The sequence below is a fragment of the Mastacembelus armatus genome, chromosome 17 (assembly GCF_900324485.2).
Source record: "Mastacembelus armatus chromosome 17, fMasArm1.2, whole genome shotgun sequence".
NCBI classification, from domain to species: Eukaryota; Metazoa; Chordata; class Actinopteri; order Synbranchiformes; family Mastacembelidae; genus Mastacembelus; species Mastacembelus armatus.
This window is the reverse complement of record NC_046649.1, coordinates 9,809,182-10,092,032: the sequence shown is the minus strand read 5'-3', so window position 1 is coordinate 10,092,032 and position 282,851 is coordinate 9,809,182. Positions and strand designations below refer to the sequence as shown.

The window sequence follows — 282,851 nt, the reverse complement described above, 5'->3', positions numbered from 1 at the left end:
AGGTTTTGTGCGTATTGTTTTGAAATGATTCCACATTAATAACATAAACTGCATAGAAGTGGAGACTTCATTATTAAAATTGTTGTAAAATTGGTTTAAATTAAAGTCTTTCACACACGAAGCAAACTTTTTTTTTTTTATTCTCCTTATTAATGAGCATTACAAACTAAAAAACACATTTATAACTGACAATACTGGTGTGATGTGTCTGACTAGTAGTGGTTATTTATTGGCTTCCAGTGGGTCTTCACTGTGACTGTGACAATTTTTCTCCCACATTCCCATTGAGAGAAATTTACCAGAATGGGGAGAAAAAAAAAGTCTAAGTTAGTCTGGACAAAGGTAGCTGTCATGTTCTCTCAAAGGTAGCATGAATTTCTTTGTGTAATCCGGTGGTGGAAAAGTATTTACTGTCTGTCTAACATCTGCAGGCATCGATGGCTGAGTGAAGGGCACAGACAAACCCCATTTTGAACCCAGAGCTGGTCGCTTGAAGAGTCGTCTCTTCATCTCTCTTGATTTCTTCATCTAACAAACAGGCCCGCTTGCTAAACACACTACAGCACATAGTTAAGATTTTTGAATTACTCAAGTGTCATGCTAGTGCAACACTATATGGACTCAGGAGACACAATATATTATTCAGATCACAGTGTATGAGCAAATATATGTTTCTGATATACACTAATCATTTCATCCTCTAATCCATACCAGCAGGGTTTATTTTAGTGTCAGCTGCCCCTTTTGACTAGAGGACACATCCAGTTACATTTTGTGTGTGCGTGTTTAAAGTACATTAATACCTTATTACTATGTGGCTTTAATTGTAATATTTTTCTTTATTCTCTTTTCTTTTCCGGTAACTCTAGGGGCTTTATTTCCAGGACATTTACTATTGTTTTTAATTTGATAATAAACTCATATGTTATGTTTTGACTGCTCTTCTCCATCCTCATAAACTGCTTGAGCTGCCGCTCTTCTCAGAACGTGCCTGTTAGGAAAAAAAGGACAAACATATTTAGAGCAGAGAGAAAAGAGGAAAGATGAGCAATGAAAAGAGGATGAGTTTTCCACTGTGCTAGAGAGGCCGCCAAAATCCATTACCTAAGTGTTCTTTATCTTTTCCATATGCTTTTGTTGTCTAATCTATCTTTGCAAATCCTGGATTCAGAAAACAAACAAATGGATCAGTCCTGCCGCTTGCTGCAACCAAATGCGCTACAGTGGCACGCTGCTGCAGTGCTGCCCAGAGGCCGGGGGCAGGAGTGCAGGGAGGTAGAGATAAAAAACACAGACAACTGGAGGAATTCAAGGACATGGGGACAAAGTTGATAACTCTACTTCCTGCTCTGTCGGATTCTTCGCTTTGACCATTGCATCCTTGATCCTCTCAGCTTTTACTCACCACTTCAGCCCCTCCCTGCTTCCCCACTGTCTTCTTTTAAGGAGGATTGGAGTTTATTCCAGACAATCCAACTCAGTTCAGGAAGTGGAATGAGAGGGACTCAGGGAAATACGGGATCATGGACAGACTTCGGAGGGGCAAATCGTATCACAATAGCATTGGGATTCTTACCAGATTTCAGTGAGAGGGTTTGGACTTTATAAAGCCAAGATCTCTGGCTCAGTGATAAACTTTTAGATTGGGTCGGGTGGTGCAGGGTAGTGGCTGTTCTGGTTATTGTAATAGGTTTGAGTCTGAGTGAAGAGAGAGCCTTACAGGTCTGTAGGTTTCTCAGCATGATGGGAAGTACAGAGGCACATCATGCCAGTGATACAGCCCCCTGATTAGCTCTTTGCTAATATGGAACAGGATGGAAACTGCAGTTTGCTGGATGCTGAATCAATATGAGCCAGTCTAAGGGACACGTTCTTAACAATCGCCAGACACAAACCAGGCAAATGAGTCTTACCCTAACCTAACCCACAACAAGCTCCAGGCTTCACAGTAATAGTTCAGGAGTTTTTTTAAAATATGCTTGTTTACTTTCTTGTGAACAGGTAGATAAGACAAATGCTACTCTTATGTCTCTGTGCTAAGTATGTATGCTAAGACTTTTTTACATTACTGTTAAGGGACTATACATCCTTCACTTTCATCCTTGTGTTCGCTGTCTCAGCTAATGCAGGAACCAGGACTTTGCTGTGTGTCAGCCATAGTGACGTCCTGTCTAACTTATTTAAGATAATACAAGTATGAAGCCCTGGTGCCAACAGAAGCACAGACCAGAAGTGCAGTCTCATTTTGATTCACAGCTGTAAGTTTCCACACCTGCTCTGGTCATGTCTGACTGGGACAAGGAAATATCTGTGCACTGGTGCCAGGCTGTAACATGAGTAACAGAAGCCTTTGACAGCATCGCTCCATGGTCAAATTTGGAGGATATTTCAGTAAAAATAATAATAATATAAGTATATGTGCTGTCTTATTCGTTTTGAGACAATCCCTACCTATTTGCACTGAATATAAAGTAACAGGAAAGGAACACCCACCTACCATCACCTCCAAAACTCACAAATGAGTTTGTTTTATCTTGTATGTTTAAATCAGTCTAAAAACTATGGCTCTAATGCACAAACTGTGTCACGAGTAGTGTAGTGTATTTCCCGGAACGTCCCAGAACCCCTTTAAACATCATAATCAGTTCCTATTCATAACAATTTTAAATGTTATGCTAGAAATCCCAGCGTTTTTGCACACTGTGCAAATGTCACAAGTGAATGATGTGAGTAAAGCCTGAAGATGTTCGTCTCCCTGTGTTTAATATCAGTTAACTGCAGACAAATGATTTGCTGGAGCACAGCTGCCGTACACTTCCTTCATGCTTCAACCCTCCTCCGACCCCCCACCACGCTGTAGGCTAAACTAGCTAGCGATCAGTCCCAGTCATTAAGCCCAGCAGCAGCATGCTGTGTGAACAAACATCCCTAATCACAGCCTCTTAAAGACGGCTAATGAGTCTCTGCTAATTAGGCCTTTCTCTCTGAGTCAATCTTTTCTCTCCCTGCCCCACTCTGTTAGCCCAGCCTCATTTGTCTGCTATAGATTAGTGGACGGAGGTGTGTGTGTGTGTGTGTGTGTGTGTGTGTGTGTGTGTGTTAGGCCAAATCAGGCTATTGAAAATCACCAGTAGTTAAGGTGAGGGTTTAGGATTGAAAGTCATTAATGATTAAAGGCCAAGTTTGCTGATTTCAGAAGTCTATTATCTTTGGTACATCCAAACATTTAGCACTTCAAAACACATTTAACATCTTCCTGTTAATTCCTGCTGCTAACACGCACAAAAGCCACTATCAAACCATAATTCTTCAATGTCTGCACGTGGTGACCGATTAGAATCAGATTAGTTAGTAATGGTTATTATTTCATAATAATAATAACTAACACTTGCTGCATATCCTTCATGTTGTTTAGCCTCTTTCCCCTCTGCTGTGGTTCCCGGTTCAGTTCAGACTCTGCAGCATATTTTTACTGTCTTTTACCTCGTTCATACATTTTCCATGCCATGACATGTTTAAATATATGTCTTTTTGTAATTAGTGTCAGTGTTGGTAGAGTGACACAGTAAGAAGTGATCTAATTCAGATATTTTGCATTTAGGGCCTTTTTAGGGGCATATTTTCCAAACCAATGTCAATATGAGTTTGTTTGTTTATGACAAGCATATCTTTTCACAAAACATATAGACCAATTAACCCAGTGTGCCAAGATTAGCCTCAGTGTATATTTCAAAACAGTTCTACAAAAGAATCTGTATGATGCTGGTACTTTTGTCATCTTATCTAGGTCATCAGCACCTCTCCCCCCACAGAGCGAGAGCTTCTAGCAGCAGCTATCGACTGGCTCTGAAACATCTGGATTCACATTCAGACTGAACAATACAAATCTTGGCCAGGAGACACCAGAAGAGAGACCTCATCATTTGCCAACCTATGAACCGTATGTGTGTGAGGGAGAGAATGTGAGAGGACAGATCTCAGAGGAGAAGTTTAGAGATGAAGATGATTTGCCGTGGGCTGTCACTGACCACACACTCAACTGTTCCTTGTCAGGCTAAATTTACTTCTCTGGTCTTTATTCGTTTCAAATCTGTGTGTTAACTCCACATCAGGTTAATTGGGGATGAAAATCCTTTGCTGAACAGGTGCCCAAACCACAGAATTACTTTTTCAGAATATTCTTCTTTTCCTATTCCTTTCCAAAAATGTGGTCTTGTGAAACTGCAAAACAGCAGAAGCACTGATCCGGTATCATATAACGGTTTTTGCAAGCGGCAAGTGTTTTGAATACATTCTTAAAGGCTACCAGCATAGAGCACAGCTATAATCGCAGATACATGTTGCATTATTGTTGAAGATGTATTTTTAAAGTTAAAATATGACGTATTTTCAAACACCATATTTGCTACTTTTTAATGCCAGCATTTGTTTTTCAGCAATAGTTGTATTTGCCTCCATAGGTTTCACTGTTATTGGTGAAGTCTGCCTTTCCTACACACTATTTAAACAACATACAGACAAAATGAATATGATGAAGATAAAAACCGGGCGGTTTGGAGGAGGAATCACCCTGAGTAGTCAGATAATGGACTACCCAGTCACTTGGTCTTCTCTTGTCTTTTTTTTTTTTTATGAACACAAGATACTGCAACGAATCTTTTCATCTCATGGATTGTTTGCCTGGATTTTAATCTGATTTCCAACCTGCACTTATTTTATTTGCATGTCTGACAGAGTGGCTGCTCAAAGCTTGTTTGTCTCCAGTGGTCATACAAGTGGAGTATCCTTCTTAACAGAACTCTTGACATCATGAATAAAACACTTGTCATCCTCCAGAGCCTGTCCAAGAAATCTTCCTTTAAAGATTTCTGTGATAATAGAATGAACAAATTTGTTGCTGGGTTTGATTGCTAAGGATGATGATGCTTTGAGACGTGATAATACCCCAGCCTTATCCAAATCCCACAGCTGAGTTCAAAACTCATGGCAACAAGTGTCATCTGCACTGTGGTGAAGTCAGGGCAGCAGACCATGACAGATTACTGATCAGCTGGTAGAGCAACAGCAGAATTTGTCACCTTCTGCAGCAGCAGATCAATGATAATTACCCAGCTGACATGAGTACAGTTATAACTTTACAGGATCAAGAAAAGGGGGAGAGGGAGATGAAGAAGGAAGGGATGAAGGGCTCTGGGCCACACTTAGCTCTGAACTGATCGATACCGTGTGAGATATGGCTGTGACCAGCCTAAGGGCCTGGCCTTAGAGCAGCTCAACAAGCCATTACTGCCTTCCTTCATGGTTTATGTGTGGTGATGTGTGCGTGTGTTGTCAAAGCTGCCAAATGAAAATATGTTTGGTCAGCTCACATAGCATTATAAACCTATAGCAAAATGCTAATACGATCAATCATACCAAATAGATAAGTGTTTAAAGGTCCTATTGTTAGCAATCAAATCATTTGTTCAACATTAAATTGTGAATTTCTAATTATAAGTCACAAATTATAGTGAGGTGGTCAACCTTCTTGAATCTTATTTAACTGACTTGTCGCTGAGGTCTGCCCATGATGATGCTGTGAAATTAAAGTGCCTCACTGGCATCATAGACCATCCTGACATTTTCATCCCACTTACCTGCTGGTACACACTAGCAGCAGGTTCATCATGATAGAAAAGAGTCTAGATGGTGTCATATCATAACAAATTAGGCAGACAGGGCAACAGGGCAGCAGATTGGTACATTCATCACGGGAGAAATAGATCATGTCACTGTTGTCTGTTACACGGAGGCCTATCTTGTGCTCCTGTGGGCCTACAGACATGGCAGCTGAGGTAGTACATCAAACACAACTGTAGGAAATGAGGCCTTCATGACAAGTAATAGGTTTCGTTGAGTGGATGATGAGTGTGTTTGAAGTATTTCAGGGCAATCACAGTGTGCCACCCAGTACTTTCACACAGAACACATACAATTCTGCTTTTTCTTCTGGATGGCTGATGAATGAGTGATTACTGAGGTGAGCAGAAAGATTTATTGGTGTTTATCCAGTCACCTGCGGCACTGAAACCTCACAGAGAAACAAGTGTGCATATGGGTTTGAGTGTGCACGAGTATCTTAATCTGTCTTTCCTGCCTTTTAAAATGTGTTCTTTTAGTTTGTGTAAGCATGTACATGAGGAAACCAGCTATTAGCTTTCCCAAATCAAAGTCCATTACGCAGGGAGTGTGACTGCGCGTGCCTCAATGTCCCTATATCCTTTTGTAAAACACAACTGATAAATTCCCTTTTTGTAACCTCTGCAGGGTTCAGTGGCCACGTTCAATGACTGTGAGAGAGAAAGAGACAAGGAGAGGAAGAGCGACAGGCAATCATTTCTCTGTGCGAGCGGCAGAGCGGGTAGGCGAGCAGATGAAAGCCCATTTTCCTCTGATTAAGTCCTCTGAAAATATTCCATTTGTCAGTGCCACTGCAGCTGAGACAGGCCCTGGCCTGCACAGCCAGCCGACTGTATCTGTTGACTATGTAGCACCATGATTTACATCACTCACTGACAACATCATCATTTCCTCCTCTAATGTCCTCCTTTCCTTTTGTCTGTACACCTCCCTGCCATCCCTCTATCCTTCCTCTTCTCCAACTTCGTCACTGGTTTCCCTCCTTCATTCCCCCTCTCTCATCCCATCCACAGTGCTCAGCGCTCGCCGCCCCCTCTGCCCCCTTAACAGCCTATTTTTGTTTGATCTGCCCTCATTGCAAGGTTGACTGCTACCAAAGAGGGCAGAGCAAAGAGGGACCTGGCTCTGTCTCCGTCATAGTCATTTTCAATGTCATAAATTTCAATTTCCAATCTTTCTGCTTCTTTTTTTCTTGTTTTACCCCCCTCCTTTTCTCCTTCCCCTTCTCTTATGGCATACCCATCATGGGAATTTGTCAATTCTGTTTCTCTGTCTTTCCTTCTCATTCATTCTGACTCCCTCTCTCCAAATACCTATTGGCTATTATCCTGTCTCATGTCTTCCCCAGACTTCTGCCACACCGAATGCAATTTTCCCCCGGCCGCATCTGTGATGAGATCCAAATGAAAGATCATTAATATTTTGTTCAAAAAGAAATGGAGTTGTGTCTCCTATTTTAAATATTGCCATTTTCCCTCCCCATGCCCGCCTGCCATTGAGACTCTTTCTCACCTCCAACACATCAGGGGGATGCAGATGATCACATTTTTTCTGTTACTGCACCCTCTCCCCCCCAGCTCTGATGAATGCATATGTGTATGTGTTGGTCTGTAAAAGCTTTGGGGAACCCAACAGGCATACAAAAAGATATTTGCTCCTTGCCTCTTCAGAAGGTCTTTAACTTGGAGACACTGACAGGAGCAGATGAAGCAGCTGCGATTGCCGTTGTGTCAGAAAAGATGGAGTGACACCATTAACTGATCCAGGGCCAAGTCGGACCGACTGAAGTATAAACAGAGCGCGAGGCGAGAATAACAAGTCAACTGAAGCTAAGTTTATCTATTGATGATGCTGATGGGCAGGAGGCTGCAATAAGTTATGCGTTAAATAAAAGAAAATATAATGCAATTTTTTTTTATCCTGAGTTAAGAAAAAGATTATCCAATGTTTTGTTTGAAGACTGAAATTATGAAAAGATTTTAAAATAGATTAAGTATTCAAAGTAGTCTACTCATCATGCCAAGACATGATGGGTGGACACCCAAAGAGGTCACTGAGACAATCCAGCACATAACAGCAGGGCGTAAGATGCTAGCAGGCAGAGCGTACATGGAACACAGTGTACAGGAACATCTGTACTGAGTATGGGCTGGAGGTCCCAAGGTCAAAATGGGAAATGCCCCCAATGTAGGTTGAGAACAACCAGGTTGTGATCCTGTGGGACTTCCAGATACAGACTGACAAACAGGTGATGGCTAACCAACCGGACATAGCAGTGGTGGACGTGATAGCAACATCAGGAAGAAGGAACACGAGAAGCTTGAGAAATACCAAGGGCTGAAAGAAGAACTAGAAAAGATATGGAAGGTGAAGGCATACCAAATCCTTTTTTTGATTCCAGCATGTCCCTGATTTTAGTATTTCCACTGTAAATGTCTAATAAAAGTAACAAAGCAGTGTATATGCAGATCCATGAAAGTTTTAGTATCTGGCACTATGTTTGAAATAATAATGATACGGCTCCAGCAGATCCCTGTGACCCTAAATAGGAATAAGTGGGTATAGATAATGGATGGACAATAATTATATGAAAGTTTCTTACAACCTTAAAAAGGATATCAGCCCTTTCTAGGATGCACAGATGCATAAAAACATCCAAAAACTCCTCTATCTAACAGCCATATGTTAGAACTCTATAGAAACCAAACAGCACGTTTGCTGAGTGAGGAAAAGAACAAAGCCACCTGTGTGCAAGCTGAGATCTCCTCTTCTGAAAAGTTTTTGCGTATGATTGTGTTACAACAGCCTCAGTTGGGACTAAACCTGAGTTTAATGGGGCTTTAATGACAAGCAAAGGGCAAAATAATGAGAACAGAATACAAGTGATTTAATAGACACAGAGATGGAAACTGTGCATCAGAGAAAAAAGAAATAAAGTTGTGAAATGTAATTTGGGGATTAATCAGCATTCATTAGCCCACAGGGCCTTTCCTCCAAGTCTCTTTCTTTCGCCATCTCTCCGTCTTTCTATCACTTAATGTTCCCTCTCTCATCGAGGCATCATGGGTAGCCCGCTCACTGCTCACCCAAGCGTTGCCCATTTGCCTGCTGTCTCGCCAGCTCGCTCTCTAACCAAACTTTACCTCCTACCTGACACTCTCCCCCTCCTTCCATCCCTCTACTCATTAACATCACATTAGCATTTCATCTGTATGGCTCCAACCTGATTCAATTCAATCTGCTCTTTCCCCACATCCTTTTGTGTTTTCTACTCATTTGTAGATCTTTTTGTGACTTTTAGTTTTGTTCAAATGCCATTGTCTTTGCACCTTTTTTTACATTGTCTTTGCACCTTTTTTTACATTGTCTTTGCACCTTTTTTACATTGTCTTTGCACCTTTTTTTACATTGTCTTTGCACCTATTTTTACATTGTCTTTGCACCTATTTTTACACTTACTACAGAAACCACTTTTTAAATGTTGACATCAGATCAGTTTAACATGACATTTATCATCAGCATCAGTGTGTAAAATATCACTAGAAGGACAAACCTGCGGTACTGTATTATGACAATGTCAGTAACCTCACTTTTCATGCCAGTGAAGCTTGAATGGAGTCAAATTCATTTCAGTCTCTTGGCTGGAGAGACACAGTAATTAGTCAGGTGAGCAGAGCGGGGCTGAGGTCACACTCAGGCAATTAAGGAAGTGACAGCCCGTCCTGAACAGTGACAGGCCGAGGCACGCACACGCACGCATCCACAGAAATATAAAATGTATTCACCCAGCCAACATCCATGTAACAACCAGCTTTCATAAAAAGTGTTTCACAAGCAGCCTGATTAACATAAAAGCACTGGATCTCTGTCATTCCCTCACATCTGTCTTATGTCCTGATCCCAGACACGACAGTGGAAAAAAAGTTCACCGCAGAGATTTGAACCTCCGATGTGCTATATTATTACCAGTAATAAAGAGCAGCCTATTGTCATGTTTTCATAGATAGATTCTCTCACGTTATCAGGAAGAAAACACACGCACACACACACACACACACACACACACACACAACTGCACACAAGTTGTTTTGCTTGTAACAGACAATAATGAGACTGGAGCAGCCCAAGCTGTTTTATGACCAGTGATGGAGTTCCTGCTTTTGTTGTGCATTTTTTTACAAATGATATGAAAGGAGACCATCATGCTTTGATACATCATTGGACTCATTTGCTTAATCCTCTGGGAGTTTTGGCCCTGCTGTGGAGATGCAACTCATAATGTTCGGGAGGAACATTTACGACTGGGAGAGTTTCTAAACACTAGGTGTTATAGCAATATCTTTGAAATTAGACTATACTCTGAAAAATTATTTGTATTTCACTGTACATTTATTAGGTGGCTACAAGGCTCTGTGTGTATGTGCATGTGCGTGCGTGTGTTGTGTGTGTGTGAGGTGGTGGAATATGGCGTCAGGCAGTTACAAATGGCCATCATTTCCCAAACCACTCTGTTCTCCATTGTGGAGCGCATGTCGCCGCGGGGTGGGGGGAGCTGATACGTATGTGTGCGTGTGTGTGTGTTTGTGTGTGGGTGTGTAGGAGAATGTAAGAGTGTGTGAGGGGGTAATAGAAGAAGTGAAGGGGCTGATATAGTCCTGGAGGAATACTGTGATGCTAGAGACTAGTAGAGACACACTACTGGGTAGCCAGGACAGCTGCACTGAAGTCAGTGTGAGTACGGGGAGAGTTGTCTGAATATAATGCATAAAACACAGACCTCTATATATTTTACCAAACATGACCAAACTCTACCTAAATTTCAGGGCTGTAACCAGGATATTAGACATTTTAACCAGTGTAACCCCTCTAAGAAATAAGTAACTAGATACCAAACGTTATGTACAACGCTCAGAATATAATTTTTTGTAAGAAAACAACAAAAATGTCCTTATTACCAGCACTACAGTTCCACATCAATATAAATATCATAAGCCATTTTATCGTATTGTAACAACCTCACTCTACAGCATATTTCAATCAGGATTGAAACCCACCATACAAAATCTGTGTGTAAACTTGTACCTCATGTTAAGAAATCCCCCGAACCAACAAGTTGTTTAGTTAACGTCCTCAGTGGCGTTTTGTGGCCCAACCCTATATAATCTAAATATACATCCTGATTCAGAGACGGTTGTTTCTTTTTTACTTTAATCTTTCTTGGTCAAAGATTTTTTTCTGTGTGTGATTATAGAGAGCAAAACAAAACCAGAACTTCCCAGTTCACGTTCAGAAATAAGAAATTTCCCACAAATTTCAAATTTCACTCTTGTAATACTTGTGCCACCATGGGCTAAAGGTCACGGTTTGACAGAAGAGCCACGAGCGAGTTGAAGGGCTGAGGTTAGCTCCAATATGTCTGTTATAACAGCAGGACAGACAGGACTGAATGCTGCTCAACTTTTTCAGCAGCTGAGGTTACAGTTTGGTGGTTTCCATCTCTAATCACCAGTGCTGTGCTGATGGTGACTTCTCCTGGAATAAGTAAAGTAAAGCTCAGGAACAGGCTGTAATTTTTAGAAATGCTCAGTGACATATTGACAACAAGACTTTGCTTGTCTGCACCCACAGATCTTTGTAGTTTTTATTTCCATAGACTTTCTTGTCGCCAACTTACATCAGCAGGTTGATCAGTCGATGTCATGAGGTTTCCCATGCAGCCCTCTCACTCTCAGTCTCACTTGTAGACAGTGTTGTGTTATTCAGAACATGACGGGATGGTCCCTCTTTACTATTTATCTCTTGACCCGTATGTCTGCACATTAATGTTTCTTTTACTCTTATATTTTCTGTGTTCAGTGGGTTACTGTACAGTAGGTCTATTTCTCAGCAGACACTTTGACTTCTCATAGCAGCGAGTGTAACTAATGACATTAATTACGTGCTGCTGTTCCATTGTCCTGCTTCTGTGTATGAAACGGCTCGTTAGTCTTATTGATTATAACTGTGTTTTTCAGTATCTGTCATCAAAAGGGCCTGAAGACATTGACCATATCACATTCCCTTGGAGCTACAGTTTAGTACCATATTTTTGGTGAAATCACACACAATACATACTGCATGTCTCTATTTACATTTCATCCCAAGTTTTATTATCACAAATAACTCTGTTACATTTTAGTTTTTGTCACCAGCTGACACTAATTCTATTTTTCTATTCATGCCTCCACAATTCACTCAGTTTAAATACCCCATCAACTTATTTTTTTAAGGAAATCATAATAATTTATGTTTTTATATTCTGCTCCACCTCCATGGTACACATCTTTCCATGGTACACATTTTTCCATGGTACACATCTTTCCATGGTACACATACACTGGTTGGGAATTGCTGAATTATGTTAATAAAAATGTGTAGGTATTGTACACATCTTAGTTGCTAGAAAATAATTTGGAGATTTGCTTTCCAGCTGAATTTGAGAATCATTTTCTTGCTTGCTTTGACTCATGTTAGCGCTTCGTTTCATGGTGCCAGCTGAACCCTAGGATTATAAATGCCTTTTGTTTTATTCTTATATCCTTCTTTTCCATCTCATATGAAACTCTCTGCAAGCTTTAACTCACGCTACTGTCTGTCTGCATTCACTCTTATAACTTAAGAATCTTTTGTTAATGGTATTTTGTTTTCTTTTGGCAGTCATAAAGTTTAGGATTTAAGAGGAGCTTATTTCATCCTCTTTTCTCCTTAGGTCTTAAAGCAGTTTGGTTACACTGTGAGACTCCAACTATTGTGATTAAATTGGTCTATCAGAAGCAACTCTTTAAGATAAACACTTGTGGCCAGGTTCTGCTAGTGATTTGGATTTGTGTCAGTGAATACACTAGAGTCAATGAGTTATTGTCTTCTACATAAAAAAAGTCTCTTTATTATTTTCTTTCCTCAATGCTGCACTTTGCTTTTAATTCATAAAATGCAACTCCTCTCTGAAATCTGTGTGTGCTCTCCTTCGTGGTCCCATCATTAAAACATTTAAAGCCCACAGTGATTCCAGCTCCCAACCAATGTCACATGGGAAACTTATGATGTGACCACCACGTCTTTCTTGTTGTTCTAAGAAATATTACTAACCACAAACACTCCATCTTTCCCTCTCTCCCCTGAAAGAGGTTAGAAATTAAATGGCAAAAACAACAGGGGACACTGCAAGTATGCGTGTACACCCACTTCAATATGTTACAAATGCATTCCACTTAGGCCTATTTCAACCAGCGGCCTGATATGGCTTTGATACAATAGAGACGCAAGGAAAAAGAGAGGGCCAGTTAAGGAGGGGAAACGGTTGGTGTTTGACAGGAGGCCTTTCTAAATCCCACACTCATCCATCATAAATGGCATTTGTGCACTATGAAGGCCTGATAATAGCCTTTTGCATGTGCACACTGTGCTTTGCCTTCTGGATTTGATCGGTAAGGGGGGGGGGGCATATATAGGCTACTGTAGTTTTAGTCATTCATTCTCTTTTTTTCTGCTCCTCATCATCCCCTTCTGACTCCTTCAAGGCTGCTTCTCTTTCCCCCCTACATTTTAGGAAAATCACCCTCTCAATTGGAAAAGGCACCCTGGGGCCACAGGCACAGGGTCCATGTTTTTTTTTTTTCTTCTTCTTCTTTTTTTTAGATAATTGACTCCCGTTGCCTGGTAATTCATCGCTTGCATATGCCAGCTAATTCATCAGAAGAAGAGAAGCTGCCAACCTCGCAACCTTGTATGCCCCCACCACCACACGCCCTGTAAAACACACACATTTCACATCTTAACACTTCTCAGCCTCACATTGCTAAATAGCATATATGCACACATACAAACATGCACGTGGACCATTCAGGATGAATTTAGCACCCTCCACTCCCCCTGCCACCCCAGCACCCACCCACCCCAGAACAGCCAGGAGCTTGGAATGAGAGGAGGGATCAAGCGGCAAGTTAGTGGATGAAAAACCTGAGATGATAAATGGGGTGCATTGTGGCATTATGAATGAATTATACCTCCCAAATACCTTGAGCAGTGCAGACTGTCAGCATGTATCTATACTAATCTGGGAGAAAATATAGCTTTTTCCACATTAACGGGGGCCGACAAAGAAAGGCCAGCAGAATTAATTGAGCAATCAGGCCATTAGAGAGAAACATCATACTGAGCCCCGTTTCTGATGTACTAACATTTATCACTGCTGACCAGAAATCTGCTTCCATTCCTGTGTTTTTTCCTCTCTCCTGTCTCTCTTCTCTCTAATGGGGCCCCATCTTCAAACAGATTAGGATTATTGTGACAAGACAAAGGTATCTTTTGTCTTTTTCCATAGCCGTGTCAGCGCCTGCTGCATTTATCACGGTTGTCACACAGTCTTAAGGCTTTCAGCTTGCACACCTTGTCCTATTTTTCTCCCAGCGGTGGGCCCATGTTAAATTTGCAAAGAAAAGTACATTATTGGAATATGTCCCCTGATCAAATGTAGGCTGGACTGTCAGATACATGAGCATTTGTTTGCATTGGTTCACCTGCTGAGTTCAGTTTTATGTTTATCACATGAATCTTGACTAAATATGATTCTGATTTTTCCTACTCAGATGTTTTGGGAAGATAGTATTACTGTAGGTGCTCAGTATTCTCTGAAAGGCTCTGTGCTGACAAACAGGTGTTGAAAACCCAGTTGAAAATGAATTGTGCAGGCAGTGTAACAGTTTTGTGAAAGAAATTCACTCTGTGTATTAATTTTCACTGATTCATTGATGGAACAAATCACTGAAACCTTAGGATAAAAGATGGACCTTTAATTCAGCTGAATATTCTTTGACTGAAAAAAAATCTGTAAAATATAAGTGATAAGGTATAATTATTGGAAATTTCCACACATTGAAGAAATGGCCTTGGGTTTATTAGAACGCTGCTTCCTTTGTCCCTTTTGCACAGTGAAGACACTATGAAGGCTCTTGTGTGGCACAGCAATAGTTTGTGAATATCTTGATCTGGTGAAAGTGCTGCTTGAGTTTTTTGGTGTAGCTGATTTGACTCTTCTCATTCTAAGTGTGTATCTGTGTTACAGGTGCATGTTTTTAACATAGATAAGACGAATTCAATTGAATCAAAAGCAAAGTAAGATATTTCAGGGCTTCTGACATGTCAGTGAGCACTATGTAAACGTGTGTAACATGGGCCTTCTTCTGACCCACTGGCATTGCTAAATTTCTGTGCATGTGATTTGGTTAACACACACCTTCAATCAAAACATTAAAGCCAACTATATCAAAACACACTAAGTTAGAAATATTTGATGATCCTCAAATAAGGCATGTCATTCCACTGTTACCTTGCAAGGACAGTTGACTTGGTAATCTAATATCTAACATCTATCCCCCTCTGGTGGACAAATTACAGAACTGTGCAAACTTCAATTTAAGATGCAGATGTCCTGAAATCAGTGCTTGTCTGCAGATAAAACTGCCTCATTTTCATGCCCAGTTGTTACTCACTGTAATTATTTGATGCACTCTGACTGTTAAATGAAGGTATTAAGATCAAAACTGTGTTTTATTAGCTTGAAAATATTATTTGTTGATATTTGTGACTTTTGTGACTTATTGTGATCAAATTACATTTCAAGACCCATTTATTCTGAAAACCAGGAAATTGCCAACAGAGCCATTACTTTTTCTTGCAACTGTATTTAGATTTTTTCATTTTTCATTTTTTATGACATATTTAGATTATGAAGCATTTAGGTGACATATTTATATGTCAACTTTCAATTCTGATTGGCTAGTACCTTGCAAAACAAATGTGAAGTTAAACAAAGAGGCCAAAAAAAAAAAAACCTTCCTTTGATTAAAATACAAGACCAAGACTACAAACATGTCAGTGTTTTGGAAAAAAATCTAAAATGTCCAATATACTTGTTGGCTAATATTTTTTATGGTTTTCTTATACAAGACTGAAAGTTTTAGTCAGTAATAAAGGATGAAGTTAATATCTGTGGTCATAGGAAAATATTACTAAAATATGACTAAAACTACTATGGACTTTTGAACTTACTCAGGAATAAAACTAAATCTTAAAATAGGTGACAGAATTAACATTACTCTAAATAGCAAACACTTAAATTTAGTACTCTGTCAATGCACTCCTCTTTTATTGTGCTTGAGTGTGCAGCTACGACATTTTTGAGTGAGTTCCCACTGTAACCACCAAGGGGCAGCATAACATCCCATAACATCCACCGCATGACTTTATATCACTTTATTCACTTCTTTGAATAAATGATATAATTTAGCTTCTCTGTGAGCATGAAATCTGCAACTCCATCTGAGACCATTTGACCAGTCTGAGAAAACTGCGATAGATGTTCTTTACTAATGATAATGAAAATAACTGTTAATTGCAGAGCTCTAGTTGAAGCCTCCCAATGTGAGTCATACCTACAAAGAATATCATGAAAAATTGACACAGTCACCATGAAATAAATCAAATATTGTTGTTGATATTAGTCTGAAAGTGTAGTTGTACACATTGTCAGCTACACTGACAGGATGAGCTCGGACAAACCGTTCTTCAAAAATAAATTTGTTCACTAGTGTTAGGAAACAGATTTCAAACCACTTGATAAATCTGAAGCATCATGGAACAAAATCATGTTACTGACAATTAACGTTAATTCTAGTCAGTCTAAAATAATAGGTTTGAGTTGACACTGATACAAGCGCTTTTAACTGATTAACTTTACATATATTACATATTCTCAGATTAAAAAATATGACACAAACTAGATTAAACTACGGTGGCCGACAAGGGCAAACGCGCTGCAAAACAAAAACGCTGCAAAAGAGAAACGCTGCAAAAGAGAAACGCTGCAAAACAGAAACGCTGCAAAAGAGAAACGCTGCAAAACAGAAACGCTGCAAAACAAAAACGCTGCAAAAGAGAAACGCTGCAAAAGAGAAACGCTGCAAAAGAGAAACGCTGCAAAACAGAAACGCTGCAAAACAGAAACGCTGCAAAAGAGAAACGCTGCAAAACAAAAACGCTGCAAAAGAGAAACGCTGCAAAACAGAAACGCTGCAAAAGAGAAACGCTGCAAAACAAAAACGTTGCAAAACAGAAACGCTGCAAAAGAGAAACGCTGCAAAACAGAAACGCTGCAAAACAGAAACGCTGCAAAAGAGAAACGCTGCAAAAGAGAGAACACAACGGAAGTGCGCCAGGCCGATAGGGGGACCCCGAACTGAGGGGTGCAATGAACAAAGAACTTTTACAGAGGCGAGAGAGACACATGTAGTGACATAAGTCACGTCTCATTTTGGAGGCTGCGTAATGACGCAGGTTATAGTGTTGAATTGCAAAAGAATTGAATGAGCGACCTCTGATGATTGTTCTCATGTGCTAATATGTGCTAACAATGTTCTGTTACATTTGTTTACTTGATCAAAATGTCATACAACGTGGGGGGGTTGGGAGATCTGAAGGTGCGTTTTCCATTTGTTACTTAACACTTGGCCGTCATCTTTTACAACATTGTACTTTTATAATACTGTAAAACATGACGGCCAAGTGTTTAAAAAATAATAAATGTAAAACGTACTCTAATGCCCGCTAAATTCACAGCCAGCAGACGTTCTTTTGTCACTTTGCTTTATTAAGTTTTTAGTCAGAACAGGTATCGATATCTTTGTTCATTGCACCCCTCAGTTCGGGGTCCCCCTATCGGCCTGGCGCACTTCCGTTGTGTTCTCTCTTTTGCAGCGTTTCTCTTTTGCAGCGTTTCTGTTTTGCAGCGTTTCTGTTTTGCAGCGTTTCTGTTTTGCAGCGTTTCTGTTTTGCAGCGTTTTTGTTTTGCAGCGTTTCTCTTTTGCAGCGTTTTTGTTTTGCAGCGTTTCTGTTTTGCAGCGTTTCTCTTTTGCAGCGTTTTTGTTTTGCAGCGTTTCTCTTTTGCAGCGTTTTTGTTTTGCAGCGTTTCTGTTTTGCAGCGTTTCTCTTTTGCAGCGTTTCTGTTTTGCAGCGTTTCTCTTTTGCAGCGTTTTTGTTTTGCAGCGCGTTTGCCCTTGTCGGCCACCGTATAAAACCCACCAAAGTAACTAATATTAGCTCCATCTTAACCAACTAATGCTGTTAACACATAAATAATATTTCAATAATGTGATATAGCTTATAACACTGTTTAAAACACTCTGCCAAACAAACACTTTGAATTTTGAAATGCTAAGCACAAAATGCAGCTATTTGTAATTTTACTTTTAACCTTACTTGTAGCCCAGCATGTTTACAAAGTGGTATTTCTACTTTTACTTAACTAAAAGATTTGAGTATTTTTTCCACCACTGATCTGGTATTTAGTCTATAACATGAAATTACCCTACAGCAATAAATAAAGTTGATATCTTAAAGATGCTCATTTGTGTGTATCTATATTTATATTAGCTGTAATGTTCAACAGTAATAAATGAAAGACAGAAAGTGGGTAAAGGGGTATTCAGGAGGACTTAACAGGGACAAATATTTTGAAGGATGACTCCATGCTCCTTCTCGCGCCAGTCCTTTGGATCTCGCGCGCGGTTTCTGTATGTTTTCGCACGCTCCGCAGCGGACCAATGAGAGAGCAGATTTCCTACGCAGCGTCCCGTTGCTATGCGGCAGTCCAGAGACCCGTCCTGTCCGGCAGCGAGGGTGAGTCCTGCAGCTAAACACACATTACTGTACTGTACTTTATCAAATATAATTAGTTTTTTGTTTTTAAATATGGACATTCCTCTTCGTTTTCAGGTTGTTATTACGCCAAGATAAACCTTTTTAAAGTCCAATACGTTGTCTGTTCGTGCAGGATGTAACTGAGCATATTAGACGAACTTTACGTTATAACTGTGCACAGGTTATTTTAAACATGGCCAGAGATGTGTTGCAGCCAAGGTTCATATTTTTGTCCCAGTGTTAGAGGGCAGCAGTCAGCTACAGTCACGCCTGTTGCTGTGACGGCCCAATCCCACTTGAGAGCACACCCAAGCCAGAGAGTCCGACCAATGATCAGGACTATGCAAATACTCACTGACTCGCATTGTCGCGGACAGTTTTAATGTGACGATCTCAGATCTGTCTCTCAGTTGCAGCATAGAGACTCGAGATAACACGAGAGAGTGTGAAGACACCGGGATAACTCGCCAGTCCTGTACTTTTTTGCACTAAAGCGGATTTGGATTTTATGTACAACATGACATTTGAGGAACTCAGTGGAGATTATTCTCAAGAAAGGTAATTATAGGGATTATGACTCCTTATAATCTGCTATAGTTAAGGTTATTCAACGTAACCGGCGTCAACACTTATTATCGCCGTCATGTAGGTGTTTGTGTGCAGCGTGTTGGTCACGCATTAAAAACAGACTAATGCGTGACAGAGACATTTGAGACGCCGGAGCCGCTGCAGACATTATGGGTTTAGAGCACTCTTAGCTAACGCAAGGCTGCTCTAGGTGAACAGAGGAGCCTGACATGGCAGTGAGCACTTTTCTACAGTCGTCAAAGGGATTACAAACCGAAACAGCGCTGACATTTATCTGACATGTATTTTATCTGTCGAAACTTGGTCGTGCACCGGCGAACCGGAGCCGGCCGGTTAGCTAGCAGCCGTGCTAACGTTAGCCTCAAAGTGGACGGTGGTTATTTTATTTTTATTCTCCTTTTCTCTTGTGGCACAGTGACGATGTTAACGTGAATTTGTTCGTCTCTGTGTTGCAGAATGGATTCGGTGGCGAAAGCTTTGGAAGAAGTCCTCACCTCTGCTTTGCCACAGGGCTGTATTACAGTCGGTGTGTACGAGGCTGCCAAATCCCTCAATGTGTAAGTATCGAGTCGTGTCTGTGAAGTTACTGACCTGCTGCTTCACATCTCTCTCTCTACAAACTTCCTGATAACATGTGTCCACTTTGGCCTGACCTAGTTGAGCGGAGCAGGAAACGTACAGTGCTTTGTAAGAAATAAACAGACTAAGAGCTTTTATTTTGTTTTTCTTCCCTCTTCAGAGACCCTGATAATGTGGTTTTGTGCATCCTGGCTACCGATGATGAAGATGTGAAAGATGTGGCCCTGCAGATCCACTTCACCCTCATTCAGGCTTTCTGCTGTGAAAATGACATCAACATCCTCAGAGTCAACAACACCAGACGCCTTGCAGAAATACTCGGTGGAGGTGGGAAACAGAGTGGGGGGGAACCTATGGACCTACACTGTGTCCTGGTCACTGTAAGTACTTTTTTTTTTTTTTTATAGCTACATCATTCTTGTTATTGTTGTGATTTTATACAAGCTGCTAAGGGATGTGCACATGAGCGAAACTCTTATTCAAGAAAGAACTTGCCAGTACTTGTCCTAGTAAACATGAGTATGACTCCTCCCTCCTGTGGTTCATGTCGTGAGAAGTTTCAGTAGAGGGAAATACCTTGTATTTACACAGTCACAAGGACTTTCTAAGCAGCTATAACCAAATGCATCTTTACATTTTTATCCTCTTTTCTATCGGTGTATTCAGAGTCCACATTCTACATCGTGGAAAGACCCTGCCTTGAGCAAAGTGAATCGATTCTGCAGAGAGAGCCGCTGTATGGACCAGTGGGTACCTATCATCAACCTGCCTGAACGATGAACTTCCACCTGCAAAAACCTGTGAAAGGACCCTGATCTGCACAGGAAGAGTGATGTGAACCCTGATGGACATATTACCACCCAAAGATCAAATTCCAAAGCACTGCTGATGAGGAAAGAAAAAAAAAAAGATCCCATTGTCTACATGGGATGTATTTAAAAGAAAAAAAAAGCAGGAGGATGGATTTCCACTTTTGGCAGGACTGTGTGGGGTTGCTTCTGTCAGCCTTTGCAACCAAGCTGAGATGGCGAGGCTATTTTCTGGTACTGAGGTGGAAATAAACCAAAGCATTTGTGCTTTTCAGTATGAAGCCGGACACTGTACAGAAGGATTATATCATGTATTTGTTTGGTAAAGCCTCTGTGACGTGTCAGAAAAGTAGGCAGAAACCAGAACGTGGAGCTGTTGAGTGGACCAAGGCCTCGGCCTCTCTCTGCAGAAACAAAAACACTTGTTGAAACACTGGACTGTTTGAATTTCACTTATTTGGTATAAATTGTTGATGTTGACGTTAATATTGTCATAACTTAAAAAGGGAAGGGCTATACATCCAGTGAAGACATTCTAGGTATTTAGTGTTTCCAATGCCAGCTGGTTTTTTGCTACAAGTAAAATAGTATTTTTGTTACAATTTTAAGTTATTTTTAATGATATTTAAATGTATTTATGTTCCATTTTATATCCTAACTATTTGCAAATTCTGAATACAACACATGCACATATGTATTGCTGTTAATAAAAAGTATTTCTGGAAACAGAACTAAATGTGTTTTCTCGCTTTTTTTTTTTTTTTTTTTTTTTTTTTTTCCATTTCTGGAAATGTTAGCAAAGTCACGCTGAGTTCTGACCTTTAGTGGTTGTCATTGTCAAAGAGGAGTCACGTGCGGATCACAGGGGTCATGTTGGCCTCTATGGCCTCTGTGCCATCTCTGAGCTGAAGAGAACAGTAATCCTCACTCACCACTCTCTGCACAAGCTTCTGCTTCGGTCAGCGGGAACATGTTCATTCATCCAAGCAGGTTTCTTACTGATTTGTTGGACAGTTCACTTTGCATTTCCAAGAGCTGGCTTCATAGAAAAGAGCACATATGCTGCATAGGTAAAGAGGAAATAGGAGCTCACCTAAATTTAACATCTTCCACAGAATATTTGTTTTACATGTTTATCACTGAAACAGTAAGGTTACATCAGGCATTTTCGTGCTATTGATGTTGTTGACTCCCTCTTCCCTCGGGACCAAAATATGTGGTGTGGCTTGCTGCAGAGCACATGACTGGTACTACTTGGAAAATTTTTTGCAGGAGGCATATCTGTGAAATCAGTTGTGCAAGTTAGTCCGAATTGCTCGCTCCACTCCCATTTATCTCATGCACACACACACACACACACTCACACAAAGCCGTCTCTATGGAGTTAAATGTCGGTGATGTCACAGCGTTGATGTAAGGCAGGCAGTCCCCTCTCAAAGTGCAGAGTCATGATCACAAGAGCGATGGCAGAGGCTGTCCTTGAGTTGCACAAGCCAGTCAGCTACTCATGTGACAAACTGTATCACTGCTAAATTGCATGCTTTATAAATTCTTACTGATAGAAGTAGTAAAATTGATTATTCATTATTGCAAAATTTGTGTCTGCAGTGCACTGTCATCATGTAATGCAGTTTGTTAGTGTTGTTAATTTTGTATTAATCAAGTCACACTTTTTTTGGATGTGTGATTTTTCTCCAGGTGTTCTGGTTTCCTCCCACCTTCCACTGCAGGTAAGCTCCTGAGGTTTCGATTGGCACTGTGTGAAAGGTTGCCTGGCGTGTGACTGCGGGGTGTGACTCTGACTGATGTAATTTTGCATTCTTGTTATCAAAGGAAAAAGGTTATTTTAAGATCAGAGCTGTAGAGGAAAGAGGCCACGTTGGCCTTCCAGTGAAGTCAGTACAGAAAGGTTGAGGGTGTCATGTTGTCACTGGCGTCTGCTGGCCGTGCTGTGTTGTAGGTCAAAGTGTCTGCCATTATTGTTGTGTTTCTAAAATAAAGCAGAATTTCATCTGGTAAAAATTATTGTAAATGTTCATATTATGATATATGGTGAAAAATGATCAGTGCCTTATCCACGATGGAAAGGAGATTTAAACATCAGGTTTGTGCTATTTCAAAATAAAGGAAAAATCCACTTTAAAATACGCTCTTGGTTTTAGTCCAATATGAATGCAACAGTCTGACAAAGCTGCAGATCAAAGTATCAGACCTTGGACTGACTTCATCAACTTGGACTCAGTCCATTAACTGTCCTATCAAAATTGGCTTAATGTGATTGCAGCCTTCAGAAAATATTCAGAGTAAAATCTAAATATTCATTACTAATATTTAAAATGAAGTTGCATATCCTGGTATAAATTTAATCCATTTCCATTCCATTTTGGGTGGAATTTCAATTACAGTATCTTATGCTGAACAAAAGATTAAAATTATTTTATGTTGGAGTTTTATTACGGGACAAGTTTCAACTTTATGATTCTTATTAGTACACAGTGACCTCACATAAATATCAGGATAGCTTTGCACAAGTCCAATCTAAATAGATTCCATCACAGCACAATCAAAAATATTTCACCATCATCAGGGTTTTAGTAAAATATAGTAATGCATTATATTGTAGTATTATATTGTAGGTCTTATGTAGGGGAGTAAAAATATACTCAAATTAGTAGTTTACTAGATACAGCTAGCTAAAACTAATGCAGTAGTAAAATAAAAATACGAAATGTTACTGGAAATTGATTGGAGTCTAAGCTGTAAAGGCAGTCTGAATATCTGTTTTGTGTATTTCTGTTAGCACCTGGGCTTATGAGCAGAAATACCGCTGCAGTCTGCTTCATCAGCCCACACCCTCCACCCACCGTCCTCACCCTCCTTCCTCTCCCCCCACATCAGCACATTCCTACACACTGACACTGTAACAAGCCAGATTTTCACAGTGAGGTACATGGTCAGTGAGCCAGCCTGCAGCCACCGGCCGTATGCCCCCTCTGATTCTAGCATTGCTGCATAATGACAAACTGGGATTACTGCAGAGGCTGTGCTTATTCATGCTTACAGATAATGTCCAGCCAGTCTGTATCCTAGTTGTGCAAGACAGGAATATCTCCATAAGAGTTATTTTTGGTTAAAAGGTTATCTAGAGTCATGCATCATGATTGTATTCAATGTGTGTGCTATATTTGGCATTCAATGAAGGTGTTTTTCCTGAAGTGACATTTGATCTATTTATGTTATTCCCATCTTAACAATAAATAATAGGTAATGGTGTTATTTTATCAAAAATTAAGTTTAGTGTGAGAGCTGTCATATCTAATTCAGTATTTTTACAGTTGCTACAATAGTCAAGTATTATTCCTGAATGGTCTTCCCATTGTGTGCAGCTGGCCCCAAACAAGGCCAGAACGACGCGAGTGGGCACTAACAATGAGTGAAAACAGACCCACAAGCTAAGTAAACATTTCCCCAAAATAGTTACGCTCCAAGAGTGGGAATCATCAGGGTTTGATGCTTTCTATATTTAGCTGTCTTCTCTCCTCTGGTGTCTGACTGACACGGTGAGAAATATCTCCTCTCTCAAGTGACATATATAAATAAACAACTAATGAGAGGACGTGGGCCCAGATACACTGTGGGAAGATCTTTCAGGCCCCAGGCCAAGTTTCTATAGTGTAGAAATCCTAAGACTCAAAACAAAACAGCAGTGCTAACCATAACAAATCTTCTCACTGTGCAGCACTACACATCTTTATGGAGACATTAGTACAGTATTGTACTGTAGGAATGCTTCACTTTATTAATTTTATGTAAGTCTTCATACAAAGGTTGGTAAATTAATAAAGACATTATCAAAATGCAAATTTTGACAGTTAATCTATCAATGGTACAATAAGGCCGTTACAGAGTTGTTGAATGGACAGAAATTATGGCACGGCAGTGGTAATCTGAATTTTTCCTTCAGAGGCATATGGGAATGATTTATTGCATGTAAGAAGGAATGTAAAGAGACATAGAAAACACAACTGAATAATAATAATAATACTACAGAATGCTGATTTTGAAGACCTGAAAGTACCCTTTGGAGGAGGCAACAATACCAAAACTGCTGAACAGTGGAGCACCAGGTAAGTGAAACAAGGTTTAACATGTTCTGCTATTGACATGCAGACAAAAAAAACTGACTGCACAGTATTGTTACAAATCATTTTCATCCCACAGATAAAAACATTTGATAGAATCTACTCCTATTATGTGTCCTTCATGACACAAGGCATAAGTAAGGCTTTAAAGTGTAAGAAAATTCCAATTTATACTATCTATTGAGTTTTAACTATAGCAGATATTTTCCCCTAGTAAACCACAACTGGTTAGACTAAAGACTGAAGGCCCCAACCAACAAAATGTTACAACAGTTTAAAATGAAACAAGAAAAATGAAATTTTTTTAAAGAGCAGTCCTGGGAGAGTGGTTTTATCATCAATGCACACTAACATTTAGACCTGTACCTACAATACTTGTGCCAAAAATACTTTAAGACAACAATGTGCACTTTCACTTGACTAAGACACTTGAGTTGAGCAAAGAGGCATTGCTTTCAGCGTGGTGTAACACTTGCTGGCGTGATTTGTGTCGTCAGCGCCCGAAAAATATTGTACCACAGAAGGAATGACTGAATATGTTCTCCTTCCCATGAATGTTTTGAAATGCAGTATCTTGGTTTGGTCCCATTACACATTGCCTAGTGACACAGAAAGTAAAAAAAATAACATTTCTGCACTGCATTGACGTAATGAAGCATTTTCATTTTTACATCACGCTGCATCTTAAAATTACCAAAAGCACTACAGAGTTGGGGTAATGTATCTCAATGGCTTAAATCTGAGCAAAGATGATGATGATGGATTAGATGATTACATGGGACCTCTCTCAACATGATGCTTCATTAAATCATACTACGAATACAAGGCAGTCAAATGATGAATCAAATAAGATGTGGATTGTCGTGGACGAGTCACAGCTACTGTGGCTGTGACAGGTTGCAGAATACAGTTTTATTTAATGCCAGATGTTACTGCTCTAAACAAACGTGTTAACATTTGAGTGTAGACCCAGACCCATGAATTTCCCTGATCAACTGCACTAAAATTGTAAAATACTGGTGGGAATAGTGTCTGAAGTTACTATTATTCATCTTAAAATTGATATATTTATAAAGGATAGGAGGGAAACTTTGGCTGTCTGAATCTACTTAAGGCAAACCAGAGAGACAATAACAGTCACTGCCCAATGGGGATGAAACTGTATACAAAGAGGAAGGACATAATCCATCACTGAGGAGTGTCAGTGCTGTACAAAGAATCAGAAAATATTATCTACTGTTGACTGTTTTAGCAACATTGCATACCTGATGCAACCACAGCCCCAGCAGCCAAAGTCTTGTTAGTGGCCGGAGCTCAAACTGAACAGTGGCACTGACAAAGGGCAATAGTTTCAGTGAATAATGCAGGCTAAAGGGACAACCACAGAACACTTCGTTACTCATTTTGAATTGCTGTTTTTGAGAAAATCCTGGCTGAATTGTTAACAGAACAAGCAAAGGTGTGGTAATGTTAGAACCACAGTCCACCCTCCACTCTGCCCAAACAAAAAGAATACAGCAACATTAATAAGCCAAACAAACACATAAAGGCTAAGTAGCATCCACTACAATATAGTGCAATGTTTTTTGTCCTTGAAGGGATTGTCTGAAGCTGGGATGCCCATAAGGAGGGGGTCATATTTGGCCTCTTCATTGCAGTAGTTCATAAGGTCTGCAGAAGCCTTGGATACCTACAAAAAGAATTACAGACAGTGTCACAGGAGGGATTTAGTGGCACTATTTTTTCTCCTGCCCACACACACACAACACAGTTAATCCAAAGACAAGCATGACATGTATTTATTCCACCTTGAAGAAATAGATAATTTAAAGCTAGGCTTTTCTGTATCTGACACTGTGAGCCCTCACTCAGACAAAATCAAGGACAACTGGCACCATTAAAAGAAGGCTAAAAGAGCTATTAGCTGTTCCTGTGTACCTGTGGCTGTACCGACAGCTATCACTAAATTACCTAATAATGTGATCATTCTCAGGCAAGGTCTAGAGTTGCAAGGAACATCTTATTCAACTATTTGTAAGCACATTTATGGACTTTTATTATTTATTTTTAAATTAATTGTATTAATATGAACTCATCTTTGGTAGCTATTTAATGTGAATTTTAAAATAAGGTGATATATGATATGCTGCTGTTGGTAGAGAAAGAAACAGAGAAAACAGGTGCTGGGTTTAGTAACATAATGGCAGGTGCAGACAGTGAAAATGCATGGAAGGTGTTTGCACTGCACCTTTATCCTCTCAATGCTCGCCTCTATTCTCAGTTGCTGCACCGTCCGCCGGGCCTGAGCGATATTATTGGCACCGTGAGCCTTTGAAGACATCTTGGGCAATACAACACTGCAATAAAAACAAACAGAAAAAGTATGAATAAAAATGATGAAAATGAAGCATTAGTATACGGTGAATTTTGAACAATAAACGAGGATGCAGCAAAGACCAAACACAAATTAAGACTGATTTTTTTCTCAACAGTGGACAGTGTAATGAAAGGCTCAGGCCAAGACAGAGACAGGCAATAAAAACAACCATAAGCTTGTGAACTTGGGGATGCATTTCAACACTTTCACTAAAGCACAAAAAGTACGCACTTGTTTCAGATTACAGGAAGACCTTGCCCTTGATGACTTCAGCTAAGGGCAAAAACCACATTGTGTATGAGATGAAACAGAACAAATAAACATTGTGGGTCAGTAACATGATCTGTGCAGGGAGAAGGGTAATATACTTTTTATGCTGGTTACTGATGAAATACATCCACTGCAGGTGAATGTGTTGTAACCATTATAGATGCTGGTTTAATAGGGGGGTCAACAACTCCCTTCCAAACTTCCTCTTCTTCTGCATTGTCCTTCCCAAAAGTGACACTGTCAACACTGTCAAGATTTTTTTCCAAATCTGGCTCTGCAGAAAATACAAAGCTAGAGCACAACCATGCATATGCAAAATAACTGGTTTTTCAGTGCAAACATACAGTAAAAAAAAGGTGCAATGCATTATGAGTTTTAAGGTTGTTCTCTGTTTTAAAGGCAGTTTCGGTTATAGAAAGTGCATTTTACAACCCTCAGGCAGTGCAGTTCTCCTGCTCTCACAATCTGATAGCTGCAAAACTATGTTATCTCTATTTACACAAAAAGCTACGGCAGTGAATTTTCACTGTCCAAAAGTGTATGTGATTGGTAGCTGATGTTTGAAAGTAGTGTTCAGTGTTGGGCGTTGGACTGGTGATTCCACTTCCTGCTAATCATTCATGGACTAGATGGGAACACGCCTGGACACGTCCTTACAGTCCACGTGGAAGCTGTGTCTTTCCCCTGCTCTCTTCTTTTGATTGCAAATTGTCTTTTTCGCATACTTCCTGTAACATTTCTGCAATATGCGCACACGTCTACTTGCGACACATCTCACTTTCACCAAAACGTTTCTCAGTAAGGAACAGGAAACTTCAAGTACATCTTCTCAGAAGTTTATTGTGAAATTCACAAGAAAAGCTCCAGCAGATTAGGGCTTGTTTATAAATGAAAATGCAGGTTTTCTGCTACATGCTGTCTCTGTTCATTATACATCTCACTCAAGTGTTGTGTTATCAGGCCTCAGTCTCAGGAAGTGTAAACAGAAAGGATAATACGGGAACGTGCAGTAAATGTTGAGTAACAGTTATGAACTGACAGCCATAAACAGACTGGACTGCATATTTGCTTTGTTTGACCCTGTTTGCCCTGCAGGATGTAAAGCCTCCAGACAGTGTCTGATGCTGTAGCCGGATCATACGGCTCTTCATTTGTTTCAAGAACAAACGAAGGAGCAATAAAGACAGAAATCGGAAACGGGAAGGGAAGGGACGGAAAATCTCCATTTTAGGAGCTCTGCTAGGGAGTGCCTGATTAGGGAGTCTTATTTCCATCTGAAGATAAGTAATCACTCCAAATGAAACATAGCCAGAGATGACTCAAAGAGCTAAAATGTTATTGATAACATGAAAGTCATACATGAAAGAGTCACGCAGTACAATGCAAAGTGAACAATCATCCTAAGGAGGCTTTCTCGGCTACTCATAAAGGCAAGGCACTCCCAGTGAAAAGCAAGGGAAAAAAATCCTTTCATCCATACATAATGAGTGACTGCATTCATTTCCACAGTCTGGAGGAGGTCTTTAGAAGAACCTATACAGGCTGAGCTCTACATTTGCTGACAAACAGCAGTAGAGTTTTAAATTACATGGTTCAAGACAATCACTGTTGCAAGAGCAGTTCAACATGTTTGTTTAGACATTTTGATACAAATTTCCCAATTGTAAAAATGTGATTTGTGAATATCAGTGTCACTAGTAAAACTTTAAAAACACAGACGACATATTTCTGATGGCATCAGTTACAGTAATCGTCAGTGACAAGTTACTCTAATGAACTCACTGACCTTCTTAAGAGCATTGGCATCAGTGCACCAAATCTAGAGCAATTATTAAACAGCTTCAAATGCTTTTCCAGGCAGGTAATGTACTGCTGCCATGTAAAACTAGAACATCCTGGCAGTGCTAAGCAAAGCAGGTTGCATACTTTTAAATTGTGTCATATGCAAACACAGTACAGAAGTTGATGATCAAGTGGAACAACAAATAAAAAGATAACAAAAGAAATGCAAGCAGGCTTCACACGGCAGGGTTGCAGGGAATATTACACTTAGTAAACTCTTTCCTTTTTAAAGTCATCACTGCAGACAATTTATTAGAACCTCATTATGATTTTCCTACTGTGGCAATGAGAACTTTCTTTTCATTATCTGATATCCATCCATCCATCCATTTTCTACCGCTTATCCGGAGCCGGGTCGCGGGGGCAGTAGCCGAATCAGGGATACCCAGACTTCCTTCTCCCTGGACACTTCCTCCAGCTCTTCCGGGGGGACACCGAGGCGTTCCCAGGCCAGCCGGGAGACATAGTCCCTCCAGCGTGTCCTGGGTCTTCCCCAGGACGCTATCTGATATTTCTGCAGCAATTCTGGCCCTGGTAATTTATGCTGTGCTCCCATTAAATATATTTGTATGAATAAGCATTCAATGCAAAATGTCCTATTTTGGATGCAGGTGAGCTAAGTGGTTTCTTTCACTCAATGAATATTTTGTATTTATACATGTCAGAGGTAAAAATAACCGAAAGCATTTTATTCTTTACTGCATTTATTCCTTTCCTGCTAGCATGCAGTAAAAAGGTTATTTTTCCAGTCCTGTTGTTATTCACTTCTTTACCTTTTACAGTACAGATCCAGTCAGTTAGCAATAAGCTGACACTGTCTCTGACAAAGCGCACCATGCAGGAGAAAAAGACACCACCGCAGCTGTACTTTAAGATAAAATAAAGACAGAATTAACAGTTTACGACTCAGTGGCACCAGAATATCAGTTCAACCAGCATGTGGAGTGGGAGAGTGAGGCAGCTCTTAAAACCCACCGGCACTCACAAGCTATTTTTGCAGCCAAACCATCCCAGCTGAGTCACCTCGCCTGAGCTGTACAGAGACTGTGAGGTGATGCCAGCATCTACCAGCACCGCTGGTCTGACTGAAACTCTATGGGCGAGCCCCGATGTGTGTGTGTGGCATCAAGCACCATTATGTACACACAGAAGCCCAGTTACCTCCAGAGATCAGAAAAAAAGACCACCCCTTTTACAGCCCACCCTATCATGATACACACACACACACAGCAGCCAGGACCACCTATTGCACGACCCCACTGCTCTGCTGTACCTTACACACACACAAACCCACCCGCACACATGTGATTCATTAGCACAGTGTTCAAAGCGCCGAAAACAGGGAATCATTATGAGTCAGTGCCATTAACACCAACACTCAGAGATGAAAAACTGCGTGTGCCTTACTACTACACTGCAGCTCAGACCCAAAGAAAACTCTTAAATTTGCTGCTGACGAATACAAAAGACATCCATTAGATGCTAAAAGAAGAGTCAGTCCTGTCAGCGGTACAGTATGTGTGGTCCCTCCACTGAGCATCTGAGACTTGAAAAACCAGGAACAGCTTTTGTAATAAACTTGTCTCACTGGAAACAAACTGCTTTGGGGCTTAAGTATTGCCAGCTGCACTTAGACTTGACTGATGTGAGGTGATGAGATGTAGGCAAGCATCATGCTTTTTTCCATATCCACAGTCTTCCATTTTGTTCACCCCAAAATGACAGATTAGTGATTTTATCCCTACCTTTTTGTGGTCTGTAGGACTATAACAATACAGCAAGTTGGCATCCATAGTTCAATTCTTTCAACTCTAGCTCATTTTCCTGTAGCTGTAACAGCTGGTTTTATTACCTTCAAAAATAGGCAGGTTTCAAGTAGACCAAGGCTGGAATAGACCTAAGGCTTCTGTGAAACGTCTCATTGAAAGTTGCTCACCTGGCACTTATGTCAAAAATATTTTTCCTTCCATGTTGTGGGGCTCACTGCTGTGTTAATGGTGCTCTGACAGACCTTATTTACATGTATGACAATGTACTAATAAGATAATGAATGAGTTTTCAATTTACTGCGCTTTTCCTGCAGCATATTTACATTCTGTAACTATAACTCAGTCATAATTATGATTTTCATAGCAAGAAAACCACTGTGTTTGGCATTTTCTTGTCAGAGGACTCTTGTATTTGCAATATATTAGTAATGACAGAAGAAGGAGCAGAATTTTCCCAACTTCTCAGCACTGTAACCAACCTTGCTGTGTCTAAAAACTACTGACACAATGCGCAACATGAAATCAGGTTGTGGTTGCTAATATTATTTTCTGACCTATTTAATAAAACAATAGGACTTTGTTTGGTTGAACTATAAAGAGATATAGGTGCTCCTCTACTGTATGTCTGAATAAATAGCTGCTCAAGGAGTGTTTGCTGCGTCATTAAAAATCAAGCACTGAGATCTTAAGGATTGTTTTTGAGAGTTAATGTATTCAAGTGTTTAACACTAACTCAAAGCTGGTCATGCATATGCTGATGACATAACTGATGATACATAACGATTTCCCATGTTGCTAAAATTCAAACCAAAGTTGACATCTTATTGCATGCACCACCTACAGTAATCATGTTCAACTGTTCCACTCCCTGGCGTCGGTCTGACTTTATGCACCAGCTGAGAAGTGAAGAACAGTGAATAGTGGAAAGGCGATATTTGGAGTCTAGACAGATGTCTGCAGCTTTGAACAAAAGAGAGTTCAAAGACCTGGACCCCAGCCACAAGCCAGTATATTGGCTGTTCTCCCTTGGGTACCCGCACACACACACAACTCTGTCATCTCTCTCATGTACACCCCTCCCCTTGCACAGACACTCTATCTCTGCAAGCTGGAGTTTCCCAGTGTGCAGCTGGAGCTAGAACTAGCCATCTTATCCTGTCTGCTGCCAGTCAGCACTGCAGCTGAGAAAAAAAAAAAAGTCTCCTGCTACACCTGAAAAAATTACCTGCTGATCAGATCAGTACTGCTGTGCAGTTCACAGCAGCTTTACTATAAACACAGTCTTGTTCTCACTTGGTGCTTATCAAACTCAGTAACACGCAGTCATCAGTCCTCCTGCTGAGCGAAGCGGGATTGTGTTTATGAGCCAGAGGGAGAGAAACTGACTGCTGAGTTTCTAGGTCTGTGAAAGAGAAAGGGCAAGGCAGGGAGGAGATGGTGTGGGCTTGTACGCTGTGGGAACCACCAGAGTGATATCACAACTTTCCCACCAAAAAAAAGAGAAAGGAGTTGTGTTCGGCCATGGTTTCTCTGGCAGCCACTGCCACGCCACTCATACTGACAATATCACAATGACTTTATTTACCAAGAGCTCTGAACTCTATCATAAAGACTGGAGAAACCTGCTCCACAGACTCTTGGAAGCACACATCATTTTTCCAAAATGACAAAGTGCTACTAATTAATTTTATTGTGGAGTTTTGCTAGACCTAAGACCTTTTTTCATTTTCATAAAAACCTTGATGGCCATATTTGTAATAAGCAAACAAACAAGATTTTTATCTTTATTATAGATATAGATATTATAGATAATATTATAGGAAGCCGATTTAATAATTATCAGTGAATGACTTAGGGAGAAGGGCTGAGAATAAATAAGTTTCTACTTCATCTCACTTATTTTCAAAAGTGTTAAATCATCAGAACTATTTGATACTTTATTTTTCTTTATGTTTTTGTCTCTAAATATAGCTTTTTTTTTTTCTTTTGATTGACACCATGTATTATCATCTGTTTTTGTTTCTGCTTTATATATCTGTCCATCCATCCATTATCTATACCCCCTTATTCCTAACCAGGGTCACAGGGATCTGCTGGAGCCTATCCCAGCTCTCTCTGGGTGAAAGGCAGGGGTCCACCCTGGACAGGTCACCAGTCCATCACAGGGCCACATAGAGACAAACAACCTCACACACTCACACTCACTCCTATGGGCAATTTAGAGTCACCAATCAACCTGACATACATGTTTTTGGACTGTGGGAGGAAACCAGAGTACCCGGAGAAAACCCACACAAGCACAGGGAGAACATGCAAACTCCACACAGGAAGGCCCCTGCTGGGTTTCAAACCAGGAACTTTCTGGCTGTGAGGCAACAGTGCTAACCACCATATTCGAAAAATTCCAGTTCCCAAAAGTTATGCCCCTCATTTATAGGCAATGCATACAAGAGCATCAGGAACAAACATACGATGGAGATAGGCAGTAAATTACATCACACGTGAGCTGCAGCACCACCCCAGAGCAGCAGGTAAGGCTACTAAGATAAGTGAAGCAGAGAGAACTCCACCCAGGACATTGGCTACACAGTCAGCACGGTACAAAGGGAATACTTGGAAATTCAGTTCTCTCAATGCCGGTCTGAGAGACTGCTTGATTATGATTGGCTGAGGGGTTTCCATTATTCCTGTGTAAGCAGATGTTTCCAGGAAAAGCAACAGAGCTGTGCAAAGGTTAATGTAAAGTGACTCAGACTAGACGTGGCACTATAAATAACAATATCATTTCTGTATTGCCATGAAGAGTGCTTAGTTAAACTTAAAGCCTCTGTACAGTAGCTCCTCAGAATCTGGCAAAGTGCACATTCCTGTAAGTTATGCGGCTTGATGGGATAAAAAACAATCCAGCATACTGTTACACAGTCTAACAGTGTCTAGACAGAAGACTAGACTGCACTCATTTGTGCACGATTTCTAAATCCTAAATTCATGTGCAATTACTTGAGGCTCATTCCTGTCCAAATAAACTATGAATGATTCCTTGTTTCAAGCTCAGACTAGATGGCTGACAAGTTTTGCGGCAGGAATTACAAGTCAACCCTGTTTATTATGAACTCCACTGAAAAGTACTTAGAAAAAGAAAAGCTGCATGTCCACTTAGATAAGGTGAGGACATTCATGAGAGCTAATCAGTGTCCTTAAACATTATGATTTTCAGAACAGGATTGTGTGAACATAACTGATGGCACAAACACTGGATCATACAAGACTGTAGAGGAGCAGTATGTGTGTGTGGGAATCTGACTGTCTGACATAATAACAGATAACAGTGACAACACAGAGGACAAGTAGGCCTAACACTCAAATATGTACAGATTAAACAACCGTGAGAAATGACATGGTAAAATAAAGCAATCCCTACCTGGGCACCATTGCACACACAGCACAATTCACACACACACATAATCTGACTTGTGCTGCTGAGCTTAGACCTGTAGAATAATGTTGCAGTAGAGATTTGTGCAATTCATAAAACACTACAGTGCTGGGATTTAACTCTTTTTCCTGCATCAATCCTTTACTTTTGATTACTTTACTTTTTTACTTATGAAGGAATATGACAGACACTTGGTTTTACCGAGAATTTGTGGGCATATATAAACCATTAAAACAATGGCCCAAACTCTTTACTTTATTTATTTTACCTCTTTTACACACACTAGCAAGTGTGTGTCTAAAATATGGCTTATAAATTGCTGAGCAGGATAGTGCTAGCAGGGTCAGCCATGCTGTTAGCCTATTGCTGAGATTGTAAATTATCAGTTGTGTAATCCTAAATGTGGGTGAAGCATGGATAAATGTGGTGTAAGTGTAGTGTAGACAAGTGAAGGTCTAACACACACCTGCAGCAGCCACTGCCCCTTCCATCCACCATGTTATAGGTAGGTCATGAACAATAGATTTAACAGCACTGTGCATGCCCTTAAACACTTTAGATAACTACTGGAATGGGATGGGAATCTTGTAAGCATTTATATTAACAGTGCAATTAACAGTGCTCTGTAAGATGGGAATTCAAACATAAAAGGATGAAAGGGTATCCATTTAAAAATAATGGCATCAAAGGAGGCTAATTTATTTTACAAAGACATCAAGAGGGAGAAGAGATGGAGGAACTGAAAGGAGAGCAAAGAAAAAACTGATGCAACTGTCTTACATTCTGACAAACGTCTTACATTCTCTCCATAGGAAGGGCCAGAGATAATGAGCTACTTACATAAAAGAATTTGGTAATGCTCAGCAAGTATTCAGAGAACTCCTGAGCCAGACACAGGATGTCAAACTTTTGAGAGCAACATATAAACAGACACAGTGGCAGCCAGGGCCTCTGATATCATTAGCTGCCATGCACTAAAAATAGCCAACAGCTCTTTGTTGTTGTTGGCTACAGTGGAGCTGGTTACAAATTACTCCCAAAAGTAGCTAAGTATGACCAAAACTGAATACCAGCTGGGTATCATCCAGTTTAGCAAGGTCTCTGCAGTTTCCAATGAGGTGCCTGTGAGCCTCTGGTTCCCCAGTAATGGCCTATTATCAAGCCCGGAGCAGCCCAAAACAAACAGAGACCTATGGCAGATAATGCCCTTCAGACGTCACTGCAGACGCACAGAGAGTGACACACAGGAGACACAGGCGACCTAGGCAGAGAGGCTGCCAGGCAGCATCTCTCTGCTCTGCCCTCAAAGAACAAACAGCATTATTGTCCAAAACCTGCACAAAAGAAAGCTTAGTGCAAGCCAAGCGGAGTTTGCTGGAAATCGATGCAGGGAAGGAATGAATGGTGGGGCAGAGTGCTGTAGAGAAAGACGTGTGCCTGTGACTGAGACTGGGGAAGAGATAAGAGTTTGTGTGTGTGTGTGAGTGTGAGAGTTCAGCTGGAGAAAGCAAGCTGTGCAGCTGTGTGTATGTTGCATTTGGTTGCATGCCAAAAATGTGCTGCCAGTGACCGGAGCACCATAAAACTTAAAGCTATTGTGAGTGCTTTGCCTTTTTGCTCTGTCCCTCTTTCCTGTGAAAGCTACTATTCATGACGAAGGCAGGGAGATACTACACAATGGATCTTCAACTCTGGCCCAGCACTGCCCTGCCTATATGGAACAATAAACAAACGTATTCAGTCTTTCCACCCTCCACCCCTGAGCTGGTCTGACTGCATGTATGTTAGTACTGCACTGTAGGTTGCACAGAGAAGGCCATGTAGTTTTGCTATTTAGGCCATCATACAGTGTCTTGTCCTCAGTGGAGCTGAAGTAGAAGGAGATAAACAGTGTGCATGAGTGGAATAATTGATAATGGATTGGACGTCACACACCTCATTAGAAAACAACAGAATGGCCATAAAGATGAGTGTGTTTCAAGTAAAGAGGAAATGGGATTAGTCAGAGGGTGATATAAATGCAGATGGGATGGGTGTGCATATGTGTGTGAGACTATAATTGTGTGTGTGTGTGTGTGTGTGTGTGTGTGTAATGACATCTGGGTCAGCAGTGAATGGATCTAAGCCACTACCTGCAGCCAAGTAGTATAACTAATCAATGGATGGATATTTAGTTATAAATGCATAATTGTTTGATGCAACAAAAACAAAAGATAATAAAAAAGAGCAAAAAAAAAAAAACAAAAAAAAAAAAAACAAAACAGAAAAACCCTCTATGTTTAAGTCAGCAGCTACCAACCCTCTAAAAGAGGACAAAGGGATTAGTGGTGGAAACATTCCTACCGCAGAATTTCCTGTCAGGAGGGGAAGAAACAAATACAGAGAAACTGAGAAAGCAAACAGAGCTTTTGCATAGCATCAGAAAAGCTCACAAAATCTACTTTTCTTTTTCTTTGTCACACATGACTCAACGTTCCTTACTTAAGCTAAGTTATAAGAGTGTTTTCTGCTCATTAAATATAGATATGGACTACATGTTCATGTGCAGTCAGTTCACATTTTTTTTGTTCAATCATTGCACCTATTACCATGTTTTATCTTTGACCACTATGTTATTACAGTCTGTCACATATTCCATATTGCAATAGTGGCTATCAACCACAAATACAAATAACTGACACAGAAATTCGGTCTAGTAAAGGCCTGCATCCACACTTCAGAGCACTAACATCTCCTGTTGCACAAAACATTAGTCAATATTTCTCCCCGCCTCATTAAGTCAGTGGATATCTGAGAGCTATTGGTTACTCTAGTGTGTCACTCTCAGGGTGAAATTTCTTACTAAATTTAGGAAAATAACAGAGACAACTGGGGATCACAGTGAGGTGAATACAGAGAGCTCAAATCCTAAACACCATAACAGGACATTTCAATGCACTCTGTAACTGGTTGGAGCTATTGTCAAGCCTCTCAAAAGTGAGGATTTACTGCTATTCACAATGCTGACCAAAAACACACTACAGGCAGCGTGGGATAACTTTAGCAGTGATAAACAATAAGACAAATAGCACTAACTGTATATAGTTCAGGACCCGATGAGCCCCATTATCTGCAAGTAAGAAGGGACATTTCTGAACAAACAGGAACAGGAATGACAGGCGTGTGGATAGTAGAAAGATTATTAACATGTGACTACTCCAGAGATACTGCATGTACAGTGCCCAGGCTGCTGGGTCAGGACAAAAAGGTCAAGACTTGAAAGAATAAGACTCAAAGCAGGTCTAAAAGCATAAAACTGTGTTAAATCAAAGACAGAGTAGATACAAATAAATTGTATGAGTATCTTTTTGTCTTCTAAAAATATTACCAGGGTTTACCAAATCTGAATAAAAATGCGAATTAACTGACTTTTCTATTAAGTTTCAAACACAGATTGCAGAGAATCTCGCCTGTCTGCCAGCAGCATGGGTGGGAAGACAAGAGCTTTAGAGGTACTACTATTGATTTATTTCTTTTCACAGTTACCCATATAAAAACCTATTAAGCGCCAGAAGCCAAGCTACACTGACTTTTAGTTACTAGAAAGTGTCAGGCTCAAAAAACATTAGATTCTACAGTTCCCGTAATGCAAGAGGAAAGTATATTTCATATTGTTGAACGTCTCAATGTTTTGTCATATTTGTTAACTGTGTCTCAAGTCCATACTAAATGCTAATTATATGTGCACCCTGGACAGATCACCAGTCTACCACAGCTTTGACACACTGAGACAGAAACTCACATTCTCACAATCACACACGCAATTTAGAGTCACCAATTAACCTAACCTTTGGACTGTGGGAGGAACCCTAACGTCAACAGGGTTTTTTTTTTTTTGCACACTTCAGTCAGCTGCCTCTGAGGATCCCTGTGATGAGTAAAATGAAATGTATGCGTAAAACCAGCTGAGTGTGCTTTAAAGGTTCAGGGGAAAAAAACTGTAGAAGAACAAGAGGATGGATAAATTCCCAACAAACCCCCCTAAAAGAAGACTAAACAATCCCAGAGTCACTCAGAATATTGCTGCTGGGTGCTGAATGTGAATTCAGGGGAACAGAAATACCAGTCATGCCACTGAATGTAAAAAGTACTTTTGGTTTTGTTTTTCAAACATTTTCGGAGTTCCACAGAAAGACAGAAAGGTTGCAAAGAAGAGAAGAACAGATAATGAAATCCCCATTTCCTACTTTGCATCACTTAGGAATTTTTGAGTCTTGGTGTAAGTCAAAACTAATCCAGATAAATTAAGTAGATTCTGTATGATCACAAGAAATTTAACAGAGCCAGGCACGACGGTTGAAATATTACAGGTACGTACATCAAGAATTACACACAGCCAGACAGTCTTACAAGCCCCCCTACACGCACACAGGGGTCTAAGTTACTATTAATCAGGAGCCACATGAATGACTGGCCCTCCCTCCAACCACCGTGACTGCATTCAGTTTCAAAGACATGTCGAGGGGAGGAAGAAGCTCACACTGTGGGTCACACCGAGGCCACTTCCTCTGCAGCCCACCCCGAAACCTTTCAAAAATGATGCTTGCCTCCTCCTCATCCTCCCCGTCCGTCTCCCTTTACTTCCTCTCTTTTCATGTTCTACTCATTTCTCAGCAAGTGGGTCACTAGGTCCCCTGTGTCATTCGAAAAAAGCAGTTCTGCATTAAAATTATGTCCATGCACAAATCAATTAATACAAGATAATCAACAACCCGGTCGAACACATTTTTTTGGGAAAATGTGTTCAACATTGAAAATAACACTAGAAAATAAAACTATACTCAGGGGACACCTTATGTCATGTGTTCATACACAGACATACAATTATTTTTTTGCAAACGAAGCTGGTAGGAAATGTCTGAATTGTAGATTTTGGGCTCCTGGTGAGAAAAAAAATATATGTTCCACACAATCAGTGGCTTCTAATAAAGACACCCGCAGCAGGGAGCATTGCCTGTTCAAAGAGGTAACTGCACAAGGAGGCAGTGTACAAGATCTATTCCTAACCAAAAAGTGAGAGTCTGTTCCATGGAGCAGCAGAAAATGAGTAAATGACTATAAAGCATAGTTTAACAAAGCCTTGGAGTGCCCTGAAAGTGAATGAGGCACCTGATCCAGCAAAGGAGGACACACTGAGGCTGTGGCTGAGGAAACAGACGCTGATTGTGCATGTCTTGGACACCTGTTTTCGCTTGTTTTGAACAGAGTGAGGCATCAGAGGAATCAGACAAAAACTTTGGGGCCCAAAGCAACAAAAAAGGGGTGTAGTCTCAGACACACACTGATGCATCCTATTTTGCTACAGGTGTCAAGCTCTTTTCCTGACATTCCTGACTAGGCCTCAGCGAGGAAGCACACACACTGGTCTTTGTTTGGGATGCCAGTAAACTTCTAGACAGACTCTTAAAGAGCTGTAAAGAAATAAAAGAATCAATGAAAGTGACAGTGTTTCTCCATCCCGCTCACACTGACTCCACTACAAGCCCTCTGAATGATTCATTTATATTTAGGGCTGTAAGTTGTCATTGATGCCTCCGCTGCATCTTAAACTTGTTGGTTTAAAAGCACATGATTCTGAAACAATACTGCACACTCTCAATATGTACATACTATATGGCAGAGTTGTTAACCTATTTCATGCTTCGAAAAGTCATATCTATTCCTTCTATTCCAACCTGTCTGACAGGAAACTGCTGCTGGTCTCTCTCTCCCCCTCAGACAGGATATGCCCATATTTGGGCTATGGTCTTGTGAAATGCTGTCAGAGGAAATAACATAATGCAAGTAAGAACAGTTTGTGTCCTTATAAAAGGTGTGTGCTCCTGTGTGTGGGAGTATTTCAAAGTACTTCACTTAGTCCAAGCATTTCTACAAACTCAAAAGTATAGCAAAACTCTTCACAAGCTGTGAAATAAGCTACTAAGCAATCACACATGCAACATTTCCAATTTTTGATCAACTGAACAACACAAACAGAAATTTGGTTTCATTTGCTCCAAAATGCATGCATATAAAAAAGTGAGCATTGATTTACATTTCTATGTAAAGGACCTGGAGGTGATGTTTTATTGTGATTTGGTGCTACAAAAATACACTGAACACATGATGCATTATGTCACAAATATAAGAGAAAAAAAAAAACATTATTTTCAGATACAGTCCAAACTTCATAAATTAATCAATATAAGTTTTTTAACTATAAGTAGCTTATTAAAAAACAGCAGGTCACCTAGAGTGTGACCGTGAGTCCTACATGTTAACGGTTACTATGGAGTCTTTCCAGTAACTAATCCAGACAGTAACGTGATCTACAGGTGTGCACAAACTATCTGAGCTGTCTGACTGGATAAATAACTGAAAACCGGTACAGTGTGCTGCATTCAACACACACTCTCGGCAGGAAAACGCCTCTTTCACAAATGACTACGTGTAATGGACAAGTTTAATAAAAGCTTATAGCATGTTTGGACCACCTGGCAGTGCCACAGTGACAGATGGTGTGTGTACGTGAGAAAGATATGGAGCAAGATAAAGGATTTAACCAGTCACAGGGCAAATAAGCCACATAGGAAAGATGAATTTCAAGTTAGCATCAAGTGGGCAAAGGACTAATTTAAGAGCTTTAACTGAGATTTACAAGCATGAAGTTGCCTCAAAGATAATGAGGCACATGTAACATTTTTGCTTTTGTTCAGCAGCCAGCAACTAGAAGGAAGGCAGAAAGCAGTCAGAGAGCACCACCATGTGGCAGGAAGAAGATACTGCAGATTTATGGATTCGTCCATCATTACCTATCACAGAGCGTCCAGGTCCACAGTGGGCTGGAGACAATCCCAGCTGACACTGGACGAGAGGTGGGGTACACCTTGGACAGATCACCAGTTTATCACAGGGCAGATAGACGCATAGAGACAGAAACTAATTTACACCTACAGGCAATTCAGAGTCACCGATTAACTTAACCCCAAAATGTCTTTGGTCTGTGAGAGGAAGCTGGAGCATCTGGAGAAAACCCACACGGACATGGCGAGAACATGCAAACTCCACACAGTAATGCACATACACGAATCTGTCCAGATTCGTAGATTAATTTTTATTAACTACGAGATATAAAGTTGCCTGGGCCTAAAATACTTTGTTTTACATTGCTTTACAGGACTGGCCCAAATCCTACAGTAGTGTAACAATATTTCAAATCTGCTTTGATTTACATCAAACCAGAAAATCAGTCCAGTCTTTTTCAGTCCACTATTATTCACATAATCTGTTAACACCAAACAAGATTAGCAGCATTTCCTCAAGTTCACACTAAAATATATGAATCATTCAAAAACACACACAAGAGCTGAGAGGTGTGAGACACACAGTTTATTCGTTCCAGCTGCTGTGTGTTATGACACTGCCCAACATCATCCCCTTCTCAAAGCTGAAAAGTTTGATTGTTGCAAATTCAGCTGCCACAAGCAATTTTTTTCCATTAAAAATTATACTGACAATTATTTTTTAATGAATATACGATTAATAGGTTTTAGAAACTGATGTTTGTAAAACATCAGAAAACAGATCTTTTTCAGATGACATTTTGACATGTCACAGCATCAAGTGTCAATATTAAAAACGAATTCCATTTAGCTGAAGCCTCTGTCTGATAAACAACAAACATTTAACTGATCACAGAAATGACGCCTTGATTTCTGTAGAACATGAATTGAGATCAAGTGCACGATTCTGTAACTAAGAATCACAGTCATTCACAGTCACAAGACTTGTAACTGACTGCTATGATACTCATATGAACTGTAGTGCTTATCTCTGCTTAGGTTCACTTTATTTTTGCCCGCATCCAGACCTCTAAAATTTCAGCGATTCATACAGTGAAACGAAATGAAAACTCATTCTGATTTATGAGATCAATTTACTGACACATCTGCCACATTCACTTCCTGGTAACCAGCTGTTAACAACATCGAGTTCTCTGCAAATACTGATGAGCAGCCAGCTCCTCAGCTCATTAACTAACCTTCAATGTTTAAGGAACAGCTGCAAATCTGACCACAGATCAGTGTCTACGAGGAACTTCAACCTTGGCCACAGTTTACACTCTAAACACACCTATCTTATCTGCTGCCTGTCCAATCAGCATTCAGAAGCAAAGTGCCATCTGCTAACATTAAACGGAGACCTCCTGAACCTCAAATGTCAGTATGTGTTTACTCACTGGTTTTCTATTTAAGGTATATTCTGCAACTTTTCAATTCATTTTTGTCTTCATATTTTTTGATGTGCACATTACATTGATATGTTAAATGTTTTTTTACAATACAACAAACCTGGTCACTTAAATCATGGACTATAATGCGCCAATACCCATAATATAAAATTATCTATAGCTACTGTCTATGGAATAATGAATAAGGTATATCGTGAGCTCAACATTTCATAGTTCTCAAAATAAAACAAAAATGTGAATTTACCTGCTACAACTACAAAAAGAAAGTCAGACTAGACATTGTGCTGTTGAGTTTGGTCTTCATCACTATAATGTGCTTTTTTTCCAGCAATTGTTTTCACACACTGGTGGCACCCTACAGACTCTGTTACACCCAAAAATATTCACACAAATGTTGTTTTGCCTTTAGAACTTTTGATTTCTTTCATAGCTCACAACATGCTGTTACAGGTCCCTCGTTGCTTGGTAGGCACAAGTAAGTCACAACATACCATATGCAGTCAGGGATTATTGCTTAAATGAAAATATAGATTTAAAAAAGAGCTGCCCATGTTTTATTTTTGGGTGAAAATATTAACTGAGGAACAATTGACAAAAATAACAGTACCCACTTACTTTGAAAAAAGTGCCACATATTCTCTGGTTTGTGCTTCATAAATATGAATATCTCCTGATTTGTCTTCTTTTATTAATCCTTTACTGAGTTCTGACAAATTCATTGATAGCAAAACAGTTGTTTCTGTTTCTTTAAGCTTTGATTTATTTGACATGAATACTTTAACCAAAATATCTGAACACATCACTAGGAGCATTTTTATATATTCAAAAACCAAATATGCATTTATATATAAATAAACTCAAGAAATGGGAATGTCACAGGGCGTTTCAGATGAGCGGAGTTGCTGTGAGGAGAAAGCTACTGTAATAATGCATTCCACGATTCCTCCTCCCGCGTGGATGTTAGGCGCTCCTTGTTTGGGTGGAGATGCCAGTCCTACCTCTCCGTCTCCTAACTGTCTCCTCCACTTAGTGTGGCAAACATGACTACAGAAGCTCTGCTCCATGTTACACAGCTGTGTAAGATGGAGTGCATCTGTGACCAGCCTGTCCTACATGTCAAAAGGCAGACCTACAGTGCAAAGGCAGGAGAGAGAAACTAAGCGCCATGACCGGCCAGTCAAACCATCTTAACACACTTACAGGAATGAGGGGAAACTGGGTCTGTTACACTACTTTTCTTACTTATCTCAGACGGCTGCCATGGTAACACTTCCTGTTTGGTTTGGCAAACATGTATGTCTGAAATTGAGGTCAATCTGATTATTAAGTCAGCAACTCGCTTTCCTGCTAAATCTGCCATCGTTTCTTACCTTTGCACTGAAACATTTCATTCCCTGTACCTTCTACATGTTTTTCAACAGAAAAAAAAAAACACTATCTTAGAAAAGGTTTCTCTGGAGAGAAGACATGGCACTGAGTTGGCTATTTTGAGCCACAAAGAAAGGACCCAGTAATGCTTGGTATTTCATGAAAGCAAGTAATTCTGCTGCCAAACCACCAGCACTCCTCTCAGTACATCTGTTCCTGGGCAGGGTGGAATTCAAGCAAAGCAGCCACTGTGGGCTAAGCCTTGTGACTGCGCTGAGCACCACACACACCAACACACACCAACAGAGCAAGCCTTTAATGGCTACGCTACATGTTTACACTGACCTGCTGAAAATGATTAGAAACAGTGTCATTAATTAACAGTTTATTTAATTCTTACCAAGGTTTTAAACTCTTAGGTACAATCCCTTGCAATAAATATTGTCATTTTGCTGACCCCCACTGTCAGAGTGTCAGAGTGTTTACATCCAATGTCTAGTCAGATTCATAAGCTTGTTCCTGACTGAAATAACCAGGATTTTATATTCTTTTATTTATGTATTAAATGATTCTGCTTCCATTCAAATTAATATTAAACAATCATCTTTTGTTAAATGAACAAAAAAAAAAATTTTGTCAAAAAAACATGGTAGATGTTTTACGATTGTAGCTACTAATTTGTTATCAAATAACAGCCGCACTGCATCTTGAGGCTTTGAAACCTCAATTAATGTTAATTCATATCAAAAACTTTCATAACTGTAACCAACAATCATTTTATTAATATTGAAACATGCATGTTACAACTTCGAAAAACCCTTTTATCCTAAAAACAGTGCTAATATTTATATTTTATAATATGCTGCAAATATCAAATCAAAGTATTAACTATTTGTTTCAGCTCTAAATAGTTATCTATATATACATGACAGAAATATCACAGTGGTTCCAGAAGTGTGTTGTTACATTAGTATTATTAGACGCACCAGAATAGAGATAAGGATGAGTATGAATGCACACTTCGAAACATATAGTTTGGTTTTGTGTGTGGGTAACCTGTTGAGAAAATATGTGACTCACTCGGCCTTGTAAGGAAGTAGTGAGATCGCTCAAAAGACAGTGCAGCAAGTACGCACAAGCAAGTACACACACTGACTCCTACTTCAACAAACTGTGCACACTGAAAGACCTGCGGGGAATCCACACACAGCACTATGAGGAAACGGATCCTGGCTCAGAGAGAGGCTCAGACGGCGCCCACCAGCACCATGTTCCTCCTGCACCAAACTGGCTGTTTGTCAAAAACTCGACGACAGAGCCGCTGATCAAGTTCGGCTGCATTCTCTGCGTGAGGAGGTGCACACGGCTTCCAGGGCAGCCTCCTGGCCTACACTTCCCACGTGATCCATAAGCGCCATAAGTTAAACTCATATGGAAGTGACAGAGGAAAGAGTTTTAAAATCCATATCAAGAGCTGGGCAGTTTCCTAACTACGTCCTTTTTTGTATTAAACAGGACATTGTTCTGCTCTTGACCACCTAGCCCCCTCCTCCTGTCACACATCTATTTACATGCATCACACGTCACATTAAATCCTGCCAGCAATCCCAGCTAACCTGCTCACACAGCTCAAAAACAAAGTCCATGCCACCAAATCTGGTAGAGAAAAGCTGACCACTGTCAAAAGTCACATTTTTGCTATTACACTAAATTGAAGTCTCCATAAGTATTATCTGAGGACCTGTACTTTTTCTTCTGTACATTCTTGCGAGTGAAAATACAGCTGGGTAGTTTGTTCCAAGGAACTGCACCAGACACCGTTAAGACCAGATCTGACAGTGTTGGACAGGACAGCTGGCTGTGGATGTCATTTTTTTCATTTCTAATCGAACATCATAAGGCTGCACATTTCTGCTGTAGGTCATCAGTGTACAGATGCACTTCTGTGACTTATTTCTGTAAAAAGCACTGATCACATTGGGTGCTTTCATGAGAAACACACTGACACTGTTTGTTGACACGTTATTCACTTCTGAATTCCTTCTGGTGTCTGTCATGAGGCTTCACACCAACCCAAACCCTGTCATCAGCACGAAGGTAGGAAGTGTGAGATCCTCTGCGTCCACTCACGTTGATGGGCATTGAGAGGGGGCTTTGATGGTGGTGAATGGGGTACTAATGAGTCGGCCTTATCAATGCCCAGTCTGTACTCTGTCCTCCCTAATGGCCAGGGGACCTCAACAGAGCTGTTGATGCTCCATGTAAACATCTCAGCCACTTCCCTGTTTGGGGCCTCCACTTCAACCATCACCCCTGGTTCATAATAACCTCACTGGTTCATCACTACTCAGTGTTGCAAGCGATCACCTATTGCATAACTAGCTAGTGTGAAGGAAGGCGGTGTGTGTGTGTGTGGGGGGGGGTTCATATCTATAAATATGCTATCCTGCTCTGGAACAATCTTTTTCTGTCCAAAATAAGTCATTATGTGGCAAACACAGTAGGTGGGGCCTGTGGGGAATAATCAGGGCACAAGGCCCAGGCAGCGCTGAGTAACCCTTCAGCTCCAGCTCTCACCTGTTGAGTCCAGCTCACGTTGGAGTGTGTTGTCCCTGTAGTCACAGACGTGTGAAACTGGGTCTAAATGAGCTGTGGTGGCACAGACGTGTTACTTAGACGGATGAAGGCTGTGAAAGCAGTGACAGCAGACCTGTTTCGCGGCAGACTCAAACCAACTGTTGCTCCCGGTATAAACGCTACGTTATGTCGGTACCGTCACAGCTTATCGACACATGGCAGCCTTACCTGGACGGGGTAACGTACAGTCAGGTCTAGCCGCGTCTGGTTTCCCTGAAGCCAAAGTGTATCCGTCAACAGACTGGGAGGAGACCTTTCCCTCTGCTCCGTCGCTCACGGCGCAATGTCACAACCACAGCAGCGTGTTTACACCGTGGACTGTGGAAAAGTAGGTCTACGTGGACTCCAGCGCTGTACGGCTTTCCCTTTCCGCGCACGCTCGGTGTTAATATTTAATTCTCGTATACTTTTTCTTCCTTCCCAGTGCTACCAGTCTACCCCCGCTCCTTTGCTTTCCTCGTCCACTTGGACGCTTCGCGACGAGAACAGCCGAGGAGGAGCGAAGCCGAGGAGGAGCGACCGAAATTGCGGACGTTCACCAAGATAGCTGCTTCCTGTGCAGATTTTCACAATAATACGCTGGCTTTCCATTATATCCATAGATGTTTTTAGAAAAATCATATTTGTGTAAGTAAAAATAAGATATTGACCTACGAGCAAGGATCTAAACTAAAATAAAACTAAGTAAATTATGAAGCCCTCACCCTTCTAATGCAGTGAATTTACATGAACCTGTGGAGTCCAGATTCATAACTAATAATTTCTCTACAGGTTGAAAAAAATTGTTTTACATCTTTAGGATATTCATTTATTATCTATACCCTCCTATTTAAGGTCACTGGATCTTTAGGATAATTTTGTAAAATTACTATAGCCAGACTGAAACAAGCAACTAAAATAGGTGAGACAAAAAGACCTCCTTTAAAAGTTAACATCTAACATTTTTTAACTCCTATCTGTATAATAGTGTTTGAGCTGCTTTCATATTTAAGGAAAAATCTCAATCTGGACATTAGCTGGTAACTGCAGTTTTCAGATGTATGCACAAAACCTAACATTTCCATCTGATATATAATAGAGTAAAAAGGAAAATATAAAATACTAATAAACATACATAAATACACTAGTGACTAAGAAACTAAATTTATAGTAGTTATACTTCCCAGGTCTGGGGTCTATATGTGCAAGTGTAGTAAAAATTTCCTGATAATCACTATAAAAGAAAGTTTATCCCTGAAGTTTAAACTTTACTTGAATATGTACAGAAACTTCCTGTCTCACACTGACTCTCTGTAGTTAACTTAACTTAGAAGAAAAGTGAAAGTTGTTGTTCTGCTCTGAGCCTTGTAGAGGTGCACTATGTCCACAGAAATACATGTTCATATTCCAGCATACAATACATGGACCCTACAAAGGCCAACTGTATTGTACCAAAACTAATTCCTACAGTCTTCATTTTAGATTTGCTATGTTCATCTAAGTTAGGGTCACTAAACCCATTACTGGATCCAATACACTGTATATTAGAAAAATATATCAGTGGCATTCCCTTTGTGTGTTTTACTTTCTTAATGGTCAGTAATTCTAAATTATTCATACACACATGCAGACGTACACACACACACATCAACCATACTGCAAACAATATGACAACACACAAGCACATTATGTAAAAGGTTTATTTAAATTAGCATAAAAAGCAAAAAAAACAAAACAAAACCTAACTATGTGTAATAGGCTACAGTCAACTTCAAAAACATTGAGCTCAACACATATTTTGTGATGTTGAAAATAAGCACTGTATAAAAAATAGATATCTACATTGTAACATGATGAACGTACAGTATGCATTTCCCAAAGTGGCAATGTGGTCTGTACATGTCCCCCAATTATATAAAAACAGAACACCATCACTACTTTCTATGGAAGAATATACTGTATGTGTGTGTGACTGGCTCTAAGGCCTTGACTGAGAATATAACAGGTAAAGCACAAAATCAAATTGTGTGGCTAAACTGTATCCACAAACCCTTGCTGGCCATGGCTGTAAGAAAATCGGTCTGTTATAAATCACTCAGTTTAACCACACTGTACATTAAACGCAGGAGTATAGTGGCAGCTAAATGCAACTTCTGACCAGGAAATTTTCTTGACACTAACCTTTGTATAAAGCAGCGTTTCAGTACCTCACTTGGGAGTCAAAAGTGTTGTGCAACATTTACAAACACGCCAGTTTACATAAAACATGAAATGTAAGGAAAAAAAAAAAATTCACCATGAAATGAAAAGGACTGATAGGAGAGTTGATAATATTCAGCCTTTAGAGATAAAACTATGGTTTGGTGCTGGGAAAAGGACAGGAACTATGGGACTGGTAGGAACATGCAAGATGCACTGCTGGTGCTGTTTCAAAGCCAGGGAATGTAAAAAGAAAAGTCCCTTTGACTACATATGTTAGGAAGGGGATCTGGGGAGCAGTAGATAACAGAGGAAAGTCTTAATAACAGTGTGAAATCTACTCCTGAGCCTCTTTGCCAGTCATCTTATAGAGCTCAGTGGGACCATCAACATGGGTGATGGTAGTGGTCAGCTGAATGTCCTCCCCACTGTTTGCTCCAGCATCTCCTGCACACATATACATAAAACATTATCAGCATGAAAATATAGATAAATAATTTAATGAAATTATGAAACATTTTAGGAGCAAATTGTTTCTTTTTTTGGGTTCTTGAGGCCCCCGTCTGTATTACTGTCAGAAATTATCCATTGCAAATGAAGTTGATTCAGTTCAGCTTGTTCAATACAGAACTGAAACTCAAGAGCTGATAAAGTTAATCAACACAAAGAGACTGAAACCTGGAGCGAGGCGCCCCTCCCACAAGACCGGTTGACGCACTTCAGGGAAAGCTTCCAAAACTTCAGACCATCTCTTTCTCTCCATGTCAGTGACGTCAGGAGATAGATGTTTTTTTTATTACTTCCCCACTCTCAAACCCACCCACTCCCTACATCGTTTCCTTTCCTCTCCGGCTGGAAGGAAGCCCGGCGTCCATTAGAATCACCCTCTCGGGCCAAAGCGAGCCTTCTTTCCCCTGGGAATCTGGGTCTGTCTCAATCACCACCCTCCCCCCTCTTCTAAAAGCAAACTTTGGATGAATAGGCAGCCCCACAGCAGAGGACAGATACTTGCTCCCCATCAGAATGAGGCAAGAGCTACTGCCAAACTAATGAAATTCAAGCAATCATTATTTCAATTAATACAAAGAGGATACCAGAGTTAGAGTTTAATTATGTAACATTCAGAAGTGATTACCTAACAATTCTAAATGTAATACGATGCTTATGTGCTTACAGCATTTTCAAAATTTCCAAGATGTTAAGGCAAACCAATTAGTATATTAAAATACTAAAACAAATTTATGCAAACGTAAATTACATGTTGGAAAAAAACATGTTTATTATTCTATCTTTTCTATGTTCAGATGGTTTTCTTGCCTCTTACCATAAAGAAAATTTTTAAGTTCCATCTGTTTACAACTGACAAGTCTCCAGCTGTCTTATTTCATTGCAGTTAGAAAAATGTAGTTACCAGTGATGCACTGACCACTTGACTGCTCATCTCCATAGCGTTTGTGAGACGGTGCATAGAGGAACATGATGGCAAAAACGTATAAATTCCACATGCCGTAGATGCCAGTGAAGAAGGCACTGTTCACCTGCACTGTGTGCTCTCCCCACTGCCAGTGACCCTCATTAACCTGGAAATAAAAACTTTTTATTTTACTGTGGTTTTCAGGACAGACAGTTGTATGACAGGCTGCATAGATGTTTGGGACAGTAGCTAAAATGCAATTATAGTCACTGTGAAATAATGTTTTTCTTAAAAAAATGTCACTAATAACTAACTGGTCCTTATTTCAGATTTTATACTTTTATAATTTAAACTCACCTGACTGATGATAAAGAAGATGACAGTCATGGCAGCACAGGTCAGAGTGACCAACATGAGGAACTTGAACCTGAAAATCAGTCCCTGAACAGGGATAATGAGGATGAGTTTGTTAAAAACTGAGAAAAAGACACTGCATAGAACAGAGCAATCCCCTCATACTTTCATTAACCTTTTCTTGTTTGAGTGCTGATTAACAAATAGCAGAGGCAAACAAAAAAAATCACAGCTCAAAACACACCTCATAATGCAGACGTCTGACCTTGGTCATGGCAGGCAGAGATGTCCTCTTACCGCTGATATTGCGGAAAACTTGGAAAACCATGAAGCAGAGAAAGAGGAAGTACAGACAGGCACAGATTCCTGCCACAATTATAAATGCCATCTGAGGAAACACTAGTCAAGGAATTTACCGAACACACACTTTATATATTTAAAAAAAAAAAAAAATGTTGACAGACAGATACATCTAAAAAACACACATGGAAGATGTGATAACTTTAGTCGTGAAGATAAATATGCATCATTCTGAAGTAAGCAGAACATGTATGTATGCAATAGACATAACTGCTAATAATAAAGTATATTGTACTATTGAAGTTGCTACTCTAACTATAAATCTGTAAATGAAAGCTGCTGTTAAATGCTTTGTAAGATTATATTTCAACCTCAGCAGACCTTCCATGCTTCCTCTTGTCAGTTGTTGGCCTTAAAGATTTGATGTCCCTGGTCACTTACGCTGTACCAAATGTCTGTGTTGAACGTCAGAAACACTAAGCAGGCTTTTCCTTCTCCTTCCTCCTTAGAGAAGGAAGAGAGGAGAAAGGGGAGCAAAGACAGCAAAAGTGGCATGTTTTGCGTCGCACAGGCTGGACAGAAAAAAAAATAAATAAAATTAAAAAAACATCACAGAGACCCTTGGCAATGTTTCACATATGGCATTACTGAATTATTTCTCAGATCAGTTTTAAAATCTTGCCAAAGCTAAGGAGAAGAATCTCTGACTGCTGTTATTTCTGACAAATGTAATTTAAAAAGGATACAGCCAGCTCAGTTCCTACATCAGATGCCCAGATGCTGTAGAATGGGTTTGTCAGCTGGACACCCCTAGCGAAACAAAACAAATTGAATGTTGCAACTATTTGTTACAGCATTTTGTGACACATGGAAGAAAATATAAAATAGCAGGAAAATGGGTACAAAAATAAAATTTTGGTTTCACCTCTCACACATGTCAAAGATAAACAGGCAGAAAGAACCGAAGACGATGGGTCCAACCTGCTTCCAGTAGACTGAGAAACGGTTCCTCTCTGTTTGGTCCTTGGAGAAAAGGACAAGAAAATTTAAAACAGTATAATTAGGGAAAACTGTGGGAATTCATTTAATATACTGCCATTTATAACTGGAAGACATCTGGAACTGGTCGATCTTTATGTCCAGATGTTATGACGTCACCTCATAAAATCCTCAATATGGATTTAAAATGAATGATCTCCACACTCAACAGTTAATGTACTTGGCATGATTTTGGAAGATACATAAGTTAAACTGACATCACATATTTACATGAATTGATGGTGCCTCTGTTCCATTTAAGGGTCTGAGTAATTCTCCTCAGTGAATCAGCATGCACAGTACAAGGGTCCTGACAGATTATTAAATACACCACTGCATTTCCTAAGATTACTGTAGACCATACATAAAGGTCTACAGTAAAAACATTCACCCCATAACTGCATAGATTAATGGGATACTTGAATAGAACAAAGCCACCATTAATATTATAACCACCTTTTCCTGCTGCTTTAACTCAAAATGTCAGTCGTCAGAAAAAGGTTAGATCAGACTTTCTATTGCTGATGCCCAAATTACTGTCATGCAAAGTTTCGACCCAAAACATGACAAAGTCTAAGAAAGGCGGTGAATACACTAGATGCTGTAACATGACATTTTTCTGTGTTCTATTGCAAACAGCACTAAGAGATTGTTGGGGTCATGGGGTCAATAGTTCAATTGTTGTCATTGTGTAACAAGATTTGAAGACAATACCATGTTTGTGCAAGATGTTTTAGCAGGTGTCTGTTTTACCAGATAAACCACACAACCTTATGAACTATGTAACTGAAAACTCTAACTGCATCCACGCACCCTGTGCCTTGTTTGTTCCTCACTATAAAAATAAAAGACTGCTCAGTGAAGAGAGAGTCAAGGTCGCATGGGGGAGAGAAGAAAGTCTTCTCTCCGTCTGCAACTGAGGCGTTTTTCACTTGCAGAGCATATACTCGGTACAAAGTTGTCGTGAGTTTTCATTGCCTTCAGGGAAAAGAGTTGAGTCAGTGTAGCGTAAACCTGACAGAGATGCAGTTCAATTATCAAACCCCTTATTCTCTTTGCACTGAATGTAAAGGATTAGTGATTACATACTGCAGTGTAATACAGACTTAGGCTTTTTGTCATGATACACAAAGCAGGACTCTGGTGAAATATAATAAGCAGATTATATCTATATCGATATCTATATCTATCTACACACGCTATATGAGAAGGGAGCAATTAATTTTGAGATGTTTGGATAATGAATCAATGTCATGCACAACTGTAGATTATGCAGATTATATCTATATCTACACACACACACACACACACACACACACACACACACACACACACACACACACACACACACACACACACACACACACACACACACACACACACACACACACACACACACACACACACACACACACACACACACACACACACACACACAGAGAAGGGAGCAATTAATTTTGAGATGTTTGGATAATGAATCAATGTCATGCACAACTGTGTCATACACTACACTGTAAAACACTACCATCCATATCCAAAAGACTGGGTGGTGAAAAATTCAGGTGTTTGGAAATGAGTGTACAATGAGGCACACAGTAATGCACACTGAGGGGAACCTTGAGAACTAGCAACCAGGTTTAGAAATAGATCATGTAAGCAACACGATGCAACATGGAGATGGAATATCACTACATGAACCTTAGTGTGCTGCTTTAACTGAAGCTCAGAAGAAAATGAAATCCTTTAAACATAAGCAAGTAGTAGTAGTGTAATTTGCATTAGCATGATTTAAAATAAGTAGACCATGTAATATAATCTTAGTCACAAAGACTGCATAAAGAGCTACACTAAGCAGAGACAAGTGAAGGTTTTGCAACAGGTGCAGATTTCTGGTGCTGACAATAGACCATCTAATAAATATACACCTTAGTCTTTAACTGTATCGCAAAGATTCATCTCAGCAATGAGCCTTTTAAATCCACTAACTCAAGAACACGTGTATGAAGCAGCAAGACAGAGACCAAGGGAATGGATAAATACTTTTTTAAGGCACTGATGCATTGATGAGTATAAATTAAATGTTTCATGATCATTCAAGCATTCTATTTTACATTTCAGATTGTTGCAAGTGTTGACAGCTTGATTGGACACATGCTACACCGAGTAGTGTATGCAAATTAAACATCCACAAGCACACACAGGCTTGCCTGTTGAGGTCTTGCTCCATGCTGATAACGCCCAACACTTCGTTAACTTGGATTAAGGATAAGCACTGAAGCACTGCTTTAAACAACCACCCAGTTTTGTTTGAGTCCTAAAATCACAGTTGATAATTAAGCTTGTAGGTTAGTCTTAAAAACATAAAACATGGCAAACATCTTAAAGGTGTTGGGTACAGTACCATGAGGTGCTCCCCGCAGAAGATGATCCAGAAGGAAAGTAGCATGGAGTAGAAGACACCCTGCCTGATGTCTCCAAAAAGCAGCATCCAGGTCCAGTTGAATCCGACAGAGAACCACTCCACTGGTATGTTGATGAAAGTCATGGAGATACCCAGAGCGAGGATTACCCTTAAGGATCAAAACAGTCTTAAATCATCTTTCCACTACATCAGTATAATTACTGTATCACCAGCCATGTTGGTGTGTTCAAGAAAACTAAGTAAAGGAGACTACTACAAACAGCTACAACCTGAGGGAAAAAGTGTTAACTAGTGTTGGCAGAGAAACGTCAGGCCAACTTTAATTGACAACTTTAAACCTTAACCTGGACTACATCTTTTACAAACAATCGATGTTGTAGAGTAAGTTTACTTCAGAGTCTGCTGAAGCAGGCTTATTAAATCTCTGAGCATTATTGATCAGAATATCCACTCAGCCAGGAGCACAGTGTGCCCCCACTGACCTTGTATTCCATATAATTCACTACTTTTCCCCAAACAGCCTCACTATTAAAGCCAGTGTCCCAGAATTCAGGGTGAACAAATTAAGAACTACAAGCTTACAGAAAGAAAGAGAGAGCTTGCCTGCCAAGTGTCGGCATCAGGTTCCTGCATGCCTCTAGTAGATCAAAGGATGGTGGTAAATAGTCAGGGCAAAACAGAGACAGTGTGTGTTTGTGTGTGAGAGTCAGAGAAGGGAAAAAAAAGATAAAGGTGACCTAAAAACACACGGGTATAATAAACACTGTGGGTAGAAGCAATGTAATACAGGTCCTAAGCAACTCCAGCACAGGCAGCTTGTCAGCCATGTTCTACGGAGCGAACAGAGTGAAACCACATTTGACTGGTATGCAGGGAATGTGCCCTGAACACCACAAACACAGACAGGAGAGCTAAGGCTGCTATACATCTGTGGGAATATGTGGGTATGGATGAAGACAAAGGACTTTGTATACAGGTCTTGTCACAGGCCATTTTAATATGCGATGGCCCTGATACTGTGTATTCTACCATTAATTTTTTTACTTAACCCAATAAAGTCAGTGTTAAAATACAAGTCGGTGTCTAATAGCTATAGCTCAGCACAGAACATTTTCAGTTTACAATTTTAATAAAGTTTAATCACAGAACATAATGGATGTTTAGGTGTAATAGCTCGTTTTGTGTATTACATAATCCTGAGGCATTTTCTACATTGAAAGTTCCCACTCACATCTGTCCTACAAGCTTAGAGGAAAAGTGAGGTTTACTCTTCTGACACCTCTGTGGGCTAGCATGACAGGAGAGTCTGGTAAAGCTTTTACAGCATGAAAAAATTATCCACTGTCCACAAATAGGGTACAACTTGCACTTCCTGAGAGCCTGCGGGTCATTTGGGAATAAAAGCCTTGAGCTGGAAGAGATGAGGGAAGGAGAGAGACATCGGCTGTGTGTGTGCATGTGCAGTCTCACTAGCTGGTGTGTATGTCCTGAATGTGTGTGTGCGCGCACGCAGCATGTGTTGGTTGAGTGCTGGTTTGCAGATTTTGTAACGTGTTTCACGCTTGGCCAGGCACTTCCTGTGGCGCAGAACGCTGCCTCTTACTGATCTGTCTTCCCAACACAGCAGGGGGTTAGACAAACACTGGGCTCAGAGAGGAGCCGTAACACTCCACAGCATGGCATTCAAAGTATCTACAGCAGATAGAAATGCCTGTGTTTACTGGTCTAACCTCCAGATTCCAAAGTTTGGTTGTTAATCTGTTGTTTTGAAACTTACATAAAAAGCTCAATCTGTGAAGAAACACTTTCCCACTCTACACAGTTTTCATAGCTTACACTACCTTACTAATCATTCATCACCGCACTAAAGTTTTGCAGTGTGTGACCTACTATCCTACGTCCTAGATGCTTCCTCAGATGCTTGAACAGTGCCCTCTGATCTCAGTAACCTTCACTGCACCGAGTTAGCAGAACCTACTTGCACATGTCATCCATTGTTAATGTGCCTTCACCTAGTGGACACAGTGAAGCAGAGTCTGTGGCTTACACTGAGACCATCACAGGGCCTACTTTCCTTCAAAATAAGCATTATAGCTAAATTTTCAGAGACCTAGATACAACCCTGACTTTGATAATGAGGGAGCAGCCTTACTTCTCCAGCAGCACGGGGGGTCTGCTCATCAGGGTGATACGCCTCCAGTACCAGATCATGATAATGAGGATGCTGGGGGTGAGGAATGTCTTCATGGCAAACCAAACCTTGGTGAAGCCTCCGTTCTGGTGGATGCTCTTGGAGGAGAAACAAACACCATCAGTGTCAACTTTTTGTGTTATGTATCTGGCAAACACCATGTCACTCAAATATCTAATGATTTTTCACTGTTACAGTTAAAAAAGTGGGGCCTAATATAGTAAGAGGTGTATACTTTTTCACTTTTCATTCTTTTCACCAGCTTCATTTTTACAAGTCAATGAAAACTTACAACAAGACGAATGTCCTTGATTTCTCCGATCCCCACGTTGACCTTCTTGCGCTCGTTGACAGGTAGGCGAATGTTGAGAAGGTAGTACTTATGGGCCACACTACCAATCTCCATGAAAGGCAGTAAGTCACACTCATAGTAACGACCTTCATTCTCAAAGGTCTGGACAACACAAAGCAGAACACAGGCTCAGGTTAAAACACATTCAACATCTATTTAAACACATTTAATCATTTTAAAGCCACAGACTTAATTCAGGCCCCATAATTGAACAGTCTGCTTCAGGTTCACCAGAAAAGTGCCTGAGAGATGCTGAAGAAACAGATTGAAGTCTCTAGTGTTAAAATAACAAACAGCCAAAAAAAAAGCCTTCAAGCCCTGCACTACATGACATTTATACAACCAACTACAAAACAGTAATATTTGGGTAGTCTGATAGTAAAGCATGGAAAGTGTCATTTCCCCACCTTGGCAGTGGTGAAGTTGCAGTTAAGTTTCCTCTGTTCAAAAGAGTGAGCAATCTCCGTCCACTCACTGAGTGTATCGTCTCTGTAAGCCAGGCCCACGTCAATGGTGACCATCGCTCCATCCCCTGACAACAATTAACACAGTTATTTACTTTGAGAAACAACCCTTTAGTAGACATTTATCTGTTAGAGGCTTTGATTCATATATATGCAGTGCTCAGTCTTGCAGAGAAAAATACAGCTGGAACAATACATTCACATGGGTGTGTATTCTGATGTGCGTCATGCCTCCTCACTGCACAGCCCTGCTGGCTGTTATTACCACAGTGAAAGGATCAAATTAAGTCCTGATGACAGACAGCCACGGCATTTTAACTACAAGACCAGCAAAGTGACTGCTAGCACTAACAGACTGAAGATAGTCCCTATCAGACATGTTTCATATGCTAATGTACAACGTTAAGGAGATGACAGAGGATGTTTTATTCAACTAAATCACAGAGAATTTGAGCTCAACGGCCTCAGTTCTCACTGATGTCTGTTAGAAGGATCACTATGTTCATTTATGAAGCTCTATTTTTAGATGGACTGACTTTGGTCGGTTTATTTTAAACATACATGTTTATATGTGGTCAATTCATTTGAGTCCTCTCACCAGGAACAAGTGTGAAAGAGTAAGATTCACAGCACTATTTCTTTGCATGTCATCATATTCAGGGATTCAGTCAGTTCTCCAAGGTGGTCTAAATCTAGGTTACTTCCTACCTGACTTAAGCTTCAATAAGACCTTGAGCTGGCCTCCAACAGCACAGCCCAGTGAATCCAACAAAAACATCCAAAGCAAAGCTATTAAAACTGCATCTTTAGATCACATTACAAAGCCAAGTGTTCTCTCCTCCAGCCCTCTAGAGTGCCTCTTGTGCTGTTATGAAACAAGCTGGAATGAAGAGAAAGAAACCCAGTGGCCTGTGAGAAAGAGAAAAAAAAGTGGAGGCAGGGGGAGAGGGAACTAGATGAGAGCTTGCAGCCAACTGTCTCTGCACTGCCTTCCTCTCCGCCATTGGTCGAGCCAGACGCCCTTGAATGTCAGCTTACTTCATGCAAACATTCACTGCAGGCCAGCAGCTATCACTACGGAAACTAAGCCTCCTCAACAGCTGTGTTATTGCTGGACCCCGGCCAACTAGTGCTTGGTACCGAGGTGGTGTTGGGCAGGTGGGTGGAGTGGTTAATAAGGGCGAAGCTCTTCTCTGAGATGGATGTTGTTACACAGATAAAGTAGTTCAGGAAGAGACGGCCTCAGCTGCTTTTGGTCAGGATTCAGAGGCAACCTGCCACCATTTTGTTAGTTATAGATGATCTTAATACAATGTTTCAGAAGTTTCATTAAATCAAAGCCTAAAATCTAATATGACATAGGCAGCCTTTCAAATGTTTGTGGTGATCTAAATGTCTTAATATTTTAATAAATTAAAAAAGCAAAACTCTTCTTTTTAGGTAAAGCATGTAGTCGAATTGGAAAAATCACTCCAATGTTTTGTCCAATGCTCCTAATGAACATGAGAAACAGACTTGTCAAACAAAACTCTGTATTTTACCAAAATACACAGTATTATATTAAAACCCAAGAGTAGCTGCAATCGTGATTATTTCTTTCATCCCTTGTACCTTACCAGACATGGATATTAATAAATTTAAGGTCGTAGAACATACTGTCAGATCCAATTTTTAAAAAAGTGAAAAGTCACATATAAAGATCAAATTTAAAAAAAAAAATAAAAAAAAATCCTGCTATCTTCTGAGGTGTCAGTGTGGGAGGATAGGATGGAGGAAGTAGGAGAAGGAGTTTCCTGAGATCAGATGGTATGTATTATACCTACCTCTATACCTATATCAAGCAGGTATGCCTTTTACTTCTATTTTTACTATACAACAGCTTAAAAGTTTGGACACATCTGACACAAGCTAGTTGACAGGTTTGTACATTTTAAATCAGGCTCTCCCTTTAAAGCGCACACTGCCTCAGGAGGCTACAGAGAAAGCAGTGATGGAGACACCTAAATTTATGGTGAAAATCAAACGTAAAAAAAAAAAAAAAAAATGTTCTGCAGCATCTACAGTACTCAGCTCCCCTCTACATCCACTTGTTTTCACAGCTCCTCCTGTAGCTCAGAAAGATCAAAATTAGTTTCCAGCATCTGGCAGAAAGACTTGTCTGTGGTCCAAGCTGACTCACTGACTCGCCTGTCTGGCAGCCAGGCAGTAAACAACCCACAGCCCCCCTGACACATTTCCACCGAGGCCAAGGATGTGAGCAAACTGATAATGCTGATGACTGGGGCTCCACTGTAACATGACTGTTTAGACAAGCCAGACCAGAAAGGCTGGGTCGTAAAAAATGACAGCACAGACTTTAAAACATTTCGTTCACTAACTTATATTACAATTCAGGAGCCCCAGAAGCTGGATGGATATGGTGAGAGACCACGTACGCAGAAAGACGTTTAATTCTGACCAGTTCATTACAAGTCACTCGAGTATCAAAGTTTAGAAGCACCTGTAGAAATGACTCTTCATCAGAGGTTGTTATGAAGGTCAACATCATGCACAGCTGTATATTCTAAGCCTTAAACCCAAAGATGTAAGTCAGATTCAAACTTCCCCACCAGGCTCTCCTGATCCATCCTAATCTAATCCCTTTTTTCAGGATCACAAGCACCCTGGAAGGATACCAATCCCTGTCTTCTATTAGATAAAAACTGTCTCCCACCTTCTCCCTTTCCTTTTAAGCACCGTGAGGACAGGGCTGCATATCCACTGATTCACAACACTGTCATTCGACACTGGGTGGAGACACAAATTGAGTTACGCTCAAGTTGCCATTGGGTTGCCTTCACGACATTATCAACAACTAGATGGCTTATTTGTCAGAGCCTGAGTCCACAAGAGACTTTATGTGAGTAGGTACTTACTTAGGACAATGCCCCAAAAGGTTAGAAAAAATTCAAATAGACAGTTCAAACTCAATTTAGTTTCATTTGTCCAAAGAAAATGTTAAACTTCAGTAGGAGATGCAGTATCCCATAATACATTAGCGTCTTTGACAAATTTATATACAAGGTGTTCAGCATGATTGTCACCTCATGTACAATGACCTCATACCAATATTCCACAATGTTTATTTTGATTATGAATTACATCTAATGAAATTTGGTTGCACCAATCATTACACAAATGATCACAATCTCATTTATACTAACCATAAAAAAAGACAAGAGACAAGAATGGTATCAAGGTGTAAAACTGAAATCCACTGGACTGTGATGACCTCATATTAAAAGCGCACGGTAAATCACATGATTGTGGGTCTCAGGATTAGATATTTCATTGCTAAGAACAGAATTGGGTCCGGATTACCTCTGCCCTACCCTCTTAATACTGTCTCTTTATCTCTATGCCCTCAGGGTCTCTAACAAGTCTGCCTTCTAAAAGCCTTCAAGCTGTATGCCTCTAAAGAGAAAAGGCAGCAGGACATCCATCATTGTTTGTGGCCTTTCAGTCTAACAGAAATCCAATCTGCTGAAAAAGACATTCCTGTGGGTTTCTCGAGCGTTCACTGTGATAAACTGAAATAAAAACACAAGACAGCATCCTACCAGGGAATATAAGAAAACATAATGAGTATTACTGGTAAAGCTGGAATTGCAGGTAATTTATTATATGAGCGATTGAAAGTGACAACCGATGTGAATATTTCAGACTAACTTGGCCTCATTGAGCCTCTGCAAATATTTGCCTTAGATTGTGAAACTAGGAAATAACAGAGACAAAATATTGACACAACTAGAAAGAACTCACTGAAAAATGTGGCACAAGTATAACTGTAGGATTCACTCCCTGACCTTCAATATGAAATACTGTATATGAAATTTAGGATTTCCATGTACAAGCATGTGCATAGTAGGTTTAGACATGAGCTGTGCTGTCCCTCACCCATTTAGAAACCTATGAGCAAGCACTGGTTCTCACCTATCTGGTTGTACATCTTAAAGGCGATGTCAAACTGCAGGATGACCAGCATAAACTGAAACCAGGGGCTCATCTCCTTGTTAGGCAGAGGAATGTGGACAGCAAACACAATGTTGTTGGCCTCAATCTTCTTGGCCATGGCCTCATCAAAGGTCCGGATCTTGTCGCACTGGTTAGGACCCCAGGGCATGAACCATTTTGTTTCCTGTCTGTGCTTGACTGTGTCCACGCACTTGGAGGCCAAGTAGTGGGCCGCAGTGGTGGGGCTGGGAGCTGGCGAGACAAAGTGGGAGAGATGTTAGACCCAGGAGTCATATTAAATGCAGCAAAGTGTTTCAGGGCCGTGCCAAGTCAAATTTCTCTCTCAAACTAATAAATCACACAAAAAGCTTGAACAGAAAAAAATTAATAAATTAAAAAAAAAAAAAAAAAACTTGAGCACTGTGAATTAAACCGTGCATGGACGATATTAATATCTTCACAACCATTAGGAACAGTCAACAGGTTGGGTTTGAGCCAAATCCAGTCCAAACACTTTAGCAATTACTTTTAACACTGTTTATAAAATGCCTGGTAGCAATGCTCTCTCTGCCTCTTTCTCTCTGTGAAGCGATGGGGAGGGAGGATTCCTAAAAGCTCTCAAGCAGCAAACACACTGTTTACGCAGAGAGATTCATGAATATGACAAGACTAGAGTTTAGTGCCTTTACTCCCAGGACGTGAATAATGCCCAAGAAAGAATCCATCATTATCATAAGAACAAAAACAACTGTGGTCTCCTGTCGTAAAAACCTGGAGGTGCAGGTGTGAACAACGTGAGAGAGGTTTGAAAGGTGTCACCTCAAGATGAACTCGAGATTTTTAAACATCCTGTAGGGTGACGTCAAATGTGGCCTCGGATTTCAGCATTATTTTCTGGTATCAGGTACAACAGATGAGTAAATCCATGCATGAAAACATGTGCTGCCTTAATCATCTAATTCATCTGTTAAGCAAAAACAGCTGATGGGTGAATTTGCTGTTTTTGAAGTAAATCGGATCCCTTGTGATTTTGGACGAAACAAGTCTCTGGAGAATGATGATGCCACTTTTAGTTTTCCCTCTTTTTCATGCTCTTTAGAAACTAAATGTCAACTAGCAAAAACAAACTATGAAAACAATTATTAGGTGCAGCTACAAGTCATGACACAAGTCATATGGCTTTAATGGTGACAGTAATTCTACAGAAAAAAAAAAAAAAAACTACTCAAATGCCGTTGAAACAAATATATGAAAGTCTTTGTTTAGTCCAGTGAAACTCAGAAGTGACCTGACCATAAATGCAGGGGGTGCTCCCAGTTAGTTTCAACCAATCTAAAGGAAAGACTGGGACAAATATTAGAGCCTTGTTAGTGCCAAGCTGTTGATGGCACATCTAGAAAGACTGTCTAAGCTGCAATCAATGTCAAAAGTGCTTCTGGGAAGAACCAGCTCAGGGGGTGAACATGAAAGCCCAGAGTTTTCAGATTGAGCTCATAAAAAAAAGACTAGTGACATGTCTGAGAAGACTCTGAGCTGTAGTTACTGTCAAATGTGCTCCTATCAAGCAGCAACTGCTCAGAGTAGATTCAAAGCATGTTCCTCTATTTCCTATTTTCCATAGATATGTTCACCACACCTGCAGGATCCAAGACACTAAAGAGACTGGTATGTACCTGTGCACACGGACCCTGTTATTTATCTGCCCATCTAATCATATCTGCTCACTGGTAACACAGAGCCGCCGACACACCCTCGGCTATAAAACTCAAACCAGGCCGTCTTTAAGGAGCCTTCGGTTGTGCAAGGGTGTTAAAAGCGGTGTGAAAGTAAAATAAAAAGCAGACACACAGCAACAAAGAAGACACACTAAACTGAATTAAACCCAGTTATCTGGAACCCCTTGGAGTTCAATTATCTAGTGACCCCATGAGTCCAGCAGCACACCGGCTCCTCTGGTCTCAAAGGCACTGTGTCCAGAATAATGGCCGTCCCCTCAGCCCGCTGACCCCATGCCATGTTCCCGGGTTTGTCGGGAAACAAGGGGAGAAAAAACCCTTTCTACTCAATTACCCCCGCCGCCCCCGGCCACCGAGCAAACACAAAGGAATCTGGCTTCATTAAAACCATCTCAGCCAGGGGACGAACCAAACGGGCTAATTTATCAGCAGCCACATAGTGAGTGAAGGGGACTGCAGGGACACAGAGACACCGACTGGTGGTTTCCAGATTCAGCCTGTATGAAAGATGGGCATCTCTCACAGGGCCTCAACTTCAATCAGCTCTGTGTGTGTGTGTGTGTGTGTGTGTGTGTGTGTGTGTGTGTGTCTGTTGTGCAACTAAGTGAGTGGGTGGATGTGAAGAAACTTGACAGCAACTCCAGCTCCTGAAGGCAGAATGAAAAGTCTGACAGCTGTGTGCGCCGCTGTCTGTCTCCATGCAAATGAAACTAGGAAGAGGAGTGAACATGAATGTGCTGCCTGCAAGGCCAGGGGGACTTGGGGAGAAGGAGAGACAGGAGGAGGGGGAGGAAGGAGTGAAAGGAAGGTAAGAGATGCTGCCTGGGGCCTCGCACAGCAGACAGACATTATAAAGAGAAAGAGGAGGAGGAGGAGGAGGAGGAGGAGGAGGAAGCACATTCGAGTTTGGATCAAATAAGTAGAAAAAAAAAAAAAAAAAAATCAGGTTGGGTGTATTTCAGCACATTCCTGTGTTGATCCTAAAAGCCTGGTGCCCCATGTAGTCTCAAAGACAGAGCAGTGGAGCCGACGCTCGGGGCATGTGGACAGCACATACCTTGGTACAAAGCAGTGATTTAGCACAGCAGCCAAAGTCACTGTTTCATTGTCTGTGCGCGGCTCGGTCGAGTCCAGGTGCCTTAAACTAAGTCAGCGCACATTTCTGAAAACAGCTCAACTTAAAACTTTGCGCTCTTCGCCTTTATAGAGATGTTAACAAACGACAGCCAAGCCAGCGGTAAAAGTGAAGGGTACAAACTCACCAATCAACCCGCCGACCATGAAGGCAAACGCCTGGAACAAAAGCAGAATAACTCCCACTATCACCAACTTTTTGGTGCTCATATTCTCAATGATAGCTCCCGCCATGGCGAAGCAAAGGTTGGAGCAGAAATCTCTCAGAGAGCGAGGGACGAGAAAGCTTCACCCGCGGCCAGTACGAAGACAAACTGGGCCCCCTCCACCGCTCTGCTCCTGCCTTTCAACTTCGGAGGAGGAACAAAACAGGAATCACATGACCGAAGAGCACTCAGCTTTATCCCCGAGCTGCTCACACCAGCCCGGCCAAGGATCCGCGGAGCGCACTGCGCGACATGCAGGAACAGCGCCCCTGTGGTGCGGGCTCAGCCTGCAGGGCTATTTAAAGGAAGGATTTAGAGGTCCCCTCTCGTATTTAGGACTCAGTAACACATAACACATTGTCCTTCACAGCCTCCGCTTGATCCACGACAAGAATAGAAGTGGCCAAGTGCCTTTTCCACTACATGATACACTTGTTCAAAAGTGGGTTTTCAGTAATGAAATGATTTGAATCATTAGATCCTTATATCTTGGGCAAGAGCACCATGGTTCAGGATTTCTAATACATTTTAAGACTGACCATTGAGATGTGGTGGTATTTTCTCAGGTTTCTATATGTAGAAGTCCTTTAAAGAGTTTGTCATAACCTTAGCACCATTAGCGACCTGTGGACAATTATAGCACATACAGAAGGTACATATCATTTCAAATAACCTCAAGTGACTAATTAAAATGTTTTGGTTTGGGTTTTTCTGGACATCATCAAACTTCCAGAAATAGTATGTTTCCACTGAGTTTGTTTGCATGTAGAGATCTATAAATATCAAAATGACACAATCCTCAGTTATAAGACTTTCCAGGTTTCAGTGCTGGCTGCAATTTCTTTTCAAAGAAACCCGTCTGCATACCCTGAAGGACAGTGCAGCTGTGAACTGAGCTTTAATGTCTTCTTCCTGCTCAGACAGATGCTGTGAGCTGAAACAAGATCCCAAGAGAGCGAGAGAGAGAGATAGGGAGAGAGAGAGAGAGAGAGACCCAGTGAAAACCAGCTGATAAAGCCTCAGAAGGGTTCTGTAGGTTTGATGCAGATTAGAAATATTAGAAATGTTCATGGTGTGGAGTGAGCATCAGTGCACATTTAAAATCACTTTGATTCATTTACTAATTGCCCAGAAATGTTCAAATACAAAGCACAGCTTTGAACCACTTTTTATTTAAAAGCCATCCATGTGAGCATTCAAGGTCCGTTATTAGAAATGAAACATATGACGGTACGCCTTTTAAAATTCACAAGCACAGAACATGTTAAAAAAACATATGCAGCATGCAGCTTCTAGCACATTCCAGTACTGATGATAAAACACCACACATGTAGCCACAGTGTAGTAATGGAGTAAACTGTTCAGCATGTCATTATGAAAAACAAATACACTGTTGACAGAAGAGAAAGTGCTGCAGTGAAAGGGAGCAGAGAGAAACACAAAATCTGAAGCTGTGTAAAATTCTTTTAGGGGTTTGGGGGTATTTGCTTAAAATGTGAAAGGGACTCAGTAAACTATGTTTTTTCTTTTAAACATGAGCTACTCATGGAATGATCACCTGTTTCTGAAGGTCAGTGCACTGGGTCGTAACCAAGGCATGGAAGCAGACATTTGTCCCGATTAACAGTAATAACATTGGTTTTTGGCACTTAGGGAATAGAGGTAAGATAAACAACATTGACAACAGAAAGTGCTTGATAAGTAAGGATCCAGATGAAGAGGGAGGAAAAGCCTGGAGCTGTGTGTTCAGAAACGTGCACGGATCCTGGCCAGTGGATCTGTATCCCACATGTTGGAATCCCAAGCTTGAAACCAGCCAGTGAAAGTGGAAGGCTCTGCTCCCTGTTTGACGGTGGTGATGGGGAGCCCTCTGCGGCCAGACGGGTCTGAATCCACATATTGTTTTGCTACATGAAAAGGACAGTAAGGAGTGGACGGAAACAAAACATAATGTGTAAAAAACAATAGAAATTTGCTAACAACAGCTATAGAATAAAAAATTATAGTGTAACATTAACATTTGTTTGGAGAGAAGAATGATTTGAGAAAACTTGCATAAAAATTTATTTTAAAACATTACTGAAAAATATAGCCTGCAAAGATATTATATCCTAGAGCCCTAATTGGACTTTTGGAAATAAGTGTGTGAGCGATTGCTCTGGGAAATCCCAAACACAAGATGTTTATTGTGAGTCTGCTTAGAGAGCAGGATGCCTTTCAAACCTTTCAGCTACGAAACCGTAATGTTTTCTGGCAGCAAGTCTCTGGTCAAAGACAGTGTAATATAAAAGGCAGAACTGTTTAAGCATCACCAACCCATTTTGGGAGCTCCAGTCCTTTCCTCTTCATTAGAGTCTTTACCGACCCAAACGAAGATCTATGGGGAGAAGAGAGAGACACACACACACACACTCTCAGTTCAGAGCTTAGCACAGTTTTACGAGTAGGTCAAAGGTCTGAGCTCGTCATACCTGGTCCCAGACATCCAGGATCATGACATCATCAGTGGCCAGATCTGACTGAGTGAAATCTCCTGGTACTTCTTCAACCTGGAAAACAGTGCAGAAGAAAACTCAGACTGTTCTTAGGTCTACAGGTATTTGGAATGAACAAATTACTCTAATAATAATACTGTATTGATTGTGTACATCTACTGACATTTTCTACATGTGTTTCACAGAAGAAAAACATCTCCTTACAATGAGCCTTCCAGTTTTGTTGGAGCAGCCAAACAGACGTGGGGGTTTGACCACCTTCTGCAGACTCTTGGAGGTCTGGTAGTCCTTCTTGCCACCCAAAGCAGACCAGAAATCAGCTGGGAGAAAAGATAAAACAACAGCCATCAGTTGCAGGTAGACGTAGCAAATTTGGCATTTTGTTTGTGTGAATAGCTTATGAATCACATCCTCTTTCGGGAAGTCAAGTAACAGGATGCATCATCTTTTCAAGTTAAATCAAAACCAGAACACAAACGTGACTGAAAACTCCCCAGTTTCTAAAGTCTGAGGAATTTAATTTCTGCAGTATAGTGTTTGCCCAAGAACACCCACCTGGCTCTTTGCCCTCTGACACCTGGGTGGCAGTGCCACCGAGGAAAGCCACCACGTACTTGGCAGCCGCAATCTCTTCATCACTGGCACCCACACCCCGCCATACAAACAGGGCAGAGGGGGTTTTCAACACGAACACGTCATTGGTGTTCAGTTTGGAGCCACAAGGCTCCACCTGAGGATACAGGTGCAGGCAGGTGAGAGGTGTAAATCAGAAATTTTGACACCATGTCAAGGATGTGTGCCTACAGCTCACCTCCACAGCTCGGGTAGCGTGGGAAGAGCTCTGTCGAATGTGGAAGAGACGAGTGCTGTTGGCCTTCGACTGTCCATCTTTGCGTGATGTTCCTCCAAGGTGGATGATCATAGGTTTGCCCTGGAACAGACTCATCAGGTGTGGAGGCTCCTGACCCTGAGTCACTCTGACCTGTGGATGAAATAAAAAGAAAAACTTCACTATGAAGGTTATAGGACCTATTAACTATTGTAGCTAAGCCTATGAGTAACAGAAGAAGGAATACTGGATTTAAAAAAGAATGAATCAACATATGACAAAAAATAATAATTGGTTTGCAGGTTTTCGTTTAACTAGAGATCATGTATACTTTACATTTTTGGACCATTATTGAATGCAGAGGTTTACATCTATGTCTGTATCAGACTCACATCTGCATTACTTTTTGTCAATGCAGTTAATTTAAATAAAGACTTGTTTAAAAAACGACAAGAAAGACTGGAACACAAATGCATGCACACTTGAGGTTCACTGTGATGGGTTACATTTGAAAGGGACTGAAAAGTGAATGAAAATTGAAGGAACACTGCCCTCTGCTGGTTTTCTAGGGCTGTTTGTTTTGTTCATTGTGAAATTTGATTTTGCTGGGCTAGACTTAATCCTCTGTAATAAATAGGGTTAGGACATTGACCCTTCACCACCACTACTGACAATTTCACTTTGTGTACCTGTTCTGTGCAGGGTAACGGGCTATTTAGAAAGAAGGCAAATGTTATGTGTTGTTATTAATGTTTCAGGTTAGTTCTCAATTTTCACACTTGATGCCACTTATTACTTAACCCAAGCAAATATAGATTTATCTATTTATGTCAGCTTTGAGGAGGACATCGCCAAACATGATTACATAAACAGTCATTACACTGTTTGTGTTATTCATTTCATACTCATCGGTCACACATAAGTGATGTTTAGCTTGTCAAATGCTGCAGATTACAATGGGGGTGAACACGGCGTCAGTGTCAAGTGCTTACCTGAACTGGGGATCCTCCCATTGAGTCATCCAACTGCACTGTGAGAAACGCTGAAGCTGTCAGTTCGTCCTGTGTGCACTTCAGTCCCTGCCTGACTCAGTAATGAATTTGGTAGAATCAGGTCATTTAATGGTGTGTGTGTGTGGTGGGGTTGTTACAGCTTTCATTATATTGTATTACACAAATTATACTCTGCATACATGTTTGTGTGGATGTTTGTTTTCCCTCACCAGGTGTATATGATGTGTTTCTCAGGGCCTCCGTGCCCGTAGCTGTAGAGGATGAGGTAACAGTCTCCACCGTAGAAGTGACCATAGGAGGAGGGGTCGATAGGCATTTTGTCACCGTTCTCAACACGCCAGATCTGAAAATCAGATTACAAACTATTCACACAGCTCACTGATCACATTGTTTTTTGGGCCTTGTTTTCGCTTTTTAACATACTCGTACCTGGACCTTGCCTTTCCCATCATCCACCATGCCATGCTGGGCTGCCATGACTTTGTTTGTGTGCAGGGTGGAGGCATCAAACGGCACCTGTTTCACTTTGGCTATGCGGCCAATGGTGAAGGGCTTACTGGGACCTGTAGTCTCGTCCTTGTCCTTCCAGTCGCTGAAGAACTGCTTAAACAGAGTTGTCTCAGCTCCTGCTGGGATTACCTGGATCTGCAGGGGAAACAGGGATTTTCAGCTTGATTAACTTCTCTTGTGTCCATCCAACCACATAATCTATACTGCTTATCCTGCAGAGAGCTAGGCGAGGTACAGACAAATAGTCAGTCTGTCACAGGACTGACACACAGAGACAAATACACAGCCACACACTTACAGCCAATTTAGAGTGACCAGTTAACCTGCATGTCTCTGGACTATAGGGGAGGGAACCAAAATACATGCAGAATGCAAATAACATGCAAATTCCACCCAGAAAAATCCTGGTCTGCTGCCACTGTAGAACCTTCTTGTGCCTAATTAACAGCATTTTATATGACATGGAATTATTTGTGTGATATTTTGGCACAATGCTTTATCTCGTTATGAAATCCTGTTATTTCCCTCGATATGAAGTCTTTGCCTGAGCTTCTAGGTTTCTGTCAGAGTGATTAGAGACATATCAGCTTTACCTGTGTCTTATTGGAGTAGCCCTTGTCTTTGATGAACTGCTGACCTGCAGACATGGCTGCCTTACGCTCTTCTGTGTTGGCTTTGGGACCTGTTGGAGTCAAATAAGGGTGACATAATGAGATGGTCATGATTCTTAAAAACATGATGTATCATTAAGTAGCTGGAAAATAATTGGTCTATATTTTTTTGCATAACATTAGTAGTGTGTCTGTGTGCCTCTGGACATAACATCAGACAGATTTCTTCCAGATTTTTTACAAATTTTCTATGTTCTGCTTTGACGCCTCTCTAGCTGGTGGCACCTTAAATAACTGCCTGACTAACCTGTGACCTCAAAAGTGATGGAATTACTGTAGATGTGGCCATTTCAAAGTGTGTGATAATTAATGTGATGATATCGCAGATAGAATTTAAAATCATTCTGAGGAAATCCGATGTTTTTCTTGACTTAAGCTTGTATGCTTGGTATACACTTAGTATACACACACAAGTTCTCACAGCAAGGAAAATTAAAAGCTATTTTGTGCCGTGTTACTGAGTCTATAATGGTTTTGGCACCTTTCCATACAAAGATGTTCATATCCACCCCGTTGTCCAGGATGTAGCACTCCTCAGGAGACAACATGGCCTGTTTGAAGGGGCTGGTTTGAGCCACCACTGACACCTTCATTGTACCAGATGCATCAGAGATCTGTGAAACAAAGACATAATATTAATTTATAATTTTATTAATGTTATTTTAAAATATTTTATAATAGGTCCTATTCTGTAACAGCAATGTATTGGTAATGTTCAAGATTTGTCTTTCAAATTCAAATTTGTACTTTAATAGTGCTACACAAAGTAGGTTTTTTCACCATTACATGGCTTCATTTTAAAGTCTACATAATGAAATACATTCAAAGTCACACTCATATTCAGTGTAATTGTTACTCACCATGTAGAGGGAACCCTTCTTCCTGTTGGACATGTCCACCTTGTCATCATCAGGAGTACTGGGGGCAATGGTGGATTTAGGGCCCAAAGCCTACACATCCACAAGACTAATTCATCACTGTGCTCCTCTCTTTGTCATAATTCTCACTTGTGTACAAATATAAATATGTTTTTTATTAACACAAATACAGAGTAGCCTTGATTTTGTAGACTGTGATAAAAAAAAGTTCTTGATGAATCTAAAATATAATCTGTGAAGCAGCACCCCGTTCTCCTCCCTCTCATTAGGCCACTCTGGAATTTACCCTTCTCTCTTGCTACAAAGGAAGTGTTTTCACTGCCACAATGGCACAGAGATGGCACATGAGCAGCAAGTTACAAAGGCTGGCACTGTAACCATTCATTCCTAACTCATCAGCCGTGAAACGCATCAATAACACTCCTAGCTTCTGCAAACCAGACATCAACTTTGGGGTGGTAACTCTAGTGAGAGACACAGAGTAAAGGAGCAATGTGCGTGTAGTTTAATGTCACCTGTATAATTTCTGCCGTCTCCTGACCTTCCTCCACCAAGTGCAGCTTAGCTCTGCCATTTCTGTCACTATCTCGGATGTTGATGGCGAACTCAGCAGCCTTCACCCTCTCAAAATAGCTGCACTCACTGCCACACCACTGATAGATATCCTGCAGGGAGGAGAAAAAACAGAAAATAGACAGAATATTTAATAGTTCGGACCTGGTTAATTTGGATATACCACGCAACTACTTTGACACTTTTAATTGTCCTCTTTGCTTTACATCACAGCTGCAATCTGGTAACAATGAGATCAAATGTAATTCTGGATTATGTGCTACATCATTCACTATTTATCCCTCAAGCTTAGGTAGACAATTCCAGCAATGGAAACTACTATACAGAGAGTTAATTACAGGCCAAAATACAGTGGATGGGTATAGTTTTGCAGTTTGGTATCAGTCTCAAGGATTATACCTGTAAGAATAAAGCTGCAAGTCTTAACTCCTTTTATTTTATTCAACAAATTCATTAAAGTGCAGCTATATAATAATACAGATGACCTATATCAAATGTATATTAATGATATATAAAATATTTGGTCTAGTCAAGTAGTAGGTAGACAGTTCAACACTCCTGCACACACATGCAACAAAAACAGTTAAAACCCATCTCACTTTTCCCAGGTCAATAATGAAGCAGTCTCCCTTGTTGAAGCTGTTCCAGGACATGGCCACCTCTGTTGCTCTGATGGCCCTCCGACCTTTGACATGCAACAGGCGCTTCACGTTCGTGTCATTGGTCACCACATGGTGAAAACCTGAGGCCACGCCCCCTTTCTGCAGCAAAAATAAATAAATAAAAAATTCAGTTGATGCTGGCGTTCTTGAAATACTAGTTTTACTGGAAATGAGCACAGCAACTCATATGCGCAGCTAGTTTACAACCACAATGTGTAGGCCAAAACACACACACACACACATATAAATGCACTACTGAGAGTTTTGAGGCAGGATGTGTGGAGTCAAACGATATCATGAGATGCAGAGTTTGAAAATAAGAAACTCAGATGAAGTGAATCCTAGGCAGAAAGGTAAGACCTCAAAGGACAAAAGGCAATAACCTCTACTGCTTATGTACTATCAATCACAATATGGACAGTCACGTCTGGTTTATGCACCAGTGTTGTACCTTTGAGGCAGGAGTGTCTCGTAATGTGCCGTCCTCAGTGATGCCATTAAACAAAACATGGATTTACGAGGCATGCAAATGAAGCAGTGCAAATGAGCAACAGATACAATTTCTGCTGGAACAGGCAACGTGGCGGCTCTGACAGATGATGTTGATGTGTGGAAACTAAAGCTGAGAAGAACCCTGTCAATTCATGAGTACAAAAACAAAGGACGATTTCTTCATTTTTAAAACATCTATTGAGGTTTGAGCATTTACACACAAAGAAGAAGAGACTTGCTAGCATCCGGAGGGGTGGCTTTTAGAACCCATAATGGAAACCACATTCATCCCTCTGTGGTTCTCAAGAGAGAGGCAGTAAACCTTTCCATGGCATCAATGCAGGCTGTGTTTATTCTAATAGAAGGGTTGTTTCCTAACGATGATGAGGTTTAGTTCTTGCTCTTCTTCTGAAGAACACTGTAGAGTACTGTACTCTGTGTGAGGACTCAGTCTCTGCACATGTGCAGAGCAGAGCTTCCATACTAAACAAGTCTTTGGGCTAATTACATTCAAGTAAAGCCACAAGGGGGGTTGGATGGTCCTAAAAGATGAGAAACAGATGTCTGGTAGAAAGTGGCTTAGTTTGAGTTTGCCTAAACATCTTCTTTAGAACATGTTGGTTGACTCGATTACAGTCAGTCAACCAGACACACCCTGCAATGTGAGTAACACAAGGGGAATGTTTTCTCTGAACTTCAGACTGATCAGCTTAACTGTATGGCAAAGTTCATGAAATGCTGACAATCATTAAACCATGCAGATACATTTAGGTCAAAGACATTTAAGTGAATGATGGCTGATTTATTTATCGCAGTTGAGGCTGATGAGAACGTCGTTAGTTTTGTAGGTAACTGGTCAATTTACAAATGTGACATGTTGAAGTTGTCTTATGAAATGTTTTACAAATTTATGCTTAAGAAAACATGAATGTGTGAATCCAATTTCAGAACTGTTCATTTCTAGTTGTCAAGAGATTGAGCTAATAAATTGCATCTCATTTTTTTATTTTCTGCACCAGTCATCATCATGCATGGGAGACTTTTTTTTTTTCAGATAGTGACACCAGCTGTCCTAGATAGCTGTCTGCTGTACTGTGACACTCACCTGGTACTGGATTCCTGATTTGAAGTACCCCAGAAAAGTGTTGGATTCACAGTTCTGCACCTCCCTGAACTGCACTGGCCCACCACCCAGGAAGTCATCCAGCTGTGTGGCAAAAATGGCCGCTGCTCCACTCTCGTCTTGTGAACACTCATTCCCTGCAGAACAGAGACACTTGCACTCAAGCACTTATTTTCTACTTGCTTCACACTTGCATAAGGAGCAAGTGATCCACAAAAGCATCACATTGCTTCACATTGGCAGAGTAAATTGCAGCACTTTGGCTTCTGCTGTGACCTCAGAAGGCCCCTGAGCCTGGACTGGAGACTCTGAATAACATCAACTACATCTGCGTTGAGTCTCTTTGTATCCTGCTATTACTGTCAGATGGCACAAAACATTCAATAAAACTGTTCCATAATGTTATAGGACTGACATCAATTCCAGACAAAGGGATTAATTATGTTTTTGTGTTATTTCTAGTGTAATGTCTTACAGATGGTTGCAGTGGCAGCAGAGAACTAAAAGGCTGGTCTGTCTGCATGCTGGAACTGGGGAAACTGGCAGGGAACAGTACAAACATGCAGGGACCAGTGCCTGCTCATTGGGGGTTTAAGGTATTTAAGAGGTGAGTCATGCGCTGGTTTTATTTAGGCCACTGTTTTGGTTGTGTAACTGAAAATTTAGTGAGCATGAGAAAATACTTTGCCTTCAATTTAGGATTTAAAATAGTTATTTTTATACATGGAACAGAGAGGGAACTGTCACTGAAAAGAAATTTCACTAACTGCTGTGAGCGTCAGAGTTGAAAATGTCCGCTGCTCTTACACCAGACATTTCAGCAATAAGCACAAGTCAGGTGGTTAATCTGTCGCTTGAAAGTCACAGCAACAGTCGGCCTGGAGTGTGCAGAAACCACATGAGAAAGATTCAGTTAGGCTCAAGTCTCAGGCCTAAAGAGACAATACTGTGTTTGTATAGATGTTTGCATAGGTGTCGTTCTCAATGCATGGGTAATTAAACTTGTATTATGTATGTGCATGCGCTGTACGTGTACCTGCTTGGTACTGAGTAAAGATTTCACTGTAATTGGTAATGGAACTGGTCACAATACAGCATTTGTACCCAAGAGAAAATATTTTATTATCATGTAAAAAAAAAAAAAAGAGAACAATAAAACTTTGCATAAAATAACAGAATAATAACTTGAAAAACAAGTTATTGTATTTAGAGAATGCAGTTTTCAGATAACCAAGTGCATTGTTCATTCTTTCTCAGAAATGCAAAGCAAGGCTGTTTCAATAACAGCAGTTACATCAAACTTTCATCAACACAAAGAGGTGGGTGTTAATTAGCCGAATGTTTAGGTTCACACTCTTCTTCATGCCTGCAGTGTAACAGTATTTTAAATTCTAAATGGGAAAAAAAAAAAGAGATGAGTAAAGTGTGTGTGCACGTCTTACCCAACCACATGTGTATGTTGTATGAAGGTGCTGCGGTCGTGAAGAGCAGCAGGTAGGCGTCCCCCGTGTAGAATTTGCCATGCAAGTCCTTCGGAACCAGCTTCAGGTCCAGGTTCTCAATACGCCACACCTGCAGCCCCGGCTGTTTCCCTGCATTCGTAAACTCCTTATGGCAAACCATGGTGGTTCTGAGAGGAGGGAGGAAATGTGAAGCAGTGAGAGGGAGGATAAAAAATATGGAGATGTAAACAAACAAGAGGAGGTCAGAGGAAGAAAGACAGGGAATGATTTTAATGTTTTTGCCTGGGAAAATGTTGCTGTAAAAGAAATCTAGTAGACTAACGCAGAGGAAGAGATACAGAGAGAAGATTGCACCAACATAATGTGAAAAATGTTTTTAATCAACATCATGTTGCGTTTCCGGGATAATATGTGTTTTCAAGAACTTGGCAGGAGTGTTGGGTATGTAAAACCTTAACTAGTCAAACAAGTCGTTAACATTTCAATTAGTCAGTCGCTGCTGCTATGACTTCTGTAGATTAACATGCATTTATCATTGGTATGATTTTCCTACATTCATTTTATCTGGCATTTATTACATGGCACTAACAGATAAAAATGACATTTCGTCTTATTAGGGGAAATATTTAAGTGCTAGCTCTCCTTTAACACACTTTCATAGGATGGTAAAATGCTTCTTTATTCACTAGAAGCCAATGGGTGTGTTCATAATGCATAAGTTATTTAGAGTTGCCCCAAGCCATAGCCTCAATCAGGTTGTGCCGAAGTCCAAAAAACATATTATATGTTGGTTTTTAAAGACTTCATTTATTAAAACAAAACTTTTAAAACCAGTGACACTGTCTGAAATGAAACATGCTTTCAATAAGTGAAACCACACAGATACAGAAACTTTGCATTCTTATCAGTAGATATGTAATCAATAAATCATACCTCAGCTAATATAAACTAGATAATTACCCAGGTTTCACCACAGCAGGACCTGCATAGTCTACATAGAGTCTTTTTAATTCCATATTTTATTTTTTTATAGCTGATATGCAGTTAAAGCATTTATATTATTGGTTTTACTAAACCACACCTGGCTCACATGGTTAATATAAAAGCAATAGCATCACAGGACCTTACATTGAGAGTTAAATCAAGAAACAAACTTTAGATCATGATGACAGTGAGTCTTTGCACCACCAAAAGCGACAGATTATACAGATTACAGTTTGCCCTGATTACACAAGAGTCAGATTACGAGTCAGAAGGATTATTACAGCAGTAACTCAGGATGTCGGCTGTGATGAAAGGACCCTGACAACTTCCACTTTTTCTGTGCTGCAGCACACAGGGCTCAGCCTCTGTACACTTTACCCTGTGATCTGCAGACTGTAACACCATGCACCTGCTTGGCGTGCATGGTGCATTATTTACAATTCGATATTATTAAAAGATTACACACTCCCTGCTATGTCAAACACAGATGAACCAACGAGCACACACATCATCATTCTAACCATTATCATTACCACTGTAGAGCGGGCAGCTGTTAAATGAGCAGCTTCTGGGCTTTCATTGCAGAGAGAAAACACCCAGTGTACTTCCTGTAACAGGCTGATCGATAAGTGCTGCATCATGGGCAAACCTTCAGATCACTTAACTGTGTGAAACCACATGCAGAGTTAATAACACAGGTGTCAACAGAATAGTACAGGTCTATGGGGAACAAGGCAGGAGAGTCTGCTGGGAAGAGCCTCTCCAGTGAGAGACTTTATAATCTGCCGCTTCACCAGCTCTGCTTCTCTTCAGATGACTCTCATTTATCATTATTATTACTGTTACTATTATTATTATTATTCATTGGAGAAATGCATCTGTCAATAATGAAATGAGAAACAATCCACTATTGATACCTACTATTTATTTATTTATTTGTATTTATTTATTCTCTTATTATTGTCTATTACTCAACATCCAAACTACCTACTTACTGCAATTCCAGTTTGTTTTTTTTCTCATTCTCATTCACAGGTCAGACTATTAAAAACAACAGCAGCGCATTATCCGCACATCAAACAACACAACAGTCTCCACCGTGTCTCCACAATGAGCCAAACAAACCCAGACGTTTTGGTTTCTTTGTTTTCGACCCTCTCCCTGGCTGCTCTGACTCGGAAAAGCGCACTGCACGGAGACTTTCCACATCTGGATGTTAGATCGCGTTCAGCCGAAGTGACCACCTATGAGCGCAAAGCGCAGCGCGGTCCTCAACCTAGTAAACACATCTGTCAAACACCTTCCGCACGAATTTAAAGGTGTGTCACACATTTACCAAAGTCCAGAAAGTCACAAAAGTTGCGCAAATTTCGACTGGAATGAGTGAACTCACAGATCGCAAGATGAATCACAGAGGAGGAGGAGGAGCAGAAGCGCTGATGGCGGGTGTAGATGTGGGAATGAGCAGGAGCATGAAGCGTCTTTATGTTTTAATGTGTAGTAAAGTAGGAGGAGAATGAGGAGGAGGAGGAGGAGGAGGAGGAGGAGATGGGCGTGTTTGACTGAACCAACAAAGACAAAAATGGTTCTGTCCGTATGTGTGAATTTACGCAGGACCTCTCCGATGCACTTAAACCTCGTTGTGATAATTCAGAAACGCATCTAGGTTTTATAAAAGCTGGACTTGACTCCTCTATGTGTTATTTGAAGGGCAGGTTATAAAGCGCTCAGATACAGAGGGACAAAGTTCATTAAGCGCTTTCTTCTTGAAGTAGGACTTGAATCAACAACTTCTGTGTTTGTCCTCGGCTTAAAGGTATCGTGTGACTGAGAACTAAGTGAGGGAAAGGTTCCTCCCCTGGAGGTCCTGGAGAGCACCCAACAGGATTTATGGGGAAAAACAAATAAATTAAAGGAATCATCACCTCTGCGGACATTAGACACCATAAACACAACTAAGATAACATGCACAATAATGATCTCTTCACACACACCACGCATATTATTTACTACAGGCCACAGCAAATGGAAGGGGTGCTTGCACAGGTCACACCCAGCCTCTACCTGCTGTTCTCTTAAGCCTTCTGCAGACTGTGTCTTTGTTTACTCAGGGACAGACTCCTCACTTTGGTGATGAGCAACATGGTTGTTTGTCCATAAATAGCACACACACAAGGATGAAAGTGTGTGTAAATCCTCCAGAAACAGAACCACATACAGACATGTGATCAGATGTGCTGCAGCTTTAATGTGAAGTGTCTCTGTCAGTGAATTTTCCATCTGAGCACCAAACTTCAAATCTGCCCTTTAATCTGACAGAGGCAGAAGCGTCATGATGATGAAGTTCAGCGCAAACAAAAACTTGTCAGCATGTTGCTGCTGATCTGTTTTCTAGATTTCAAAGTTTAAAAGGGAAGTGGGTTCTCTCCACACATATAATTAGAGTTTTACAGCGCAACTTAGAGCAAACCTTAATACAGACAGACTGTTACTGACCTGTGTGCAGTGTCAGTTTGCTCGTGACACAAGCAGAGTGAGCTGCTAAAGGTTATTATTAAGTGATCACATAGCACAACACAAAAACAGGCTGTTCCTCATGTGATTATGTGGACGATGCTATAGTAACCTAAAAATTCAAATAAGGGCTGACTGAAATAGCATGTTATCAGTAAAAAGAGGAAACATCTGTAGCACTGAAATGATCATTTCCATCATCTGGGGTCAGCATTGGGTTACACAGCCCAGTGCATCTGTAGCCTGGTTGGTAACACGTTATTAAAAACTTAAAGGAATAGTTTCACATTTTTGGAGATGCACACTGTAAGGCTCTTAATAGACAGTTTAGAGAAGGACCAAATCAATGCAGCACCACCAAAGATATTGTTTTGCATATTCCACACAGCTTCCTTGTCAAAACCTGGTGTCTAAATCCCCCACAATGCAACCGGACAACTAACAGTTCAACTAAAGAACTGGATGTCTTATGTTAGCAGCTGATGTAGCCTCAAGCTACTAGTCTTAAGCAGAGGTGATGAGCAGGCTAGGCAGGTCTGCTAAGTTCACTTCTTTCTCACACCACATTTCCATTTTTTTTTCGTCATAAACCCTTATATGTCACACAAAATACAGCAGTACTACCCAGGAAGTCATCACGCCCAGGCATGAAACAGCTACCTAGCTCTGGTGTCTAACACCCAGATGTTAGCAGCAGGCCCTTTAAGTGCTGAAAGTTGTGAGGTGGGGCCACCATGGAGCAGACTTGTTTTTGCAGTACATCCCATCAATTCCCCAGGTAAACAACGCACACCAAGCCAGTCGTCCATGTGACCAAAAAGAAAACATGATCCATCAGCTCAGGCACCTTCCATTAGTCCATGATCCAGTTTGATGCTCTGACAGCTGTCTATCATAGACAGCAGTTTTTTTTACCAAGTTGTGCTAAAGTAGCTCTTCTGTGGGAACAGATCAGACAGGCCAGCCTTTGCTCCCCATGTGCATTGATGAGCTTTGGGTGCACATGAGTATGCATTTTCCCTAGACCACTTTTTATAGCTACTGACCTCTGCATACTGGGAACACCCCTCAAGAGCTCTGACCCAGTCATCTAGTCATCATAATCTGAACCTTTGTCAAAGTCAGTCAGATCCTGTGGAAGAATAAATATATGAAAATCAAAAAAAATTGACTTGTTGAACTTGGAGCAGAAAATGCTGAAACATTTGAGAATTGAGCAGTGAATTAGTATTTAAAAATAGATAAGAGTTTCTAACTTGCAACTATGACCTGTAGAAACGTAAAAGATATTGCATGAATCGGGGGGTTTCCAAGAAGAAAAACATTGTTACCACCTGAATTTTGTTTTCTACCTCTGCTCAGCCAAAAAAAAAAAAAAACTCCATCACTTTTTCCTCAGTGCCAGATTGTCTCAGACCAATGGTCCTGTCCACTTGTCCCTGTTCCTGCCTGAAAACATCACTCTGCTTTAACTGTAATCTGCCACCCAGCTGAACCATCCTGTCACTTCAATCCAAATATCCTGCCTGGTCCTGCTCAGTATCTCAGCTGAGACTTCCTGCACCTGAATTTACAGTATCTGCTTCTGGCCAACTCTCCTGCCTGCTCCCTCCCAGCAGCTTTGTTTAATTTGCCCGTCTGCTTGCCTGATCCTGACTCAACTTCCTCCTGACCAAGATGTCAGTAACAGCATGGACCATTCTGCAGCTTAATTTGGACTCAGCCTGTCCTTAACCTGATCGTTCCTGTTATCTCCAGCATATCAGACCATAACTTGTTCTTTGCCCTGACCTTCAGTGTTTCCCTTGGCCAGTCTTCACCTGTTCCTCTGTCCAATTACTCAGCCTGATCACCAGACTCGCCTTCCCTTCAGTTGATCCCCAATCTGTTCTACGTCTTCCTCTCTGCCCTGTCTGATCTGCCTGACTGTCTACTTGAACCTGAGTCTGTCTGTCACAGATTAGATCCACTGTATGTTTCCTATTGCCTGTTCCTTACCTTCTCTGGGCTGACAACTAGACTGCCTGGTCATCGTCTGCTTGTCCTGGATCAGTTTCTTCAGCCCCTGACTTCCATCTCCCATTCCTGTGTCTCATCCCTCTGCTATGTTAGCTGGTTCAATAAAGCCTCTGTATTCCTGTCTCTGCATCTGCATTTGGGTCAAAAACAAAATTAGGACAGTAAATCCTGACAAATACAAGTTTGTACCAAATACTGTTGACTTGCAGTTTCAATGAACTTGTCAGGGCAGAATTTTTCCAACATGGCACTGATCCCAAACACACCTCAAAAATCACACAAGTTTATAAAAAAGAAAAACTGAAAACTATGATGTGTGACTTGATTTGAATCCAGTAGAACATCCACCATCTTGTTAAAAGTCAACATGGTCACACAACAGTGAGCAAAACCACATGGTTCATTGAAATGTGACCATGAGTGTCAGTCAAACCAACCTGCTCCAGGTACAGCAGCAATTATCTCTAACCTTGAGATGTATTTGTAACTAGGATACATGCTCCCACCATTTCTGTGTAAAAGCTCTGTTTGATGAGGGAAACATAAGAAGCAGTGAGTGCTGTGGGAGGAGATAAGGATGGCTTCTCACTAATGCCTTCCATTAATGTTTGTTTACCATCACGCTGAGTCAAACCACACACGGCTAACACCTCCGCTCCATGAATTCCATAAACCCTCAGCTGAAAACAAGTCTGGCCACATTGTGCTTCGTACACTTTAACACTGGAACCATTGAAACTACTTTCAAGATCTTAAATGTAATGAATTTGCATTATTTTTTAATGACAAGAATATCAGGGTATTAAACAGGCAATAAATTGCACAAGGCAGATACCAACTCTGCAGCCATCCAGGAGACACTTGGTAGAACTGACACACTTTACACCTGTAAATGACATAACAGTTGAAGAGATCATCTCTAGTCTGAGTTCATCCACCCGTTGTCTCAATGTTTTACCCACTAGATTTCTGAAATCAGTACTAAGCAGTTTGTTACCACAACTCACTCAATTAGTTAATAACTCATTACAGTCTGGAACATTTCCAAGGGCCCTGAAAATTGCTGTAATCAAGCCTCTCCTGAAGAAGAGCAGTCTTGATGCCACATAGGCCCATATCAAACCTGCTGTTTTTAGGCAAAATACTTGAAAAAGTTGTTTACCAACAACTTACTGACTTTCTCATGCTAAACAACTGCTTTGATGATTTTCAGTCAGGTTTTAGGTCCCATCACAACACTGAAACTGCCCTCATCAAGGTGACAAATGACATTCGTCTGAACACCGACGCTGGCAGAGTCTCTGTCTTAGTACTGCTGGATCTAAGTGCTGCTTTCGACACAGTGGACCATGTGATCCTGTTACAAAGGTTAGAGGACTGGATAGGCATCTCTGGTACTGCCCTTAAATGGTTTAAGTCCTATCTTGAAGACAGGAAGTATTTCATTGAAGTTGGTAACTGTGTCTCAGACCAAATGGTGTTGACATGTGGGGTCCCCCAAGGGTCCATCTTGGGACCCCTTTTGTTCAATCTTTACATGTTTCCTTTAGGCCAGTTAATACGCAGCAATAATGTGTCATACCATAACTATGCAGATGACACTCAGATTTACATTTCACTCACAGCTGGTGAATATGGACCAGTCGACTCACTGTGCAGCTGTATTGAACAGATCACTCTGTGGATGCAAAACAACTCTCTGCAAATAAACAGTGGCAAGACTGAAATAATCATCTTTGGGCCTCAGAAACAAAGAGAAAGTGTCAGCAGTCACCTCGAGTCTCTGTCTCTAAAATTTAAAAATCAAGTTAGAAATCTAGGGGTAATCATGGACTCAGACATGAATTTTAACAACCACATTAAATCGATAACATCGTCAGCAGTTTACCATCTCAAAAACATTGCCAGAATCAAAGGGATCATGTCTAAACCAGACTTGGAAAGACTCATCCATGCATTTATCTCTAGCAGGTTAGATTACTGTAACGGCCTGTTCACGGGGCTCTCAAAAAGAGCTGTAAGGCAGCTGCAGTACATTCAGAACGCTGCTGTTCAAGTCCTGACTAGAACTAGGAAGTACAACCACATTACTCCTGTTCTCAGATCTCTGCACTGGCATCCTGTCTCTCAGAGAATAGACTTTAAAACAGCACTGCTTGTGTGTAAGTCTCTTCATGGCTTAGCACCACAGTACATCTCTGACATGTTGCTGCCATATGAATCATCTCGAACTCTGAGAACATCAGGGACAGGCCTTCTGCTCGTGCCCAGAGTCAGGACTAAACAGGGAGAAGCAGCGTTTCAGTTCTATGCATCTCTGGCAATGTTTAAGTGCATTATGCCATTAGGGTGGCATATAACATATAACAACTGACAGTGATTTATCTGCACTCAGTTTCCTTTAATTTTAATTTCACTATTTGCTGTTTCTTATTTTGATTCTTTCCTATGTACTTTTAAACATGTCTTTTATTTCTGTAAAACACTTTGAATTACTCTGTTTATGAATTGTGCTATATAAATAAACTTGCCTTGCCTACATATATCAGTTTCTTTCCATGAGGAGGAGTTGGCCTCTGGATAGTTTCGAACCTGTGTGCCATGTGTGGAAATACTCTAAGCATAGCCATGACAAAGGTGGGTTCACACAGGTGGCACAGGTTGATCCTGTACATTTTTCCAGTGAGCGGATGTCAGAGTTATTGTCATTGCTTGTGGGTGTATGGACAATCAGATAAGGCTTGCCTAGCTCCTGGGTTTAGGACAATGTTTATCACTTTGACTACAACAAAGAAAGCCAGGGATGCAGATAACCTGTATTGGCCACACTCTGACCTCCAGGACAGATACATCTAAGACAGTCTAGATGACTAAAAGTATTGAATTCAAACCAAAATGGGTTTAATTTCATTGGGGGTTAGAGAATATTCACAAGTACCAATAAGAGAGTGCACATTACTGTAATTATCAGATCCCCACAGTGGCTTACAGTTAAATATAGAAATGAATTTAAGGTTTTGCTTATTGTCTACAAGTCTCTCAATGTTGGGTCCAAAATACATCAGGGATCTGTTTGGTAAGAACAAGCCCGGTTGGTGTCTGAGCTCTGCAGGGACTGGTAAGCTGGTGGTGCCCAGAGTACAAACTAAACCCAGTGTAATGGCTTTTACACATTATGCTGCTCACCACTGGAACTTAATCTTGCACCAACTCTGGAGTCATTTTTAAAACTAAGCTGAAGAAGTCTCTTTTTTGCACAGCTAAAATGCCACTTTAAATTTCTGATCAACTTATAAAACAAGCAAAATCGGATGATTTTTTTCCTATTTTTAAATAATTTAGGTTTTCTTTTATTTATGTGATTTCATGTTTTATCTCCATCTCTTATATCTCTACACTGTGATGTTTTCTTTCTTGCATTATGTAAAGCATTTTGAATTGCCTTTGTGTATGAAATGCGTATATAAATACACTTGCCTTGCTGCTTTATTGTTGCAATACAGCACAGCACATCAGCCATATGTTTTACTTAATAGACACTGCTGGTGCATTATCAGCTATGGTTAACTCGTGTGGCAGATGGCACATTTCGCCCCCACAGCTCTGGGGCACTTGCACCAGTGTGGTTAATGTCTGCTAGAAGAAAGCGTGGCACACATGCCTGGTCCTGGTTTCTAGCTTTGCAAATGTTCTCTTATGACTTACATGCAGTTTCTACAATCAGACTCCTTCACATGAAACTGGAACAGCTAGAAGCTTCACTGGATGATGCAAAAGCCCTGCAGTCCAACTCGTATTTAAAGGAATTGTTCGCTATTGGAAAGTTGTTTTTTTTTTTTTTTTTAAAACATAGATTGGAAGATTAATATCACTTTCAGAATTGTCTATTTATCATGAAACTACAGCCATCAGCTAGTTAGCTTAACCTTTGCACAGAGACTAGAAATGCAAAAATAGCTACTCTATCCAAAAGTAACCAAAAAGTGCCGACCAGCTCTAAAGGTTACTGATTAACACGATATATCTATTTGTTTAATCTGTATGAGCTGAAGTGTATAAACAACACAGATTGGGGGTTATGTGAGGAAGTATTTCTTAGCTGGGCACACTAACATCTAGTGTCTCCAATGCAGAAAAGCATTTTTTAAAAATCCATTTGGTTATATGTTGATCACGTCTTTATTTTAAGTATTGTTTAAAATAAATACACAGTAAGATATCATCTGCAGAGTATTGTGTTTTTAAACCCACATTAGTTTTCCTGTGGCCTCTTGGAGACTCAGCAACATGTTGTAAACACAGCACTGACATATAATTTCAGCATGTTTGGAAACAGGTTGCTTACTTACACATCAATCAGATATGAAACAACATTTACATATCCCGGACTCCTGTTTCTGGATGAATGTAAATGCTGCATTTACTCTCTTCTAGTTCAGTGAAATATCATATATGAACATTTGAATAAATGACAATTTTTTCTTCAATCAGGAAATCAACACTTCTGCTTTTGTGCACTCTATTTTAGAGACTACAAAAATAAATGTTTTGTATAGAGAGGCATGTTTAATGTAGAAGTATCATTGGCTGTTTGAGATATTATCTCCAGCAAAAAAAAGTTTTAAGGTTTAAAACCTTTATTTATTTAACCCACCTATTTAAAGGCACAGAATAAAAAATTCAAAATATCTTCTACTACTGCCATGGTTTAACTACAATATTGATATATTTATTATAATTATATATATATATAACTTATGTATTACTTAGATTAGACATAATAACAAAATGATTATAATAATGGTTCCTTGTATCACTCTCCAGAGCAGCTCTGAGGTTTAATCACGTGTTACAGGCTTGTTAAATGCTGCAAATGACACAGTGGTTGGTTTCCTGCCAACATACAAGGCTGCCCTTTAATGTTTACATTTCCTATATATATATATATATATATATATATGTTATTTATAGATGTTATTTATAGATGTATTCACGTATAACCATGTTAATGCTGTATGTGGTTGATGTGGACCTCATTTTAATAACAAATACCCTGAGGTTTATCTGTAACATTGCATTAATTAGTCACATGTGTAACATCTGAATCTGAAAGTAATTTAGTATAAGGTAGAAGTATCTTTATTACCCTCCACCACTGTCATACAGTCACTATCAGTGACTACCACTATCAAAAAAAATTTGTGAGTGTTGTGTTTAACCCAGAAAGAAACTGTGAAACACAACAGTCACCATCTGAAATCTCAGCCGCTTAAATACAATACATGGGAACATATTTTTTAACATGTAGCTATAAGCAGACTGGAGTGAAGATTTATGGTACTTAGGAAGTGCCATGGAGGAACTGGAGCCCAGCTACACGGCACGCAATATACCACTGACTGAACCACATCCTCTAAACTAAATGAGGATTTTTAGATTCGCACAAAAATTGAGCAAAAAAAAAAAAGAGAACAGAAACATAGTTTTAAAAGTACAACAGATCGACATGAAATGGCCTAAAAAATAAAACAGAGGAGCATGAAATGATCTGTCAGACTCATGAAAACCTCCTTTTTAGACCTCCCACCCCCACTACATGGGCGCTCAGGACAGGCACTTTGGTTTGCTGACAGATATGATTGCTGTCTTTGTCTCCAGTAGCAAAACACACACACACACACCTCTAACAACCACAGAGACCAGTGTGTAGGAAATGTAAACATTAAAGGGCAGCCTTGTATGTTGGCAGGAAACCAACCACTGTATCATTTGCAGCATTTAACAAGCCTGTAACACGTGATTAAACCTCAGAGCTGCTCTGGAGAGTGATACAAGGAACCATTATTATAATCATTTTGTTATTATGTCTAATCTAAGTAATGTCATAGGCCATAATCTTGAGAGCACAGAGCATAAAAGCCCCCACCAGTCCTCCTGGCAGAAAGAAGGAAAAACTAATATATAAACAAAAACATGATAAAAAAGTTTTGGGAAATCTGCCTATTTTCTTTCTTGCCAAGGGTTGGATGAACTACTGCGAGGGTGCCAGGCAGCAGTAAACTACTTTAAAGGTGCATCTAGTGGTGAGATTGCAGAATGCAACCAGATGAGACCCCCAGTCCAGGCATGAGGGAGGGAACGCTGGCCATTACCTTTAAAACAAAACACAATTCTTCATATTTAAAGGACAGACATGAAGAGTGGCATCAATATTTTCACTGTCCAAGCTACAAAGTAAACAAGCATATTTCCAAATATGCAAAATTACTGCTTTAAATGACCTGGACTAGGATCAAGAGCAAAAACCAGCATGGGATATTCTTGCTTTTGACTAAGCTCCAAGTTGCCCAAGAGAAATGCCACTGACTGTAACTTCAGCCTGAGTCTCTAACTCTGGAGCCAGATACAGATACAGTCTACCTGTGTGTGTTATTAGCAGTTAATATGGGACTAAAAACAGCCTGAAGGGATAAAACCTGTCCTCATTCCACCCACAAATATTTCTTATGTTCTTATTATGGAAGCACATGGGAATGTGCCACATCCAATTTAAACAGCCTGTGTCTGTTAGATTCAGCGTGACCTCCTCCATGAACCGGAGCCAAAGAAAATCCTCTCCTGGACAGGAAGCTGCCAGATTTTCTGGTAACATGACCCCAAAGGCACTAACAGCATGGGAACATCCAAACAGGGCTTCACAACCAGTATGAAGTACGAAAACAGAACAAGTATGAAACATAGCAATAAACCTGCACTTATATTTACTTAAAAACATTTTTATTTGCTTAACTTATTAAAAATGTTGTAAAAAATACATAAATATCTGTTAGCAGAAGATTAAACGAGAAATACAAATGCTACACCTGAATGAAACTAAATCTCAGTGGATCATTAACAGGCTGGAAATGTAAAGGTCATCTCAACTGGACTGGCCATTTTTATTTTCAGACAATATTGCAGCTTGTTAACGTATCTGAGGAGGACGGACTTAATGAGAGGCTCACATCACGATGACAATGTGCACAGCGTCTTCCTTAGCTCTCCTTGTCATCCATCTAAAACAGAACCAAACATGTATCAGTGACCCAGCAATGGAGCTTTCTCATCATTAAATTGATTTCCATAATAAAAGGCTCAGAAAACATATTTTCTCAGTGCTGCTTATTAGGTGATGCAGTCTTACATAAAATCATTTCCTGTCAATGGTACTTTATTTGCATTTTTATTAATTTGTTTACTTTCACTATTAAACATGTACAGATTAAAACAACATGTAGAGGCTGAACCAGTATAATGAGCAAGGAAAAATAACACACATCTGAAAGGCAGCAGATGTATCACATATCAGTTTAGATGACTGTAAACACATTTATACTATGACTTGTGATTATTGGAGCAATTACTATTTTGCGATGTGCTAATTATTCATCATCATCATCTGTACTGCTCATTTCTATGAAGGGCCTCAGGGGGAAGCTGGAGCCAATGTTACCTGAAGTGAGAGGAAGTTTCAGGTCTTTGACATACCTGTGGAGCTCCACAAAGAAGGGTCCTCCTGCATGGCCAACGTCTGATTAACAAACCTCAGCATCCCTGTCAGTGAACTCACATCTACTTCCTCCTGCTCTCCCACCAGAGTGCACACTGACTCCCTCCTCGACTCACTCGTCCACTCAGTGCCTCCATCCTGCATCGAGGTAGCCTCCATGTCTGGGTTTTTGCCATCGTGTTTGTCCACCATGTATGTAAGGGGGTTAAAGGAAAGGTCGGAGGTCGCTGTGGTGTCCACAGTCCTGAGACCCTGCCAGCTGTGGTCCACTGTGTCCGGGAAAGGGGACATAGAGCAGGGGGATGTGTCCCATGACGGCTTGCTCAAAGCCTCCCTCAGTGTGGCCTTCAGGCTCAGAGGAAGGCCCAGGGAGGAGTCAGTGCTGCTGTTCTGCAGCCAATCATGAGTTTGGTGGCTCTCAGGCAGGTGTGGAGCTGAGGTGGGCTGCAGATATGTGTGACCAGGGGGGGATGAGCAAATCTTTTTGTGTGTTGGAGTGTGGAGGCGAGCTGAGTGGGTGTGTGCGGTGGAAGAGACAGTTGTTTGAATCTTTGCAGGGGAGGAAGGAGAAGAGGGGGCAGAAGAAGAGTGGTCTGGGGAGTGAGTGGATCTGTGTAGAGCAGGGAGAGAGAGTGTGTGATTGTACAGGTTTCGGCGATCAGCGGCACGTTCTAGACTAGAGATCCTAGCTTGGAGACGGGTCACCTCGGACTCCTGCAGGAAGAACCAAATAAGATGTTTAGAAGAATTTCCATTACACATCTTTCACTACATTCACATTTGTAAAAACTGCACCTTAATGAGCAGGGACTCTGTGGAATTCTCCATGGACGTTGCAGAGGCGGCTAGCTGAGCCTGGAGCTGGGCAGCCTGGGCTCTGGCTTGATTTAACTGGACAGTGAGTTGCTCCAGCTGAACATGGAGGTGATGGTTCTGGGCACTGGTCTGCTCATGCAGATTACTGTTCTGCTCCAGCTGGGTTTTACTCTGAAGGAGCTGGCTCTTGCTCTGGTGTAACTGTGTTTGGAGGTGATTGACTTGGTTGCGGGTGCGATCCAACTCAGTCTTGGTCTGCTCCAGCTGGGCTTGGGTTTGATCGCACTTGGTTCTGGCTTGATCGAGCTCTTTCTGGCACTGCTGAAGTTTAGTGGAGAGCTGCTCCTGGGAGGAACGCATGGTGGAGGAGATCTGCTCAGAGACTTTGAGTAGCTGGCCTCGAGTCTGCTGCAGAGACTCCAGCTGGGGAAGGAAAGAAAACAGACTGATGAGGCAAATTCAGATTTTTTTTATTTTTTACGTTATATGGATCAGCTATATTTGTTTGACTGATTTCATTAAACTGCTCTCATAAATATAATCCATTATAGAATGATGGTAGCACATGGACAAAGTAAAGAAACAGCACCATTGAAAATATCAGCAAGATCCAAAATGTTGTCAGCTGTATGTGGGGGAGAGGAGTTTAAGTAGAGAAACTGAAAACTGAAAAATTCCTGGGAAAAAAAAAAAAGTTACACTGTGGTTGATGTCTGTAGAAAAAAAAAGAGGAAAAGAAATTAAACAAAGACACAAAGAGGGAACACTAATGAGCAGAGAGCCTGACTCAGAACCCACAAGACTTTTGTTATGTAGATGTAGAAAGACAGACAGACACAGACACAGCATGCTGACAGGCAGGAATTCTGCTGAACAAGTCGAAACATTATTCAGATTTTGATTTTCCGGACGAGTACAATACAATGAAATGCAATATGGTAACAGTATGATGATACTGTCAAATTGCAGCCATTACATAGCAGCTCTGTGGTTCCACACTCATCATTTTTGATGTCATCTGGTTTAAAGTTTAAGGTCTAGTCTTAATACTTCCAAACTTAACTGATCGTTAACTTGTCCCTGTTACAACAGATCAATTGAAGACATAAGATGGAAGACACTGACACCAGTTTTGGAGCCTCAGTAGCTACTGTACCTCCTTGCTGTGCTGCTCCCTCTCCAGGTCGAGCTCCTGCTCCAAAGAGGCCACCATGGTCTGCAGCCTGGCCTCCGACTGCAGCCAGCGTGCCTCCTTTAGAGCGAGCTCCTCCTCCATACCACTCAGCTGGACCTGCTGCAGAGAGCCACACACACCACAGAGAAATCACGAGTGACGCAGTAGTGTGGCAGATGTTCAGAGTGAAAATACCCATTGAAGTTGATTCTTCTATTTACCCTAAACAAGTCATAGAATTTCATAACATATGATTTGTTTTTTGAGGCTTGTATCTACAATTGCTAAAATGTATTTTGTTTTGTAAATCATGCAATACCTGAGACAAAACTCAGTATCTGTCCCTGATTAAGTAACTTAAATTGCACCTCAAGATATACACTGACTAATTTCAAAATGAGAGTTTAAATAACACTACCTTCTCTTTGGTCTGCAGCTTGGTGGCATCTAGTTCTTTGCTCAAAGCCTCACAGTGACGTTGAGTTTCTGCAAAGTCCTGCAGCACAGTCTGAAGTCTCTGTTGAGACACATGCAGCTGTTGGCCAAGCTCCTGGGACTCCTAGAGCACCCACACGTCCACACACACACGTCCACACACACACACGTCCACACACACACACGTCCACACACACACGTCCACACACACACACGTCCACACACACACGTCCACACACACACACGTCCACACACACACACGTCCACACACACACACGTCCACACACACACGTCCACACACACACGTCCACACACACACCCAAGGACATACATTCAAATTGCACTTTATTAGGTTTGCTATAACTAAAGCTAATACAATCTAATATGAAAGTCCTTTTGGTTATTTCAGTGACATTTTAATTCAGTAAAGTAATTCAAAAACACAATGGCATTAACACTGCCTCTTCTTTTAGCTCAGGAGTTCCTTTAAATAATGTTTGAGTTCTATCTTTATCAACACAAATCATTATAAACCATTTTGCAGCAGAATAAATGGCATATTAATGACTGAAGGATATACAATCTTATCCTTTTGGTTGTTACCTTGTTACCTCTGGGATTTTTGATTTAAACGTACAGTTTAAGTGTATTTTCAGTGTTATGGTGCAGTAAAGATATCACTTGGTACTCAATCAACAGCACTTAATAATATATCATCACATATTTTTTCCCTTTTAATCTGTGACTCCTCCTGACCTTCATGTTTCTGCCTTCAAGCTCCTGCTGCGTGTCCCTCAGCTCTCTCTCTTTGGCTTCCAGGCTCTGCTGCAGAGACGCCACCTTCCTCTCCATCTCCTGTTTGTGCTCTCTGATGGCCACGTCAAGCTGTCCCAGCTGAGGACGGGACGACCAGGGAAAGAAAACATGAGTTAAAACCAGACACAATGAGGAGAAAAATGGCTGCATCAGACTTTCTGCAGATTTAATGAAACATGTGTCTGTGCTGTACCAGTTGTGCTCTCTGCTGAAGCTCCCCCTGTCTCTCCTTCAGTGCATTGTCCATGTCTAAGACCTCATGAGTTCTCTCCTCCAGTTCCCTCTGGGTTTCGCTGTAAAACCACAAACACAGAGACACACACTTTTATTGAATAGATTGCTGTATTGATATTTCTCTACTACACAACGTAATTTGGTGAAAAAACACAGAGTGTATTCTGAATGGCAGAAATAATTGTGATTCTCTCAGGGCCAAATAAAAGGAGCATGATTTGAGGACTTTCTGTACAACACATTTTTAGACTGACCTTTGTTTTGAGTATTTACCATGTGACTGTGTGTGGACTTGAACTCATCTCAGGCCTTTTTGTGTACAAAGAGGCTCATGACTATAACCTAGACCATGAAAACTATTATTAAACAGGTACGTTTTATTTTAAAGGGCATTTTCTACATCATGTTTTTGCATGTCACCTGACATAAAAGAGGAACTGCAGGAGTGACATAATGATTAAGTACTTTACACAAGAAAATAATTCATGGACCCATGATTGTACACCCCTTTGAATGCTTGGTGTACAAGAGCAGCACACAGAGTGTTACACAGTTCATGAGTTAAAAATACACACTTTTTACATGTCAGAGCCACTTTTACACAAAATATTTTTACATCACATACAGTACTTGAAAAACCATATTACATGACATATTGCACAAGTTCCACCTTAGATAACAAGTAAAATAGAGAATATAATGAAGAGAAATGTATATCATAGTGGGGGGCAGTGTGTGTGAGGATTTCAGTGGGACACTGGAATGAGGCACATTGACTCTGTGTGTTTGTGAAGCATAAGAACAACATGGTTCAGTTTCAAACGTAGATGGCTCAGCAAAGGATCCTATCTCAGCAACAGCACATGCGTGCTTTCTCCATCCAAGTCTCATCACTTGTCCCTGTGTGCAGAAGAATATTTCACATGAGGGCATATCCTCACCTAAGCTGGACAGTCAGTTTTTCCACAGAAGCTTCCCGCTCATCTGCGATGGTTTGCGTTCTTTGCAGAACATCCTTGAGTTCATGGAGTTGCTTCAGAGTATCAACCAGTTCTCCCCGCACTGCCTGCAGCTGTCCCTCCAACGTCTGGACACGCTGGACGCAGTTGAGCTGATCGGCCTCGCAGCGATGGAGCTTCTCCTCTAGATCTGCGACTGGGAGGGTGAGAAGAGCAGCAAAAGTAAGTAAGACCAAAAACAAGACAGAAACCTAAAGCATGAAACAAACGAGAACTGAGAGCTAATTCGGTACAATGTGTTTTTTCTCTGCAAGAAATAAATATAAATGAAAATAACTGACATTAAAATCTGCTGCACTATGCAGATTATTAATTACAAGTTATACCCATGTCACTCTTGCTGTCAAGTTGACTCTTCATGTGTTGCAGCCTCTCCTCCATGTGGCTGATCTGAGAGGTTTTGACAGAGACGTCCCTTCTCAGACGCTGCACCTCTGACTCTTTTGACACTAGCTCCCCTTGACACTTTGTCATCTCTGTTGTCAGATGGCTGCAATGAGATATAATGAGAAAACACACATACAGCTATAAGCAGTGCAATTTCACAGAAAAATTAATATTAAAAAAACCTGAAAGTGCGTTTTCAGACAATCAGCTGCCATGAAAAAGAAACACACCACACAAGCAGGGTACACACACTGCACTGCACAGTTGGGGGACGTGCAACATGTAAAGCCCCCACACACATGAATCACACTCCCACCTTAATGTGAGCAGGGCTCCCATTGTCGTCTTAGAGCGAGCTGGAGAGAAGGAAGAGCCTACAGAACTGCCAGAGAAGCTAAATGAAGCTAAGCAAACATGTCTTTTGACAAATAAGCATGCTATTCCTTTGGAGCGTAGAATAACTTTAAACAAATGGGAAAACAAAAAGGCAACTGCTAAAAAGCTGTGCAGACTGAAGTTACTCCCTGATATCAGGCTTCTGTTTCCCATTCTCCAAGAAGTGAGATTCCCATTTATATAGACATATGCCTACAGACAAATGGGATGTGGTGTAATCATAAGACTATTGGCACATTTACTTAATAGGCTCTGTAAAAAAAACAAAAAAAAACAAACGCTCCATAGAAACAGCTTTAAACAGGAGAGCAACACTGTATGCTGGGAGACTACCATTCAATGAAACCAGAATAATTCAAAATAGTTTGGTCAGTATGTTATGTGTTTGAGTAATTTTGTTACACTAATGTAATTTTATTCAGTCAACAGCCACAAACATCATTAAGATTATTTTTGGATTAACTAAATTCACAGTTTTATAATCTCAGAACTTGGGACTTTCTGTTTTCTGTCTTCTTCCCAAAAGTGAATCTAAAGTCTGTGTGTGTACAGATGATCTTACGCGACAGATTGTGAGAGTTTGGTGTTCTGCTGGTTCATCTCCTGCAGGGTTTTGTCTCTCTCCTCAGCATCCTGCTCTCTGTTCCTCACCTCATCCTGTAGGGAGGCCCGGCTTCGTTCCAGCTGCTGCTCCAGACTGGAAACCTACGGACAGACAGGATCCATTTTCATATTCCTCAGACATGAAAATGAACAGGACGTCCATTTGATTTTCTTTTTACAGTACCTGCTACTTAAAACAACAAAGATCTTATTATTTCCATTCCTGAAGGCCACTTATTTTTTTTGTTCATTACACAGGTCAAACCTTCATGTATAAAGTGGCTCCGTGTTACTGATCCCATAAAGTTTTGCTCACTTAATGGAGAACATTGTTCTCTTTTTTATCTAGGGCAGAAAACAGAAGCAACAGCCAAAATGTTCTGAGCTAGAACTAAAATTACAAGCTCAAATTACTGTTTCCCTCAGGCAACAACACAAATTCAGTGACATTTGCAGGATGTAGCAGTAGGTTTTTGCAAATTTGCCCTCAGAAGGCCTAAAGATTTCAGGTTCAACATGAAACCATTAGTTTTGGGTAAGTGATTAACTGAAAACATATATACACATACACATATATATATATATATATATATATCACTATATATAAACTACTAATATTATTAGGGTCTAGTTTAAAAGCATTTATTAATATATTATATATAAAAATGCAGACATTTTGGATAAAAACATACTGTAATTCAACAATCAAACTGAGTCATTCAGAGTCACATAATTGGATAAAAAATACAATAAGAAAATAAAAACTGCTGATTCAGGTGTAGGTTTCCTTGCTATCATGGTATTTGACCAAGCTTTGGGTTGTTTCTGACCGACCTGTTTCTGCAGCTGGCTCTGGCTCTCCTCTAGTTCAGAGATGCGTGCAGTGCTCTCAGTCAGCATGGTTTGCTGCTGTTGGAGAGAAAGCTGTAGCTGCAGGTTCTGCTCACTGGAGCTCTGACAAACCAGGCTGGTACCGCGGAGCTTCTCCTGCAGAGAGACAACCTAAAGACAAAAGGACAGGGGACACTATAAGCAACCTTGGACTACAATAGAAGACTACACAACTTCTGTGAAGTGGTAACAACTCCACCAAAATAAGACTCTGATAGGGGCCACAAGCTGGCCTGGAGCATTTAACATCGTTGTCTTTTTTTTTCTGCTCTGGTGGGCAGGCTGCCGCACCGAATGAATAGTCGGGACAACACTGCAAGGTTTACAAAGCCATCTCACTGTATACAACACAGCACCTTTTCATTGTTTATCTGCAGCTCCCTCTCATAATTCTGCTTTGTCTCCTCCATCTGCTGCAGGTATGAGTCCAGTTCTTCTCTACACACCGACAGACACGACTGTAGCTCACACACCTTCACGTAGAGACAGATATCGTGGATGGTAAATAGTGCTCGTTTTGGTGGAATATGTTTATTTATAGTTAGATCTGGAGGGCTATTTGTGTGAGCGCAAACCTGATTTTTGTACAAACCTTTGTGGCAGACTGAGCCGCCTGCTCTTTCAAATTCTGCAGCAGCTCTTCATTGTGTCTCACTACGACTTGCTTCTCCTGAAATTACATCAAAATTAAAATTGCTCACATATAAACAGTTCAGCCTATACTGTACTGGGGTAATCTTTGGTTGAATTTAGGTCTGAAATGGTTGTTGTGCCTCACATAAGATAAATTATTTTAGTCCTACCTCTGTGAGCTGGTCCACAAAGGTCTGCAGCAGGAGAGCTTTTTTCTGTGCCTCATCTCGCTCCCTCTGAAGTAAACTCAGCACCTGCTCCATCTCCAACACTCGAGACTGACTCTCTTCAACAGACAACTGCAACTGCAGAAGAGAAAGAAAAAAACACTATTAACTTTTCAGGACTTTTACTTCTGAAAAGGTTTTGCTAGTAGAAATTCTCTAGGTACGAATGATCTTAAATCATATTTGACAGGTATGACTTTATGGCTGACGAAACAAAGTTTGGTTCAGTGGAACACATATGAAATGTGGACGCTCAGAGAGAAAGTGGGATGGAAAAAATTGTAGATCACCATTTCTATTCTGTGCTGCTGCTCCATGCATTGCTGAGAATGTGATTTTTTACAATTGTCCAACGACTGCTGGTAGTCTCTTTGCTTTTTGGCCATCAGTGACTGGTAATGCTGAAGAGTGCTGGTCTTCTCCTGTAATTAGATATAGGAATGTGTTAAAGCGAAAGAATGCCATAAATAAGGCAAATATAAGGGAAGAAGTGTATTGTTGTGTTGAAAGCTAAAGCTAGCTGACAGAATACATTTAGAAAGTGTAAATATCACTCGTGACCATGTGAAAAGACTGAACTGTAACCAAACTCCACTGCTTTTGTTAGGTGTCCAGGTGTATTCAAACACAAACTGACCAGAACTTACTAGAAGCCCAGTAATGTCAGTAGGATAAAAAGAGAAACAGGACAAAAACATGTCTGTATGTGTTTTACCAGGAGCTGATTCTCCAGCTCAGTGTTCTTCAGTGCAGCCTGACTATAGGCTGAAGTTTTCTCCTGTAACTGTTTCTCAAGGGCAGCCACACGTGCACTTTTCTTCTTCAACTGAGGTGCAACACAGAAAAAAACAAAAATTACTTCTAAGCTCAACAAGAACCAATAATTATTGCACAAGCTTTGAAAAATAAGAAGTTACCTCTTTCTCTGTGTCAGTGGCTTGGCTGACTTTGTCCAGCAGCTCAGTGTGGAGGCTCTGGTAGTGAGAGGCTCTCTGGGCCATGGCGCTTTGCAGGGAGGAGATCTCTTCTTGGGCTCGGCTCAGGCGCTCCTGAAGTCGGTCAACCAGGCTCTTCTGTTTATTCCGCCCAGCCTCCATGGACTGCAGCACCCGCAGCAGCTGCTGGTATCCTTCTCCTGCAAGGAGCAATGAGAAAGGTTAGGACTGGAATGCTTCAATTCCTTATGTCATATCCACCATATCATCACATATACCTGTCATCCAATGCCATTTTGCTGTGCAATTAATCTTAATTTTTTTTTTTTTTTTTTTTTTTTTTTTTTAAAAAGGGCAGGTCCCAAATGTTCACCTATTTGAATAAGGGGCCACACAAGTCAAAAAAAAGGAAGCAGAATAGGTCTCTAACTAAATAAGGCTTAAAAAAATTGAAAAGTTATTTAATTCAGAAAAAAAAAATGGTAGAAAACATCTTTCTCTCACCTAGAAAACAAATCAAACAAATTAAGGTAAGCACATTTTGAATCTTTCATCTCTGTTCAAAGAAACAGAAAACACAGGATGTAGTAAAGGTTTGTTAGCATACCAGGATTTAGCTTCAGCAGGTGTGCAGTTCCAGAATAGTCCACTGGGGGCAACATGCAGGGCCTGGCGCAGAGTGGCCCTACAGCATCCTGAAGTGAAAAAATGAAATATGACAAGAGAACCCACAACATTTCTTGCACAAGATCAGATGTATATGGCTATATGTTTTCTACAGGTGCTGTGTCACCAAACAAATGAACTAATGATGTAACAATCCCTTGGGTTAAACATTGTGAAAGACATGACAACATGAGAGACATGACAAAATCATGTGACCTAAACACATGACAATCATAGTGCATGTATCAATGTCTCCGGACCTCACGTAGATGCAGCAGGGCCAGTATGGCTTCCAGGCTCACCAGTTCCCCCTGGCTCTGCTGAGCGTCTCTGTGGCTCCGGGCCAACCTTTGCTCCTGGTTCTGGGTCAGAGTCCGCAGGTCTTCCAGCTCCCTGCGCAGAGAGGCCAGCTCCCTGCACTCTGCTCCCCGTTCCACAAGCTGCTGTTCCAGATGTAATGCTCGTCGTCCAGCCTCCTCCAGCTGAGCCTGGAGGTGTGAGCGCTCAGCAGCCAAACATTTGGCCTCTCTCACCTCCACCTTCAGCTGGCTGAAGAAACATCAGGGATTGTTAACAATTAACCAAAGCATTCAAAGTTATTTCTACGGAAAGAATAAATTGCTGATGACAAATTATATCAATTGCTTTTTTATTCAATTGCCTACATGCAAATAATAAAAGAACTGAGGACAGGAAGATGAAATGAAGCAATTACTCTCATGTGTACCTGACAGTTTGGCTTTGTTCGGCTTTCTCTTTCTCCAACACAGTGCACTTTATTTCCAACTCTTCTTTTTCTCTGTCACACTCAATAAGGCTCTCTTTTAGTTTGCTCTCACTCTCCAACACCTTTAAAACACAAATCAAAAGTCATTTTTGCCATCAAACTACCAACTAGCCAAAATGTGTTATTTTAACACATAATAAAATATTTATATGATTAAACTCAAATAAATGTACCTTCTGCAGTTTTATGGAAACTGTAGCCTTGTAGTCTTTGAAAGCTTCTTTGAGTTTCTCTGCATTTTGAAGCGCTTGGTTCCTTTGTTGCTCAGCCCTGAGGTAGATTATGCAATAAGAACTAAAGCAATTATGTTAAAACATTAAATATCTTATTAGAATTCAGCTTCAGGCTCAATTCAAGCTGACACTGTAGCAGATCAGTTTCATAAGGCGTTCATGTGGCTTCCCACAACAGAAGAACTGCGATGAATTCTAAACTTTAGTCTAATTAAATGAAATCATGGGCAAATCTCTACCGTTTTCCTAGTGCTGTCCTGTTGTCCAGCTCCTCTCTGAGCACACCCAGCTTTTCAGTGAGAGTCGCCACCATAATGTCACTGTGAGCTACTGCCTCCTGGCTACACTGGGCCCTCAGCTCGGCTGCCCTGGGAAACACAGAGGACAAGTCAGGATATTAATGCTAGGTTCAACTAGAGGTTCTTCTACTAGTTTTAAGGGAGTGTTTTAATGTGAAGGTAAATTATTAAAAGGTAAAATCCACTAGAGGTATTGACAGGAAGTGCCAACAGTCTGAACAACAGACTATACCCCACGGCACGTTGCATAACCTTTACAGCACTTCAGCACCCAGTGTATATAAATAGGCACTGCAATGAGAAAAGCAGCAACATCTGCTAAAGTTAGTGATGAGGTTACCTTAGTTCTTTGGCTTGAGCCCCCAGCTCTAATTCAAGCTCACGAATCTGTTCACTCATGACTGCCACATGGTTTTTAACCCCAACCCTAGGGCCTGTGAGGTGAACCTGAATTAAAAAAAAGAAAAAAAAAGTATATAGTCCTGTCCATAGGTATTTGAATTTTTTGTTCTTCAGGCCTGTTAAATTAAAAAAAACCACATACTACCATGTCTCAACTTTCATTTGAGCATCAATTTAGAAAGAACTGTGTGAGAGAAAAAGCACTTTTAACACATTGTACTGAAAGTTTAAGGGTTTATAATTAACACAAAGTAACAAAATTATCATTTAACAATCATTTAACATTTTGTGGAAAACCCTTTGCAGTCAGTCACTGCTTGTAGTCTTTGACCCAAGTTATTATGTCACACTTGCATCAAATTGGCTTTGACACAGCCTTAAAAAAACATTGTAGAGCATGTTTAAAAGTGATCAGCTCTCATAATACAAGAATTATTGAACCAATATAACAATAAACAAACCATTTATATTTTGACTAACTCTTCGATCATGGCCTCAGATTTACTCCACAAATACTGAACATAAGTAATATCCCAGATCTATCCAGAAGATGTCACCATTTTTTTTCCAAATGTGTTGAAATGGTGAACTATTTTCAACACAACTGCTTCATAATGATCCTGAGCTTAATTTTCCCAATCACTTGCTAATACTTAAAGTTTATAGTATGTTTTTTTTAATTTATATCTTTTTATATTTCTTATTATTGATAGATTTCAAATAAAGCAACAACAGACAAATTCTCCTTGCACACAAAGATGAAGCACAAATATACAGTGTTTTAAAATTACAAATAACAAAATCCATGTAGGGATGACTGCAATACCTGAGACTTGGATGAGGACAATTCATATCGCAGAGCATCCAGGTCACTCATGAGCTGCTCATCCTGCGTGGTCAGACAGGCGTTCTCCTGGCGCACACAGCCCGCCTTCTTTCTCAAAGAAATGGACTCCATCTCTATAGACCTGCCTTTGACTGAGGCAGACTTAAGACAGATGTGGATGACAGATGTGAGTTTTGCAGTGGAGTGTATAGTCATGTTTAATCTGCCTTTCAGTTATAAAATTAAACTTGCTTAATTCACCCATCCACTGATGTTGTGGTAGCAAGTACCGTTTCACTACACAGGAACACAAACAGCATAGATGGTTCACTTAACAAGACCTTCTCTCTCACCATAGAGTTGGAGGAAGGTGGGCTGAGACTGCCAGCAACTGCACGTCTCTCGGCCATCCCACTCAGACTGAGACACCCTGGCCGGAGCAGAGGAACATCAGGAATCAGCTGGTGGTCACCATTACCCCGAGACTGTAAACGGAGGGGCTGGAAACAAATCAAGAGATGAGGACAGGAAAGTCAAACAGAGCATTGTCCTACCTAAGCTGTCAGAGGTTAGCTCACCTCAGGTCCTGCCTCCTGCTACACTGATGGGAGCGTGTCCACTGGCCTCGACCTGCTGGGGCTGTCTTTCAGTTGTTCAACCAACATGTCCAACTCGAACAGACAGTTGGGAAGGTACAGAAAGTGCACAACTCACTCTTCAATACATGGTCAGCTAATTCTCAGACATGCGATTAAAGAGAAGAAAGGTGGACTAGCTAGCACAGCGACGTAAACAAAGATGATCAACAGGTGGCTAACTAGGTTACCTTATCGCTGTTTTTACAGTAAACGCTTTCAAACGACCGGAGAGACGATGTTTGTGCTTTGAATGAAATACTAACTTTGTTGTCCAAGCGCCGAGAAAGCATGGAAACGTGTATTTGTTACTTCTAGATGAAAATATTTTCGGAACAGACGCAGCTAAAAGTGAAGCACCCTGAGCGTTTGTATTTGTAGTCTCCGCCCACTTTCCAATAACGCGTTTTTTGATTGGACCAGCTGAAGCTGTGCGTGAGCTGATTGGTGGAGAGCGTTGTCAACGGCAGTGACCGCGAACAGAGGCGCGTCCATGTGTGGTGTAAATTTTACAACAGTGGAAACACCCAAGGAGGCTGACACATCACCTACAGACAGCAGTTACACAGCAACACAATGGCTCAAAATATCTGCTTTTATTTATTCTTTAACAAAACAGGTTCAGAAGTAACACGCCAGCCTATATTAGGATGTATAAAATGTGATAAGAATCTCAAGAGACAAAGCAGACGTATGTTCTTTGGCTGCAGAAGTCAGTGGCAGCAACATGCAGACTCAGACACCCACCGAACAGAGGGCAAAAGCTTCAAAATACACTCACTACATCCGTACAATGAAGAGGTATCAATGTCCAAAAGGTCTGTCCACGTAACGAAAGCATCTCCGAAAAGAGATCCACGCTAAATGAATCTTTCAGCACTTACAATGACATTAGAGCGTATTACATTTTCCAGTGATTGGTTTCTGACTTAAGCAAGTGGAGCAGTAAGAAATGGACTACAATTACTTTGTTCATAAAAAAAAAAAAAAAAAGGACATAAGGTAAGGACATACATACGTATATAGGAGAGCAGTCCAAAGTGAAAAATGCAGGACCTCATAAAAAATACTGACCTAAAACACTGAGAAAACTGCAAATGCTGACCTATGCAATACACTGACATTTGGGGGCATATCCTGAGTGTGTAGACTACAAGTTCATTTCTAAAAGCACAAATCCAAGTGCATGTAAAAAAAAAACACTGTTGCACCCATTGTATCAAAACTGAAATGCCTGAGTCAAATCATCACAATGATAATGCTAGAGTTGTCCTTTGTCAAGTTGTACGGTCCAATTATACGACTGAAAAATATATATTTCCCGGTCTAACTTGCATAGGCAGCAGAAGTAAATGATTCGGATCAGTGGGTATGGGAACTGGCATACAACATTCATCTTGTACAGACTTTTTTGCACAACTATCAAAGTAAAAACTAAATAGGTCCTTAAAGATTTCAAAGTTAACAGTCCTTTATCAATTTCAAATCAAATGTCTTAAAAAGGATATGCGTTCAGATAAAGACATTGAAGCTTCCTGACATCTTTACTGTGATTTTTTTTTTTTTTTTTTTTTAAGAATACACAAAATTTACTACAAATCCCCGTTTATCAGTCTGAAAATTATTTATATACTGAAATTAACTGGGACTATTGACACCCATGGAACTGTTTTATGTCAGCTTATCTGTTTAAAAAAAAAAAAAAATGGCCTAACGGATATAATTTAATCTGTGCAATCCATAATTTTAAAAAAAGATTTAAAAAAAAAAAGAAAAATCTGCCCTGTTGAATGAAAAATGGCATACAAGAAAATATAAGTAGAAAAGGTAATAAATGTAGTATAATTCTATATAAAATAAACATTTTAAGCAGCACATTTTTTGTTTTGAGCTACTCTTGAACTAAAGGATATGTCTGCCCAGGGCAACAAGAGGTACTCAGCTGGGACTAGAGAAGGAGGGGACACTGATGTAAAGGAACACGTTTTATTTACCAAATCTGATAGGAAAATAAATGTTAACTAAAAATATGTAATTCTTCAGTCATTGAACAAATTTCCCCTCTTTCTCTTATCCTCCAGGATTCACAATTTAAATGCCTGATCAACTAAATTCTGTCAAAAGATCTTTACATTTTATACTTAATTGGTCTGGAAATAAGAAGCATCACTAAATATAAAAATATGAAGCACATCAGTTCACTGAAAGCCTACAGGTGCAGTGCCCTGATAATCTAATTACCCCGGAATAAATGGGGGTTTCTGTAAACATTAAAAGTAGATAGAGAAAATGAAAAGCAGAATAACACAAATATGGTTTGGTATAATGATACTGATTCATCTTTCATTATGAATAAATCGTAATATTTTAGAGGGAGGAAAACACATGCTTAAATGTGGCATAATCACTTTGGACTGCACAGAACCAGTAGGCTTTACAGTAAGCTTAATAGACAAAACCTGCTCCTTCCTAAACTAAACAAAGGCATATATCAGTTAATGCTCTGAATACAGGCACTGCACATCCTCAGCACAGCCATAAACCTCCGGTAGCTGCTGAGTAGAAGTTATACGTCATGCTGATAGTGACAAGTCTAGGAGGCAGTGACCCCTTCCCACTCAACCAGGTACTGCACCTTGCCATCGAGTGTGACCCGTCGGGCCAGAACTTTATACTTTTCCCCGCAAGCCAGCCGCCCTGCTGCTCCAAAATAGCTACTGATGGAGCTCTTGAGGTGGGAGAGCTGGGTGTTGGGGTCCATGCCATGAACTATGTCTGTTGAAGGAAGCCCTGGGAGGGTGCTCAGCATCTCTGTAGCTGAGGGGTTTGGTTCTGCATGGCTGGGAGGAGGGATTTCTGGGTTGGGGGGCTGCAAGGCCCGTCGTGGTCGCCCACGTTTCCTTTTTAAGGGTGGAGAGGAAACAGGCATGATGCAGGCTGTCGGGCAAGTCTTGCTGGTACTGCAGAGGCTGGAGGGTGTTTGACGAGAGAAAAAGAAAGTTATAAAATGGATTTTAATCCTGGAAGGAAATACAGAGAGGAATTACAAAAAAGAAAAAGTCTTAATCTATGCTATCAGTTTGGTGAGGCCGAACATAGGCACAGTGGGGCTCTGAGTTAAATGCCATCATGTTTATAATAACAATACAAACATGCTAGGCTAAGTAGGTATAATGTTTACCATGTTCAAAATAAGATTCATGTTACTCTCATCCTAAGACAACCTACATGCCTGTATAATTTATTGAAGATTCATCCAGTAGTTTTTAGTCATTGACTCAAAATCATAAATGTCAACAACAAGGTGGCATGAGAGGAACAGTCAAGGTATCCATCAGTGATGACCTAGAGATGTCAGAGCAAGAGAAGGGTAAATATTGCAGTTGCTTAGGCAGTCTTACCTGGACTGTCTTGAAATGCTAGTTGAGGTAGTTTCTGAGGTGCTTAGGGCTCCTACGGATTCCAGGTCTGAGGTTCTTGAAGACAGCACAGTCCTATCACTTCTGCTGTTGTAGGGATGGGAAAAAGGAAAGGATGATATATATAAAAAAAAAGAAAAAAAGGAAAAGGAAAAAGCAAACGTACTGAGACTTACAGTCATCGTACATTAATGAAAAAATTAATTAGAAAATTATTCTCCATATTTTGTAATAGGTTCTTGCTGCCATTTTCTCCCATACAAAGCGCATAGAAATATGAAGACAAGAACCTCTTCACATTTTTCTTATTTCCTAGACTAGTAGACTAATAGAAACACTAAAGAACTATAGTACAGTAGCCTCACTACTGCAAAGTGGAATGACTGCTTAGTATTACATTCTGCACCGCAATTGCTCACTTACTTGACAGAGGTTAACTGATCCAGTGCATGGGGGTCTAAGGGTAGAGGCTTTCTTATTTGCTGTCAAAAAAGGAAAAAAACAAAAAACTGTTAGCACGTCTCAGCGTGTTTCTTAATGATCTAACAGTTTCTCTACATCTTCTGTAGAGGTTACAGTTACTCACAAAAATAGCTGAGAGAGCTAATAAAACCGTTCCCACTCAGCAACTATGTACACACTCAGCTCACGCCCACTAAGACATACATACAAATATGCACACAGATTCATATTTCTGTCTTTGTGAGGACATTCCCTAACCACAAAACTTTACCATAACAACAAAATCCATACTTAACCCTAACCCAAACCTAATTCTAACCTTAACCATAAAACCATGTGTTAACTCTCAAAAGTCTGAAAAAGTGCGGACCAGCCAAATGTCCTCATTTCGATTGAATTATACTGAAATGGTCCTCACAAAGGTAGAGGACACACACACACACACCTGTGACAAGAGTTCATTGGAGCGTTGTGGTTTAACCAGAGTCTCCTGAGGACATACTCCTTGCTTCCTCTTTTTCTTTTTCTTCTTTTTCTTTTTCTGCTCTGTGCCGTTGGTTAAACTACTGGAAGTTCTAGAGCAACAATAACAAAATATTTCTTAACAGTTTCACAAGTAATGACAGTTGAGCAAAAAAAAAAAAAAAAAAAACAAAAGACAGGAGCTGTTCAGTGGTCACGTGTTATGAAACAATTTACAAGGTGCAGGACAATATTTAAAAAGTGCTTGCAGCCATCTGCAAATTCGAGACGTTACAATCATGAATGTGAAGTGTCAGTGTCATTACTAGACTGTATTTATAAGTACGCCTTTTTTCTTGTGGTACATTTCAAAACATTAACTTCAAATACTGTGTAAGTTTTATATATTACCTCATGCCAGGCAAGCTTTTGGTGGACTTGCATCCCTTGATGGTGATTTCATGTGAAGCCCTTTCCATCACTCCACCAGCTGGCTCATCAGAGTTTGGCGGAGCAGGAGGGAAACGGATCCTTAAGCCGAACAAGTGTTTTTTTTTCTTGACCTCCTTTCCTGACATGAACCTTGCAAAGATAAACAGGGCAGGGTGTGAATCAGGGTGTGAATCAGTTGACCACTTACAAGTTATCAATAAGCATAATCATTAACCTGTAAAGAGGGTAACTTACATGCTGCTGTTGTTGTTTAATGCCTCTAGAACATTGTCATATCGCAATGATCTGGGAGTGTTTGCGAGCTGTAGACACATCAGAGGTTACCAAACACGACAGTCGGGGGTGAGGCAAATATCAAGTATATTTTAAAAATCTAATTTGGCTAATTTGGTTGTAGTTTAGAAATCATTAAACTTCTAGAACAGACTAACAATGTGGTTTTCTGGCTTCTGATCAGCTCGATACATACTGGGGCATTTAGCTGCTATATACTAGAGAAGCAATAATTAATGTTAAAGTTTAATTCCTGACAATGTGTTTCAAATACAAAACTTTTTTGACATAAAACATTAAGCTGAACAAATATTGGTGACCAGTTGTTTTTAAAACACACAAAAAAAAAATCTTTGTATAAAACATAAAAATGAGTGTCACTTAGCCATCTCCACATTAAATATGAAAGTTGGTGACTCCACTCCTTACCTCCCCAAGCTGCAACAGCTCCCAGTTGTCATTGATGTAAGCCATCAGGTCCATCTCAGAGTCAAAGTACTTCTTCTTGTGGATCACACTCAAGTTGTACAGGCTCAGGTGTGCGACATCCTCCCTGCAAAAGCAGTGTTTTATTTACTTACTCTACCAAATATAACCAAATATATTTATAAAATAAAGGAATTGTGAGTTGAAAAAAAAAAAAAAAAACCACAGTCTTGCTAATGTGGGGAAAGTAAACCAAATACATGTAATACTAAAACTTTATTCAAAGGTTTGTAACATTTGGTGTTAGATTGGGCATCGCATTTAAAGAGATTACAGTGGAAAGAAGGGTGGTCACATGCTTGTTAACATTACTACCCAAGGTAATGCTTTAAAGAAAGACTGTTGTGTGAAAACAAATCTTGAGATTCACTTACCATCTGAGAGGAAGTCGCCTAAGATACTCTGGCCCACCATTGCAAACAGAGCAAATAAACAAATAAAACCTGAAGATGAAAAAACACATTAGCTCTCCAGAAAGGAAATGTTACATAAGCAATAATTCAGTATAATGCATCCTGATATATAAAAAATGAGGAGGTAAAGAACATCCCATCATCAAGCAGGAATCATTTCCTCTAATTTTTTTTTTTTAACTATCATGCCGTCTCAACAAGACAGTTTGGGCATCGTTGTCAATTAAAAAAAAAAAAAAAAAAAAAAAAAAAAGCTTATCTTTTTAAACTTGTTTTCAATAAATTTGAGTTCATTTTTGGTTGATTTTACTAGTGAGAACCAGTACTGTAGTATAAAACTGTTGCAGCTATGGTTTAATAGACAGTGTACCTTATGTACTAATTTTAAAAAGAGGGTTAAACTATGATTTAACCCACCGATCAGGAGCCTTTTAAACCAGTATGCTATAAATATTCTTAACTGTGGAGCATGTATTTTGGACTAGTGGTTATCTGCACCTGTCTCCATAGAGCATGGGCATCTGTAGGCAGTGGAGACAGGCTTCATGGAACCACTGCTGACATCTGTTACACTGCAGCATCTTAAGATACCATCTACAAGGAAAAAGACCAAGAGGAGAGCTAACAGTATTAATTTATGCGATATTAAGAATGTTAAAAGCGTGGATGCAGATCACGTCCTTTAATATGCGTCACATGTTACTCACTCTCCTGGACCTCCACAGTAGCAATAACACTGCTGGATGTTTGTCTTGTGGCCCTGGTCCCACACCAGTTTGTCCAGCGGATATGGGAAGGCCAGGTGCAGCTCAATGTGCTGCTGCTGTTGCACTTGCTGTACAAAGCCTTTAGCAGACGCTCCCCTTTTGTGTGCCCGTCCCATCTGTGAACCACCAGACAAAAAGCATGTTTACTCCAACATGAAACCCCACACACACACACACACACACAGTTTACAATTTCCTGAGTTATAGGATAAATTGGTCATGAAATGTGATCTTATCTTCAGCAAGGGCACATATATCAACAGATTCAATATTTCAAATCTGCTGAAACACAAACAGTTCATATGACCTATCATGTCTTTATTCAATAGTGCCATACAAAGGGATGGTGGGAAAAGTAATGGCTTCTGATGTTACTAAACGTCAGCTGGAATCTTAGCAACACTGGTGTCCAATCAATGAAAGAGAATTGAAGTGTGGTTAAGAACTATGCTGACTTATAAAAATACTCAAATAGTGTAAGTGTGCTATTCACAAGCAGCATTAGCTGATGTATGCCATGCCTTGTGAAAGATCTTTTTCTTGCAACTGTACATTTGACTCACTCCATATATTATCCTTTAGTTACTCTTCTCTATTTTGCTTTACAGGTAAAGCAGAGCAAATAATGAGTCACAACATGGGGAAAACATGCTCATTTAATCAAACAACTTGTACATTCATTTGAGGAAATTAGGCACTTATATACAAAACAAAAGCTGTACCTTAGGTATTGAAGTGAGCTCACACTCTGAGCAGAGCCATTTGTCATCTGAGTCAATGACAGAGGCATCAATGATGGGAGAGTGGCACAGTTGATGGTATCCTAAAAGACAACAAATACATTTATATACCGCTGACATCCACTGGTTCAGTCTCTTAAAGAAATACAAATTGCGTAATAGCCAGAGATGAGAGTTTAATAGGCAAACCAATAAAGGATGGGAATGTAAGAAAACTATGGCTGTTAAAAGAAAAATGAATATATGAAAGAACTGCACTGGTTTATATAAGAGCAACAGAACCAACAATCAGTACCTTGTCCACACTTATCACAAATGACAATCTCATTAGGTTCCTCTGATGTTTCGTCCTGGCATATGGAGCACACAATGTCATCATCCTCATCATCTTCCTCATCTTCATCCCCTAAAATGAACAAAAGGACACCAAAAACACATTTCAATTCTTTAAATGTAATATTTTGATTCTGTGAGCACCACAAAAAGTTCCATTCATCCCCTTGGTACTGAGAAAGCAGCAGAAACATTAAAGACGAATATTTCAAAACCTAAGCAAATGAAACCAAAACTGTGTGGAGGTCAACAGAAAACAAGGTTTGCAATTTCTGTCACTTTTTTAAATTATTAATACAACACTGAACATACAGCTGGGGAGCAACATGTGAATCAGTTCAATGCACAATTAGTCCATATTTTAAAAAATGTACATCAATAAATTGTGGATATTTGTCATAAATCATTATTTTAACTGCATGGTCTGGAAGTAGCTTGACCCCAGCCACCCTAATCATGACAGACACTGTGGACAGTTAACTGTCAGCAACAGAGTAGGGAGATAAGTAAGACAGGAAAAAAAATATGTACAGGGGTGTGGACAGCATATTAAGAATCCAGTAATTCAAGAGAACCACAATAGAATTGTACAGAATAAGCCCCAGACTGAACCAGGGCAAGCGTTTAGCCTATACAGCTACTAGATTTCCTGAAAACGATCAAGGACAGAATTTTTTTTTTTTTCCAATACTAAGTTTCAGACATTTCACAAACATGTAAATCTTGAGTTTGCAAGAATTTACCTGTTTGAATATCCTTCCAAAGGACCCAAGACTTTGAGCGATCCTCAAAAACCACAAAGCATCGCTGCTTGTCCTGATCTATCTGAAAAAGACATCACAAATAATCAGAGGTGTTTCTAAAAACTGGTCTGTTTTAAAAGTCTAAAAACACCAGCCAGGTATCCCACATCTAAAGAAAGAAGCAAAACATAAATCTATGGAAGCAAAATTTTATTAAATTTAATTTCCTGTTTTGGAACAGGAATCTGGTGGTACTGCGATAGAAATATAATTACAGTACCAGAACGAGTGACTCCCTCACACTAACCTTTGTGATTTTCCCCAAATAGAACAAGCCATCTGACCACCGGGCCAAGACTTCCTGTCCCTCTGTAAACCTGGAAGACATCCCGTCAGACACTCCATACTCTCCCCTAGCAGAAAGGCTCGTGGTGGACAAAGACACAGCCTGTTGCTGTCGCTGGGTGTGAGCTCTGTGATGGACAGCCAGGTGATCCACAACCCCTGAGTCTCTGAAAAACAGGAATAATCCGTGGAATAGGGAATAGATGTGCATTTACAACAGGTAATGAAATTAACTAATAATACCTTCTCTGAACATGTTATTCTCGTTTAGCAATTTAGAGTCTATGTGCTGCTGACAGAGTATTTAGTGCTTCGTTTACAGTATAATGTATGTAATGTATAAAGATGCACCAATGTGTTATTGCAGGTAAAAGTGTACACATGAGACATCTGTGCACCAAGGTTTTTTAAGTTTTTTTTAAGCTTAAAAAGTTGTAATCCCCTAAACAATGCTAGAACAATAGTGCGATGTTTTTAATGAGTGAATTAAAGGAATAATCTGCTAAAATATAAGCATCTCTACTGAAATACTCTCTATATGTGTTATGGCAATGACAAATACCAGATATGTTGGTGACAGAAAACGGTGACAAACATATGCCATTTCCCTCCACTGGTTACAAACAAGAGCTGATTGTATTCATAATTAGTGCAAATATATAATATTATATAATATTAATATATTAACCACAGCTGCTTAAATCTTTAAATTATGCCACATAAAAAAATAAAAGGTAAACTGTTGTAATCAATAACTAAACGGCATTGACAGTTGTAGTTATATAAATGTAGGATTTGACCATTTTTTATCTTCAGGTACAAAACCTTACTAATAAAGTCATGTTAAAGTTTGAGCGTTTTATTTTTCTGTTTCGCTTTAGCATCTGTCCGTCAGCCCGAGGTTCCCTTTGTTCGGATACCGACAGAACATGGTCAATACCAGTCACTACAGAGGACAAAGGGGCAGCTTGAGACGAGGCTCCGAGTTAAAATAATGTTTTGTCTGTGAAAAAGTTACTAGGCCCGGGTGTTGGCTCGAATAAAGCCCAGAGCTGTGGCTAACTCTGCGGGTCGCTGACCGTCCGACCCACACCCCCCAACATGATGACAACAATACCTCATTCGGTCACCTCCGCTTCAACAAACGACTCGTACAACGAAATAAGTTAGCAGGAGTGGCCCCTGCTGTCCCCCTCTCTCTGTCGCTGAGTTTATTTCTAACGCGTGTCGTGAAAACTTTCAGGTCCACTGCCTCCTTCAGAAAATAACAAACGGCTCATTTTCCCCCAGCACGTTCGCCATTTTGGTTTCCCGCTGATGGTCGGGGAGTGCATTATGGGAAGAGACGGCTGCCTGTAGCTGCTGCGTTCACCTTTTTTCAAACATTTGAAAATGTAGGCAGGGCATTTACTAACCACAGCATGTCCGCCCCTTAAAGAAGCAAACGATGCATTTATTTTTAGACGAACACGACGTCTTTTGTGCGGGGTTCCCTCTGTCGGAGTGGATAAAACACGAACTAACCTCGGTAACATTATTGATTAGAGAGCAGGCGTTTTCGCCGATGAAACGTGTTTATTCAGCTCAAAGCGTACAGGAGCTCAAAGAGGTGTTTAATAAACTCAAATAAATTGTGTCCAGCCACTAAATGTGGCAATGACAGGTCATTTTTATTTTGGGTGTACTTGCCGGAAGTTGTGTTTGGCAGACTCTTATTGTGAAGGACGTGGGGTATTTTATCCACGCCGAGCAGCTTCACAGCTTCATAGTTCACCAGCCATGCAAAATAAAGACAGATTATGCAGCACTCGTGAATGAACTTTGACCCAAGTTGTCGAGTGTTTGGTTTGATGACTTGAATCGAAGACTACAGGAACAAGCTGCGCCTGCGCCCTGAACCGACCGCTTCTCCAGCCTGAGGTATGTTGGTGTGCTCAAAAACCAGCAGCTGCCGCACAGAGACGAGGCACAGGCGAAGTGCAGTATCAGAGCCGTCCACACGGACAAGACAAGCGAACCGCCGGGGACTGGGGATCGCACCTGGGCTGGACTCTGGTGTTATGCAGTCGCCTGTGGCTGCTCCGTAGACCAGACGAGCGGTTTGACTTGGATGACGCCTTTTCCCACGGGTTTTTGGACGATCTCCCACAGCCAGGTCCACGTATTGAGATGATCTATTTCTGTGATGGCGAAGGGTCTGTTTCCTCGGGCCTGGGTGAAAAAGTCTTTTTACTTCCAGGTAATATCGGTGGTCAGTAATTGCTCTGCAAAGCGGGCCATATACAGATATAAGTTATTTAAACCGATATGTCAGACCAGACTGACAGCTGCATGCAGACACGTTGCGTTTTCTCCCCAAGCTGCTTCAAAATACCTGAGGAATGTGACAGCTGATGAACAATTAGCTCCACTGTCTTTGCTGATCCAGACTGGTTAGTAGTTTACAGAGCGGGGTGCAGGCCTGTCACGGTTATTGATGCCAGGAATTATAACCCAAGCCAGGGAGAAATCCCTGATTGAATCATCTCATCTCACTGAAGTTTTTCTGTCCTGACTTTGGCTGAGTAGCTCTGTCAAGACCATCAGTCACAGCTCAGAGTTGTTTCATTAGTGCCATGGATCATTTTTAGCTGGATAATAAAAGATAAACCTCATAGTCAGTGTTTCAGTATTTGCCTTTTTGGCCACATGGGGCCTGCATGTGTTTTTATCTTGTATTGTGCCTGGATTTGTTATTGCTGCTTCTGAACCTGTTTTGGCACAGAGAATTATTATACACATTTATGTACAAGGAGAGAACATGTGGGATTTTGTATATTTGGAGTTTGTATAACATTTTAGCAAATATCTATTTTGAAATAGTACATTTTTATGTTTTGGTAAAAGGTCAACCTGTCCACGGTGTACTCCTGCCTTTGACCCAAAGAGAGCTGGGATAGGCTCCAGCAGATCCCTGTGACCCTGGTTAGCGGGTATAGATGATGGATTGATGGATGGTAAAAGGTCAACACAACAGCACAATGCAAAGTGGAAAAAGACGTCTTATTAGGTGGGGTTGTCAGAGGCGAGGTACCCAGGTCTGCCTGGTTTGAACCAACGTCCACAGCTCTGTTCACAGAAGCAAATTTACAGGATCATTGGATAACTTTTCTGAATACACCCCAATTCATTCCTCAGCCTCTGTTACAGATCTGATGGGGTCTGAGGTGTTTTTTTTTTTTTGTTTTTTTTTTTCAAAAAGTCACTTAAAAGCCAATTTCAGACATTGTGTAATTGTCTTTCCATTAAGGTGTCTTTGATATTAAGATTGCAGTTCTCACATGCTAATAACCCGTGCCCTTGTTTTGGGACTTACATACGAGGAAAGATTTAATGACGTTATAAATTCAGTCAGTGACAGTTCATCTACAGACAGGTTGATCCCCAGACTTTCCAATCCCATCATCAAATTTGGAGAGCACCTAAAGCTTCAGGTTGTTCCACCCACAGTTTATGAAGATGTGATACTGTGGGTGTTTAGTGTCTGATGACAATAACGCCATCAATATTTCATGGGGGTTTATGTTGAGTAACTCAATCTAACTGCTGACAGCTCATAACGCAGCGTGTTTAGTACTATGTGACTGTGCACATTTTATTCACCCATAATAGCGTTCCTGTCTGTACATCCTGTCTGTACATGTCATTAATAGCTCGTATCAACATTGACACCAGTATCTGACACGCTGCTGTAGCCTCATCTTTATTATGCTACTATTTATTTTAAGAACAGTTTACACTGTTTGCATTTAGATTCAGTATTTTTCATTTTATTGTTTCACTTATTTCTAATTTGATTTAAGTCCTGGTTCATATTACATTTGCCAAGGGTCTACAGTGCAAAATATGCATCCACTGCATAGAAATACTATATAGTAACTCTGTCTAGTGCCTCTGATTATAATTTACAGCATCTTTTTTCGTGACATGTTAATTCTTTACATAGGATCAATTAAATTTACCCAAAATTATCTTAGCTGAGACGATCACTTGATATTCAGTTTTAAGACGAGACACTGAGACAAGGCTTAATCTCTTCGCGGCTCAGGTTACACTGCTTTATCTTTAACTCTTAATCGTGTGTTTGCACAGAGACACTTTGGCAAACAACATACACGCATGGCTCAGTGAAACAACTGCCTGTTGCAAACTCATTGCTCACATGACATTGTCTGTGTGTGTTTGTTGCACATGCATGCCAAAGCAGCTTGATCTGACAGAACAGTGTAGTTGCTTTGTATTCCCCTGATACCTCCCATTCACTCCCTGGAGGCTCCACTATTAGTCTGTTCATCTCTTCAGGACATAGTGTATTTAAAAACAAGGAAGCTCTGCAGTGGAGAGGTTTCTTCAGCTCTAACCTGTTAAAACTGGCTCCTGCTGCGTTTGGTGGAATGCATCAAAGGGAATTGGAGGCAGGATAATTAGGGTTTTTCCTGTTTCCTCTCTTAGATTTTCTGGGACGTCTGTAGATAACAGCGGGGATGTGTTTCATATTTTATGTGATCAAATTCAGTGAAAAAGCCCTAGATCCCATTAGGGTTTTACCATTTTAAAACTCAATGAATATGCTTTAAAAATCTGAACTGATGACAGTAGTTAGACAATCTGTGTGAGTGTGGATCAAATGCTTTAGTTCTGGCTGCAGCTTGTATAGACAGATCTTCATTTCTGTTTACATAGTGCAGTCATCACACTGTGTCAGATATTAAAAAAAAGGCTGTGTACTTGGTCCCTGCCTCTCTGGGTGCATATTTTGTTGAAATTTGGAAACTGCACACAGCATGCTGCCAAAATACACAACATAAGCTGTGTCTGCCATGTGATCATAGTGAGAACCAAAGTGACCTTATCCCCCCCAAGTATAGTTATAATCCTTGGAAAAGCAGAAGGTTTGACCTAATTTCTTTTCCACTGCTCCATGGCATATTTTTTAAAAAATACTTGCATGTACTACTGAAATTATGATTGTGATTCATAGACCCAAATATCAATTCCACTAAACACAGACACATTTGCTGGGTAAGGTAAGGTGAGGGACATTTATTTGTATAGCACATTTTAATCATGTAATACAGATTTTACTGTTACCTATACAGAGGTTTTCTTCAGATGTGAAGGAGTGTTTATGTCACTATTTTTTATGTGTTTTTTTCACAGTTGCTGACCTGCATAACCAGAGTGGCCTGTCAGGCTGAAACAGCTGAATTTGGGGGTTATGTGGACCTACCTGTGCATTTCTCTTGCTTTCTCTTCATAGGCTCGAATCTCCTTTGTCCGGGTGAAGTACCTGTTCCTTACCTGGCTGACTGTGCTGGTGGGAAGTTGGGTGCTCTATGTGCAATATTCTGCCTACACAGAGCTGTGCAGAGGACACCAGTGCAAGAACGCCATAGTAAGTAATAGCTTTGTTTGCTGATCTCATTAACTTACTCAAGGTGTTGCTCTGAACACAATGGGGTTAAAAGTACATTACAAAAACCTTTCACATAGTACTATGAAGGACAGCTGGACCACGAGTTGTTAAACTATCAAGTAAATCTCAGAAATGTAGATGTACTTGTGGTTTAAATCTGACAAGTCAACCTCAGGATCTAATCAAAGTTCTGTGTTGCAGCTAAAATATATTTGAGTAAAAATGCTGCTTATATTTTGTGTGAAAGGCCTAGAAGTAAATGTGCATTACGACAGCTGGGATACTAGTCAGAATCCAGCCTGTCAGGTGCTTATGGGTAAATTAGACTCGCTGCAAGTCACTTTCTCACATCAAAAAAAAGTTTATTCTGAGGCAGAAAACACACATCTGATCGGATCAGAATATTGTCCACTTAACTGGCGCTAGTGAAAACTCAAATCCATATATTATTACGGTGTCTCACCTAAATTTTGAAGATCATTTTCAAATCCTCATAGACTCTCCCATCTGCCAGGATTAAAAAATAAAATGGTATAGACCAGAAAAAGTATTATTTTAGTCCATTTGTTAGGTATGATCATTTTTTCTCCACATAAACACAGGATCATAAGAGCATTCACATATTTTTAGTCATCTATTTTATCTCTGCAGTCGTGGAGCACACAGACCAGAAGGCCAAAAAGAGGAATGTGAGGCAAATTTAGCTAAATAACAAAAAGTCTAATGAATTATAATAACTATACCTTAATATGTTGGATTATAAACTGTCAGAGATATAACTCCCTACATTTTGTCTTTCTCCAAGTGTGATAAATACAGGAGGGGAATAATCGATGGCTCTGCCTGCAGCAGCCTGTGTGACAAAGAAACACTCTATATGAGCAGGTGTCTGTCAACACTGCCAAACAACCAGGTAGGACACACATTTGCTTATTGCTGGCTCACTTTTTAGTACAAGTCTTCTTTAAAGAGTAATATGTTGTTGAAGTTGTTACATCTGACACAATTTTCCTAATCTATGAGGCTTGGCTAAGTGGTTCTGATCTGATTATTCATACTGTTCATCAGGCATTTCCTTGTACTCCACTGCTCACCAGGTATACACGGGAAGCTGGGGAGACCATGATGGGATCATCCGCTGTAAGTTGGGGGAGGTTGTGCACTATGAGCTGGGCGAGGAGCTGGAGCCACGGAGAGAGGCCTCTGTGTTCGACAAACCCACCAGAGGTACATCAGTGGAAAAGTTCAAAGAGATGGTCTTTAATCACCTTAAGGTAAAGGACCATGGGCTCGGAAAGGTTCACATGGAACCAAATCTCTGAGGTGATGGACTAATCCCTAAAACAACCATGTTTTTCTTCATTTCTCAGTCTAAGCTTGGCGATCAGGCTAACCTTGCCAGCCTTGTCACCCAGATCCTGTCTGTCGCTGATGGCAACAGAGATGGACAGGTGTCGCTGCCAGAAGCCCGCTCTACATGGGCCCTCCTGCAGATGGATGAGGTATAATGACAAGCCAAGAAATAAGAAAATTAACATTTAAAATTGTTTAAAATAAATTTCTTTTTTTTATATGTCTTTTTGGTCATTGTAGAAACATGTTAGATGTCTGTTTTGTTCTTTGAGGTGCTACTAGGCCTGCTGCTCCAGGACCGTGGACATACTCCTCGCCTCCTCGGCTACTGTGGGGACCTCTACATGACGGAGCGAGTCCCCTACGGGCCTCTGTATGGTTTGTCTCTACCCTGGCCACTTGTGTCCTGGGTACCTAGTGGTGTGCAGCGCGCTATGGACCAGTGGTTTACCCCCTCATGGCCTCGCAAAGCTAAGATCTCTATGGGTCTGCTGGAGCTGGTGGAGGACATCTTCCACGGCACCTACGGCAGCTTCCTCATCTGTGACCTCGCTGCGGCACACTTTGGCTACACTGACCGCCATGAGCTCCGTCTTACCAACGCCCGAACTGTTGTTCCTGAAGACGAGTTCAGACGCACAATGCGAGTGCTTAAGTGTGAGACAGATGATGACTGTGTGTATGGAGTGGACTGCCGGACGTCATGCGACATTTCTGAGAAACTGTGCAGGGAGGAGCCGGTCCAGCCAAACTTGGCAAAGGCATGCGGTGCATTGAAGGACTACCTCCTGCGTGGGGCGCCATCAGCGGTGAGAGAGGAACTGGAGAGGCAGTTGTACGCCTGTATGGCTCTCAAGGGCAATGCTGGACAGATGAACATGGAGCACTCACTTATTCTCAACAATCTGAAAGCTCTGCTGTGGAGACAGATCTCACACACAAAGGACTCGTGACGAGAAGAAATCCTTATAAAATAATGCCAGTCAGTGCTGAAGATGCTGTGATTTAGAAGTAGCAAACTCTATGGAGCTATCAGCTCTTGTTTATGAACAAACAGAGCGATAGAGACTCTACCTCCTCTATTCGTTTCAGATTTCCGGGGCCTAAAAAACACCTTTGAGTCCTTTGAAAGGCTAAAATAAACTGATTGATCGCATGCGGCCATCTGTATATTGTATTGTTCACAGTGGAATGTTATGGGGGCACTGCTGGACAAACAGCATTGTAAACACGTTACTGTTAGTCTCAAGAGCTGAGAGACTAAATTGCTGTTTTTGCCATAAAATCATGCTGATTATGTGTGGGCTAACATGATTCCTCAACAAAGAGTTTGTTCTGTTATGGAAAAGTGACTGCTACAGTTTGAAGTGTAATGAAATGTGTTTTTTGTTTTTTAGGTTTGCTAAGGCTGGTGATATTACGTATTTTTGGGACAAAGTGTTTTAGTTCATCTCTCGATACTTTCTAATTGTACACTGCTATCGGAACCGCCCAAACCCATTTGTGTCTGCTGAAGGTATCTTTTAACACTTGTCACAAAATCATACCCAAAGGTTAAATAGCTGGGAACTGTAGTTTTTAGCCAGTCACTACAGAACGAATGGTCATTGTGATTAAGGAATATGTCTCCCACTTCAAAACATGGTACAGAGGAATTAGGTTTTACAGGCTTTGGTTACACAGGCGTACCATAGGGATGAATTCATTGTTGGGTTTTGGTCATTTCAGGGGATAATTTGAAAAAAGGAAAATACAGAATATCACCAGACAAGTACAGATTGGTGACATTTTTAAGAAAAAAAACCTTAGAAAAAATGCTAAGATGGCAGGAATCTTGTTCATTAGCTTCAAAGTGGACGATGTGATATTAATATACATCACTATGCTGTATGTTTCACAACTGTAATTCTAGTGGCATCATTAATGCTGTGTTAATGACAACAGGAAAAATATTAACATATTTAATTTGGTTTGTAAATGTTGCCTTCATGTTATTTCTTTACTGGAAAAAGCATTATTTTTGGATTTCATTTGTAACGGTGCCATAGAGATCATGCTGAAATCATATGATTGTTTCCCACCAGTGAAGGTGGCCATCTTTATCAAATGTTGTCATCACATTCAAGTGCTGTATAATAGACTTTCCATCATCACTTCCAGACGTCGCTGAAGTAGCTGTGATCGAGTTGACAAACCACTTTACATGCTTTTCAGAAAAGACACGACCTGTAAAGCACGTCATGCTTGTGGTCAACGCTGCTGTTTGACTTTTGAAAATATAAAAATGTTTACTTATTGAAGAAACCAGCATGACTTTGCACAATTAAACTACATGCCACTTCACTGTAATTTGTCTTTGTTTTGGTCTTTCACCAAGTTTGCACTTTTTGCCAGGTTGTGACTTGAAGATTAATGTCAATACGATTTAAACAATAGCACATACAACCACTGAAACAACTCAATGACTAATCCAGACACGAGCTTGCATTTAAAATAAATTTATTTGTCTGTGATGTGCGGTGTTTTTGCCGCAGGGCGCTGCACCAAGCCCCTAACCCTCCCCCGCTTCTTGTTCTTGTGCTCGTAAGAAACTGGCCTTTTTCTGGGCGACGCGGTCCTTCCTCTGTGCCAGAGATAACTTGGCGCGATTCCACCTGCCCGGAAAAAGACAAGAGCAGCTCCATTAACATTCAGCACGGCAGCAGAGAGAAGCGTTTGTCTGCTCAGCACTGGGATCTTCCCAGTGGAGCTATTGAATACTCTGACAGGGAGCTGACATTAAAGGTGGTGATTTTCCCCAGGATGAATAAATGTGAAATGGTTATTTGTCACAACATCACTGCAGATGGGAAAATGCCATTAAGATATGGTAAATAAAAACCCACCTCTTCTTCTTGACATCTTTTTTGGGTTTCTTTTCATGCACTGGGTTTGCTCTGATGGCAGCATGTGCTTTTTTATACATTTCTTCTACCTGGGGGGAAAAAAAAAAAAAGAAATATATATATCATATAAAGATTTCACACCAAATCAAGACAATCTGTTGCACAGATTCAAGCACATCCTGCTTCTCTCAGCCCCGTCTTGAAAAGGACAATAAACATCAGCCAATGCAAATGAAGGACCAACTACATTTTGCTCAGCGTGCTTTGTTTCATCATCGAGAAGCAGAAAAGAGCCAGAACGCAGGAGTCAGTCACTGAACAAACTAATCCAGCATGTAAAGCTGGTTAAAGACATCTGGTGATCCATTACAGTCTTGTGTGTTTGAGCAGAGTCGACATTTGATTTCATTTCATTTCAGTAAATGTTCTGATCCAATCAGATGTTGGCATCATCCAGTGTTCAAAACTGACGACCGCACTGAGCAGTAAGGTCAACATAAAAGCGAACTAATGATCAAGCCACAGTGGAGGCTGAGCTGCAGGGTGGTTTGGGTTTACAGGACAAACAGACAAATATTTTTTATATTTTACTGAAATGTTTTTGGTACGGATCCATTACATTTGTGTATTTAGGAATTGTCAAACTATGTGCATGGGACATCTTACTGATGAAAAACAAATGTGTCAGTGCTCTCTGGTGGACAGACTATGTAACACACACTTTAACACGTCACATTTTATGACAAGTACAGTTTATACATCTGACAAAATCCCTTCATTTTCTACACCATAACTGTTTTAGCAGGAAATAGACTCATGATTTGGATAATTTACATTAGGTAAATCTGGCCACCACACTGAATGGCACACCTGTAACCATGACACAGAGGATCTGTTGTGGTCTACAATGTGACATATGTGGACAATGTTTGTGGGTGAGGAGCATTTTTCTTACTGTGTCTGGCGCAACTCCGTTCTTGATGAAACGAGAGAACTGTTTCTTGTAGGCGTCCTCGTCCTCCTCCATCAGGTAAGACATGTAGTCCGCCACGTTCATACCCATGATGTGTTTCCGATGCACCTCGGCATTGAACTCTTTGCTCTCTGCGTCGTAGCCGGGGAAACGCTTTACGCTAGAAACGACAAGGACCGTAGGTCACATCAGACAATCTAGCACCACTTCTACTCTCAACTAACAAATCCCTCTTCACTGTAAAACAACGAAAGTTGTTCGCGTCGGTTCATCTTGCTTCTCTCAGCCCCGTCTTGAAAAGGACAGTAAACATCAGCCAATGCAAATGAAGGACCAACTACATTTTGCTCAGCGTGCTTTGTTTCATCATCGAGGAGCAAACAATAACTGTCTAAAAACCAGTCACTGATCCAGTCTGTAAAAACTAGACTTGGTATTACACAAGAGGAAAAATGTATAGAAACAAAACAACTACTGTAGAGTTTCCGTACTGTAATACTGCGTTAATGTGCAGAATAATAAATATCACACTGACCTGTGTGGAATGGCCAGTCCGCCGTCGACCGCACCCTTCAGCGCCCCGAACACCTTGTTTCCTGTGGTGGTTCTGGCCAGGCCTGCGTCCAGGTAACAGGTGAAGGCGCCCGGCTGCCCGTCGATACTCTCCGTGTTGAACTCTTCCCCCGTCACCTCCACCTGGCCCTCGTACACCTGGTCCATACCAAACTTGTGCAGCAGCTACAAAGCAGTAGGAGGAAGAAGGGAAGCACTTGACAAATCTGTTCCAGTAGTAGCTGATGCAATTTACTCTTACTAGTTTTGAAATATGATGACCTCATAAATCTTGACCTATAAAAGAGCATTTTCAGCACATAAATCACCATCACAATCATGCACAGTCTGCTGACATCAGTGTGTGTGTTTGTTTGTGTGTGTGTGTAAATTCCTACCCTGCGGGCCAGCAGCAGCCCGGTGCAATAAGCTGCAGCATAGTTTGTGAGGCCTACGGTGATGCCATATTTGGGAAGTTCATGAGAGTAAGCAGCACATACAATCTGGTCCCCTTCGATCTTTGCATAGGCAATCTGGAGAGGACAGAGAGGGGACAGTGAAGGGACAGTGAGGGGACAGAGAGAGGGCAGGTGAGGGGACAGAGATGAGGGGATGGTGGGGGGACAGAGAGGAGGGGGTGGTGAGGGGACAGAGAGAGGACAGGGGGGACAGAGAGGAGGGGGCGGTGAGGGGACGGTGAGGGGACAGAGAGGAGGGGGGCGAGTTGAGGGGGCGGTGAGACAGGTCATAATTTTTGAGTGTGAGATCCAACACGTTTGAGTGTTGCGTTCACTGACCTGGCAGCAGATGTCCCTGTTGGAGAACCGGACTATCATGCGGTACTTTGGCGTGTTGTACTTGTTCTTGTCCTGCACCACCAGGCGCTTGCGGGCAAAGTAGTCAGTTTTTCCCTCTGTCAGGGTCAGAGTCAAACGCTGAGGTTAATAAAACGTAAGGACGCTACCATGAGAGCTGCACAGCTGTGAAAGTTACCTCTCCTCCTTCTGAATTTGACTTCGTATCTCTTGAAGTAGGCCTTGTTCTTCACCACTTTGACAAAACCCTGAGAGCAAACGAACGATGACATTAATTAGTGATGTGGTTTCTAACCTACAGCTGCTTTTCTAAGTCATTATAGGATATATAAATATATATATATATGTGCGTGTGTATGTGTGTTTCCAGCATTGCAGGAGGTCAGCTGAGCTTTCATCAGCCATGAAGCGCCACGCTGGAACAGAACAGCTCACCGGGCGGTGCAGCCGAGCAGCCGCAAACATCCACCCGCATCTGCCCCGCAAACCACCGCTCCGTCAACTAACGCGGCTCCCCACGCTCAGCCCGACCGCCCTGGAAGTAAAGTAAAGTAATTTATCATTTACTCACCATTTTTGATGTTTTTTTCCCCCTCTTCTTCCTGGACTCTGAAGCGACTTCTCTGCTCCGGAAACCTGACGCTGCAGATTTAGTGTAACAGGAGGAAACACCGGCGGCAGGAGGCGCCCCCTGCTGCCCCGGAGGAGAACACGGCCCTGCGCCTACAGGGGGCAGAAGCTGCACAGGGAGCAGGGAATCAGAGACCCACAACACTGATTTAGTCAGGATCTGTGTCTTCTATTGAATAATACAGATAATACAGATAGATAGATAGACAGACAGACGGACAGATGAATAGAGTACTTTATTAAAAATTCTGGCCTTAGACCCTCAAAAAATGCAAGAAACCTCGGGATGAGCAGTTACTTTAGTACATGCTCATACAGGCATCTTAAATAAAATCATTTTAAATGTATTCTAAAACTAATGGGAAGCCATTGCTTAAAAGTTAATAAGAATAATCAATGATATTAAACCAGTGCTTTGATGAAGATACTTGAGATACTTAAACATGTCACTTTACATGTACGGTGACGTGAGGCCAGTTTTGATGATGTGTCACCTACGTGTGTTGTGAAATCTAATAATGACGATTTGGGCTGAGACAAACATAAATGATCACTAAGCCCACCTAAACGTTTATGTCCATTTCTTTCATATTTATATCTTCCTTCATCACAATCTGCTCATTGAAACCTTGACAATGTGTCAGACAGATTTAGTTACACTATGACCAGCTGTTGATGTAGAGGCAAAACCTAACCCATGGAGGATAAGAGAGTGACTGGGAAATGCTGATAATGGCTGAGTAGCAGTCAGTTCATCGTGTTTTTAACACTCAGATACTGACATGAGATGAGACGCTAAAACAAAAACATGTAGTTCATTTATCTTTGTGGTGGCATAATAAGCTTTTTTCTTCCAGACAGGATTTAATGATGTATGAATGATGTTTCATAATAATGTATTGTATTTCTATTAATACACCAGGAAATGTATGACATGGTACAACACTGATTGTCTCTATGTATAGCAACATTACAGTGTAAGCACAATTTTGTGAAGCTTAGGATATACCAGTGTACCAAACAACACACTGTCACTCAGCAGCCATTAATAAGAGTGATATGAGTAACAAAAACAGTAAAAGTAACATGGTTTCTCACACTGTGGATCCACCTATTCCCAAACAGCAGACTGGTGCTGATGCTGACCCACCCATGGAACTGTTGTGATTAATACGAGCCATGATCGTCATGCTTGTGGGGTCATCAGAGGGCTTAGCATTATACCACAAGTCCCAGAGGTCATGGCCGTGGGTGAGAACGTATCCACAGGAGAGCACAGATATGAGTCACCTTAGTCGAGACATCATCAACATCTGACACCAAGAGGAACACACAAATCAAAGCAAAGCATCTTGATTTTTGGCACTTTTTATTAACAACTGATTTATGAACTCAATTATATTTCCACAGTGAACCAGACATGATAGGTATGTCACATCTGTATGAAGCTACAACCAGCAGTCGGTTAGTTTAGTTTAGTGTAGAGACTGAGAACAGGAGAAAACATCGGGCCTGGCTGTGTCCACTTGTTAATCTCACTATTTAACACGTAGCTAAGCAAACTGGCTTTAGATTCATATTTAGCATATAGACAGTGTAGTTACTGTTCAGACAGCTATTGAACTAGCAGTTCTGTTAACTCTATCAACAGCTGCTGAAAAAAGGGAACCAGGATCTTCTGCTTTTTTGTTAGAGCGAGATACAATAGATAAAATCCCTCACTGTCACTCTTGATGCATATGTTCTCAGTGCTAGATAAGAAAAGTCTAAGTCATTCTTGTGGACAGCTTTTACGTAGCTGCTCATGCTGTTTCTGCAGAACTGATTTCACAACGAAGAGAAGTAACTGTCCAGTCATCCCTCAGCAGCAGTGGTCAGTGATTAATAAGGGTTCACACTGGGAGTGGAGGGTGTGGTGGACCGACGAAGGGGCAATACAAGTTGCAGATTTATCTCAACTAAAATGGTCATTTCCTGGGCTAATTTTGAGTTTGTCTCACAAAATGTGTTGCTCACATACTGATGTAATATCAACAAGGAGACCCAGCAGTAGGAGTTTTGTCTGCTGCCAACTCATGTTTTCATCCTAAAAGTCACAAAATAGAATTGAAAGAAAATGACTCTGAGGTCAGAGTGGACTACTAGTGACTTTCAGAAAGTCACACATCAGCGAATGTGTTCACAGGCACACCTCAGATAAGACCACGCTCTGTTGAGAGCAACACACTCTTGTCTTTCCTGCCTCTTTTGCTCTCTGCTGATTGCATTTATTTTCATCTGCATACAGAGACATTATGCAGATTAATAGCAGCCTTTAGATAGCACACCTTGCACACACATCTCATTAACCTGCCAACGCTCTCCCCACGCATTTTCAGTGTGATTTGAATACGTAGTTCAATTAAGCACATATGTCCTGGAAGTCACACAGTAGCAAATAGACATATGATGAGAACTCAGAAAAACCAAATCAGTTCTGCTGAAACTCAAAGGAGTTCTGTTAGCTTTACCGCCAGACAGACTACATAAGGAGCAACAGAGATGGTGCTGAGATGAAGCGTCTGTGTAACAGCCCAGCCTGCATTTTTCTCTACCCAACATCTGTGTTTTACACCCCAGAATGCAGAAACAGACAGCAGGGGTGTTTTCGGTGTGAAAGATACATCCACGCAACAGACCACAGATTTCAGAGCAGCATTTAAAACTGACTGGTAACTGGCTCTCAGGGAGAAAACGTGTAGAAACGTAAAAGTGAAAAGACATTCCCAAAAAAGTACATACATAAGAAAGATAAGGCTTCTAAACATGACCAAAAAGATCACGAACACATGAAACTAATAAATGAGCACACACACACACACACACACACACAAACACACACACACGCACACACACATACACACGAGCAGAAGACTTGTTTAGGTTTGACTATGCCTGTTGAACTCTGACCTTTCAAACGGCCGTCTAAGCCCCTAAACATTCACACAGACACAATAACCAGGAAGCACCGGGCAGGTTTCTTCACATCCACACACCAACGACCCAGATGAGATTCTCAGTATTTTGGAGGGAAATTTACAACCAGAAACGGCCTGTTTGCAAACAAGGGGAGCTGCTGATCACAGTGATGGATGAGGGAGGTGATTTGTGGACTGTTTACAGCATAAATTCAACCATTTGTTTGGTTTCATGTGAGAGTTTCTTTTTAGTGCTTCTTCTATTTTTCACTCTTTTTTCTTAGAAATTGCAGCTTGGGTCAAATGCTCATTAGGGTACATGATCCTACAGCAATAGTGAGGGTTATGTCTGAATATTTAGCCTATTAAGTATCATAATAGTAATAACAGAAATTAAATCAATTTACAGTAACACAGACACAATCCCCGCCACCACCCCATCCCCCACTGCTACCAGGACAGCAAGCTCTGAGTGAGTGAGAAAAACAAGATGTTTGCGGACCTCCTGTGTGAAAGAAGAACTGTCTTGCGGTCAGCAGAGTCCAGTAAATCATTCATTGTGTGCACACTCAGTCCCTATCTGGTGGCTGCAGTTGGGGCCAGCTGAGAGCTCGATGAGATTCGTCCGGCCACTCCCAAAGGGGGCTGGGGGGCAGCGTGCGGTTGAACCCGAGGAAAAGGACTAAAATCAGATTGTAGCTGGAGAGAAGCGGCCTGAGATAGTTGAAAAGAGAGAGGGTGGGTAGCTGCAGTGCGGTTAGGGTTCTGGAGCCAAAGGAACCTGTGAGGGGATGAGATAGCATGATGTGGTTTTCACTAAGATGCCACAGCAGAGTGGAGGTGCAGAGGTGAACGCTCAGTCTGAGTGCATGGGACTAAACAGAGACATGAACCAGGGAAAGTCAGTTTAGCCACAATAAGCTATAATAGCATTAATCCATCACACAGTGTATATTGCCTGAAATCAGTTTTTTAAAAGCACTGGTTTTATATGTTTCTCTAGTCTGAATTTTTGGAAACCATAAAAATGCAGAAAAGAGTACATTTCTATGTTACATCTACATTTCCAAGAACAAACTCTGTTTTAGTTTCGCTTGTCACCAGACAGACCTAAAGTAAAACTACAGCTGCTACAGCTTTATAGTGAGCAAGTTCTCAGCCTGTGCGTTGCATGTGTGTCGTTTGTGTTGTAATTGTTACAGTCATGCTTTAAAGTGAAGTGCAGTGAGACAAAATCAAGACGTTCTGATAAGCTGGCGTGCACTTTGCTCCGTTTGTCAACATTCACACACATGTGGTGTGAAAGCTGCAACCTCAGGTATATTTAAAACTATGAGGAGTCCCCACAGTCTCTCTCTCAATCCTCCAGAGGGGCTGAATGGGGCTCAAGGTTGAGCTTGAGAACATAACCTCGTGGCTCACCAGTACAAATTTTTATTTAACCCCATGCAACTGTGATCCGCAGAAGAAAAAAAACACACACACACACGAGCTCCGCTCCTGTACCTGCCCTCCATTTGATCACTGCGATTGGACTTCTATTTCAATCACAAGCTCGCTGTAAGAGTGAAAAAGAGCGAGAATCAAGGCCTGTGTGGGGAAGAGGTGGTGGTGTGACGGTGGGGGGGGGGTTACAGAGAGACAAGAGAGGAGGCTGTAGCAGCACTGATAGTGTGTTCTCAACTCTGCACTTGGTTTCCTGTTCTGAGTCAGTGTGTAACCCTGAGTTTGAGCTGTCACATCAGCACTGGCCTTCTCAGTGTCTCTCAATTCGGGTTTTTCTTCATGATCATTTCAGCAGCTGAATTTCTAAAATGTGCTTTAACTAAAAACACTGATGATTGAATATCTTTGCTGAAGTGAAGCTGAGCAACCATGAACTTGGCCAGAAGGTGATTTTGGATAAGTCTGTCCAAGTGTAGTGTGTAGTGTAGTGCTTTAGTCTATATTGTAGAGTTTTTTGGGATGGACAAAAGATTTATTTAGAAAATTTGGAAAAGCGATGCCTCGTGTTTTTTGTTTATTTATACTGTGTAAAAAAAACACAACTGTGGTCTCAGAGAAGAATTGGGAAATTGCTCCTAAGCATTTTTCCATAGAGACTCTATTTTTTATTTAGCTCCAAGTGTGGGCTATAGGTGGGAATAAACGGCTGTAGAAGAAAAGCCATCAACTCAAATGGGCAACTTAACTGATTTATTTTTGTATAATGCAAATTTACAGAAATTGTAGCGCCACTGGGGTTTTTTTCTTCTTTTTTTATCAAAAACATGAATCAGTGTTTTTGTTTGACTGTCACGGCTGACTAACATGAAAATGAATTTGTGACACAGGGAGGGAGGGGAAGAAAAGGAAGAGTGAGCGTGTATGTGTGAGGCAGTGTGTGTGAGTGTGAGGGGTGGTGGATTTGCGATGTCTCTCCGCAGCTTGTGACGGATATTTTGACATTCACACCAAATGTGGACAGAGATCAGGACAGCGCCAGTCGTGGGAGCTGGGAGAGCACCTGCAGCGTGGGTGCTGTGCGTGAGTATGGCACATGTGTTTCAGCTTTATGATGCGGCTATCTGCGCTTTGCTTGCAGCTCTCCAACTTGCTGCAGCTGTTTCAAACAAACTCTGTTCCCAGAGTCTAAACCGATACTACTTTGCTTTCGTCCGACCTCGAGCAGAGCCCAAATCCTCACTATGATTTGCACATGGAGCCTGACAGATTTCTACTGACAACTTTTCCACGCTTTCTCTGTTTTTAACATCCCAGGTGGTTCTTCTACAGCACCGGATCTCACGGTGCATTTCAGCTCCTAAACCCGGGCCTGTGTATGGGCCGGGAGGAGGTTTTAATGATGTAAAACAATAAGTCTGGTAAGCTGAAGCAGTGCCACTGTAAAGGGATACTTCGGCTCCCCACCACCAGGCTGTTGTGCGGATCGGCCGTGCGCGTCTCATTAACAGGATCACTTTACAAGCAGTCAAACAAAAAGGTCATTATCCATCACAACCTGCTCTGCCTGCACCAACATGTCACGTCTCATCACATGTGAATTATAAAGTCAACAACCAGTTTTTGGATCATAGGGACCGAGTCTATGAAACTATTTCGCCACAGTGTTTTTCGTTACTTTAAGATTTTTTAATGTGAATCTCGGCTTTTCAAAGAAAAATGACCTGAGCAAAAATCCAATCTCGGTTTTCATTTAATTTCTTGCGATGATTAAACAGCTTTGGACATGATATACTACGTGCTCATGCTTACTGCTATACTTCATATGGTATTATAGAAAAAAATGGCCTAATGTCACAAAGACTTTCTTAATTAGTCAACCATGTTATAATATCTGGGGATTTAGGCTACATTTAGCCTAAAGTTCAATGAAGCCTAAAGTACAGTGGCACTGCTTCAGCTTACCGGACTTATTGTTTTACATCATTAAAACCTCCTCCCGGCCCATACACAGGCCCGGGTTTAGGAGCTGAAATGCACCGTGAGATCCGGTGCTGTAGAAGAACCACCTGGGATGTTAAAAACAGAGAAAGAGTTGAAAGTTGTCAGTAGAATTAGGCTACATTTAGTCAAAGCCAACAGTAAACAGTGTAGGTTAGAGAATAGCTAAACTCCCTCTTCTTCTTCTCTCTCTTGTTTTCGGCTCAGCCTAAGCAACAGTTACCAATGAAAACTTACAATATGTTCTTTTAAGTCCCATCTCTACACTTTGAGTGGACGGTATTCCGCGACACCTGGTAAACGATACGGTTTCTCTGCGCATGCGTAATAGCTTGCCAAAAATCCCAACGCCGTCTCGACTGTCAACCACTAGTGTACCAATCTGTCCAGAGATAAAGTCAGAGCAGCGTGGAGAGGAGTGAAGTGGAAGATTTGAGAACTGAGCAGCACAGACTGACTGAAGCAGAGTGAAAACAACATGCCGAGGTCTTTCCTGGTGAAGAGCAAACGAGCCCACAGCTACCACCAGCCCCGGTACGTGGACGATGACTGCAGTAAGATGGGCCCTTTTCTGGCTCAAGTGCGCGCAGGTAGGTTCTTTTGTGCGTAATTACGCATGGAAATTCAATTGAGCAAATAAACCCGATTGGTCCAAACGAAGATTAATTAACTTAGAAAAATTCCACCAGTTTCACTGTCAATCAGAATAAGTCACGTTCATTGCTCTCCTGCTGTCATTAGACAACAAACCTCAAGCGGAGTGTGAGTCCAACCTGGAGCCACATGAGGACGTGAGCGCTGACGGACTGTCTCCCGGCTCTAGGCTGTTGTCTCCGGGGTCGCTGTCCTCCAGCTCCCCGCTTGGCAGCGTGTGTGACCGGTCTCCCGACTATGATTTCTGGCGTCTCCCGTCTCCCTCCTCCTCACCAGGTCAGTGCCAGAAGCTTTAAAACAGCGGCGTCTGATAGTTGGAGCCCACATGAGCTGTGAGGGTGTCGTGATTGTCATGGCTTAAATAAATCAAAGGCTTTTAGTTTTAATCCACAGAGGTTTTATAAGTGGCTAAAATCTTTTTGACTTTTGACTCGTGTTATAGTTTTGATTAATTCATAAAGAGGACACAGCTCAAGATTATTTATGGTCACGATTAGATTTGAATGTACTAAGGTCATTGAATAAGATATAGTGTTATGGGATATGTCTAAAGCATTTAATAATACTGTTTTTAAAGCCCAATACCATGTCAATCATCAGTTATTGTAGAAATTATTCCACGCAAAAATGTAATATCCAGCCTGGCCCCAGTGAAGCCACATGCAATTTCGAAATGATCGAATTCAGCTCGGACTCATCCGTGACACTGTTCACTCACACTGCGTCCAAATTATTTTATAGATTCAGAGAAATGCTCCACCCCAGCAACAGAGGACGGTCATCGCCTCAACATCCCTGTCTTTCCTTACTCCTGGTCAGCATACTCCGCCTCTGAGCTCAGGCATCTGGCTCGGGGGTCGTATCACCATCTCCAGGGCCACAGAGGGCCTCACTCACCTCTCAGCATCTACGGAGCAGAGAACGGCGGCACAGAGTCGCTTTACGCACAGCGGGGCCCTGTGGTCGGATGCTACCAGGATTATCCCCCGGAGGCCCATCAAATCTGCAGGATGCGGGAACCAGACGAGCTGTATCTGAATGTAAAGCAGAGACCCAGCGGTGCTGAAATCAAGGTTGAAAATGATTTCGTTTGTTCAAACCTGGAGTCAAATGGATCCTATAAGTGCATTAAGTGTTGCAAGGTGAGTCCTTCTTAACCAAAACCATAGAAGGATGAGTTTTTTAGAAATGTTGATGTTTTTAATAGTGTTTTATTGATGCTCAGGATCCAACTTTGAATATTAGATTAATATTTCCACGTTGAGTTTTAATTTAATGATCATTTTAATCATAAAGTTGTGCCTCGCAGTGACTTTTGTATCCTTATAGTCGACCACAGTGTTGTTTATTTGAGACTAATGTCAAAGTGTCATCTACCTGCTCTAAAAGGTGTTCTCCACGCCTCACGGTTTGGAGGTTCATGTGCGGCGGTCACACAGCGGGACGCGGCCGTTTGAGTGCGGGATCTGCGGGAAAACCTTTGGACACGCGGTGAGCCTGGATCAGCACAGAGCAGTCCACTCGCAGGTAGGCCCCTTCCCATTTTGAAATCGATCCTGCTCCCGAGTCAGTGTGTCGTTAGGCCTGGCGTTATTTCTGCTGTGAAATCTAGTGTCCTGAGGCCTTTCACCTTGACTCTTTACATTTTTCTTTAGGAGAGGAGCTTCAGCTGTAAAATCTGCGGCAAAAGCTTCAAACGCTCCTCCACCCTGTCAACGCACCTGCTCATCCACTCGGATACGCGGCCGTATCCGTGCCAGTACTGCGGGAAGAGGTTTCACCAAAAGTCGGACATGAAAAAACACACTTTCATCCACACAGGTGAGCCGCCACACAGTGAAAGAAATCGATTAATGAAAAAAAAAAAGTATCTCATTGTGTGTAAGGCGTAAAAATGCCTGTAGTCTATACTGACAACTCCAAATGCGGGGTTTGCACCTGCAGGTGAGAAGCCGCACAAGTGCCAGGTGTGCGGGAAGGCCTTCAGCCAGAGCTCCAACCTCATCACGCACAGCAGGAAACACACAGGCTTCAAACCTTTCGGGTGTGACCTCTGCGGGAAAGGTTTCCAGAGGAAAGTGGACCTGCGGAGACACAAGGAAACGCTGCACGGACTGAAATGAACAGACTTTACAATGGAAACGCTGGACTGTGTTTTAACTCTGCATATAGGTCCTGTTTTATTTTATTCTATTTTACTATTTGTTGTATTTTCCATTTTCCTACTGTTTAAATCAATTACTGAGCCCAAGATTTTCTAATTGAATTCATGCAAATAAAAGTTTATTTATCGAGTGTTTCTATATATCAATATTAAAACCATAACCTGAACATTGATTTCCAATGTTTCATATTTCCAAAATAAAGTATGACGTAGAAAATGACAAAGATTTACTTTACACCTTTTTAAAGTTAGCCTTTTTATTCTGGAATAAAAATTAACCCATGAAACGTAGCTGTCAATTTCAGGCTATTTAATTTAAACCTTTTGATATTTGCGAAATGACAAGAAAATTTGTCTCATAATTGAAATCTTTTTTTGCTTTTGTTTTTAATCCAGCAGCGAACACTTCTCTGATGCTTCTCTGATTGTACGTTGTGAAAAACGAGAAGCAGTGTTAATCCATTCAGGCCACCAATCCCCATCATCCTCAATCTGCAGGACAGGTCAAAGTTATATCTCCACTATTAAATAGAAAAACGTTTTCCCGCGTGCCACCTGGTCAAAACCAAATATTTTTATACACGTGCATTGTTAACATACCCATATAACAAATGAAATTATGGGGCCATAAACTTGCGAGTGAAGGAAGTCTGGAGAAATGGCGTCACTTTTATGACAGCAGAGGATCTTCCAGCAGCGTGTCCACATGGTGTTTTCACTGGGAAAAGCTGGGTGTGATTTATTTGGCCCTGCAGAGGTTAAACATCCACAGCTCTAAAACTTCAAGGATCTGATTTGAGCATATCTCACCACAGATTGTGTTCATATTGTAATACTGCTCTATCAACAGTCTCCACTCCTACATCCTACATCAAATTGTGTTGTGTCAGCGGTAAGTTGGGCAAAACTCACATAAAATACACACATGAAAGGATGTTTTTAAAGTTACTGTTGTGAAAAACACAATCCAGAAAACAATCTGATAATCACACCTGTATTTTATTTAATCAGAAATCCTGAGTGTGTATTTATTACTTATATGTTCAAGGATGACTGGTTGAGTGTCAGTGTGTTTGGGTTTTGAACTGCTGGACTAAGTTGAACAGATCCTGCTCCTGTAGACCGAGCTCATCCATCAGTGTGTTCAAATAATCCACAGACGCCGGCGTCTTCAAGGCCTCCTCCACCACCGGAGAAACCTCTGACAACCTGAAACACAAAATGACATAAGACCACATGCACACACTGATCAGGCTACTGTTTGTACGAATGGCTTTAACATATCAGACCCTGCATCAACAATTAAAAGACTCTTAACTGTTATCACATTTTTGGATACATATAGAAGAACACAGCTTCATAGTGATTATAAAGACCTAAGTTCTTATTTAAGTCATATGTTTGTTTTGTCACACTAGTTACTGCACCTGGTGCTGAGCAGGGTTCATGTTGTACTAAAAATTAAAGTAGGTTTACTGAGTCAGAGTGAAATGTTGGTTAAAACACAGATTTAAAAAAAAAAAACAAAACAAAACAAAAAAAAAACAGTCCACGTACTAAATCTGCACAGATTCTAGTTTTTACTTAAAAAGTTATCAGTGTTAACTCAGTAAACCTGCTTTGTGAAATAAATCTGCATTAACATGTACATTATTTTCCTAGTTTTCAGCATTACCCTGCTTTAATTGCCATCAATGTATGACATTTCTGTGGAATGTAAACATTTTGGACATCCCTGTATGAACATAACAACGTCCTGAGGATCTGTCTTGGTTCCTTTTATATAAACTGCAACACCAACACTTTGACCAAAAAAAGTGAGAGAAATTACAACCTATATATATATATATTTTAAATTTATTAATGTAAGGCTCACTAAACTAACATGCACTAAGTGTACATGCACAGAAGTGCTTGTTAGGTCCACTTAGTTGCAGTCTGTGGACTATAATACATGTATATAACAGTCTAAATATTTTTTATTAAACTACACTAAAGCTTATAATGTTCAGTGTTTTATTAAGCATTTTTCAGAGGTGCTCATTCAATGTTTACCTAATAAATGGACATCAGAGTTAATGTCACCAGTCATTACACCTGTAACCTGGAATTTAGTTATCAAATCAGCAGCTGTTCGTAAAGATTGCTGACCTCCACTATTTGTAACCTTCTGGCTGATCTCATTCCTTTTCTCTAACCCCCAGCCCCCCTCTCTACCTGTGTGGAGCGGCACTGCTGGTTAATCTCCGGTTCACCTTGAGGTCTAGTGTTGCAAGGGGGGCATCCATTATTCAGCTGACCTGAACAATAGAGGCCAGACTAGCTCCACAGCTGCCATGCAGCAGGTAGATAAGACAGCACACCAAATTATTCATGATGGAGGAATGGACGGATGGAGAAGCTTGAAGTTCAATGGGAACTAATGAAATCATAAGAGTATTGTTGGGGCCTGTGACAAAGAGAATAAATGTTCCTAAAGGAGCCGATTATCTAAGATGATGAAAAAGAAAGCTTTCATGATCCAGAAATATTTATATAAGCCACTTTAATGTAGTATCATTTATGTCAAACTGACTTTAAACTGAACTGTTCAGTCTGTATCTCTTAATATCAGCGACAGTGGACACATAATAAATGTCACCTCCATCTTTTCCCACATATCTCAAAAACTGTTCTATAACAACCTGTTTTTTCCTACTTTAATTCCCAGAATATTACTCAGTATTTGCATTGTATAATTATATCTTATTTTAACCAAAGGTACGCTGTGTCACGCAACACATCCTACATTACTTTTGAATGTTTTATTTTTACAATATTTCACTTTTACAACCTAATGGGTTTTATTTAATGTGATTTTAGGGAAGAGTTTGCAGTTACGGGACTCTTGTGTTAAGAGTTATAGATTTGTGTTACCTACTGTACCACAAACTGCAAAACACTTACTGTATGCCTTTGTTAAGGTCAAGAGAGCTCATGATATAAGTTATGATACTGATGCAAACTGAACTGGGGCCACTGAAAAAAGTCATAAATCAGAGTCAGATCAGCATCAGGTGAAAGTTTTCCCAGGCGGGGCAATTTAAACTGCCCATTTTGCTTGGATGTATACAGAGGAACTATTGTGTGTGTATTTAACTCAAAAGTGCGCAGGGCTGCTTGCTTGTGTTTTATGTCCTGCATCACGGATCTGGAGGGGGGCAATCAGGTGGAGATAAGGCCATCAGGCGTCTGTGTGTACACAGACGGGAGCAGCACGGAACTGTCTGTGAACTGCCAGCAACGTACACACACACGCACACAATAAACTTACAGATGGAGAAGCACCACAGCTATGAGGGTCCACTGTGGAGTTTTGTGGATGATGTTTGAGTTATTGAACCTGTGGCATTGAGAGAGAAAAACAAAGTGAGCAACAAGTCACACGATTGACTGAATTAATGTTTTTTTTTTGTTTTTTTTTGGCAAGTGTCAACAGGAAAAATAAAATGTGTGCAAGGCAACAAACAACCACCACCTGCACTGCCTGCAATAGTGCAGTGATGTATGTTTCTCTGACAGCACCGTGTACAGTCTCTGGCTTTAGCCTCTACCTCAGACTCTCGACAGCACAGAGAGAATTCCTGGAAGCAGGACTCAGGAGGTGTTACTCTGCTGCCTGGTGTGCTTTTAAATCACTGACACAGTGATTTAATAACAATCTAAGCATGAAAACATTCTAAGCTGCCAACAGGAACACAGAGCTCCTCCACAGGAAGAAATGTTCAATTCAAGAAGAAGTGCTAAAAGATTTTTTAATAGAGAGCTACAGTGACTACTACTGGTTCTGTACTACGGTTCTGTTTTCATTAACCTCTGATGGTAAAAATGCCATGATGACACAGAAAATGAATGACAAAAACCCACATGTACATTACGTACAAACACTAAAAACTAACTTTCAATAAAATAATGTGCAATGACATGTCAAAATTATATATTGTAGTCAAAATATTGAGCCTATAAGCTTCTTTCACAGCAGACATTTTGACTTAGCAGGTCAAATATAGGTGTAAGTGATCCACACAGAATACTTTAGTAACGACACCTCTGCTTTTCCTGTTATGATAAGTCATAATATCTGCTATGTATAAGGTCTACAGTTAAAAAAACTCATATTGTTATGTTGCACGTCTACCTGTAAGGGGCACCAGACTTCATTAAATCTTGCCACAATGTTGTGGAATTTAAATACTATCCATTCTGTAAATATAAATGCAACACTTTTTTTTTTTTTTTTTTTTACAGAATAACACATTTATCTCAAGCACATTAGCTGCATGTTTAGTTCGTGCTGGCAGGAACTTACAGAGGTTTAAAGATCACACTGAATGACATGTTCTTGTCTGCATGGAGCAGGTCAACACTAGGAAATTATTGACAATATCCAGTGGTATAACTGGATATGGTTATTATCATAATCATTTAAAAATAAAGCATAACTACCACAGTCCTCTATACTGTACTGACCTGAAAGTCCTGACCAGGTTATTCAGGTCAGTGGAGATGTCACTCACAGTGAGATGCAGTGGACCCACAATGTTTCTGAGACTGACAGCACAGAAAAGGGAGGATAAGAAGGAAAATAGGACTGATGGTCAGTTCACAGCTGAGAATGCACATAAATATGTTAATAAGAGTTTTTGAATTAACATGTACATAGGCGTCCATAAAAAAAAAAAACACACACACACACACGGAACATATTGACGAAAATGCAGTTAATGCACACACACACACACCAGCTAGTGAGCTTCTCCACTGTGATTCGTTTCTGGATGAGGTGCTGAGCATGAGAGTCAACAAGTGGAAGAACTGGGTCTTTCGTCCTCTGGTCCTGGACTGTCACCTGGTGGGAGAACAATCAAGATGCGGAAGCATTATAGAGAGATTCTTGCTACATAAACAACTTGGTGAGGTACCGGTCATATTTGTTTGTACACTATAACTTCAACAAAGTATCTCAAAGACTCTTACAATGAGTGCCTCAATTCACATCCCTCCTCTTTTCTCCTGTCTTCCACCGCTCACCTTGTTTCCTTTCGGCTCCTCTACCTCCTCAGGCAGAATCCAGGTCCCTTTGTAAAACTCCCTGACCCTGAGTTCCAGCAGCTCAGTCTCTTTCCGCAGAGTCTTATAGTGTGGAGCAGCAGCCACAGGTGTCTTTTGCAACCCATTATCAGGATCCCAACTGTCCTCCATATTGGCTTCATCTTCAAGGTCATCCTCATCTAATTCCTCCTCCTCCTCTTCTTCTTTTTCTTCTCTTACATCAGCAAAGGGAGAGCCCAGTGAATGATCAGCACCATACAGGAATTTTAGAGTTTCATCAGTGCTCCATTCTTTCAAGGTTCTTCTCAAGCACTCGAGGAGATTCAGTCGGATGGAGTCCGGTTTGGGAGCAGCAGCATGGTTCTTCAGTAGATCTCTAAGCCCTGCTGCCCCTCTCTTGCTCATACCCACCTGGGTGATGTTGAGGTCTGGCTGGTTTGGTAATGTTGAGCTGTTGCTGTTCTGATTAGCGGAAAGAGTTGGAGAGAGATCTAAGTGATGTCTGTTTTCTGTACAAGGGTTTAAGTCTTTACATGAGGGTGTAATGACTGGACTAGTGTGTTCAGCTTGTGTGGCTGTTAAGTCAATGGGCAGAGAAGTGTCATGTGTCACTCTCTCAGATAAACTGCACCAACTCAATTTAGCTGTAGCCTCTTCGACACTCAGGTCTTCCTCTTCTGACAATGCCTGGTCAGTATTTATTACGTGGAGGTCTTTGGGGTTTTCAGAATCATTTTTAAGCTCTGTTTTGCATGCATCAGACTCCTCCTTTTCATCACCTTCTCTTGTTTTTTCCTCCCTTTCTGTGCCCTGACTAGGATGATACACCATCTTGTCTTCATCTCCCTCTGTCCCCTGTTTGTTTCTTGTCTTAATTTCTACTCGTTCTCCCTTCTTGCCATCATCTGTGCGCTTAGGCAGGTCACCCCAGTGCACCCTTGGTGCCTGTCTCTGGGAGACAACACTGGAGACAAAGTGCTGCTCCTGTTCAGTGTCGCTGCTGTCACTGTGGCCAGAGTCCAGCTGAGAGCTGTGAGGGTCTTTGGATAGAGCAGCCAGTGGGCTCTCTATGTCCCCCTCTTGGACACACCTCCCTGACAGCATCACCTCTTCACCAGAACTCCCACTGAACATGCACAGATCACAGTGAATCAGTCTGTTTCTTTATAAAGAAACCATATTGCACTTACAACATAAAATACCTAAAAAATTAGCAAAGTGCATTAATTTGGCAGTTGCAGCATCATTATTATATTCACTGTGAATGGAATATAAAACCTGAAAGTTATACAAACCCATCTCCTTTCTTCAGCAGTTTAATGTCTGGAGGGCTGTCAGTAAGAGAAGTGAACACTACATTAATCTGTAAAAAATGAACATGTTCAATGTTCTGACTCAGAACAAACACTAGAACAGCACACACACCTCTCGTGCTTCCTCAGCCAAAGAGGTGTCCTTGGTATTTGTAGTTCAAACTCTTTGGAGGCTTTGTAACAGAAGTTGCTACAAAAACACTAAAAAACAGGAGGGAGAAGCAATAATGGTTTTTATTTTGATCATTTTTAAACACATCTGATTACAAATTTTATTTTATGTAGAAGCACTCACCTTGCGTTCAGAGATGTCATACACTTTATTAGTCTTAGTAGAAATTTTATACTGTTGAGTAGGGATCTAGAAAATAAAAGTAAGCAAAACAGAATAAAAGCATGAAAACACAATGAAATCTAATTCATAAAATAAAGCTTGATAAAAAGGGACTTACCTTGCCCAGTTTACTTGGACATAAAGGATAACCACACAATTTAACAATAGATCTCTCCTCTACAGTATCTTTGTAATTAGCTGGTGTGATGAACCTGACCTGTAAAAAAAGAGGAAAGGGGAGAATTAAAACATGTTTGTCACTACATATTGTTGATTTTTAGCTAATTTTTACAAGCCATGCACAAGCTCAAAGCTTCTGCCATATGTACCAGGTGTTTCATTCATATTATACAATGAGGGGCAAAGCTATGAACTGAAGCCTCTGCCTGTCCACTGCCAAACACAAGGACAGTGATACATACACAGTCAACCAGAAAGTCTTCAGTAACACTGTCATCCAGGAGACGCTCGACCACCTTCAGGGCTCTTTTCTCCAGCTCCAGCTTCTCCCTCAGCTTTTCCTTCACTTCTTCTCTCCTGACAAAAGACACAGATCTTAATTGTTGTTCCTACATGCACTTGTGGACCCAAACTACTGCCATTATATCTACAAAATTCATACTTTCCACAACCGAACTACAATGCATTAAGTACTTATACGTAAAATATGATATTAATCAGATATTAGTATTGATACAATTGCAGCGATCACGGACACATGCCTATACAAACCTTCTTGCCTCTTCTTCGGCGCTCAGAGCTCTGACGCGTTTCCCACCTGCCACATAAACAAGAGCAGAGTTAGTGGCGTTACCCTGCTAACCATGCTAACCCTCTTAATCCTGTTAACCATGCTAATCATGTTAACCCTCTTAATCCTATAAACCTTGCTAACCCCCTTAATCCTGTTAACCATGTTAACCATGCTAACCCTGGTAATCCTGTTAACCATGTTAACCATGCTAACCATGTTAACCCCCTTAATCCTGCTAACCCTCTTAATCCTGTTAACCATGCTAACCCTCTTGTTCCTGTTAACCACACTAACCATGCTAACCCTGGTAATCCTGTTAACCACAATAACCATGCCAACCTGTTAATCCTGTTAACCATGCTAACCCTCTTAATCCCGTTAACCATGCTAACCATGTTAACCCTCTTAACCCTGCTAACCATGTTAACCCTCTTAACCCTGTTAAACGCGCTAACCCTGGTAATCCTGTTAACCATGTTAACCATGCTAACCATGTTAACCCTCTTAATCCTGTTAACCACACTAACCATGCTAACCCTGGTAATCCTGTTAACCATGCTAACCATGTTAACCCCCTTAATCCTGCTAACCCTCTTAATCCTGTTAACCATGCTAACCCTCTTGTTCCTGTTAACCACACTAACCATGCTAACCCTGGTAATCCTGTTAACCACGATAACCATGATAACCTGTTAATCCTGTTAACCATGCTAACCCTCTTAATCCCGTTAACCATGCTAACCATGTTAACCCTCTTAACCCTGCTAACCCTGCTAACCATATTAACCCTCTTAACCCTGTTAACCGCGCTAACCCTGGTAACGTTAATCCTGTTAACCATGTTAACCATGCTAACCAGTTAATCATGTTAACCATGCTAACCCTCTTAATCCCGTTAGCATAGTTAGCATGGTTAACTAAGGACTGTAAGAAGTAACGGTACTGACTGTTACTTTTATAAAGTGGTCCACTACTGTATTCTGTATAACGTTACTGTACAAAGATTCCCACATTGTAAAACATGGAGACCTATTTTAACTCTCTGTCGTAAACGGTTAGACTGCTAATATATTCGTATAACCTATTATGTATACGTAAGAGGAAAATACGAATGAAAACCAACCTTTTTTGGAGGTTTTAGACGAGCCTTGGCTCTTTCTCCTCACCTCCGCCTCCATTACTGTTTCTGTTTTCTGCCGTTCAACTCTGACCCCCGACGTATTTAACTCTACGGAAGGCCGGAAGGGACAATAGAGCGGTTAGCATGGTGCTTTTCACCGTGATCCGGGGAACGTGCTGCTAAGGTGAGTGTTTACTTCAGTGTTGTCCTTTTGTTTTATATTCTTCAACAATGCTTAGTGGTGGCTACAGTGTTCATTTAGTTTATATAAACCGGATTGGCTAAGCTAACCCAGAAACAGAGACTATACTGATCCAGGTCTCTGTTGACAGATTGCCCAGTCTCCTTACAGAGGCATGAGGTTTTATCTGACCTTATCCATATCTATGATCCAGGTGTTTGCACATATAAATGATAAACCAGAACAGCCACGTGGTTTTATTATGGAGTGCAGTTTTGTGACTGTGTCCTGTTTGTTTTGGAGGATTCCTGCATAAAGCCCACCTGAGCACAGCAGGGATGGCTCTGGAGCAGTTCAGTGATGTGGTCCAGAGATGTGTGAGTCCAGGCTCCTGTACTACATCCCACCACCTACCACATTTCTGTATTTAGCCAAGGATCTCCACAAACACATTAAGACAGTTCATTTATACCAGACAAGAAATCTGAATGCATTTACACAGTGAGCAACAGTGATACCTCTTTTCTAGCTCTGTGTGTTTAAACTGCACTTAGCTGCATGCAAAGCCTTCAGTCTGCTCCATCTACCTGATTCTAATAACCATGCTTCATTCTTTTGAAAGAGGTTTGATTATATCTGAAATAAAAAAAGTTGGATTAAAATTTTACTGACTACTAATTGACTAATGTTTATTTTGATCATGGGCTTAACTACTTGTTTTTGCTTGAAAAGTGGCAAAAAAAATTATTACTCAATATTCAATAATAAATAAATCAAGTTCTTCAATGAAACATCTATTTTTATTCATCACTCCTTCACATAGCAAGGCCTCCCTGATGACAGCTACACAAGTGAGGATCATGATGTCTTCACGATTGCAGGAAGGTCGTGCATAGCGGAGGGAAACAGCACGCAAGTCCTCAGTGTTGTTCTTGATGAAAAGAATCAGGTACGTCGCTCAATGCTGACCCCGACAGTTTCAGCCTGTTGACATGTATATAAGTTTGTAGCACTTTGCTGCACATGATGCTCCTCTCTTTCTATAGGACATAGTGAGATGTTTGGGCTGGAATCTGCTGCCATCCCTGATCAAGGTTTTGCTCAAGAAAGAAGAAAAGAGCCTTCCTCAATGCCTGGCCATCTTCAACCACCTGCTAGAGGTCTGTTCGTCCTCGGTATAGATGCTTTGAATTGAATGTACATGAGCAGCATGTAGATGGCTGTGCTGGGTGTATAGCTGGATTTTTCTTTGGTTTTCGAGACCTGCAGACCTAAAGAGCTGCTGATTGGCCTGTTGGAGCAGCTGGAGCAGGATGACCCTGACACCATAGCAGAGAGCCTTCACCTGCTGTTGAACCCTCTACAGAAAGGTAAGGCCAGTTTTCCTTTGCATGTCCTTCACATGTCCATCTTAAATACAGCCCTCTCCAGTTGCTTCTCCTCCTCTTGTCACACGTCTCTTCCTCTCAGTTCTGCTTTGTCTGGGCACCCGCAAAGCCTCGTCCTTGGGCATGACCCTGTCCTCCGTGCTGGACCAGGTGGCCAAACTGCCTCTACCTCACACCAAGGAGCAAGAGGAGGATGACGTCTTCTCGCTTTGCCGCTGCTGCACCAGCCTGATATCCTTTGTCAGGCCCTTCGTCCAAGAGGCCAAGCAAAACCTCCTGAGCAGTGAAGAGCTGAGCGAGAGCACGAACAAGGTGGCGGGTGTAGAGGATGAGCTGCGGACGGAGCTGCTGAAGTTGTGAGTGAGAAGTTTAAATTGTTTAAACACACACCAGCATAGAAAATACCTGCTTATAGTGCACGTCGTGTCACAGTAGTTTATAGTCAAAAACTGTGTGAAATACTGAGGACACTGTGTTTTTCTGCTCTGTAGCTGTATGAAGACTCTGAGTCACCCTCTGTTGGAGTTACAACTAAAGGACCCTGACACTCTGGCTGTGTCTCCCCTCAGGGATTTTGCCTCAGAGATTCTGGTACAGCTACTTTAAAAACCATATGAAATGAAAATGAATTGACCATTCTTTGAAGAGCTGGCATCACCCTGTAACGTTAGCGTAAATGTTGTGATGGGCCCCGTGTGCTTGGTTTTTACAGGACACCCTCAGTGCTATAAGAGAGCCCCTCCCCAGTCTCGTGTTCCGGCCCCTGCTGAAGAGGAAACAGGTTCCAGGCTTTCTAGAGCAGGAGGTGCGTTACCCTAAAGAGTCTCTGGCCAGCCTGGCTCACCTGCTGTTTGTCCATCACATGGCTACAGACACATTCCCCAATGTTTTCAGGTAGGACAGAAGAAACTTCTATCACCATTAAGTCCCACTGACACACTTTACGTTTCAAATATTGGTTAGAAATTAGCGCTGGATTATAGCGATGATGATTCCCACTGCTTGTTAGTGATTGTTAGAAATCTCTCTGTGTCTACAGTCCTGTGTTCTGTCTTCGGTCTAACATGGAGCACATCTGTCTCCTCCTGTCCAGGTGAATACATCACACATTATAATCAAAGCTGTTGAATGGATATAAGTCTTATAACGGTTTAATTTGACTCTTGGCTGTCTGACCTGCTTTCAATATTAACACCCCGTAACTTTACCCACTTTTTGTTTGTTAGATCTGAGGAGAGCAGGATTCAGAAAGGACTGGTGAGTCAGCCTGAGACAAAGATGAGGGTTGTTTTCATTGCTATGACTTTCTGGACATTAGATTTATGGTTTCCAAATTTTTAGAGAGGGGAAAAAATAAATCTTTTTAATCACTGGTGTAATGTACTTGTTTGTTACAGGACATGATATTGAAAGGCAGACACAGTTTTATAGTGAAACTTCAAACATTTAAAACACTTAGATAATATACAGTAGCTTATAAGCTATCCCAATGATACTATATCCCACAACGTACCACATATCCCAATCCAGAAGTGTGTTGTCCATCACACAGGAGCTGTATGAGAAGAGTCTGGTGCGGCTGGAGGATGGCAGTCTGCCTGCAGATCTGCTGGAGATTAAAACCTTCCTCACAGTCCCTCAGGTATCTCCTCTGCTTGTTCACGCTAACTTCAGCTTTTGAATCTCCTAGTGTGGTGCTGTTTTACTGCTACTCATTACTGTGCACTATTCTTATAATTCTTAGTTATAAATGTCAACATTTATTTTCAGAACTTGGTGAAGGTCATGACGATATGTCAGAGACAGGATTTGGTAAGCCATTTGTAGATCATGTATTTTATGGGAACTGTAGGATTAGCTGTGTGTATACATTCATATAGGTGTAATTGTAATGCCATAGCATTGGTAATGCTTTTTTTCTTCTTTTGTGTTAATTATAACTTTTTGAAACAACATACATGTTTATCACTTGAATCCATTATTCTTTGGCTGAAAGCATTTTGAAAATAGATTTTTTTTTTTTTTTTTTTTTTAAATGTATATATGTTTTTTTTTTTTTGTTTTGTTTTATCAGAGAACCAGAGGTCTGAAGGTGTTCCAGATGAGCATTGATAAGTTTGATACTGAAGCCAAGTATAGTTTCTTCCAGTAAGTTCCACATGTCAAACTTGAAACCAACAAGAAATGTGTTTTTCTGTTCCACCCCTCAATATAATGAGGTCATCCTGTTTCAGGTACATGCTGAAGACCAGTAATCACTCAGGAGTCGAAGGTTACATCATCAAAAACATCAAGAGTCAGATTGACCTTGCCCTGCAGGTCAGATGATTTTTTTTTTTCAATTTCATGGTGGCTGTCAGCTTTGTTGCTTTGCTTCTACAGGATTTGGAGCAGTAACTAAGAGCTAAATAGAAGTGTGGGCTGTTAAAAATCTCGTCTTTGTCTGTTCTCAGCCAGGTAACGGTAACGCCTGGTTTGAGGGGGCTCACCTGCTCCCTCTGCTGCGCCAAGTTCTCAGTCTGCCAGATGGCCCAGAGACGGACCTGCTGCAGTACCTGGACAGGTCAGCACACATATACTGCAACGCTCCAGCCATTCATTTTCTAAGGGCTCAGAGGCACCGGGAGCTGTAGCCTATCCCAGCATGCACTGGGCAAAAGGAAATGTCCACAAATCCGTCTGAGTACACGTAATCACCTTTTAATGCCTGAGCTTCTTTGTCCCAAAAGCAAAATATAAAAAAAAAAAAAGCATTTTTCAATATTTTCCATTGTCATGTATAAAACATGACAGTCTGGCATTTCCGCACTGCATTTTCACTTTACTCATCACATACACAGATACTAACAGACCATCGGCTGATTAAAAACGGTTTAGTTCTAAGGTCTTTTGTTGTATTGTCACGTTTATGTTTGTTATATTTTTCAGAGTTATGGAGTCTCTGAACCTGCTGCGTTACCTGGTCATCAGAGACAAAGTGACAGAAAACCAGGTGAGCTTTTAGTGCTGCGGCGTAAACTGTAGTCTCACAGCAGGAGGTGTGACCTGTTTCACTGCTAAAGGAATTAAGTGGCTGAATTTATGAAACATCAAGATGTATCAAATTTCCCCTGTGCCCCTTGAAACATGGAAGATCGCATTTGGAAATGTACAATCGCTGCTGTTGTTCTGATGTTACAGACCGGGATCTGGACAGAGCTGTATAAAATAGAGGATACATTCCTAAAGCCTCTGCGTGTTGGGTTGAACATGTCCAGAGCTCACTATGAGAGGGAGCTCCACAACATCAAGGAAACAAAGAAGGGCAAGGCCAAAGGTTAGACACCAACATTCACAGTGATGCTGAGGCTTAGTTTCAGTCACTCACATACTTTGGTATTAGTTATGTGCTCAGGCCTAACATAATATAAAATAACTCTGAAATGAATGTGTTTCCTACAGAGGAGTCTGTGCTTTCTGTGTCTGTTGGTGATGAGAAGCTGCCTAAAATGACACCAGAGTCTCAGATTCAGGTCAGTGACTGTTTCAGATTCATATAACAACTAAGTAGCATTTGATTACTGCAGTAGTAAAAAAGCACCGTGATGACCTTACTGAGTTTTAATGTGTGATTTCAGGCTCTGCACTCAGCCCTGCATACGTTTGACATGATGGAGAGCGTGTTGGTGCGGCTAGAGGAACTCATCGAAGGGAACAACAATGTTTGACTCCAGTTATCAGACATTATAACCCGTCTCAGGGCTCAGTGAGCAAAAAGAAGTCTTCTATTGGCTGACTGGTCCAGCAGAAATCATTTGTGAGGTCATCATTTCAAACACATACTGGATCATGTAACTCCTATTGACTTTTTCTTCATTTTTCAACTGTTTTAAGTCGTTTTCAACAGGTTCACTAGAAGTTTAAACTTTAATATAACTATAAAATGTTGCATAGTGTCTATAAAACAAATAAAGACAAACTTTCCAACTTTTCCACACAGAGGTTACAAGCTGTATTATTTTCTAATAAGTGTGTTACTTTCTTTGTAAAAGCAAAGAGGAAATATTAAGATATTTGTATGTATATGACTTTACATACAATAAATACTTGTTTTGTTACTTTCATTTATTACAAAATACATAGAGTGAGGCAGACAGCATCATTCATACTCATAAAAACCATACATAAAAAAGCACACGGAACTGTACCAGATCTTGTTCAGGTAATTTCATCACATATATACTTGAACATTTCTAAATCTGAACCCGAGCCTGAGAAGCCACAACTGCATTTCTGTGTCAGTGACAGGCCACAGGTTTACAGGTCTCTGAATAGTGGGTGCTGCAGAGCCTGAGCAGCTGTAATTCTAGTGGAAGGGTTCAGGTCCAGCAGCTGGTCCAGGAGGTCATAGGCTTCATCAGGAACACCGTCCCAGCCCTGCTCATCTTCCTCTGCTTTGCAGTCTGTCTCTGAGCTCTGCTTAGCAGTTCCTTTGCTCCCTGAATGTTTCTGGTGTTTTGGACGATTAGAAGAGAGAGACAGAGAAGTTTCACCTGTTCCACCTCTGTTCAGCTTGACTGTTTCTTCAGTAGGATGGTGACTAGGTGTATAATCTGGGAATTTATGATGAAGCGTGGTAGTAGAGTCTCTGCTTGCTCCAGGAAGTGGTGTGACCTCATCCTCTGGTGAACGTCTTTGTCCTCTTAGAGTCTCACACAGTGTCCTCAGGTCTTGTCGAGGCAGCTCCCGACTGCACACCACTGCTTTACCTGAACATGAGGTCAAAGCCGTGCATGTTTAGTATTTACACAGAACCTTCCATGGATCACAGTGCAGTTGAATTCAGACTTCTCACTGTCACTTTCAGTCGAACACAACACTTACACAGACATGTAACAAAATAAATTATGTATAAACACACCAAAAGTCTTAGCAGCCTGGATGGTCTCTCTGGAGCCTCGTATAGTCATGATCTGAGTGAGAGCGATCAGGTCATCGTTGGCTTTGAAGAATGGGTAACGACTACTGAGCAGCGAGAGCAGGATCACACCAGCTGACCACATGTCTATGGCTGCAGAACAGGCAGAGCAGACAGGACGGTGCCACATTAGTCACAGAAAGAGTGGCCAGAGTCCATTTTTGTTTGATTTGTTATTTACTACTACTAGAGAATTTTTGTGGTTCCAGCTCATCTGTGACAAAATCCTCAAGCAAGAGAGCAATATAAGCAACAACAGTTTGAGATACTGACCTGTTCCTTGATTGGGACACTTTGTGAGGACTTCTGGTGCCCTGAAGCCTGGAGTTCCAGCTCTTGGTGCCACCTGCTGCTTCCTTCAGTCAAAAACAAGGACATGAAAGAAACATTTGCTGAGAGCAGCACACTGAGCAGAAATCAAATATGAATTCACACAGTTTTAGATTTGGAGTCTTTTGTGAGTACTTTGGAACAAAAAAATAAATTATTTCAAGTTATGTTGCCGCCTTACATAAAGATGACAACTAAACCTGAACTGTATAAAATCATATTTCTGATAAGAACATAACTGAAATTTTATATTTAATTTGCTGACTAAAATATGTAGTATGTAAATAAATGAAATATTATGATATTTAAGTTGCTGACTAAAATAGGACCCTCTGTGAATTTTAAAAATGTACATACAGTAACAATCAAACAAGTGGACACACTTTCTCATTCAACTCAAGATGAAGGTGTGTCCACTTGTTCGATTGTTACTGTATGTACATTTTTAAAATTCGCCAAGGGTCCTATTTTAGTCAGCAACTTAAATATCATAATATTTCATTTATTTACATCTATAACATTTCACTAATTCATGTGTTACTGTACAAGCATGTACAAATATTGTGTGTATGCACTTTTTGAGTTCAGTTTGTAATAAAGAGTGGTTCTGTTTTTTTTGTTACCTGGACATGCAGATGTTGCAGACGCGGTCAGTAAGGTAGCAGTTACAGGTGATGCCTGGCTGAACCATCCTCTGAGATTTCTGACTGCTGCTCTGGGTCCTGACAGGCACGGGGCCCCGGCTGGCAGGGGTAAACCTTCGGCTGGCTAGGTCCTCTGTTTTGGCAGACCTTACCAGCTGAACAACAGGGATCCAAAATAAGATTTGATAGATACATGTCTGCATGACCCACAACCATCCCCCCCTTTACTGTAAGCATAGAAATTAACTTAGAGTCAGAAAATTCTTCAAACAAGATGTTTTTGCCAGGTAACAGTTGGCATTGACATGATTTATACTTTTTGTAAAACTTGACTGAATGACTAAAAATGTATACTTATGTTTTAAAAGTGTATCACATAGATTTTAATAATTGGTGTGTTCACTATGTTCCATGATCTTCTAAACTTCTTACTTCTGTCTTGATGGCGACTTGTTTGGCGGTTGAGGGAGCTGGAGTGCAGCTGTTCAGGTTCCTCTCTCCAAACACAGGCCGTTGCACTTTACGCAGTCCCATCAAATCCTAGAGCAAACAAACATGGAGGCAGAATTTAGTTAACACCAGCACATTAGTGCAGAAAACACAACAGATATTGTCATTCAGCAAATCCTTATCCCAACTTTGAGCTTGTGATATCCAATGAACTTTAATTACACCAGTGTACTGTGCATTTCTGCTCTGAGCAGACAAAGAAAATAATCAAAGACTAGTAAAGGTAAAAATATCAACTAAGTACAGACACCTTTGTGTGCTTTGTACGGGAGGTGGATGTGCTGACAGAAATTTTTTTAACCGGTGCTTTCTGACAGGCTGAGGAGGTGGTGGTAGTGGTGGAGACAGTGGAAGAGGAATGTGGAAGGGCTGCGGACCGGTGGGGAGGTAGTGAGGTGGAGGTTGTGGTGGTGCTATTGGGAAAGGGTTTAGGTGCTGCTTTGCTTCGCTGTGTGCTGTCCTGTTTCCCTGTGGACCCTCCACCTTTCTGAGACGACCTCTGCCTCACCACCTTCAGCAGATCAATCTGCGTGTCTGCTGTACCCTGAGCCAGTCCAAAGTCCACCAGTGCATACCTACACACACAAACAGGGAAATTCATAAATGCTTTATTAATGTGCCTATTTGAAATAAACTTGCCCATCTGTTCCATCTACCAAGAGAAGTCAGAATTTCCCCATTAATACATGAAAAGCTACAAGTAGGCAAAAACAGACACTTTTACTTATCAAATCATCAGGTGGAAACGTAACATGGGTGCCACTACTCACATTCTACTGTTCCTGTTATAGAGGAAATTGTTTGGTTTGATGTCTCGGTGAATGATACCAAACTGGTGGATGTGTCTCAGGGCCTTCAGTAGGTGGTAGATGTACAGACGGACCTCTTCAAAGCTCAATGAGCCAATGATATCCTAATGAATATATTGTGTTTGGATAAAATAAGTTTTTAGTTAAATATCAGCAGACACATAACAAGAATTGCAACAAGAAAGCTACTACTGGATGTATGTGACAGAAATTAATATGTGACAATGTACATACCACAAAAGCTTGATGCTCCATGTACGGCATAACAATCACCACGTGGTCCTCTTTCCTGAAGCAGTACGAGACCCCCATCACGTTTTCTCTGCCCCTGTTAACAAATGAAAACAAACTGAGTTGACATAATTCAGTTCTCTGGTTTCACTGTGAATGATGATACTATTCTTGGTTAGTCAGTTCACAGTAAAAAAAAAAAAAAAAAAAAAAAGACAATATACAAATACACACTCATATATTCAAATAATGCATGATGAAATATGTCTAGCCAAACAAATGAATGAGGAGTCCACACACCCATTTGCTGTAGAATTAAAAATAAAGAGAAGAGATTAAACTGTTTTGATATTGCTACGATTTTTATTTCACCATTTTTGAAATTTGTGACCACATAACTCCTACACGTACGTGTCAGCACTAGAACACATACATCAGTGGCAAGAATAAAAATCATTGTCTACGAGGCTAAGTCCTGACATAAAGAATACTTTAAAGAAAGTTTATAAATGTATTTTCAAATGTTACTGAAAACAAAAAATTAAATTAGCTGGTCACTTCATTGAAAAGACTGTCTGACAGTCGAGGCAGTGAAAACATCCCATTATATGCAGAAACACACAGTATTGTTGGACTCACCCAGCAACAGTGAGACACTGAAGCTCAGCAGCGATGCGTGTAGGGTGGCTGGTTGGGATGATGTGCTTCAGGGCAAACATCTCTCTCCTCCCATCCCGCATCTGAGCCTCACCCAGGTACACTGAGCTAAATGTACCTAGTGCACAAACACACATCATGAACTCGTTTGCTGCTCCAGTAAATCCAAAGAGATCAACAAGCAACTATTCCACCAACCTATTCACTATGAACTCAGTGTGACAGTGTGCACAATGTAATGCACAGCACTTACCTTCACCAATTTTGTCTATTATACGGAAAACCTTGGCTAGCTGAGGAACAGCTTTGTAGAGGTACTCAATATCCATCTCCACATCCCCTGGAAGAAAACAGAAAACAGTAACACTGTGGGAGACATTTTTGTGGACAATGTCATATTTCTCCACTCAAATCAGCGTAGGTCTACAGGTTGTAGTAAAGTATACAACTCACTGGGGACTTTGCTCTTCCTATGACTTCGGCCAGATTTGATAGTACATCCATCTTTGCTGACGCTTTCTGTGCAGACAGGAGACACTTCCATCTGAAAGACGTAGGTAAAAAGCCCAAGAAACCTTCAAATTAGACTTGAAATGTTAATGACAAAAACCAGAAACTTCCTTCGTGTTCACCATACGGTTATTCGGCGCTGGAAGTAGTGTTACGCGGTGGAGAACTGTATTCAGTGGTTATTAGCCAGCTATCTGGTTAAACAGGCAGACGTAGTAGAAATTGGTAACGTAGAGCTAACGACATTTAATAATAATATTATTAATCTAAGCTAAAGAGTGTCAGGCTAACTTAGCTAACGACAGCCGGTGTCCAACAAAAACAAACTCACCGCTTCTAGCTGGTCGTGAAAAAGAGCAGTCTTTTAAACGAACATGTCATGAACACCCTGTACTGTCATAACCTACTGCTCCATCGGTGAAGCTTCAAATATGTAAGTCTCAATAAAGCTCTTTGTCCACTTTCAGCCTGAAGCTTTTCCGCCAACAACAAACTCCGCGCTAAAAGTGACGTCACAGATCTCGCGTTACGGCAGCACAAACCACGTGGTATGAAGTGGTCTGCACATGGTGCTGCGTGGACTAAACCTTAGCGTCAGAGTACAGATGGACACTCTTGTAGCACTTTATTCACAAAACATCTATTTAATCTATTCCTTTTCATGGTTTCATATATTGATGACTTTGAATACGACCTACTGACCAGTCACTATTAATCAGTAACAACCACAGCAACAGAGCCAACTCCATCCCTTCTCTGGATGATCATGGTCTCAGTAAAAACTTCTCTTTTAGTTTAGAAAACCTTTTGCTAAAATTTTCTCCTATTTGTAAGATAACGCATTTAGCCACAGATACACACAACAACTCAAAAGATGGCCTTCTGATTTATTTACATACTTAAAACCTTGACCACCATCACAAACCTATTAAATAAGTTACAGATTTAAGCTGATTTATATGGTGAGAATTTATTTTGAAAATACATGCACTCTATAATCCAATGAACCCAACCTTTATTAAATAAATAACAAATAAAATACATAAATTACAGTAGTAACAATTGGAACCATTAGAACACAGGAACATAAACACAAACATGAAGAAACCTCATTATGTTTAAAACATATTGATGCACAAGCAGTATTCCTAAAATATGCCATCAAATATCCCAAGGAACGCTTCCTCCTCTTTTCTGTCGGTGCTGAACGTGCAGTATGTAAAAAAGAGAGGATGGGTATACGTTACTTAACTAAACTTTATTAAAAGTATATTACAAACAGTACTTTACTGATTTTTTGCTAAGGAAAATATACCAATAAATAAATACATATGAATCCTTGCTATTATGATTTACTCTACCTTGCACTGAGACCTGAGCTGACATTAGATGGGTCACTTATTCTTGAGAAGAAATCAAATTTTTTGGTCACTGGGGCAACATGAGTCTCTTTGAGGAGATTATCTGGTGTTTTTATTGCGGTCTCTTCACTGAAGATGTTTGGTCTCTGCACCATGAGAAAAGAGACAAATGTTTCACAAGTCAAGGTACTGTTGGTCAGATGCTGACCATACATCAGATTATAAAAACAATAACATGTTTACAGACACCCATCACTACTCTTAATAGACAGAAACATACCTTTTTATTCCACTCAAGTGTGATTCTGCTTTGTGGTCTGACTGTGATCGGTGAGGGTCTGACTTTTCTGTTTTCAAGGCTTAACGTTGGTAAAATTGAAATAAAACACCAAAATATAACAGGTTTTTACTGTCTTTACAGGAGCATGAAAACTCATTGGACAACTGTATTGCCTCAAAGTAAACTTTATGGTTTTCACACATTATTTGATTACTGGCATTTGAAACAAATAGTTTGCCTTAATTGTAAGCAAAATTAGCCTGGTTCTGGCCTTACCTCGGTGGAGGTCTGGCAGTGGTTATACACGGTTTGAGGTGTGAGAGTCCAAGAAATGCTGGTGCTGATGTAGCAGCACAGCCTACACAAAAATGTATTTATGCATTTCAAAATCATGATAAAAGAATTATACCACATTGTGTAATCAGATGTATAATCAGACAGTATAATAGTTGATTAGAACATGTGTATAACTAATTACAAGCAGATGCTTGAAAACATAACAATCCACACACATTTTAAAGTTCTCTGTGAGAAACTCCAACTTTACTTTACCTGTGGTGTTCCACTCAATAGGCTGCTGGATTTGAGGTGCGGCATTATTTGTACATGAGTCATATGAAGTGTCACTTGCATGCACCAGGTTCTCATCTTCAAAGTCGTCCCATTCATTTCCAAGGTCAAAGCTGACTGTTGGTATTTGAGATGAGGAAGCAGATTCATGGTGAGCGTGCTGGTTTGATGCTGCTGTGGATATTTGTGAGCAACCTGAGTTGCTTGTATTGATCTGGCTTAGATGCTGTTTAGGGTTCTGAGTGAATCCTGGTTTCATCCAGACTGAGGAACCTAAATGCAGAATTAAAAAAGGACGGGTTCAGTAAATGTTATAGCACCATAGACCCTCTTAGCTTCAGTCTGACAAAAGTACCTGAATGTTTTACGTTAAATGCCATATTTACTGGCTTTGCATGATTTCTATCATCCATTAACAATAACAATAACTGCAAAATCACAAATGGTATAGATGTGTACCTTAATGATACTGATATATAAAATCATTTCAAAATCACTGACGTTTTCAATACATTTAAATGTAAAACATCATCTGTAAAAAGCTGTAATATAAATAAATAAAACGTATCATCCTCAGCTTTAAATCATCTTAAAGAAAAAGGCCACTAATTTTCTATGTTGTCTATATTATTTTCCATAAATCCCATACAGACTGAAACCAACAATGAATTTCACTGTAATATCTGTGAATCAAGAAGCCGATTTAGCTTATTCATCTGTATCACAGAAATCCACTGTCTAAAAATGATTAAAAACAGCAGCGAGCCACACTGCTGCACTGGGTGATGTTTCTTCCACACAAAAATGTGAGATCCCTTGTAAACAGAAAAGAGCTCCAAAGGCTTAGAACAGTAATCTTGTTTTGTCTCGAAAGTAAGAACGAATCAACTGCACATTCTGCATTTACACTACTCTGCTAGCTTCTTGCACTGGATTGTGTAGCAAAAATATGAAAAACAGAGAAAATCACTGACCGTATCTGTTAATTTAACTATCCTAGGCTTTTAGATTTATTTCCCTACCTTTAGATATTCATTTTAGTTCACACCAGTACTGTAGTGTACTGAGTTTGTTGTTAATAAGCAAAAACATGCAAAACCACCAATGTGGGCAGTCTACTAATGAGTTTGAGTTAAAGTGCTGGATAATACTTTGATGATGGTGAGTGTGAGATGCAGCAGGTGTTTGGAGTGGCTCCTCCATCATCCTGTGCATGTCCTCCGCATGGTCAGCATAACCTCAATTGAAGAGAAAGAGATTGACAAAGATACAAATACACAGTCAAAGACAACCTGATTATTAAACTCTGGGACAATGGGTAATGGGTAGAGTTCAGTGTCATCTTGTGCAGACCACTTATTTACTACTGTCTAGGTCGTCCAGAAAAACTATGTCTGCCAGTTGAGCACAGTCTTCTGTCAGATTCATGGTCTCCATGTGAGGTGTCACTGAAGCTTTGTATTGATTTGTTCCATACCTGCCAATCAAATAAAATACACATGAATATAACTAACCTTCAGGTCATCGGATTTGATTAAAAACAAATTTAGTTTTATAATTTTTGTTGCCACCCTTTTAAAGAATCTAACTTGCAGCAGTTGTTAAGGAACATTATTGAATGTTTGCACTCATGAATCAAAATAAGCCTAAAATGTGAAGGTAACTGTGAATACCAGGAAACAGCAGGTAGTCTCTCTTTGGGTTTGTAGGCAAAATCCTCCATGTTGACATTCACAGACTCCTCACCCATTTTTATCTTTTAGGAAAATAAAGGAAATAAAACAGAACTTTACTTGATGCAGGAACACTGACAGATTTTGTTACCATCATATGGACTTAAAAGGAAAAAAGTAAAATTGCAGTTTATTAAAACTGTCAGACTATATTTGCAGTTTGGCATCTGCAATTTTAGAATGAATGAACATAGAAACAAACAGACTGTTATATGTGCATACATCCCTACATATTTTTGATATTGGACATTTCTAAAGCCCTGGTATATACCATATGTTATCCATTGTAATAGCATTCCTATTTCTGATGGTTAATTCTAACTTTATGCAGTACAGTTATGTGTACAATAATTGCCCATATTGTGCTCTACCTGTAATTTTTATTTGTGATGGTCAGAAGGTTTTTTTTTTTAATTTGTGTCACTGGCATTGCTTTTAATCTTTACAATTCACATTTATTACAATCATATGTCTTTCTCACCTTGAGTCTTTTGACAGGAGTCTGTGTGAGCGTGTCACTCCTGCTTCTCAGGTCTTTCAAATACGAAGAGAAACTGCTTTCTTGATTTGCTGATCTCTTTCGTGCCACAGTCACACCTACTTTACCTTGGGGGTAAAAACATACGGACGCTTATTCTTGACAGGTGAATAAAATAATGGACAGGGAGATGCATATAAGCACAAAAACACACATGGACACTGTACGGTGTGCAGTGGTACTCACAGCAGTCGTGGCCACACAGATCCTTATTCTTGCAGAAATGGTTGCACTGTCTTTTATTACCTAAATCTATTTGCAAGCAGACCACATTGGAATAGAGAAAAACGTCAAATAATAGCCTACATTTTAAGATGTACAATTTATTTAAATATAGAATATTTCATAGTGTAGCATAACAAGAATTAGTAACAACGCTAAGGTGTAGTGCCTTGGTCTGCAGCATATGGGGCAATTTCCCCCTGAGGTGTATCCTGTGGTTTTTGTGCAGAGTGCTGGGGTCTCTGTTCAGCAGGATCATATAGTATACTGTATGGACTGTGAGTCCCAAAGCTCCTGGTTCCAGAGTAGTACACACTGAACTTCTCCTGGATGTCAAAGCCCACTATAAGAAAGGAAGTGCAAAGTATTATAAATGTTGCATATTGCATATACAACACTGATAGATAGTTCAATCCAAGCATGTAGACAGGTGGCACAAAAACAAGAAGCACATTATGGACAGTACAGTTGAACAACTCCAAAATGTATGGCTTCATTATTGAATTTTGATGTCACAATTAGCTTTCAAATGCCTTCCCTCTGTATAAGTAAAATAAGTGATAGAAAAAATAATTGTACATATATTCTATGTTAAAGGCAAATGTATTTCCATGGTTTACCATATTCTGAGCTGATGAGATTGACACTGATCTCTTCTCCTTTTGAGGCCTTTGACACCTCAATTTTCTTCGACCAGCTACTGAACTTCAATAACACCAAGTCCCTGAAAAATAAATAGTGCTGAAGATCAATACATTGTGCTTTTTGAACTGGGTTCTTTTTTTGGAGAGAAGTGGTAAAAGGACAGCAGTGTGACTTGTTTTATTCTAAATTATAGAGAAACACATGTAAAGTGAATGAAATCACAGACAGCACAAAACCGGTAGAAGCCAGGGCCACAGGGTGGGCAAAGGGTTTCTCACGTGAGTTTTTGCAAGAAAACCACATTGTTGTCTGAGTCTCCGATGATCAGAGAGACATAGTGGTGGTCTTGAGTTGTTCTCCTGGACAGCAGCTGGGCTTGGTTTTTTAGGTGCACCTTTACCACGATTTCTGCTGTAGCACTGCTATACTTTGGCAGCTAAAAAATACAACAACTTAAAAGAGTGTAGATAGCGAAAAACAGAGCTACCCAAAGAAACCTCAAATACAATAACAGCTCAAAAGTCTGACCAACACTATGTGAAAAACTATTACATGACTACCACAACATGCTTGTACCTTTGAAAATACAATTCTACAGCTCTTTTTACCTGCTCCAAAGCAATTTCATACTTGGGGAGGTGAATGACAGATTCTCTGATTTGATTTCCAAATGGTGGATGTCTGTTGAGAATCTAGAAAAAATGAAATGAAAAAAATTTTCAAAAGTTTCAGACAATTATTACTTTACATCTTGTTAGCTGTTTTATAGTGTTTGAAGGTATCAACACGGGATTTTCAGGCAGTGCTTAACATAATACTAAGTGTATGAATATATAGTGAGGTCAAAAATCATCTGATTGACTTTTTATAAATTACACATAAACACAATTAAAATTATGATAACATTGTATGGAAGGTGAATATTAAGCAAAATAACATCATTTCCCATGACATTAACATCAGACCCACTGTCTTATTGCCACAAATGTTTAACAACCCATAAAATATTTAAATTAAAAGCTTGGGAATATTAAAGAGTATTTCTGTTTTTAAAATGATTTAGTCTGACCAACTCAAGCTCTCTGGCGTTGGTTTGCTCTATTTTGCTGAAAGTGGTGAGCCCAGCGTTCACCATGGCAGTTGAGTGGGTCTGGCCTGAAACACACAGCAAGTCATTATCGAACAATTACAAACTGTATGCACATCTAGTGGAGAGAATGTTTGGTTTACCAATTATTTTTACCAATTATTTTTAGTGCCATCGATATTTTTCTATCAGAACGTACCGTATGTGTCTAAAAGGTACTAAAACTATACTTATTTTGCTTAGTTAAAAGGTTATTATATGCTCTGTGTAGCAAATGAAACTGCAGTGGTATACACCTATCTTCTCAAGCTGTTTGGAAACATAGGGTGAGTTCTCCCAAAGTTTAGATTTGAAGCATTTAGCCAGAATCAGGGAGTTGAGCAGAGCAGAGAAGCCCGTCTTGGATCGTTGACTCAGAAAATCTGACAGGCCTGAATGGGATTAAAATACAGTCCAGGTAAAAAAGAATACATGGCTGACATTCAAAGAGCACTTGGTTTATTTGTTGTCCCTGTTATGCCATTCATACACTTGCTGATGCGCATCCCATTCCTGAAAATTTTTGCTGTGTCCTGAGTAAGACCAAAGTCTTGAACTGAGATGGACCCCAGCTGAGCCTGAATCAAACTAAAGACAAGGCAAAAGACATGGTATGTAGAGTGGGCAGTCCATAAAAAATTCCTAAGTTCATTTCTCTAAAGAAATCACCACTTTTCCACAGGGACAGCTAAGAATGAATACCCCTACCAGTTCACTTTCATCTCACTGGTTTTGATCTTTCCCTCAATGGGAAACCTAAAGAAATACATGAAAATCAAATTTACATGTCAACCCGCACCATTATGCTATCTGCCAAAAGTTAAATGAAGATGTTAAGAAGGTTCTTGTAATCTTATGCAATTCTCAATATTACTGTTTCTGACCTGATGGTGATCCTGTTCTTGTCCTTGTTCAAAGTGTTCAAGAGCCTCTTCTCATTCATTCTCAGCTGAATATCGGTGAACTCTCTGCTTTTTGACACCAGCTCAATCTGTACATACAGAAATTTCTCATCTTAATGCTATTTTCTTTGCAATACTGTGCACTATATAACTATTTCCTTTGCAGGAATACAGCCAAACATCACAGTGTTGCTACATCTACATTTTAAACAAATACAGTACATTAGTACTATTCAGTCACCTACCAGATCAGAGAGGTTCTCAGTGCCAGCCACTTTGCTGAAGTGTTTCATGGTGTCAAAGGCAACACAGTACCTCGCCATTAACCTGCCAGCCTCTGTGAAAAACATAAATAAACTGCAATAAACTAAACCAAAGAAGAGTTATTGGGCATTTTTTATCTGCAGTGCTACCTGTTGGTTTGATGTTGATATCCTCATCCATGTCGATCAAACCAACAGAAGACAGAGAGTTGAGGTTCTTCAGACACAGTTCTAAAGAGAAGAGGAGGAATAGTAGTCAACTTATACTACAACAGTGCAATAGTATTTGCAGTACAGTAAGTCAAAGGTTATGCTGGAAGCATAGCATGCATGATAGACGGCTTTAGGGTGTTTGGTGTGAATTCATTAATAAAGTATCCTACAAACAGCATAAAGGATGCTACATGCACTTCAAACATTTTAAATAAAAACAAAAAAAAAACAAAAAAAAACACAGTTATAGCCCACCTTGCAATTTAGCTTCAATTCCACATCTGTCTAATTTGGCAGAGAAACCTGAAATTGGAGGTGAGGTGCACTGTGGTGATTGACTTTGCATACGTAATGACATACAGTCTGAACACCAACTCTGACATGGATCCCTTCATGTGTATCTGTGCTGTGAGCTCTGACCATAGTGTGTTGGGTTCTTAAGGGCTCTGATGTAGAGATAGGTGGAGCGTATCCAGTCCAGGGCCATGTTGACATCACTGATGGTTTGGAGAACAATTTCAGCATTCAGGTGTTCCACCAGGTGACTGTGTAAGCTGAGGAAACAGGCTGTGCTGTTACCACATGTGCTAATGGATGACATGAGAGAGAAAGAGCAAGACACTGACAAAGATAAGAAGAAATGTCAAATGTCAGTGGTATAATACCTGCTCTCAATGATTTCCATCCCATTCATAAGTTTCATGTACTTGTCTTTAGTTTGGATCTTGGTCATGATCACTGCAGTTGCTGATGTGTCAAACTAGATGCAGAAAATAATTGATATTTAGTTTGTGCATCATACCAAAACTAGTTGTTACTATCTTTGTTACTTCACTTACTGGATTCAAATAAAAGTTATTGGTCAATAATAACTTCAAATACCTACAAGTTCTGGGAAAACTTTCAAAAAACAGTATAGAAAAACAAACTATGCCTCAAAGTGGTAACATCTGTTCACTGTTTTATCTTGCTAGCTCTTACCTGAACAATGTGATCTATTATTATTCATTATTACCTGTGGCCTTCCAGCTCGACCTATCATCTGCAGCAGGTCAGCCTCACTGTACTCTTCACAGGAGCCTGCTACATACTGCATGGTGGACTTGATCACCACCAGATGAGCTGGAAGATTCACCCCCATGGCCAGAGTCCTGGTGGTAACTAAGAATTTAGAAATCAGGCCACACACACAAATTCAGTTTCCATAAAAATGAGTTAAAAACCAGATTTTCTATTGCAACAGCAAGTGGTACTAGTTTGTGGGAGTACATTATTTTGCAAGTGTCTCATTCCTGGAATCAGAAACAGGTTTATTGCCAAATATATTTTCACATACAAGGAGGTTTTCTTGGTAATGTAGTGCGAAATTGTTAAAGAATATACATTTACTACAAACGTACTACAAAAAACAAGCTGGGCAGGCTGCTTTACGTGGTATCTTGAACAACCTGTTAATATCTGGTGGGTGATCCTCTGAGCATTGATCTGCAATGATGGAAGATGGAGTCGATGGCAGGGGTTGGTGTCAGAGCTGTACTTTTGTCTCTTAAATTGATAGCTGAACTCATTTGTATCATTGGCTAGATGCAGGTCATTAATGGAGTTGGGGCTTTATTTTGGTAATTGGTGATCTGACTGAAGTTTTTCCCAACAGCAACTGAGCATTGTTCCTAGAGTTTCTCAGAGAACAGGTTATTCTCTCATCGCCCTGCTACACCTGTATTTAGACTCTTAAAACATGGCTTTGTCCCCACTTCTGAGAGGCTTCAATCACTTTTGTTAAAAGTAAATACTTATCCATATCTACTCACTAGAGATCCACTAGTAAGTCAGTATTCAATATGTACCAGTAAACATCTGCTTTAAAGGTTAATAATGTTGTTAGTCCAATATTATTTAGTTATTATTAGTTATTGTTGACATGGAAATCTCTGTGATACAAACCAAAAAAGCAATAACACTGATGCACTTTACAGGAAAGACCAGAGCAGACTCTACCTGCTGAACAGACTAAGATCATTTAGAGTGCAGGAGACACTGCTCAGGACCTTTTTTCGACACAGTGTCATCAGCCATTTTTCATGAATTGGTCTGCTGGGGCAGCAGCATTTCAAATGCAGGCAGGAAAAGACTGGATAAGTTGATAAGTCAGGCCACCTCTGGTTCAGGAAGTGCCCTCAATCCAGTGCAAGTGGTGGGAGACAGGAAGACACAAAAGTGGGACACAAAAGATGGCAAGCTATTGGCTTGGCTAACATCTTTTGTGTCTTTTGTATGAGACTGAGACTGACAACGCAGGGCAGCTCTGTCAGTGACAGACAGCTGTATCCCAGTCCTTCCTTCCTGCTGCAATCAGACTGTACAACCAGTACTGCTCCCAACAGACCCACAAGTGACCTCACACTGTAAAAAACTGGTAAATGTAAATTAACCAGAGTAAAATATATTTTTTACATATTTTTTTTAGATTTTACTTTTCTGTTTTAAACTATTAAATATATTTTTGTTTGTTGTAAATACCTTGTTTTTTTTACTTTTTCTTTTCTGTTCCTGTTTTTATCTTGTGCCTTACTTTGCTGTGACCATGTGAATTTGCCCACTGTGAGTCAAATAAAGGTTATTCTTATCTTATTAGTGACATCTAGTGAAGCCTTACAGAGGACAGGCAGCTCTCCCAGAGTGAATGCCTCTTCGATCAGCTTCCTATCAGACAAGTCAACCCCTGCATGGTGGTAACCAACTCCTAACATCACCAGATCTGGATAAAAAACACAACACAATTTATGTCATACAGACAATTAGAAGGACAACCGAATGAGTCTGTGCTTTCATATTTCGTTTCCCTGAAACAATTTCCAATATAAATGTCAAGTATCAGTAAAATTACATATTTGCATAAAGATGGGTACCATGCTTAGAATACAGTGTATTTTCTCTGGTTAGTGGATGAAAAAAATATATATATATTGAATTGCTTTATATCCATTGCGAACTAGCATGACAAAAATAATCCATATTCTGTGTGTATGTGTTAATAAGCTGCAAGAAAGTACCCAGAAGATATTCACAGGACTTACCTCTGAGTTTTGAATCCAGAATAGCGTTTGCATATTTTATCAACCTGCAGGGTATAATTATTATTAGATAAATCTATCAGTAACTAAAGTGAACCATCATGAACACTTGCCGATACTTGGTTATGGAGACAACATGCCTCTGCTTGTGTTCAATGCTCATGATGAATCTGGCATCCTTGGCCAGAACTGCAGCTGACTGCTGGGCTCCTTTCCTTGTAGAGCAAAACTACAAACAAGCATGCGCCAACAGCATGCGCCAATATCATCCAACTATCATTACCAATTGTGCAATATTGCAAAATGAAAAAGAAAAGCACAAATATGCACAAAAATTTACTGCTTCAACACAATACACCCACCACTAGAGTAGGCTTCTGGTCAGAGTAAATCTGTATAATGTTAGCCATCTTGTAGTTTAGTGACAAGTCAAACTTAAACTCTGTTTGGTTTGGGCTGCAGGGGAATCCCAGCACCACCTTCCTCAGCTTCACTGGACGGTGGCTCTCATCCATTTTCAGATATGTGGCTGGACCACTCTCATCAGACAGCCAGTCTGCTATCTAGAAGGAGTCAAGCAGGTCAGCCTACTGATTTATACTTGGGACACAGTGCAAACAGATACAAGAGAAAGACTGACTCTCATTGTCAGACACTTACGTCAGAGACGTTGGGTATAGTGGCTGATACAGCCACGAACCTCATAGAGACACCTGCCATTGGATTCTGTGCTGTCCTGTAGGCGTGCACTGCCTTCATCCTGCTTACCACCACTTCCAAGGTGGCACCACGGGTCGCATCTTTCACAACATGTACCTGCAGGAACAAAACATTTCATCTTACAGTTAGTTTCAGAAACATCTCTGAGGCTCAACAGGTAGGAAGGTAAATAAAAACTAAGATGTCATCTATTATTCTGTTCCACTACTAACAAGAGCAGCCTAATAAAAAAACAGTTCTAATAAAACACAAAAAAAATAATATATCTACTGGTATGAGCGCACACTGAGCATCCCATCTGGTGTACTATGAATACTGAAATGGACATGAGCAAAACAAACACACTGACCTCGTCAATAAGGAAGAGCCTGACTAGCTGTAGCAGACAATTATCCTTCCATTTTCTTGTCATGCTGTCCCATTTTTCCTGGAAGAAAGACAACATTACAGAGACGTTGTAAAATTTCAGCTCATATTTTAATTTTTGGTTCTAATCATTCCTCTTGCTCAGTCACCGGCGTGGTGAGGATGATGTGTGAGTCCTGAATCTCAAAGAAGTCATCAATCTCCGTGTCACCCGTCAGCTCCTTACACCTCAGTCCCAGAGGGCCAAACTTCGTTTTCCAGCTCTTGAAGCACTGACTGCAGAGAGCTTTGATAGGGGCCACTGGGAAGAACAAACAGTTTATATTTTTACAAGGCAGTCTTTCGACCTCAGATTTACCCTAAACCTACAACTCAATCAAAAATCAAACCACTCTGGAAAGGATTCTCATGAGCAGATCATGAAAAATATGCAGCAGTGTATGATTACAGTCAGGTGTATTTTGTGAAAGCAGTATTCCAGTGGCTGGCTGTGTTATGTGTTGTATAAATTTATTGTTTTATTATGTAGATTGATTTCCTTGAGTTTTAAATATGAGAGGCAACAGTTTGCAAGAGCATATACTGAATGAAGAAAAAATGCTCCACAAGTTACAAAAAATACATTTTCTAAGAGCTTTCTAAACTTTCTAAGTAGGAATTATTTTTTTTACATTATGGAAATGGAAACATCATGCCATATAGTCTGTGAATATAAAGACTTATTTAGGTTCAAAACTAATAAGAGTACATTTTTAGTGGCATATTGAAAGGTTCTATCCAATAATGTGCTCACTATAGACAGCCTTCACATCTCTCCAGGGCTCTGAGGTCTCCATTAGCAGCCGAATGATGGCCAGCTCAAACAGCACTGTTTTACCGGATCCAGTAGGTGCACAAGCCACAAAGTTCTTACCCGTGTAAAGAACCTGTGAACAAATCAAAAATAAAACATTCCACTTCTCTCCCAGTCACTATGAAACTATTTGTACTATTCAGCATTCTGTTTATAAATGTTTTCAAATATTCAAATAGTACTTACGTCATCTAGTGCTTTGGACTGAACATAGTTGAAAAAGGGGAACTTTGTGAAGACACATCTAAACTTGGCTGCTGTGTTAACATGATTCAGGAAATCAAACCACATCAGTTGTGAAATTGCATTCCAAGCATACTTGCACACTTCTATTGCAATTTTAAATTGTAATAACTTACAGAACAACAAAAAAGGATACGGATTTCAGAAACAGGGCGCAGAACCTCAGACCCAGATGAACCTAAAACGTGCAGAATCCAAACATGTCAAAATTTCATCTTTAGTCACTCTGACTGTCCCCATGCCCATTTTATATTATGAGGCCTTCACCATTTTTAAGGTTTAGAATTGTGAGATTGTTTTCTACTGTTCTTCTATCCACCCCCTAGTGAGCAGAGTGCTTCATTACAATGAAGTGGTCAATGGGAGGAGCTCACCTCGTTTCACCTCATCACACCCAAACGCATTGTGGCAGCTGCTGCCAAGGCTAGACATGGGCATACTCATTGGTTGCAACACTTCACAGAACCTATATAAGTGTTATTTGGTACACCAGTCATAAGCTGTAAGCACAGCGCCTGTCTGTGACTGTGTCAATGCAGTGCAGCACCTTGTATGTGGAGTGGCTGAGGCATCATGGGCGGAACGAAGGCTCTCTTTGTGCACTTGTCCTGCATCTCTGCATGTGGCGCCTGCTGCGGGGGTCGGCCACTCACTGCAGATGAGCCCAGTGGAGGGGATAAGTAGGGGGGTTGTGGGGGAAAAGGAGGAGCTGCCTGGCTAACTGTCGCCCATGGTGGCTGAAGAGGAGGAGGTACTGTCGCCATGGTAACCTGAGTGAGAAAAGTTTGAGGTCTGGATGCTGTCTGGCTGGTGCTGCCACTGCTACTGAGGTCATCTGTGTTTGACGAGTCACCTACACTGTTCAACACCTGAACCTTGAACAGGCTGTTGTGAGAGGGAGAAAAAGATATGAATAGAATAAATAATAGAAAGAAGAGGAATGTTTACTGAGAAAAAAAAAATACTGTTGCTGTTGAAAGCTTGGGGATTTATTTGAAGTAGGCCCGACAATATGGCCACTGGCAACAAGGCTAACATGGGGCTTGGATGTGCACTCTTCACAGTTCATTATTGTTCCATTTTAATTTCGCAAATAAGGAATTGCAAAAATCTCAGGGGAAAAAGGTAAATCAGCTCATTACATTTGGACAGCAAATATGTTGAAAAACATTTTTCCTGCTAATTTAACATTTTTTATAAATTATGTTCTGCATCTCACTCTCAAGAAAAAAAATCATTGTTGACCTGCATTTCGTAGCATTTTGAACTTAAAAGTCACATATTGTCATTTTTCCAAAATATATACTAGAAGGAAACTCCTGGAAATAAAGCACACACACTCTTGCTTGCCTTCTCCGTAGAGGTGGGCTTTTGCTGCAAGATAGAGACAAATTCCTACTGCTGATAGACACATGACCAGAGTTTTGTGGGGTTTCATCTCCACCTCTGCCACTCTCACAGGCACCCTGAGAAAAATCCCTTAGCTCTTCACCTCCCCACAGGCCATCATATCTGCTGCTGCTGTTGCTACCATCCTGAGTATCTTCAATCTCTTTCCCATCATTGGTAAAACTGTAACAATGGTTGATTTTTGATGGCAAAACCTGAAGGCTAGCTGGTCTTTTAAAAGGAGGCAGGAACGTTCTGGGTTTTTGTGAGACACCTGTGAATAATGCAGAAAAGGGAGAGTTTCATCAAACCAAGTTCTTGGTAGCTGGAATGTGGTTGTGTGGGTGTTACTTTCAATATTATTTGATAATAGTTTGATAACATGAAAAAAAAATACTGTTTACAGCAGAAAATGTACCTTTCCAGTTATACTAATGATTATGAGAATATATAATGAGACCCAGATCCCAGCTTGTTTATGCAAGTCAAAGAAAATCTGGAAAGCTTTCAAGCCTTTTCAAGCTACTGTGGCAGTGAGTCACACACTGAGAGACACTGAGCAGTTTTCTCAAGTCAACTGAAAAGGAATTCACCCTAATCCAGGGCACAACATACTGTATCGTGTAGCGAGAGACTCTGCCTCCTTCTGCAGATCCTGAGTGGCTGGAATCTGAGAAGGAGATGGAGGCACTTCCAGCTGCCATGGACTGGCCTCCAGGTGCAGTGGCTTTCTGTCAAATACAAGGCAGAGGTTAAAAAAAAAAACACAACACTGATTTAACTAAGAGGTGAAAGAAAGAGTGGGGTGACGTTGGACATAACTTTGTACTAACACTTTGTGGACAGCAGGTTTCTCAAAAAACAGGTTTTCCAGGGACAAGGTGCAGTCAGTGGAATCCAGCATCTCATCAGATCAAATGTATGCAAAATGAGCTACTGGATCAGGTTTGGTGACATCTGTCTTAAAAAACAACAAAGACAAAAAACAACCCACACATATGTATGAATGCAAAAACAAAGCAAAATATATTTGTATTACTCTGTATTTATAATACATTTTTGGTGTTTGAATGAAATGAAAAATAATTGCTGCTGCAAGCTCACAGGCCTCTACTGCCCTAGGCAATAAGGTTAATGTGGAAGACTAGCTACCATCTTTTTCTCTCATGACATTAAGCCTTAATGACGTGCATAGTTACACCTTAATCAGTGCATTAGCTACATTTTGTGACACCAAATTAAAATATATGCCTTTTATTTAGGTATTTAACAACGCTGCTGATTTACTCCTAGGTATTTAGCTCTAGCTTACCTTAATACAGAAAAGATAAACCATAGCTGCTTATTTTCCTCCTGCTGAACAAAGCTAACACTTTATGAAACATGTTTTAAGGCTGTTTTGCGGGCTGTTTCCAGGCCATGGAAATAACTGGGCTTTGCTAGCTTTAGCCTGGAGTGTTAGCTACTGAACAACCAGCTAACATTTGTCACCAACGAACGTCAGTTAGTTAGCATTAGCTACATTTATCAGTCGTATTAGGTATTACGGTGTCGTTATGTACCCACCTGTTATACTAAACTGCTTTTCTCTAAATATTAACACCGCTAAATTTTATTTAATTATAATGCTACAGATAATGCTACACAGGTTAAAGCCTAACGTTAACCCCTGACCTTAGTAAGGCTAACGTCATGTACAGGCTGAATTACCACCTGCAGTAACTTCGTTAGCTCATTTCCACCAACACTAATGGTGTTACTTTATCATTTAAATGTTAGTTTGATTTGAATGTCATCAAGATAACATAAAGAGGTAACAGAAGTGTGCTGGCTAATTTATTTCATTCTGTAAGTGTCACTTCGACGACAATGTGTTTTCTCCTTTAAACACAGGAGAACCGGCCCCGGAGCAACAAAGACCAGGAGAAGACAACCATGGGGGTATAATGGTAACATATCCTGGTCTGTGCGTCAATGACAACTTCACACAGCAAAACCAGATGTGCTCTTTAAAAAAACACACAGAATATTAAGTGAAGTGTCAATTTATTTTAGCAATTGAACAGCGATTAAACACCATCAAGCTAAAAAAAAATCTGCTACCCAAAAGAGATGGTTATTAACTCAGGTTTTTTATGCCTCCTATCTGGAATGAACCATCACAAACCTTTCGGGGGAACATGGCGCCGGCTCGCAATATTACGTGCTCGAATCACCACGACAGTAACTCGAGTAACTTTAAAACCATAGTTGTTTTATAAGCTAGTTGCACATCCAAACGCAATTATTGAAGGATTTGTTCGCTGTTGTTACTGCAAAGCAAATTGTTTGTAAGGTTACCCTTGTAAAAGAAATGCGCTGTCCCACACCAGACCACCACGGAAAATGGCGACTGTGAAATAGATGGAAGACGAAAGTAAGAAATTATTCAATGCGGCGTATAAATTGTGCCCTGTCTCCATCCACACCACTCAGAGGTAATGTTTGTTTGTTTTCTATCATTTTGTTGACGTCCGTACAGAGAGCAGTGAGGAACGATTGTTATTAGCTGTAGTTTAGCCAGAGGAATAGGTTTTGGTATGGAACAGCCTTGGTGGAATGGTCTGCAGCTCCTGCAAGCAGCATCCAACAACACAGCGTGATATAAACGCCAAAGAAATGCAGTGATAGCTTTACCCAACACAGATTAAATAATACCATTTGCTCCAGAAGCGGGTACCTTGGGACACATACCCCAGCTATTGTGGGTTGGCATATATCAGAAGTACTGTGCTGAAAGTTTTAGCTCTATACAAAATCTACAGCGGCTCACCAAAAGCCATTTACGAGGTTGATCCATTTGCAGTTTTGGTGCTGTTGTGTAGATGTTACAACATATTTCTCTACCACATGAGCATTCACTTGGTGTGACACTTTTATTGCCCTTCAAATCAGATCTCTCACGCCTGCGACCTTGTAGCGTTATTATTGGCCACAATTATTCGTCTAAGCTAAGTGTCAAGTGTTTTTTTATATTTTGTTATATTTGTCTTTTAGTCAGTGCGTGCGGATTGAGTCAAAAAACTAAGTCTGGTGACGCTGTCAGTATCTAAACTGTTTTACCTTTAACCCCAAACAGGCACATTCAAATAAGAAAGGCTATGATTACTAACGTTAGCATGTAAAACACTGGTATTATTCAGGGATGTATTTGTAGAAGCCTGAATAGACTCACTGTTACACTGAAACTGGCCAAAGCTAAAAGCTGTAGAAGTTGACCACCATAACCCGCTGAATAAACCTGATTAGCCAACATTGATTTTAGGGGTGCAGTTTTCATTATTGATTCATCTGACAATCATTAATTAATCTGACAATTATTGTCTTAACAAAATCCATCTGTATTTATTGGTTGATTTAAAAATTCTGAAATTACATTTTTCTAAAATTCAAGATGACTTAGTTTTGTATGATTGACAGTACAAAATTTAGCATGGCATAAGACTAAACACGGCAAATCCACACTCCATATTTACAAAATGTTGGTATTTTCACTTGAGAAGGATTTAAACAATTCTCGAAATAGCTGTAGATTAATTTCCCGTCACTCAATAAATTGTTTCAATTCTCTATGCATTTTAAACATGACTAGCATTTTCTCAGCCATCCTGTCACCTTCTAGTGGCCGCTGTGCTCATTACGTTCTACAAATTTTATGCAACATCAACAATCTCTGGACAGTTTTGCCATTATTAAAAATCTACATCTGTATTTATTGTTCTAGTGTTGCTATATGTTATATACGTTAGCTAGCCTTGCTTTGAAAATGAAACTAAACGATGCCACCGTCAGGGCTGTGTGGAGCCTGAAAGAAATGAATTTGTTCACCTTAAGTCATTGCATTGACAGGGATGATAATTTGGAGCATGTGCTCCAATTTTCGCTCAAGTTTCATTGTTTGTGCGCCCTGGCAACCAAAAGGCCACAGCACATTGCAAGTAACTGCAGTGGCCTTGGTGTGATTGTGGCAGCGGACCCCCTTGTTGCGTGTTAGTTGGTATGTTTACATGCAGAGTTAAGTCAAGTTACTGTCCTTGTCTCAGTATACAAATACAGGATGGGAAGTGATTTATTGACCAGTTTTTCCGACTCCACTACAGTAGGTGGCGATATGCTCCCTTTAAGCTTGTTGTGGTTGTTGTTAATATTATCGTGGTGTGTTAGCCTGACTTTGAAAAATTTGATTTTGTACGATTTTAGTCAGACTAACATGTAACAAGTATTTGAAAAATTCGGTTTTAGTTGGACTAACTCGATTAGTCGGGCTAGCACGGCTTGTAAACGTGCTGATTGTCCTCCATGTTTCCCCATGTTTCTTCTCTGCATCCTTGCAATGTACTTAAGAGGCAAAAATTTCACAAAAATTAAAAAAAAACATGATAAATGATAAATTACTTAAGGGTAGGCTTGGGACATGCTAGACAATCTTAAAATCGTGGGAGATCACAGACATAAGGACGGTTTCAGTCAATTTTTAATTATAATTATAATCCTCAGAACGCACACACGAGAGGATTCAACAAGACCACCCACCTGCCATTAGTAGTATGGAGATTCCAGACATGAAATTTCACAGAAACCTGCAGGATCAAACATGACTTTGGGAAACATGCTTTTTCATCTTTGGCCCTATTGTAGTAACGTTAGGTCTTGCACAATATGTTAAAACAACACTTGTGCTGTTGGCATAATTCAACAAGCATGTCTTCAATACTCCTTTTGGCAGTGGTTTTGTTTTGATTTACTATCATGTTTGTGAGGCATAAAGGTACACAACATCCGGTTGGTTAAATTTTCCAGGCTGCTCGCTCTCATTGGCTATTGGGGGCTTTCCGTTGGAGCTTCCCCAACCAGGAATCGAATATCAAACACGTTTGATATTTATGATCGAGGCTTTGGCCTGATCAGGAGGAGTAAAATAATCGTGTTGGCACAACACACTTGAGGATTGTTTAGACAAATAATTGGTCGCGACAAACCTGGAATCGGGCCACGCGCCCACAATCACTGGACGGGGCAAATCGGGCGTAAAATCATCTAGTGCATCCCCAGCTGACCTTATCTGAAGCTTGGTGCATCCCTCCCTGTCCAGGAGAAAATTAATCAAATTGGCATCTGTCTTTAAAGCTCTGCCCATCTTTGAAAGGTACCGTATTTTCCGGACTAGAAGTTGCACTTTTTTTACTCCTGTGGCTTGTCCTGCTAGTTACATAGCAAAGCGACTTATATGTGTATATTTACAGTAATTTTGCAGAGTAGTCACTAGCATTAGAACACACTCTTAATTCAACTGAAGATATTATATAGCCGAAAAATAAAAACGCTTATGTTCACGCTCAACTATAACTCCTAATGTAACACAAGTGAAAATGTCACCCAAAAGAAAGAGCTATACTCTAGAATTTAAAGTGCAGATAATAAAGTCTGCAGCTGAAACACAGGTTGGAGTCAGTGTTGGCGTTCAGAGAACCTGAGAGAGGACACCTTCTCCTTGATGTGCAATTGCGCAATTGTTTAATGTTATTTGATACAGATAAATGAATTTCATAATGCACTTCTGCTTGTTGTTATGCCTAGCCTACGTTCTTCATACGCTAATGTAGACTTTAATTAGTATAATTAGAAATGCGAGTTATATGTTTTTCTTTTCAACAAGGCAGTTTTCGCTAAAAGCGGCTAATACTCCAGTGCAATTTAGTCCATAAAATACAGTATCCACACAGGAGTTGTAGTTGCACGTCAACACTGTAGGCGTCACCTTTGATAAGCACACAAAAAGATGCTGCAGAGGAGAAAAAAAAAAACAGGAAAAGGCCATGACGGTTCTTTGTTAAAGCTTATGTAGATTGTACAGAGTGGGTGTTAGGTTCTACTTGCTTTTATGCTCTTTTGCACTTTATTGGATATCTTGGATATCTTATTATTGTGTAGTTACTATAGTGTGTTTAGGAAGGAAGAAAAGGGTGTGATTTGGTTTGGGTTGCCACATAACAGAGAGTTAATCATCAGCAAATAGCCACGCACCCCTTAGCAAGGCCACAGACATAGAGACGTGGGATCGTTCCAGCCACAAGTACGTAATAAAAAGAGGCATGTAGGTACTCGAACATTTGAACTTGTTTTCTGCCGATCCAATGAAATATTTAAAAAGTAGCACAGAATCAGCGCTGTTGCTGATATGCAGCTTACACTTTCCATACTGAGCACAATCTCCCACTGTCTTACTTGCTGAGCTAAGGTGGGCAACCTCAGGGGTGAAGTGGACGCTAAAGGCCATTTACCCATGTCTCAAATTATGAGACATTATCTAGACAGACTTTACACCTCTTGGTGCACTAAAACTACAGATTTCCTCTCTTGGTTTCGTCTACAAATTTCCCAGTCTACTTTTTGGAACATTGCATCTCCTCTTCAGGAGCACTGCATCCAGTTAGCACAGTGACTGTCAATCCACTGTCCACTCATTCTATGCAGGACTTAAAACAAACACACCCTTCTTGATAAAGCCAATGGGCAGACTCTAAAACACTGCAGGAGTTGCTTTCATGTGACAGATAGTGAGTTCAGTGGAAAAAAATCTTAAATGAAAATAAAAACCTGTCAAACCAAATTTTTGACAGATATTTTAATACAGGTACACACACTTTTAAAATGATGTTTGCACTGTAAGCTCCAACTCCAACTCTTCGTTTGAAAAATGAAATCAGTTAAAATATGCTTATTTGACGGCAGCCAAGCTAACAACATTATGGGAATAGGGGAGCCAATTTCCAAGACCTCAAGATGTTCCCCTGAATACTAAAGGGCAGGTGGTAAGTAAGGGAAGTCAAGTAACTAGCACTGGTTATGTGTTTAGGTTGACCTACTGATTAGTTCCCATAGTTATCAAAGACTAAGTTAACAAAAACCATCTTAAAATATGTCGTCATCTAACCCAAATAGGTAAGACATCATGTCTGCACACATGCATAGCAACACAGGTCTGTTGTTGCACCCTTATAGATGTGTCCACAACAGCATTGTTGCTGGAAAAAAATCTTAGAGGAAGCACTGTGGAATAACTAAAAGTTGTATTGGATGAAGCTAAAACTTGGGTATGTTCCCCCTTGGCTGAAACAGTATCACTGTACATTTGTAGCACAATTGAAGACAGATGCTACAACCTATGTCATGTTTTGACATTGTTGAGATAACGTGAGGCCACATTGAGACTGACTTGAGTGCTGCCTGAAAAGTGCAGCCCACTCAAATGGTGCCAGTCCATTGAACAGCCGCGTATACTCACTGGTACCATGTATTTGTACAGGCACTTGAAACCTCACTGTGAAACTGGAAAATCCCATAGGAACAAAAACATTACAGACCCTATAATTTTATTGAAAAATGTTTATCTTCAAAATACGGACAGAAAATTGAAAAGCAAGAACCCTACCCAGAGCAATACCAGATCAATAACCCGTTGTTGTGTAAGAGCCTAAAGGACTTTGCCTGAAGTGAAAAGGTTTCAGTTTAAACTTTGGGATACTACTTTGGATGTTGTAGTTGAACATCCTTTAAGAATCTAAGACACCTTTACTTTTCTTTTTCAGGTTATGGCAGCTGAAATGTCATGCCTGACAGGTGTAGATGAAGATGACAAAGATGCAGATCCTGAAATCAATGCACTCTCCCTCCTGCAAGAGCCCGTGAGAATGGCGCAAGAATCTGCTTCATGTACCACTTCTTTCAGCAAGCCTTCACTGAAACAAAGCAGTGTCCTAGATGTTCTATCAAACTCAGATATGTTGTCTTCAGTTGGATTGGGTAATGGACCTTCTTCACATCAAGCTACACAAGCCCATGAACTTAATAGCATTTCTACAGAGAAAGAGGAGGAAAAGAGCATCACCCCACTAAAAACTGTTCAGGAAATTGATACTGCAGGAATTTGGGATTTTGATGTAGACTCACCTGAGAATTCACTGGATAATTTTAGTAGTGCCAATGACCTTCATTGGGACCCTCACAAAGAGTTTATGCAGTTCCTCTGGGAGAACCATGGTGATTCCCCTGGTGAAGAGCCTAAGGAAGAAGTTGCTTCAACCAATAGCCAAAAGAGACGGAAACGGAAAATGGACATGGTTGTCATGGTTGATCCCTCAGAAGACCTTTACCCCGATCTGAGCCACAAATCATCTGAGGAATTGTCTGATGCTGAAGGCCCAACCGACTCTATTCGGGTCAGAAAAGTTAGAAAGGCAAGGAAGTTCTCAAAGTTGCAGTCAGCAACAGGGAAGGTTTCCAAGTACCCCAATGGAACTGTAAAGGCCATCAAGGAAATTCTCTACAATGCCCCTGCAAGAACTTCACATGAGAACAATGTAAGTCACCATGGGGTTTCACCATTGAAGGGGAGGCTTACAATCAATTCTCATTCAGAGGAGAAGCTATCATGTTATCCTTGCTCAAAATGTAAGCTCATTTTCAAGAAAGAGCATCATTTGCATCGCCATATGAAGTCTCACGCTGACGCTCCGAATAGTTCGCCAAAGCCTTTCATTTGCCGTGAATGTGGACAGTCTTTCAGACAAAGTAGTTCACTTATTGAGCACATGTCAACCCACCAGGAAAAAAGAGCAAGGCTCGCTGAAGAGATCAAAGGCACAAATAATAAGAAGAAGGAAGATAAAAACATGAAGCTCTTCTGCCCTCAGTGCCCATTTGTAACAAATTGCCCAAACACATTTGTTCAACATGCAAAAACACATGAGAAAGACAAAAGAAAGTTTAAATGTGACAAATGTAGCTTCAGGACTCTAACTGAAAATGATCTTAGGAGACATAACATAATGCAGCACACTGTTATTACGGTTAGAAAACAGATGCAGAATGATGACTCTGAAACCTTCCCATGTAACATTTGTTCTTATAGAGCTTTTAGCAAAAATGTTTTTAAGAATCATCTTCTGCGGCGCCATCAGCAATCTATTGAGGAATATGAAGCTGCACAGCGTAGTGAGAAAAACGGACAACCATCTAAGGAGCTGCATGTGCGTACCTGTAAAAGTCCTGCTGATGATGCAGAGTTTACATCTAAGATCTCCATAAAAAATCAGATTACTTCTAAAAAAGGTTGTTCACCTAGTGAGTGTAGTGACATCTCAGACTTATTCAAAAATAGCAAGATTAAGAAAGGTCAGAAGTCTCAACTATCAGAATCAAAGCTCGACAAATCCATCAATGTTCTCCTGTCCCGACAAAGACATGGAAAGAAGACTGTTGAACAGAAGAAGGAAAGCAGTAATTGCAGCACATTTGTTCAGGATTCTAAAAGCAGCAACGGTGGATCTGGCCAGTTACCAGGAACGTTGACTGTCAAGGTTGAAGATTCAGCTTTATCCCCAAATTGCCATAGGGTGCAATCCAGTGCAGCTGAAATAGATGTAAACAGCGTCAGTATACCCAAGTTGAACTTAGATCAGTCAACAGTTAAAAAGTCACCATCTAAACGGAAGATGTCCACCCCATATCGCAACACGTCTGATCAAGATTCATGCTTCATATTACCAAAACCTTTACCAAGTCCCAAGAAAATAAACCAAGACGAAGACGTGGCAGATCATAATGAAAGGGACATTTTTCAGGTTGACACAGATCCCAACACTAACTCTTGTGGTAGCCCTATCAAGAAAGAAAAACAAAACATCATTTACACCTATAGCAGAAGAATGTCTATAAGGGGTGCTTTGCAGGCATCTAAAAGGTTGTTTGAGAAAATAAAAACTGAAGAGCAAGAACAGAATGACCCCGAAATCAAGGAAGAATGCGTAGAAACAGAAGTATGTCAAGAAACCTTTGAATCCCACCAAATACCTCTGAGAGAATCCTTTGCAGATGATTTTTCAGAGCTGGAATCGGATCGCAAGAACTGTCCATACTGTCCTGCAGTCTTTGAGTCGGGTGTTGGTTTGTCCAATCATGTCCGAGGCCATCTTCACAGGGTTGGACTGAGCTACAATGCACGCCATGTAGTGCCTCCAGAGCAAGTGGCTTCTCAAGACAGGAGGCCACGAGTTCGACGGAAGATTTCAGCATTCCGGAGATTGAAAAAAGGTTCTTGTGTACTTATTGCATGTTCTTTCAAAGGAAAACATTGGTGTGTAGCAAATTTATTTTTGTGGCACTGATCATCAGTTATAACAGTTGTTACTGAGCATGACTTACTAAAGTTATTACTGAAATTTTGGAATGTGGTGCCATTGCTAAAAAGTAATCCAGGACAGCGACTAGCAGTGAGTGATCAGACAATCTGAAAGGATATAAAATAAACATTTTTATTTGGAAAAAAATATATAAAATGATTACTGAAACCGTCCACGACTTTACACACTGACTTCTTACTCTGTCAGTTACTAATTTACTGAGAGTCTGAGTTTGCCATTATGTGTGGACTTGTGTATATGTTATTTCAAATCAGCTTGTAGAGTGTTTGCCCAGAGTTCTGCCAAGAGTTTTGTGAGTTCACTGCTTTTGCAGCTGGTAGACCTATGGAAATAAAACAAAGTTCATATTTACAGTGTTGTACTTTTATTGTGCACTGTTGCTGATTTTGGATTTTGTTTTTTTCTTAGCATTACAGCTGGAGTCTGATTCTGAGATTGCGAAGAGTATTCACTCCTGTCCTTTATGTGGGGACTCATTTGATAACAGGACAGGACAGTCCAACCACATACGAGGCCACCTCAAAAAGCTTGGGAAAAGCATTGCAACAAAGAACAAATCTCCATTAATTTTACTCCGAGAGTTGATGCGGGATAAGAAGGAGTTCCAGCGGGCAATTCAAATTCTGGGAAAGGGGAGGAACCATTTCCAATATGGTGCTTCACCAAAGCTGTCCAATGTCGATAGCTTCACGCTGTCCCCCATTGGAATCCCAAAAAGTAATTCTGTTCCAAGAGTCTGTAGTGATGCCAAACCACCGATGTCTTCATTCTCTTTAGCAGAAATGGAATCTGAAAAAAAGCAACTAGAGACTAAGTTGGATGTTAAAAATTCAATCTCAGGCACAACTGCCTTGATAGGAATTTTGAAGAAGAGAAAGTGTCAAGAAGACCCTAGAACAAAGGGGTCTTCTCAGATGTCAAGAAACACATTAGCAATTTCTTCAAACAGTGAGCACAGTTCAGGATCAAGAGTTGCATCTTCACTGCCAAACTCAGTATCCGGTAAGTAACATTTCCTAATACTAACCAGACAAGTTAAACAAGAAGTGGAATACTTTACAATTTACATGTTTTTACAAGAAAATTAAAAATGAGTTTAGCTCAAAGTCAAACTTTGAATAGTAAACAAAATTGGAGTTTTGTAGTTTCCAAACTTATATTTTCAAAGATGATATCAGTCAGTTTTGTATTATTAACTATGAAAACAAACTAAAACAGAAAATGGATTTTGGTCAAGAAAAATAAATGCATACCTACATTCCATAATTTAAAACATATATTTCTGTCTTTTGCATATACATCTATATGTATGCCAGTACAGCATTTCTGTAATAAGCCAATATAAAACAGTTGTCAAAATTTTTTGTGCTTTTGAATTGAGGTGTCATCAGCATAAACTACGGTGGCTGACAAGGGCAAACGCGCCACAATGGCCAAAACACACGCAACAGAGAAATGCTGCAATGGAAGTGTTTTTGCAGGGTGGGATATCTGAAGGTATGATTTCCATTTATTACTTTTTTAAACACTTGACTGTGATCTTTTACAATACTGTACTTTTATAATACTGTAAAACATGATGGTCAAGTGTTTAAAAAGAAATAAATGGAAAACATACCCTTTTTATGTTGCCTCTCTAAAACTTTGTTCATAGCATCCCTCAGTTCGGGGTCCCTCTACAGGCCTGGTGCACTTCCATTGTGGTGTTTCTCTTTTGCGTGTGTTTTGGCTGTTGAGGTGTTTGACCTTGTCGGCCACTGTAATAAACGCATAGAAAAACATTTCCCTTGTATTTTCACCATATATGACCAAAACAGAAGTGCATGCTGCACAGAATCATGCAGATTATAATTTTGTCTTGTCTAAACCTGTTTGCATTACGTCAAATGATTGTCATATAGCAGAAATCGCCCATACAAAGACACAACCTGTTTCACTAGGAAAGAAGGAAATACATGTTAAGTCCTTCCTTTCCTTTATATTGAAACAGGTTGTACTTGTATTTTTATTTATTTATTTATTTATTGTCTTTTGCAGAGAAAGGTGAATTCAACAGGAAGGTGTGCGTCCATTGCAATGCAACTTTCCACAGTGGAGTTAGCTTGTCTAATCACCTCCGGGCATATGCAAAACGAAAGAGGACTGCTTTACTTGAGGGAACCAGTAAGTGCCACCAGCAACAGCTCAAGTTAGCCATAAAAACAACCTCCCCAAGCGCACAGTGACAGTCTGGGGTATATATTCTCCCACAAGCAACGTTTTAATGAACTGTTCTGAGTAAATTAAATATTTATTTCTGAAACTATCTGTGCTAGTATTGAGGTGGAGCTGGGAAAACTAGAAAGGTTTTCAAATGCCAAAGCAGCGAGCTTTAGCGACTTACCGCTACTATTATCTACTACTAATAAATCCTAAAATTTTAAATGATCTTAAGTTTTTGAAAATGGTAGTAATTTAGAATTTCATATTGGTTGATCATTTGCAAATTAAATTCAGCCTACTGCTGGTTTTAAGTAGTCATGCAGGATTTTTAGATATAACATTTGGCATCAGTGCAGCGGAGGCGAATGGTGTTTGATGTTAAACAAAGCACAATATATTTTTTAAGCTCAACAGCTATCTTCACATTGTTCTAGATAGAACATTTTTGCCCAATCTTTTTATAAAACAGTACTAATAAGGGAAGCATTAGGGAACCTGCCTAATTGTATGTGAGTAAAGGGGTCACATGATCCCTTATTCAAAAATAAAAATCACTCTCTAGGTATGTCAGTAAAAGTCACAAAACAAAACCCTCCCAATTGAAACCAAAACTATGCAGCTGGAGACTGGCTATTTTTAAATAAAGCAGTGGTTGTTTGTGTCCTCCCCTAGATAAGAATCTAGTTATAGAAGGACATCAGCAAGCGAGATACTGCAAAGAATTTTAATTGTAGAGTGTGGTGGGTGCATTAGTGGGACGACCAACCTCTTTGTGGCAGAAAGCCTTCAGGGCTTACATTTTCTGCAAGCACAGATCATCACACCTGAAATATTTCTGTGGCCTGTCTTTACCACACCGGATTACATCTGAGACACAGAGCCAGACTATTCAATTCAGTTGCTTAAAGCCAAAACTCAAGTATGAATAAAGCATAAGGCTAAATGATGCCCATACATCCAAAGTGAATGATTCACTCAAGTAACATTATGGGGTGTGAGAATGTGCAGTTGTTGGAATATCCAAACTTGGTTTTTAGAGACTTTTGCCCATTACAATGTTGAAATAAGACCGCTCTGTAAATGATTAAATTAACTTCTGTTTTTCAGCATTTGACTGTAAAGCAAGGAGGCAGCGCTCAAGGCCTGGATCAAAGAAGAAGACACTGCCCTTACCACAAACTCCAGAGGAAATGTACAGACTCACCTGCAGGTGAGGGTTTTTCTCATTGAATTAACATACAGTATTATACTCTAAAATGGTAGTTAAATAATTCGTCTCTCATATTTCTCATATCTGCACAATATGTTTTTAGAAAATACATTTTTTAAGTTTTCCTGAGCCTTTTTCATTTTGGAATATTTAGTGTTGAATGTAGAAACATTGTCAAAAGGTTTTCTATGGTCTCTTTTGCTTCTGCCTACATGTCTACAAGATCTGTTTTTATTGTTGCACTCCAAAGCAGACATCACAATGATGTAGATAGGACCTTTCATCCAACCAACAGCCCAAAACTAAGTTCTATTCAGTTTCCAATTATATAAAACAGGAAATCACAAAATCATTTGGGGAAGGGGGAAAATGGAAATATTGAATATCTTTTAATTTCATCTTTTTAGATGATAGTTTATTTTGCAGTGAAATCAATTTTTTAAGACTCCAGTGTAGAAATGTAACAGCTTGTGTTTTTATTGTTAACGCTTTTTGTGCTGATGTATCCCTTAGTCTTTCCTTCTCTTTACAGGTTCTGTGACCTCGTCTTCCAGGGTCCTTTATCGGTCCAGGAGGACTGGATTAAACATTTACAAAGACATATTATGAACACTAGTGTCCCTCACACTGGGCTAGGAATGGTAGAGGTCACCTCGCCAGCCACAGACTCCCCAACCCTCAAAACTGACCAAGACAGCTCTCTAACAGCCACACATGCTGCCTCGTAAAGCCAATGGGGACCTTTTTAGATTTCACTAGACTGTCTGTGTATGTACAATGGATGTTTTTTTTCTTTTTCTTTTTTTTAGTCAATGAAATACTGGCCAAAAGTACAATATTACTCAATAATGGAGATATTGTACATATTTGGACATATGAAAAAGTTAATTATTTTGGATATTGTTACCTTTTTTCTGTTTTTACATGGTCCAGTTTGGAAAAACAGTTCCAAATGGACACAGTTTTGTTTTATGCAGTAATGTAGTGTGGAATCCATTTCTAATGAAGACAACTTTTACCTCAGATTTCTCATGGTTTGAGTCAGTTTTTGTCCAAATTTGGAGAGGGTGTCTCTTCTGTATTAATATTCACATTTATAATATACATAGAATCATGTTTCTTTTGTATTGCAACATGTTCAAATTAAAGCCCGCAGTATCCGTTTTCAGGGCCACCGTTACTGAGATTATTTCCACTTGAAAATCATGGCACCTGAAAGCTCCTCTTCAATAGTTCCACAAAGGAAAAAATGAGCTCCTATAAAAGAACAAAATGTCTGCAAACTTGTTATGCATAGAAAGTGTTTTTATATTTCAGTAACTGCATTGTTTTTAATACAAATACAAAATTAACAGTGGTGAAGAATTACAGTGGTTAAGAAAAAAAGACTGATCATGCACAGCCTATGCTGACAATGCCCTTCATTCATGTCATCTATATTTAATGTTTAAATATACTGTTTTGAAATAATTTAATTTTAAATGTACTATATCACACAGATACAATGCTTAAAACATTTGGGTTGTTCTAAATAAAAAAAATGCAAAGGAACAAATTGATTTTCTGTAATTATTTTACACAAATAGAAAACATCTGATTGCTAAGATTCATTCTGTCAAGTCGACCATGTGTTGATAAACTCACTGAAATTGACAAGGTGTGAAATGACAAACCAATATGTTGAGGAAAAAAAAAAAATCTGTGTACAAATCTGGTGTCAAGATGCTCAAGTTTATTCTGACAAGTCACATAAACAATATGTTCTTCAAACAGTGTACATGAGTATTGACAGCATTTATGTGTGACAGATTCAGAGTCAGCTGTTATTCTAAGTTCATTGTTCTTCATCCAACACAAATGGCATTTTAGTGTCAACAGTAAATTGGAGACTCGATTCTGTCATTCAAATGGGCTGCCACCCTGAAAGAAAAGAATCTGATGAGTAGTCAGGTAGCTAACATCAATAGCACTCACTGTAGCCCAAACGCAGTCCACTTTAATTACTAGTGGCCTTCTAAGGTACCGTACTCTTTGCTAGTGCTAATTAGACGTAGTACACTGAAAACAAATGCAATACAAAAGGTAATCCAAGTAAAATGTTTTACCTTTATTGATTTCAGGTCATTTAGATTTTGCTGTCTGAATTTATTCAATTCAATAATTACAATCATGTTTGCAATGTGTCGGGCCTACGTGATACTTCTGATATTTGGTATTTGATCACTGTATTATTTTCCACTACTTTTTTATATGTGTACTTTAATTTGATATATAGCTTATATACTTGAGTGATAGTGACAGCTACCAAACCACCTCCCCCATTTGAAATAGCTTTTTAATCGGATTAGCAAACACAGCATTCTGATAACCAGTTTAGCTAGATTTTTAATAATTTATAGATTGAAAAAACTTATATCATTTATTCCTCTCCAATTGGTAATTTGTGCTTAAATGATACTAAACACTGCCCTTTAAATGATGCAACACGCATTAGTTAAAGGACGTGTTTACCAGACAATACCTAATGCATAACCACATATTTTGGTACAAAAACAAAATGAAAATGAATTTAGTGTAAACAGTCCCTAGAACAAGTGTGACAACAATGTGACTGATTCAAGTAACGTGTTAAACATTACTCTAGAGAACAGTCTATTAATTCCTGGTAACCAAATGAGTATAGGCCTACAATCTGCCAATATGAGTGAATATTAATGCTATCAAAAAATGTATCTTTTTTCTTTACATATATTATGATAGTACACACATATATAGTAATACCTTCATGAAGTGTTCAAACTGAGGTTTCAGCTCCTTCATTATGGTTTCTGCTTTGTCGAGGCAAGCACGTCTCTGCTGCACTTCAAACTCCTTCAGGAAATTTTGAAAATCACAATGATAATGATGAGGACATATTTATTTCAATTATGTTCCAGTATTCTACTTTACAGAAGTGTTACCTTTGTGTTGGACAGGTGTTCCTGAGAAGTAATGTGAGCTTGCACCGAGGATGCAGATGTGGCTACAAAGATGCTGCAAGCTGCACAGTGGAACAGTTCCACTTTTGTCATGTGGTCATTTTCCTGCAGAGCTAGCAGTACAGATTATCACACTGCATTAGGCCTTTTTCGTCAGGAGTAGAAGATAATACTACAACACATTGTTTCACAGTTTGTTACCTTGAAGGGCACTGTCTTCTATGGCTCGACTACACTGACGGCTTTTATACAGCATGACCTCCTATACACACAAAAAAAAAAAACATGAGTGATAGTGAAAGCTATGAAACCACCAGTCACACCTACGTACCAACATTAGTGTATCTTTGGTATACTTAAAAACTGTTGGGGGGGGGTGGCAGAACAGGCTAATGGCCCGATCAGACAGTGCATTTTGCAGGTTGCATAGCACTGCCTTTATCACTGAAGCTTAAAATTGTTATATTTTTTAAATATAAATTGAAATAATCACTGTGATGCATCCTCTTCTTTTTACCAGGAAGTTGTCAAATGACTGTCCTTAGCCTAACCACTATATAAACCTCCATTTGATTATTCATCACTTATCTCAATATGTGCATATAAAAATGGATCAGCAGAGGGCTCATCCTCTGGCTCTGATTGAGATATGGTCAAAATACAACACAGAGAACGAGATTTGTGTGGGTACAAAAGACCCTTAGAAAGAGGTCAGATCACACGGACTACCACTGGCTGGTCTGAGAGCTTTGCCTGCATGATGATTACAAGGATTATTTTAGGACCAGTGCAGGACAGCTTGACAATCTGCTGTAAATTTCCAGGCCTTGGTAAAGAACACATCCTCCAAGAGCCACCACTAATTTCTATTCCATGTTCTTTCTCTAGTCCATTGCCACCTCTTAATTAATCTGACTAGACAATGGAAAATAAATGCAAATGACAACAGCTGCTTTTCTGCACTGAATTGAAGTGATTTTCATTTGGTGGCATTCAAGGCACTGCTAAAAAAAAAAAAGAAGGAAAAAAAAAGCAGGAGCCACAGAAAATGTGAAGCTCTATGCAACGCAAAGGCAGGGATCAAAAACAAACGCAAAACACTCTTTAACGTTTTTTTAAAAACCCACCAAGGCTGTTAAATGCACCATCTGATCAGGGCTCAGGGGTTGAGCCTAGGAACTTTTAATATGACATATTTAGTCACACTGTGTACATATTATACCACACATACCTGTAGGAAGGCTATAGCCAGATCATCATAATTATTCTGCTGCTGAATATGCTCCAATGTGTCCCAGTGACTTTTACTGTCCAGGTGATCCTCCAGCTCCTGCCCATTGGCCAACTCAATATCGCAAAGGTCACAGGTAATTGGGCTCCTACAAGAAAAATATTGAAACAAAAAATTGATTATTAAACAGTTATCAGCAGACCCTTAAACAGCCTAAGGTCTGTGTGTGACCATAGACGTCCTTGTTAAGACCAGACTAGCAACCAAAGATGCCAACAATCAAGTTAAAACATGGCAATCTTCAGTTATAAATCAGTATTTACAATAAATTTTGGTTTCTGTAGAGTGCTTCATTTAGTCATGCAGTCATTGCTAAATATGACTGTTATGGTAAATGGTTAAATATACACACAACATGTATGTTCTACATTTGTAAAGAAGTGTTTGTGTAATATAGGACTGTTAGGCAGGTTTGTACTGATGACCACTATGGGTATGCAGTTAGAAACAATGGGCACTTGAGGAAATCAAACTAAATTCTTCTTTATTGTTGTTAGGGGAACTAAGAGGTTGCAGGCTGGTTCCTATAGAGGAAATATATACTATTAGCATTACCGTTATTCAAGTTAACACAAACACAGGAAGTAAATAACAGTGTTTTTTATGGAACTCTTTAAGAAACTTACAGTCGTGACAATTCTTGGAAATACTACCATTATAAATACCACTACTACAAAAAATATACTAAGAACAAAGGACTTGTACAGAGAGCCAAACAATTGCCAACAAAGGATGGGCTCCCTTTTAGTTTCCTGTAGTCCACACATGTACGCTGTTGCTTAGCATGTTGTTCTCTTAAGATCCAGTACTTAGAACAGATACCAGCAAACTCCCTTTCTTGTCCAAGGTGAAGGAGCTTCTTGTTATAGGATACCATAAGAAGTTAATTGACAGGCTTCTTAATATCTAGTTCTACTGGAGGCATGATACTGAACTCATAGCTGTGTTCTCCTCATTCGTCATCTCAGTCCAATCAGTTTGGTTAATTGGTCAAATTCGTGTGCAAGGGTAGTGACTATCATTGTGGACTTGCTTATCTGCCTGCAGCAGTTTGTGCTCATCAAGTAAGGTGCTGTGTAGATGGTTTCAAGATGAGTGCATTTAAGGGGAATGCTGGCAGGAGAGTTTGTGTTAAATTATAGTATAGTATAATAATTATTAAATTATGAGTTGTTGCATTCATAAGATCCTTCCAGAATCTGAAGCTCTTAAAACCATCAGGAACATAACTGGCGAGAGGGAGGTTTGGATGGAAATACAGAATTCTGGCCTCTTCAGTTCAAGTATGACTTCCTTAGAGGCACTTGTAGGCTATGCAGGCCACAGGACTGCAGGAAGGGGGGTCAAGAGGTCCTGCAATACAGAGCTACTACTTCCAGTACCCTTTTCAGCCTAGGGATTTCTTCTGCACGATTAAGAGTAGTTGGAACATGTATATTCCAAATCCTTCTTTGGCCTAGAGGAAACATATGCAGTCCAAGACATTCCTGGTTTTGTGATTGGAGGAAAGACTATGTATCAGTGTCCACACTGAAGGACTGACGGACAGTTTAGAGGATCTTGATTCCTGGTTGGATACTTTTAACACGATTCTTTAAGGCATACACCCATCAGCAAAGACTGCAAGTAGTACCAAAGTGCAAAACCTGCCACTCAAATTTTATTTATGCAGCCCAACATCACAAATCATGAATTTGCATCAATGGGCTTTACATGTGAACAGCATTTGAAACCCTCTGTTCTCAAACCCTCAAATCTGATAATTCACTCAAACATTTGTATGTTCATTTTTTCCCTTCATATGTCTCTACAAAGAAAGGAGAAACATTTTGTCTTCAGGTAAGGGTTTACCCTAATAGAACATGGATTTGATGTCTTGGGTGATGGCATAACTGGCCAGAAGTGCAAGACAGCATCTATGAGCCCAATCTCCCCAGAGCTGAACTAAGAAGACGATACGCATTCAGACTGTGATAACAAGGTGACGCTCACCATTATGCTTCACAAGCTGATGGGGTGTGTACATGTCCTAGAACATGTCAAAACACAGCAGGCAGGCAGAAAGAGAACCCAAATGCAGATAAACAGATACAGTTCAAAAAATGGGTAGGTTCATGGCAAAGACCAAACCCAGTGTGAAAGGAAAACCAAACGTCCTTATGGAGGTCAGAGGCTTGAAAACAAGCAACTGATGTAGGGAGAAGGAAAAAAAGCTGAATTCAAAACAGGCAGAATCCAAACATGATGAAATCCAAAATCAAACAGATCACACAGGGAAATAGGATTAGGCAAGGTGGCAAGACAGAACCTTGTATGAATAAATACTATGGGAAACACATCAATCTGCACAAGAACAGAGGTACTTCTATGCCTTTAGTGCCTGGCCAATAGGACACACTATGTGAATACCCCTTGGATGGAGGACCAACGTATAGGAGACCCCATATGATGCCTGAAGACTAGCAACTCCAAGAGCAAGGGACCCCTTGAGGACAGCCCTTGGGTCAAAAGCCTCGGGACCCTGGGCAGATGGTCCAGGTGGTGACAACAAAAGGTGGAGTCCTCTGGAGGACAAGCAGGAGACCAGCAGCAAAGGTGGGACCCCCCTGGACGATGAGTAGGAGGACAGCAACAAAAGCCGGACCTTCAGGTGGCCAATGGCAAAGATGGATCCCTCCTGGAGGACTGCCAAGAGGCCATCAACGGATGTGGATTTGATCCCTTTTGGGTGACAGGCAGGAGGCCAGCAACATGGTCAAATCAGATCCCCTCTGAAGGATGGGCAAGAGATCAATGGTGGAGGGAAATTAGATCCCTCTTGAAGAATTTGAAAAAGGCAAAATGGTAAATGGACTTATACTTGTAGAGCACTTTTGTACACTTAAGTGCACTCAAAGTGCTTTTACACTATTTGCCCATTCATCCATTGTCACACACAATCACTCACAGGCTCATACATCGATGGAGCAGCCACCGGGGTTAACTTGGGGTTTAGTGGGTTGCCCAAGGACACTTGAGCAACACAACATGTGGACTATTGAACCACCAACCCCTTGTTTCATAGCCGACCTGCTCTAACCCCTGAACCACAGCCCCTCTAAATCTGGGGGATAGGCAGGAGGGCCAGCAGTGAAGGCAGAACCCCATTAGGGACTGTCAAAAGGCCAGTGGCAAAGGTGAAACCCTTCTCAAGACCAGGCATTAGGACAATGGTGAAGGCAGAAACCCTCTAGAGGTGACTGATTACCAACTGGGATAGAGACTGACTACAGGACAGGTAGTACCTGAGCCACTCCATCCTAACCTGTGGAATAGCACTGTGACTAGCCAACTGGCAGGCAGCTAACAGGCCCTGTTCTGTCTGGTTGGGAAACAGGGTAGTGGCTAGCAGGCCTAGCACAGGAGAAGCTGACCAGGAGGCTGGAGAGCAGCTAGAAGGCCTGATGCTAAAAAGTAAGGAAGCAGAAACAGGCAGATGATTACCAGGCCTATTACTAAGCAAAGAATGAATTATTACTCAATAAGTGGTTAATAAGACAACCTCAGGAAAGGTATGATAAGGATTAATATGAAATTTCTAACTGAAGACGGCTACCTTACTGGCAAAATTCAATTCTCATTTCCAAAAGAAAGCCAACATTTCCAGAAAATCAGGCTTCTCATTAAAAAAAACAAAGATTAAAAAATATTCCTAGTTACAACTGAAATATTGGTAGGTAAAAGAGAAATGGACCAAGAAACTGTCTCCTGAGCCCATTCTGGGCAGACTGTATGGTTATAAGTATAACAAACCAGGCAGGGAAAGTAACCGAAAATGCAGACATGCAAACAGGCCGATAGGTTCACTGCAAGGTGAGACCACTTAACTAAAAGTTAATAAAGGAAAGGGTGCCCAGTGGTCCAGCTTTTCTGAAGCTAGTCGCTGGATCTTCTCTCCTTATCTGTTGAGCTATAGCAATGTGACCTACCCACAAAAGTCCACACAGCAGAGCTGAAGAACCATTTGGAAGATGTCATTTCCTGGATGGAAGCGTTTACCATGACTCTCTAAGGTATATATAACACACCAAGGACTACAAGCAGACTGTTACTTTGATGTCCAAAAGGTACAGTTAAAGATGAGACAATGTTTACCATTATGCTCTGCAAGATGATGGGTGAATGTACCTGTCCAAAAAAAAGTATCTCAAAACACACCAGAAAGGCAGAGAGAGGGCCCAAATGCAGAAAGGCAGGTAGAATATCAAATGGCTAACTTACAGACTTTCAGGCCAAAATCACCAAGCAGGGACACCTGCGGTGATGTCAGAGTCCACATGCCAGTCAGAGTCATGCACAGTCCAAACAAATTAACAGATCCAGGGGAGTAAGTCAGAGGTTGAGTCCCAGACAGGATGAGTCCAAGCACCAGGAAATACCTACAAACAAACAGGTTACTTGGAGAAGCAGGAGCAGGTAGGTGGCAAGAATGCTAAGGCTGCTAAACCGAAATCCTAACAAAAGCACATGAGACAATCTGGCCAGGGACAAAGATAAGAGAAAAGTATATATACTGAGGAAAGTGGAGACAGGTGTGGTGGGTCTGGAAGTCATGACTGAGCAATGTGAAAATGGGAGGAATGTCAGAATAGCAGAGGGAAAGTCCAGAGAAACCTAGAGACCAAATTGAGAATGATAATTCACAAAGTAGTTCAAAGAATAATAAAATAATACTAGGACTGGTTTGGATAATCTCCAGGAGGATTTAAACCATTTTACATAACCCATCTGGACCAATTTCCTCGGCTATGGGTTAAGAGCCATTCTGTGCAATAAAAAGACATCATAACCACTGAACTGGAAGATGAGAATTTTGGGGCTGTCTTAAATTGTAGTAATTGAGTGACATATCTCTTAGTGGCATTACATAGACTTCTATGGTCCTGAGTTTAAGTGGAGCAAATGCTTTGTTGTGCTTGCATCTAGCTTGCGATTTATTGCTTTGTTATAGGAGAATATTGTGTTACCCAAGTTTCTCCATATCATGATGGTGGTCTATTTGAGCTGAACAAGTCTCAAGAGTAGTATCTGGCCTACATTAGGTGTTTTTAGTGTAAATGTCACATTACGAACTAGTGGAAAGCAGAAGAGAATTTTGCAGAGCCGAGACTAAAGAGTGTGCACAGCAGCAGGGTCCTCACCGGGACCAAGACTAACCATCTCAATGGCCAACAAAGATGGGGATAATCTGACCTGATAAGTAGAAGCTAAACTTTATTAAAGAGCTGAGTGGGTAAATCTTGGTGTCTGAAGTTAGTTTGTCAGACAAGACATTTTGGTGCCCTATCAAGTTCAAGGTAAGAACCCACTGAACAGTAACATTGCCATTTGGGAAGCATCATTACGTATGGCATAGTTTTCCTTTCCTTTGTAACTCAGAAGCACCTTCATAACCCTGAGAACAACTTCAGAAATGCAGGTGGAGTGGATGTGTTAAGAGAAGCCAATAAGGTTACCGTTTTGCACTTGGTGGTCTTGAGCACATCACCAGCAGCAGTTACAGGCATGAATCCAATCCAATAGGTCTTTTGTGTGTATCCAGCAGCACTCAGGAAATGTACTTATTGGCAATCTTTGTACATTTTGGTTTTGGTTTGCTTTAATAAACTGTGAAGTGACAGGCCTTGGATTTTTAGACAAAGATGCTATAGGTATGGGATAGTCTGACCTGTTAGTGGTCTCCTCCTACTTGCATATTGGTTGCTTTATATCTGTTAGTCAATATTCACTTGTGATTCCATTATCTGACATTGTGCCTCAATGTCCAGCCAGGTGATGAAATCAACAAGGTTACAGGAGGTTCCATAATAAACAGAACATGCATAACAAGCAAAGCAAATAAGAGACCCCTGTAGGTATCTTTCTCTGATTTGCATGATGCAAATCATCAAAGGCGCCTAACTATTACATTTCAAGCATGGGTTATTAAGGTCACCATTTTGCATTTGGCAGTCTTCAGCACATCACATGCAGTTATTGGTACAATACAATACGTCCTCTGGGGAAAGTTACCAGCATTCATAACATACACTTCTTGGTGATCCCTGTACTATAGTAGAGGGAAGTGTTTTGGTTTGCTTTTTGAGACAGTACACCTTGGTTCTTTTGGAGCTAAAAATGCTTTATCTTTAAAGTTTTATCTGACCACTGGTGTCTTCACGCCGCCATTGTAGTTGTTTTGTATCTTGTAAAATGTCACCATCTGACATTCTGCTTCAGCGTCAAACCAGGAGGCAAAGTTAGCAAGGTTCCAGGATGGACAGAACAAGCATAGCGAGATAGTTTTACATGGCTACCGATCTCCTGTGTCCAACCAGGAGGCAAAGTCAACAAGGTTACAGGAGGTTGCAGGATGAATAGAGCATACAGAGCAACCAAAGCAAATGAGGTAAGAGTAGGTACCTTTCTCTGATTTGCATCATGCAAATCATTAAATCGAAAAGTACTTCCTATTACATTTTGGGTAGAGATAATTCACGTTTTTAACCCTCTGGGGTCGACGCACGCGGGTTAAAGTAAACAAGGTTACAGGAGGTTCCAGAATGGGAGGAACATACATAACAAGCAAAGCAAATGAGGTAAGAGACCCCAGCCAGACCCTTTTATCTGATTTACCTAATGCAATATTTCACAGAGCATCTTACTACATTGCAGGCGGGGGTATTAAGGTCAGTTTTGCCCATGGTCACTTCACCAGCAGTAGTTTTATTAGATCCAACCCTAACTTCTGTGGAAAGTTGACAGCATTCAGAACATACTTAATCATTGATCCTCGTACCACAGTAGAGTGGTTTTGGTTTTCTGTTTACAGACTGTGATGTGACAGGCCTTCGTTCTTTAAGAACCAAAGATGTCTGTCTGCTACTTGTTCCATGCATTATTATAGCTATGAAATGGTTTTATATAGGTGGTGTTCTCCTCCCTCTTGCATATTGGTTCCTTTGTTTATCTGTTGATCTTCTCTGTTGACATTACCATCAAACATTCTGCTTTTATGTCCAGCCAGGTGGGGAAGGCAACAAGATTCCAGGAGGCTCCAGGATGGGTAAAACATACAATAGCAAGCAAAGTTGGCAACTTGCTCAGCGGGGAGCTTAGCCAAAAGATTTTCACATAAGTAGTATAGGCTAGAGCTGCTTGTTTGGCTGTGCTACCCAGGGACAATACAAGTGCCCTGACTCCTGGCTACTAACTTGTGAAGTACCTTAGGCACTAGCAGTTACTGCCATGACACCACCAAGCACAGAAACGTTCACACCTCCTCGTAGGACCACGGTGTTGTTTTGCAAGTAGCATTCGCCATTTGCCTCACTAAAGATTATAAAAATGGAAAATAAATGATTGCTGTTGCCAGTTTTTGGCAGGTTTGATTCTTGTGTCGGATCACGCTCATGACTATTCTAGTGACGTCACTCCCTGGCCAATCACTGGCCTGCAGACTGCTGATGTCACATTTTACTATTGGCTCAGCTCGCTTGGAACCTTGGCCAAGGAGGTACTAAAAAGGTACCTGCTTCCAAGTACTATGCCCTAATAGAAAACCCCAAAAACAGAGTCGAGTCGAGTCGGGTAGTGCTAGTGGAAAAGTCCCATAAGTCTGTGGCAATGCTGGTTCAATAGGTGAAGGGCCACACTAGACTGATGATCAGAGAAGAGGTTTGAACCCTGGCCACCCAAGTGGGCCTGTTCCTGGTAGTCAATCTGTAGCTCAGGAGTCTGGGTGCCAGTGTGGGATCCAGAAAGCTGAGGTAATTGATATTGCAGCAGAGGATTCAAGCATCACTTGTTGTTCTACTAGGTGGTAGAGGGAGGAATGCATGGTTTAGTGCAGGTGAAGACTGGAGGTAATGATGGGGGGGGGGTGGTCTGGAACTCCATTTGAAGCATTAGCAAACCTGTCGTATCAGAGATCCACCAACTTGGCAAGTTGCAAGTTACAGTCATGCTTTTTTGAAGGCTGACAGTGATAGTCCAAAGAACCATGGGAAGAAAGGTGGCATTGAGAAGTTGTCCTGTCCATGGGTCAAGGCTTGCACTGAAGCTCGTAGCTGAATCATGATTTGACACATTGCACCAGTATCATTCCACAAAGTAATAAGCTCTTAAGAACTGACCCATGTCAGTTGCTGGAAGACTATCTACAAAGTAAATTTGGTTGGAGCCGCCACTGACGCTCGTCTCGATGGAGCACGCTATTGACTGGAAGAAGCTGTCTCTTAATTATATCCGATATAATGTGGCCAGTAATCAGCCAAATGAGAGAGGGTTTAGAGTGAGTGACAGGTTTCTCACATCTATACAGGAAATACATGCTATGAGAATTACGTTATTAAATTCAACAGATAATGCAGGAAGTAAATATCAAGAAACTAAAAGAATATACAACAGTCACAATAAGTCCATCTTACACAGAAGGACTACTACTACTACCACGACTAGAAGCACAACTACTAAAAACTTCTTTAGAACAAAGAACGTACATATACACAGTCAAACAACTATCAGGCAGGACTGAAAAAGGGCCAACATCTGAAACTAGTCTTGTATACGAAGCTTCACACCGGTTAACACTCCTCATCCTTTCTTTTCCAACCATGCTCTACACGACAACATTGCTATGTTAACTCCTAACCTGTTGCCCCTGACAGCGGAGAGCAGACATTAAGTGTTTACAGATGAACAACATTAAAACTGCCATGATGCAAATATGAATATTGGAAGAGGAACAGACCTTTTGAAAGAAGAGACATTTTTCACAGTTATTAGGATGTGTGGATCAAAACCAAGCAGGACTCAATCAGTCATGAGCCAGTCCAACACGGTTCTTACATCATAAGAAATGCAATTGAAATGTTAGCAACAATAATAGCTAACATTTGTAGGAGGGTTTGCAAAATTGTCAAGTAAATGACATGAAATATATTAGTTTCCACATTGTTAATTATACTCTTTTTTTTTTTTTTTGCTGATCACCTTAAGGTTTATACTCTATCACCGTGGCTGACATATTTTAGTCACAGCTATACTGATCTATCTATGTAGTTTGCAACAAGAGTGATGTGTATTAAATTTGGACAATAACATTACTACTAATATAAGATAATGTAACTGTATAGATTATGTCTTACTGATAACACATTAAAAAATTCTTGTTTCTCAGGACTTTGGTAACTTAAACTGCTGAAGAAATCGATAATGCACATACAGCTAGGGACCCAGAAACTGTACAGTTGCGAGCAATAATATTATCCTGCAAAATATTAAAATAACAAACATGGTAAATACGTGTTGTGTCCCTGTTTTTTTGGAAACACTTTATCTTGTCCAAATCATTCTGAGTGTAATGTAATATTCTACATGTAGCTGCTTCAAACAATGGGACATTATCACTATGCTTGGCGCTTACTTGTCCATTATTATATTTTTGCTTCTGTTCCTTGTCACCTCTTTGGACGATGTGATGCGGTCCTGTCCTGTGGAGCAATATTACACACAGAACAACTCAGGTTCAAGTAAGAAACAAGTACACATGGCAAAAATGATCATGTCAAAAATGGTCATGTTCATTCAAAAACCCATAGTACTGTTGATGGGTTTCCAAGCAATACTCTCATGATGCTTACAAAGCAAATGCAATGCATGTAATCCACACACGAACACACCATTTTACCTGTTTCCACATGCCCCAACTGATGCTGATAATCCCTCTGAAACCTAGGTGGGGATAATCTAACTGCAGTGGACATCTAGAGAGGAGAGAAAGGACTCTAATTCTTTCCAAGTATCACAGGATTGGCACTCCATATAATAATGAAACTCTGACTGTTTTATTAAAATATGTATATCAAAGTACAATAAATAGGCTCTGTTTTCTCTTTAAGTCTACAACTCAAGGTTGAATGTAGTCACAGAACCCAAATTATAAAAAATTTTTAATAAAATTAAAAAAAAAAAAAAAAAATCTACATTCAGAATGCAAAAACACCCATTGTCGTAATCTCAGTTTTACTGGTGGTACCTCTCTCCTGTATTCTGGCACCGTTATCCTCTCCTCCCCATTCGTCCTCTGTCCTCCATAAGATGCAGGAAACCGCTGCGTGGAAGAGCCATGAATAATCCTGTCAGGGCTGCATACCTTGTGGTCCAGAGGTCTACGTATTGAGCCATACCCCGGTTGGTCAAGTGATTCAGTGTCTTGGCTGTAAGCCCTTCGTTCAGACAGTCTATGACCTGGACTGAGGCTTCGATTCTCGTTGGGTCTGGTTTCAGTGTTAAAGAGTCGGCTCCCTGGCTCAGAGTCCCAGCGGCTCTTGTTACGGGTGCCTCTACCTGGAGATAAAAGTTTACGTCCCAGCTTGTTATCCTGGTCAGATGAGGAGTTGTTGCGATCTTTGCTCTCAAGCTCAGAGTCTGACAAGATGGGGTCATAAGGGTCATAAAGCTCAACCCTGAGGAAGAGGGAAGAGGGATTATTGTGTTTGTGTTACATGCTATTTACACTGATGCACATAATCTTTAAAGACGTTTTACCATTAACCACTGAATGTTCTCACACAGTAAATATGTCAGCAAATTGTGTGATCTAAAAGGAAAAAAGTTTTTTTTCTGGAATGAAATAAAACAAATTCAAGACCCATTTGGTGAAATTGGTCCATTGGTTCCACCTGGGATATTACATAATGGGGTCACCTTCAGACAGCTGATATTTCAGCATTTCAAGTCACCACAAGACACATTTAAAAATGTGGAGCATCTTGGCTTGTGACTAGAGGAGACATCACTCTCTACCTGACACTTTGTCAGGCGCTCATCCAGACTGGAAGAAGATCCTACAACTGTAGACTCAGAGCCTCATTAGGTCAGTGAGTGAAAGATGTAAAGCAGAGAGTGGCCGTAGTCACTTATTAAAGGGACCTGTAAAACATCTTGCAGCATTTACAAAGGAATTATAAAGTCGGCAGAATCCCTGACTTACCTTTCTGAACAGATTGTGCTTGTGTCCTGAGAGTCGTCATCTTCGTCTAATGGTTTGAATGAAGATTTCCATTTACCAGCAGAAGGATACACTGTAGAATCCATAAAGTATTATCACTGAAGACAATTTATATTGACAGACAATCTATAATTGCACTAATTACCAATGAAATGAAGTGTGATTCATTCCTCTGGACATCAATAGTAGTTAAGACAACAATTAACACAATAATCCTTATAGGCTTCTTGGAAAAAGGACCCAGACACTAATAGAGTGGCTGGCCTTTTTGTAAACCACACAAGAGTATTTACAACTTTACATAAACATGCATTATTTCTGTTTATGCTGACCCTCATCAAATGCAAAGCTTTTAGATGTATTTTTCTTACAGCTACACACACAGACTTGTTTCCACTGAAGTATTTATAATGTCAAAAAAAAATCATCAGACTCAAAACTTACACAAGTTATAAAATCCATCAGTGAAATCTAAGTGTTTTTGGTCATTCCCCTTCTCTCCCCTCATTTTCTGTCATTTCTCTGGTGATAAAGTTCTAATAAAAACTGCATATGCCCCAAAATTACATTAAAAAAAGATCATTTTTAAAAAAAAACAACTTCACAGGTTACCTGCTCGTTTCTGGACCGATATTGTCTTAGCACCCATGTCAGATGTCCTGATGTTTGGGTTGTCTCCTGGCTTCACGGGGATGTGTTTCATAGCTTCTATGAAGTATATGGGTACTCTGTTTCATGGCGCAGGAAACAAAACAAAACAGAAAATGCGACAGTTCCACAAAAGCAAGTAACGATACCACAGTAATAGGCCCTGAGTATGTCTGTGTGAGAGCACAGGCAGGATGATAACACGTTAGCCACCTAAGCTTAGCTAGTGCTATTAGCTCGGGCTGTTGGCTAAATCACACACAGAGCAGCTCGTTGCTAATAAGATACTGAGGTCAACGTGCTAACAGACAGGTATCCTATATGTCCAGTTAGTCAACAGAAAGTCATCACCCTAACCCAGCAGCCGCCTTACATGTAAATCTGAAACTTTCCCAAATAAAGGAGCGGCCAGCACAGCACTAGCTACACGGGGACAGCGCGCTCAGCACCGACTTACCTCCCGGACAGCTGCTGTTTGTAAACCGGAGCAGCTACTTTAAGGATGGTAGAAGAGCTGAACGGCACATTGTTCTGTCGGTTCATCGTTTGGTCGCTTTATGGGAGCAGATAAATCAGCATGTGTGTGAAATGCAGCTAGGATAGTTCTCCTACAAAGAGCTGGCTAACGGCAGCTACCTCCACCTGCCGACAGATGGCAGCACCCTGTCACCCTTCGTGTACATGTGTCACCCTTTGTATTCCTGTACCTGCTTAATGCAATGAACCCACTGTGTCATCCAGCTAATAAAGACCAAGTACAGTCATCTACAAACATCTGTTTTCCAAATAACATTCAGGCAGAAAAAAACCCATCTAATTTAGTGTGTTTAGATTTCTATTACTAAATGCCAATAGTAGTTACAGTGATTCTGTCTGCCTGGGAAAAAAACTTTGAATGTTACCTTTGAAAGGAGAACAAAACCACCAGTTCACTTTTTAGTCAGTAATAAGGGGATAAAAACAACACACCTAGATGTTTAGAATATAATTGAACAAGTGCTCTACAGAGAACATCAGGGTGTTGGGCAGACATAAAGCATCAGCTGAAAGGTGAGCTAGTCTAAACAAAGTTAATGAGCGTGACAGAATGAGCAGCAGTATGTGTTTGTGCGTTTAAAAAGATAGAGTATCTCAAGGCTAGATACATAGTGATGTACAACAGGGCTCACTCATGCAAACAATGGCATTAGTTTGTAAAAGGTCATAAGTTCCCTGTATAGTTTGATCCATGTATTGGAGAAGCAAATGGTCAGATAGGAAATAAAAATTATATATTAGATATATTTTCTATAGGAACATATGGATGAATTAACTCAAGATGCCCATTTTTATCTTTTTAACAGTAGGTATCTGCTGAAAAGGATTGTGGATGTGGGTTAAGCTTCACATTCCAGAAGAAAAATCTGTGACGTCAAGACAAAGACTAAAGCTTCTTTACTATCAATGATGTGGAAAGAAATAACGTGGACCGGTTTAACCCTTTACAACATGTTTCTTTGTAGAATTAGCAGGTTAGCATTATGAACCATTGTACTCAGTCACTGTAACTCTTCCACTCTCTGTCTCTTGATGTACAAAAACACTTTGGCAGAGGGGTCTTTGTACGGAGCCTTCGAGGCAACATGTGCAAAACTTTTTCTTTTTCATTTTTCTGTCACAGACAGGAAACAAACAAACTTGTGGAGTGTTTTTCCAGGGCTGAAAATGTGAAGTAAATTTTGAGAACAATAAGTACTCCTGTTACACAACAGACATCTGACTTATCAAACACAGGCTGTAGCTTGGCATCTATCACAAACACACACACTCATTTCAAATCTCACTCACACGTCCTAAAAGGGAGGGGGTCGAGTTAGAGCCTAATGTAATGAAGAGCGACTGAATCAACAGAGGGCAGAGCTGCCTTGCGTGCTGTGTCAGCCTGATGGAAAAGGGCTAATCAGACACACACCAGGCACACAAATTCTGTAACTGCAGGAAAAGGCATGTCATGCAAATTAACTCTGAGCAACAAAATAACCTGTATGGGCTCTCATTGTGCAAGTCTGGGACATAGGGACAGTAAATGTGAGCAATTAAATAGATGAAGTCTTTTTATGGAGGAGTATGAACAAAACCTTTTTTCTCATTCCCCAGTTTAAGGCAGAAATAAATGTACAGTTAATATTAAGGAGAGGGTATTTCTTTTTTCACTTTTTTGTGTGTAAATAAATAACAGCTAATTGCTGTTGTGTTAACTGTACAGTCATACTGTATTTAATATTATTAGTTTCACCCATGCCTGATATGACACCGCAACATGTCTTCAGATTTGAGTTATCTGGGAAAAATAAAAAAAGAATACTGTTAAGAAAGATATCAAATTAAGGTTAGCTAGAAAAGCATAATGGCATGCCAAGATAAACATAACATGAAGAAGCCCAGCTTGCACTTAAGTTTACTTTTACTGTAACAGGAGATATTTATCTTTATCTTCTGTGGGAAAAAGGTTCTTGTTCAAGTTCACCTTGCAGAATGGAAAGTAGTGAAAATGCATGAAAAGCCTGGTCTAACTAATAATATTAGCTTCATAAAAAGGTGCTTTGTTGCAGTTGCTTCTAACTGGGGCATGATAGAGAAAGTATGAACAACACCTACGGGCTCCATAGCTTTAGATGCAAACCTGTTGTTACTTAAAATTTAATGTGAAATTTACAGGTTTAATATGAAATCAATTTTCAGCTAGAGCATATTCAATTCACTTTAACATGTAAAACTGAACTTTGATGCTCTTTAAACTCCAAAGATATGCATATCTATTTCATTAGTAGCCTTCTGGGTGTTGAGTGGCACACACCTGAAATACATAAGGATTAGACATTCATCTAAAGTCTAAATTTATTGTACCGTAAAGTTGTGAACTTTGAGCATAGGATCACCAACGTGTTACAGCAGGTCGGAAGAACACTTGTTCTTTACAGAGATACAATGAGAAAAAGGCAAACATGTTTGTTGTCATAACTTGTTTGTTGTCATTACGTGATTCTGACATGGAGATCATCAGTCCGGCCTGTGACCAGTTTCATCAAACATTTCAAATATTAAAGTATGGTTAAAAACACAGGCAGCAGATTTCCCTTTTATTAGCTGACATTGGTCTTTGGATGTTTTTACAAAAGACATTCACCAATCTTTGATTTGTGAGGTTTTCAATGTGCAAATCAATAACTATACACCTTAGCACACAGGCTCGAAAGGTCATTTCTGGTGCTCAGTCTGCACCAGATTTTTACAACTCTAAACTCAGTCTCATAGTTGTAAAACAGAAAAAAATAAATGTTAAAAATTAAATACTGCTATGTAAGAAAGACGGATAGCACTGTGTCCACTTCTATTACATATAGGAATTGCTGTGTGGATAGTACTGAAATGGAAAACATGAAATATTTATATTTGGCCTTTTGTCTGTGAAAGCCCTCACCTTCAAAACAGCAGCAGTTAAGGCAAAAGATTGTACTCTGAGGTCATACCTGAGTAACTAAAACAATAATTATAAAACTACATACTGTGCCATTAGACTAAGCCATTTCTACACAATTTTACACTTAATATCTACATTTTTAATTTTCTATTATTCAAAACTAGAAAATGACCAAAAATGACAAATTTGAAGTGATACATAGTCAACAACAAGAAAAGCTGTTAAGTAGACAACTACGAACTTGCATTAAAATAATAATAAAATTAGTTCATTTTTTATAGATATTACTGAAAACAAAAGGTCTTCCATCCATTTTACAGGCTTGTCATGAGCAACCAGATCATTCTGCCTGTCTGTGTTGCATTATGGTTCTTGTGCTATAAGCCACCTGTAAAGGATGTGCTGGTCTCTCGGCTGATACTATCCTTAACTTCCACAGGCAGCGTGTCAAAGAGATGGTCCTCCACAATCAGACCATTTCTGCGCAGCAGGCGGCAGTTTCCAAGCTGGGCGGGCAGTCTGTCCAGACAGTTTCCTTTCAGCTCCAGCTGAGTGAGCTGGACCAGTTGACCCACAGACTCTGGCAGGCTGGTGAGCGCATTGTGCCCTAGACACAGCCCCTTCAGCTTGTTACATCTGAACAGTTGCTTGGGCAACATCTCTACCTTGTTGGAGTTGATGGCTAAGTGCTGGAGGTTGTTGAGGAGACCCACATCTGAAGGGAGCACTGTGATGGAGTTGTGGCCCACATCCAAGTGTCGCAGCTTTGGCAGAGTGAACAAAGCTGGAGGCAGGGACTCCAGTTTATTGTGTGACAGGTAGAGAGACTCCAGAGACTTAACCTGTCCGATGGAGGATGAGATGGTGATGATTTTATTGTGCCACAGTTTGAGACATGTCAGCCTCCTGAGGTGCTGCAAGCTGATGATCTCCTCTATGGTTCGGATATTGTTAGATTTAAGGTCGAGCTCCTGTAAATTGGTCAAGCTGAAAATAGCATGGGGAATCCTCTCCAGTTCGCAGCTGTATAGCTCCAGGTGAATGAGACTCGTCATCTTTTTCAGACTATTCAGTACCAGCAGTTTCGTACCATCGTTGTGCACCACTAACTTAATCAGATGTGGGGAAAGCTCTGTGATGTTTGTAGGTATTTTGGTGAGGTTGCTTTTCAGGCATAATGTTTTTAAATGCTTCAAATCTCGCATGGACTCTAGACCAATCATTTTGTTATTCTCTGAGCTCAAGTTGCCAATTAGGTTAAGCTCCCTCAAATTCCTCAGCAAATACACCCACGGTGGGATCTCACCAACATCGGTAAACTTGACATGAAGACAGCGAAGATGGTCACGGAGGAAAGCAAACCCCGTCTGCTCCACTTTGGCAGGACAGTGGCAGAGATGCAGCTCCTGCAGGCTAGTCATCTGAGAGACCTTTGCCGAGAACCTCACCTCAGGAATCAACTCCAGCTTAAGCACCTCCAAGTCTGTGAGGTCAAACACTACATTCGGAAGTCCAGAGAGCATGAAGAGGTGTAGCTCCTGCTGGTCCTGTGCATTACGCGTCACAAGCTGCCTTAATTTTTCAAAGGTCCACTCATGATTGAGGCTGATTTCCCGCAGCTTGTTTTCACTGACCTCAGACAAAAAGACACCAAAGCGCTTGGAGTAGAGCTGGTCATACTGATCAACCATGTGCAGGAGAAACGCAAAGTCGTTCTTGACATCAGGAATGTCGCTGAAGCTGCTCTCCTCCCTGACCTTCTCAAAAGAGTACTCTTTCAGGGGTCGTCGAAACACCCAGAAGAGAGAGTACAAGCACGTCATCCCATAGATCAAAATCAAAGCCATGTAGCTAATAAGCAGCTTGTTCAGCATGAAGGCCATGTTGTGAGTACAGAAAAACTTTTTGTATCCTGTTAGCTGTTTAACATCAGGCTCACAATTGTGCGTAAACTGAATTCTAGCAAAAAAGGTCGAGGTGTAGGACAATATCAAAATGAACTTGACAGTTTTGACAATGGTCTGTGCTACATAAAGCTTGTAGATGAAATCACTGTCCTCCACATGAGCTCTGAATTTTCTCACTTTCTCAAATAAGGCTTTGGCCTGCTCTCCATCTTTTTTGTCCAGAATTGTCATGCTACTTGGGACCTCCGTGACCGGCTTGTCTGCAGAAAATTTCACCCCAAGCATGGGTGTGGTCGAGGTGACAGTTGGGCTTTCATCCCGCTCCTCTAAAGATACATGTTTTGGTACTGATGTGGCGCCGGTCAACCTCTGTTTGTTTTCCTCCGAGTCCTCACAAGCTGTTTCAGACAAAGCCTTAGTTGTCCAGGGAGACTCGAAACATCGTCCCAGAATAGAAACAAAATGCTCAATCTTTGAACTGGTTTTGGGGTACTTGAACCAGAAATTGCTACTGACCATGAGAATAATTGTGTGGATGAGAGTGAGGTATGGAAAGTACTTGGAATACCAGGGCAAGGCACGATGGTAGCATATTTGGTTGATAAACACATATTGTTGAAAGTCCAGATTGGTTCTGATCCCCGTTGGTTGAGGTTGATGGGGATACATCTCTGCCACCACAGCAGTTTGCTGTTTTGCGGCGTTGAGCTCACGGACAGCTTCCTCTGGTAAGTCTTTGGTGACATACGGCATGGTGTTTAACACAGGGGCCCCGGTGGCTGCTTCCTGTGTGCTCTGCTGGGGGAACGAGTTTGCTTTAGGTCCTGAGGCCTCCTCTGTGTCCTCCAGACAAGGAAGACAAGCCACCTGGTCCTTGGTGATCTGCATCGTCATGGCAAATATAGCCAGCATTAGCATGACCAGCCCCAGGTAGTCCATGAAGACGTCCCACCATGGTTTTAGGATACGGTACGTTGGCTGGATGTCGTTCAAGGATGCGACCTCAGTGAGCGTGAACATCACTGCAACAAATGGAGAAGAGCTGGTTAATCCATAACTACTTTCAACACTGTGCCGGTGCTTTTAAGATAATCTTTAAGAAAACAAAAAAAGGACATTTTAAAAATAACATTCAACATGAAGTCAAAAGTGGAGAGCCACGTTGGACTCCCTGCTAAAGCTCCTGAAGTAACACATTTAAGCCCAAGTTGTAAAAAAGCTGTAACTGTGAAGGCACTGCTGAGTGTCAGTGTGCTACACCACTTAATCCTTAAGTGCATAATTCAATTCCCCCTTCCTCCCACTCTTCAGACTAGTTTCCTTTCATTTTAATGATCTTAAATATGATAAATATGAGCCAGGATTGTGCTAAATCCAGACTTAATACAACCTGTTACTGGAACAGTGTTTGTGAGTCAAGTCCACCTATTGTTCTGACTCACGGAGACGTTTGGCACACACGTGTTTCATTTAGTAAAGCTCTGCAAAGACTGTCCCCTTCTTTCCACTCTTCTTTACTGGCCGTGGCACTTTTTGCTGTGTGCATTGTGTGGATCATCTTTCATCTTTATCTCGTCCCTAAATCTAACTGAGCTGCTCTCGAAAAAGAAAGTATTTCTCTCTGGTGAGAGACACAGACTGGCAGCATTTTTAGAAGAAAATACATATTTAACTTTATCCTGTGAGCTATGAAAGACACCTTTTCATGAAGGAGATAAAGTGCTGGCAGTTGGTTTTGTTGTTAAGGGTTTGTCATAATGTTGTTTTATATATTTATAGAAAATTGTAATCTCAGTTGTCATTAATTCTCAAATAGCCTCAACAACCCTATCTCAACCAGGTTACATTTCTTTACATTTAGACCAACATGTCCCAGTTCAGGGTATTACTGTGGGTTATACTTGGTTAACCACAGTGAAATAAAGCCATTGCTAATATTATTAGAAATACCTGTGATTCTTCTACAGTGATAAGTCTGACATAAGGCCTATACAGTTGACTACATTTGATTAATCTGGGATGATATGTTTGGATTATAATTGACCAAAGCCTGATATTTAGGATTCTGTCCAGAGGTGGTGATATTATCAGAGGCACAAGTGATGTTTATGTCACGCACCAGAGCCAAAGCTGATAATGACTCAGCTAGTGCTTTGTGATTATCAACTCTTCCCAAGTCACTTCACACAAAATGGAAACATAACCAAATAAGGTGTGAAAAAAAAAACAAAAAACCGCGTTGCGCATAGGGGCGCCCAGGAAAGGGCGGGCCCAGTGCCACAGGCGGGCCCTGGCAGTGGGGGCAAGGGGTCCACTTCCTGTGAGACTGGGTTAGACCTGTGTCACAGTGTCCCTGTTCAGACAGAATACACACATTTAAACGCCACCAAGTGTTGGTTGTCTCTGCATATTAAGTGTGTGTCCACCGGGATAAATTATAAGTGTAAAGATTTCTATTAAACTAACTTAAAGCCAAGCGTGAGGGTAAGACACGTTGCGCACAGGAAGCAAGGAAATAGGTCGCCGACTGGCCATGAGGAAAAAAAAAAACACTGTGTGCATTTTTGTATTGAAGTGAGCAGACCATTCCACCACAAGAGGAAACAGCACATTTCTTTAGTTGGATGAGGAAACATTTGACAGTTCTTTCTCACGCAATCAGTTTTTGTGCAGTAAACTGGGCTATCAGCGAGTAGAGGGTCAGGTGAAAAGGAGAATCGGCTTGTGTCCCAGTGTTACGCACTCACACCAGGTAACCAGTTTTTCTGGAAACCATTAATTCATCGGCCACGCGGAATAAAGCAGCCAAGTCAAGTTTTTTTTTTATATAAGTATGTTTGGTTTAATTCTCCTAAAGGGGAACAAAGGAAAAGACATATACTTACTGACTGCGTGGCGTTATCTCAATCCAATTAGTTCTTCTTCACTCCACATGCCACTTTTCGCTGCGCTCTTCAGGTGCGCCTCTAACCTAATTCCTCAGCCCCGTTAAAAGCTGAGGGAATTACGCTGCTCTGCCAAACAAAGCTCCGGAGAACATTTGTTCGATGCTGTGGCTCCGGTCGGCCGCCTCCCTCATGCCTCTGAGGGACACCAGGCACCGCTGGCTGTCCGTGGGACAATATGCGCAGGTAGACCTCCGGTGCGATGTATTTCTAAGATCCAATATGGAGCCGCGCCGACCGCAGCTGTGGGTGTTATAGTCGCTGCTCATTGGAGGAGGACACCGTCTTGCTGCGTTCACGGCGAATGGGGAAAAAATGGTGCGATACTTCGACAACTTCTGGGCTGAAAAGAAGCGACAGTAGCTGTAGCTGATAATTTGCAGTAACAGTCAAGGCCGAAGGCATCTGATATTAGCATGAAGTCAAATTATATGGAAACTGTGTGGGAATGAGAAAGGGGTCGCTCGCAATGACCTACCAAGGATCATCTGAATCTGCAGCTTGGCTTTGTGGAGCTTTTTCAGCGGGACTGTCCACGCCTTTGTTTTTGAAGTTAATTTACTGGCGACAGTAACACACAGAGGATGGGATATTTTACATAAAGATATAAGAAGGTTTAGGGTTTCTGAAAATCGCATCAACACAACCATAAGTCTAAAAGTTTAAACGACCTTGTAGGCTTTATAAACTTCTGTTTTATTGACCTTCAGACAAACTAATGGTTTCCTCTGCACAGGCCTCTTCAGGGACATTTTAATAAAAATCCTCAGTTATTTATTTACGTATTTATTCATTTTAAATAGGTCAAAGTAGGGGGATCACAGGTGTAAATAAATAGTAAAAGTAATAATAATAATAACAAAAACAATAATGGCAGAGTTCCACTAAGCTGCTTCAGGTTCTTGTTGTTCCTGCTGGCTCATTGTCAATTTATCTGCTACGAACAAGGCCTAAATAATGTAGTAGAGTATATAGAAATAGGTTTTTGAATATTATGTCAGGCAGGAAATGTAGTTTTTATTTGTGTTACCTTCAATCTATAATACATTATATAAGTATTCACCAAAATGAACAGCCACAGACCAAAAAACACACTGAGCTCTTTTGTTTTCTGTCTTTCCAGTGGGTCTTGAACACAACATCAGCTTCCCTCTCCAGCTCGACAAAAATGCTACTGTGGTTTTTGCTGAAATAACATAGCTGACTAATTAACTCTTCTTAAATGTTGTTTTAGATGCAATTCAACTATTATAAATACATGCACTGATAAGGTGACATTGTACTCAATGCCACCATCTAGCTACTTATCTCTCTGCTTCTATTATTGGTACTAACAAACTCAACAGTCAATAGGACCCTGCACGGTGAATTTCCAGCTCTTTCTGGAATTGGTTGATGATGCACCAGGTGGAGGAAGTGTTTCTACACTTGCAACCCATACAGGTTTCAACCGGTCCTGGGCTGCTGGCTGCTTATGGGCTTCACTCTACCGTTGTACTTTGAGAGAAAGAAAAAACACAAGAAGCAAGCAAGAAAGAAAAGCACCCCCTGAGGCATGTAGTGTGCACAGAAGGTCAAAAGCAGAGGCAGTGCATGACCACACATAAACATATGCAGACTGATCACACTGATAATCCATTTTGTTTTGTTTTTTTCTTTACTGGCTCTGCAGAAACCAGATAAAAATAACATGGAACAATGTATCAGATTTGCTATTTTTGCAGTATGGCCAAATGTTTGTTCCAAGTTGAGTGACTCAGTCTTGTGATAGCTACGTTTATGAACCCCTGAGGAATCCCAGCAAAGACTATAGTAGGCCCTGTGGGACAGATGCTTGTAAATGCACTGAACTTTCTACCTTGGGTCACGTTAATTGTTTTAAAACAGTTTTCACTGATTTTCTTCATAACTTGTTGCTAAGACTTTAAGTATAACACTGCTTTTATAGGATTATAAATTTGTTCATTGGCTACTTTGTGTATCTGTAGCTCTGGTTGGTGTGGTGAAGGGAAGGAAAAAAGTACAAAAGTGTTAGACAGGTTTGTTTTTCATACTGGGTGGTGGTTGGACAGTATGAGGTTTCCTGTCTGCGGAGGTAATGGGAGCAACAGCTGAAACGTTTAGATATCCCTGGCAACCAGTTCAGTGTGTCAAGAATTGTCTCAACGAGGTATAAATTATTCAGGATGGACCTTCGTCTTTGTTTTGTAAAGAATACAGTGGGTATTATTGCACACATACACATTAGCAAGTGGTTTACTGCAAGGTATACGTACCATCTTTTTGTGGAAGTAGCAAAAAATAAAGCCATTAAAATTTGGACCAAAACCACAAACCTACACAAATAAACATGTTTCTAAAGTAATTTCACCTGTCACTCTAGGTGACTGCAAACAGATTGTTTGTGTAAATGCTGATAATTTGAAATCACTTTGCATACAATAAGAATTTCAAAATAACAATGATAATTAAATCATATCTTTGCAGATAAGAAATAATGCTCCTGAGGCATTGAGGTTGTTAGTACTGTGTGTGTGAGACAAGAAGAAACAGTCTAAGAATATATGCTGGTTTTTTTTATGCAATAAAACCTGCACGCTGGTCTCTGCTTGTTTGCAGTCTGTTTGATATACATGTGACATCTGTCATGCAGTGACTTGCAACTAATTTTGCAAGTTTAGCTTCCACAGGTGTAGTCAGTACAGCAGAGGTTGTTCACAGACAGTGGAAATACAACACGTGCATTCAGCTTTTGTTATGCTTGTCAGGACCTTTTCAGCAAAAAAAAAAAAGAAAAGAAAAATCAGCTGCAACAGGGTATTAAAAAATTACATGACCTCATAGTGCACACAGTTTCTCTTCTTTTTATATCAGAGGTAGTAAACATATCCACATGGGTTTTGCCTATTATTTGCAGTACAGATACGATGGCCACATTAAGATCGTTTTCCACCAAGCCTGAGTCATTCACATTGGACTCACAGAGCCACATCGAAGCAAGCTCCCAACACTTGCCTGAAGGTGGATGAGATTTCTCACCCTAGATGATGCAGATAATGCAAACGGTGACTGTACTGTTTTCATTTTACCAGTTAAACAAATATGATCCCAGAGTTATAGATTCTAATTAGTTTGGTGTCTGACAACCTGTCCCTGAATGCTTTTCACAGTAAACATCATCTTGGAAAAATTTGTGTAGCAGCTGAGCTGTTTTTCCAAACCTGACACACACTTTAATTTAGCTCCACCTGCTGTTCTCTTGATGCACAGTCCTTCTACTGCCGAAGTCATGGTAATGCATTACAGCCAAACATAGTTAACTCCACTTTGCAAAGAATGGCATATTATATAAAATGTATAGAATATATTTATGTTGCTACAAATAGCAGAGATAATGCATGTCTATTCATAGATATTTCTTTTATAGACAAATGCAGATTTATTTCTGTTGCTACAAAACCTAGTTAAGTCAAATGTCTCTTTGTTGCACTTCTTGTGGTTTCCTTCACGGGAAGTATGGTGCAGAGGAACGGTGCAGTCACACACTGGTACAGAGTCAGAGACACAGGCTGGCACAGCCTGACATCTGTGTCACTTTTTAAATCAGTAGATGTCTTAGGATAACTTGCTACAATTTAGAGATTTGTTGTTGATGTGCAGAGGTTTCAAATGCCATTTACAACACTGTCACAAAAATAATGTGTTTATGGTTTACACAATAATGGGTTTGTGTTTTTATGTAGGCCAACCACAGTGACGATGCACATCACAATACGAGATTTGTACATCCAATGTTCCACAGTTTTATACTTGTTTATCTAGCCTGGTTTGATTTGTAGCTGATGCGTTGTATGATAGGTCTGTCATTATTTTTTAATAATATTAGATGTGGATAAGTACTAACTATAGGGAAAATACACTGAGTTTGACTGGCTGTTAACTTATTCCATTTAATTTCTAATGTCTTTCAGTCACAGCAGGTCAGGTGAAAATGAAAAAAGTAAAATATGTCCGTGGGAAAATATGTGTTGAAAAGATAGTGTTTCAAAAGACAAATGAGCAATGAATGACTCTTTAGCTGGGGGATTTTTTTTTAAAGGGAATTCTCTATTTCTCTATGATTAGCTTGAAATTAATCATTTTCAGCTTCAGATGAAGTTATTTACTCAATATAGCGTTAGTCATAAATGTTTTTGTTCCTGTTATTAAAGCAGTAATATACACATATATGGTATCTTATGCCAACTCATAGGCATTTTATGTAAATTGAAATAGTACTGTTTCTTTAATTGCTCATTGGGTGCGTTGGGCTTGGGTGTAGCCTGATCTCCAGGTCTTCTAGGCACAAAGCATAGAAATTAAAGCTGAAACGAAATTATAGAACTAGTTGTGAGCATCAGCACATATTAAACAAATATGATACAAACATAAACATTGAAATTGTTGTGTTTCTGCCATTTGACGTACTTCTTTCAGAACAAAGAATTCAGAACACATTTTGTTCAGTTTGGGTCCTTCGGCTCGCCGTACTCCGACAGACACGTGATCAGAAGAGGTTATAAATAGAGGTGCTGTTCTCATTTGTTTCTTTGACACCCGGGCAGAGTGAGGAGCAACATGGCGTCGACAAGCCGGTGCGTAGTAACTTTTGGCCAAATATAAAACATTCCCCTTTTCTCATGTCTGACTTTCCTGATGTTGTCTAGTTAAGGAAATGTCGGGTCGGTCCCGACGAGAGACGCTAGTGCTTGTCAGATAAACTATCAGGCCGTTATCCGTGCGGGTAGGTGCCCGGTGTATTGTGTTCGTCAGGGCTAGTTTAGCTAGCTAGCTGGGTCGATGTTTCCAAAGTCTCCGTGTGTTTCAACTTTACTTTCTCAGCCCGAGGTGCTGCACAGGCTTCAGTCGGTTATCGCGACGACTCCGTGTGCTGCCGCTTCAGCTTCTCTGCCTGTAACAGCCGGTGTCGTATGAGTTAAACATGCTAACACTTTCCAGTTCCGTCACTTGTAAACACATGGACATGTTTTCTTCTCCACATTCAGCCTTTAGTGAGCTGTTTCTGCAGGTAGTGGACTGACTGCTGGCTCCTCTTTCCTGCAGCTTAAGGTGTGAATAGTAAAGGAAATAGGTGGAAAGTGTAAATAATAATAGTAAATATCTTCAAGTAAAAAATAAAAGTCCAAAGTCCAATTAAGACAGATGTTTTAACTACTTCCTACACAGCTTTGGATTTCTATTGATGCAGCGTTGAGCTGTTTTAACTGTTTATGTCCTACATTTTCCCTTATGTGTGGATTCATATGTTGACACTGCCCAAGCGAGCTTCAGCCAACCTGTACTGACCTGATCAATAGTCCCTTTGTAACATAGCAGTCATTTTTAAGGCTGTGTTTTGCAAGAATATTCACTTAAGGATTTCTTCTCTGCAACCCAAGGGGAGAGTAAAGTGAAAATGTAATTTTGGATCCTCGGGGTGTTAAGGATGGAAATTAGCCTGTTATTAGTCTGTCAATGTTATTTTCCATCACTTTTTTATATTTAGTTTTACAAGATTTAGATTAGAAGATGTAGCTGTGAAGTATGATTTGTTTTGAGACCACAACATGAACTTTGTCTCCACCCCAGCCCATGATTATTATTTATTTATTTTTTTTAGCTGTTCTCCATCTTTTTCTTGTGTTTTGAGCTAATCGGTCCTTTAACTGTTGTTCTGCTCTTCCAGCGGAGAGGCTCTGGCTCTTCCCAGAGTTCAGTGTCCCAACCACCCTGATGCCATACTGGTGGAGGACTACAGAGCAGGGGATATGATTTGCCCTGAATGTGGTCTTGTAGTAGGTCAGTATGTGCTTTACAATGGTATACACTTTTGCTTTTGAATCAGTGTGCTTTCAGTGTAAGAACGTGCTCTTACTCTCTTTCCTGTACTTGGTTCTTTAAGTCAGTATATGGAGCATTAACTCCGAGATCCATATGGTGGCCATGTTCTTTATTATAATATGCTGTGTAACTAGTCCCAAACACAATCTGCTATGAAAACAATTTAAAGGTCCAGTTGTTAGCCTTGTTAAGGAATCAGTTGCTATTACTTTTGATTTCAGTACCTTATTTCTGTGGTTTTACGTTCACTTTTAAAGTTTACAGCTGTGGCACAGATGCAGCTAAAAACACTTTCAGCAGTCAAACATTTAAGAATCTTTAAACTGTCAGAGTTATAATCTGTGTGGTGATAACTTCTGTTTTTGATCATTTTAAGTCTTTAACAGTGCATGACATCAACCAGTATGGAGACGTGCCGTTTTTTTTCAGACCAGATAAAAAGTAAAAGATAACTGCTAACTTAAATTAAACATATCTAGATGTTGCCAAATGAAATCCACAGAAGTTGTAGTTTTTTTTTCGAGCTGAACCTTTATTCTACAAGAGGTTAGTAATTTTGCAGTGAAATAATTTTGGTCCTAGGACGAGTAGATTTTCAGCACGTTGCAATTTTGTGGCGCCTTCACGGCTGCCAGTATCAGCACAGTGCGTAGCGCAGTCAGAGATTTATCTGCTAGGTGTACCATATTTTATTTTAGTGATGTTCAATGTGTTAACTCAGTTTATGTTTTATAATTAACTGTTTTATTTCGCAGCTGGAGCAATGTACCTTGAAAACTTTAATGGTTATTTGTCCAAAATGTGAAGACAGTTGGACATACCCTGGTCACTCAGGAGTTTTTTTTAATATTCATAAGCAATTTAATCCGATGGGCTAACTCATATTACGTTTTAGAATTAATTGCAGCATCAGAAACCCCTGATTTTAACTTTGAGAGTTATATTATTTTGCAGCAGGAAGTATTGAAACCATTCTTGCATGTGTTGTTTTTGACATGGTAACCACAAAACTTGTCAACCACAAGGTGCAGAAACAAAGTCGGTGAACCCGCTGCAGTAGTGGTTCCCAGCACTAATCCATTTCCTTCAGGAAACGCAGATTTGTCTAGTTTGGACTTAAACTCAGCTCAGTCAGATAATCAAAGTCATGCAGAACTTTCTCAGCACACATCTTCCTGAACCAGTTTGTTTGGTTTTAGGGCCACCAGACTTTGCCATTGTTCTGTGTGTGAATATAATTTGAGTTGAAAGGATAAACAAGGTCATGGTTTCCAAAATGTGAAGCTAAAATCTGGAACACCCAGCAACAGTGAATTTATTTCTATGTAAGTGTATTTCTACTGCATCTGCATGTTAATTGGCTGTATCTAATAGCACTAATCATTTGTATGGATTGATCTTGGCGAGGGTGTTCTGTTTCACCATCCCACTACAATAGCGAAAATTATAAAATTTTTTTTTTTTAGCATTCAAAGTCTAGAAAAACTACTTCTAAAAACTTGATGTTTTGTTCCAGACACAGAGTTCATATTATTTTGGATAACACATACACTTTGTGTCCACCGTCATATGTAGGGTCAGAAAAGTTTTTTGTTTTTAGTGATCTGGCTCTTTAATTTGTTGCTTGAAACAGAGGCAGTTTTAATGAGCACAGTGTGCAGAGATACCTGCCTGTGTTCAGTGTGAGGCCAGGATGAGATTTAAGATAGAAATCTAAATAATAAAAAAAAAAAATAACCTGAGATAATTTCAGTTGTGCAATTTCATTCCAGTCTGTTTTTTTTGAATGAGCATTAGTCTGTGTCACAAAGCTCAGCAACGAAAGATACTGTACACATATGAGAAGTATGGCACACAGAACCCTACCATGTGATGCAGACTGTAAGGCAAAGCTGTGGGGAACACAGAGCTCTACTCTAATGAGCCCCCTGAGCACAGAACAGGTCAGTCAGGAGGTGAGACACTTTCTGATGCAAGCTGAAGGGCTCTCTGTTCCCGCTCCCATAGCTTCCACTGGCCTCTGAGGAGATGAACGTCACTTTGCTTTTAGATATTACTAAGAAAGATTAAAGATAAGAAAAAAAAGCCTAACAGGATTAAAATATCAGAAATCTAATCTCCAACCCTGCTACAGTCATAAGTGGGGGGGTGGGGGGAGTTTTGTTCTTTGGTTGTTTTTTGTTTTTGTTTTTTTACATGAGGAGCTGGTGCTGAATGTTGCAACATCTTTTGCTTAATTATTCCAGAGGGATGTAATGTAGCCAGATAGAAGACGCCATCAAGTGTTTTTTGTATGTTTGTATGTGTGGACAAGTCATTAAATACATATAAACAGAATCCTGACTGAATAGACTCGTTTCAGAGCTATAGGTACGAATCAATGCAAAACAGATGCAAAAACATACGAAGAAACGAGACTGATCTTGGTTGAATCTGGATTGAATTTGGTTTGTGTGCAGGTTATTTAAGTCTGAAAATGTATTGAAACCAAAAGTGAAGGAACGAAATGTTAATATTTTGTTTTTTTCTTGTGATGTTTTCAAAGTGAAAAAAATATCAATCAATCCAGAGTAATGATGATGTTGGTCCCAGGCATCGAAGAAACATTTAAGTCTGGATCCGTTTTACATTTAAAACTAACTACATTTGGTTTTTGGTGCTGGCTCCCTGCCAAGAAACACTTACTTTATTAGTATTACATATGCCAATAAAAACTTGTTATCATACATGTTTAAGAAACTGATTTTATGCCTTTCTCCTCAGGTGACCGTGTAATCGATGTGGGCTCAGAGTGGAGGACATTTTCTAACGAGAAAGCCCTAAAGGATCCGTCTAGAGTGGGAGACGCCCAGAACCCACTGCTCAATGGAGGAGACCTAACCACCATGATCAGCAAGGTGAGAGACAGATGTGTCAGATGTGACAAGGGAGCTTTGTTGTGTGCAAACTGCTGCTGTTGTTGTAGGAGGTTTCTAATTGAGGTTGAAATAATTAGAAGATTGTTAGTTAATTATTCCAGTCATTTCTAACACTGTGACGTGCTCAGCCCTTCTATAATACAGTTACTGGGAATTTTACTGACAAGCATCCACTGTTTCCACCACAGGGAACAGGTGCCGCCAGTTTTGACGAATTCGGCAACTCAAAGTACCAGAACCGGCGGACCATGAGCAGCTCTGACCGGGCCATGCTCAACGCCTTCAAAGAAATCAGCACCATGGCAGATCGCATCAACCTGCCAAGGAACATCATAGTAAGTTAAAGATATTTAAAGCTTTCCACCACCAGACATCTGAATGTCAGAGACATTAAAAGTCAGCCGACTCCTAGAGAAAGAGCAGAGAAATAAAAACCATACACACACAGGCAAAGTATAGTTAGCAAGGGAAGAAGAAATGAAAGGGAAAGCCTGTGTGGTGATTCAGTGTATGAAACTCAGTGTATGAAATCACTGCCGACTGCAGACTGGAAGGGACAGTCTTGTATGAATGGGCCCAGTCTGTGTAAAACATACACAGTCTGTTTTGTTCCATTAACGTTGTGATTTAAAATGAACTGGAAGAAAGAAAACAGAACTAGAAAATGAAAATGGGTGCCGAGCCACATATGCAGAGACACAGGTTGGCCTTGCTTCCTTCCTGAAATCATGATTATCTTGTTTCAGTTCAGCAAAATGACGTTCAGACAGTGTCTGGTTATGTCTTTGTTAGATTTGAACTATTAGCTTTTACAGAACATGTTACAAAAACACCTATTTTGGGTTTATGAGAACAAAGAGCATTTAATCTCCATTTGAATTTGGGATGATTTAGTAAAGAGCTTTACTAAAAGTATAATAATTTGTTGCTGTGAATACTTATTTTTGCTCTGCAGGACAGAACAAACAACTTATTCAAGCAGGTTTATGAACAGAAGAGCCTGAAGGGGCGAGCCAATGATGCCATTGCTTCAGCCTGTCTCTACATAGCCTGCAGACAAGAAGGTGTACCAAGAACATTTAAAGGTCAGGATAAATCCTTTAACGTTCTTGGAGTGTTTTTAACTGTCTGCCATATTAATTAAAGTACCTGCTCTTAAGGTACAGTTTGTTCTGATAGCCCTAAAACACATCTTAGTATATGCAGTACTTGTATTTTTATGTACTAAATTCACTTGTGCTGTATTATTTTCAGACAGCACAGAAGGAAGTTACGATTATATGATGGTGGTACCTTGTGTGTATTCTTTGAAAATTGCTTTAATGTTTTCCTGGTAAAGACATTCACCAAGTCCCTTAAGTGTTTCTCACTGGGGTTTGATGAGTGCTGTGTAATTTACCACCATTAGGTAATGCAGTTTGATTCCTGTCCCTCTGGTTTCATAGAAGAAAAACACTATGTATAGAAGTAAAGGTTGCACGGCTGCTGCTTACACACTTTATTTTTGCTGTGGAAGTCACAGAAAGAACTTGAAGTGTACACTCCATTTTGTTTTTCCATCTAAATGAATGTCCTCTCATGGGTCTCGTTTCCCCCACAGAGATCTGTGCTGTCTCTCGGATCTCCAAGAAGGAAATCGGCAGATGCTTCAAGCTGATCCTGAAGGCGCTGGAGACCAGCGTGGACCTCATCACCACAGGAGATTTCATGTCCCGCTTCTGCTCAAACCTCGGCCTACCCAAACAGGTCCAGATGGCCGCCACCTACATCGCAAGGAAGGCCGTGGAGCTCGACCTGGTGCCCGGCAGGAGTCCGATCTCTGTGGCCGCAGCAGCCATTTACATGGCCTCCCAGGCCTCCGCAGAGAAGAAGACCCAGAAAGGTGAGTGGTGACGTTGACTAGGCCACAGGTGGAAACACAGCTGAAGCATCTGTTGTTTCTGGTCCATATACTGTAACTGTCAGTTATATTCAGTCATACTGGAAGTAGAGATCAAAATTCATGGGTCTACATTTTAGAGTAACAGGGCTGATGAAAAACCAATCCCAAAGTGCAAAGTTAATCCAAAAGAAACACCTTTAAATATCAGTCATCCCACAGTGAGGTCTTTCAGCTCCAGATGTGATGCCATTTAGCTGAATAGATTAAAAAAAAAAACTTCATAATAGGATCAAAATATATTTTTACTTTCTTCAGATTTTTGAGAATCTTAAAGAAAATGACCAGATGTTACTGTTGAATATGCAGCAGCTTTCAGCATTCAGTCCTGCAGTCATACATTAGCGTTGTCTCTAACACTTCCACAGAAATCGGAGACATTGCAGGTGTTGCAGATGTTACCATCAGACAGTCATATCGACTCATCTACCCACGGGCTGCGGAACTTTTCCCTCCAGACTTCAAATTTGACACACCTGTCGACAAGCTGCCCCAACTGTGAACAAGACGCTTCTACACGGTGATGTTTTCCTGCTGTAATTATAGGATTGTACTTGTTATTTTATGTTTTGGAAGATTTCACTTGTCTTTTACAACTTTGCCTTTATCAACACTCACAGGAAATAAAACGGACACACATTCCAGTGCTTCAAAGAAACTGCTTGCAGACTGTACTTGCAGTACTTCATTTGCGTGTATATACTGTACCATGTATATATGTCCAAGTGGGAAAATGTAACTGACGCTTGCAAATTTTAGGCTGGTTTGTTATACGCAAAACCTTGTTTTTGTAGAAAAATAATCAGGTTCTATTTTGTTAGTTTGTTTGAATTGTTCCAAGTAATTTAAAATAAATGATTTTCATTAAAGCATTATAATCTGTTCCTGGTTTGAATACCATTAAATGTGTTTACATTTGTTTACATAACCCTTGTTTTACTGCTCTGATCTTTTATAAAATAAATGTCCACAAAGGAAAGAAAACATGACTTCTCCACAAACTTCAGATTATCATTTCCTTAAACAGCTGAAATTAGAGTAAACTATTAAGAAATTAAAAAAAAAAAAGAGCCACTATTACAAACATTTAATTTGTGCATTCATGATAGGTAATAAACAATGACTGTAGAAATGCCTTTCTTTGTTTTTACATCGGGGTGAACAGCAACAGTTTTGTGACTTGAGTATTGGTGTACCATCCATAAAGTTTTCATCTTTTCTGGCGACATGCACAAGCAAAGAATAAAAAAAAAAAACAAAACTTTGTACAATCTATTTTCATCATTATGAAATGTAGATAATTAAAATTATGGATAAAATTAGTGCTTTCAGCTTAACTGTGTGCATACAGTATGTATATAATATACCCTGCCCTCCACTGTAGTGATGCATATCAACAGGCCTGCAACAGTTAAGTTGATTTTGTATTTAAGCAAACTGACACTGGCTGGGCCAACTGTGGCAGCTCAGACACTTAAATCACAACAGAGTGGGAAGCATTTAAATGGCATTTTGACAGAGACCTAAAATAACTGAGTTTAGTATGTTCCAAAAACCTTGTGGATTTTTACACATTTCGTTTGTCATTGGGTTCATTTTCAGTCCATCAGTCTGGTTACTGTTTTTAACCATGAAGATTTGTCTGCTGCTCATATATATATGTGTATAAAAAACCTGGAGCTGAAATCCAACTGAACTCAGCTCTGATGAGTTAATGTTAACAATTTATTGTTCGAAAAAGATACCGCAGCACCATGCAGCATGTACATTGTTAGAATTGAGTTCAGCTGAATGTCAATCCAAGCTACAGAACAGCTGGAGAGCAGATTAAAGAAATATTAAATATTCAGCATTATTTCATCTGGCCAAAAGGTATTTGTAATGATCAATTCATTTCCAATATAAAACTTCCCAGTAAAAAGGGTGGATAAGTGTTAGGTGTAACTATGTTGCTAGTACTGCTGCTTTATGTCAGATACTATCATTGGTGTGGCTCCTTATGTGCAGACATGCAAACTGAGTGAGCAGAAACAGAAGGAAGGTGTTGAGCTGGGTTGCGGACAAGGACTGGGGCCTCTACACAAAAGGCAATGTAGTGTTAACACTCTTACTTGGTTTTCAAGTCAAGAAGCAGCAGTAGTAGTCGAGATGTTTGTTGCAGTTGAATCAGTGATGATTCCTCGAGCCTTTTAAACTCACTGAACACCAGTTTCAGACATGATTGTGGCAGAAGTGTCAAACAAATGTCCTTTAGCTGTGGCAGGGGCTTTTTCAAAGAAAGAAAAACACAACAATAAAATATACGACTGAATATAATCTGTACAGACCAAACAACTGAAGACAGTGACACTGAATAGCGTGATAAGGATGTTGCCGTCTTCTCTGAGTTCATATGAAAAACATTCTCAGTGGTCAGACAACAAACATGACGACGTGTGCAGGAGGACAGAGCATCCCCTCCTTCTTCACTCTCCAACAACAGCTTCTTTTGTTTTCTTTTTCTTAAAAAACAAGTTCTTCATGTGGATTAAAAAGAAAATAGGGGGAGGGTGGTCTTTGGGAGGCATCGGAACAATGTTCTCAATGGCACAGAGTTTCACTCAGAAGCTCAGGGAGCCAAGTTCACTGTCCCTCCTCAACATTTTGAGAAGAGATTTTAAAAAAAATGTGATTTACAGTCACCTGCTGTGTTGGTTGGTTCACAGTGTGTGTGTGCATGTGTGTGTGTCTGTCTGTGTGTGTGTGTTTAGAGGGGCTTCAGGTGACACTAACACCAGTCAGCGATGTAATCAAAGTCAGAGAACATGTTCTGCTCCTCGGAGCTCAGCATTCGAGGTTCCCTGGGTGGGGTTAGGATCGGAGCCTCTGAGGTAAATTCATCATCGAAGTTGCTGACGTCATTGGTGCCCTGGATGGTTGGCACGAAAGGCGGCTTCACCTTCTTGGCCAAAAGTCCATTCCAGTCCACATTCTGTCAAGAAACAGACAAAGAAAGCAACATTTGGTTTTATTGTTTGAATCAGAAAGTTATCAATGCTCATGTTTTTTTTTTGTTTTTGTTTTGTTTCTTACCCTGAAGAATAGATGTTTCTTAACCTCTTCTGCATCCCTTTCTCCTGCTCCCAGACGTCGTTCCGGACTCCTCCTTAAAAGCTGAACACAAGGTGTAAAATAAAATACAGTAAATATCAAACTGACCACTAACAGCACAAACTGGGCCCTCTCATACTCTGGTAATAAATGCAGTTTGTGATTGTGTAGTTGTAAAGCTGATAGCTCTGTTCTCATCTATCTACACACCCTCCTCATGATGGAAATGGCCTCGGTTGAGAGGAACCGTGGGTAGCGGACTTCATCATTGACAATGCTGTCAAACACCTCCTCCTCGTCATCACCAGGGAAGGGCGACTGAAAGAGATGTGCCAAGATAAAACAGATGAAGGACAAATGCTGCTGAATGTGAATCATTGTCAAATGGCATGATAGTAAATACGCACTTGGTTGTGAGGTTTTTGTTGTGTAATACTCTCGAGGAAACATGCACTCACCTCTCCAACCAGCATCTCAAAGATAAGGACGCCCAGTCCCCACCAGTCCACAGCACGAGTGTACGACGTTTCAGTCAGCACCTCAGGAGCTAAAAACTCTGGGGTGCCACAGAACGTGCTGGTGCGGTCCCTGAAGCCCATTCCTAAAAGAAACACATACATTGTTCCATAAAGGACCAGACCTACTCCAAAACAAATCACCATCTAAGGATGCAATGTGTAAAATTTTATGTGTAAAAGACTTAGTGGCATCCAGTGGTGAGATTGCAGAATGCAACTTTCTGAGCACCCCTTAAATTGTGAAGACAGGCTGTAAAACACTTATTTCAACCAGTAATTCTTTCACCATCAGACATGTTATTTCCCATTTTTACCTTCTTTGCAAAGTCCAAAGTCGGCAATCTTTACATATCCCTCAGTATCCAGGAGAAGGTTATCCAGCTTCAAATCTCTACAGATGACAACAACAACAAACATTGGTTTTGAACCTAACTCTTCCCATAGAAAAGAATTCTTAGTATTTCAAGGACTCCATCGTTACCTGTACACAATCTTATGGTCATGTAAGAACTGTAATCCCAATACGACGCAGGCTGCATAAAATCTGCAAAGGAATAAAACACAGAGGAGATTAAGTTACAAGAGTTTTACTGGAGAATATAACAAATCCAGAAGGGACATCTTCCAAATCTGCCCTGCCACCCACCCACACACCCACACCCACACACCCACACCCACACCCACACCCACACACACAAAACAAAGTGCACAGTGGCAAATGTTTTTATAATATATGTTAAAGCCAGTTTTCTCAGAGTATCTACTGCAATAAAAATGATCTCCAGTCACTCACACAGCCCTGGGCTCAGAGAACACGTCGGCATGGATGTGCATCATCAGGTCGCCTCCTGCTGCATACTCCATGACAAAACAAACATGCTCCTGTGTCTGGAAGCATGCAAACAGGTTGACCAGGAAGGGATGGCGGACGCTGTTGACCGTTTCAAAAATCCTCTTCTCGCACATCAGACTGGAAAGAGTGGAGATCATATGTCAGAGCAGCATGCAAAGACAAAATTTGCACTGCAGTACAAGAAGAATGTCACACTGACACTAAACAAACCGCTTCCAAATTCTTTCACATTTTCAATTTTAGCTCTGTACCATCACAGCGATGACATGTTGGTGAGAATCGGCATCAGTTTGAACCGCTTACCTGTCCACCTCATCACGAGCCACAATGTCGCCTTTCTTCAGAGCTTTGATAGCAAACATCTCTCCTGTGCTTTTATATTCTGCTAACAAAACCTGCAGAGGAAAGATACAGTTCAGCCTTCGGCCTACTTGAACCTGTTGGACTACAGCACAAATAAATTAGCTGATTAATCAGTGACTCAAAATAAAACTTAACTGGCAGGTTTTTTTTTTAATCCCCAGCTGATTGTTGAAGTAATATTAGTAATACTACAAATATTTTCCAGCTCCAGCCTGAGTCCTGAAGATCTGATGCTTTATTCAATACAGCAGTCTGAATAAGAATTTGAAGTACTTCTACTACTACTACTTAGGTAAATAATACTTAATACTTCTGTTTTGCTACATTTAAGGTGGAAGTATTATACTGTTTACATCTATGTGACAGCTGTAGTTAGCCGTTAGTTCACTGATTCAGAAGATAAACAATAAATAATCACTATATAAATTATGACACTTTATTCTAAGACATTTCAGCAGTACATGAAGTACTGCTAAAATTAGTCTCGACAATTAGATTCCAACAGCTGCAAAATTGAAGTGATGAGAACATAATATGCATTAATCTGAAAATGAGCTTCATGTTTTAACTTTTAGGTATATTTCCCTGGTAATACTTTGCATTTTTATGGAAGCAATATTTTGCTTTGGCATTGATACTTTTACTGTAAGTAAATAGCATGTGTACTTCATGTATTGTGTACCATCACTTGTCACATATAGTAAACTTAATATAATGGGGTTTGAGGTTGACATCACCTTCAGCTCCAGAGAACTATAATGAGCATTTGTTTTTACTACCTTCTGACATCTATAGACAAAATTCTGAAATGATTCATTGTGAAAAATAAGGCAGATCGATCAGTTATGAGCACAGCTTTTGCAAAAAAAAAAAAAAAAAAAAAGCTAGAAAACAAATGAAACATACCTTCCCAAAGTGACCACGTCCGAGGACTGCCACACATTTAAAGTCTTGGAGGCTGAAATGAAACTGTTCTTCTTCCCTGAAAAGACATCAATACATCAATGTTAAATCAGTCTGCATTAGGTAGTTCATTTTTTAATAACAAAAATACAACATACATAAAAAATTGTCTTAGTTTTTCAGCAAAGCCAGGGGGCAGTATTTAGACCCTTTTTTCAAACTGCAGCACACCCCCAGCATGTCAAAGCACAAGGCTCTCCTACCTTATCTCTGTGTTTTTCTGGATGGCAGTGAGCTCCAGGTCTGGATGTTGGAGCTCCTCCTGCACCACTCCATCCAGGTCTGTCTTCACTGCCATGCTGTTTCTCTTATTCAAGAAGTCAAAAGAGGAGAGTGCGTCCTGTGGGGAAAAAAGAAATGCCCTTAAATAATAATTTTTTAATAAACATAAGAACCATGTTCAAAATGACAAGGTTAGCTTAACAAAGTATATTACTGTTAATAGAATAAGAGTTCTTGTTTTATTTACAAATAGTCCATCTGATGACAGAGAGGTGAACAATAGACAGTGCGTGTGAGCTTACTGATTTGCAGCGTTTAAAATTAAAATATTGCTAACACTGTATTTTAATTTAGGACTGCAAACAAAAAAATATAAGGTATCTGCCTTTACTGGAACTGGCTATTACGGTAGCTGGGAATTGGTGAATTCCTGTGTTTCTGCACTGGCTTTTCTTGTCTGGCTGGTTGTTATCTGATGCACAGGAAAGCACCACGTTATGGGAACATGGCATTGTTTTAAAAAAACAAAACAAAACATTGTGCCCATTTTCATTAACAAAAGTAGAAAGGAGTGCAACAGCAGCTCTGTTTCTCCTCCATCTGTGATGTATTTATTGCTGCCTTAACAATATTTGTGATTGCTCCAACACTGTACCTGTACTTCCTCTTTGTTGGGAATCTTATCCCGCGTCATTGGCTCCCGGATGTCATCAGGTACCGGATAGTGTTTGGGTCCTGGAGTGGGCTCTTTGTCAAAGTCCAGCTTGGTCACCAATGGGTCACTGTGTATTAACAGAGGTACAGCTTAGTGATGACATTAATGATTGAAACACTGACTTTAAATTTCTATCCATTTCCATCTATCCAAGGCTGGTGACCAAGCAGGCCTGCTCTTCACTCTTCAAGTGCAGCTATAAATGTCTGGGTTTTATCTTATTCCCAAGTTAGGACTCTTTTCACACCTCCATCTTCAACTTAGCATGAGCTTTAAATATCTTTCATGTCTACATGTGTGTGTGTGTGTGTGTGTGTGTGTGTACCTGGTGGGTGTGGGTGAACCAGGCAGACTGCTGTGCCCAGTCTCAGCAGCCTGTGGGCTGAAGGAGTTGGTGCTGACAGTTGGTATAGCTCTTCTCACCAGGCGGCCCCAGGTGGCGATGTTGATGTTCATCTGAGGAGCTCGCAGGAAAGTCTTACCTGATAAAAACAAAATGAAAGGCACAAACAGGAGGAGGTGAAGAAAAGCAGAAAGGTGATGATGTCTGTCAAGGGCAGTGAAAGACAGCAGGACAAAGAAAATAAGGAATACATGCGCATAACAAAAAAACAAAAACAAAACAACAAAAAAAAAAACCTTTTCCTTAGCCACCTAGCAAACAATTGGTATATTCCTATTTATTTTAGAAAATAAAATTGTATATAGGAAAATGTAAAACAGGAAACATTATTAGAGACACCACCCATCCCTGTTTAATCAAATGGATGTTTCTTCCTGCTGGGGAGTACAGAACTTCTTAGAGTGCAAGGCTGCACTGACAGCAATGACTTACCTTGCTGCTTTGAGAAAATCTTCTTTTGTCTTTGCAGCTTTGGTCGTCTCTCGATCACAGGGTTGAAAAATGTTACCTAAACAAATGTCACGAAACAGCAATACAGTTTATCCTGATACAGAAACATCCTGATATTTCACCATGTTGTTTTCTATTTTATTCATTGGGTCCACTAGTGTGCTCGTTATCACATCTGTAAACATCTAACTACCCAAGGCCCTTTAATGGAATTAAACTGCCTGCTGTATGTTAGTGTGTGAGTCTGTGTGTACCTCAGCGAACAGCATCCCCTGTGGCTCTAGGTACAGACACATCCCGTGACGCTGGTTGTCCAAAAAATCTTCCAACCTCAGGAACTTGACGGCGCAGAGTGAACGCCAGTCGCGCCAGTACACAGAGATCTCCAACTCACGAGACTAGAGGAGTCAGAGACACACAACAAACAGATGTGAAATACACAACTCCTGCAGCCTAAACAACACAGAGTCAACACTCAGGTTAGGTCAGAGGCAGAATTGTGTGTGTGTGTGTGTGTGTGTTTTACCCGGTCCAGCTCCAGTGTAAACTTCTGGTCCCAGGCCTGGTTGCTGACCGGCCTCCAACTTGTCTGTCCGACTACTGTGTTGTCCAGCTTCAACACTGCGCTGATCTCATCTGAGTAAACATACACACATGCTATTAGATACTGTAAGTGTATTAAACATGTCCAAAGACTTAATAAGTGCTGGTATTATAGACAAGGTAATGTGATTTACTGGTTAGCACTTGTTAAAGCTTAACATTAGTTAGAATTAGTTTTCATCCATATTTACTCTTTTCACACAGAGCTCAAGGTCAGTTCTACTTACTGGAGAGCTCCTCACTCTTTGTCAGGTTCCTTGAGCTCACACCGCGGTTTCGGTTTGCTCGGCTAATGAAGGATGAACGTGTCTCACTGGGGCTCCAGCCAGGCAGTGGGACAGATGCAGCTTTGGAACGGCCTGGGACATTTTCCAGAAGGTCCTGACAGCCCATGAGCCTGACGTCTAACGTGCCTGGAAGTCAGGTGGGACGATACACATTCACTCATCACACGACCTGACACATTGCAATTTGTTTGAAAATGTATCAGGTAGAAGTTATTACATATGGTTGATAGTATAAATATGTTTCATAAAGGGATGGATGGTTTATGAGTTGGGCTACCATGGCAAGTCAGGTGTATCAGCTCCACAAAAAAGACAGAAATCTTAGGCCTAAAACAATTGGCACCCTACCTGCAGGGCTGTTTCCATGGTAACAATGAATGACATTTGCTGACAAATCAACTTGTGAACAATGTTGTTGCAATGAGACAAGAAACACTTTAAAAGAGCACATTACACCCTGGATGATATTAGACTGTGCAGAAGGATGGAAAAGGACCTGAAGAGCAATGCATCAGTCGTGTTTTCTTGTTTGAAAAGTATCAATTCAAAGAAATCAGTGCAACTTATGCAACATTGTTTAACCTGGACAGCTTGGTGCAATTCACTTACAGTTAAAAACAGCTGAAGTAAACATTTATCTCCAAAAAAACTATACATCTCCATCATGTTGGCTGATTTCTCCTGTGACTAAGTCATCAGTGTGTTTATATGAATAAAGCTCTCATGGTCAAAAATGGGAGGACTTATTAAATGTCACACGTACAATGGTAAACTTTAAAGCACTAATGATGACTGCAACACATTTGGTGTTTTCACTAAGCATGACTAAAGAATTTCTTTTCTGTTTGGTGATTAGAGCAGATGCTAGCATAGTGTAATTCATCTCAAATAATCAGGACACTTGCAATATGCACCACTCTGTCCTTGGTCCAGCTACCTGTGAGTGCAGCGGGTTTGGTGACTGTGCTGTACTGGTTCTGTGTGGAGATGATGCTGGATCTGGGACTGAGGGCCGGCGAGGACAGCAGGGACAACTCTTCTATGATGCTGCTGCTGCGAGGGTGGTTTTTAGGCAACTCGTTGAGGCGCTGCTCCAAGGAATATCGCAAAAGGTCCAGCTTTTGACTGGACTCATTAAAACGAGCCTGTGCCTGAAGAGATCAAGTATGGAAGGAAGTACAGCAGAAGGAAGGGGGGAGGGGGGTGATGGTTGGAGAAAGGTGAAAAGAAAGAAACATCAATTACATGGTACAGTTTCTTTAGGAGGCAAAACAGCAGTTCTGTTTTCATTCCAAGCCCATGAAACTATATCACATTTTAAGTGAATGTGGTTTTTACATGCCAAATGCACAAACACAGACACTGATCTACCTCTGAATGTGCCCTCTTTTCTGTGACTTTTCCTGAGCCCAAGAGTTTCATGACATTCTTCGCTCCTTCGGCTACAGCAGACTCTATTCTGGCGTGGTGACACAGCTCCTCCACCCGCAGGTCTAATGGGCTGATGATGGCCTTTTCTGGAGGACGAGGAATGTTATTTATTTTAATGCAAAATTATTTAAAGGCTTTGTGTGGACATGTGTTGTATCTGTTAATTCTGTTTTTATAAGTCAGAGGCATTTCTCTTGCAGACTAATTTTAACAGATCATAAAACACAAGCTAAGGCTTACCCATCACATCATTGTTCTCAAAGCTCAGTTCACTAGCCTGGCTGGCTTTGAGGATCTGCATCCTGATGAACTCGATCTTCGTCTTGCTGTCCTGAAGCATCTGCTGGGCTGCTGCTAGTAACTTACGATCCTGTGAGTGACAAGGAACGGTAACTAAAATATTTAAAACAATCATCATTGTTTTGTCTTCTGAGTAAAATAACTTTGGATGTGAGGCGTTCAAAATGCACGCTATCCCTCATTGTGTTTTTTGTTGGGAGCAAGTAATACAAACAGCCATGACCACCAGTTCATGCCCTTAATTGGAGCTTAAATACTACTGACAACATGGAAAATATTATTCACAAAAAGAAGAAGAAAAAAAAAAAACAAAACATCTTATTGTATTTTGTAATCACTCACCCTTTCATACGTGCAAATATACACACTTACACAGACACACAATAACACACGCATATACAAGAGCAAGCAAACTCCACCCAGAATTCCTCTGAAGTTTAAATCCTGGTTGTTGCTAGTGGCGCGTGCAGGAAAGACCTCTGTCCAGCAGGCATTTCCTCTCTGACATCAGGACATGACTATTTCCAACTGGAAGGTGCCTCTGTCCGTCTGTCTGACCGGAGGTTGCTTACAAAACATTGTGACCACCCCTGGCCAGACAGACTGTGGGGGTCATGTGGTTTTCAGTCCCTCTTTCCTGTACTAGTTACATATTTTAGGCTCTGAAAGTACTCATTGTATGGAAACCACACTCACTTGGACCCAAATGACAAATGTCTTTGGTGTCTTGCTGGGTAAAACCTGGTAATTCATAGCTTTATATTTACTGCAGGGTCATGAGAGTAGTATCTGTCTCCTTATTTGACTCTTGCAGGGAAGAAAATGCCCCAAATTCTGAACTATTCCTTTAAAGGTATTTTCAACACATGAGAAAGTACAGCTGACATATCTGAAGAACCATATAATGAAGTGCAGAAATGCTGTATATCAGTGGCAAAAGCAGTTTTGACACTGCGGAAACCCTACACTGTACGAAACTGTCTACTACAAAGTGGTTTCAATTACTACTGATGGACACAAGCGCCGAGATGTGCACGAGGCTCTCAGTACTCCAGCTGCAGTGGTTATTCATGGTGGCTTACACACATAAGCACGTGCACACACACCCCAAGTAAATTATAGTTTTTCCTGACTGAGTATTAGCTGGGCCACAGGCATGGTAAGAGCTTTGTGAACAAACAGCAGCGTGTATGACACACGGTATGTGTCAGTGCCGTCTCATGTTTCCTCCTCCCCTACAGTGAAGCTGTGAAAGCAAACCTGCTCAATCTAACATATGCAGAGTGGAAGCGGCTTTTCTGGGAATGAGTGTGGCCACAGTCACCCTTCTAAGAGGACTACTGTGTTTCCTTATGAAAAAAAAAAAAAAAATTTCTGCACTAGTGATTATTAGTCTGCGACATATAACGATACAGCTCCTTCCTGTACTTGAATTTGTGGTCATAGGTTTGTAAAAGAATGACATACTTACAAAAAAAAAAGAGGTAAAAGAAGTAGGATTTGCATAATGGTAAAACAGGTTTCCAATAGTAGTGACTAATAAAATATTAAGTCAGTTTTGTGAGGAAGCAGGTTGACGGTTTTAAAAGGTCAACTTTGAGCTGTTGAAATACATTTAGATCATGTTTCGTGTAATTCCACTTCAACAGCATCAGAATGTCAAAAGGTGAATAAAACCTGATGGTGACTAAAATCAATTAATGTGTAATGGTAGTTTTTGTTACTCCTCTCAGACTGGTACAAGGTCATATCAAATATCAGTACAGTTATTTTTGTAGCTTTGACCATAATCATAACACTGTGTGAACACAAAAATAATAATTGAACCTGTTGTTTAGGACAGTGAAGCCATTTTTATAGATGTTCCCCTTATTTGATTACAACATAAATGTTGCCAATAATTTTTCATTGTGCAGGAATACTGTGTGCACAAATTTAAACCAGGAAGTAATCAGGAAAGTGTGACTAATCATTTGGGACATGTTTTATTTGATTTGTTCATCTAACATGAAGATCTGTCCAAAACCATTATCATCATCTGACTGCATGTCACAATATTGCTACCAAAATCAAATGAGAACTATAGAAGCAAGAGTCCACCTGTATGAAGCTGGAGTTTACTGATGCATCAGTCACACAGTGTGTACACACTTGGCACTCTGACATGAACCAGCAAAAACCTGAATGCCAGGTGGACTCTCCTCTCCTGTTGAATCCTACCTTAGAGGACCCGTTGGAGTACATCTGAATCATGTTCTCAGCACCCTGTTTGACCTTGAGCTCGATGTCATTCTGTCTTTTCAGGGCGGCGAGGCGGCTGCTGCTGGCGCATGTTCTGGCCTCGCTGTTCGGAGTATCTGGGGTCACAGGGCATTCTGGGTAAAGATGAAAAACAGCACAAGATATGGCTTCTTGTAAAAAAACAAAAAAAAAACAAAAAACCAAACAAACAAAAAACTCCGCATGTGGTGCTGGAGTTTATCACAAATATACAATGACAGTAAATAGTAAATACATGGAAGTTCTATTTTTGGCTGCCTGCTGTTTTAAAGTTAGTTAAACAGTCTAGCAGCTCTGCAAGAAGACCTATGACTTTGCTTATAAGAAACATGTCAGGTAGCAACTTCATGCGTCACATAATGTATCCAGAAAGGTCTAGTGTTTATAATTTGACCAGGTTTGTTAGCACAAGACTCCATTTGACTCCCGCTCTTGACACAAGAGAAACTGTACAAGGCAACAATGGTACGAGCAAGAATTTGAGATCAAAATATAGAATCAGGGTGAGAATGGCTATGAATTTTTACACTCCATTATGGCTTCAGGTTTGACTCCGTGATAATCATGTGCTATCACACAATTAAAAGTGATCACAGTTAATTCATATTAAATGTTGCGTCATTTCCATGAATCTCTTCTGGAGTCTGCTCTAAACTGTAATAATAGAGAGAAACCTTGCGGGCATCACTATTCTAGGCACATGTAAAGAAAAAAGAAAAAAGAAAAAAAAAAACAAGTGTGAACTTGCAGACAACCAATACTATGGTTACGTTACTGTATATTCACACTAATAACAATGCCAGTTTTTTTTAACTGCTTTTTGTTCAGACCACACAGGCCGTTACAAGAACATAAAGCAACTGCACCCATATACATACATTAGAAGTTACACCATGTAGACACACAAAGCAAAAATGAAGAAATGTCTACTATCCCCTTAGCTGGACCACAGCTCTAGAGGGTGAAATCACTATTTGTTGTGTATTTTTTCTCTTTGTCAAGTCTGGACATGAAAGGTGCAGAGAAAACCCCTCCCCAGACTGATCACTGGAGCACAGTGCAAATTATTCTCTCATACACACATACATGCATGCATGCACACACGCACACAGAGGTGAGGTGGGCAAAAAACCTGCCTGACTTCTCCTGACTTGACTTGCAAGTTCAGTTTCAGTCTAGGCTGTCATAAAGGATCTCATCTAAGAAAAGACCCAATAAGTAAACTTTAAAAAAGATGCCACAGCCAAAATCCCCCAACCAAGGCAATTTATTCACTAGCAGCCACCTGAAAGTCACTAAACTCAATGTTTTTCCTTTTACATTTTATTTTAAGTCCTGTGGTAAAAAACAAGTCAAATGAAATCAAATACCTCAAAGATATTAAAAAAATCTGACTTTGCTGAAGATGTCAAGAGCTCATCTAAGTGATTCTGGCATTACCAAAAATACCAGCGATGAGAGAAATCAGTTATTCTCTGAGACGTTGCCAAACACAGTAACAATAACCAGCAGGCGGGTCTGTGATTCATTCAGTCTGAATGTTTCCTCAAAACACTGCCTAACGATTCCTTTGTACACCTGCAGGAGATTGGAAAAAATAAAAGCATGCGATTCTTTAAAATTAAAGTCTAAATGATTCATCTAATGACCCTTAATAAGCTGAGAGAGCATCACTGCAGAGGTTTCTGTTAGCAGGCTGTAGTGGAGGATGAGCCTTCCCTCTGACATACACAGAAGCACACAGGGCTAGAGGCAGCACTTGACAGGAAAAACAGAGTGGGCAGTAAAGTCTCATCCAAACTGCAGATCTGTGGAAAAGCCTGTGGAGCAAGGTGAGAATTTTACACAGGGCTTGGGGCAAAACTGACATTGCATAAGAGTCAGTGTCAAAGTAATCAGATTAAGTCAGTGTCATAAAAATTGTTTAGAAAAGCACATGCAAAAGTGCTGCCTCATCTAGTCTAGGTTTTTGGCTTTCTTTTCTGCATGGGGGGTGCGATTCTGATAAGGCTGCATCGAGCCAAGAATTCAAGGACCCTCCTGCCCAAACCCACGTTGGTCTGGAGGACATGTTACTGAGCTACTGAATAGCTACAGGGCTGATGTCAGTGCTGGACAGCTGACAAGGGGAACCCTCCCTCAGATTAACCCCATCTGTATCTGATGAATAACACACTAACAATACTCTCCAAACAATTACATCATGATTTGGAGAACTGGACTTAAAACTAGCCTGGGTGGTTGTCACTTGCTTGAAAGGAAAGTGAACTGGGCTTTTATTCAGAGAGTAAACTGTTGATCTTGAGGCAGGTTACTTTATGAATGAGATCATATGGGAGAGGAATCTGACTGTTGACCCTGCGTCAGAGCTGCTGCTCCCACAAAGGCCCTGAGAGCAAGTCAGTCCATTTCTGGCCTCAGCTGAGTGGCGGAGAATAACCAGAGCCCCTCAACTTTCTGCTGGAACAAAAAAATATTCTGGCTGCTCGAAGGAGCAGAGCAGCCCATTCCTACTAATTCAGGAAACAAGTGCCATCTCTCTCAGATTCATGAGCTGAATGCATTTCAAGACATCTTCTCCTGAGCAAAGCCGCACTCAGCCCCTCTTGATCATAATGCAATGACCAGCAATATTCTGTTGGCATGGTGTCACTAAAAAAAACAAACAAACAAACAAAAAAAAAGCGCCTTGTTCATCAGATGAAAGGGTTGCCAAGTCAGACTAAATTTGTTCCCACTCAAGATAACCATTTACCAAGCCATCCCTCCTTCCCTCCCAGCTCACACACAGATGGGCACACATCCCTCCTCCAGAATGCACTGGGGGGATGTGATGCTAACTGGAAGAAATACCATTCCTTCTCTTCCTGAATTCACCCGCACACTTGCCACCAATAAATACTCTATAAGGCAAAGACCATGTTGAACACGCGCTGCTGTTGTGGTCAACTTTTTCCAAATTCCATTGTTGGCGACAAACACACAGGAGCGGGCTTTCAACAGCCTCGGAGGGGAACAATCCACTGCTCATTGTATCTGTCGGTGGAATGTGGAACGCAACAATGTCAGCCTCTGGAGAGTGAGTCACCTCCAAACACTCAATGTGTGCTGTGTGTTTCTGCATGTTTACATGAGTGTTGTTCTGACACAGCATTGTCAGAATTTTTCACTCAGTGATACTTAGCCTTTACAATACAACAGTATCCATGCAAGAGATTACTAAAGAGAGACTGAAATTCTCTGGGATGCATGCTTTGTGACACTGTACCTAAGAAAAAGCCCAGTACGGCTCACAAAGACATCTCTCTTTTGACTAAAAAGCCATCCAATGTAGAACACCTGGACAATGAAAAACTATAAAGAATACATAAAATAATGGACAGAAAAACTACTGATTACATACAGTGATTTCAAAAAGTATTTACGTACTTTAAGCGCACTTGTAGTTGTAGATTTAATGTTAAATTGGGTTAAATCACAATTTTTGCCCATTAGTCTACACTCAATAGCCCATTATGACAAAGTGGACATATTTAAAATTAAAAAAAAAAAAAAAAAATTCAATACATAAAACAAAAAGTTTTGTCTAGATGGCGGCCAAACAGACCCAAAGGGGTCTGAATACTTTCTGAAGTCACTGAAAGACCCTACTCTTATAATGTGTTGCCTGTGAAAGCTCATTTAGTTTGAAAAACCAGTAAAAATATGTCCCGTATTTGTATATCAAATTCTAATAATTAATCCCTCTATTTATCAATGTTCTGATTATGTTTGCAATTACTAGATTAATTGACTGGTGTACAACATTAGAAAATAGTGAAAATAAAGCTCTTGGTGACATTGCATCGCTCTTCAACAATCACAAAGAAAATGAGTATGTCCTCAGTTTTAATGCTGAAACAATGAAATTGGTGTTAATTATCAAAACAGTTTCTGAATTTATTTTTGTTGAATCACTTATTAGGTGACTAATTGTTTCAGCTCTATGTAATATAATATGTAATCAACCATACAACTCCATCCCTAAATACTGAACTATAAGTGATGCAACAGCACGTGGCTGACACATGTGTAACCAAGTAAAGCAATGGTCACCTGTCTTTGCCACTTGGTTAATGTTTACTAAACGCTCTGGAGCCACTTTGCTGTACTGTTTCTATGGTTACCTAGCAGTTCTTCTGGGTCTTTGACCACAATGTGGGCATTGAGTTCTTGTAGCTGCTGGTGAAGCTCTTCTACCTTCTTGTTAGATTTTTTCAGCATGTTATCAACATAAGCCAGGCTCTTCTTGTCTGTGGTGACCTGAGGAGAGTGGACAGTTTGTTAAATACAGAACTTTTACAGGGAAACTCCACCAGTTTTAATCAGACATGTCAGGGTGAGGGTTACTGAGCCAGTGAAAAAACATTGTATAACATCTTCTGAGATACATGAGGAGCTTTGGCAAGTGTTTGTCAGCTTGGCCTTGGAGAGCAGAAACTGATGGCATACAGTTGGAAAGGCATGGGGCCAGGGAGGGTCTAACAAAAATATGTTACCAGTTGCAATTATGAGAAAAGTGGCAGTGTGTGTTTCGGAAGCTGATCTGCACTACTGCTCTTCAAATCAGGTGATCAAACTGTCGCCACTTCAATTTTGATGATTCTTGTATGAGCCAGCAACATTATGGAAGTGCACTATTCAACTGATGGAGCACACTTCTGAGAGAGAGACTGTCACACTGTAAAGCTAAATCTGGGATATTACCTTGCGCAAATTTTCGGCACCTTCTTTAATTTTTAGCTCCTTGCGGATCTCACGGCGGATTTGCTCCTTGATCTCATCCAGCTTCTGTTGGACCATGGTGTCAGAGAGGTCCAGGTTGTGTCCCAGACCTAGTTGCTCCGCCACCAGCTGGCCCTTGGCATCCCCCTGTAGGAGGACCAGAGAGGAGGAGGAGGAAGAATAAGATGTGGAATGCAATTGAGAGAAAGATAGTGAGGGAGGAGGAAGATGAAGATTAGAAAGTAGAAAAATGGGGAGAGGACAAACAGAGGTCAGCGACTAAGTAAACACATGGTGCACACTGGGATTTTTTGGAAAGTGTTAAACCAGCAGAACTTATGAACAATATAAACTGTTGAGGAGACAACAAACACCTGCGACGTTTCAAAAGAGCTGACATTGGCATTCATTTCCATTTTGTCTTGTGTGCCAGCTCGTAACAGCAGTAAAGAAGGAGCAGGAGCTGCAAACATATTAGAGCAGTCTGAGTTCGCATCATATCAAATCTGTGATCCACCACTGATAAACAGCTACTGCTTACAAGTTTCTGAAGTTGTAATAAATGAAGGGAAAATATGTTCTGACCAAACCTGAGGATCACAGACTCAACACTGGAATATTTTAAGGTCAACCCAGTAGAGTGGTGTGTCTTGAACTCGATCAATCCTCTGTACGTGCTGTTTTCACTGCTGCTGTCACTCACCATTTACCTGCATCCTAAAGCTGTCACCTCAACTAAAGAGGGATTAGAAGTAGCTTCCTGAATGGCTTCAGCTTTAAAAGGTTATGATTAATACAGTGGTGTACTGGTGACGTTTAACTAGTTGATCTGGGAATATATCTGCAACTACCCGAGGACTGTGAATGATCATTTTATCCCATTTCATTGCTCAGTTAATCAATTTAAATTCTCTGGTTAGAAAATATCTACTCGTTTTGAGTTTGACATCATCAACATAACCATTTAATAGTGTTACATAGCTACAATTCCAAAATGCAACATTTCATCTCAAGTAAGTGAAATTACGATCATAAATATAAAGTCTGCCCTCACTTTGGTGCTAATACCTGGTCATTTAATTATGCATACGCATTGTTGAGCTGACAGTGTATGGAACTGGGCCAAATTGGCTTTGTGTGGAAATGACCTTTTCCCATTCATAAAAAGAGGCCATAGGTAGAAGTGAGAAACATCATCACACAGTGACTACCACAAGATCAGTGTCTTGTTGCATTAAACCCAACAGGACTGTTAGATTATAAAATAAGTCAAATAAATACACACTATATCCACATTAAGGCTTAAAGCAGTTAGTTTCCATTTGTCTACCATTAATACCACAGCTGCCTAAAACAAAACAAATCATCTAGCTTTCACTAATCCCTGTGCCTTACCATAACTTCATCGGTTTCAGTCAACTCCATCTCTACATCATTTGAACAAACCAGTCCTCGCATGTTCTGCTGACGGACTAAACTGTCATCACATGAACTCCACTGACGTTTTGCTGTTTAGCTGTAGCAATGATATCCTCCTCCACAAGGGTTAGACTAGACCATAGCTGGCAGATGCTCCATCCATAGCCACACTTAATTACTCTGCTACTATCTGATTTTCTCCAGCTCTCTCATTTTGCTATTTCTTTCTCACATAGACAATTGACATCAACTGGGAAGATAAACCGTCTGAGCAGCGACAGCCAAATCCCTCTTAACTTGTCGCTCTGTGAGGTCAGAGCAGCCCAGAATGGGACCTAATCTCACTCTAGGCTGAGGACTGCATCTAAAATTAGCCCAAGTTAAAAACATAACACTAGCTGTCCACTGTGGCAACCCCCCCCCCCCCCCCCCCCAAGAAACTACTGTAGCTAAGGGAAGAAAAGGAAAAGTTGACATCTCCACTACTACAGGAGGACCTAAAGTAGAAAATAGAGTTCACGTCTCGGTGCACATGATGGAAGTTTCATGGTGTTGTTTTATCTACTATTGGAAACAAAGCATTTTAAAATACACAGCTCACAGAAATTAACTGTGCAAGGGTGTCAATGTTAAATACAAGCCACTAAAGCACCATAAAGGCTGTACTGTCCAATATTCCTTTTTCAGTTTTACAGAAAATCAGCTTAGCCATCAAGGACCACATCCACCTACTCTCCATAGAAGAGAAGAGGCCATATATCACATAACAATAGACTTTTATTTTTCTACTAATTCAACAGATCATGAGACAAGTTCTGGATCTGGGTGAACTACCTCTGCAGTAAACCCTGAAATAATCTACTTCTCAAAGACTGATTTCTGTTAAGAAAATACATAATGTTTATTAAGATCAGGGTATTCAAAAGGCTCAGTCATACCTTCACCTGGCCCTTTTAACCCTCACCAGAGTCCTCTATAGGTGCTTGCTTCAGAGGTAACTAAAGTTTGCTCATGCCCTGACAGAAAGGCTCCTAGGTGACTCATAGGTAAAACAGAGATCATAACTCCTGTTAGTGGAAGAACGGTGTGATGGGAACACAGCAGCTCTCTTCTTCAGCTCATTGCCTTGTAAAACTTGTTTGCACTGTTAGCTGTGTTTGCCCAATGTGGTATGAGGACAGCATGAGGATACCCAAAAGAGCCCATTTTACTGCACAACAATGCAAGGAAATCCATGAAAGGCCAATCAGATAAGGTGGAAATAAATCAGCTAGTAGACCCACAAGGCCTGTGTATTAATTTGGGATCAAACAAAGAAATTCAAAGAACGAGAGCAGCCACTCATTTGCAAAACTGTTTTCACCTCTGGTTTCTTTGTAACTGCAATGCTTCCTTGAGCTGCTCTTTTGCCTTTATCATTTCTTTCTGCTTGATTGTACTGTCTAGTCAGGGGGAGTGACGCCACACCAGGAACTCGAGACGTATTAGGCCCAAAGACGAGTGAAGCAGAAATTGTAAGCAAATGTTTCCACTCATAGCACAATGCATACAGTTTATGATGAATGGAGGAAACTTGTTCTTGTCAGTGTGGCTCTGCTCACTGTTCTGTATGATATTCAGAGCTGAAAAGAAATGGAACGACTAAAGTAAATTAACATCTAAAACCACGGCTATACATTTTGGCCAATATTACAAAAAACAAAAAGAGCTGACAGACTTATTCCATGGATGAAATACAAATCGCTGATTCATATCAAATAAAAACATTTAAGGTATAACTGACTGGCAGCCACCTAGAGAGCTATGAAATAAAACTTTCTGTTCTAACAAAGGTAATGCAACAGTTCTCTACACCTTCTGGCTTTGTTAAACAGCTATTTTACTACCTAAAACATGAAAGGAAACTGTGAGGTAAAAGCAAATATGAGGTCACAAGCGGGTTAACTTATTCCTTACGCCTGAAAGCTCCAAGTCCAACATCAGGAGCTCGATTCAGACAATAGGACAGTGGAAAACTTTAAGCCACTATCCAGGCTCACGGTTAAGTCGAGCCCTTGGCATTTCTGCAAGAGGCCTATCTCAGCCTACAACCTGACACCCAGTCGTATTACTCCACAGCTGGCTGCAGAGTACTGGCAACTGCCTTGTACTCTGTTGCGACCAGAAATAGCAACACAGGCTAATAAACGTAGATCCCACAAACACAGCTTTCACACAGGCCTTACCCACACCCCATGCCAAGCCAAAGTGTAGCTAATGTTTTGCACTTTAGGTCAATGTTAAGGGTCATCTCTGAGCCATACAGACAATACATTTATTCAGTGAGGGCTGCATGGTCACAAAATGAAAATGAGCTACAAACTGCACAGAAGCACCTGTCTCCCTGCTGAATCGATCTGGTTCATGTGAACCACAGCGGTGATTTATGTTAAAGTTTAGCTCACTCAGTCCACCAAAGCTAAAAAGTGACATCCTTTCACAGTAAAAGCATGATTTTTGTTTTAGCATTTTAATGTACTAATAAAAACATGCAAAATGCACTATGACCTTGTTTCAGAGAACAATATAGAGCTGGGCTTTTGTCAGTGACGAGCAGAATCAGTCCAAAAACAGAGTCAGTATTGATTATGTTAGCTGAAATTCACAGGCCAGTTTATTTTTGCCACTACACATATGTTTTAGGACAAACACTTAAGCTTAGTTCATACATAAAATGCTAAATGTTATATTACACTCATCAGCAAATGTCCTACTCTTTTTTTTAATCTGTCCTCAGAAAAAAACATAAGTAATACATCTTCTATTTTTGTGCCTAAACAGGTTATCAGAATCAGATGGGGTACTGTGACAGAAGGTTGTTGGAAGGTCTTTTGGTTATTCTCAGTGGGGTTGAGCAATATTTCTGTGTAACTGATCAAATTGTGTAAACACAGTTTTACTGTCCAAATTTGTGAATAAAAAGAGAAAAAAAAGCTTTTGAAACTTTTGCCTTAAATGACTATTTTCTAATTACCAATGCTGGTTCATTCAGACTCAGCTGAAAATGGCCACTGTGAACAATTAATTATAATAAATCCAGAGCAGAACACATTGTTCATCAGGTTGAGTCACCCAAACATGTCACTGACAATGCATTTGTGCAACCATCTGTGCTAAGCAAATAAAATAAATGTTTCCATTCAGTATATTATGTCTTTCTGTGATTAAACTGGGCTTCAGCCACAGTATCAGTCACATGACGAAAGGTCACCACCACCTGTTGCAGTGCAGCAGGTTTGAGTCTGAATCAGAATAACATTACAGATAAGAAGAAATATTTAATCAGATACTTTTCATCTGTTTCAGCTTTTTTAGCTCCTGTAACCAACCCTCAAAACTCACAGCAAAGATGAGTAAGTGTGAGTAATCAGACTGGTGTAGGTTTACAGGTGGTTTTCGGGGGGTTGGGGGGTTTGATGCTAAAGCAATGGCTGACTGCATTTGAAACGTGATTAGATAAAGCTCTGGATGAGTCTGTGGCTCTTGGACAATATTTTATTCTCAAAGATTTATTTCAGGTCTTACGTCACTCAAGTGAAACCACATTAACCAGTGAGTCATGGCTGCTCATAGACAACAATGAGTTTGCTTACACTCAGCAGCTCCTTTAAGTATATAAAAAAAAAACAACAACAAAAAAACACACCTTAATCTGCATGTTAGAAAAACACATTTTATCATTATTTATTATACATTTTCTCTATTCTCTTACATTGGTTAGTGACATGTTTTAACTTCATCCGGTCTGTAACGCGTTTGGAAAAACCTTACTCCTAGGAAACCAGTGGACATGATAGTAACAATTTAATTTTATCATCCTTATTATTTTGGACTTAAAGCAGCTGATAAATAAGGAGTAAAGTTGAAACCAGCCCAGTAAACTCGCTCCGTTTTGTTTACCAAAGTAACGTTACCGCAGGTTGACTTAACGTTAGCCAACAGACGTTAACGTTCAACAAACTTTATTCACACGACGCGGAGCAACAACTACGGCTCTTTCCACAAAGTAACACTAAACCTTCCGCACAAACTTTAAACATTTCGGGAGAAGTGAGTTTGGAAAATAGTTTCCCAGGCCTCAATCCATGGATGATTCCCAGACTACCCTTAGAGACCCAGCAGAGGCCCTTCAGTCAAACACAGCACTATGGACTCACAGCGACTCGACTCTAACCTGGTAAAACTGTTTGAAAACTCATAACTTTTCACTCTGGGGCCAGTTTGCTCACTTTTAACAACACTTCTCAACTTTTCCTACCTGCACGGAATCGGCGGCCATCTTGGTGCTCGCCTTTGAATCAAATCCTACTGGGAGAGAGGAGGGGAGGTGGAACTCCAAAAACAAGCCTCGTTTTAAGTTTCCCTCTCTGGCGACGAAAAGACGGGCTTATTTTGACCAAACTATCGGTCATCTCGGGTGTACGGGGCTTCCCATCCCGTCTTCACTCTCCTTTCACGCGGTCGCACCGTCCCGGAGGTGTCCCGCAGGGTGGACTGGTGCTGTGGACTAAAAGCTGCAGCAGAAATCTGTCCCGGTGCAGCTGCAGAAAGAGGTGGTGGTTACACTGGGAGCGTCCGCCCAGAGGAGCTGCTCCCAGCCCCGACACTTAGCACACATCTCAGCCAAATCCTCACATGGGCCTCACTGCTGACTTCCAGTAATATCAGGTTTATGTTGCTCAGACTGGACTCTGTCATAACTTATTAGGTCTGCGCCCTTTTATCTGTTTGTGAGGAAGAATTGAGAGGCTTTAAGTTACCAATGGAGGCTCTGCTTTTATTTCTGCAGAAAGAAATAGCGAATAAAATTTAAGGATTGTATTAAAAGTAAAGGTGCTTATTATGCAGCTTCATGGAAGGGTTGGCACCCTGAACTATACAAGTACTGTAGCAATACCTCTATATAAAAATAGTCAGTTACAATTAAAATTTAGCCATCCAAAAAATTTTAAAAAAGTATAAAAATATCTAAGTACATCAGTCACAAGCACAATACTTGAATTCAGGATATCATAAGAAAAAATACTCCTTCCAAAATACCAATAAATGTTATATTTGACTTACCACTTTTGGTACACTAACATGTAGACAGGATATAGATGGGCAGTAGGCCTATAGATGTAACTTCAGCTGCTTTATTCTATAACAAGGTATTGTAGTCTATAAGTTGGTCCCATCTTTTGTATGTAAAACCTTAATTAATTTGCAAATTAAATTTCATAGGTTAAAAGCTACAATATTTCCATCTGAAATGTATTGGAATTAAAGTATAAAATGAAAATAGTAAAGTACACTTTACTCCAAATTGTACTTAAGGGCAGTATTTGAGTAATTGCCTGTCTGACTTAGAGCCTGTTATTGGATTTTTGATATTGTTGCATCAGTAGGGTATGTAAACAACATTTATAGGCTATTCCAACAATTTAGTATCACACTATATGAGTGGATACTAAAATATGGGCCCTCATAATAGATACATTAGGAGGAGCGTAAAAGTCATTTACTTCGGAGTGAAATGTTGGATCCTACTTCCTCTAATAAACTCAGCATCCTTTCGCTGTCCCAGGTTGATAAATGCCCACAACTTCACAAATCAGCAGTTCCTAATTTGTATTAAAACGTTCTGGTAAATTTGTAGTGTGCAACCCCAGCATCATGAGGGTTAGTCAGCCAGACCTGATAAAGCTTCCTCAGAACCACAGAAGACATTATACTATTTTTATAATCTGAGTAGTACTTTCCACCACTAATAAACATTTATGTGAAATCAGTGAAAGCCTCCATTTATGATAAGCTGTTCAAGGTTGGATAATTTCAACTACTTCTTTATAGTTAGGTAGTGTAATTTCTAACAGCACGCCATATTTATTAGTTGAACATATATTTTGTACAGATAACTACAACTGTGAAATAAATGTAGTGCTGTAAAAAGCATAAAAGTAGCTTAAAGTACCAGCACCTAAAAACTGTATCCATGTAGTGCATATAATTACTGTACCTCAGGAAGACTGTCAATAATTCATTAATAATCATCCAACTGGAAGAGAGTGTAATTCAACTTAATAGGATCATGCAGATGCTGACAAACCAGCTGAAAACCAGAGCTGCAGAGCAAACATAAGCTTCTCTTCTAAATAAGAGTCAGAGTTTACTTTTTCAAGTTGCCAAGCCAGATAGAGTAGAAAGAGCTGCTATAAAGCAACCGCAGGACAAACACTTTTTAGGTCCTCTCCACTGGGACGACTACATGACATGTCACACCTCAGTGAGAAGAGTTACTGCTGCATTACATAACCGGGAGGGACACAGTCATCTCCAGCCATATGTCTTAGAGACTGGGCAGTCTGTGCTTAATGGCACAATGTCTCATGTTTATTGGTGTGGACAACAACACTGGCTCCTCATTCAATAAAGTGAGTGTTGCCCACACAATAAAAATGGCAGAGGCCTTGTTCAGGAGACCAATAAATAATATGTTCTTGTTAAAATCCATGGAGAAGTCTATTTTGTCTTTCTGTCTCCATGTTGATGCTCTCCAGAGCTGACAGACGACAGGTGCCCCAGACAGGACATAGTGGTTTTGGCTTTCATATACGGATCAATAAGGTTAATATAGCTGGTCAGCCACAGTCCATACTAGATGGGTGCAGTGTTTGGAGTGTGACAAAGGAATGGAGCTTGTATAATGTAACACTGTGTCTGTACTAATGGGTTAATTAATATTTAGATTTGCCTTTATCAAAAACACACAAGTCTGCGTGGTTCTGTCCTAACCCACCTGTTATTGCAAATAACGTTTAAAGTCAGAAAAAACTATACTGATCCGCAGGTCTGTACCTAGAATAAACATGACAATTATTGTCTGATTAATGGGATGATTAGCAGGTTTATATTTGGCTGGTAAGTACTGCTGAAGGAAATCTTTAAAAATCAAACAGGCCCTAATGCATAACTTCCAGTGTTTGGCAAAAACGTGTTGCACATACAGATCTATACCTGTATGCTGTATCAAATATCAAAATTTGAAAGGTAGCCTGTTACCAAGGCTCCAGAGTAGGGTGGACACCCTCCATGTTTATCTGGGTCAGGGGGCCAAAATCAGGAAATGATGAGAGATTAATAGAGATGAGTCAAATAGCTGTCCAGGGATTTTCTTAGAGCAGGGATGAGTAACTGAGTGACAGCACTGGTTCACTTACACTGTCTCCGGCCCCAGGTGATTCATCGCACTTCTCATAACCATGTTACATCAGCAACATAGTGACTACCACAATAAGAAAATGTTTAAGACATACAAACCAGCAGGCGCCTAAAATATATGAAAACCTTCTGTGCTTTTACAATTATAAATAACATGTATAGCATTAACATATTCATCTCACTGAAATAACTATATCAAATTATCCTGTAAGTGAATATAGAAAGGAATGAATTTGAAAATGGATACACAAACACAGTCAGATCAAGCAGCTTTGTCTCCCTCTGCAGGATGCCAGCCCTGAAATAATCCATCCTTAATTTTCACAATTTCACAGCAGTTTTATCCACTTTGTATAGTATTAAAAACACACATGCATCTCTGGTAGTTTTATAAAACATTCTGTATATTTGTTTGGCAATCAAAATGTGAAAACAGCCATGACAGCCATGTCACTTTTATATTCCATCCATTGATCTGAAACACAAGGAGAGCTGGGTGTAGAGAAGGCACACAGTAATGGAGCAGTAAACTACATCCTCAGATGAAAATTTGTACCTATTCATCTGCATATTTGTCAGGGGGTGAGATGTGACAGTACATCTAGTAGAAAAATTCTATGCAGCTATTCTTGCCTTCACATTAGTACACTTTCTCCATAAAACAGAGGTGAATTTTCCAGCTGTTAGTTAGCAATTCATCAGTGGGAGACAGGAACTTTAATTGGCCAATTACAGGCCATAAAAACTGGAATAAACCCAACCTTCAAGAAAATCAGAGAAGAAAATGTCACAAGTTATAATCAAACTCTCCACCATCTGTTATGTAAAAAAATGTAAAGACAATGGCAAAGATTTAAAGGAAGAGTTTGACATTTTGAGAAATATATGCATATTAATTTTCTTGCCCAGACTTGGATGAGAATATCAACACAACTATTACAACCAACAGCAACCACCACTGTGCTTTGCCCATCGATTAACAAATCACTTCTAGTTTAATTTGTATATAAACCAAAGTTTAAAAAAAAAAAAAAGAAGCTTGTGTTTTTATGGGGGTCATGTGATAGAGTCGGGCTATCGGGTTCCCGTCTTTATGCTAAACTACGGTGTGGACTTAACACGCTTCTCATCCAGCTCTCACCAAGAAAGTAAATAAACATATCTCAAAATGTTGGACTATTGTTTTAAGGAGCAGAGTAACATTCTGCTCAGTGCTAATGTTTAGCTGGTTCTACAATGACAGAAACATAAAATGCAAAGTGAAAAATTGAAATGAAAGTGCTGACAAAATGTACAAAGTGAAAATAATCCCAGATTCTTACTTTAAAAGGGTGTTAACACAAAAAAATGAATATTGTACTATAACCAATCTGCCTGAAAATGGACTGTAAAATAGTAAATATTTACAGTGAGGCAGTAGCATGGTCACCTTAGGGTTTTTATACACTTAAGTCATATGTGTAAAAGCTTTGTTTATTACCCACCAAAAGGCTCTGGGCAAAGCTGCACATTAACAGGAGTCTTCCAACAAAACACATCAAGTACAGTATAAAATGTACACATTTGTCTCAGTGAATAGTCCATGGTCACAGGATTTTTATTTCATAAAAACTTCATAATTTCTTTTTTAAGTCCAATAATACAGCACAGTTAGTCAGTTTCTTACACTTAAAATCTCTTTAAGTTAGTAGTGGTGGTGAGGCATGGGGATGTCGTTTCACCATGAAAAATGTCACCATCAGTACATACAAAAGACAACCATAGTCAAGAGTTAAAATACGAGAAAACACCAAACAGTACAGAGCCAATGAAAATGTTTTGTTTGGAACGGTGCAGCCAATCAGGAGTGGAGGTCTGATCAGCTGTCTACGACCATGTGTCAGCAGATGCCTTCTGTGCAGCTGACCTTTGTCATGGAAGTGAAAGGGAGTGAAGGCCTGGGAGCTGCTGGGAACACAACCCGCTAATGAAACATGAGCTCCTTGTCCAGTTGGCTGGCACAGATGTGAATAACAGAGCTGTCACCAGACTGATTGCTGTGTCAGAGGCAGATTGATCTGCAGCTCCACATTATGCTCTATACAAACCAGCCACACCCATCAGAAGTCTATTTTTCTGTTTCCTTCTCTTTTTCACCTCAGACTGCACATCTGTGCCTGTACAAAGTGTCCTCCCCAAACTTTCTATGAACATGTGTCTTTAGTTTTTTGGGTAAATTTTCTCATAGAAAAAGTTTTGTGCCAGCAGGTAGAGTTCTCCGTCCTTTTCTCTGACAGCATGTGCCCTGACGAACTGGAACTGTTCCAGTGCAAACTCATAGAACTCGTTCTCCATCTTCCAGATGGCAGACTGCTGCAGCTTGGCGATTGACTCCTTCGTGGGTGGCTTCTTCTCGCTGGTCTTCCTCAGGTGGGATTTCTTCCCTGTGATGAGGAGAGAAAGGGTTTAAGGGGGATTCTGACATTCAATAGGTGCCTTTTGTTAGCGTTGGTCAGGGGCCAGGCTGGCTGTTAGTCTCTATTCAGTCTTTGTATGTCTAAGTATGCGAAAGAGAATTAAGTGTATTTCCCAACATGTCAAACTATTACTTTAAGTCAATGTGACACGTGAAACCGTGATTATGACATAAGGGTTGTGTAAATATGGCACAGTGTTCAATCCTGTCTGCTGTGTCCTAAATTTATTTTTAAAAACGTTATTTTGAAAACCTGGCAACCCCAGTAATAACTATGCAATTAGGAAAGAGACTATAAGACCTTTGAAACTGTGTCTTCAAAATCATTCCAAAAAAAACCTCATTAATGCAAGGACTTTGGCTTATCAGCTGCTAAACATTATGAATCATACCCGAGTCATAATACATCTATATCATTGTCAAAGTTAATGCTTTTATTCTATCATTATTCATCCTGGATGCACTCATTGCGACTAATCAGTAACTACATCAGAGAGGCATGAGTGCATATTGATCACAATTCACTCCTCAGAGAAGCAATTCGAGCTGCTTATATTTAACCACTCACAGGCTTGCGTTTCAGCTTTGCAATGTGCATGAGCCATTAGGCTTCTCAGCATTTATAATATTGGTGAGGGGAACTTGAGTACGCAGGCTCCAGCAAAAGGGTTTTAGCTGTTTAGCAGACATGACACCTGTTTTGTATAGCTCAGTGGCTCCTTTGAAGAAGCGCGGCAGTGCGGCCTCCAGCATCATGACAAAGTCCTCTAGCTCTTCTGTCACTCCGACCAGCATGTACTCATTCACCAGGTTGTACTTCGCCTGCTCCAGGGCCCACTGGCTTCCCACGTTCCTGTGCAGGGATCATGTTTATTGCATTTGATTAATGTTCTTCATTTTTAAATTGCGATGGTTCTGCCATCACAGTGACTACATATGACACAGAACAGGAGAGTCAGAGAACTATGAGAGTGACAGGAAGAATAATGAAGTCAGATGCGAGTTGGGAACTGGAGAGGGTTTAGACACCAGGAGGAACAAAGCAGGGGACAGAGCTGCAAGGCAGGAACGCACAAGAACAAAATGAAATCTGGCGGCAGGTGTTGTCATTGCCAGGAAATGAAACAATAACGAAGGAAGTAGATCATATAAACCTATAAAGTAACATGTTGGCTAAGCCTTATTAAACACAACATTGGGGGACTGGCAGCAAATTCACATTGCCACTGCTTAAATATACTGGTAGTGCACCACAGTGAACTAAATCCTAGACACTTCAGTCTGTAACCTGCTGGGAGAGGGTAGATGGTTAAAAGATAAAGAGCAGAGCCAGGGAGAGATTAAGGAGTGTGACAGGGATGAGTGAGTGCAGGGAGACAAACTGATGCAGATCATCACGTGGAAAGAACAGATCAAGGCTGGGAGAGCCATCCAAGACCTTGAGGAGATGAGTGAAGCAGAAGTTACAGAAAAGGACTTTGAGGCCTCTTGTTGTGAAACAAATCTGATACAGCACACCTGAACGGGTTTGACCTACCTGCAGCGAGGAAAGTATAAGGTTGTTGATTGTCTGTGCTTCTGTTATTTCTAACAAATTCCACAAAAAGCCCAAAGAGCTGGTGTGTCTCTCAATACTTAACGATATAGAACTAAACCCCTAACCCAGCCATTTATACTCAGCATCATGTATCATGGGTACATAGTTTCACCAATAGGCTAAGACTTTCCTAAAACAGCTGGGCACTGTAGTTTAAATAGAAGTCAATAGTGCATTTATTTGGTTGCACCTATATTGTGTGTTGTGAATTAAAATACATTTGAACAGTCTCAAAATAAACTACAGTCTCCTCAGCTACACAGACAATACTCATTAGGGTCAGTTCATTTGTGGCATTGACTGAAATATCACCAGATATGTCGAACAGGTAAATTGAGCTTTCCTTGTTTAATTTCAAGTATCAGTCCAGGTATTGCAATACATACCAGCATTCAGAGTAGTGACCACAGAAAAAGGGAATCTGGAGCCAGAGCTTTTCAGGGGCACAGTCTGACCCACCAGCTGATACACATTCATCAAACGTCTGAAAGACACACACAGACAGAGCATGAACATTTCTGAACACGACATTGACTTGTCAAATTAGTTCTCTTGTTGTGTTACTATCACTCTATTACAGCTCAACAAAGAAACACAACAGGGAGACCAAATGATTTCTGACTTCCCACTGATTTGACTAACACAAACTGCAGAAGCCTCATATTAAATAATGGTAATCATTTGTCAGTAATACATTTTTGCATAAAACACAGACTGTAAATCCTGCTTCAGTGTTCATGTGAGCACTTCACTCTTGATTTGAGACGGACTTGAAAGACAAACTTAAACAAAAGAATGGGATTATTTGTGGTTTTTAACCTTCTTGTCTCCTTGTTTCCTGCGTCTCAAGCCGGGCCGGTAGTCATCGCCAAAACGTAAAAAGTAATAATAGGACACCAGCCTCTCGATAGGGTCCCGGATCACATTTATGTAGATAGGCTTCCTCTTCACACCAAACCTGGGAGAAATGCCAGTGATTGGGTTAGAAAACTTGATCTGACTAATTAGATTTATTAGGAAAATGTGGTTAACATATATAGTAATAATAATATAGTATGTATGTTGAACTATGCTGACTTTGGTGGAACGGCAAGGTTCTTTTGTACTACATTCAGTGTAATTACATTACACTTTGTTAGTGAAAAGCTATAAATGGCCACAAGGTGGAGTCAACTGCACAAAGCCACAGCAGGGTAACTCAACTTATTTTTACAGTATTGCCATTATAAACACATTAGATGAATGTATCTTTACTTAGTAAAGTCCAGGAAGGAGACATGTCCATGGTAGAAAGCTGGCTTCATTTCCCTCCATTCAGTCACATTCTTTACAAACCGCACCTAAACAAACCAAAATGATGATGATGGCCATTATTATTTCCAAGGCTGATATGCCTACTTTAGTTAAAACAAATAATGGAGACATATCAAGAAAACAGGCCTCTGCATTAAAAATGAACGGAGCAATGAGAAGAGGCCTTCTGAGTGTTCTGAGCTCTGCTGCTCTGACCTGATCCTGTATGGACATGACCGGGTTGTTCTTGGTGGTGTTGATGTGCAGGACGTGGTAATGGTTCTTCCCGCACAGATCGTAGGCAATGTTTGTGAAGGAAGTGCTGGCTGTCTTGGGTACGCGGTTGTAGATGATGACCACGTCGTCTTCGCTGTCAGACAGCAACGTGGCGGACGAGTCTCGCTCTCGCTCCCGCAGACCGTCCTGCGTGTGCCGCTGCTCGATCTCCCGTACCTCATGTCTTGCAATGGCTCGTTCTGGAGGGACAGCAAGAAGTTAGATATAGGTAATTTCAGGACATACAGTTAAGGTTTTTGTGTGTTGCGACTGGACAGTTGCATAGGATGATTACATGCACACTGACCAGCTTCATAAGTATTGATCTCTGAGGTAGAAGCTGACCTCTGACCTCCATGTGCACTGTGCCGGGGTCCTTTATTTTCAAAGCGAGAACACTACCATCTCCACCTCCCACATCCCTGGATTTTTGTTTATATACTCTTCAATGTTCAACATGTCTCATTACTGTGCATAAATAGCACTCGGCTTATACATATTTCATCCCTGATACAAATTTGGACCTGAATTTAAACCTAATCCAGTTAACGTGAAACACTCCTTAAAAATATCCTCTCCTTGTCACAGGCAACAGTGCTTCATGAGAGAATAAACTCTAACTTCATTAAAAATGGATTTCCTTTTCATTTCTTTTGGAGGGCAGTAAGCTAAAACTCGTTTCCTGCTTCACATCAAGGATCAAGAATAATGTCAAACAGGAATGTTAGTTAATCATTTCGTGAGCAGCCTATTTCACGGTGCGGTGCCACGTCTTTTGTTCACTAATAAGATTCAATATTAATATCAGTCCCCTACCTTTACTTTCCCTTTTCTTATTTAACTGCAAAGCCAAGTGTCTGTGTGCTCCCATTTAGGATCAAACGCATATAATATCATATGGCCAAGTACATCTTTTGGTGTTTCAGACAGACTCGAGACGGTGGGAAATTATTTCTGTAACCTGGTTATCTCTTCTCCTGGGAAAAGAATCAGATGTGAAAAGGATGAAAGCAAGAGGTGACGGTTAGAGGCTGGTACTGGTGGTGGTGAGGCTACTTTTATAGGACGACCATAAACAGCAGGTGAACATTTATAGGACATCAATATGCCATAAATGAGGAGGGGGGGGATCTCAATCCAAACACTGCATGAAGCTGCAGAAAAGCCGCACAAAAAAAGAGCCAGACCTCGGTGCCTCAGCATGAATAGATTCAACACAAAGGAGCCCCAGCCTTTGTCGTGTTCTTTACTTCATTTGAATTTGCCTCTGATTGACTGGTGTTGACAATGCCTCAGAGTGCTCAGCAGGAAGGATGGAGAGAGAAGAAGGGTGTGTATGTGTATGTGTGTGAAGAGAGGAGGAAGCACAGCACTGGAGCACCTAATACCCGTGGGAGCTCTCAGCGAAGCCAGCAGGCTCCTAAACCCTGTGTAAAGCCCTGCCTGGCTACTGAGACACTGTTACAGTCTGGACTGGACCGGTCACCTTTAAATGTTGGCATCTGGCACCGAAGGCCAATTAAGATGTCATCTGTGATTCTGCCGCCCTCTCCCTTCATCTGTGTGAACACACATGGCCATATATACAACACCACACGCACACAGAAATGCTCTGCCCCCTCTTACACCCTCCTGAGCAGCTGTTACTGTTCCACTCATCAAAGTTGGATCTAGTTACGGATGGAGCCGTGCTGCTTCCACTCTCTTGCAACTGGTGCTCCAGGCCTGGTGCGTGGAGACGTGCCAGGTGGTTGTAATGGGTGAAGGCTGTCAGCATGCACAACAACTGTAATGGAAACATTCACTCATGCATCTATCTGAAGCACGCAGCGGCCAACAACAACAGCAGTAACAGTTGCTGTGTTGGAACTTTATCGCCAGAGCTCAAATGTCCGTTTAGGATTATTTTTATGACGCATACAGAGAACAGAGGCAGGGAAAAGCCGCAAAATGCAATTAGACTCAAACTGCAGCTCATGACAGTGCAAGTTGTAAACATTAGGCGCCTTTAGTTTGTTTTGTTTTTTTCAACCAGCTTCATGCAACCAGTGTTTGGGTCTTACAGGAACACAACATTTTCTTTATTTCATACAAAAGATCTCTGTTTTTGTTTTTATCTGTGCTGTCACGCTGGTTTCATATGGACAAGGGTGATGCCAAGTAGCTCTGTGCACCAGTTGGGATTGAGCAATATTTGAATGTAATCTGATTAAACCACTCCCTCATAATCTGATCAGGCGAGCTGGTTGAGTCTGTGTGTTAAACTCTTGATATAAAGTACTGAAAGATTTTCTTCTGAACTTTAATTCTACTCTAACCAATATTTTTTTGTGAACAGTGAGACATAAAGACAGACCGAAAATCATCACCTCACTCTGCGGTTCCTCTGAACTCCACGAAACACTTTAGCGCCTTTCAGCTCAGTGTTTCGGTTTTTTTTTTTTTTTTTATGGCCCACAACTTTACTGTTCTGGTTCCGTCTCATTGCAAAGCAGTCAGCTGTTTTCAGTGAAATTACTAGGATAAATCTACCTTAAGCAACTTGTCCAGCACCAAACAGCAGTCAGACAGCAACTCTCTAGAGGACATAGTGGAGAATTTAGCATCTAAGGAGCACACACACTTCCCTTGGTAGTTGATGGAGACCAAAACAGAACTAAAAGAAGAGTAAATTCACCAGACAGCCAGCAGCACGCTTCCAACGTCCAGCATGTGTAAACAGGCAATACGATGCTCCATCAAGTTTGTAAGTGGACAATATATCAGAATTGTGTACATCTTGTTACAGTACCTCCCATCACAATCCCAGTTTGATTGTTGCCTTTTTAATCACCAATATTTAATGCTACAAAGAATGTGTAAGACCAGCAAAGGACATTTTCAGTTTCTTAAGAGCTGAATACCAAACAAACATATTTGCTTTTAGTTCTCATCAGCGACTCTATCTCTGTTACTCTGAATTATCCGCAGACCTCGCTGTCAACTGTATTATTATCATTTCATTGGAGCTGCCTTTCTTGAAGAAAATAGTCCCTGTAAAAAGAGTCGACAGTGAGGTCTGTGGATTGCTTAGAGTAGGGAGAGCTCCACAAACAAAAGTCCATTAACCTTGAATGTATTTTGATGGATGCAGAGAGAAACAACTTATTAACAACCAAGACAAATGAGGTAGTTAAGTTAGCTAAGCAGCTAGACACTAAAGGGGTAAGTGAGAAAATATATTTTAATTAAGTGACTTAACAATTTAAACCTTATGTTTTTGTCAATATTATGAACTGCTCACACTTTTAGTGCCAAACATGAACTATACGTGTTTTTTTTTTTTACTTGGCATAAACGCACCAATGTAATTGTTTGTGTAGCTGCCCGTCTTTCTGCTTATTTTTTTATTTTTTATTTTTTATTTTAAAGTGGTGGGGTAGAGTGAGAACAGACCGGGGGCTACTGTGTCCCTAACTACAACGTCCTGAACTACGCGAAAGGGCCCAGAAACCACTTGTTAAACACCGTGTGCTTTGTGCCAAATTTCCAACAACCAAAAAGGAGGCGAAGCAGGCACAGAGAGGGCTTCTTAGGCTTTGTAGGAGATGCCCTATTCATTGCGGGAGTGAACACATTTGGCACAAACCTCCAAATCAGAGGGCGACCCACACACACACACACACACACACACACACTAACCTAAGCTTAGCTCTCCCTTATGAGGTCATTTAATTAGAGAACAAAAGCCTGAATGACTATGGCCACACAGCAGGACTCCTTTCATTCCACATTTCTGTCAGTTTCCTCCTCTCAAGTTGTCTCTGTGCATTAAAAGCTAATTATGAACCGTGAAGCCAACACAGGTCTTAAACATTGTGACAACTACAAGCCTATTACTCATCTCATTCAAAGTGAGAGCACTGGTAGCTGAACATATTTACTGAAGCAATTTTGTGGCTGATTAAATGCAGGCATTTGAAATCATCATTGGTATTCACTGTCAGATCTGACAGCCCATCATGTATTACTGCTATCGTGCCAGATATGATGGGATAATAAAACCGTAGGAGAGAAGATGATCCTTTCTCCAAGAAGCTCATAAATCCATCATTGCTCCGATCCACCGGTTGGAGCTCTCTCTCTCCCACTGTCTGCTTCCCCTGAGAGGGTCAGCCTCTCGGACCGAAGCCTTGGGCTAGGTGGGTAATAGAGATTGGCTATCAGCAGCAGACTGAGGTGCACGGCTTGTATGGTTCTGCTTGGATGCCGCTGGATTGCAAAATCAATGAAGGATGACAGGCAGGAGATCTAGGATGCTGCTGTATCAAAATTGAGTTAGTCTGCTGCTCCTGGTGCCGTTTCGTCCTCTTCACTCTTATATAGACTTGGACGCATGTTGCTGTTTTGCAGTGCCAGGTTTCCAGTGGGAACAGTTATGTCACCACTTTAGTGCTCACAAACATTAGGATAAACTGTACAATACCAAATTTCTAATTAATCAAATTTTTGATCCATTTAGCAGAGAGTGGATTATCGGAGGAAATCGGGATAAAGTCTGGATAACGGGGAGATTCAGGCCTGACTAAACAAACCTTTTTGTGCTATATGCAGTATTTCATACATTCATACATTCATACATGTTTTTCAGTGAGTAATAAGACAGAAACACATTTGATTCAAGTGGACTCTTTGAAAGTGCAGTAAATGCCAAAGCTGAGGCATTTTCCCCACTGGCTTTGACACACAAGTGTGACACTGACGTTCAATGAAAGGTCTCATTCACGGGTCTGTCCTCCACAGTACAGCTGGGGGAGTCAGAGGAGAGGACAGGAGGACAAGGACCAGCCAGGCCAGGATAAAAGATAGAGAGTGACAAAATGGAGGCCAAACAACCTTATTACACTTTGTAACAGCCAGCTTTAAAACCATTATTAAACACATCTTATTCAGGAATATTCTCCATTACAGCACAATATAAACACCAATCCAACTTTTTCTCCCAAATCTTGGGATGGGTTCCATTTCCCAGTTCCAAGTCTGTAAATTATTGGGATAATTTTCATTAAGTTAAAGGGAGGCCTGAAGTTACTGTGGAAATAAAAACTGAGTCAGTGCATGGATCCAACTGCTAGTGGTGACACTGAATTTTATAATCATTTATGTTACGTCAAAGAAACTTTCCTTATGTACCTTCATTGCATTATGGCAGATACTCAATCCACTTATGGTTTAATTAAGCCACTTCTGAACTTTTGATGTGTATTTTTTCATTATTTTTTTTACATTTCATAGACAAAACTAAACTATGTCAATCTAAAAAATGTATATATATAAATCATCAAATGAATTGATGATAAAGATAATTGTTAGGAGAAGCTTCAGTGAATTTATAATTTTTTGAAGAATTTGAAATTAACCAAATAGTCAAATCCAGGGAAATGGGAACTGGGTGGGGGGTATATTGGTAATCCATGCCATGATAGTCATTAAACAAATGACATTCACAAACAGCAAAGGAACAGAAACAAACAAAACATCATTCGTCTATAGAGACAGACTTTCTACTTGTCCTTTCCTCCAGACCATAAAATGAGGAAACTCTTATGAATGCTAGAATGGATCCTGAACAATGCATCAAAGTCAGATTGCAATATAAGCAACGGAAAGGCTCGACTGTAAAAATTTAAATCAACAGATGCATCCAGTGAGGTGAAGTAGTGACAATAAAATGTCTGGCTACATTGCAGACTCTCATAAATAAGAAGTGACGTGATATTTCCTGTCTTGGGCCGCTGCTTTGTGAGATTCCATAAATACAGGCCAGGTTTTTCATTGTGAGGACTTACACAGTAGTTTTGCTTTTACTAGAAAGTGCAGAGAGGAGCAGCAAAAGGGAGAAAACACACTGGGCTGTGGGCATTATGCTGTTATGAGTCATGAGAACCAGCTGCAATGACGGGAACATGAGGGATGCACTCCATCCTCAGAAGAGCAGCAGCTGCTGGACTCTCCAATTTAACTCAGTGCAAACAATCCACATAAAGGTCACATATCCTGAAAGGCCTGGAAATAACTTTTTCCTCCCCAACGTAGAATGTTGAAAACAAGCGGGTTTTGTCAGAGAATGCCGACAAAGCATTCCTCAACCACGGAGATGAGACAAAACTTATCTGTCAGCGCTGACAAGGGCAACACTGTGCAGACAGTTTAAAGTGCTTAAGTGGTTTGGGGGTATGGGTCTTCAGGCCATAATTACTCCACTGAGTGTCATTGAGGATGGAGATGTTCACACTAGAAACCTCAGAAAAGGTCTTTGTTCGGGAAAAAAAAAAAAAAAAAAGACTCCAGTTGTGGATTTTACTTTTATTTTCTTCTGCAGAACTGTTGAGGTATAGATACAATACATGCTGTTTGGCTAAACCTGAGGGTACACTATTTAGGCTCCTGCCACATGTGGACTGTTTACAATTTCTAATCTAAAGCCTTGTTTCTACACTAATGGTAAGTATCCAGGACAGATAGAGATGATAATCATCATGGTTCAACCTGCTACTTTCTCCCCCAATACGTCTTTTATGCAATCGAAGCCGGTAGTTCTGTCTGACGGGTGAGCCAATAATGTCTGGAAAAACACAAAGCGTGGCATGTTCTGTCTGCTTCATCAGAAACAACCAGTCGGATGAGATTATGGAGCAATTTACACAGATGGCAGATCCCATCATCCCCATGCCTTGTTAAGTAAAGGCGGGTCTGACAGGTTGTGCAGATTGTGAAGGGGAGGGGGGTGATTGATTGGAACATTTCTCATCCTGCCACAGACTGTCAATGACTAAGCAGTGGGAATTAGCCAACATTTTCAGAGGCATCTGCACTTCCAATATCTGGATAACTCTTGTCAGGAGAAGAGCTATTAAATGTATTTGTTAGAGAAAATGAAACCACAGCGGGAATGTCTGCTTTTGCAAAATGCTCTGACCACAAACACTGCATTCAAATTAGACAGGAGTACCTTGAACTATACAAATTAAACAGTAAGTAAATGCATATAGACTCGCACCAAAATGCAATGTTGTATTTTGCTCACATCCGATTGTGACGATAAACAATGTTTGTGCAAGTTATAACCCAGAGAGCTGATGTTAGTTACCTTCTGTGTCTCTCAGTCCTCTAACAGATAATTAATAATGTATATATGGTAGTCCAGGGAAAACTCCACACGCTATTAGACAGAGCAGATGACAGCTATTCATAGGTTTAACGATGAGTGGGAGGGACAGGTGAAGACCGCAGAGAATCTGTCCCACATAGAAATGTGCTACAGTGGGAACAGTGTTATACAGAACAAGGCTGCAACGAGACCAGTTATTATTGATGTCAATTCATCTCTGCAGGCTTATCTGTGTCTTTCATCTCCTACTTCTCCGCTCGGCTCCTTTCATCTCATTGTATTTAGAACCTGCAGGCCATGTATGCAGCAGCAGTGTTATACAGTTTTCTCTGAAGAGGCCCTACTTTACTCTACAGACACTGATGCCAATATAACACCTGAACTCAGGGTATAGATCAATAAGGAGTTAAAGATTCGCTGCCAGGCAGTTTCAGTTTGACTTCCTTCCTAAAATCTCTCTCACGGTCTTAAAATATATTCAGTCACAGCACTATTAAAGGGGAACTTCAACAAATCTGAAGCTTCCTTGTTTCTCAACTGAAAAGGGAGATATAAAAAAACCAAAACATGAAGACCACTTGCTCACAGATCGTCAAATTGGGGACCACATACGGACGCGACCCAGATCAGCTTGGTCGATTTGGTTTGTTCAGACATCCATGAAAAGATCAGATCTGACACTTGTGTGAGGCTGTAAATATAGAGGCTGCTGAATCTTGTAATTAGTGGAGCATGTTTGGTCTGCGTGAAACTGAGAGGTACCTGTGTAGACACTAATCAGTCTCACTGATCTGTATCACTTAATACAAATTTTGTTTTATAAGTGACAACTCAGCTTTTTGTTATTCTGACAAAAGACAGTGCACCTGATAAAAAGTGAAACAACATTAAATGTATTGGAAATACGGCTGTGCCAAATATCCAATTTTATGTTGCATCGTGATAGGATTAAGGTTGATCTCGATGATAAGAGTTGGCCATTTTTCGATCGATATTGACTGATAAGATTTTTTAGTGTGCCAATATGAAAGATATTTAAGCCTGGAGTGCCTTGGCCGCCGAATGGTTACAGTGCAACCCACATAACAATGTCAACACTTTGATTTTGTCACAGACCTAAAGATACACAGTGACCAGATCAAGACCAGTTTAATAATTACATTAATATAAATACATATAATCAAATAGCATCCAATCAATGTAAAGTCATACATCTATGAAAGCTGATCAGACAAGACAAGAAAAAACCAGATGTTCAGTTGGGCTGATGAATGGTTGGTAATTCATCCAGAAAATAACTCAAGGTCTAATCAGTGATGAAAATAATAGTTTATTTTCTAACGTGTGGAGACATTAACACAGCCACATTATTTTGATGCTTTTGAATATTTTAAATAATGTCATTAAAGAAGATCACAAAAGGTGACAAACTGTCTGTATTTACTGGCAAATCCCTAATCCAGTTAATAAGCCCAGAATCAATGGAAAAGCTATTCCACTGTATTGAACTGGTGCATTAATATGGGTCAGAGACAAGCATTAGTCTAATGAAAAAACAGCTTGATCAGTCAATCAGTCTGGTGTGCAGCGAGCAGGAATATGCAGTGTCGATGCATTTAAACACCACAGAAATAGAGAGAAATGCAGACGCACATAAATCTACTGATCCTCGCTCAGCAGGGGACAGTCCGAGTGTGGGGGCTGAATATTCAACAACCCAGATACTGTTTTAATAAGGCATGGGCACGCACACGCGCGCACACACACACACACACACACATCCTTGTTTATGTCACCTAGGGGGACTTTCCATTGATTTATATTCATTGCCTGGAGAGTTACCCTAACTATAACCATAACCACTACTCACCCTAACCTTAATGTTGAACCAAGGTGTCACCCTAAAAATTCAACACTTCCTTTGTGGGGACCATCATCCAGTCTCCGGCGAGGTCCCGCAGTGTTAGTGAGCTGCCAGTTTTGGGTGCCCACAAGTATGGAAAACCAAAGCTGCCAACGCCAGCCGCCCCCACCCCCCTTCCATCCACACAGACACACAACAGCTGTTTGCAATGTACTTATTTATATTCTCTTGAATTACCTTCATGTTGAATTTCAGGCAATTTGGCAAAGTTCCTCCCACCAATCATGGCAGTGAGGAGATGGAAAGAGAGACGTGAAAAAGAATAGACACAAAAAAGAGACAATGGAGAGAAAGAAAAGGAGGCAGAGACAGAGATAAAAGAGATCTGACTAGAAGAGGAACAGAGAGAGCTCCATATTAACAGTTCGCCCCCGAGTGCGCCTGGTGTTATACATGTTACAGGAAAACAAGATAAAGGCAGCTCTGAGCCAACTCGATAGGAGCAAAGTTGAACCAGAGGCTGAGGAAGAAGGGCAGCACTGCTCCACCATCTTCTTCCCTTTTTATCCCCTCTGTGCTCTGATGAAATTGGCTGTAAAAATGCTGCAGGCGTGCGTTCTTCATTCATTTTTTTTGTAGGGGTTTATGATTTTCAGCAGCTGGAGCTTTAAATATTTCTGTGTTGCAATGAAAATTAAATCATGTCTTTCATTTCACCCCCCCCCTCGCGCGCCACACTTCCTCATCCTTTGATACCACCTTATTTCCGAAGCCAGCAGCGGATATTTTCCTTTCAGGCATTTATCCAATGGGGTTAACAAAAACACAAAGGGGATTTGTATATCACAAAGGCGGCTCTGCACACACAAAAAATAAGTTGTTTACAACTATTGATCCAGAAAGAGTGGGATGAGAGTACAGTAATTATATGTTATTATAATGATATATTGGCCACTCGCTGGTTCCCCGATATGAGGAGGAGCTAAATGGTGCTATGGAAGAAAAGAAACCCTGCAGAGAAGACAGGAAAGTGTTTGTTTAAATGCAGCGTACAGAGGGAAAAGTAAAATATGTTGGAGATCACCTATAAAGTAAAGTCCCATCGGGTCAGTGTTCACTCTCCAGGACAGTTTGCTGACCTACGTCTGATTTATCACTTCAACTAAACAATATCTCATCAGTCAGAGCTCAGAACACGTTGCCAGAAGTTCCTTCAATAAAAATCTGTCTGCAGTGTTTTGGTACCACATGATATTTGAAGCACATTTCTCTGAGCTGAGTGAATTGACGACCTCTGCCCAGAGCTGAACTGACAAGGGCAGAGATGAAGATCAAGAGGGTGGGGGTACAGGGAGAAGGAGAAAGTGTGTCTGTGCAAAGAGGTAGGGAGTAAATATTGGGGAGAGGCCAGCTGAGGGGAATGATGGGTGGTACTGGAGCAGGGTGTTCTTCTACAATGACCTCCAATTACATCCAGGGTGTGAAACCGTCCATAGCAGCCTGATTAGCCTGTCTGTCATCCTGCTACAGCAGCAAATGCCAAGCCAGCTCTGGTTGCTGCTGCGTGCACCACTTTGCAGGAACATATTCCCCGTCAGGCGAAGTGCATGCCAGGGGCCATAAATCCCCATCCCCAATCAAAGCCTGCTTATAACAATACAGCAGAAGCCCAGTACGATCATTAGCTCCCTGCTTCCCCACCTCCCACAACAAATCTATCCCCGACACCTACGCCCATCTCCACAGTGGGCTCCCCTCCATTAGCCGCTCAAATGGCATGTTTCAGACAGTGACTGAACACGATGGTCTGGGCGATAGACGCTACTGGCTGCTTACAGTAGCAGATGCCAAAGTGCAGAGTGCAAATGACTCATGCACCCTTTATATCCCTGAGGGAAGCTATAAACAGAAATGGAGGCTGTCAAGGAGAGTTCAAAGGTAATCTGAGTGTCATGTCAACAAAAAGGAAGCAAAAACAAGAAAAAGAAGCAGAAACACTGGAAGTTGCACATTTGGGAGTTTGAGAATTGCACCTGGAGTTGTGAAAAGTCTTGCTGAGTGCTACCAATGTGTCACCAATATATTCTGAGAAGGAAGCCAGCGTTTACTGTTAAAGCCATCTGAGTGAGTCACAGACACTATTTGACACAGGTTGGACAAATGGTGTCTGACAAATCATCAAGGTAAAAATTCAAACATCTCTGCAGCTCAAGGGCTTAACAAAGTTCAGTGGGGGTCTGAGTAGCAGCAGGGCAGCTCGAAAGTGTCAAGTCATCCAATCAACGTCCACGCAGTGCATGCATGAGGACAGACCAGCGATACCTGACCTGTCCCTCATGCATGAGGACAGACCAGCGATACCTGACCTGTCCCTCATGCATGAGGACAGACCAGCGATACCTGACCTGTCCCTCATGCATGAGGACAGACTAGCAATAACTGACCTGTCCCTCTGGGACCTGCCAACCTGCCTGGTTTAGTGTGAAGGTGGTCTCACAATCAAAGTCAAATTCAGACGTGGCCCTGACAGCAGTGGGCTGTGGAGATAAATAACTACTTATGATTCACATATAAGCACTGCAAATACTTAAGGAATGAGCACATGCATCCCCGTCCTCTTTCTGCATTCAACATCATCTCTCTTCTCTCTCAGAGCTCATCACAGAGCTGCTTGTGTCTGGAACTAAATATCACAGCGCAACAGATGGAAATTGAATTCCTTTAATCAGGCTGAATAACGGCCAGCAGATAAAAGGCGATGATGCTGAGGGAATAATGCCTCTCAGTATTTGTCCTGCTGGGTGACACACAGCCCCTCACATGCCCTGCAGGGCAGGAAGGTGAAGAAGCTGCCTGTCCAGTTACAGGGGCCATGAGGTGATAATTTTACAAGCAACATTTCTATTTACATACCTCTTAATAAACCACACCTTCCATCGAGCATTAACCTGACACCTACATGTTCAAGTTTCCTTTCGGACTAATTTTAAAACATCATAACAAAAGATTATACCAGCTAGTCCAAAGCTGGGGCTTCAAGAATGAAATTTCATATTTTCTTCGTATTTATGAACAGTGTCCCTGAGGAAATAAGTTCAGCATGGCTGCAATCTATAAAAGCAGGTAGCAAGGACAGATGTTACACACATAATGATGCACTCGGCTGTGTAATGAAAATGCCTTTAGCCAAACAAGATGTGAATCAGAAGAAAGTGCTGGTGAAGTAAACGTGATTGGCACTGATTTATTAAAATATTTCCAACAAATAATGCCCCAGCGCTGTTATAAAAAATATTCTCAGCTGGTTGAGAATACGTGATAACTGTTGAATCCACTTCAGGCATTTTCCTCGTGCTTGATGTTGCTGAAAAATTATTCAGGAATGTCAAACTTCAGAATAAAGTGAAATTCTTCAAGGTGAGCGTCTGAAATTGCCTGAACTGAGGCTCAGTCAGGGTTAACTCAGTTAACCCTGAATTCAGCCTTGAATTCCTGTTTGCGAATCTTCATTAACAAACTTTATTTCTATCCACCTCTGCACAGTCAGTCTGCATTATTGTTGACCCAGCCGGAAGCAGTGCCGCTAAGCAGCCAGAGAGAAATACTGTCAGAATAATGGATTAGGCCCAGAGCGGGACACACAGCTGCATCGCGGCATGATTGCAATGCAGGAGACATCTCAGTGAAACCTTGGGACGACGATTAACTTGGAAGCAAATCACAGCTTGTCCGCTCTGTGGGAGGTGTCTAATGGGGAAATGATTCAACCTGAATGCCAAGCAATAGGTGCCATGCTGCGAGGAGGGGACACTGGCCATTTCAACCTGCATAAAGTTAACTGTGACACAAGAAGGCGACATTTAAAGATTACACATTTATATGTATCAGGCAAGAGTGATTCATGGAGTTCTGATTTGGTGGTGGACACCACCTGTCTTTGTCATGGTTGTTCTGCTGCTTTTTATTGTTGCACAGATGGACATACAGCAGGCGTACCTGGTAATGTGACCGGCCCTGTGGCTGTCTGTCAGCATTGTGCCTGTGAAAGCCTCAGTCACAACTATTTGGCTATGCAGCACATAACTCAGAGCTCCAGTATACAGACGTCTGCTCAGTCCAGTCATCCATCAGAGTGCGTTTCGCCAAGTCAACAGATTCTCATGGTGGTGGGCGGTCAGGGGAAAGGCCTCTCAGGTTCTGCTTCAGCACTGGGAGAGGATGTGTATATGTGAGTGCATGTGTGTGTGTGTGTGTGATGTGTGCAGCCTGGGAGAGTTTGGATTTTCACAGGGTATAAAGTATAGCTCTTTACAGCAGCAGTAAACCATATCACAAGTCGATATAGCCATCTGTAAGCGGGACCGCAGGACTCCTGATTGTTCCAACGTGTGAAGTTGGGATGTTTTAGTTGATTTAGATGATTTTTAACCATTTTATTCACAGTCTGGCCTGGACACGTCCCACACAGCCTCATCTCTGGCTCATTTGACAAAGTCTGGCTGTTATTCACCTGTAAGATCAAGGATTAACTATTGTTTGCATTACCAGATCATACTGTATGCTGCTGCTCCTAACAAGATCCGAAACTACAGTGAGAAACAAATACAGGTTTAATCTGATGAACAGTCCAAACCCAATGATATTCAGTTTACCAACACAGAAAACAAAGAAAGGCATTTAAGGTTTGAGAAGAATTTTTATAAAAGAAAATAGCTGCTAATTAAATCTGTCAGTTGATTTACAGTAATTTATCAACCAGTCATTTAAAAACACCACTGGGAAAGTAGCATGACTTCAATTAACTAAGGCCCTAACTACTGCTGAAAGTTTGAACTGATTATTCTGACAGAAAATGACTAAATTATCCATCTATGTACTTTATCCTGTAACGGGTTAAAAGATTAGTCACTTCACATCTAGTTAATTGAAAATTCACAACAACTTTGAACATCAAGACTTTTACCTCTTTTATAATCAATGTAAATGCAAGTAGGGCCATAACAAATAACAATTATCATTATATAATAACCTCCTAATTATTTGGATTATTTTGTTGAAATACTCACATATGAAAAGCTAATTTTCAATTGAACCAATTAAACAACTAACCTGTGCAGCTTTAAATTTCAATTTTAGTTTTTGAAATATCTTTATGTTTTAGACTGCTGGTCAGAAAAAAAATGACCAATCAGGGGACTGACATCTGACATTTTAAAGACTAAAAAAATAGCTGCGAAAGACTCAACACACTAACCACAATAATTGTGATATCAATCACCAGTTGCAGCCCAGGGACTGACTTTAAAGTGAGTCCACGGCCACTGTTCACTCAAACTGGTGTTTTCACTGATTTTGGTTAGTTCCATCTCTTCTAATGCCTGGGCCTTACAGATCTTGTTTGATTGTCCCTGCCTACTTTTAGTTTTATTGCCTATTGAAAGAGGGACAACTTGAACCTTTACTTTTCTTATAAATATAGTTTGGTGGCACAGCTCCACCCAAATTTACCTTGATTTGTCAAAATGGCATGTGTGTAGGTGCAGGGCCTTCATTACAGGGTGAATATCAGTTCCTTTATGTTATCGTTACTCGGTTTACCCGAGTTCGTTCCGGTGCACCATGATGAAGGACACGCCAAAACCCATTTCTGCTCTGAGGAGTGAGAAGGCTGCCTGGAGGAGCTACAACCGATGATACACGAGTGCATCACTTGCAAAAGTCTGTTACAGATTGACAGTTTGTGATTGGATGCTGAACATTAAGGACTAGAGGAAAGGACGGCTCATGTCAGCTAAAACGTGTTTCCCGGCTCCTCTGTCTTTGCTTCTTTTCCTTGCATCTTATGTGGGCAGGTCCGAGACGCAAGGAAAAGATGCAAGTGAGGAAAACACCCATCAACCTTTTACACAAGAGACATTTTCACTTGTCACAGCAGGAATAAATAACACTATTTATAACATGTTTATATAAAAAACACTGATGATTTCTCTGTCCTATTAAGTGTCCCTATTAACCATTTACTTGGGCCAGCATGAACAACACCAGGACCCTGGATCTGCCTCCACAGATGAAATTCACTGCAGCCACTGGTTATATTGTCACTTACACTGGTGCTTCTTCTGCTATCATAAGTCAAACTGCCTGCCATGAAAAGGGCTTGTTGGCTGCCCTCTCCTCAGCACCAGGCTTATACTTTCATCAAATGATGCATGAGGTGGTCTGCAGACCCCTGAGGCACGTTGGCCTCAGGGTGTCTGCATCACTTCTCTGTTCCTTAAAAGAAAAAAAAAAAAATCCCCACAGTGGACGCACCAGAGAGATAATCCTGCAATGTCCCAGATCTTTATTGGGACTGACCCCCTGACGGGAGCTAGCGGTGAGATTTGAACACAGCCCCGACCATGTTTCCATCAGAGGAAAGAGTTTGGTAAAGGGGCAGGAGAGGATTTGCAGTGGGGCGGTGTCCCCGTGCATCTAAAATACTAAAACTCACTTCCTCTCACTGAAAACATTTCCCTCACTGACCATCCCAGTTCTTGAGATCAACTCGAGAACCACCACCCTGGTCCGTTCGATTTCATGTCTTAGTTTGCTACACTGGCTGTTTATCAATCATCTTGATTGTGCTAGAGTTGAACCAATGAGTTGATTCAGCAAATAGTCGACTGACAGAAAATTATTTTTCTGATGATCACTTAATGGTTAGAAGGGATTTTCAAGCAGAAATGTGGAACGTCCTATTTTTCCATTATAATATCAATGTGAACCTAAGAGTTAGGAGTTTTTCACTAATAATCTGAAAAGCCAAGCCATCTGATGTCACTTTGAGCTATAATGGGCATTTTCCAATATTTGCTGCTGTTGTAGAGACCAGATTGCTGATCGCTTAATTCAGAAAATATTTGTCAGTCTAATCAATAATGAAAATAAGTGCTGGCTGCAGCCCTGATGTAGACTCTCATTCACTCCGTGTCACTGGTTAACAGGCTGTTAACAGACAGCAGCATCTCCTCCTCAGGCTCACACAAATGAGGGGCAGGCACAGTCTGCAGGCAGTCAATTATTACAAATACTCAGACAAGTCATGCAAAGTTCAGCAGCGCAGCTCCCAGATCCTTAAACCTTTCCTGACTGTGTGCCATTGTCTGGACCATATGATGAGGCATGTGTGCCGGATGAAGTGCCGCTCTCCCAGCACACTGACTCTCTTACTGAGCCAAATGCACAACAATGGGGGTGCACAGATCTACGATCAGACCTCACACACGCAGCTTGTGGTGTTCCTAGAGAGCTGTGATTGGATGGGATAGGGCAGCAGACGCTTCAACTTACCGAGCTTTCCCCGGGACTCCTCCAGCTTCTGGATCTGGTTCTCCAGGAAGAACATGGCCACTGCAAACGCCAGCAGCGCCAGAAGCTGCAACTTGGGCGGCATCATGACTCTGAGTAGCCCCATCAAATCATCCAGAGAGGGATTTGGTCATTCCATGCTCAGAGGAGAAGACACCGAAAACGTACACGCACCGGGACAATGATGATTACAAAGCGGCTCAGTGTCCGTGCATGGCCCTCTCTCCGTGTGTGGATATCTCCCAGTCTTCAAATCCTCTGGTTACCTCACATGCGAAGTGCTCATGCTCGGCTTCGTTATTTTAACCAGTCAAACCTCAGCAGCGGAGCGTCCTAAAGCCCGAAAGGTTTCTCCAGAGTTGGGATTTGTACCTCCGGGGTGTAGCAGCGTTGGTACCTGCCGCTGTCGCCTGCGTCCCCCATGGAGCTCTGTCCTGTCCCGTCCAGTGCGCTCAGCACCGCCTCACCACGGACTGACTGCCAGCACGCAGCCCATTGGCTGCAGTGGCAGTCCGGCACCCAGCCGAGGCTTCCTATTGGTCGACAGGCGCTGTCTCCTCAGCCCTGATTGGACGATGTCTAACACGCTGAGCTGCTCTCGGACAGCAGGGGTCGCTCGTCTGTTTTCGAACCGTGAAAACAGTGAGGACGAAGAAGAAATTAGGCGCAGACCTTATATGCCAAAACTCCAAAACATTAAAACGAAGTGAAACTTTCTTATCACGTCACATATTAGTAAACAGTAGCTCAACATAACCTAGATAGACGATTTTCTGTCAGAAACTGTCAAAAGTCTTCAACACAGAAATGAGCTTTCAGCATTAACGGTCAGGCACGACGGGGTTTCCCTCCGGTAGAAGGAAGGGGTCCTTGGTAGTCTTCGCTAACAAAGCAGGATCCAAAATGTCGGGAGAAGTGTATTTGCTGTGGCTCTTCTCGCTTTTACACACGGTGAGTTTATTTATCAACGCTGATAAGAAACACACAAAGGAGTTTTATAATCACCACAAACGTTGGCGAAGCTGTCAGTTGCTCAACGTTATGCGCAGTTTTGTGATCCGCACCCCGCACTGTCCGGTGCTTCAACATGACGTGGCTCATCCGTAAAACCTGAAGCCTTCTCTGAGTTTATGCCTCATTAAACAGATTTTTAGTCAATCTACTTCGAGTGGCCTCTTGGAAAAGTGTGTTTAGAAAAAGACACCAGAGCGACCGGTCTTCTGTGTTTGTCTAAATCAGTGCCCCTAAACGTTTATGGCTACTCAGAAATGCAGGAACATATTTCCACACAGTTTAAAAAGAGCCTTTTTGTAAAAATTGGATTTGAGAGATCACTGATTTCCTGATTCAGTCAGCTCTAACTGGTTGCGTGTTTTATTAGCTGTACACTTTCTAGGGTGAACATACCTGAGACTGATCCTATTAATTATCCTACCTGTTCACATTCATGCCCCACAATAAAATCTGTTGATAACTAATAGTTGTTGATTGGTCATTTAAGTCATCACCATTTCAAAAACTACATGTTTATCCATGTCATGAGTCAGATTATTCTCTGGCTCTTTATGGCTGTTTGTCCAAATCCATTAAAGCTTTGAAGGTTACTGGAGCTCTGGTAAATTGTATTTATGTTTAGATGTGATATTCCTTAACACAAAAATCTTGTAAATTAATGCCAATATTGTAGTTGTAGCACTACTGGCCTTCAGGCCATGAAATGGTTAACTACTAGAGATTTGTACTCCTTACATTTCATCCCATCAGTGTTCCTCATTATTTATTGCACAATTAAACAGAATTATTCAAATATCAATTCCTCGTCTAAAGATTTTTAATGTTACATACTGTTATATTCCTGTACTTCTGCAAATGAGATCAATCAAGCACCTTATTAAAACTTTGTCTGTTTCTTCAGCTGTCAGCATACGCTGCTGATCTCTCATCTGAGGCATGCAGGGAGATGGGCTTCTCCAGCAATCTGCTGTGCAGCTCCTGTGACCTGCTTGGGGAGTTCAGCCTCACCAAGCTGCAGCCCAACTGCCGGCAGTGTTGCCAGCAGGAGGCCCAGCTGGAAGCACGCAAGGTAAAGAGAACAACAGTGTGCACAGAACAAACAAAAAGTAACGACCTATCTATATTTAGGCATGTCACAAAAACCTTTAAAGGCCACACACTAACTCTGTTAGAAATGCAAAACCATAAACAAAGTTAATAGTGCTTGCAAGCAAAATGATCAAATTAAAGGCAGTAGTGATTTTGTGTTGCATGAGTCTTGCCAATTTAATGATGCACAGCAGATGCCATTTACTGTGGTTTGCAGGCTCCTTAGTAGCAGTTAGAGGACCGCCACATCAGAATGTGTGACATTTATTGACAGGATTACGTCCCAAGGCATATGAATAGCTATTCAAAGCAACCTAGTGTTATCCTTCTTGTCACTGAGCTGCCACACACTAACTCTGTCACCAGCTGTCTGTCTCCAGCTCTTTGATGTTAAGAGTCAAGGCTCCTTAACTCCAGCCTGGGACGCCACATGAGGTTGAAAAGTCAAGCTCTGTGGTAACAATGCCTCTGTAACCAGTGAAGAGGTGTTACTGCGCTCATTGCTCCAGTGACTACAGCCAATTCAACAGGAGTCCCTGCTGTGCCCTGACAGATAAACACTTAGTCAAGTGGTGAAAAAACAATGTAATTTTTGTCTTTGATTAAGCAAAGCCCCCAGAGCGTGTGCGGTGTCCTAGCAACAGCACCTCGGAGAAGTGTAGTGCGTACCTCATTACGCCTCCTGATGATAACGCTCTTTCAGGCAGACACTCAGAAGAAAGATTAAGCCTCTTTCTCCTCACAATGTGAGTGAAAATGTCACTTAGAAGAGCAAGTGGCCATCTCCAGCTGCACTCGGAGGGTACCGGTAGAAATGACAGTGTCACTAAGCACATTTTCCCCCAGACAGCAGCAATTATCTGCCTTAAGAATTCTCTGTCTTGCAGTTGATACCAGTGTTGTCATTAAACCCCCTGAGAAATGGCTTATTGCGCAGCCTAGTCAATTAGTAAGATTCACTGAGCATTGAGGGCATTTCGGTTACTCATTTTCAAATGTGCACTTCTCTGCAGAGCACCCGTGCATAGCAGCACCGCAGCTCCCCTGGGTGCCACTTTATAATATATCCCTGTAGAGCAAGAAGACCTTTCTGAGAGTCTCTCTGGTCTGCACAGTGCAGTGTAGATGACAATAACATGAGAAGCCTCCATCTCAGGGCCTTGATCATCAAATGCTGCCTAAATAATTTAGACTGAGATGCTGCTGTTAGGCCTAATAATTATGTTATTTCTCACCCAGCTAATTTGGTTCTTTAATGATCGATTTGTAAATTCTATATACCGTTATCTCTGAGCTCTTATTTTGAAATGAAGGAAAAATGCATAGAGTATGTAAACTATTGTCAGCATTTATATAATTGACTAAGTACTGCTCATGTGATTGATGGTACATGGAATCCCACAAATACATCAGCACCCTCTAAGTATAAAACAAAGAAAACAGGACATTTGATCCTTCTAACCAGTGTTGCCTATGTGTCCAAGGTCCAGTATACTGTATCTTATTTCTCTGTGCCATAGGGCATTGTTGTTGACGGCAAGTCTCTCTGGTGACACTTGGTGTCATAATCTTTTATTAGGTGAACACTGGCACTGGAGTTTATTTCAGTTCAATCCCACAAAGCCCAGTCTGATGCCGTGAATTCTTACTTGGCAGTTAAGAGTTCAGCATCTGAAATTACCCACCAAAATGCAGCAATTACTCCTGTCTGAGTACCACTGTAAGAAATTGCTCACATGGTGTCTGCAGATCTTCAGAGTCTTTGAATTCACTTCCCTTAAATGGACTTAGATGGTATTAAAAACACTTATATTTCATAAAACTTTCTTTTTGATGTGGTTGGGTGAAAACGTCAGTAAACTGGTTTGAGAAGCTATTGCACCTTAGTCAGTACATGTCTATTAACTTAAATGAAATGAATCTTTTTTAAGTTGATTAATCCATACAACTTTTTTTTCAACCCCCTGTTTGGGTCCAACTCACATTCATTGATTATATTAATAGGAATCGTTGTTTCAGTGCTGGCAAAATGTGATTATAAATAAATTAATTGGCGAATTTATTGTCCCTGCAGGTTTTCATTTACATTATTTGATAGATATGATTGTGAAAAGGTCATTTCATTGCATGAGAAAAGGTTTATGTGGATCCTGTCAGGAATCATATATTTAGGCTTGTTAAGTGAGAAACATTTTAGGCCTGTTAATAAAATGAAACAACTTATTTGTGAGCCCTTTTTGAAGATGTGGTGGGAGGAACCAAGGGGCCACCCACAGACCAGGGAAGTCAGAAAGGATGGAGAGATGGACTGAAGCACTGATAGTTTTGGTCTTTTCATGGAATTAGTTGACAATAAGGAAAATATTACCAATGTTATCCCTTTAATATTTGAGCACAGGTTTAATGATCCAGAACAATCCCCAGCTAAGAAAAAGAAAATCCCTTAAAGCAGCATGTTCTGGCATTTCAAGTTATCATTATGAGCTCAAATGTCACCAGAAGGATAAAGCTGCTGAATATATTTTATCAGGACCTTTTGTGCACTGTTAACGGTTTGTGTTATCTTTTTGGTCAATTCCTTTATTGACTAGTTTGATTCATTGGTGTTTGATCTTTGAAGGCTGAAGTGGCAGTGCCACTTTTATTACCTCCTATTGATTTTTAATCATTGATAAACAGGGTGAGCACATAATTAAGCACGTTTCAAAATGTTTCCTAGTGTTGTCAACAGAGTCGTGGCTTGTCTCTGATCTGCCATTTGTGTTAAAATGACGAGGAGAGAAATGCACGTACAGCAGTGCTGGATTGTTTACAGAAACACCAGGGAAGAGAAGAAATGGAGAGCACCTTAGCTTTGCATGCTTAATTTAATTTGCCCTGTGTCCCAGCCAACGAGCCCATTTACCTCTTCTCTCTGAAGCGGCAAACAGAGCATCTTCTTGAAATACTGCTGTGACACTCCAATTTCCTCTAACTTATTGGCGTATATTGGTGTTGGAGGCTTGATTACATGTGAGACCTGCACAAACCACCATCCGTCAGCCCTGCTCTACATGCACAGGCTCACAGTTTAATGACGCCCAACGAGTCACCCTGACACGTTTATGAAACAGTGTGACTGAGTGACATTACTCCTCCAGGCCAGGCATCCTACCACCAGCAGGGTCGCAGTCAGTCACTGTGTGCAGGCATTGATGTGTGGGGGAACCCTCCTCACTGACTATCTTTCTGTATCACAGCTCTATGCTGGAGCCATCCTGGAGGTGTGTGGATGAAAACTGGGGAGGTTCCCTCAAGTCCAAGGTGAGTTTTCCACTGGGACATGACTATACTCTGATACTTATTTTATTTCTGAAAACAAGCTTTTACTGCTTTTGGAGAGATTCTATGTCTCGGTCAGTGAGGCACAGATGAGTATAAAGTGCATCCACCTATCTCTTTGTGCAGTAGGTGGTCTAAAGCGCCTGAAGGCCAGTTTTCAAACAAGCTGTTGAAGTTTTTTATGCTCTGTGTCGAGGGAGTAGACCTCCCATTCAGTGTCGGGTTACGCTGATGGAGTTAGGGCAGCTCGCCTCAGTAGCTGTCTGATGCCCTGTCTGGGCCATATGGCTGTGATTTGTTTATTTCAGCTGTGCCCCTCCTGTTTCTCAGCTGTATCCTCCACCGTTAACGCTACATTCTCAGGAGGTTTCGCAGTTGTCAGTGATTCCAGACGTCAGGACAAAAATAGAAAGGCTAATTGACTGATTTGTTATATTTGCCTCACAAACTTTTTATTTTTTTTAATCTCCTCAGCTTTTGTCAGGAGTGACAAGCCCAAGATGTTCAAGGGTCTTCAGATCAAGGTAGGAATGATGTCTTATTATAGAGAGACAGACACATGAAGCTGGAAAAAAAGTGATTTCTAAGATTAATCAAATAACGTCAACCAGACGACACACAAACGTTTCTGTGAATATTTTTTTGATTGTATTGAAGGCAAATCTGCTTTCCTAACATCCCTCTCTTTCCTTCTTTCTTTTCTCTCTTCCCACTCCCACACTGCAGTACGTGAGAGGCTCAGATCCTGTACTAAAGCTTTTGGACGATAACGGGAACATTGCTGAAGAACTCAGCATCCTCAAGTGGAACACAGACAGCGTGGAGGAGTTCCTGAGTGAGAAACTAGATCGGATATAGAGAAAAGTCCAACTTTTTTGGTTTTAGGCTTTGGTAAAAGTGTCGTTTCACCCAAATCACAAAGAAAACCACATTTAGCTATTTCTCTGGTCTGCAGATAGTTTGTCTGTGCTGGGAGGTGTCGACCTCTGATGTTTGTGCTTCTACCTTCAGATGAATTCAGTTTTGTTTATAGTGCTCACAGAACCAAAAAGTTACATTTTAAATATTCACCACTGCATCCTGATTACTGTACATTACATACCAAACACACTCCTTGGTATTCATTGGAGCTACTTTCCACTGAGGAAATAATGACACAATGAAATTTCATTCACATCCATTTTTATCATGTGGCTAAAATCTCACGAGAGATCTTTTAAAACTTGACCTAGTTGAATGAAACTGACTGCATGTCCAGAGATTACTGGCTAGAATAATAATAGGCTTTGCGGTTTGGGTGAACTGGCCTTATTAGGTATTTACAAATTTGTACACAACTTGGCCTTGATAGATGGTTGTTACATGGCTGTCCTCTCTATGACTCTTTTTGTATCTGAAAATTTTGAATTTCTTTTGGATTTTACCAAATAACTTACGTGAGAATGAGAAACAACATAATCACAGCTCAGATGGGCAACACACCCAGAATAATGATCAGCGTTACTGAAAAATCATCATTGAAATCTGTTTGAGAATAGTAGCTCATGTCCAGTTTTTTCTGTCTGTGGGAGCTTCCATCCCTTCTCTCTGATATTCTTGTACAATTATTTTTTATAATGCTCAACATTGTGACTGATGGGATTTGTAGGAGGAATGAATGAATTCTAGTTGCTCTCCAAATGCAGATGTTTTTGCTGAGGCACAGATTAGTGAAGTCCTCACAGTAAACCAGTGTTGGGATGTGGGGTCTGATTCATACTTGTGTTTTTCTGCACCTTGTGCTTTGAAGAGAAACTGGATTTTTTTTTTTCCCCCAAATGCTTTTGTGGAGGACATTTTTGTGATGTGGAGGTTTAAATATGCAACAATAAACAAAGTCTCTGATTTTTCTGTCAGTATCGTGTCCTTTAATCTGATGGAGAGTTCCACTTGTTACTACAGAACAGACGACTACTGTGCAGCTGTCTTGACTTCAGACTGAGTTTAACCAGATATGGATTTGCTGACATCTAGTGGTGTGAAACAGCACTGCAGCTTGGTGCAGTAAGGGGGCACACTGCCTACTGGTATCAGTGAGGAACAGTCATTGGGTTACTATAACTTTAAATATGTGCTCTACGCATCATGTACATTTACTCTGCTTTAAATTATGTGTCTTAAAGTTTTTCCAACAAGAACTCCATATAACTTATTTGAAATTCTCAAAACTGTCTCTGTGCCCCCATGTTAAAAAAGCCAGAACTTTCACACTTCAGCAGACAAATGTAAAAAACTCTTCTTTTTTCTTAATTTTTTTTTTTCAGTCCTGTATTTATTTATCTAGTCCTCTAACACTGGTTTAGAGTTATCATCATCAGATATGAATCTTCAAACAACATAAACCATCTCCTGTCAGGCACCCATACATCCATCAGTAATGACATTTTCAGAGTAATGGGGCACATTTCAGAAATCAGTGTTTTATTTTCAAACATAAAAATAAAATGAAGATTTAACAAAACTCAAGTAAAAAAAAAACTCCAATTACATACAATATGTGAAATATCTAGTAACCACTGAGATGAGCATGTGTAAACTAAATCATTTGACACAATCCCTTTTTTATTTCATCTATTGGACTGACGTTGGCGTGTTAGAAAAGATGCATTATTCAATTCATGTTGCATGTGAAAAGCAAAGAGTACAGGGCTTAGCAAACACAACCTGTCAGTGTGTTTAAAGTTACACATATCTCTGGTCTTTCTTGCCGTCCTCTGAATCACCCAGGTCGGTTTTGGTGCGGGACTGAGGTTTGTAAACAACCCCTGGGTAACTGAAAGGCAGGAGGACATGGCGTAACTGATGAGTTGTGATTATGTATCTTTTGACAAAGAACATAATACGAGTAAAACTGAGCACAAATCAGTCCAAAACAACGCACAGTGCTCAGCAGTTCAGTTATGCAGAGTTCACGAAGTTTAGGTACATTCACATCATTTACTGTCACTCTGAATCTGTGAGGAGACTCACCGTGGTTTTTCCTCTTTCACCATTTCCTTGAAAGCCAGTGACTTCAGGATGCCCCCAATAAGCAGGACGCCGCCTCCTATCCAGGCTACAAACAGTGCAGGGCCAAATGTGTATCTGGTAATGACAGATCAAACAGTTCAGCAAACCAAAATATAGGTGCAACATGCACATTGTATGGAGATTATAAAAATCCAAGTGAAACAATAATATCCTACGTGGGCATTCCTCCCATTCCTCCCATTCCTCCCATTCCTCCACCCATCCCCATCTGTCCCCCCATCATTCCTCCTCCTCCGTATCCTCCTCCGTAGTTGTTGTAGGTAGACATCCTGAAACTGGCCACGATCTGATTGGCGTAGATAGAAGCTCCTGCAATGCCACACACTCCTGACACAGGGTTACAGAGAGACAGAGAGGAGGTCGGTGACTGAAATAATCCAGTTAGTAAATATGTAAATACAAGCCCTTCACAATAAGAAGGTTAATAATTACTGAACTATATGTTAAAGGAATTGTGTGATATCTATGCTGGGATTGACAAATTAACAAAAAGTTCACATAATCCTTTTCAGCCATACTTGTGTTCATCTAAATGTCTACACATACCTGCGATGACGAACATGATGCCAGCAGTGAGGCTCATCTTGGCCTTGGTGGTGTCCTCCATGCTGTTCATTGTGAGGCACGTCAAGGAGAAAACTGATATCACCGCCCCGAGCACACTCAGCACCACACCCACTATCATCAGGGCTCGTACAGCCTGGAAGGCTCCTAGTGGGCAGAAAACACATGCTCAGAGGTGTGTAAAGTTAAACTGGAGCTATTCAGAGCTGGAGCTCCATTTATTAGCCCCCCATCCCCACAGAAAAAAGTTTCTAATACAAACGTTTTAAACTTTGTGATAGTTTGTGACAGTAGGTCTGTTGGTCCAACAAAACTGGAATAAAAATCAATATACCTACCATGTGTTATGTTTGACAATATAGTGTAAATCCCCAGATTAATGAAAGCCTCAAATTTATGGAAAAAAAACTGAGGATATCACATCAGTGTCCTCAGTGCTACACTACAACAGGATGTTTCTGAAACTACTGAATATTTCAGGGTCAAGTTTGAACAAAAATGAGATTCAGACTTCTTCCTGTTAGATCCTCCTCTGAAAAGATCACACTAGATTGTATAATAATCTGCAAATGGTCATTAGTTTTATGACGGAAACCCATGTAACGTCTGTTAATCTTCACCAGAGAACAATGTTCACTAATGTCTGTAATTGAACATCTACTCTCCTGCAGTAGGTGTGTTGCAGGAACCTGCCCTTTGCATGGTGTTTGTTCTGTTTCTGATAAGTGTGTTGACAGTCTCTGTCCACTATAGTGACCAGAATGCACCAGTGCTAATGCAAATACTGATAAGCTGGAACACGGCTTTGTATGAAGACGACAGAAACTGAGAGTAAAAATAAAAAATTAAAACAGTATCTGTTTAAAAAATAAAATTTTACACTAAAATGCTGTAGCAAATTTTTTGCTTTCAGATTTTTGTCAATTCGTGTTATTTATCGCTTTAACATCTTAGTCAGAAAAAGACTAATTTCTTCCTGTTCTTGTTTTAACATAATATGTTTTTCACCAAATCAGTGTTTGAAATTGGGTTTGAAATAAAAAAAAAAAAAACATCCAGTATATATTTCCGCACTGCATGACAGGAAGAAATATTTTTTGATTTCAGCAATTCAGTGGAGCCACAAAATGTCTTTGAGGGACACTTGTAAACCCAGACAGATGCTAAACTTCACTTCTACAATTAAAGGGCTTCTCACACAGCTCAAGTGGTGAAACCTTCAGTCAACTCATTATCCTTTTTGTTTTTATAGGACATTTTACCAATATGTGGAAACACATCTCTGTTTCTGTGAAAAAAACACACACAGGGAAGAGTTTCTGCACCTGCCTTGTTCTTTAAGAAGAACTACAGCAGATAGGCCCTGTTGAGGTGAGACAACTTCCTGCTAACACTGGTACTGGAGAATCACGTTTTAACACTGTTTGGTTACAACTTTTTTATACTTCCGTTAGTTGCTGCATCATTATTTCTGCATGAGAGAAAGATCAGCAAACATCAGGTAATATCTTCTGAAAGCAGAAAAGGCTAGGCCTGGGCTGCTTTAGTTCACTCAGTAAGGAAAAACCCATGAGGCTTTGGTCCTGACGTTGATGGAGACTCATCCTGAACACAGTTTTAATAAGTTTAATTATTAGTACAGCAAATAATGTAGACTAATTTGGATGTAACGAACTGCTGAAAATATTAGAATCATTTCCCACCTGAGAAGCCCAGGAGGCCATAGAGCGGGCGGCACTCAGTGAATCCAGAGGAAGCGGTCTCACAGTCCTGCCACAGACCTTTGTAGGTATAAACAGACGTCACCACGTCTCCCTGCCTGTCCTTGACACTCCATTTGTTCATGGCAGTGGCTACGATGAGAGCTGCTGCCCCAATCAGACCCAGGACGAATCCACCGTTCTGCAGGACTGAAGGCGCCATTGTCGTCTCAGATGTTAGACAATAAACTCAGAGGCACAGAGCCCGTGTGTGTGTGTGTAGGATGGTTTGTGCCTGGTTTAAGTAGATCCTAAAACTTAAAGTATAGCTGCATATGTGAAGAAGGCGTCAAAGGTGAGCAGGTGTCCAGGCAGAGAATGAAACTGGGCAAAGCGTCACTTTGTAGTGATGGTGGCGTTGGGTGGAGGTGGCTGGGTTTCACCCAGTGGGCGATACAGCAGTATGGGTTGGGCTACCTTGTGTTGAGAGGTGTGGACACAGTGGTGATAGGTGAACCTGGCACTTAAATGAGAACTGACTGCTTAAATGCAAATATAGAAAACTGAAACACTGACTCCATGGGACTTTTGGGAAACAACCAGTCATTGGTTAGTGAGTAATTAATGCAGCAATTCAAAATACCAGCAATCAGCTAAAACCAAAACAGCACCGCTGAAAGATGTGCATGCAAACACAGACAGGCCACATGAGTGTGTCAGTCAGACAGGCCTAACCCCATGGGCTGTCAGGAAGGAAGGAAAGACCTGGACACAAATGTAAAAGATCATATCACATCTAAAATGGTATTTTAAAATGAAGGACAACAAACTCAACCAGTAATGTAAAACATTTTTCACACCCACAGGGACGACAAGCTCAGTTACAGAGATGCAGTTACTGAGATTTGATGTTTTTCTACAAGTTGAGTCCTCAACAGGAAAGGTCACTTCATCCTAAAAACCTTCCGCTCATGGTCATCCAGAACAGTCAAGCGAAAACCCACAGACCGAGGCTTTAGGATTCTGACCCTGATGTCCGTATTCAGCTGAGCACATTTGTTGCATTGCTGCTGTGCATTGTGCACTGTATGATGAAGGCAAACAGACCAGATGCCCTCTGGAATGACCCAAACATCCTGATGTTGCACCAGCCTGTGTGATAGTAGTTGGCTATAGGACGTGGATGATGAGTTGTCATACATGGAAACTAAAGCACAGCGGTTTCAGTGGGAGGACTCGTGTCCTGTTACTGACTGTGAAACAAACAGTATTTTCATGATTCAACTTCTCACCTTATCGCTTTGTCAACAGCTGAGGAGAAGTTTCTATTCTTCTCTTATCGTCGCTCTGACTCGCTCTTGCTCACAAACACACACTGACACATACAGTAGCCACCAAACATCATGGGACTAGAGAAGTTAATCCAGGTAATCTCTTAATGCCAGATGCTGTGGACTTCTGGTTTTTGCATCATGTTAATAACTGTGATCTTTGGGTAAGTCTTATCAGGAGACTAAAAGTCTGTTTAAATAAGAGCACTCAGGAACATGGAAACAAGATTCATTTAGTAATACTAACAAAGGTCTGACATAAAAGTACATCTGAGTGACAGTAAAAAAAAAAAAAACATTTATTATCTCCTCTAGACAATTATTCCAGATATATCGTCTACCCATTTATGACCTCAGGAGCTTGATGTGTATCTGTTATTGCACTGTCAGGTGGTGTTTGGATTGTTTTTTTTTATCAGTAAATTTAATACTTTGTTATGCGTGATAAATGTTAAATTATTAATTAATTTAACGTGTTTTGGCTTCATTTTGCTGCCAAAAGAGAAATGAGATTGTATCTTCATATTATGGCTCAAATCTTTAATAAGAAGTAATATAGGGAATTATAGTGCGGTTTTGGTGCCAGGTAAACATCAGGTTATGGTATTTTGAATGTTTGTAATAGCTGCGGAAACACAATATTCCCCTTTAAAGCAAAGTTGTCGTTTTTCTGTGATATTTGTAGGATAAAAAAGTGTATGTTAGGCCGGTTTGTTTGTCCTGTGAGCAAACTTTGCACGACATGGTTCACACACTGGAGCTGGGGGCAGTAAACGGGTCCATGCCGCTCTTGGTCATCCCTCCGGGGAAGAGAATATATGCCACCTGAGGCTGTAAACTGGCCGCAGACCAGGCGCTACAGTTACATGGTACCACGTATCCCGGGCTGGAGGGTGACAGGTGGGTGTGGGTGTGCTGTCCGGGGCAAACCATCCCCCCGATCCCCCCGCTCTGATATCCAAACGCGTGCGCGCTGTACGGCAGAGCGCCCGCAGCCAGAGTGTGCGGTATCTCCGCCATCCGCTGGACCGCTCCGGTGCCGAACTGCGCCACCGGCTCCCGCAGTGAGAAGGAAGGAGAGGAGGAGGCGGAAGCGAGGAAAGCTCTGGTTTTATCCCCGGGGACGAGAAACGAGTCCATGGAAAATCCCTTCAGGTGCTCCGCTGCATCCCCGAGTAATGACGGCAGCGGGAAAACAAAACGATCCCTCTTCAGGAGACTCTTAGGTTTGCGCCGAGGTCTGTACTTATAGTCTGGGTGCTCCTTCATGTGCTGAGCCCGCAGCCTCTTGGCCTCGTCGATATACGGACGTTTCTCAGAGTCGGAGAGCAGCTTCCACTGCGCGCCGAGTCTCTTGCTGATTTCAGAGTTGTGCATCTTCGGGTTTTCCTGGGCCATCTTTCTCCTCTGGCCTCTGGACCACACCATGAAGGCGTTCATGGGTCTCTTGATGTGATCTAAAGGTTTTGCCATTTCAGGAAGTGACACATTAATTAAAACCACACACGGATCCTACTTCAGAGTAAGTCACCACTCCAAAAAGACCATGCTCCTCTTGTGCGTAAAAGGAAAAGTGATGGATAGATTCACTTAAAAAAGAAAACGCCCCTGATAAGAAAATACTAGAAACCGCAGTTTGTAATTAACTGAAGCATTTGCACCGAGTGGAACTGAAAACTACATAAAGCGCAAAGCCTGTGCGCATGAATGGGAGTCACGGAGGACCAAGTTGGAAGCTTGTTATGGATGATGCTGGGCATGTCAACCACTCATCGCCACACTGCGGACCAAGCCAATGGGAATGAGAGAAAGCACTGTAATCCCATCACAAAAAGCGACTGGACAACAGTTTTGAGGGACTTCCTCCTTCTCCCTCTCCAACAGTTTAGTCTCTCCAGAGCTACTGAGACAAATGCAGGCAGACAGGGAAGAGGGAAGGAAAGATTCTGCTGCAAAACATGAGTATACAACTAGAAAGTCAAACCTTTTGGAAACTCTACATGGAAGTTATCTTTCACTGCAGCTGCTCATGCCCCTATAGCCAATGACCCATATGGCTCATTTACTCAGTAATTAACTTTGCTAATCTATTTCAGAATATCTCAGAGGATGTGGCTGCATATTTTAGCAATTTGAAACAAGCTCATTAAACCAGAAATAATGAGGCTGACAGTCCCCAAACATCCTTCTTACCCATATAGGTAATATTTTTCTCCTTAACTTTTCTAACATGTTTTCTGAAAGTTTTTTTTTTTAACAGAGCAAATTGTTCAAGGAAAAGCTGGTTTAAAACAGCACTGGACTAAAAAGGTTTCACAATTAGTACCAGCTCACGTAGTGCTTTTTAAAGAAACCTCAAAAGAAATTATAGATCTGTAAAATAAAGTCTTACTGGTTCCCATCAAACCCTGCGTGCTATTGCAAAGCTCTCTCAAACAAACTCTGGTGGAGAAATAGTGAATCCTGGTGGTGCTTATAACTGTATTTGAAATACATTGTCACATGCAGAATCTAACACCTACAGCTAAAATAAATTCTGTCTAATATACAGAGAACATGACAATGCATGTGTTCCTCCATTAAACAAACTGAGATGAAAAAGGCAGTAAGTCAATAGTGCAAACTTGCCTCCATCTTCCACCTTTCAATTTTCACTCTTTAATACTTCCCTTGACAACTAATTTAAATTCTTTCCCATGGTGCCTTGCAGGTTTAGTATATATTAATATGTGTACAAGTGGCTCACCTCTGCCTATAGTCTACAAAATCAATAATAATCACCACCATAATTCACTGTCCATGGGTGACTCCACTGATTTGTTAGTTTTTTATAATTACTATACTTTATCCAATTAAATTAATGCTTAATCCTTCCCATGTCTTACTGAAATGACACTGATGGAGACTGAGCAAAAACCTAACCATAAATTATACGGTACACCAAATGTGTACACTGATAGTCAGTAGAGCATGCAGGTGCTTATGGGTAATAACAGGGGATTACTCAATGGAGTAAATACTCAGGAAGCTCATTTTACAAGGAGGAATTCAATACCGTCTTTCTGGATGTCTAAGTGGGAGCTTCCAGGTCGCCCTAAAGGCTCCTAAAATGGCTTGTGCAAACAGGATTATTACCATGACAGAGACATAATGTGTTTCTCCACAGACAGACCTGTGATGGTGACTCGAAGCACCTGGTTTAGGTTTTGGTCGCAATGATGAACTTAGATATCAGATGAGGAGGAGGCCTTTATTTCATTTACCTCCCACAATCATAAGCACAGCAGGTCTCTTCAAAGCCAAAATACACAGACATAAATGATCCAGTGGTGCAGACCTCGTCAGTGGCGCGATGATAAGATGTTTCAGGGAGTGTTTTTTTCTGCAGGTTTTCTCAGCACAGACGGACTGGAGGGATAAAGTGATTGGCAGCAGGGGTCAGATAGTTGATCTGTCTCCTCACTGCTGTGCTGTAATCTGCTGTGCAGTAGGTAGAGGCATGGCTCACAGGAGGCACCCAGCACACAGAGACAATGATTACTTCCACAGAGGGACCATGTTTTAGAGACTAACTGTCTGAGAACAACATGAGAGGTGGACCACATAAAGGGCAGGAAGTAGAAATAATCCTTTTCTTTGTTACTATCATTTGTCAAGGTTTGTTTTTATTCTGCACAAAGGATTCAGCTGTTTTACTTGGGGAAATATAGAAAGTATGTGTCCTTGTGTACCAGTCAGTGTTTGGCGTGACTTCTGAGAAAGGGCAGCATTTCAGCTCTGGAGAGATGAGGAGGAAAGGAAATGGGTAATAAGAAAAACTGCCAGCAGCACAAAATGGCTGTCGTAATCCGGTTATCCCCCGGGCTCTAAAGATACTGGTCCTCTCCTTAGGAGTCTATCTTTTCTTCTTATGTCAAAACTGTCCTCCATGCACTCAGGTGGATTAAGGAGTCACACTGCAGAAAGAAATTGACAGGTACAGAAAGACCTGGGGGTGAAAAGGAAATGAAAGACGACACACAGAGGCCGGCTTGGCACTCGGGCTGGGGGAGTGTGCCAACGTCTGACAAGAAGAGAATCTATCAAGTCAACTCAATGCTGGAGAAAAAAAATGCTCCTACTAATTTACTGCATTGTTCAACTGAAGAATTACTGGCAAAGATGATTGCTGATTATGGATCTCTTCTTGCTAGATGTTCTTTCCTGTCTCTCATTGGCTAAAAGTGTCATACAATAATCATGTTATTTTTAAGATGAAGTGAAGTATATTTAATCTTTTGTACAGTAAAAAACAAAACGCACTGTAAATACAGGCCCAGATATACAACCTTAGTGCAAGAAAAGCCACTTTACCTGTAATCAGTGCAACTAAAGTGTCTTTGATTTCCCAGAAAGGTTAATTGAGCAAGGTCTAAAAAGAATCTCAGAGCAGACAGGGTCCAGTACGGCTGACAGGACCTGGCCATGGCGACCACAGTCCAGACCATGAATCATCATGTGTTGATATGGGGCTGAATATGTAGAAAAGAAATAGGGGAGATGATGTGCAGATTTCACAATGAATGTTTGTAAACCCAAATATTGAAGGAACTATAGAAAAAAGAAAAATCACAGAAGAAGAAAAAAGTGAAACCTGTGTTCTGGACAAGTGTGTCCCCTGACTCCAATCCAACAGAAAATCTGAGGATTTTCTTGAGAGCAACAAACCTCCTCCAGAAAGAGCATCTGAAAATAACCATCTTTAAAGCATGGCAGAGCATCACTTCACAGATTTGTGCAGGACTGGATCATTCATGTCCCCGAGGATCAAATCTGTCATTAAATAAAAGCCAGGTGTCCAAAATATTTTCAAAATAAAAGACTGGTCTTTCACTTATGGAGAGTGCACTTGTTTCATCCTGTTCTTAAATATGGACTTTTATAAGGAATTATAAGCCACTCACCTATTTTAATCTTTTTTTAATCATCCGTTTTGAACATAATTGTCAAACATTACTTGTTCCAGCTTCAGTTATAACGACCTGTTTCTTTTCTTTTTTTATGTAAAAGCAAACTACTGGTTGTAATATAAATCTGCTTTATTATGTTTTTTGTTTATTTATTTTACAAATTTCTGACCAAACAATTAATCAATACATTAAAAAAGTGCATTATATGACAGTTTATGACAGTAACACAAATTTTAGCTGCAGCCTTATATTATAGACATCAATTTCCTTTCATTGTTTATTTTGATTTCACAAACTTGAATAAGAAAAAACACTGATTGTCTGGAATGATTTTTTAAGACATAACTTCTACTGTGTCTACACAGGAATCCTACTTTAATATACCATAGTGTACTGGTGAATGTGATTATATTAAAGTTCAGATGCACTCATACTTCAAATTTTGTCACTTCAGCTCCAAATAAATACCCTAAAATCCAAAAACTACATTTAACTTTGACAAGAGTTTCTAATACTTCTGAGCAATCCATTAAGAAACATTTTAGAGGGAAAATCCCCAAGATTTTCAGTGCTGTGAGGGGATTTCACTAAATCTTGTGCTTATTTTCATGATACTTAGGAAAAGTAAAGTGGTTTTAATAGCTTTCCCCCTGACACATTGATGGTGAAATATGCTTTGGCTCTGTGGCAGACAGCTTCAATCCTGAGAGGCTGAGAGTGAGAAGGTGAAGGAGATCAGCTCGTCTCTGCCTGCCGGTACACTTTCATAAGGCCACATCCAGGGTAAATTAATACACTTCCTCCAATATCTGAGGATAAACCTGAGGGCCACATTATCAGCCAACTTGTACTACAACCGAGTCAGCAGTCAATGAGATACATTTGCAACCAGGCATTTGTCAGCGACTCCTCCACAGAGGCAGGAGATTTAAAATGTCCTGCAGTAAATTATGTGGTACTTGTGAAGTGAAAGGTGCCAGCTAAGCAGGCGGCTGCTTACTTTAAGTGACGGATTGGTTAAAGGGGTGATGAGGGTGTGGTGATGGAGAGAAGAGGGAACTGAACTACAGGCGCTTTCTGAGTCAAGCTGCACTGAACTTAGTGTATTTAAACATGTTTGCATGAAGGCTTTGGCAAGCAACTGAAATCTGTGAATTTATAACTCTAATATGTAAATGATCTAACTGCATGCCAGTCCCAGACAAAGCACATTTACTGAGCTTCTGAAAGCCTGTGACAACACAAACATTTTACCAGAATGCCCCTTTGTAAGGTCTTTTTTTTTTTTACACCAGGTACTTCTGACCTTGTCATTGAAAGGAAAAATACAGCTTTGACAATCACGCTTCTCTGACTTCTCTTTCCTCTCATGCTTAAAATCCAAAAACAGAACACTGCAGTATTTACACTTCTGAATGCTGCTTCTTGAATTTCACCATGTGCTGATTTTTTAAATATTTATTTCTGTATAGCAGGAGAATCACCAGAAGCAAATGTCCACTGAATTCACACAAACACAGCTGTTTAATCCTTGGCATTCATCAGTATGTTTTATGTTAATGTTGTGCAGAAGGATGTTTTAAATCCATCCATCATCTATACCCTCTTATTCCTAACCAGGGTCACAGGGATCTGCTGGATCCTATCCCAGCTCTCTTTGGGTGAAAGGCAGGGGTACACCCTGGACAGGTCACCAGTCCATCACAGGGCCACATAGAGACAAACAACCTCACACACTCACACTCACTCCTATGGACAATTTAGAGTCACCAATCAACCCGACATACATGGTTTTGGACTGTGGGAGGAAACCAGAGTACCTGGAGAAAACCCACACAAGCACAGGGAGAACATGCAAACTCCACACAGAAAGGTCCCTGATGGGTTTCAGACCAGGAACCTTCTTGCTGTGAGGCAACAGTGCCAACCACTAAACCACAGTGCAGTTATCACAGTTCTATTAGCCAATAATGACAATGTAACTCTAAAAGCAGAATACCATTTCAATTCTCATTCATGATGCCAGTTTCTGTCAGAATGGAGACATATGGCTTCGAAGACAGTAGAAATGGCTCCACGAGGCAAAAAGACAAAGAGAAACATTGGAAACAATGATACATTTGGCTCGCTTGCTTGCTTCTTCTGTCTAATAAATGGGATTACAGCATACATCACAAAGCTATGAATTATTTCAAACTTATACTCTTATTCATACGAGATCAGGAACCTTTTTGTTTCATTAGGAGGGAGGGTACAAGAAAGAGGGGCCTAAAATACATAGAAAGTCACACACTTAATAGTATGAAGCCACTCCAGAAATGACAGAGCATGGTGCCACTAAGAGGCTTATGGAAATAATGGCAGTAGTTTAGCTCCTGTGGCGATGATATACTTGCTGTAACAGAGAGGAAAAAAGGCGGGTATTTACAGAGATATCTCCTGGACTTGTGTTAAGCAGAGCAGTGTCCTGAGCCAGGGTGTAGGCAGGGGGGCAGAGATGCTGTCACAACAGCAGGCTCAGATAAACCCCTGCCGGGTGAAGACAGAAAAGCTTATAGCGAGCATATTTAAAGTCCTCTGGACCTCTGATGCTGCTCCTGCCCCAGAAGCAGGAACAAGTGGGATAAGGTGATATAGACCCAAAACATATGACTGCATTCATTTGTAAACAAGCTCTCCTGGCTCTTGGAAATCAAGTGGGTTTCCCCTCCACAAGTGAGGGAGAATCTAATGGGTAAAAGATTTATGACACATTTATTAAACTAATTTATCTGTTTAATGAAGATGAAATGGCACCTCATGCAGATAAAATACATATACAATCATTTTGAAATATAAAAAAATAGTGGCACTGCTGCCAGAGTCCACAAAGACTGACGGCATAACAACTCTTCAGGCAAAGGTTGTCTGGTAAGTCTATGTTTGCAAGAAAACAAGAGTAATGATACAGCAAGAGTGAACACAAATATTTATTGAAAAAAATAGACAGACTTTAACAGCAAAAGATGGGCTCGTCCGGGATTTGAACCCGGGACCTCTCGCACCCAAAGCGAGAATCATACCCCTAGACCAACGAGCCACATGCATAAGAATCCCAAAAATGGCCTTATGTGTTGTCCTATTCATAGCCTGGCTGTTATAATCATTTTAAGTTGTAGTTATTTTTTTCTTTTGAAATATTGTCACTAACTTTCAAATATACCGCACATGAAGACACGGGCACACGGAGCAGAGCCACTGCTAATTATCGACAAACACTGCTAGCTGCCAAGCTAACCCGGTGAGCCCTCATGTCGAAACATAAACTACTGCACGGAAAAGGCTCCTCACTTTTAAAATTAACTTAAATGGCAAATAAGTCATTGTGAAGGATAAGCTGCTGTAAACTGACCTAAGTATCTATATTTTGTTTTTTATCCACACACAGCAGAGTGGCCTTTACTTATTTGTAGAAACAGTGTCCTGAGCGAAGGGCTGTAAACTTAGCGCCCTCTTTCAGCCACTTAACCTCAGTGCAGGTTTAAGGGTTTTCTGTTATGTTAAAGGAAAGAGCAGATATAACATTTTCTTTACTTATACTCAGCTCTATTTAATAAAATCTGGGTTTACAATTTTGGTTGTTTGGTTGTTTATTTTAAGACTGAACTTAACTGTATAAGGAATAGTAGGCCATTAAAGTTAACATGAAGTATGATATAAAAACTCAAAAATATTTAGTACCACAGGGATGGCAAAATAAAAATTACAAAATTATTTAGTTAACAAAACAAACTTGCTACATGGTCTTCCTCAATTTGTAATTCCCCTCATCAAATGGAGTTGATCTGACTTTTAGGGCCATTGTACCTGATCCCTTTCCCTTTTCTAATACATCTAATGTCACACCTGTACAAATAACTGAATGTAAACACATGTCATCTGTCACAGTTATCGGTGTCCTTGTAATAAATTGTTAATAACACCATTGAGAAAGTCGGCACAAATTCTCTTTTCTTAGTTTAGCGTTCTTAGTTCTTAGTTTACAACAAACCATTATTTGTCACCTTTTTCTGGTCTTTATTATATCCATACCATACCATATCCATTATCCATATCCATACAAAAAGACAGGAGGCAGAGCTGGAGGTAGCAGAGCTGAAGATGTTGAGGTTCTCTCTGGGAGTGACGAGGATGGATAGGATCGGGAATGAGGACATCAGAGGGACAGCTCATGTTAGATGTTTTGGAGAAAAAGCCAGGGAAGCCAGATTGAGATGGTTTGGACATGTTCAGAGGAGGGACAGTGAATACATTGGTAAAAGGATGCTGAGGTTAGAGCTGCCAGGAAGGAGGCCTAGAGGAAGACCAAAGAGGAGGTTCTTGGATGTAGTGAAGGAGGACATGAGGATAGTTGGTGTGCGTGAGGAGGATACAGAGGATAGGGTTAAATGGAGGCAGATGATTTGCTGTGGCGACCCCTGAAGGGAGCAGCAGAAAGGAGAAGAAGAAGATAAAAATCTGGAAAACCATTATGTGTTTCGCAATAAAAGACGAATTAATCTGATTTCAAAGGAATGATATCTCATTTGAGGAATTAAGGGTAAATTGCTTTTCAATATTTGTAAACCTGGTCTGTTGCAACATAAAAGTATTTTAATAAAACTTCAGAAAGGTAAAGACAGGCCTATTGTAAAGACAGGAGTAGAACCTGCTACCACGCTCA

At 40.6% G+C, this 282,851-nt stretch overlaps 22 protein-coding genes and 1 non-coding gene across 34 annotated transcripts; 7 read left to right on the top strand and 16 right to left on the bottom strand.

Annotated features, from left to right (window-relative positions):
• Nucleotides 1–18,793: 18,793 nt before the first annotated feature.
• On the top strand, nucleotides 18,794–20,364 carry gadd45aa (growth arrest and DNA-damage-inducible, alpha, a). Its single transcript, XM_026314559.2, has 4 exons — nucleotides 18,794–18,972; nucleotides 19,458–19,559; nucleotides 19,742–19,961; nucleotides 20,248–20,364. Exons 1-4 carry the CDS (start codon nucleotides 18,923–18,925, stop codon nucleotides 20,359–20,361), a joined length of 486 nt encoding a protein of 161 aa, XP_026170344.1. The 5' UTR covers nucleotides 18,794–18,922; the 3' UTR covers nucleotides 20,362–20,364.
• A 3,802-nt stretch (nucleotides 20,365–24,166) lies between these two features.
• Nucleotides 24,167–47,023, bottom strand: gng12a (guanine nucleotide binding protein (G protein), gamma 12a). 3 transcript variants are annotated; one of them, XM_026313448.2, is made up of 3 exons: nucleotides 46,687–47,023; nucleotides 26,781–26,889; nucleotides 24,167–26,222 (listed from the first exon to the last, which is right to left on the bottom strand). In XM_026313448.2, exons 2-3 carry the CDS (start codon nucleotides 26,871–26,873, stop codon nucleotides 26,097–26,099), a joined length of 219 nt encoding a protein of 72 aa, XP_026169233.1. In that variant the 5' UTR covers nucleotides 26,874–26,889; nucleotides 46,687–47,023; the 3' UTR covers nucleotides 24,167–26,096. The 3 variants fall into 3 exon arrangements, with proteins under 3 accessions (XP_026169233.1, XP_026169232.1, XP_026169234.1); XM_026313447.2 differs by having other exon boundaries at nucleotides 46,669–47,019; XM_026313449.1 differs by lacking the exon at nucleotides 46,687–47,023 and adding an exon at nucleotides 38,133–38,225.
• Nucleotides 47,024–48,161: 1,138 nt separating this feature from the next.
• wls (Wnt ligand secretion mediator) lies at nucleotides 48,162–64,517 on the bottom strand. 3 transcript variants are annotated; one of them, XM_026314242.2, is made up of 12 exons: nucleotides 64,205–64,517; nucleotides 61,186–61,458; nucleotides 57,157–57,281; nucleotides 56,690–56,851; nucleotides 56,359–56,495; nucleotides 54,186–54,354; nucleotides 51,672–51,769; nucleotides 51,493–51,556; nucleotides 50,691–50,834; nucleotides 50,450–50,533; nucleotides 50,105–50,258; nucleotides 48,162–49,125 (listed from the first exon to the last, which is right to left on the bottom strand). In XM_026314242.2, the coding sequence occupies exons 1-12, from the start codon at nucleotides 64,308–64,310 to the stop codon at nucleotides 49,016–49,018; spliced, it is 1,626 nt and encodes a 541-aa protein (XP_026170027.1). In that variant the 5' UTR covers nucleotides 64,311–64,517; the 3' UTR covers nucleotides 48,162–49,015. The 3 variants fall into 3 exon arrangements, with proteins under 3 accessions (XP_026170027.1, XP_026170028.1, XP_026170025.1); XM_026314243.1 differs by having other exon boundaries at nucleotides 50,090–50,258; nucleotides 50,712–50,834; XM_026314240.2 differs by having other exon boundaries at nucleotides 50,090–50,258; nucleotides 64,205–64,515.
• A 930-nt stretch (nucleotides 64,518–65,447) lies between these two features.
• scinlb (scinderin like b) lies at nucleotides 65,448–77,506 on the bottom strand. The gene is made up of 17 exons (XM_026313406.1): nucleotides 77,369–77,506; nucleotides 74,971–75,158; nucleotides 73,511–73,665; nucleotides 71,851–72,012; nucleotides 71,194–71,343; nucleotides 70,661–70,750; nucleotides 70,282–70,414; nucleotides 69,723–69,811; nucleotides 69,049–69,264; nucleotides 68,829–68,962; nucleotides 68,599–68,689; nucleotides 67,589–67,759; nucleotides 67,333–67,507; nucleotides 66,982–67,097; nucleotides 66,754–66,831; nucleotides 66,599–66,659; nucleotides 65,448–66,189 (listed from the first exon to the last, which is right to left on the bottom strand). Exons 2-17 carry the CDS (start codon nucleotides 75,149–75,151, stop codon nucleotides 66,029–66,031), a joined length of 2,163 nt encoding a protein of 720 aa, XP_026169191.1. The 5' UTR covers nucleotides 75,152–75,158; nucleotides 77,369–77,506; the 3' UTR covers nucleotides 65,448–66,028.
• A 9,762-nt stretch (nucleotides 77,507–87,268) lies between these two features.
• On the bottom strand, nucleotides 87,269–100,845 carry ccdc18 (coiled-coil domain containing 18). Of its 3 annotated transcripts, none has more exons than XM_026314442.1 (26): nucleotides 100,415–100,845; nucleotides 100,190–100,336; nucleotides 99,837–99,998; nucleotides 98,949–99,055; nucleotides 98,549–98,677; nucleotides 98,250–98,346; nucleotides 98,017–98,138; nucleotides 97,550–97,838; nucleotides 97,231–97,318; nucleotides 96,606–96,823; nucleotides 96,404–96,514; nucleotides 95,979–96,110; nucleotides 95,632–95,766; nucleotides 95,421–95,498; nucleotides 95,185–95,301; nucleotides 94,772–94,939; nucleotides 93,897–94,039; nucleotides 92,878–93,041; nucleotides 92,474–92,687; nucleotides 91,492–91,591; nucleotides 91,239–91,376; nucleotides 90,466–90,606; nucleotides 90,030–90,167; nucleotides 88,853–89,296; nucleotides 88,036–88,771; nucleotides 87,269–87,563 (listed from the first exon to the last, which is right to left on the bottom strand). In XM_026314442.1, the coding sequence occupies exons 2-26, from the start codon at nucleotides 100,244–100,246 to the stop codon at nucleotides 87,556–87,558; spliced, it is 4,236 nt and encodes a 1,411-aa protein (XP_026170227.1). In that variant the 5' UTR covers nucleotides 100,247–100,336; nucleotides 100,415–100,845; the 3' UTR covers nucleotides 87,269–87,555. The 3 variants fall into 3 exon arrangements, with proteins under 3 accessions (XP_026170227.1, XP_026170228.1, XP_026170226.1); XM_026314443.1 differs by having other exon boundaries at nucleotides 90,030–90,164; XM_026314441.1 differs by lacking the exon at nucleotides 87,269–87,563 and having other exon boundaries at nucleotides 88,004–88,771.
• A 207-nt stretch (nucleotides 100,846–101,052) lies between these two features.
• On the bottom strand, nucleotides 101,053–110,728 carry mtf2 (metal response element binding transcription factor 2). 2 transcript variants are annotated; one of them, XM_026313016.2, is made up of 15 exons: nucleotides 110,485–110,728; nucleotides 109,330–109,534; nucleotides 109,023–109,104; nucleotides 108,242–108,352; nucleotides 107,929–108,029; nucleotides 107,147–107,322; nucleotides 106,938–107,033; nucleotides 106,401–106,469; nucleotides 105,970–106,093; nucleotides 105,502–105,569; nucleotides 105,226–105,396; nucleotides 104,798–104,927; nucleotides 104,314–104,372; nucleotides 103,873–103,977; nucleotides 101,053–103,440 (listed from the first exon to the last, which is right to left on the bottom strand). In XM_026313016.2, the coding sequence occupies exons 1-15, from the start codon at nucleotides 110,487–110,489 to the stop codon at nucleotides 103,065–103,067; spliced, it is 1,878 nt and encodes a 625-aa protein (XP_026168801.1). In that variant the 5' UTR covers nucleotides 110,490–110,728; the 3' UTR covers nucleotides 101,053–103,064. The 2 variants fall into 2 exon arrangements, with proteins under 2 accessions (XP_026168801.1, XP_026168802.1); XM_026313017.2 differs by having other exon boundaries at nucleotides 103,873–103,974.
• A 318-nt stretch (nucleotides 110,729–111,046) lies between these two features.
• Nucleotides 111,047–118,524, top strand: dipk1aa (divergent protein kinase domain 1Aa). The gene is made up of 6 exons (XM_026313018.2): nucleotides 111,047–111,606; nucleotides 114,667–114,801; nucleotides 115,628–115,735; nucleotides 115,920–116,096; nucleotides 116,193–116,324; nucleotides 116,448–118,524. The coding sequence occupies exons 1-6, from the start codon at nucleotides 111,553–111,555 to the stop codon at nucleotides 117,126–117,128; spliced, it is 1,287 nt and encodes a 428-aa protein (XP_026168803.1). The 5' UTR covers nucleotides 111,047–111,552; the 3' UTR covers nucleotides 117,129–118,524.
• Nucleotides 118,525–118,713: 189 nt separating this feature from the next.
• rpl5a (ribosomal protein L5a) lies at nucleotides 118,714–122,134 on the bottom strand. The gene is made up of 8 exons (XM_026312862.2): nucleotides 121,972–122,134; nucleotides 121,579–121,648; nucleotides 121,383–121,498; nucleotides 120,984–121,118; nucleotides 120,569–120,771; nucleotides 120,016–120,193; nucleotides 119,061–119,149; nucleotides 118,714–118,829 (listed from the first exon to the last, which is right to left on the bottom strand). The coding sequence occupies exons 1-8, from the start codon at nucleotides 121,972–121,974 to the stop codon at nucleotides 118,727–118,729; spliced, it is 897 nt and encodes a 298-aa protein (XP_026168647.1). The 5' UTR covers nucleotides 121,975–122,134; the 3' UTR covers nucleotides 118,714–118,726.
• Nucleotides 122,135–127,349: 5,215 nt separating this feature from the next.
• Nucleotides 127,350–131,422, top strand: gfi1aa (growth factor independent 1A transcription repressor a). 3 transcript variants are annotated; one of them, XM_026312859.2, is made up of 7 exons: nucleotides 127,350–127,513; nucleotides 128,822–129,021; nucleotides 129,173–129,361; nucleotides 129,827–130,227; nucleotides 130,475–130,612; nucleotides 130,741–130,906; nucleotides 131,030–131,422. In XM_026312859.2, exons 2-7 carry the CDS (start codon nucleotides 128,910–128,912, stop codon nucleotides 131,206–131,208), a joined length of 1,185 nt encoding a protein of 394 aa, XP_026168644.1. In that variant the 5' UTR covers nucleotides 127,350–127,513; nucleotides 128,822–128,909; the 3' UTR covers nucleotides 131,209–131,422. The 3 variants fall into 3 exon arrangements, with proteins under 3 accessions (XP_026168644.1, XP_026168643.1, XP_026168645.1); XM_026312858.2 differs by having other exon boundaries at nucleotides 128,685–129,021; XM_026312860.2 differs by having other exon boundaries at nucleotides 127,350–127,517.
• An 807-nt stretch (nucleotides 131,423–132,229) lies between these two features.
• On the bottom strand, nucleotides 132,230–139,940 carry rpap2 (RNA polymerase II associated protein 2). Its single transcript, XM_026312857.1, has 12 exons — nucleotides 139,865–139,940; nucleotides 138,720–138,765; nucleotides 138,410–138,524; nucleotides 138,106–138,204; nucleotides 137,949–138,014; nucleotides 137,766–137,854; nucleotides 137,636–137,671; nucleotides 136,320–137,466; nucleotides 136,031–136,137; nucleotides 135,759–135,839; nucleotides 134,563–134,631; nucleotides 132,230–132,458 (listed from the first exon to the last, which is right to left on the bottom strand). The coding sequence occupies exons 1-12, from the start codon at nucleotides 139,917–139,919 to the stop codon at nucleotides 132,314–132,316; spliced, it is 2,055 nt and encodes a 684-aa protein (XP_026168642.1). The 5' UTR covers nucleotides 139,920–139,940; the 3' UTR covers nucleotides 132,230–132,313.
• A 22-nt stretch (nucleotides 139,941–139,962) lies between these two features.
• On the top strand, nucleotides 139,963–145,406 carry glmna (glomulin, FKBP associated protein a). Of its 2 annotated transcripts, XM_026312854.1 has the most exons (19): nucleotides 139,963–140,045; nucleotides 140,346–140,419; nucleotides 140,866–140,991; nucleotides 141,089–141,202; nucleotides 141,304–141,412; nucleotides 141,513–141,786; nucleotides 141,922–142,021; nucleotides 142,143–142,324; nucleotides 142,470–142,523; nucleotides 142,657–142,687; nucleotides 142,983–143,072; nucleotides 143,201–143,242; nucleotides 143,505–143,578; nucleotides 143,665–143,749; nucleotides 143,884–143,993; nucleotides 144,359–144,422; nucleotides 144,611–144,746; nucleotides 144,872–144,942; nucleotides 145,048–145,406. In XM_026312854.1, the coding sequence occupies exons 2-19, from the start codon at nucleotides 140,381–140,383 to the stop codon at nucleotides 145,135–145,137; spliced, it is 1,791 nt and encodes a 596-aa protein (XP_026168639.1). In that variant the 5' UTR covers nucleotides 139,963–140,045; nucleotides 140,346–140,380; the 3' UTR covers nucleotides 145,138–145,406. The 2 variants fall into 2 exon arrangements, with proteins under 2 accessions (XP_026168639.1, XP_026168640.1); XM_026312855.1 differs by lacking the exons at nucleotides 144,872–144,942; nucleotides 145,048–145,406 and having other exon boundaries at nucleotides 143,888–143,993.
• Nucleotides 145,407–145,584: 178 nt separating this feature from the next.
• Nucleotides 145,585–150,590, bottom strand: cdc7 (cell division cycle 7 homolog (S. cerevisiae)). Its single transcript, XM_026312853.2, has 12 exons — nucleotides 150,410–150,590; nucleotides 150,022–150,112; nucleotides 149,822–149,908; nucleotides 149,551–149,686; nucleotides 148,915–149,008; nucleotides 148,642–148,784; nucleotides 148,122–148,446; nucleotides 147,794–147,901; nucleotides 147,341–147,516; nucleotides 146,661–146,743; nucleotides 146,331–146,480; nucleotides 145,585–146,178 (listed from the first exon to the last, which is right to left on the bottom strand). The coding sequence occupies exons 2-12, from the start codon at nucleotides 150,110–150,112 to the stop codon at nucleotides 145,727–145,729; spliced, it is 1,845 nt and encodes a 614-aa protein (XP_026168638.1). The 5' UTR covers nucleotides 150,410–150,590; the 3' UTR covers nucleotides 145,585–145,726.
• A 486-nt stretch (nucleotides 150,591–151,076) lies between these two features.
• hfm1 (helicase for meiosis 1) lies at nucleotides 151,077–167,006 on the bottom strand. The gene is made up of 40 exons (XM_026312851.1): nucleotides 166,917–167,006; nucleotides 165,410–165,533; nucleotides 165,192–165,307; nucleotides 164,538–164,850; nucleotides 163,735–164,072; nucleotides 163,324–163,365; nucleotides 163,131–163,201; nucleotides 162,885–163,017; nucleotides 162,241–162,392; nucleotides 162,075–162,152; nucleotides 161,666–161,821; nucleotides 161,368–161,568; nucleotides 161,146–161,234; nucleotides 161,009–161,052; nucleotides 160,588–160,689; nucleotides 158,947–159,092; nucleotides 158,597–158,691; nucleotides 158,352–158,485; nucleotides 158,187–158,234; nucleotides 157,869–157,949; nucleotides 157,701–157,792; nucleotides 157,438–157,544; nucleotides 157,262–157,309; nucleotides 157,044–157,141; nucleotides 156,811–156,945; nucleotides 156,497–156,582; nucleotides 156,036–156,119; nucleotides 155,706–155,863; nucleotides 155,403–155,506; nucleotides 154,952–155,125; nucleotides 154,747–154,812; nucleotides 154,504–154,628; nucleotides 153,963–154,045; nucleotides 153,654–153,766; nucleotides 153,441–153,527; nucleotides 152,272–152,562; nucleotides 151,996–152,077; nucleotides 151,720–151,798; nucleotides 151,440–151,585; nucleotides 151,077–151,281 (listed from the first exon to the last, which is right to left on the bottom strand). The coding sequence occupies exons 2-40, from the start codon at nucleotides 165,478–165,480 to the stop codon at nucleotides 151,227–151,229; spliced, it is 4,623 nt and encodes a 1,540-aa protein (XP_026168636.1). The 5' UTR covers nucleotides 165,481–165,533; nucleotides 166,917–167,006; the 3' UTR covers nucleotides 151,077–151,226.
• znf644a (zinc finger protein 644a) lies at nucleotides 166,803–179,763 on the top strand. The gene is made up of 6 exons (XM_026312852.2): nucleotides 166,803–167,053; nucleotides 172,205–174,707; nucleotides 175,226–175,819; nucleotides 176,855–176,980; nucleotides 178,127–178,229; nucleotides 178,762–179,763. Exons 2-6 carry the CDS (start codon nucleotides 172,208–172,210, stop codon nucleotides 178,955–178,957), a joined length of 3,519 nt encoding a protein of 1,172 aa, XP_026168637.1. The 5' UTR covers nucleotides 166,803–167,053; nucleotides 172,205–172,207; the 3' UTR covers nucleotides 178,958–179,763.
• A 178-nt stretch (nucleotides 179,764–179,941) lies between these two features.
• On the bottom strand, nucleotides 179,942–194,842 carry LOC113133864 (DBIRD complex subunit ZNF326). Its single transcript, XM_026312856.1, has 11 exons — nucleotides 194,636–194,842; nucleotides 194,143–194,258; nucleotides 193,513–193,603; nucleotides 192,556–192,985; nucleotides 192,208–192,283; nucleotides 191,944–192,010; nucleotides 182,439–182,586; nucleotides 181,409–181,469; nucleotides 181,190–181,320; nucleotides 181,011–181,100; nucleotides 179,942–180,149 (listed from the first exon to the last, which is right to left on the bottom strand). The coding sequence occupies exons 1-11, from the start codon at nucleotides 194,719–194,721 to the stop codon at nucleotides 180,129–180,131; spliced, it is 1,317 nt and encodes a 438-aa protein (XP_026168641.1). The 5' UTR covers nucleotides 194,722–194,842; the 3' UTR covers nucleotides 179,942–180,128.
• A 2,195-nt stretch (nucleotides 194,843–197,037) lies between these two features.
• lrrc8da (leucine rich repeat containing 8 VRAC subunit Da) lies at nucleotides 197,038–202,786 on the bottom strand. The gene is made up of 2 exons (XM_026314343.2): nucleotides 202,431–202,786; nucleotides 197,038–200,567 (listed from the first exon to the last, which is right to left on the bottom strand). Coding segments are annotated over exons 1-2 (2,553 nt in total). The 5' UTR covers nucleotides 202,432–202,786; the 3' UTR covers nucleotides 197,038–198,015.
• Nucleotides 202,787–207,065: 4,279 nt separating this feature from the next.
• On the top strand, nucleotides 207,066–214,143 carry gtf2b (general transcription factor IIB). The gene is made up of 7 exons (XM_026314344.1): nucleotides 207,066–207,124; nucleotides 208,216–208,328; nucleotides 211,134–211,267; nucleotides 211,477–211,623; nucleotides 212,244–212,373; nucleotides 212,889–213,170; nucleotides 213,596–214,143. The coding sequence occupies exons 1-7, from the start codon at nucleotides 207,108–207,110 to the stop codon at nucleotides 213,727–213,729; spliced, it is 957 nt and encodes a 318-aa protein (XP_026170129.1). The 5' UTR covers nucleotides 207,066–207,107; the 3' UTR covers nucleotides 213,730–214,143.
• Nucleotides 214,144–214,299: 156 nt separating this feature from the next.
• pkn2a (protein kinase N2a) lies at nucleotides 214,300–236,502 on the bottom strand. 2 transcript variants are annotated; one of them, XM_026314342.2, is made up of 23 exons: nucleotides 236,186–236,502; nucleotides 230,452–230,616; nucleotides 229,872–230,007; nucleotides 225,646–225,800; nucleotides 223,366–223,495; nucleotides 223,066–223,211; nucleotides 222,632–222,845; nucleotides 221,635–221,820; nucleotides 221,331–221,440; nucleotides 221,059–221,202; nucleotides 220,787–220,862; nucleotides 220,277–220,433; nucleotides 219,892–220,018; nucleotides 219,218–219,354; nucleotides 218,958–219,033; nucleotides 217,992–218,083; nucleotides 217,629–217,805; nucleotides 217,317–217,379; nucleotides 217,150–217,226; nucleotides 216,776–216,918; nucleotides 216,528–216,635; nucleotides 216,300–216,380; nucleotides 214,300–216,198 (listed from the first exon to the last, which is right to left on the bottom strand). In XM_026314342.2, the coding sequence occupies exons 1-23, from the start codon at nucleotides 236,204–236,206 to the stop codon at nucleotides 215,995–215,997; spliced, it is 2,925 nt and encodes a 974-aa protein (XP_026170127.1). In that variant the 5' UTR covers nucleotides 236,207–236,502; the 3' UTR covers nucleotides 214,300–215,994. The 2 variants fall into 2 exon arrangements, with proteins under 2 accessions (XP_026170127.1, XP_026170125.1); XM_026314340.1 differs by lacking the exon at nucleotides 236,186–236,502 and adding an exon at nucleotides 231,865–232,146.
• A 3,008-nt stretch (nucleotides 236,503–239,510) lies between these two features.
• Nucleotides 239,511–261,581, bottom strand: hs2st1a (heparan sulfate 2-O-sulfotransferase 1a). The gene is made up of 7 exons (XM_026313236.2): nucleotides 261,095–261,581; nucleotides 244,689–244,948; nucleotides 244,434–244,519; nucleotides 243,999–244,137; nucleotides 243,566–243,663; nucleotides 242,278–242,435; nucleotides 239,511–241,550 (listed from the first exon to the last, which is right to left on the bottom strand). Exons 1-7 carry the CDS (start codon nucleotides 261,216–261,218, stop codon nucleotides 241,327–241,329), a joined length of 1,089 nt encoding a protein of 362 aa, XP_026169021.1. The 5' UTR covers nucleotides 261,219–261,581; the 3' UTR covers nucleotides 239,511–241,326.
• A 328-nt stretch (nucleotides 261,582–261,909) lies between these two features.
• selenof (selenoprotein F) lies at nucleotides 261,910–267,758 on the top strand. The gene is made up of 5 exons (XM_026313237.2): nucleotides 261,910–262,063; nucleotides 263,028–263,195; nucleotides 266,455–266,518; nucleotides 267,011–267,060; nucleotides 267,263–267,758. The coding sequence occupies exons 1-5, from the start codon at nucleotides 262,016–262,018 to the stop codon at nucleotides 267,392–267,394; spliced, it is 462 nt and encodes a 153-aa protein (XP_026169022.1). The 5' UTR covers nucleotides 261,910–262,015; the 3' UTR covers nucleotides 267,395–267,758.
• A 1,499-nt stretch (nucleotides 267,759–269,257) lies between these two features.
• On the bottom strand, nucleotides 269,258–272,092 carry cldn18 (claudin 18). The gene is made up of 5 exons (XM_026314306.1): nucleotides 271,873–272,092; nucleotides 270,152–270,316; nucleotides 269,761–269,932; nucleotides 269,546–269,659; nucleotides 269,258–269,348 (listed from the first exon to the last, which is right to left on the bottom strand). The coding sequence occupies exons 1-5, from the start codon at nucleotides 272,090–272,092 to the stop codon at nucleotides 269,258–269,260; spliced, it is 762 nt and encodes a 253-aa protein (XP_026170091.1).
• A 1,855-nt stretch (nucleotides 272,093–273,947) lies between these two features.
• On the bottom strand, nucleotides 273,948–274,673 carry LOC113134674 (transcription factor Sox-14). The gene has a single exon (XM_026314146.1). The coding sequence runs from the start codon at nucleotides 274,671–274,673 to the stop codon at nucleotides 273,948–273,950; it is 726 nt and encodes a 241-aa protein (XP_026169931.1).
• A 6,483-nt stretch (nucleotides 274,674–281,156) lies between these two features.
• On the bottom strand, nucleotides 281,157–281,228 carry trnap-ugg (transfer RNA proline (anticodon UGG)). The gene has a single exon. It is a non-coding gene; the product is annotated as a tRNA-Pro (tRNA).
• Nucleotides 281,229–282,851: the final 1,623 nt, after the last annotated feature.

Excerpts from the sequence above, each read along its gene's own strand:
- gadd45aa (XM_026314559.2), top strand. The coding sequence starts at position 18,923 with ATGTACAACATGACATTTGAGGAACTCAGTGGAGATTATTCTCAAGAA. Across the intron at positions 18,973-19,457 it reads GGAGATTATTCTCAAGAAAG|AATGGATTCGGTGGCGAAAG; the intron begins GTAATTATAGGG and ends TCTGTGTTGCAG. Across the intron at positions 19,962-20,247 it reads TACACTGTGTCCTGGTCACT|AGTCCACATTCTACATCGTG; the intron begins GTAAGTACTTTT and ends CGGTGTATTCAG.
- gng12a (XM_026313448.2), bottom strand. The coding sequence starts at position 26,873 with ATGTCTTCAAAGGCTCACGGTGCCAATAATATCGCTCAGGCCCGGCGG. Across the intron at positions 26,223-26,780 it reads CGAGCATTGAGAGGATAAAG|GTATCCAAGGCTTCTGCAGA; the intron begins GTGCAGTGCAAA and ends TTCTTTTTGTAG.
- wls (XM_026314240.2), bottom strand. The coding sequence starts at position 64,310 with ATGGCGGGAGCTATCATTGAGAATATGAGCACCAAAAAGTTGGTGATA. Across the intron at positions 57,282-61,185 it reads TAAGATGTACAACCAGATAG|GGGATGGAGCGATGGTCACC; the intron begins GTGAGAACCAGT and ends AATTGTTGTCAG. Across the intron at positions 56,852-57,156 it reads GCAACTTCACCACTGCCAAG|ACCTTTGAGAATGAAGGTCG; the intron begins GTGGGGAAATGA and ends TGTGTTGTCCAG.
- scinlb (XM_026313406.1), bottom strand. The coding sequence starts at position 75,151 with ATGGTTTGCCATAAGGAGTTTACGAATGCAGGGAAACAGCCGGGGCTG. Across the intron at positions 70,415-70,660 it reads AGAAGGGTTCCCTCTACATG|ATCTCTGATGCATCTGGTAC; the intron begins GTGAGTAACAAT and ends TTTGTTTCACAG. Across the intron at positions 69,812-70,281 it reads GAACATCTTTGTATGGAAAG|GTCCCAAAGCCAACACAGAA; the intron begins GTGCCAAAACCA and ends TGACTCCAACAG.
- ccdc18 (XM_026314441.1), bottom strand. The coding sequence starts at position 100,246 with ATGGCCGAGAGACGTGCAGTTGCTGGCAGTCTCAGCCCACCTTCCTCC. Across the intron at positions 90,607-91,238 it reads TTGAAGGCAGAAACATGAAG|GAGTCCCAGGAGCTTGGCCA; the intron begins GTCAGGAGGAGT and ends TGGGTGCTCTAG. Across the intron at positions 90,168-90,465 it reads AGCTGCAGACCAAAGAGAAG|CAGGTCCAGCTGAGTGGTAT; the intron begins GTAGTGTTATTT and ends GGCTCTCTGCAG.
- mtf2 (XM_026313016.2), bottom strand. Across the intron at positions 108,353-109,022 it reads TTGGAAGGATATTCAAACAG|GGGATGAAGATGAGGAAGAT; the intron begins GTAAATTCTTGC and ends TGTTCATTTTAG. Across the intron at positions 103,441-103,872 it reads AGCATTTCAAGACAGTCCAG|CCTCTGCAGTACCAGCAAGA; the intron begins GTAAGACTGCCT and ends AACACCCTCCAG.
- dipk1aa (XM_026313018.2), top strand. The coding sequence starts at position 111,553 with ATGGCGAAGGGTCTGTTTCCTCGGGCCTGGGTGAAAAAGTCTTTTTAC. Across the intron at positions 115,736-115,919 it reads CAACACTGCCAAACAACCAG|GTATACACGGGAAGCTGGGG; the intron begins GTAGGACACACA and ends ACTGCTCACCAG. Across the intron at positions 116,325-116,447 it reads CCCTCCTGCAGATGGATGAG|GTGCTACTAGGCCTGCTGCT; the intron begins GTATAATGACAA and ends TTGTTCTTTGAG.
- rpl5a (XM_026312862.2), bottom strand. Across the intron at positions 121,499-121,578 it reads CAAATTCAGAAGGAGGAGAG|AGGGAAAAACTGACTACTTT; the intron begins GTAACTTTCACA and ends TGACCCTGACAG. Across the intron at positions 119,150-120,015 it reads ACGGAGTTGCGCCAGACACA|GTAGAAGAAATGTATAAAAA; the intron begins GTAAGAAAAATG and ends TTTTCCCCCCAG.
- gfi1aa (XM_026312859.2), top strand. The coding sequence starts at position 128,910 with ATGCCGAGGTCTTTCCTGGTGAAGAGCAAACGAGCCCACAGCTACCAC. Across the intron at positions 130,613-130,740 it reads ACAGAGCAGTCCACTCGCAG|GAGAGGAGCTTCAGCTGTAA; the intron begins GTAGGCCCCTTC and ends ATTTTTCTTTAG. Across the intron at positions 130,907-131,029 it reads ACACACTTTCATCCACACAG|GTGAGAAGCCGCACAAGTGC; the intron begins GTGAGCCGCCAC and ends TTGCACCTGCAG.
- rpap2 (XM_026312857.1), bottom strand. The coding sequence starts at position 139,919 with ATGGAGGCGGAGGTGAGGAGAAAGAGCCAAGGCTCGTCTAAAACCTCC. Across the intron at positions 138,766-139,864 it reads GTCTAAAACCTCCAAAAAAG|GTGGGAAACGCGTCAGAGCT; the intron begins GTTGGTTTTCAT and ends TTTATGTGGCAG. Across the intron at positions 135,840-136,030 it reads GTGGAGAAGCTCACTAGCTG|TCTCAGAAACATTGTGGGTC; the intron begins GTGTGTGTGTGT and ends CTGTGCTGTCAG.
- glmna (XM_026312854.1), top strand. The coding sequence starts at position 140,381 with ATGGCTCTGGAGCAGTTCAGTGATGTGGTCCAGAGATGT. Across the intron at positions 140,992-141,088 it reads TTCTTGATGAAAAGAATCAG|GACATAGTGAGATGTTTGGG; the intron begins GTACGTCGCTCA and ends CTCTTTCTATAG. Across the intron at positions 141,203-141,303 it reads TCTTCAACCACCTGCTAGAG|ACCTGCAGACCTAAAGAGCT; the intron begins GTCTGTTCGTCC and ends TTGGTTTTCGAG.
- cdc7 (XM_026312853.2), bottom strand. The coding sequence starts at position 150,112 with ATGGAAGTGTCTCCTGTCTGCACAGAAAGCGTCAGCAAAGATGGATGT. Across the intron at positions 148,447-148,641 it reads TATAACAGGAACAGTAGAAT|GTATGCACTGGTGGACTTTG; the intron begins GTGAGTAGTGGC and ends TTGTGTGTGTAG. Across the intron at positions 147,902-148,121 it reads CCCGTACAAAGCACACAAAG|GATTTGATGGGACTGCGTAA; the intron begins GTGTCTGTACTT and ends TGTTTGCTCTAG.
- hfm1 (XM_026312851.1), bottom strand. The coding sequence starts at position 165,480 with ATGCTGGATTCCACTGACTGCACCTTGTCCCTGGAAAACCTGTTTTTT. Across the intron at positions 155,864-156,035 it reads ATGAAATTGCTTTGGAGCAG|CTGCCAAAGTATAGCAGTGC; the intron begins GTAAAAAGAGCT and ends TGTATTTTTTAG. Across the intron at positions 155,126-155,402 it reads TCTCATCAGCTCAGAATATG|TGGGCTTTGACATCCAGGAG; the intron begins GTAAACCATGGA and ends CCTTTCTTATAG.
- znf644a (XM_026312852.2), top strand. The coding sequence starts at position 172,208 with ATGGCAGCTGAAATGTCATGCCTGACAGGTGTAGATGAAGATGACAAA. Across the intron at positions 174,708-175,225 it reads ATTCCGGAGATTGAAAAAAG|CATTACAGCTGGAGTCTGAT; the intron begins GTTCTTGTGTAC and ends TTTTTTTCTTAG. Across the intron at positions 175,820-176,854 it reads ACTGCCAAACTCAGTATCCG|AGAAAGGTGAATTCAACAGG; the intron begins GTAAGTAACATT and ends TGTCTTTTGCAG.
- LOC113133864 (XM_026312856.1), bottom strand. The coding sequence starts at position 194,721 with ATGAACCGACAGAACAATGTGCCGTTCAGCTCTTCTACCATCCTTAAA. Across the intron at positions 192,284-192,555 it reads TGCCAGAATACAGGAGAGAG|ATGTCCACTGCAGTTAGATT; the intron begins GTACCACCAGTA and ends TCTCCTCTCTAG. Across the intron at positions 192,011-192,207 it reads GTTGGGGCATGTGGAAACAG|GACAGGACCGCATCACATCG; the intron begins GTAAAATGGTGT and ends ATTGCTCCACAG.
- gtf2b (XM_026314344.1), top strand. Across the intron at positions 211,624-212,243 it reads ACCTGCCAAGGAACATCATA|GACAGAACAAACAACTTATT; the intron begins GTAAGTTAAAGA and ends TTTGCTCTGCAG. Across the intron at positions 213,171-213,595 it reads AGAGAAGAAGACCCAGAAAG|AAATCGGAGACATTGCAGGT; the intron begins GTGAGTGGTGAC and ends ACACTTCCACAG.
- pkn2a (XM_026314340.1), bottom strand. The coding sequence starts at position 231,927 with ATGCGAGGACTGGTTTGTTCAAATGATGTAGAGATGGAGTTGACTGAA. Across the intron at positions 230,617-231,864 it reads CTGAAACCGATGAAGTTATG|GGGGATGCCAAGGGCCAGCT; the intron begins GTAAGGCACAGG and ends GTCCTCCTACAG. Across the intron at positions 221,441-221,634 it reads AAAGAGTGAGGAGCTCTCCA|ATGAGATCAGCGCAGTGTTG; the intron begins GTAAGTAGAACT and ends ATGTTTACTCAG.
- hs2st1a (XM_026313236.2), bottom strand. The coding sequence starts at position 261,218 with ATGGGGCTACTCAGAGTCATGATGCCGCCCAAGTTGCAGCTTCTGGCG. Across the intron at positions 244,949-261,094 it reads GGAGTCCCGGGGAAAGCTCG|AACGAGCCATTGCAAGACAT; the intron begins GTAAGTTGAAGC and ends CTGTCCCTCCAG. Across the intron at positions 241,551-242,277 it reads CACTGAGCTATACAAAACAG|GGAAGAAATCCCACCTGAGG; the intron begins GTGTCATGTCTG and ends TCCTCATCACAG.
- cldn18 (XM_026314306.1), bottom strand. The coding sequence starts at position 272,092 with ATGGCGCCTTCAGTCCTGCAGAACGGTGGATTCGTCCTGGGTCTGATT. Across the intron at positions 269,660-269,760 it reads GGAATGGGAGGAATGCCCAC|ATACACATTTGGCCCTGCAC; the intron begins GTAGGATATTAT and ends TGTCATTACCAG. Across the intron at positions 269,349-269,545 it reads GTGAAAGAGGAAAAACCACG|TTACCCAGGGGTTGTTTACA; the intron begins GTGAGTCTCCTC and ends CCTGCCTTTCAG.
- LOC113134674 (XM_026314146.1), bottom strand. The coding sequence starts at position 274,673 with ATGGCAAAACCTTTAGATCACATCAAGAGACCCATGAACGCCTTCATG.